The sequence below is a fragment of the Ciconia boyciana genome, chromosome 6, assembly GCF_034638445.1.
Source record: "Ciconia boyciana chromosome 6, ASM3463844v1, whole genome shotgun sequence".
Taxonomy (NCBI): Eukaryota; Metazoa; Chordata; class Aves; order Ciconiiformes; family Ciconiidae; genus Ciconia; species Ciconia boyciana.
Window position 1 is genome coordinate 50013640 of NC_132939.1, and position 288358 is coordinate 50301997.

Sequence of the window (288358 nt, forward strand, 5' to 3'; positions counted from 1 at the left end):
TCTGCCTAAATCCAGGAAGCAATTTTCTGTAAGACTGAAGTATTTGTTAACTGTCTGCTGAGAAGTTTCTTTCTGTGCAGTATCTGGTGTTATTAAAGAAAAGGTATGAATCAAAACTGACTGCTTTTCTAAAAATGCACTGCAGTTCTTGTAGGGCTGTGTGCTGAAGGGTAAAAGTTTGGATCACAGAGGATCTGTGAAGCATTATGTCCCAGTCCCTAGGCAGTTCCCCATTGAATATGTCCCAGAATTAGGGTCAAAGGTGCCTCAAACAACTTGCCTGATGAGTTGACTCTAGGCACAAGGAACATGACTTAGATTCTGAAAAAGGCTGTCAAGTGCAAAATGTTCTTACAGGAAACATGTGGGCTCAAAGAATAGTCCTTTGTTTCACTTGGAAGTTTCCAAGGGGCCCTAACAGATACTGACTTACTAAATTAACTTGGCAAAATCTTATGGGGCCAAGAACAGAAGAGCAATGTTTCAGATATTTTGTTTTCTCCACTGTGTAATTAAATGCATAGATAAGGTTTTAAGTAGCTGTAATGACGATCAGTGGAGCAGACTGTCTATGCCATTTTTTGTGTAATGGACAGATGTGCAGAAGACTCAGCTCCCCACTCTCTAAAAGCTATTTAAAAGTGAAAGCCCTGATGGAAATGTCACAGGGAAAGAGTTCCTTGCTGTTTTTTTCTTCTTCAGGTTGAAACTTAGGAGTGTGTACTGTGGAGCAGGTAACACAGAAGGACTTCAACAGTCTGCACAGAGTGGTGGTGATATTCTGATGATAAGAGAACAAGTATGTTACAGGTGCACCTTGCTGTGGCCGGATCAGGCTAAAGTGTGCTCAGCACTATATATAGCACTATACATAGCACTATACATAGTGAATTGTAGCACCAGTGTGCAACTCTGTTACCAAGAGTACTGGTATAGCTGAGGATGCTTTATGGAGGAACAAAACAAAGTTTCTTAACTTTATACAGATGACTTATATACTTTCAGTCTGCTGTGGTTAAATCTGTGGTAACCTGTAACATCTGAAAGCAGACATGCTTTACAATTGCTTTAGTGAAATGGGTTTCTGGGTCCATTAATACTTGCCCCTTTGTCTTGTTTGCAACTAGGTATTCTGGTGTTATTTTGTGTTCCCTCCCTTCACCTGTACTTAAGGAAGTAAAAGACCCCGCTATTCATTGTTTTTTAAACCGGATTATTTGTTTCATTAAAAGGTTGGCATATCAGGTACAAAGTATTCAGGAATTCATTAGTGATGACTCTGCAAGCCATACACATCCTGTGTTTGTTTTATTTGAGGTCTCATCATGGGACTAAGTCTAATGCTAACAAATTAATACTTCTTAGTATTCTTACCGCTGCCTGTGTATGATATCCCATTACACTCAGCAGAGAGGTCTGATTTTGTAAATTGTTTAATGCTGTGCTAGCTTTGATGAAGAAGGGTAAATCAAACTGACAGTTATACTCAGCAAAAGTTTATTAGCATTTGTAAACCAAGTATTTTATTAGTGTCAAAATCTTTTCTCTTTTTCCTTTTTTTTTTTCTTTATTCTTTCTTCCTGTTTGACTCAACTGGTCATTCCTCAGCAAAGGTGAACATTTCTACCCAGAAGTTAATGGCACTGAAAATCTCCTGTGGTGGCTCTGGGTGTAACAATTTGAAAGATACCTGAGACACACATTACCATAAAAGCAAGCAGAAAGAAGCCAGTGTGAAGAGATGGAAAAATGAAGTTGAAAAATCTCTGAGATGACATGTTTTCTCATCATCGCTACCAGTACTGTGCTGTCTGTCAACTGGAGAAATCTCAAAGCCCTGGCAGTGGCACTAATTTAATCCAGTGGTAATTTATGTGCCACTCAAGAAGGGGTCTTTTTTTAACATGAAGAAATTACTCTGATTATATAATTGAATGGCAGAATTCATTACTGGGAAATGCCACCTGTGGAGAAAGATTTGCTCTAAATCCATTTCTACTATGGAGTAGCAGATTAGTGCAGCATAAGTCACTCAAGAAGCCATAATGGAAATTATAGATGGAATAGACCCAATAAGCTGTGTAATCCATCCCCATCAGAGTATGATTGTTCCTTATAATGTACTTTGTATTGCCAATGCAATTTGAAATGGCTCAGATGATGACTATTTAGCTGCTTTTATAGGAAATAAATGAAATGACACTATACTGATCACAGGTGCTGACTGTGGCTGCTAGAAAAGTATTATTAACACAAGCATTAGCTGGTATTTCTTCAGTGTAGTGAAGTGCAAGATAAGATTCAAATATTCTGTATAATGCATTCTGAACCAAAAGGACAAAGAAATATTCACTTCTGAATCTTTTCAGGCCAAGTCCACAATTTGAAGCATCCAATCTAGAGGCAGAGAGGCATCTGTTTCTATCTAAAGTGATAGTGCATTCTGACTAGAGAAAACAGATACTTGTGTTCTTCATATCCCTCCTCTTATTTACCCAAGTCACCCAAAATTCTGGCTAATAGTCATCCCTAGGTGAAATTAGTCAGAGATTGTTTACATAACAATCTGGTGGTTAGAGCACTCACCTAAAAAGTGTAGGGCAATAAATTTTGCTCAGTTTAAGAATTATTCTTCATGTCCCCAGAACAAAGAAAAATAAGCCAATTACCAAAACATACAGTGTCTTAGGTAAGCGCATTTTCCATACCATTTTATTGGAAAAGAATCCCACTCACTAGAAAAGTAGGAGTTGCGGGACAGGAAAAAGAGGTGGCAAGTAGGAATCTGTTTCTGTCCCGCTGGCTTGTATACTTGCTGGCTAGGGACAAGAACTGATCATCTAGATCTTTGTCTCTAGGATGTTTGCATCTTTCACACTTTTTAGTACACAAGGACAGATATGGTTAAATGCCCAAGGAAATGTCATGGTAAATAAAGAGACATACCATGACTTCAAATGCCTATGCAGTAAGAAATATGGACTAGTAGATAGGTTGGATAGTTATCTGCCACTAAGGTGGGTAGCATCTGTCTAAACCATAAATTAGATCCAATTTGGTTGAATAGAATCTCACCTAAAATGTGCAGAGAAAGTCTACTTAAAAACAAAACAAATATATTTACTCCTTTGTTGCTGGGTGTACTCATCTGAAAAAAAAAAAAGTTCCTTCTGTAAAATTCAATCTATTGATATTTTTGAGCAGTTCAGAGATCCTGAAAAATGTTTAAATATTAATATAGGTACAGTCTTCAGTCTCCCTCTCTTAGTTTTTAAGATGTATCAGAGGTTCAAGATTCCAGTAATTATGCCCAAATAAAAAGTAATACTACTACTGTGGGATCACCAAAGAGGAAGAGAAAAGAATAGGAGTTTAGTGTGCCAAGCGTTGCAGACACGGATTTGGGTTTTGTTGTTGTTTTTTGTTTGGTTGGTTGTTTTTTTTTTAAAAAAAATATTAATTCTGGAGAATATATTGCCTTTTCCAAGAGTACACGATGGCAAGACAGAGTAGGAGTTTGGCTGTGAAAATTAAAAATAAAATTATTGGAAAGAAATTCCTCTGTCCCTAGGCTAGAGTTTGTAGTCAGTGTGCATGCTATGGATCTTGCAATTGCTGTAGTTTCTACATTTATTTTTTTATATATATAACATATGTCTTCATAAGAAAGTAAGGGTATACAAATGTGGGTTTCTAAATGTGTAGTTTATAAGCATTTGTCTTTATCTGGTAGCTTGCTTGGAAATGTTCAAACAAACTCTTTTTTCACCACCATCATTTAAAGAAAAAAACAAAGCCAAAAGTAACAAAAATATTCCATAAACTATATTTCTAGCTCATACAGTTAAAAAAGACTTCTCCAAATGGGAATATTTTCCATTACATCTTTTAAAGCTACAAACTGAAATGTCATCTTGCAGAAGCATGAGCTACCCTTTTCCATATCAATAAAAATAAAATAAACCTATCTCACTGTAAAGCAAGAATTTGTTCTGAAAATGAAATGGTAAAAATAGCTCCTGTTACTTCTTACAAGGACTGCCATAAAAAACACCTTATTGGACCAGACTGATGGATGATGGAGTGTAGCATCCTGCCTCGAATTGAGCATGTCTGCATTAAAATTTTAGTTCTGATCAGGAGTGCATTTTTAAATCAACTTACTGACTGTGCTTTAGTTCCCACCACACCATGATCTCAAAGAACTCCCACGGACTTCCTTAAAGTGAAACTAAACTGGAAGATGGATTTGGGGAGAGCACCTAATGCATGCCAACCACTAATGGGCATTCACTCCTTTGGGACCAGACTAAAGCTAGTACACAGTAAAACCTTGGGAATATGTATCAGGCAGGCATCAGGTCCTCAGCACTAGCTGGTTTACTCTAGCAAGTAGGGTGACCCATGAGGAGCAGACTGAAAATGTTAGATGTAGCCAATGATTAATATCCTGTTCTAAAAATTAGCTACCAAGAAACAAAGCATATATAGAAGAACTCTCTCTGAGGTGTGCTTTGAATTCATAGGCTACTCCCACCAAATTTCTGAGTGCACTATGACTGATTAGGTTCATGATAGTGTTTGCGATGCTCTCTAGGTCTGTGATGAGATTAGGATTAGCATGATCCTCTTTCTTAAGAGCAAAAAAGGATATCTCCACTTATTTTTCCTTTCCTCCCTACTAAAATGCATTTGCAAAAAAGCTGTATCTTAGGGTGTAATTACTGTATTCCTGAAACAGTATAAACTGTTAGTGTAGCAATCATTTGATCTTTTCATCCTGAGGAATTTAAATATAAAAGTGGTGTCGGGGACTTGGGGGAAAGACCCCGTTCTAGAGGCAGTCATTCTTTCACCCTTTATAACGCTTACTTTGGTTTGTGTAGACTTTCCTCCCTCATCCATGATACCTTAATACTACTTTTCAATTATGCTGCATAGCTTCAAAGTGCTGAAAATATTGCTACAAGTTACACTACTCGTAGGCAAGTACTACACCCATTGCTTTGAGAGAGCATCTGAGATGCAGAAGGCTTTGCAGCTTGGTCAAATACATTGAGAAAGGTAATGGCTCTGGGTTGATAGGCAGACTATGGCATGTGTAGAAAAATTACAAACCTTGCCATTCCTATTTTTTCTAATCCACCAAGTAATTGCAGCCCCTCTAAAGGACTGAAGCTACTTTGAGCAAACACATGATCGCCCACTCGACTGAGGGAGGACCACTGCTCATGCTGTCGCATCAGTTTTGACCTAGTCAATATAACTAGTTGGCAAGAAAAAGTGCTAAACAATGGCTCTGAGCTTAAGGTGATTTCCATGGTAGCCAACAGATCATGGAAAACACGCTGCATGCATTCAGAAATATGGAGTGCAGGGTAAGACTTGACTGTATTCTCCAGAATTGAAGAGATGGTAAAAGTGGGATAGTCTGAACAAATATTGCCTGTCTGTTTAGATTTACACTTTTATTTATCCTGCTGGACTGAGCAAAATAATCTTTATTAGTGTGTAGTACCTCTGCTAAAAATAATATTTGATAGGGAAAAACATTATTTGAGTGGCATTTTGTTAATATTTTCAGTTAGGAAAAAAGGGGAAAAATGGAGATGTAGAAATATTGTTTTGACAGTTTTTAAATGAAGCATTTCAACTTTTTTTACACAGCTGTACTTTTCATTTCAAGTGTGACCCAAATTAAAAAGGAGGCTAAAAAATATTAACTAACCTGGCATTAAGCAAAACACTTCATTTTCAGTTGAGCAGAATGCTTCATTCCACCTGAAACAATTTTTTTTTTTTTTTCATTTGGAATAACATAAAGCTTCAGTGATAGATCTGAAATCCTTATTTGTGGTTTTTTTTTTTTTTTCGTTTTGCATGAACCGCTGATTATTTCAGTTCAGCACAAAATGAGTTGGTTGTTTGGTCCCCAGTATTCTTTAACCAGACTGTAAAACTCATTAAGAGGCCAACTGTATAAGTAATTATTTGTTAACCTTTAACATGTTTCATAAAAATAGTTATCTCAAGTCATACTGCTTGTCTCACTCAGAATTGAGAAAAAATGTGATATATTGTACTTCTGTAGTGTGTTTTCCTAAGTCCCATAACTCTAAGGTACTCATCATTCAAACCCTGCTGTTAGATAAATACCATTAGCACATTTTACAGATTGAGGCAGATGGAAGCAGAGACTATAGTCCTGGAGAGATTAGTTTATATCTTATCTTTGCATAGTGTGAATATTCCTCTAATTTCTGCAGTTTCCCATTGCACTTGAAAAAAAACTGTATGCGTCTAAAGTTACAAACTAGCATGAAGCAAAGATAGAGATAGAGGTCAGGTCTCATCAGTCTTGTTGCTTTTAAATAGTAGATCAAACTGGAAAATAAACTTATTTTAAACTATGTCACAGTGGACAGCTTGATGGTATGAATCATGAATAAAAAGTCAGGGTCACTCTTTATGGTTATCTGTTGAGAGCCTGTGGAGATTGTTAAGAACAGATCTATGGAGATCTGTTAAAAGTCTTGGCAGACAGCTGTATTTTGAATAAATTTGTTTATATTATGAGGTATACAGCTTCAAAACCTGAGAAAAACTCAGTCATGGAAGCAAATAGTAATGAGATCCAGTACCCAAAAAAGCCTGCAACTTCAAAGGCAATTAGCTTATCTATCTTTTTCACCGAAAGGTGCAAGAACAATGCAGCTGTCACTCTTAGAATGGCTTATAGTGATACTGGTTTTGAAAACTCACTATTTTTTTTCAAAATTCATAAAGTTTTGAAAGTGAAGAAGAGGGAATGAAAATAATTCAGCTGAATAATTCTGCTGAACTATTTCATAATTTTGTTCTTTTGTTTCCTTTTAAAATGGAGGGCTTTATAGTGGAAAACACAGCTTCATTTTACTGATAAGTTTTTATTTATTTGTTTTTGGAAGCCAAATGGAGACTATGAAGTCCAAATACTCTCTTCAGCCTCCTGGTGATTTGTTTACTACTAGAAAAATACTATTCTTTATTTTTATTGTGTGGTAAAAGTTCATATTGCTACTCATGATTGCTTATGATGATTTGATTCAGATCACTTGAGCTATCAAGACTCATTGGTGTAATCTATACTGTCAGCCTAGTTGAAAAATCTATGTATTTAATTATGACCAGGTGCTTCAACTCTTTAAAATAGCACAAAATAGTGGGCCAAAAATCAATTTCTCTGCCAAATTAAAAAAACCCACCCTGACATTACATGAAAACCTTTTTATCATCTGCAAAGAAAGCCACTGGGCTGTCTCAAAAGCATCGCTAATTACTCTAGAAGAGTCTTTAAATTTGAGAAGTACTGGACCCCCACCCAACTCAGAGGAGTTGTTAAAATTAAGGGCATTGGCACTCCCCCAAATAAACCAGACTCTTGGAGCATTCCCAGAATGCGTTGCTCAATACAGCGGTGGGCAGCAGGGGTACCTGGATTAGGCTCTCTCAGAAGCAGTATGGCCATTAATGAGAGGCTGGACCTCTGGCAGTAAGCACTTAAAAGGGATGCTTGCAGCTTTAGGTGGCTTCACAGTATAAAAATAGTGCCTTTAAAAGAATGGTATTCACACAGGATACACACACAGACACACTCAAATATGTAGAGGGGGGTGTATATATATATAAAAATAAAAAAAACATTGGTGCAAAGTGGGCTCCTCTGGCAAATTTTTCTAGTGTTGCATTAGCCTGGTAAGACTGTCTTCCGATAATAAAGAGCACTACGTAAAATCATCACTTTTAAAAAGTGTAGGTCCATTTTAATGCTTCAGACACTTCCTAGACTTGAAAAACCTTGGTCGTCTTGTTGAGCAGATGTGACACCAGCTCCTGATGCTGGAATCTAGCCATGGCTCTCTGTTCCCTACATTATTTGAAGGGGACAGGGGACGGTAGGAATAAAAGACTAAGACAGAGAGAAACTGCAAGGAAGTTTATAATAAATTGAAAAGACTGGCAAACTTCTGAGGGAATTTGTTCCCTTCTATTTCTGAATTTAAACAAATGGAATTAGCAGTTTTAATGACACTTTGACTTACTATCATTGAATCTTGTTTTGTTTTGCTTAGGGTTTCTTATTACGCATGTTCTGGTAAAATAATTGAAGACATGATCGAGTGTCTGAAGATTCCTTGTAGAATTTTGACTTCCAGTTGTTTAAAAATATGTTGCTGAAATAGCACCCAGATGCTGAAGTTTTAACTGTAGCGATGAGTCATCAAAATTGCCTGTGTTTCACCTTCGAGCATAATAATGGAGTAGTTAGAGCTATGTTGAGAGCAGCAAAACAGAATCCAGACTTGGAAAGGACAGTTACCTTGTAGAGATGATCTGAACACAAAGGGTAGCCCTTTAGTGGTTCTGAAGGAGCTACTTGCATGCTGAGATTAGAATAACAGATAAAGCAGAACAAGAGTGTTCACAGGCTCTATGGAAAGCTTGCCCATTTGATCTAGTTCCAAACCATTATCTACCACTCACCCTGAATACTGTCTCTCCCAGCAACTGTCAACAAAAACAGCACTTCCAGATATGACATCACTTTCTCAATTCAAAAGTCCTAATTTGATGTTAATGGAGATAACAGGAGTTGTCTCTGCTTAGCAGATGTCATTGCAAAAAAAAAAAAAACCCAAAAGGGAGAGATCAGTTAAACATATAAAGGTTGCTCCACCCCATCCCCATCCTGCATGTGTTTATTCTTTCCCTATTGTTTCTTAAGTATCAGTTTTCTCTCTCCTTAGAAGAGGTTTCCTCTTGAGAAGTAGATGAAAAAATACACTTTAAGGAAAACATTTTTTTTTGTTTATATTTTACATTTATAAATATCTCTGTACAAAAATATATGTCTGTTGAAGTGAAAATAATTAATAAAAGGTGACTCAGATGGCTATTCTTGTACTTGACTTGTACTGTCGTACATCAGGATAATTTATATAACTAGAAAGAATTTCTAATTATTTTAATTCTGGACCATGTTCTTTGTTTCAGTGTTGCCTCCTGTATAAGCTTCCCCGCTTCTAACGCAATCAACTGTTTACTCATTTATTTGTCAAGGTCTGCTTGGAGACTGTTGTAGTTCTTAAATGTTTTAATTTCTTGGTATTAAACTGTTGTAATTTATAAAGCTGCTTTTGGACTCTCTGGGAGTCTTCCCCAGATCAAAATGCAAGGATAACTGGCTGTCACTTACCTAGGTCTGCTGGGGGCTGAATGGGTTGTCCAGTAGCAGAGGCCAGACATGGGCAGATGCTGGAAAGAGACCAGTAGCCAGTGGTATCCGAGAGTGCTCTTTGGTCAAGATCATGCTGACTGGCAGATTTGGGATCATCCAGGAGTAGTTCCCTTCATTTTCCCTTAGTACCTGCTTCCCCCTTCTCCCAGTCATATTGACAAGTGCCTTTTCATCCACCGCTTCAGAATATGTCATGGTTCAGTTGCTTAAGCTATGTAAACCTATCTCACTTAATCACTTCCTCAACATTGCAAGGTCCTCAGTTACCCAGTCTCTCCTGCTTTCTGATTTTGGCCTGAAACTATTTCAAATGCTGAGGAAAAAAATACTTTAGTCTAACTTTGGCCTACATATATTGTAAAACTTACCTAACAAATACAGTTTGTCAAAGTTAGGTGATCTAACATTACCTCCAAGCTATAAACTGCATGAAACCTCACTCCATTTCTCTAATGGACAGGAAAAACCACAATCTGTCCTGGAAAGACCAGGCATTTCCTTGGTTAATGTATTTGTTAATTAGAGCATCTTCCCTTGATCAGAAAGGGAAAGCTAGACTTTTTTTTTTTTAACCAGAGCAACAGCAATTACAGATCTTGCTGTTCCCTGGACCTTGCTTTCCAGTTACATGGTTTTATTGTTTCCAAGTCTTATTTCAGAACACAAACAAGACATAATTGGAGGCAGAGAGACAGAGAGCTTTCAATCAATGGAGATGTACAGTGGCAACAAAATAAAATAGCACCTACTTTAAAAATACACAAGAAATATTCTCCGAGACCTTTGCTCTTCTCCCGATTGATATGCAATTACAGGAAGAGCAGATCCTCTTAAATATATATTTTCAAATACTTTTAATGGAAAGATTTCATTCAATCCACATAATGTTAAGTGTGAACTTTCATGAAAAAGTAATGGGAACTAAAGCTGTAGTCAGCTGTAGGTCAGGGAGCAAGCTCTGATGAACAAGTCTCTGTAGGCTTTCACAAGCAATACAAGCCTAAAGTTCATGTATGTATTAGGCTCAGGTGAGGTTTATAGACAGACAACTTGTCAAAGATGCAAAGGTGTACTAAATTGCAGCATAGTTTTAACCATGAAGGATGAGTTCACTGGAAGGTGAAGTGTTTTGAAAGGCCGGGACCTAAGTTACAAAATGTTAATGAGTGGTTTCTGGTTTCAGCCACACTTGAATATTTGTCTACAACCTAAATATTTAGGGACTGATCTGATTTTCTTTGCAATTGAAGGAGAAATTAATTTTGTAAAGAGATTAGTAGGGGGATTTTTTTGCCCTTTTTTTTTTTTAAAAGTGCGATTCTGACACTACAATGCCGATACCAAACTCCACAGCACTGGAATCTATGTGAAGCTCCCCATGCAAAAAACCAGCACACTTCAGAAAATTGTTGGTGCTTTTGTGCCTCAGTTTCCATTTCTATAAATTGTTCTACCTCAAAGTGATTCTGTAGCTTTATTCTCTAGAAGTCAGGCTATATGGGCCACCACTGTATTTTGACTGTGCGCTTGAGCACACCTCAAATTCAGCCTTTGGACACACAGCAGCAATGTTTTAGCACAAATAGGCAAGACCCTACAGCATGTGCACCACGTGCAGTGGCCCAGTCCACCATCTTGTCCTGACCTTGCAAAGATGTGGGGAACTTCAAATAGACAAGATGCTGCTACAGCCTTTTCAGGAAGAACACTGACTTCACATACCCCCTGAGGGCAGGTATGAATTGTATCTTACTGAAACTCAGGTGACTGTTTTGAAATGTGTGGCTTCACAGCATTGCACTGAAAGCAATTCACATGCTGGCATGTGTATGTGTGGAATGTAAGAAGAAAAGTGCACTTTAGTTTGCTGCTTACATTCCTCAGGCAGAATAAATATACAGGTACTGTGGCTTGTGCAGCCTTCATGAGGAACAGAAAGGAACAGTCAAAGGTACCATTCTTTTGTCCACACCTAAATTATTAATATTTATTTCTTTGCATTAGGTCAAGGAGCGGGCTGGGTTTCTTAGGTGCTGGCCCCATCTCACAGGTTAGCAGACTGTTTAGTCCTCCCTTTACCTGGCGAAGGATGCATAATCACAAGTAAAGTGCTGACCTGCTGACAGCTTGACCACAAGGAGATGGTATCAGATTCATCGGAAACAGGAGCTTGGTATAAATTTTTATAAAAGAATCTGTGGCATTTTGAAGGATGAGGAAATCATAGGAAGGGACAGGCAGGGGATAGTGGTAGTTTGATAAAGGTTTGTGCTTAAAAGCACAAAATCAGAATTTTAGTATCAGGTATGCTCTTTACCATTTATGCTATTTCATATTGTTTCTCTGCAGTAAATACTAAAGGATACTACATCTTAGGATTTTCAGCTTGGATGCTTAAGCAAGGTAATTTGAAAGTTGTTTCTTTTTAGTATTTGATAATTCATGCCAGTAGAACTTGGCTGCAGAAATACCTGTGGAAAAATGAAACAAAAAAAGGGCAAATTCTTAAGTGAATAATTTATACACTGAAATATTTGTGGAAGGATCTTTGCACTGTCACCTATTTCAGCTGATTTTGGTGCCTATCCAAAGCACATCTAAAGCCATGGAAAGAATTTTGATGAATTCATCTGGGATTGCATCAGTGTTTGTAATTCTTATCCTGCAAGCCCATGAGTAATTTTCTTCTCAATGTGTAACTTTGAAGTCTTTTTTAAAATGAATTAGAATGTGTATACATTTCTAACAAACCCTACCCTACAAGTCTGCATATAGCAGGATGTGAACTGATTTCCCGTCTCCCAGGTTCAGAGTCTCAAACTGTCAGCGTCACAACTGAAATTACCGCTCAATAGCTGCTGACAGGAAGTTCTGAATACTAACTTCAATTAACAACTTTATTTTTAAGCATAGTGTCAAGATTATGCACATAGTGAAGAATTCTTTTCTCTGACATCTAGATATAAAAAAAAAGGTGCATCTGGTTGTTTGTTATTTTGAAGTCTTAAGTAAAAGAACCTACAATATGGTTGATGCTACTAGCAATGTTAGAACTTTCCAAACTAGTAAATTCAACCAAAACAACTTCATTTAAGACAATGACCAATACTTGGAGGAACTACTTATGGAAGTTATTCCAAGAGCACTATAAAATGTAATGCTGTCTATCAATGATGATCTAAGCTGAAAAGGCTCAGAAGATTGAGGCTTATCAACAGAAAGAATCTACTGAAAGGACTAGAAAGTTCTGAGACTTGTATCACTGCAAGCAGCTTAATTTTTTTTTTCCCACACAATTCATTAGTCAAGTACATTGCAGTCAATGGCTGTGCAAACAGCATGTGGATCTATGAGGCCCAGTGCAAGGCTACCCAAACCAAGAGAACACTGCCTGAGGAACCAAGAGCAATGGTAGCTTTTGAGACTCTTCCCACTGCATATGACATACATGTGCCTTCAGATGGAGATCTTACAGTAAGACAACCCTTAATTCTCACAATCCCCCTATTCCTTTTCTCTGCTATTGAGTGAGAATTATTACAACTGTAGCTACTGTTTCAGACCTTGTCTCTAGGTTTGAATGTAAACCAGCAGATAATAACAATAAGGAGAAAAATACAGATTCTGTCTTACAGCTGGTGAGAAGAGCCAAACTGATTAAAATACAGCCAACCTTACAGATCCTGTGTACAGTAAGTATAGAAAGGATGGCTCTATCACAGATCGGTGCTGGTCTGTGGGAACCTGGATGACTTGGAAGTCCATGTGTCTCTTTTTGTGTCTAATTCCTTATTTGAATTATTGCAGGGTACAGAAAATCAAGATTTAAAAATATTTGCAAAGTTGTTTGGTTTTGGTTTTGTTTTTTTTAAAAAAACTTTGCAATAACTGTAGATGTTGGGACATGATACGACAGCAAAAGTTGAAAGGTAACTGTAGTGGGGTGAGAAGCTGGAGCACAAGAGAACACTGTAACTGAGTTTAAAATATTAGGTAACCACTGATTTTGTGCATGTTACCAATATTTCTGAATTAACTGATTGGAGCCTTAATGTCAGTGTTCCTAGTGATACTAAAAAGGCAGGAATCTGTATCAAATAACCTTTCTACTATGATGGAAAACCTATGAACCAAAACACAACAAAATCCACCAATAATCAGATCTCTGATTTTAAAACAGGAGTACTTTGATGTAAGCATATCTTCCTGGAAATTCAGTAGAGAACTGGGTTTTGGCTATAAAAACCTATGAAGCTGAAACAGCTAAGCTGATATAGTTGTTTGATTTCCACTGAGAGAGGCAGTCGTCTCATTCAATTTCCTTCACTCTGCTTTGCCCACTGTCCTTTCTCAACCTTGGATGGGCAGTCCCGGACCTGGCACTCATCTGACCTCTGGCAGGCTGATTCAACTCTCAGAAAATATTAACTTTTCATGCTGTTTTAATTCTCTGCCAAATTAGTGAGTTGTGTCTGCTCAGTGAGAAGCGAGAGGAGTGCTTGAACTGGTGGGAATCAGTGGCCAGGAGCTGGGGTGGGCTCTGCAGGTGGGAGACCCTTCTGGCAGCAGCTAGGCATTAGGTCAGCTCAGCAATCCTGTCTAAATGCACTTCTAAGTTTAAATTTAGCCATACTGGTTCTTTCTGCACAGTCTATCTTTACTGAAACTTGATTTAGTTTGATGCATTGTTTTTCTTTTTGTTTGTAGCTTGAGAATTTTTTTATTTTCTGTCACTCACATCAAGAGCTCTTAGGCTCTTTGAGGTCATTCCAGATCTTGTCAGTATGTACCAATCCACTGGTTGGTACTGCAAGGAATTGTATCAGGCCTGAATGTTGGCACATGTCAAGGAGTGCATGCTTTAATAGTTTTAAAAGCTGCAGTCCCTTCTTGTTTTGCTGTAAATACACTAATAGAATACCAGAAATGTGTACTCTCCACTAGGACTGAGGCCTCAGTACAGCATCAATCGGAAATATATTGTTGCACTGTGACTTCAGGACTGGGCCTGAGAGAGGGATAAATCAGCAGTGTCAGCTTAGTAACAGCTGTGGGAGGTTGGAAGTCAAGAATTACGTTCTTCCCTAGGTCATATTCCTTCCTGGACTATGAAATAATATGGCAATTGGTGCTGTTTTATGCTAGCAAATTAGTTCATCACCAGGTTGCTTTCACTCTCTAAGGAGTGAATCTGGGGACTGGAGTCCAAAACAGTATGCTCTTTGCTTTGTCTGCTTCTAGTAAATGTACTCCAAACTCCACACATTTAAGGCAGGTACTTTGTGAAAGCTTTCCCTTGCCACAGAAACTAGCGCAAGTGACTATTCAATAGAGCGGTGAACAGAATCCTCCTGTACCTCACCAGTCTGCTGCAGATACAGTTGCCTCTCCTCATATCCCAACAGCCTACTTTGGTTAACACCTAATAAATCCTAGAGAAATCTCCCCTTGCACATTCTGTTTATAGTGTAATGCCCACATCTTTGATAGTAATCTCCAGGCAAACATCTGTATTCTCAGTGGCAGACAATGAATTGCTGTTTTAGGAGTGATTGCTGCCTTTTCACACATTTGTGAACACATCAACACTATTTCTTTTTTAGTTACCTGCAAGACTCTACCCAACAGTGATCTCCATATTTATTTTTAACCTCCTTTAAAACTAAATTCCCTTCACCTGTCAACAGATGTCATATTGTTCTTTTAATTGCATTTCACTTAACTGAATAATCTCATAACAGTTTTCAGATGCTAGCTTTTGAATACTTTTCCTCCTTCTTTTTGTCAAAATACAAAAAAATATTCTGAATCTTCAGCTCCCACTGTGTTACTTTCCATATACTCCTCAGTGTGCTGAAAACATTATTGTCTTTTGGTATTTATCACCCTGAGAGCAGTGTTATACACAGATGTTCTGTCTCTAAGCCACCAAAAAAAAAAAATTTGTGAGAGAAGGAAACTAGGATATATCTTTGTATAGGAGGAAGAAGTGTAAGCACATCTCATGCAGCTCATTTGGATCAGCAAGATGTGATTCTGGAACTCAGTGATAAGCATCTAGAAAACTCAGTCTGGTTTTGGTGCATAAACTGACTTTTTCAATCTTCTCAAAGACCTTGATATACGAGCCCAGATAAAACATAATCTGTTCTCATCCTCCCTAAGAAAATATCATTTTTCTGTGTCCAAACTTCCTTTGCCTTAACTGCAAGATATGAAAGAATTTCAGGTAAAGAGCTTCTGGACCAAGGTTTTCAGTAGCAGATTTTGTTGCTTTCATTCCTCAGGCACCTTGTAGTCAGTAGAGACTGAGATTAGATATTGGGCTGACAAAAACTAGGCTTGCCTCCTGCTAGTATCCAGATACATACTTCTGATTTTTGGGCAAACAACTTTTATAAAACTGTGCCAGACTTTTCAAGGCACTGACTATTTCAGTTGAAAGACCACTAGAAGCTTTCTGCTGTTAGAAATGTGTGACCATGAACCTCTGTTCATGAGGGGGAAAAATGAGTGTTATCACAATAAAGAAATACATATGCTGAATCAGTAGTACTGAGGTTCTTTGTATTTTTTTAAGTTTGGCAGGCGCTCAAGGAGTCTATTGATTATGGTGTCACCCTCTCCCCCTCTTCATCTTGTACAGATCATGAAATGTCAGCATACTCCTCATATCTGTGAAAGGAAACATAAGGATGAAAAAGCTGTAAGGGTAAGCCAGATATTCTCAGCACTAACATAATCTGTGTACTTCCCAAACAAAACTCAGAATTGCACATTACCAGTCTTCAGAGACATAGGGACATATCTTGTCCTCTCACAGTAGCCTTTATCATATTGTAATTGACATCAGCGGGACTTTTGCTGTAGACTCAAGGTAAGGTGCATCCACAGTGCTCATAGAGCAGAGGCTGCACAGTGACTTCCCTCTGTCATATGGCATGGAGTGCACGTCTCATTGTGTGCTCCATGGGCAATGGGAGGGCTGCATCTCTCTTACCCACTCCTGTTCCACCTGCTTCTCTAAATTCAAACTTACAGTTCACTGTAAAAGTCCCAGTATGAACACTCAGGCAAGTTATTAGTAGGAACAGCAGGGCATCCTTTGTGGCTGTGCTGTTCTGATGCTGAAACTGAAAAAATATAAAGTGGAGAGAGAATATAAAAAGAAGGAAAAAAGAAGAGATATTAGCTAAAACCCCTGAAAATTATCTGTTCTGATTTTGGAGAGAATTTTCATTTCTGAGTTTTCATGAACATTTCCTCTTCAAACCTTTACCACTTAAGAGTTTAGAGATAACACACTATAATATATATGAACTTATATTTTTGTGAGAGTTTTTAAACTTGAAATTTGACTTTTTTTTCACAATATAGCTGAAATAAGAAACAACATTTTAAAATTTTCTTTTACATTCACTTGACCAGCTGTATCTTTAGCAAAAATGATAATACATACCCTTAAAACCATCACAGGAATTTGTAAAATTAATTTTAGCAGCTGGCATGTTATGAATCAGAACTATTACAACCTAATAAGAATTCAGAATTTGAATGTCTCAATCTAATTTGTGTATCAATACCCACTTTAACTATTTATAAGCTCTATACAAATTTGGAATGCATTTCATTACATAAACTATTGGTTTGCAGTAGTCACTACTGAACAGTTCTGCAGGCCACATAATTTTGTAAGAAATGAAAAAAAAATCATCTTAAGTAGCAGATTTTGTCATCTGCTTGGTAAAATTTAGAAAAAGAAAGTGGAGAAGGGGAATATGTTTATGACTTGTGGTAAACAATTAGCTGAACTCTCATAATTGTGTCATACCACTTATCTGATCAATGGATAAACCGGATAGTGATAACAGACAAAACCAACATCTGGGTAGATGAAGTTACTGTTTTCAGTTTTTAGAAGATGGTGGAAAGGTGAGAGCATAGCTTATGTCTCAAATGATTTAGTAAGGAAAAGAGAGGATTCAGTAGAATAGAATCTAATTTACGCATTAATCAAAGAACTCTATTAGATTTTACTGGTACCTTCTTATTCTTAACATAGCAGAGAATCTGAGCCTGGCTGTCTGCTTTGTATTCTGGATGGAAACATGAGATGTTCCATATTTTGATTAAGAGCGTGGATAGTCTACCATATGACCATGTCTCCATGAGTTATGGAAACATCCAAGTAAAATTGATATTTTTGCCCTTCTTTAAGGGATTGAATGTCTTGGGAGATAGACTTTTCGACTTCAAAACAGAAAGAAGCCTGTAAGGTAATATGTAGATTCACTAGCTGAAGAAAAAAAAAGAAAGAAAGAGAAAAAAAAAAAGTAAAAACTCAGTCTCATGAAGCTAATTTCATGTGTAATTTCTTTGACACTTTTTTTTAATGTCCGAGATCCAAACCCAACCTTTTCCTTGGCATATCTTCACTGAAAGGTTGTCTGAAACTACTAGTACAAATTTGATTCTACTCCTCATGTTAAAATCCACCCCAAATCCCTTAACAATTTTTAGTGTTGTGTCAGATCAGGTGAGCTCTGTAAATTAACATTTAGATGCAGATGTTACTTCATCTTTCCAGTTTATAGGAAAGGTGAATTTCTTTACTTCCACTGCTTTTCCACAAGTTCCCGGTAATTTGTAAAGGGTAGATATAGTTTCTCACAGAATCATTAGCTAAATATTTTAACATTACAACAAAGAAATTTTGAAAGTGCTCATCTCTTCCCTCCAAGTTACAATCTGCATGTCCAGTAAGGATATAACTAATTTAGTTACAGTTTTGCAGAGTACTTTTTTCTACCCAGAATAACCCAGATGCTTAAACTCAGACATTAATCTCCATAATATTTCTAGCTACATCCAGTTGGAGACAGAGTATGTCCATTCTCTGGGAGAGTATCCTTTGTCTCTCCATTACCTACTTGAATAGTATGTTATTTCAGAAAACGTGTATACGCTAATCTTCCCTGAAATTTCTGTAGTACTACACTGCATTTTCCACAATCTTTTACTTATTCTTAGAGCCAGTTAGCAGCAGTATTATTTGGTTTATTTCAGCTAAGCTTAGAGTGTGGAACATATGGCAAAGAAGAAGATGCAATGTAAGGGGAAATGGTGAGTTCTTGGGAAGCTTCTGTTCAACATTCAGGCCTACTTTCCATTCCAATATTACTTTTCTCTATTCCTTCCATACTCGGTGGTACTTTCTAAAATTACCTAGATGTTAAAAAGGTGGTAATAATTAAAAAAAAAAAAAGAAGGTTTACAAATTTGTGCAAGGCTCAAGAAAGGAAAGAATGATGAAAAATGGGAAACAGTCTTCATAGAATCATAAAATTGTTTAGGTTGGAAAAGACCTATAAGATCATCAAGTTCACCTGTTAACCTAACTCTGCCAAGTCTACCACTAAACCATGTCTGTAAGCACCACATCTACATGTTTTTTAAATACCTCCAGGGGTGGGGACTCAACCACTTCCCTGGGCAGCCTGTTCCAATGCTTCACAACCCTTTCGGTGAAGAAGTTTTTCCTAATATCCAATCTGAACCTCCCCTGGCACAACTTGAGGCCATTTCCTCTTGTCCTATCGCTTGTTGTTTGGGAGAAGAGACCGACACCCACCTCGCTACAACCTCCTTTCAGGTAGTTGTAGAGAGCAGTAAGGTCTCCCCTCAGCCTCCTTTTCTCCAGGCTAAACAACCCCAGTTCCCTCAGCCGCTCCTCATAAGACTTGTGCTCTAGACCCTTCACCAGCTTCGTTGCCCTTCTCTGGACACACTCCAGCACCTCAATGTCTCTCTTGTAGCGAGAGTCCCAAAACTAAACACAGTATTTGAGGTGCAGCCTTACCAGTGCTGAGTACAGGGGGATGATCACTTCTCTAATCCTTCTGGCGGCACTCCTTCTGATACAAGCCAGGATGCTATTGGCTTTCTTGGCCACCTGGGCACACTGCTGGCTCATATTCAGGCGGCTGTCGACCAATACCCCCAGGTCCTTCTCTGCTGGGCAGCTTTCCAGCCACTCTTCCCCAAGCCTGTAGCGTTGCATGGAGTTGTTGTGGCCCGAGTGCAGGACCTGGCACTTAGCTTTGTTGAACCCCATACAACTGGCCCCTGCCCCTCGATGCAGCCTGTCCAGATCCCTCTGCAGAGCTTTCCTACCCTCAAGCAGATCAACACTCCCGCACAACTTGGTGTCATCTGCAAACTTACTGAGGGTGCACTCAATCCCCTCGTCCAGATCATTGATAAAGATATTAAACAGAACTGGCCCCAACACAGAGCCCTGGGGAACACTGCTTGTGACTGGCCGCCAACTGGAGTAAACTCCATTCACCACCACTCTTTAGGCTTGGCCATCCAGCCAGTCTTTTAACCAGTGAAGCATACACCCATCCAAGCCATGAGCAGGCAGTTTCTCCAGGAGAATGCTGTGGGAAACCGTGTCAAAGGCTTTACTGAAGTCTAGGTAGACAACATCCACAGCCTTTCCCTCATCCACTAAGCAGGTCACTTTGTCATAGAAGGAGATCAGGTTGGTCAAGCAGGTCCTGCCTTTCCTGAACCCATGCTGGCTGGGCTTGATCCCTTGGTTATTCTCTACATGCCGTGTGATAGCACTCAAGATGATCTGCTCCATAACTTTCCCTGGCACTGAGGTCAGACTGACAGGCCTGTAGTTCCCCAGATCATCCTTCTGGCCCTTCTTGTAGATGGGCATCACATTTGGTAACCTCTAGTCAGCTGGGACCTCCCTGGTTAGCCAGGACTGCTGATAAAGGATTGAAAACAGCTTGGTGAGCACTTCTGCCAGCTCCCTCAGTACCCTTCAGCATTAAAAGAGAATCTGAAACTGAGAAACACTGAGAGATGGGGGCAGGAGGTATTGGACTGTAATAGGAGGGGTGAAATAGGGGGCATTAGTCATATTTTTCCTTCTCGTAATACTTGCATTTTTTGTGTATGAACAGATGCCCTTGCTCTTCATGACAATGATTCAAGCATTAATCCCACCAGTTTGGATGGATTCTATCTGGACTTGCAAATTATGTTACTGGAGAGCATTCTTTGGTTGTTCTTGGTTATTCACTTTGCAGTTTCCATTCTGAAAGATCCGTAGAGATTCCCATGTGCAATCTTCTAGGTGAAATTGAAGACAGCCCAAAAATAGTGGAAAGATGCAATAAAGCTTTGCTGAACAATTCCTGTTCTCACAATTACAGTGCATTTTCATTAAATGGCTCTCCCGAGACAACTTCTCCAGGTGCAAGATTGCTGTAGGTTTCTGGCTCTCAAAGGTGCTGAAAGTCTATACCTCTTTATTATGCTCTGCATCACATTATTCCATACAGCTATGCTGACTCATCTTCCAAGAAAGCCTGGCTAAGGAAGGAGCTGCCACTTTAACAAGAATGCCAACTACACAAAGAAAAATGCATAGCTTACATTCCTGAGGCATTGAAATATTTTTATTATGAATGTTCTGGTATAAAACTGCCACCCTTATAGGGACAATGACTTTTCCTGAAGAGACAATGAGGCATCATACCTAGTGTATACTATAAGTTAGGAAGTTTAAGTGGTCTCTGAAGAAAAAAAAACCTTTCTGAAAAGATAAAGTTTGGAACATGTCATATAGCAGTAACAATAAATAGGTATACTTTATAAAGATTTTTGGGAAATGTGCAGATTTTAATAATACCTAATTAAGAGCAAGAACATTAAGAAGTTGTAGACAAGAACAAAGTGTGTGTTGTGTTTCAGAGGAGAAGAAGAGAAGGTTTTCTTATTAGCGGACAGAAGAACAGTTCAAAGCTAAAACTGAGTAACAATAATTGCTCATAGTTTCATAACATTGTTGTTAGGCAATGCAAAGGATATTAGACTCTGATGGCATCCTGGCCTATACAGGAATGGACTTATATTTCTTTCTATTCTGTAGAAAAGGAGTGCAACGTGTGTTGTAACTGAATGATTCAGAACATCATTCCAGAACCCATTTCAGGCATCACCACCTGTGTCATGGAATTATTTTTTTTTTTTAATTATCATTCTGATCATAAGTCTTGCTTATCTTTTGGGTACTCTCATGTTTCCATATTAGCCACAGTGTTTTTGTGAGAGCTCTGCTTTGGGAAAACTAAAGGTAGAGAGATGCAGAATGAAAGGATGTGAAGGTGCTCTAAAAGGAATAGCGTTATCAGCTGCCTTGACTTACCCAAGGAAAAAAACCCACAAAACCACCAAAAACCCTGCTGCTTTTTCTCCCTCATTTACATATTTTGTGTTTTATCAGTTAGCAAGAACTTAAAGGTGATTAATTTACATAATGAATCCTTTGAGTTATGGAAGTCTTGTAGACTTCCATTAAATATAGGCTATTTTTAAATCTTAGGACAGTGGTAGCATGGGGTACCTTCACTATAGATGAGGACTCCAGTGTTACAAGTTGTATCCAGAAAAATTGAAGTCCTTTACCTGAAGATGATGAACTCTTCTGGGTTTAGCTATGAACCTAAGAGAGAGGAAATCTTACCAGCTATTCAGTTCAATGTAGATACCAATCAACAGAAATAACTTAAAATCAGATCATTTTTGAGATTCTTTTTGTTAATTACAAATGGGAATCAAAAAATGGGCACTTTTTCATCATATGTAACTTGGAATAAAACCAGAGTGGCTAAATTTGAATGGAGGTAAGTGAATAAAGCACGTTTATTTTTTTCTGATCTGAAGTCCATTTCTATTATAAACCAAAGTAACCATAGTATCATGCTATACATAAGGATTTGACACTTGTGAAGCAAAACATGTTCTGCTTTAGAATTCTGTTGTTACAGGGGCCTGAACTGGTATGATGGGAATGTTTACCAGAGGAAGGATTACCTCTTCCAATGGCATAATTTGACTTTCCTGTGTTGGCCTGAGCTTGTGTCCCTTATGAAACTTTTTCATTCTCAAGAAGTGCATTACGCAGTTTTTATATACTGTGGTTCTTGTGGAGGTTAAGCTAAGCTTCTTTATTATTGGGGGGTTGAACAACAGCATAAGGTTGTGACTTTTGTATTTTATTTTATATATTTATTTTATTTGTTTTATTTTTCTCCCAAGCAAGAGCATCAGAATTTTTCTTCAGCAAATATTAATTCTGTTTGTATGTATTTAAAAGGTTTTAATGGAGATGCAAATACATTTATGTAAAATTTTAGACCTTCTAGTTTTGCAATGTTTCTTTAAAATATTAGAAGACGTTGCAGGCGACTGTTTTCAGTATGAGCTAGTAATGTAAACTTAGTGCTGTTTTATTATATAGAAAGTTTTTAATAAGGTAAATACTTATTTCAAAAGTAGCTAATGTGCATTCTTTTCACAACTCTTCTTTGGATAAATCACTGTATTGTTTTTCCAGACTTTTACATTCATGTATCAGTGCCAAAAATGCATGAGAAAAAAGGATTTAACTGATCCTCTTTCTTTACTTCATTGCTAGACTAACCTTCTGTATTACATCTTGCACCTCAGAACAATATTTGGAGATTGTTTCATGCCTGACTTGAATTTAGGAAATATGCAGGGTCAGACTGTAATCAATAACTATGCAGTTAGCAATGTAAAGAAGTTTCCTAATTTCTTTTGTGCTTTTGTCTGGACCAAACACCAATCCCTCACAGGCCTACTGAATGCAAAATAAAATTAGTTTAGCTTCTTTTATGAAGAGGTTTGTGCCCATAGAAGTCTAAAAAAAGGGGATACCTGATCCTAGAGCTAGCCAAATGTTGTCTATCAGTAAAGATAAGGTAGTAACAATATTTTAGAAATAGCTAATAAAAAATCTTCATTTTTTGAATGAATGGAAAAAGAAAGATGAATTAAAACTAGAACATATACTTAGAATGGATATTGCAATCATAATCTCACTTAAGGGAAGTTTATGATCCTGGCCTAGTGCAGTAAAATGTAGTTTAATCAGGGATGATTCTCCATGAATTATCTTGGGATGAAAAGAGATGTATAGTCCACAAAGAACAATACAAAAGGCATATTATCTGTTCATCAATATCTTTAGGCAGGATATTAGAAGATATCTATCTATCAGAGCACTGAATTTCTGTAATAGCCTCCTACTACAAATAGTGGGGACAAACAACTCGTCGAACTTTAATGCCTCTGATACCATGGGTGAACTTGATGATCTGGGAGGTCCCTGCCAATGTTCTGTGTTAAAGAGGGCATGGTTTGGCCAGTATTTTTACCAGTATTTTTACCTGTGCTTATGAAGAAAGTACAGTACACCCAAATTAGCATGACTGCTGTCAGCAAATGTTTTTGTTAGAATTTCATTAAGAGCATCAAGGACAAAGTTATAGTATTAGCAGTGACTTTTCTTCTGGACAATCTTAAATAGGCTCAGACTCTTAAATGACACCTTCTGCCAGCCTGTGATATCCTAAGGGCTATAACTGTTCCTTACCAATGCTGTAGTAACAGTGAGTCTTCATAAAGGAACAGAAATAATCCAGAAGGAAGAGGGATCCTGTACTTACATTAATTATTTGTTGCACGATAGGAAGGAGCAAATGGAAACAGATAGGCTTATAAAATAGCTTGGCAGAAATGCTATGAACTCTGCCCAATCCTATAGGCGTACGAGGGACACCAGGAGCTTTTAAAACAACAACACTGGAAGAAGAGGAAGGGTCTGTATATATGAAGACACAGGGGAAAAATTAATTTAAATGGTCTAAAAGTGTGAATTTAAATTGCATTAGTTAAACCACATAAACAATTATGTGAATACTCTCCCTCAAAATTAAAGTGACCTAAACCTGTTTTAATATAATGAACTTCCAAGGTAAATTAAGATAAACTGAATTAAGATTATTTTAATTCTGAGCCAAAGTGTTTATACAGCCATATAATAAGGTAAAAGTAATCTTGTTAATTTGGATTAATTTTCTGAAGTACACTGATGTAAAAAGTCTAAGAACTAAGTGTGTTTTGCAAGATGTGTATAACAGGTTGGACGGGGCTTTGAAGATGTCCTGCTCATTGCAGAGGGGTTTGGAGTAGATGACCTTTAAAAGTCCCTTCCAAACCAAACTATTCTATGATTCTATAACTAAACTTCTTACTAACAATATCTTTAAGCACCTATACTGTACTCAACACACAGGACCCACTATCTCAAGAAAGACAAGATAGACTAGGACAGCAATATGCTAGCAAAGACATGTTTTGTTTTGTTTTGTTTTCCCAGAAAAAAAAAAAAAGAAGAAAAAAAGCCAAAACAGTTACTTCTTTTAATATAGATATTTGAAAACTGAGGTAGAAAATAGAGGGAAAAGGGGACATTAGGTTCCAGGACAGTCACAAAATGAAAACCAGATAGTTATGAGAAAGATTAGAAAAAGGATTTGACCAGTTAAGAATTGTCATTCTTTCTTAGGCAATTAGTGTTTTCCCAACCATGCATGGAAAGATGGGCGTGAACCTCAAAGAACATGTTCTACTGTGATCAATATGAATAGATACTTTCCATTTATCTTAGCAGCAGCTACATGCACTCCTGAAGGATAGAACAAATCCCTTAATCTTGTCCTGGTATTAATAGCCTATTAAGATCACATTATGAAAGCCTTTCTAACTGATATCAATGTCAGAAGGAAACTAATTATGAATTGTTTTAAAACATTACAGTAGGACTTTGAATCAGAGAGTTATGAATTTTATCATGTCAGAGAACTCATTCTGATCTCTTCTAAACCTTCCTCTATCACTAAATACTGTATTAAATCAATGAGACTTGGAGTCTCAAATTATTGTATAATTTGGGCTTGTGAGATTAGTGTTATGTGTTTATATTATTCCTCCTCAAGACAGTCCATTATTTCTGATTAATTTTAATTAAGCCAGCAAATGGCCCTTTATCTCTGTACTTCCAGTAGCTGCTCTGTGCTAACATTTGTTTGAGTTTACATTTAATAAATATCTCCTGCTTAACCCTTCAGCAGCAGCTTGAACTGGAGTGCTGGTAATGAAGATGTATGGAAATAAAGACAGGAGAAAAGCATTAGAATGAAATGGATTAAGTTGGCTGAGAAGTCTGAAAGGCTCACATAACAAATGATGCTACAAGTGCATCAAGGCTGAATAAATATCAAATTGATTTAATTGGCTTACTTCTTCAAGGTCGCACCTAAGAGATTATATTTATGGCTTTTGCCACACAACTTCTATTTGGATTAGTGAAGCGTAAAGCAATGCCCTGGAGGAAAAGAGAAGGTACTGCTAGCTTCCACACAATGGCACCAGTTCTGTTGGACAGTATGCAACTGTTACATTTTCAAAAAATAAGAGATTTTTGCATCCCATGTTAAGTGACTAACTCTTGTATTTTCCACAGAAATTATGTATCAGCCACCATCATTCCCCCAGCTAGCTGACTGTAAAGAAGCTATTAAATAAAATCTGGCTGCTGATGACCCAAGACTATGCATTGTCCACTGGCCTCATTAATTGCTTCATTTGAACCTGAATAGTGACTTGAAAGTAGGAGCAGTTTAATAATAAGGGCATCATCTACTGGAATAACTTTCTTAGTTTTGGTTGATATTTTACATTTCCTGCAGTTGAGATTCTAATCCAAGGTGAGCCAATGCAGCTAATTTATACAGGCTTGGCTTATTGGATACTGAAAAATATAATGCTTAGCAGTATTTAATTATTTCTTCAAAACATTTCCAACTGATAAGGAATTTTTTAAAATTACCAAAATTATTTTGATACTCAATATTGTCATTTAATATAAAATAAGCATCTAAAAGCATTATGTAGCTTTGAGTTATAACGGATTACAATACTTAAAACATGCATAAATTAAGTATACTTGAAGTTTTATGCATGCTTTTGGGTTGATTTTTATCAGTTCTTTTCTTTTCTCTTTTTGCAGAATGTGTTGTTCACAAATGGACAAAGGTGTTATGAAGCCCTGAAATTCACTGGGAGATAAACCTTTTAAATCCCTTAGCCTTTAACTTCAGCTTAAGTACTTTCTCAGACTGCAGAGGGTAACCAAACAAATCTTCCTCATGCTCATTTTAGTAGCAGGAACCATTTATGATATGAGTTTAGAAATGCACAGAAGTACAGTATTCAGCATCCTTGATCACATGCCTGCTTAATATCCTCTTGGTTGATTGAACCTTGGATAATGTGTTATTTGGAGTTCATCCCTAGGAACATAACAGAGTATTTTTTAAAATGTAGTATGGATAATCATAAGGCATTTTAATGGATAACGTATTTTTCATTAAAGAGGTTTAAGGCACCCAGTGGTGTTTTGCTGGCATTATTCCAAATTCATGGCTGGCATTGTGAAAGTACTCAAAGTCTGTTGTAAGGAAACTTGTACTTGCTGGTTATATTTGATAGGTGGTGATTTTGTGGTTGGTTTCTATTTCATACTGGGAAATAGAAAGAATGGATACTTGCATAAAACATCTCATTAGAATGAAAAGAGAGATTGACATACACAACTAAATACTGTGGGCTTTTCTGTGTGAATTACAAGTATATGCTGTTTTCTTTGTGACTATTTTCACCCATGCAAACACATCTACAGATGTCTCAAAACGAGTGAAGGAATACAGTATTTAACAGCGTCATGTAGTTAGGATTATGTAGCCAATGCTAAGGTAAGGGGCAGGAATTAAGCATCATTCCAGAAAATAGACTGCATTTTTAACTTACTCTTTGAAAAGAATTGCTCCTTTGCTGATTACCTAAATACTCTTTCTACTGCACCCATGAAGCTAGCTGGTGTTTCCATGTCCCTTTTTCTTAAAAGGTCAAATGTTTATTTTCATATTTGATAAGCAAAACAGTGTCTGAAATATGAACCATAGGGCGAATTTGCAGTTGCAGTAAATCAGCCTGCCTCAGCTGATGCCCATGGAGTTAAATCAATTGACACACCACACAGGTATGTTGCCAGTGATTCATCTAGCGTTATGTTTGCATCAGTGGTTAATAATAAATAGATAAGAACAAGCAGGAACAGAAGGAAAATATTGGCCCGCTGTTAAACAGGAGAGGTGAATTAGTCACCAGCAATGCTGAAAAGGCAGAGGTTCTCAGCACTTTCTTCACCTCTGTCTTTACCAGCACTGTTGGGCCCCAGGCCTTGGGGACAAAATCCAGGTTGATGCAAACACAGACCCACAGTCAGTGAACCAAGAGTTGGTATGTGAACTATTACAGGAGCTTGACCCCTACAAATCGATAGGCCCTGACAATATCCTCCCAAGGGTGTTAAGAGACCTGGCTGACGTCATTGCGAGGCCGCTCTCCATAATCTTTGAGAAGTCATGGACATCAGGGGATATCCCAGAAGACTGGAAGAAGGCTAATGTCACCCCAATCTACAAGAAGGGCTTAAAGAAGCATCCATGAAATTATAGGCCCATCAGTCTTACTTCAGTCCCTGGGAAAGTTATGGAACAAATCCTCCTGGGGCCTATCACAAGTCAAATGAAGCACGTGATTGGGAAAAGCCAGCACGGATTCACCAAAGGCAAATCGTGCTTGGCAAACCTGATCGCCTTCTACAACAAAGTAATGTGCTCGGTTGATGTGGGGCGAGCAGTGGACATTGTCTACCTGGATTTCTCCAAGGCTTTTGATGCAGTTTCCCACAGCCTCCTCCTAGAGAAACTGATGCGCTACGGTCTAGACAAGTGGTCTGTGCAGTGGGTGGGGAACTGGCTGACAGGCTGCACCCAAAGGGTGGTGGTAAATGGCTCCTTTTCAAATTGGCAATCTGTCACAAACGGGGTCCCCCAGGGATCAATATTGGGCCCAACGATGTTTAATATCTTCATAAGTGATCTGGATGATGGGATCAAGTGTACCTTGATGAAGTTTGCCGATGATACCAAACAGAGTGGGGAAGTGGACACTTTGGAATGGAGAGCCACCCCACAGGAAGACCTGGATAGGCTGGAAGAGTGGGCTAACAAGAACTTTATGGAGTTCAACAAGTGTAAGGTCTTGCACCTGGAAAACATAATCCAAGAGTGCAGCACAGTCTGCGATCTACCAGCTGGGGAGCAGTTCTGTGGAAAGGGACCTGGGGGTCCTGGTGGACAACAAGCTCCATATGAGTGAACAGTGTGCTGCCGCATCAAAGAAAGCCAATAGGATGCTGGGTTGCATCAACAAGGGCATCACCAGGAGAGATAAAGAAGTCATTATCCCACTCTACTCAGCACTTGTCAGGCCACACCTGGAATACTGTGTTCAGTTTTGGTCCCCACTATGCAAAAAAGATGTGGACAGGCTGGAGAGGGTCCAGAGAAGGGCCAGAGATGATCAAAGGACTGGGAAGCCTGTCATATGAGGAAAGGCTGAGAGAACTGGGTTTGTTCAGCCTTGAGAAAAGAAGGTTTAGGGGAGACCTTATCACCATGGTCCAGTGTTTAAAGGGTGGCTACAAAGAAGATGGAGACTCCTTTTTTACAAGGACTCACGTGGAAAAGACGAGGCATAATGGGTACAAGTTACTCCTGGGGAGATTCCAACTGCACACAAGAGGAAAATTTTTCACAGTGATAACAATCAGCCATTGGAATAATCTCCCCAGTGAAGTGGTGGATTTCCCAACACTGGACACTTTTAAGATTTGTCTGGACAGGGTGCTGGGACATCTTGTCTAGAGCTTGCTTTTGCCAGGAAAGATTGGACCAGATGATCCTTGTGGTCCCTTCCAACCTGGTATTCTATGATTCTATGATTGATACTATGAAGAACGGCAGTAAGAAGTTTGTGTTGGTAATTCAGAATATACTCTCACAATACGTTAATAATATTTTGAGACTATTAATGTTAATAAGTTTTTTACTAATCTTATTAAGATGTTGATCTATGCCCCATTTAGGTAGTTATAAACCTCTTTGTTTATTGTTTTAAGAAGAAAATCCTTCACTATACAAGTTTGTGTATTTTCTTATTGTATAAATAAACAAAGGTTTTCAAGAGTCCCATGTTCTTAGACCCAGTTTCATAACGTGGAAGCACATTCCTCAGACATATTCTGTGATTTTATACAACATATATATAAGTACAGAGTTAGTGTGAACAAACCTTAAAAATTCACAGAAGTTTTCCAGAATTTCAGACCATTAGTCTGACCTTTCTGGTATAAAGATCAATAATACATGAAAATATTTCCATCATGTTATAATTTCCACCCATAGTATGGGTATTTCTTCTGCACAATTTCTATTTCTGGATGAAAGCAGAAATTATAGAGTTAGTTAGGAATCTACATATACACATTTCTATATATCTATAATGTATAGTTATAAAGTTATATTTTAATATTATAATATACTTGGTCCAGCTTTTCTCCTTAGCACTGAACCCTAGAAAAAAGGTTTCACTACCAATATTTGTTCATCTTCAACACATGGGAACTGTTAGGAAGTGGTGGCTAGATGTCAGTGATGTCAGGCATGGAATGGGCAAGAACCCAGTGATACCAGAATGTTCCAGCCATCTGTCCTCTGCCAATCCAGGAAAGCATTTCTCTCCTCCCTGGTCTTTCTGCAACCAAGCACTAAAAGCATCTATTAATATGGGTTCTCTGGATTACTGGAATAAAATAATAATAATAATGGACATTTGCCTTGAACAGATTACAATTATGAATCCTGAACATTTTTGCCTAAAACAAATTACTGTGCCCAGGTTCTTTAATATATATCCACCTGTAGGGTCTAAACCTAATTGCAAACTTATAAAACACAGGCAAGTGTGACAAAACATAAGATAGACAGGGAAACAGATGATAAGGTAATTAAAGTAAGTCCATCTGGTATATAAATTCAATGGGTAATATATCGTCTAAAGTCTGCTTTATTTATAAAGAAGGGATTGGTTTTGGTGTTGATAACAAATAAACAATTTAGTTGTTAGAAATCCACACTTTGGTTCACATTTCATACAATACCTTTGTTTGTTTTCATGTTACAGAAGCCACTTAACCTCTCCTTACAGTTTTTGCTCTTGAAAGTTTGCTGTGTAGAAGATACTAGAGAGACACCACCTATCTGTTATGATAGAGCTTAAAACTAAAAGCAGATGCTACTGCACCTGAGTCCATTGACTGCCATAGGTTCAACTATATTCCTCAGTAAAATTTTCCAGTTTTGCTGCATCTGCTTTCACCAATTATGAAGGTTCTTTGACTTCACCGGAGTGAAGTCCTAAACTAGAATTCATTTTCAGAAATCTCCATAATGTTCAATTTGTATTTTTTGACTTGTCACAAAATTTCTAGTAGATGTTCTGTGGAACTGCCATAATATTTCCATTTCTTCCTTACCTAGTCCTCTCAAATATACCCCTGCCAATGTCAGTACAGAAATATGTGGTTTAAAGGGAATTATTGTACTTCTTAACAACCTTTAATTGCTCCATATGCTTACTGTTACCAGAGAGAAAAAAGCATGCCTGGAAATGAGTTCTTGGTAGGGAAAGGCCTACACACATAATCTCTGTGTGACTAGAAGGCAAACTTTATTTTTTGCTTGAATTAATGAACTACTGCGACTGTGCTTGCACTCTGGAAAAGAAAAAATAAAACTCTTCACAAGCCCACAAGGCTTTCTGAACTGCATTTGTTACAGTGCTAAAACAAACAGTGCTTCTGCCAGTTTGTATTGAAAATGTTTCTTTATTTAACTATGTGCCAGTTATAATCGATAATTAGCATTGGTTGCCCTCCAAAGTCTTTATACCTATTAAGCCTTTTATAAAAGGATTTAATAAGTAAAATAGATTTTACCATGTCTTATTTGAAGCAGATAGGCCGTAGAGTTTCAATGGTCAAAAATGTGTATTTCCTCAAAAGTTTTTTCATTTCAGTCATGCAAATTATTGTGTGATACAATTCTCTTGGGAATTCTGTAAAACAAAGTATTACTTGTATAATCATTCTATAAAGTACCTTGGATTGTGACTGTGGAATTTGTACTTCCTTTCTCTCTGCTGGGCTTCTTTAGCACTAACTAGAGCTTGCTTTCACCGAATGCTTTCATAAATAAATAACCTGTATTAAAATGTGGTTCTATGGTTATCCATTCACAGTGCAGCAGGATCCAGCCACGTTTACTGAGGCCATCATGTGGATGTTAATTTCTCAGTTTGATTGCGTATGCCAAATAAATTATATTGTATACGGAAAAGAAAACATGATCCCTTTCACAATAGTAAAAGAGAGTGCCTTCACTGAGAAACCCAGGTATCTATTGGGCACTGATCCTGCTGATGACTTCAAGCATTTGGAATGCCAGCTTCCAGGCTGTTGGTTAGGATCAGACCTCAAGTTTTTTGAGTACCTGTATTGGTCCTTCAGGAACCATACCCAAAGATGCCTCTGTTAAAAGTCATTTACTCTTGCCACAGCAGTGAACTGAGATATAAATAGGATTCATTCCTCTTCTCCACCCAAAACTTTGTTTCTTTCTTTGTGTAGTCTTTCAACTTATTCTTCTTTTGTTTTAACAGTCACAACATGAGAAAGTGCATGTTGTAGTAGTTTATACAGGGTCTAAACTAGAGAAAATGGTTCAGGGTTATGTGACCCTGCCAACATTGTGCTACTTCATAGCAGAGTTTATGGCTGTTTTGTGATATTCTGTCCTTTTCGAACCTTGAAGGGGGAAAAAGAAAAAAGCAAAAAGCAGTGAGGGCACAGAAGTGATTTGGTGTCTTTTATTACCAAAAAGCCTCAGGCAGAAACCTGCCTCACCAAAATTAATTAATATTTGCACCAAGTCCTTTGATCTGAGGTTCTACACTTCAATGTTTGTGTGATCATGCACACACAAGTTGCCTCTAAACTTCATCAAACTTCAGATAAAAAAAAAAAATTCTTGTCCTCCCTTTACAAATGAGCATCTTGTTACGTTAAACCTATCACATATAGATACTTCATAGAATCATAGAATATCTCAAGTTGGAAGGGACCCATAAGGATCATCCAGTACAACTCCCAATGCTTCTTTGTTCCAACTTCTAAAGCTACTTTGATAGCAGCATTAGAAAACAATCAAAGCAGCCATGATTGTTGACTTTTCAAACATTTTAAAATTTGCTATTATAAAGAGACTCCTTTCCTTCGTAGTTTGCAAATATCCAGCTATAGCTGCTGATTCTCTTAATATTACAGAGCAGTGCCTTCTGAATGGTTAATGACGAGAAGCTTCAGCCTTAAAATTATTGCTGAATGACATGAACATTGGAAGCTCTGTTCGGTTTACATGAGCACCGGTATTCCCTGGCTTTTCAGAGGTGCTCGGATGCTTGAGTTGTCCCTGTGGGCTGCTATATATGACTCAAGACTTAGGGAAGGCCCACACACTTCTTAAGTGGTAGCCAAGGTCAAGTGGATAATGACATTTTAAGTGCCCAGGACACCCCTGGGCAATCCAAATGACACTTGGCATAAACTCCACAGAGTTTCTGTAACTGCTCTTTGCTCTTTGCACAAATAGTATCAGGGCTCGCTTTCTCTCAGACAACAGAGATAGTTGCCAGAAACCTCAGTGGCCATGGTTCCTGGCCTGGTGCCTCTGTCGGTCTCAGAGACTGAAATAAAACCCTGAACCCCAAATCGCATTTGTACCCCACTGAAGGTTCTTCTGCCATGCAAAGTAACAGCCAGAGCACAGTTCTGTGATTGAGTTACCACAAAACCCCTTTAGCACAGAATATACTGCTGATGCTACTGCATAGTCCTGAATCCAATGTCCAGGCCTTTCCAGAATAGTAAATAATCCCACATGTAAAACCAGGTTAGGTCATCACAATTGTTATCACCCTGCAATGAATACCAGAAGAATTAGTAATGACCAGCCACTTGCTGCAAAGTGTTAGAGAGATATGTCTTTTATACTTTATATGCAATAAAAGATGTGACTGGAATGCAACACAACATTGGTTTGATTCCCTGCACCTGGAGGCTTGGGGCTGTTTGTACCTTTCTCCTTTTCATGTCAAATGCGGGTGTCCTCATCCAGATTCTTATTTTATATAATGTGTGTTTGTTCATTTTTTATTTAGTCTTTGCATAGGCAAAGGCATTTAAAGTAATATCTCATTCCCTTTGAGCTTTATTTACGCACATGACACACTCACACCATAGCTGTAACTGTCTGGAGAATAACAATTCAGTGCATGAAAACTCAGTGTATGACATTTGTTTTTATTCTTCATGGGAACTAAACCAAAACAATCCTGAAACTTAAAAAAAAAAAAAAAAGTAAAAAAAAGTGTCAAAACAGATGTTTGAAGAGGGGAAAAAACCCAACAATGTTTTCAGCTTTTCTCTTTCTGCCTGTCTCTGTGTCAGCAAAAGTAATCAGAGAAATATGTACCTGAAAGATTGCCTACATAAAAGAACACTGAAAGTAAAACACTTCTAGTAAAATATCCTAGTTTTGAGAATGAATAGTTCAATCAAAATATATTATCTCAATGTTCCTATTAGGTATGTCTATAAACACTTCATAACACACCCTCACACGTTTCCCCCACAACAGACCTAACACATGTATCTGTTTCAATATAAACACACTAAACTATTCACAGAAACATAAATATATTTGTGAGCACAAGACAGTCATTTACACTTTGGTATACGTACAACTTTAACACACATATAATAACATGTGTAAAGGAATTCATCAGCTTACTTCTTTTTTCCTGACAGACAAATTCTTTGCACCTTTTCTGACTGGTAATGGGAATCACCTGAAGGATGTAAGGCAGAGATACAATAGCAATATGGAGGTCAGTCAAATCCTGCTGTAAAGAGCAGCAAAATATGCCCCAATGTTTCTTGAGTACTTATTCTGATCAGTGTCACAAGTCAGAATCATATAAAAGATATACGCCAAGGTCTCTTATTTGAATAAGTGACAGATTTTAAGGATGCCGTTTCCTCATTACTAAACTACATCCAGATCATGTCTTTATGAAACAATATTCATACAAGTTCTCTACAAAGACTTCACTTTCTTATTCATCCATCTAAGCAGAATGTTTGTCCTCTGTGGTGGAAACAAGAGGAGTGGCTCAACTTCATAGCTCTTCTACAATGTTTTTGAGGACTCTGTTCTTCCCAGCAGCTCCCTGTAAAAGGGCTTCCCTGCTATAGAAACAGTAGGAAAGAGAGTAAGAATTGTATCCTGTTTTGGTACTTCGGGGAATTAGCAATGCTCCCTTTCATGCACTGCTAAGCTATACAAACAGCAGCCTGAGCAGTTTTAAAAAAATAAAAATAATCACACTGTCTACTGTGTACTAGAGTTCCTGGTTTGAGTAGAAATAAAATACTGCTTTCTTAAAGGAAATTCCACATGAAAATTGTTGCAGTTGGAAGCTAAAATCTGGTCTAAACATAGTTTTTTAACTGGTAAAATGCAGTTGGCTAAGATTTTTTTTTCCTTTAAACTGAGATATGTGCAATTATGTGCTTAGTTGTATCAGTTCTAGTTCCTGGAGAAGAATAAATAAACTGTAGTAGTGAAAGCAATTTCATACCATTATGCCAGCAATCATAGCCACACTTAAGGGATTGCACTACATAAGTCTTTTGATATAGTCATAACAGTACAACTCTTGTGTATAAACAGAGCCTTTTAGAATATGGCAAGTATCCTGCTGATCTGTACTTGTTACTGGGATTACTGGCCCCCTCTGACAGCTTCCACAATATTTGTAATATTTCTGCTTGCATTTTATGACTTCCTGTTCCCATCACAGCTAAGTGGAGAAGTTGTGAAGAAGAAAGCATTAAAAATAATTAAAACAATTATTTAGTAAGTGTATTGTAACCTCATAAAATGTTGATTTACCTTTTGGTGAAGCTTTTTGAGTAGTGAATAGTGAAGGACTTGGTAGTATAAAGAATTAAGTAGATTTTAGAGTTATCTGAACCAGTTTGCACATTACTTGTCTATATCTTTACAAGCAGAGGACATTCTTTCATTCCCATATTTCTTCCCATATATGCCCCTCTCTCTAATGTATCTCCTTCTAGATAGTCTACAACTTATTTGTTTTTGTGGGGAAGAAAAATGTGTTCTCCTCTTCCTGCTAAACTGAGCATAAAATCAAGTCTAGTTTCCACAAGTGTTATAAGCAAAAAAAATTTATTTTTCAAATCACACTTTACAGAGCATATTTGGCTATTTGCTAAATCTCTAAACAGGCTGTTGTTTATTATGGACAAAGAGTCTTGTCTGCATAAAATTTAATTATGACAGAAACACCATTACACCACTTGATTTTTCCATCTGTCTTTTGGCTTCTCCCCCTTAAACAATGGTAAAGGAATCAAATTCAACACTGTTTATAACAGTTGGGTCTTTCCGCCAATCAATTCAAGAAAAAAAAGAAATAGATTGTCATTATTAAAAAACCCAGGTCCTTGATAATGTTAACCAGCACAGGAACCTAAACACTTGTGATCTGTTTTAGCAATTAATTATACTGTACTCTCAGGCTACATATACTCAAAACACAAGCTGGTAAATTGATAAGTTTCCTGGGACAATTTTTTTTTTTTCCCGTGTTAAAGTGCAGAATCTTTGTTAAACAGAATGTCCTGGTTTCAGCTGGGATAGAATTAATTTTCTTCGTAGTAGCTGGTATAGTGCTGTGTTTTGGATTTAGGATGAGAATAATGTTGATAACACACTGATGTTTTAGTTGTTGCTAAGTAATGTTTACACCAGTCAAGGACTTTTCAGCTTCCCATGCTCTGCCAGGTGCACAAGAAGCTGGGAGGGGGCACAGCCAAGATAGTTGATCCAAACTGGCCAAAGGGCTATTCTGTACCATATGGCATCATGCTCAGTATATACACTGGGGGGAGTTGGCTTGGGGGGGCCGCAATTGCTGCTTGGGGACTGGCTGGGCATCGGTTGGCGGGTGGTGAGCGTTTGCATCACTTGGGGTTTTTTTCTTGGGTTTTGTAACTCTCTCTCTCATTGTTTACCTTTATTATTATTATTATTATTATTATTATTATGATGTTTCATTTCAATTATTAAACTGTTCTTATCTCAACCCACGAGTTTTCTTACTTTTGCTCTTCGGATTCTCTCCCCCATCCCACCAGTGGGGGGAAGCTGAGTGAGCGGCTGTGTGGTGCTTGGTTTCTGACAGAGGCTAAACCACAACACAGAATTACTGGTTTTTACAAGAGGATCTTCAATTTGTCAATAAAGTTTTTGAATTATCATGCTGACTCCAAGCCTCTTGGACAATTCCACTTGACGGTGCAAGAAGTAAGGAAAAAGGATGCACAATGCAAAAGTAAGGTGGTATTATACCTTAAGTATAATGCTTATACTTAAGCAATCATTTCTGGTGAAGATTAGTTATGAATGACTAAGATCTGATTGCAATTTTGTAATCTTTTTCTATCACATAGATGAAAACATTTGCTAAGTATTTTTTGGTAATCTCATCAAAGAAGTGAAAAATTATGTAGACTCTTGAACTTTCCCGTTCTCTATGAAATTTCCCATTTGAACTCTGGAAGAGCTCTTTGCAGGTGCTCATTGCAAGCTACACTTTTAGGTCTTTGTGAATAAAGCCAACCCAATGACTTTTTTTGAAAAAAAAAAATACAGTTAACTGTTTGCTGACTTTTAAGATCATTAAATTAGTTTCAGCATTTCAAGAGGCTAGCAGTTTTTAGGTGGAGAGATGGAAAATCATAGCAGTCAGACAAAGGATGTAAGCAGTGCATTAAAAATTAACCATGTTGTCCCAAACTGACTACCTACCATTTTGGAAAGTTCAAAAAGGAAGTGTTTTTCCATATAGAGACAACAATAAAGGCAAAAATATGCTTTCTTCCTTGGACTTGAAAGCAGACAAATACAGTTTCCTCTCATCTACCATAAAAATAAGAAAGCTTATTTTTTCCAGTTCTTACAAAGTAGAAAATTCCCATGAGAAATTAAACTCATGGTTTGAGTGGAATCCTAGAAGTTTCATCACTGACTTAACAGACACAGGATTTCACCTCTAGTAAGAAAAAATAATTTTCCTATAGCAGCACTAATAAAAAATAGTTGTGATTTTTTCAAATTTCATGGTTATTAAAGACATAACATTGACAAAATATATGAGTATTTTTACCTCTTCTTCAATGTTTGATGATGTCCTTAGGTTTTGGGTTTTGCAAGATTAGAATGTTAGAAGCTTTTTTCTTTTGTCATAAACACAACATTTACAAAAGTTTCCTTGTAGAGTGACAGTTTTCTGTTCTGCACTTTGTACAACATAAAATGATCTTCTGATATCTTTCTGCTTAGTAGGCTTTTCATCATGGAGTTGGACAGTTTTGACTAAATTTGCGTGAAAATTCAAAGGCAAAACAAAACAGCTATTAAAAAAGCAGCAGTTTATAAATAGATAAAATAGATAATCAATAATACTTCACATACTAAGATGCGAATACAATTCCTAAATGTAAACAAGGCTATTAGCATAAAATACATTGCTCAAGGCCCCAAAAAAAGGATGTTTTAAAATGTGTTAGGTGAAAAAAACTAATAACAGTGTTGACTAGTGGCAGATGGAAAAAATAAAACATTAGTAAAAATGAAAATGTTAGCTTTTAATAAATCTCTCATCTTTATTTTGAAAGAATAAACATTATATGCTTATATGAGTGATGAACTACTCCATCCAGTCCATTAGCAGTTGAGTAGACTGTTGATCTTGTGAACAGATAGCTGTAAATGTCTAGTCCATTGATAATAATTATCAATGTGTTTTAAAATACTAAAGACATTCTAGAAATCTAAACAAATACTTGTTATCATAATTTTCCAAGTGGGCAGTCAAGATGACCAAAGCAACTATAGGCTGATTAGACAGATGTCAAGCTCACACAGGTTTCTACCAATAAATAATGAAGAAATGAGAGAAATAATTAACATTAGTCAATGTACAGTATTTAAATACATCTTGCTAAATAAGCATGAATCATTCTATTATAAAAGTATGAATTTGCTTCCTATTTTGGTGGAAAAAATGTACTTAGACATGCTTAGACATGCATTTGATATCATATCCTGTACACTGCTTTATTTGCAAGGATAAAGCACATATTCCTTAGAATTCGTGTTGTCCAGCTCAAGGATCTTAAAACATAGATGTCATAGAAGAATCAGAATTGAGTGGGGGTGTTTTAACAGGGTGGTAATAGAAGCAGTAATAGTAGGGTTGACACTATTCAGTATTTTTATCAATGACCTGGGTGTTAAAGTAACAGCTGATAAAATTAAAGAAAGATTGAGGAAGTCGTAAATAATTATGGACACTATAGTAGTTATATGGAACCATCTGGAGCCATTGTCTGATAAATTGGTACTATTCAGACAAAATAGATTTTAATGCAGTTTACTGTTGAAATTTAAATCAATAAATTCACAGCATCTACTGGTTGTTGACTAATCTGTTCAAACTAAGCTACTCAAAAGAGGCAACCAGTTTCTCATGAACTCTTATGAAGTATCTCTACTAGTGAACTAAGCAGGACTAAGGTTGGACTTGAACATACCATTTAATTGTGAAGAGATTGTCTAGAATTCTGTGTCACTAGTGCCATCTCAGGTAAAGCTCAATCTTATCTACCTTGCAGATCTTTTTCAGTTGTATTCAAAATATCACATGTGACGCTATACTAAATATTTTTTGAAACTCAGCTAGTGTAGATCAGTCAAATTTTATTTATGTAATGATTATTCTTGTTAAAGAGACTCCATATACATAGGCAATTTATTTTAACAGAACCTCTAATGCTGTGGCTGTTGCTCTTTACATCAGTAAAGTATCTGACTGAAAGCATGTGTGAAGCACCCTTTAAAAAGAGATTAAGTAAGGCCTTTCTACATTTTTAAAAGGGGGGGGGAATGTGAAATAGTTTGAAAAGGTGTTGGCCTAAAAACATACTGCAACAACATTATAGGCTAAATGTTTTATATGATTTGAAAGGAGTGACATGCTATTTCAGCTTTTCCCGTAACTGCTTTGGAGTATTTGTACCATTTCCTCTGGGTAATGCTCTGAGCTGCAATCAGTTCCTTAAAGTGCTGTTCCCGCTGATTTGTGCAGAAGGTCAGTGAAGGCAAATATCACCTTTTAAAAGCATATCAAGTTTCATTAGTGCTAGTTCTTTTCTTACACCTAATTGCTTGGAAGCCTGTTCGCTGTGTTTTGAACCATAGAGCTGTAATTTGAAGATGTTCTAATGTAGCATATATCCCTTTAAGAAGACAAAAATTAAGTACCACAAGCATAGGTCATATTTGCAGTTTGTACAAAGTTGTTTAGCATTATTGACTTACTAGTGACAGTTGCCTACAATTTACACCCAGTAATTTTGTTAAAATTACATTCAAGAACAGTTAGTCAGATTCAGGATTCAGATTTTTACCAAAAAGGGGATTTTTTAGTGATAGTCAGTTTTATATTAGACATCTGTGTGCATATAGCTATAAGTGTATACCATTTCTGGACTTTTCTGGATCAAATCAATTAGTTGTGCAGTGAAATTAACTTCATTTAAAACTATCTTGCAAAGCAGAAAAAACTGAACCATGGTTTACAATCAAGCTTACCACTGTCTTGTACAAACTACCCAAGCAAATCATGGCATGTTTGTATCCCTGTCTATCCAACAGACCTTTCTTAGGAATCTCCTATTTCTTAAGTGAAATAAGATCTAATCAACCTTCATATTATTGCCTTCCTTTATCCATTGCCATTTTGGACACAACTTTTTTTTTCAGTCATTTGATAAAAATACTAGAGTTGCTTGTTCTATCCAAAATATATATAACAATTCAAAAACATTTTGAATTTTCATTCAAAGAAGTGGGGAGGAAGAATGAAGCAAATTCTTAAAACTTACTTCTTTTTTCTTGTAGAGGTTTGGTCAGTCCTACAAGATGAGAAATTTAGATCCAGCTGACCTATTTCCCAGTCCTGAACTTTTAAAAGTTTTAAATCAAGGGTTTTAGCTTAAATTAACCTGAGTATGAAATTTTTACTGGCATGATTAAGATTTGGTCACTTAAATGTTAATAGGTCAGTATTAAATGAAAATAATGAAATTTGAACCAGTTTTTCAAAAAGTTTAGCACAAGATTTTGTATCATCAAAATAACATTTACTGAAGTATTTTTAGAATTGCTTGCAATTTCTGTTTGGTTGGATTTTTTTTTTCTGTCAATCGTGAACCCATAGGATCTGTGGCATTTTGATGTACTGGCATAACGATTTACAAATAAAGACTCATAGTAAAACCCAATAAATTCCTATAAGATGTATTCATAACTACATACTTTTAAAAGTTAACCAAGCTTTTCCAGATTTTGGAACAAACACTTCTGGATTCAGTTTTTCCCCAGTTACAGATCAAGAATGGTTGAATTTACTTAAATCAGTTATTCTATTCCTACAAAATAACATGAGCAAAAATGAATTCTGGGCATAACAAATTTCTCCTTATGCATGTTGCAAATAATGGAAATGTCTTGGTGAATTTAAAGGCACTGCTGTCCTCACAGGGAGTGATTCTGTGCAGGTCTCTTGATGCTGAATAGCTCAGAGGAGGCTGTTATATTACCTTTCAAGAACAGCCTAGATTTAAGCTCAGGGCTCAAAGACTTGGAGGTATTTAAGCCACCTTTACGCTATTATCAATGTCTGATCTTAAGATCAGACATCTTTTTTGTCCCAGTATTATATACAAGTACTATATAGTTACACTGATGTAACTTCTAATGTAAACAGCATTCTATTGATTTTAAAGTGCTTTGTAATGTCCTCATACAAAGAAGCTGTATTCCAGCCTGTGTTTTATCACAACAGGGATGTTGTACAGTTAAAATTGCACAGGCAGAATTAAAATAGTATTAAAATAGTACAAATTTTAATGTACCTGAGCTCAGACAAAAAATACCAGACAAAAATTAGACTCTGAATTATTTTTCCCACATCTGCTAGTAACATGCTGAAGGACCCATGGTAAATCATTCCCAATCTGAATGCAATTAGTTTATGTTTTTATAATGAAAAAAGGAAAAATGGTAACAGAAGTAACTTTTTATATTATTTACTTAAATATTATGAATCATTTGGAGACATAGCTTTTGATAGGATAAAAATAGTATTGATTTTTCTTTTTCCCATTACTCAGCTGAATTAGCAGAAACATGAAATATATTAAAATGCAAAATCATAAAACTAAAAAGTGAAATTTGTATTCAATTTTAAACATCATTCTTTTGTTATTTTTATTAAAAAGTAGCTCTGCTTGGAATGTGTCTGTTCAAAGACTAATATATCTGTTAGTTGAACAGATACTGCAGTAACAAGCATAAGGAATTCAAGGTGGATTTATTGGGACAGCCAGAAAGTGAGAACCATCTTAAAATACTTTAAAAATGACAAAGTTATATGAGTTAAAGGTGGGGGGCGAGAGTAAAAAAAGACTGAAATTGGCCCCGGGTAAAGACAGGAAAATGGAATCATAAATCATGTAAGACAGCTGTGTTCTTTTATCCATGGATCCAGATGTTCCCACTAAATGTGTAACAACTTCAGAATTATTTTACAAGGAGGAGAGGGACTGTGAATATTCCATTTCTCTCTTTCTTAAACAACACTTGCTGGGAATATTAGATGCCAAGTAGAAACTTTGACCTGTGCTTGCAGGAGAGCAGCGTCTGAACAGAGTTCTTAAACATAGCTCCTAATCAACCTGGATTATGATATGATTTAAACAGCCAGTGCTAAAAGGCTAAAGTTATACTGAAATCTTTTTGAAAACAGTGACTAGAATCAAATCTCTGGTTGAAGCATCTGGATAATACGAGACTAGATACCCTCACTGACTAGGAATTTCTAAATGCTAGCCAGTGTCTTTGGATGATGGAGTCCTGTTAGAATTATAATGAGTTTCATACTGACTTTGGAAGTAGATGAATATTAGATAGCAAGAAAATGAAATTATAAGTCACTTCAGATACGTTTTCAAATGGCAGCTCTGGACAGACCATGATGAAGCTATTTAAATATCCTCCAAATGGAAATTGATTTTCATCCCTCCTCTCTGCCTCATCTTTAAAATGTAGTAGTTGTCATAAAACAGCTTCTTTTTTCAAGTAAAATAGAGAAGGAAACCTTTCCCCACTCTTCTAAATGTTTCTTTATTGCCTAGAAGTAAAAAGTAATCATACTTTTTTCTTTATATTGGTTTCCTTCCACAACCTAGTTTTGAATCTTAAAGACTACTACCTAGAGCTATTCTATAGTCATCTGGAAAGATACCTTACGCTGATGATAACAAATAGCAAGCTACTGGGTATTATTAGGTTATTTCTGTAATTACAACTCTGTGACTGAAGACAGCTATTAGGTGATTATCACACCATTGTTTGCTGAAGAGGGGAGAGGAGGATGAGTCTCCATTAAATCATCAAAGATATGAATGTTCTTAAAAAAAGTGCAGTTATTATATTTTCTTTTTAATTTGATCTACAGGGACCTGAGCCACTATTCTCAATTTAGCTCAATGCAAAAAATATGGAGAAAAAGAAAAAGCAGATACATCTACCTCCAGATTCAGAACTTAATACTGAAGTCACAGAGATAAATAAGTGCATCCGCACTGAAGCATCATGAAGCTGATTCTTTGCATTGAAGAAATGGGATATTTTGGTTAAAAGCTATATGACTTTTCTAGTGCTATATTCCACAGAAACGTGAGTTCCTCTAAACTTAAGGGTACTTCTCTTCAGTTTGTTCTCTGTAGTTCAGAGCATGATAATAATGAATGCGATATCTGGTTTCTACAGAGTCATTCTGTGTCTTTACGTAAATGCAGCCACTTCACAGCAGTAGAGATCTTTGCAAGATTTATCATGGATTGAGATAAGAGCATTTTTAAATATGTTGGAAGACATTGGGTCCATCATGTGTTCTTTGGCAGATTTTTCTTTCTTTTTTTTTTTAAATTTTCTTTTCAGTGAAAATAATTGTTTCTCAATTTGTCAGGTCTCTGCTATATAAAATCTATTGAACTTTGTGCTGTTATATAAATGTAGTTAGGAAGATTTTTTTTTTAAAACATTTTTCTTTCTCTTTTATATAAATTCCCTTAAAACTTTTAATGGGGCATGAGCTAGAAAAAAATAGTGTGACTACCTTTTTAAGATAAATTTTGAATAAGTGGCTTAAAAGTCCCACAGACCTCCTGAAGAGTTTGGAAAGCCTGTTTTCTTTCTGACAGACCTACTTAGGTGTATACCAGCTCCGAGAGATCAGTGAAACAAGTGAGCTTAGCACATTTTTCCAAAAGGCTGAGATAAACATTGGTTATTTTCAAACATGTCCAGTTCTGACTACAATAACATCTGACACATGAACAGCTTATAACTTTCCAAAATCTTATTAGATCTACAGTTATTTCTTTTCCTTTTCTGGCCTACAAAAACATCAAGAGTCTAAATGACTATTATTAGGAAAACATTGGCTTGAGGAAGTTGCTCTAATGGTGTTAAATGATTCCATATTTCCTCCTATGGTTTGGGTGGTGAGTATTTTTTAATTCTCATCTGTTTTCAAAACCCCACCTAGTTTACAAATTCTTCAGTTTATATATTATATTCCATTATTATATGGAAAGGACTGAAAATTCATCATTTTAAATCCTTAATCATGTTTTTGATACCCTTTCAAGGTATTATCAAAGTTACAGTGATTACTTGATGTGTCTTACAAAAAGGCTCTCGATTACTCTTTGAATAAAAAGCTGGGCATGTGGTAATTAGAAAATGTTTGTGAGTTTATTTCCAAAAGCTGAGGCAACCTGCTTAGAGCTTAGAGTGAGTAGTGGTGTGATAAACACCTTTGTTAAAGATGGAAAATGCATAAGGGAAAACACAAGAAGAATGTACTGTGGGAGGAGTGAATTGTATGAGGAGTTTCTAAGTAGCTCTAGCATTCTGCTCAATATAAGGAAAGGTTTCTTTAACTTTAAAAGGGATGAAAATAGAAAAATCTAAGATTGATTTTAAATCCTGTGAACTTTGATATGGCCTGAATATCGAACTTTGCAGCAGAAAAAAAGCTAGGTTAATCTAAACTAGTATAACAATCCTAATATAACTATGATCACAGAAGGACCAAGCAGATATCAGTGTGGAATATTGCTACATGTAAGTTCTTTATAATCTAAGTATATGAAATACATTAAAAATAAGATGTGCTTATGTGACTGAGAGGAAGAAGTGGCTCAAAGCAACATGCTGAGGGGAGGAACTACCTGTGTTACTGCCCTTCATCAGTTAGACAATTGGAGAAAACATCCTAACACATATTCAACCAGGTGCAGATGAAGTAGGTTGAAACATGTCCATATTCCAGCCAGAATCGTACTTCAAGTAGTATCAGCTTAAGTAATGTGAACGATATGATGGGAATGAAAAACTGAAGACCTGTTAATGATATTAATGAGTTAAACTTGAGATGGTCTCTTTCTGTCATGGAAAACAGACATTTGGAGGGGGGGGGGAAGTGGTTTAATAGTTCTAAGAGATAATGATGTGAAATGGAGAGTGATGGAAAAAAAGACTATATAGTAATCACTAACAGTAAATAAGACAGACTTGAAAATTAGAGGGAAGAAAGATTGGAACTGAAATAATTCTGAAAAGGTAGAGAAAATCTCATTAGGAAGAAGCCTGCAGTAGGGGACGCTGATGAAGACAGCAAAGGACTATTGGAAAGAATCTTTAATAAAACAAGGGCCCTGAGATTGAATTGCTCAGTGACCTGTGGGTCTCAGTTACTGGGCTCAGGGGTTTAGGGCTAAGTGACACACTTTCGGGAACAGATGTTGCTAATATTAAGAGTTCATACAACTCAAAAGTGCTAAGGGTCAAAGGAATAACCCTCATGGGCAGTGACTCATGGTATCACTAGACTGAATGTACTGAACTAGATCTCAGCTGGTACAAACCAGTGTAGTTCCATTAGCCATCTCAGGGGTCTCTTACTGTAGCTAATATTTGCCTATACATGTGTATTGGGTTTGCGTGGCAAGGTTTTGGTAGTGGGGGGGCTGCAGGGGTGGCTTCTGTGAGAAGGTGCTAGAAGCTTCCCCTATGTCCGACAGAGCCAATGCCAGCTGGCTCCAGGATGGGCCCGCCACTGGCCAAGGCCGAGCCAATCGGCAACAGTGGTAGTGCCTTTGTGATAACGTATTTAAGAAGTGGGAAAATAAAAACCCTGCGCAACTGCAGCTGAAGAGAGGAGTGAGAATATGTGACAGAAACAACTTTGCCGACACCAAGGTCAGTGAAGAAGGAGGGGGAGGAGGTGCTCCAGGTGCCAAAGCAGACATTCCCCTGCAGCCCGTGGTGAAGACTATGGTGAGGCAAGCTGTCCCCCTGCAGCCTATGGAGGTCCATGGTGGAGCAGATATCCACCTGCAGCCTGTGGAGGACCCCACGCCGGAGCAGGTGGATGTGCCTGAAGGAGGCTGTGACTCCGTGGGAAGCCCACGCTGGAGCAGACTCCTGGCAGGACATGTGAACCCATCAAGAGAGGATCCCACGCTGGAGCAGGTTTGCTGGCACGACTCGCAACCCCGTGGGGGACCCACACTGGAGCAGTCTGCTCCTGAAGGACTGCACCGCATGGAGAGGACCCACACTGGAGCAGTTCATGAAGAATAGTAGCCCGTGGGAAGGACTTACCTTGGAGAAGTTCATGGAGGACTGTCTCCCGTGGGAGGGACCCCATGCTGGAGCAGGGGAAGAGTGTGAGGAGTCCTCCCCTGAGGAGGAAGGAGTGGCAGAGACAATGTGTGATGAACTGACCGCAACCCCCATTCCCCGTCTCCCTGCGCCGCTGGGGGTGAGGAGACAGAGAAAACTGGGAGTAAAGTTAAGCCTGGGAAGAAGGGAGGGGTGGGGGGAACGTGTTCTAAGATTTAATTTTTATTTCTCATTACCCTAGTCTGATTTGAGTGGCAATAAATTAAACTATTTTCCCCAAGTCACGTCTGTTTTGCCCATGACAGTAATTGGTGAGTGATTTCTCCCTGTCCTTAGTCCTTATCTCAACCTTTTATTTATTATATTTCATTATATTTTCTCTCCCCTGTCCAGCTGAGGAGGGGAAGTGATAGAGCAGCTTTGGTGGGCACCTGGCATCCAGCCAGGGTCAAACCACCACAACATGCCACATTTGAAGCTTACTTTATTTACTTTTTCTCCCATGAGAAGAACTATATTTCCCAGATTTGTTGGTATTATGATAATTGTTTCTGAGCTGCTGATGACAAAGACCCAGATTGAACAAAAGAATTAGGCAAACAAACTACCCATTTGGTAGAATTCATGTAACTGAAGCAGGGCAGTTTACAAAAATCCTCCCTTCATCATTTTTTTAAAAAAAGTAAATTATGAAAGAGAAAGCCTGAAAATCTAAATCTTGCTGAAAACTCTAGTTTCACATGGAATCACCCAACTGAAGGGTGCAGTCAGGCAACCAAATTTCAAAGAAAAGGTAGATATCAGCTAGACTTATGTCTACTAAATTTTTTGGCTGGCTTAGATATATCCTTCCTTATTGTTCTGAGTTTCATTCTGAGCATCTGTCTTTCTACCTGGAACATATAGTGACCTTAAGGACCTTGCTAACCGTTGCAAATTTCACTGTAACTGCCAAATACTAACTTTACACTCTGAAGGATTCAGCATAAATACAGCTAAAATCTTTAGAAAATCTGGAACCAGCTTTTTGCCCTGTCTCCAACACTTGGCTTTGAATTTGTGTGATATATGACAAATATTCACTGTTTCAACACTTTGCTGCCTCATATTACTGATCAACAAAAGGACAAAGGATTTTTTGCCTTTAGGTGATGCATTTTTTTCTGATGCAAGTTGGCAATGAAACAAATAGCTGTGGATGGCATTCTACATGAACAGAATGGTCACTGGCTGCTCCATAGGAAAATGTCACTGTTTTCTAAGCAATGAATGGATATATTTTTTTTTTAACCTCATAAAAATTCATGGAACTTGGTTGACTAGACTTTGGAAAGATCTTGGGTGAAAACATGTCCACACTGAGACTACTAAAGAATTCTATTAATGCCAGTAGACTCAAAATTTACACTGGGACTTTTTGATAAAGGAATCTAAAAGATCTGGCTTTTGTTCCAGAATTCCTGACAGACTCTTACCTAGTATTTGATGAAAAAATTGTAGATGCTAATAGGGCAAATACACTTGTTTAGAATATAAATAGTCTTCTTTGGGGAATAGGCCATCTATTTTTCTGTTTTGGACATCCCCTGTAATGGCCTTCCATAATGGGATATGCCAGGCTGCAGCTGTGTTGGTGGCTTGGGAGAATTAGGAAAGTAATTCTAATTCTTTGCTGCCTTAAGTACCTATGCTTAGGAGGATCAAGCGACTCAGGACCTCTGAGACTTCCAGCCTAATTCTACTACATTGTTCTCTTTTTTATTAGGAAAGCAAAATTGTTGGGAAAAATGATAATACAAAACACTAATGCTATTTTTTTTTACCCTTGGATTTCATTCAATAAATTTGTTTTCCTCAAGCTAGGACCAGGTGTTGAGACCCATTTCATTAGTCCTTTCATGCAAATGCAGGGAACTTCTGACCCTGCTGTATATAATTGGGAAGCTGAGTAATTACATGTTATATAATTGTATGTTTAGTTCTTTGGAAATAGACCCAGGCAACAGTTTTCAGCCAGGAAAAAAAAACACCATAAAACCCAACAAACAAACAAAAAAACCCTCATGTACTCAGCAATTATTTTTTACTTGTCTGCATTTTATGCATGAATGAGTGTCTTTTATCTGCTTTTTTTCTGTATTGTGTACAAATATTGGAGAGTAAGGCTTTAAAAGACATAAGAAACCAAAAGATTTTCTGCTGACGAGGAGAAACATTTTTTTGTCCTATCTCTTCTCCCCCTCCAGTCCTTAACTGATTATCTTTGTGTTGCTAACCTGTTGCACTTTTTTGCATGCTTTAGAGTCATCTATTAAAATGTAGAACAGTAGTTTTTAATTAAGGTCTTGGAAAGACATCAAAGAAAAGACTGATGAAGGACAGTATTATCTAAAGAAAAATACTATGCAAAGACAGGGGAAACATGGAGACAAAAGACATGTGGGCACTTTGGGCTATGTTGTGGTATAGCTATGCAAAAATAAGGAGGTCAATTTTTTATTCAGTCTAGGAGAACATTTTTTGGTGTTTTTTTTGGTCCTAAATGCAAATTACTGCAACAATGGGATGACTATAATTATCCTAGGGTTTCCTAGGGGCTTAGGAAATTCAGAAAATTTCTTTCGCATATAATAGCACCTCCTCCTGTCTCCACATCAACCTCTCCAAGCATGATATGCAAATAGAGGCCAGAAGAAGTTAGTTATGTGGACTTCCTTGTGACATGAACCCTTAGGCTCTCCTTCAGGGAAGATGCAGAGTTGGTTTGGGCCACAATGCCAACTAGCAGAAGGGAGAAATAGGGTGCACCCAAGGAGTGAGAAGATATAGCTAATCAGATCAGTTCTGAATATAAATAGGATGCAAAGAGAATTTAAAAAGCATTTTTATATGCAAGTATGTAGAACAACCCTCTTTTCCACACAGGAGTGGGTATTGCTTGAGTATGTGTGACTGATAGTATTGCATGACCACCTAACAGACAGTCTTCTTCACAGGTATCAGGTACCAGAACTGATGTTTTTGAACTCTCACTGTATTCCTGAACATGAAATGCTGAGTAGAGCATACAATCAAGTACTGGGTGACTATGTAGGGACCAGATTTCTTTCATTGTTACTGTGGAAAGTTTAGAAGCAAGTGTGAAAACAATTTGCAAGCTGATCTTATTATTGCACTTCATCTTTTCCTTTACTGTTACTTCACTGACCTGAGGCAAATTTCAAGAATTACCATGCTGGGAAAAGGTTAATTGTCTGTTTAGACACTGAATAGAAAGAGAATATTTAATTCTACAGTTGCATCATTCATGGTAAATATTCTGGATCAAGGACTTCTTGGATTTCATTTGTTCAATGCCTAGCACAATAGTTCCCCTGATTGAGCTCCTGAAGTATTACTGAAATAGAATGAATTGATGAATAAATGAATAAATAAATACCTAACCCAGTGTTTCAGACAGAGGCATGAAATCCTTTTTATACACCTAAATGTGCTATATAGTATCCTCTATAGAGGGAAAAAATTCTTCCTAACAGATGACAATCATTTTAAAATAGGAAGATTCATAATCCTTATAGGCTTTATCCTAACGTGTAATTGCAAATGCCACCAAAATACAATAGCAGTACATAATTCTTGTATTAAAATAAATTTGACAAGTTCTTTTTTAATTGTATCTCATAAACCATTGTTTCATAGGTTAATAGAGTAGAGGAAAAATATAGGAAGAAAAAAGGAACAGCTAAACAAAAGCAGGCAAAACAAATTGGAATAAGTGAGAGAAATAATGATTAGTGTACATCATAACTCCCTGCATTTTTCCCTGAATTTTCTCAGTTATCTCAATATGTTCATAGTGTTTCCTATTCCTGTGGGGTATTTGCTAAATTAGACCTATTTGAGAATCCAGAACTGCATGCAAATGAAGCCTGCTGATTTTGCAGTTTTCAAATGTAGTTTTGAATAGTCACACAGCTGTGCTGCACAGCACCAAAGCAGCGGATGTTATTCCTTTGGCAACATGAGCTGGTATAGCATAAGAAATTTGGGATGATTTTCTGAAGCCATTCCAAACTCTCTGGTCCAGATTCTTAGCCTTTCTGCAACTGCTTAGGGCCATTCTGGCAGTTCAAAGCCACTCTAAAGTCAGCACTTCCATCCTGTTAGGAAGAAGGAAAATCTGAGCCTTCAAAACTTATCTGGCAATTTGAATAGAACAGGTCTTTTGTAAAGTTTTTGACACTTCTGTTTATTTCTCCATAAGGAGACTGGGCCAGGAGAGAGGAGAAAATACCCAAACAATATCCAAATGCCCATGCATCTTGGAACATGCTCCACATCCTATCAGCTGAAAGTATGAGGGAAGTGTTGGTAGAGAAATGCTTGGATATATTTACATCATGTTATACACTGAACAGTCAGCGCGTCTGTGTTTACTTCCATGAACACATATGCTGTTTCGAAATCCAAGAGTAAAAGTAGGTCCTTGGAAAAGGTTCCCTCAGCAGCTTGACTCTACTTGAACTGTACACATGGTGAAAGTAAGCAGAAACCTCTCATAAATTACTACTAGGGATTCCCTGCTGTGTGGTAGTCCTGAATTTCAGTCTACTCATATGCTGTGACTCTTTTTCCCTGAATACAGGAGACTAAATGGCTGTGAGGAAAGTGAAAGTATGGCACATTTTGCTTCACCTATTCCCAGAGATTCTTTGCCAGCACTGCTACATAACAAAATAATTCCCAGTTTGCTTAACCCTAGGTAGGGACAAACACATACTTGAGTCACAGTTTCTACTTTTTGCTCTCAACCTCTAGTGTGCCCTGAGTGACTGGCAAAAAACCACATTTCTTTATAGCTATTCATGTTTCCATCATGCTCAGGCTGGGGTTTCTAAACTTGTAATGGAAGAAAGGAATAAATCCTTTATTTCTCACAGTCTTGATTCACAGTGTCTAGGCTGCAGGCTGAACATCTGTAGTTCAGAACATTAAAGACATAATGCCTTCTTCCTATCTGATTTGTTTAATCCTATAAGAAGCATGTTCTGCCAAAAAAAAGGGTAGGGGGTGGTGAGGTAGAGATTCTAAATGTACAGTGTAACAGTCTGCCTTCACCAAGAAGCCTCGCAAACTGCAGCAGAATAGGAGGCATAGACCTTGGATACGACCCTGAATGGACCTTTTTCTGCATCTTATATCTCCCCATTGGAGGTATTTATTGTTTTTTCACTTTCTCTTGAGACTTATATTTAAGTTAGTTATTTTTGACCATATTGCTGTTTAATCCTATGAGAAATGGAAAGGAAAACAGTTTATAAGGTTTGTAGTGACCTTGAAAGCAGAAACAGCTGCCAAGGTCATGTTCAGCCTGTTGACTGAGTTCAGCAGGGATCTTTCAGGTTGACCAGTTTTGCCCCTGCTAAAGGTATCACATCAGTCAATGGAAATCCCAGAGAGAAAATGGGTTAGACATTTCTCCCTTCAAAGACAAAGAAATGTTTATACATGCATATATTTGAATCTACATGTGATTTGTGTTGCAAGTCATGAAGAATATCTGATAAGAAGTCATGCCTACTAAGACTATACAGCTTGCAATTACATTTCTTGAAGTTGCTATTAAAAGTTAACTTTTAATTCAGCTTTGATCTGCTATGTATTTCTGGTAGAGGGCAGCAAGCTTATTTCTCTCTCTAATCCAAAGACTGACAGCACAAAAGAATCATGAAAAATGCTTCATAAAATGGCCCCGTGGGGGTTCTTGCTGTCTCTTTGCTATCAAATTTGCTCATGGTTTTTAGGGACAAATCAAGGGGGTTCCACACATGCCCCCCCCATCCTCTTCACATTGTGAGCCTTGAAATTTAGTTGAGGTTTTGAAAATTGTCAGTGTTCTTCCTGATTGGTCATGAATAATAAAGTACTTACAGTTAGAATGCAAATTATTATTTCGTTGATGATGAAAGAACTGTAGTAGAATCCAGTTTATCCTTGTCTTATTGGGTCTGTAGTAAAAAAAATCTGTGTGTCAGAAAAAGAAAGATGAGGTGTCTATAAGAAAAATAAAAAAAATGCTCAAGGAACTTTCTTTTCCAGCTATATTTTGCATTCATGAATAATTCCAAGCTATATTTTTCAATCTTGCATGCTTCTTTACATAATTAATGTGTGGGCTGTAAGGGAAGGTAAAATGAAGTATGTAGGCTTGTGCAAAGGATTTACAAATTTCTTGTTTAAAGAAGTAACCAGTTCAGACAGAGGTCTTTATTTAGTAGTGCACAATGACTGGGAACAAAAGGACAAGGGTAGGCAGTGGAAGGGGTAGCAGAAAAAGTCTATTTTCAAGCTTTTCACTTTTGTGGCTCTTGAATGATTTGCATCTTTGGGATCTCCTGTGATCTTCTTGTCATTCCTTCACCCCGGTGGTCAGGTCATGACCTAACTCCAGGTATAGAACTGTGATTTAATCATTCTCAGTTCCATCTGAGACTTTTCCTTATCCAAAATAAAATTGCTTTCTACAATTTAAAGGGAAGTCATGGAAATAACAACTATCTGCTACCCTGATTAGGTGCTTGGTCCTTGGATACAGGGTCATAAACATATTTAAGGAAGAAGTGTCTTTCAAGGTTTAAAACTGCTACTGTTCTTAGTCTTGTCAGAGCTCTGGTGGGTGAGCCGTATGAAAGTAGTAGCTATCTGCTATGGTTGTATTTTCTTTAAGCTCCTTTCTTACATGATTGTGGGTTTTGCATCTTTATGTAGTTAAACTGAGCTTTTTCCTTCTTTTCAGAGGAAAAGCAATAATTTTTTATACGATTTTTTTTTAATAAAATGGAGCTGTACTCTAAAAGCATCACATTCTTTTAAATTTTCATACTTCTGTCATGAAATCTATGTTGTAAAAACTGAAACCATTGTAATGCCACTCTGACCAATAGGTCACAGCCCTTTATCTTCTTTATCTGTTTCTCTATACTTTCAAGGTTGGATTACTGCAAGCTTCCAAATTATTCCACACAGCCTAGGTCTTTACACAGATTTTAGCAGCTAAAGTTTCATGAGGCTTATAAATGTAGTTTGGTCCAATGGGAACTACAATATACACTCCTCGTTGTATTGATTTCAAACTCATGGTGTAGTTGAAGGCTAATATAAGAATATTGACTTAAATGTTTCAAATTATGGTAATACAGAATTTATCAGCCTTACATTGTCCAGCCTGGACATGCTTTTTTTTTCCCTTTCACCTACAGTCCAGCTCATAGCTGGACAGCTCTCCTAGGTTAAATGCTTTGACAAAGCTCAGAGCATCTCTGGTGAATACAGCATTAGTCTTGGACTTGAGCAATTATTCCCAAAGTTTCTGTGAGCTTGGAAAGCCAGTTAGTATGTCTGCTTTGGTGCTGCATCTATAAAACATAAATGTTAACATTAGTTCTATAGATTGGAAATGAAGATAAGTACCTTCAAGACAGTAATGTTTTCACCTAAAAGAATAAGGACAAAATAGTTTAAGTAATGAAGACATACAATGAATAGATAAGGCCTTCCCATGAAGAAAATGAAACAAACCACACAAAATTGCCCCTTCGCACCTGAAAGCAGTTTAGATACTCAACAAAGATTTGTCCTTCTCTTAAGCACTCTATTTAAAAATATTTATAGTTTAAAAGACATTGAAGACTAATGAGGACTGAGTAGCAGCAACATGGGAAAGTATTAATTATTATTTTCATGCTCTACTTTGAGATTTTATTCTTCAGAAAATTAAATCAATTATAGCTTCTCAAGAAACAGTTTATTTCCCTTTCACAAAAATTTCGTGGCTTGTATTTTGCTCTAAAAAACTGCATAGAAAAACATTAACACTGTAACCATTTTAACTACAGACAAAAACTAAAATGAGGAGATGAAGGGAGAAATAGACTTGTATTCACTGTTGAGTTGTGAAAAATTTTATATATTTTTCTGCAAGGTAAAAAATAAATTAATAAAATACAACTTGTTAATGAAAGAGTGAATTTAAGGTTAATTTTCAGTAGTGATACACATGTTTTGAAGCTGGATGACACGCTTTTGCTATATAGCCTATGGGGCAGCAACCTTTGGAAACTGACTGCTATGTTCTTTAACAATGCTTGTATGTTCTGCTTGGAAAAGCAAGGTACTTACATTAGTAAATAATTCTTTTGATGGTAAAACAGTCATGTGCTGCCATTGTTCACCTGAAATATCTGCTGGCTACAACTGTCAAATTAACTAGCCAAAGAAGTGCATCTCTGTGTTTGTAGGCTACTGCCAAATGTATATTTTAGTTTCTCCCTGTGCCTGAACTGGAAGTAATATTACCCAACTTTTGAGACCAGAACAAATCCTATCATCTCTAATACATGGAACTTTTCTACAACCATATTGGTCCCTCTTTGTGACACCTCCAGTCATATGGATACATGAATGTTTGATTTAACAAGCATACCTTCTTCTATTAAATGACTAGAATGAACTCCTCATATGTTAGAGTGGTTATGTGTATTTTGGCCGTGTAATAACATCTGTATGGTGGGACAGAGAATTCAGGTTTCCAGAAAAATGCAAACTGAAAAAAAAAATAAAACAGAGGCCAGGGATTAGTTTATCTGTCCTGTGATTTGCCCCATACTTACCATGTCACTTGGAGCTGGCAATGGTTGGAAGAATTCTACTGATGGAGAAGATCCAACATGCATGTCCTAGTGTGATGGTAAGGTAATCCAGTTACAGCCTTATCTCTGTCTAGGCACTTAGGTCAAGTTACAACAGTTCTGAAGGTCCCTCAAACATTTGCCCACATAGAAACCACAATCATTAAATACTCAGTAGAATCAATCATTTATCAGACCTAGTGAGTACATTATGCCTGGTGAATTATTAAACATAATTTGTCATGGACAGAATTTTCTCAAGAAGACTAGGAAAATAAACGCATATGCTGAACAGCTTTGAAAAATGTAGTCAAACTTCTGATAAATAGTACATCAGTGTAAGTTCATACTAAACCCACCGCTTTCCTCACATGTATCCCAGTGAAACTAAAGACTACATACTGTTGGCATATGCTTATTTCATACATAATTGCTGTCATTAGCATAAATCTTTGGGTTTTTCTTGTCTAGGCAAAATAACAACATTGTTATTAAAATGTTGCAGTAACATGGGATATATTTGTAATTTGTAGTTAGATGAAAAAAAAAAATATTGCATCCACATAGACTTGTTTTATTTTAGAATAGTTCATATGCTCTCATTTTCATTTTCCAAAATTATTCTACAAAGTAAGACCTTTGAAGTCTTTAGCAATGCAAACTGATTAAACTCATAACGACCTTATGAAAGATGTAAGGAGTAGTCCACTGTGGTATAGAATAATTAATCATAGAGCATCTATTGCAAATTTGTTTTAAGATCATTTCAATAAATGAGTATTTACTGTATGTGAGAATTTCCTTTTTGCTATTTTTAAGCATGCAAGCTGGCCTTACAGCTAAATTGTCTGCTACAGTAGGAGTGTTTTTCACTATTTAGAAGCAGGACACAGAATAGTTTGTCATGAATTTACTAGATACATCCAGCTTTGAGTAATTGAATACCCTGGTGTTCAGAGCATTCACAAAAGCAGTGTCCATCCTGAAAGCAAAACAAAACTAAAATAAGAGGATATGCTGCAACTTTTGGAAGCAGTAGAGAAATTTTAAGACAGGTTAAATGTACTTTGTAAAGGTTTCAGTAATATTCTGAAGGGAATTTGCTAATAAATGCTAGAATAAGTTATTTTTATGTGGTCAAAAGGTTGTATTGGCAAAACAAAGCCAGAAATAACATAGATATACTTCCCCATTTAAAACACCACAGCAGTCAGTGCTGTGTGGTGGCTGAACAGCATCAATTACAGTTCATGCTTTCTCAGCTCTGGAGTCCCCAGAGGTCAAATTCTGCAAATTAGAATATCTTAGTAAGTGTCACAGCCAGAATAGTTTAATTTTTTTCAGACACTTGTACCCATTGCAAATTAAGAAACTGCACATTTTCCCTCTTTTACATCTCTTGCATAGAAAAAAGAATATGGATATAAATTACATGTATAATCTTTCAAAATTTGCTCTTTTCCTTTCCCCATGTATGTTGGGAAGACCAGCTGAGGACCAGCTGTATATTGAATACAACTGTGTTACTGCTTTTAGTAGGATAACAAAAATTAGCTCTTGCCAAGACCATGATTTGCAAATAACTGGATTTGCAAGTATTTAGTGCTCATCAGGATCATGTATCAGAAGAGAAATTGTTCTTATTACTCCCATGCAGTCTCTTCAGCCATCCTTCTAATAGCAGAGACCTCTTAGCGTACATTTCTTCTTCCTATCCCTTTTTTCCACCCTCAGTCTTAACACTCATCCAATTACATTAGAAGTACATGTGATACAGTTACTTAAAACATAACTTTTGGTAGAAGCTTATGCAGCTTTCCAGTGTAGGTAGAATTAAACACAAATTATAATTATAGTTCCGTACAAAATACTTCTAAAGTGTGTAAAGTCCTTGTTCAATGGAGTGCAATGAATCAACTTTTAGCAAAGGTGAGATAAGGCAAAACACATTTTTAAGGAAATTTAAAGGTCTCTCCTGTACTTTGGAATCTCTTCTAGCAATGCACTTTTTGTGGTAGAGACTTAGTCTGCTTGGAGCCAAAGGCGGTAAACAATGCAACATTGCTTTCTCCACTCAAGCTGAACATTTATTACATCAGACCAGACAAAACTTACAGGTCCTTCACAAGGCTGAATAAATAACTGACTAGCTACAGATTATCATTGCTAGTTAACTCTCAAACCAACCATCCACTTACTCAGGAAGCCAGAAGTAAGAGGGAACAACAATAAGGTGTAGTCCTTGATTTTCCTAAAGTTATCCATTTTTTGCATCAGGCTAAGAGGTGTTTGCGTTGGAAATCAGATCTCCAGAATGACCCCTGGCTGGGAGGATTTCTGGTTTCTCTTTTTGGCATTGCCTTAACAGCAATTACCTTTGTGATCATGGCATTTATCCTTCCAAGCCACCATTATGCATCCTGAGACCCCGCTTTCCAGGAAGCAGCTGAACATCTGCCTGCCAACGGGAAATAGTGAATAAATTCCTTCTTTTCTTTGCTTGCAGGCACAGCTTTTGCTTCACCTATTAAACTGTCTTTATCTCAATCTACAAGTCTTCCCCTCTTCCTTCTATTTTCTCCTTGTCCCATGGGAGAGGGGAGTGAGCAAGAGAATCCAAATGTTCAGATGTTGGCTGAAGTCAACCTACAACAGTAGATCATATTGCAACAAAGAAACCCAGTGATGTGTACTAAATGTAGTATGACCCTGTAGAAAAGGACACAGGGCATAATTATTTTTCTTTTTTTTTTTTTTTTTTTAAATATCTGCTAGACACAATATTACTGCATATACTCTTTAAAAAGCTGTTAATTTTCTTTGTATCCCAATAAAACCTAGTTTAGATATTCAAAGTTATTTTGATCTTTTTAGCATGCTCACATAAGGAAAAGATGCAGGCAGTTCCATCTCAAGTCTATGACCAGACTGCAAGACATCAGAGGATAAAAACTAATGGTTCAAACAAAAAGATTTAAAACCAATATATGTAGACCCTTATATTCTAGACCAGGAAAACTCTAACCTGCATATTGCCCCATTTGAGCTGACAGCTTTTGTGATTTTCAAGGGGATTCTCTGACTAAAATATAGGACACCTATATCCCACTCCCTATACCATGAGCAGATCTTCTGATGCTTCTGCAGTAGCTGACAGTACAGTTCTCTTTCGCTATCCCAGTTCCCACAGGACTCATCCATACCACATAGCTTACCAAGTCTACTCTGAAAAACTAAGAACTGAACAGAGCATGGATCCTGGACCAGATTTTAATCCCAGAGGTGGCCGGTATGAATTGAGCTCATTGGTGCCTCAGCATACAGGATGTGTTATCATCTCTGTTATTGCTGAAACTACCTTCTGGAAAGTTGGAGGGCAGACTGTCCTCCATGTTTGCAATGTGGCCTCTTTTACTGATTTTTTAAATTCAAATTTGCTGAGATAACCCAGCTGGATGGGACTGCCTTGATTTATAGCAATCCCTAGAACAAAGTAGATACTCAGGTCTGTTCTTTGTGACTTACTTGCAGATAAAGGGTTTGGAAATCAGGCTGTTAGAAACTCAGGGGACTGTTTACTGAACTGTCATGTGACAAAGAAGCTTGAAGACTGCATTAAAACATGTTAAGCTTGTGAAAATTATTTGGTGCAATGCCTTAATTTGCTAAAACAACATTTAGGCCTAAAGCAATTAAAAAAAAAATTGTGAGAAGGAGGTTCAAAAAAAAGGACAGAGAGAACAGTCGGGCACAGGTACAACTGAATCTTGTACCTGTCTAGCAATAACTCTTTGTATCTGTGTGTGAGTCTACAAACACATCCCCACTACTGTGGTAAACTTTATTCAATACTACTATTTTCACAATCAAATACAATATGAGACAGATTTCAGGAGAATTTGACAGAAAAACAGATGGAAACAGTGCTAGTCTGACAGGATAATGTTCATAAATTATGCAGTCACAGATGGAAAGGCTGTTTATGTTTTTATACTCTTAAAAATATTCTCTGTGTGTTTGTCTAGTTGATCAATGCTGTTCTTTCTATACTTCCCTTCACCTGCTCACTCTCTTACTTAGACACTGGTCAAATGGCAGCTCAGTATAGTCTGTTGAGATGGAAAATCAATTGAATCCAATAAAGAGCCATGCTTTTAAAATTTGTGTATGTCAGTACACATGCACCAATACTATAGAAAATGGAACAGAAGATGTGATGGTTTCACCATCTCATTGGGGAAAAAGACATAAGTGAAACCAACTTACTTTCAGCTTAAATCTTTATATTATGCTTGACTGAGAATACGTCAGCCTTTTCCTCTTCCATGAAAGGCCCAAATCAAACAGCATAAATTCCAGGAGGGGGCTCAAGCACCTGGGAGCAGGGTTCAAAGGCAGGCATACATATGTGACAGGAAGAGCAGCAAGACAAAACTAAGGATCCATGACAGGAGCTACAAGTCAGTAACTGTGTTTATAAGGTGTAAACAACATCACTATAAGGAAAAGGGTTTCTACCAGGACTTTGTGATTCTGCAATTTGATTACACTTCCCTCCCCAAACATTGATTGCAGAATTTTTCATAGAAAAAAATGAGTTTATTAACACATAGTATACATATACTCTGTGTGTATATATGTGCACAGTATGTAATATCAATATATTTGCATGACGAACTGAAAAAATGTTCTAATTTCCACCCCTCTTGGATATATTTGGGAAATTGCAATCTCTAGATTTAGGAGTCAGTTTTAATGCAAGAATTACAAGCTTATAGACAGCTTTTTCAGAATGTCATACCTTCCAGAAACAGGATTTATCCAAGAGCATCCATTCAGCATGAACACCACAAACCCAGTAAAGACTTCTATTTCTTTTTTCTATCAATGCTTTTGCACAATAAAAATTACACAGTGAACCTTGCGTTTCTCTTCACTATATAATACTATGCATTTATCTTGGTGATTTGTAAAATTTCTGTTCTCCCACAGTTTTCCCTCTATGTTCAGTACTGGGTTTTACTGCTCTATTGGGGCAAAAATAGTCTTGTAGTTAAGGCACAGAACTGAGAGCCTAGTTTAATCGAACTTACAGCTAAAGAGTTTTCAATTTGTCTCTGTTTCCAATTACAATAAAAGAGGACTGCACTTTCGTTAGTTATGAAAAGCTTTGAAAATTTTCTGTTTGAGTGCTAACATTTGTGTTATGTTTACTGCTGAAGACCAGAAAATATCATTGTTGGAAACAAGATCAAGTACTCAAACATTTAAATACGTTTCTTCAGTTTCTTGAAATAATTGCTCAGACTTTAAGGAAAACTTATTCACAAATTTCAGAGCTAGAGGCAAGAAAAACACAATATTTTCCTTTATAGCAAACCAATAAGCCTCAAAATCAACCCCGGTGGATAGCAAATGATAGGTCAATAAGACATAAGACATAGATGGTTTTGTACACACTTCTCATACCAGAGCGTTTTCCTGAGGTGGTAAGGTTTTCTTATCTATTGGGTAATGAATGACTAACCCACACATTTCTTTCCACAAGGAATTCAGACTCCAGAAGTATAAAACCAAAGTGTCTTAATTTATAAGTGTAAGGAGATCCCATCATCTTTCTCTGTAATAAGTGAGCTTTTGCACTTTTTTCTTCCTTTATTTAGGCAGATCTATAGGAAATTAGAAGTGTTAGACCAAGTAATTCAAGTTCTTAGGAAAGATATTTGCAGCAGTTTGCATTTTTAGTATTGTAAAAATACTAAGTACTGCATTTGTGGTATTTTATTTTATTTTTTATTGTGCATTGGGGACAGTGTTTTATGCCATATTTAGTTTTTAAAGGGCCCATTACTGAGGCTTTTATTGACCATTTTTGCAAAGGAAAGTGAATGTCCACATCTACTATAAAGTAGCCATCCAGCACCTCGACAGGGTGATAGGTTAGCTACGCAAATATATTTAAAGGCACTCCACAAAATAATCTTTTGATTACTGAAAAGCGAGTATGCAAGATGGGCACCCACTGAGAATGTTACTCTTTTGTTACTGTCTGCAAGATATTTGTTAGAGTTTGAGACAATTTGATTCAGCTGAATGGCTGTTGAGATCACAGCTAATTCTTTAACCTCTGGTTAAAATTGTTCTTAAAATTGTTTCCACCTCTGTGAAAATGATCTTCCTGACACTTTTTCATCCTCTCTGAAAGCCATGCTGCCTTTACTGTAGGCTGCAGATGTGCTCAGTTTGTCAGAAAACTATGCATATAGGGTGGCCAGTCCCTCCTTACTCTAGAGCCCTAGCCTGCCCATGCATTCCTTGGCTTCTGCCCCAAACTAGGCAACAGCAAAAAAGAAACAGCTCTGGCATTTGATATATCAAAATAAAAATCTTGTAGGGCAGATTTGGACTTCAGCCAAACTGACACACCCCAAAATATCCAAATGCTGTGAAGCAGTTCAAATTCAAAATCCACAATGCTAACATTCAGCTCAGCTTCATACCAAAAAATAAACTTATTTGAAATAAGGTAGACTTTTTCTAAAGTGCCTTAGTGAAAAAGTCTAGTCAGGTCACTGAGGAAACGTCCATGGTTTTCTTGATTTCAAACCAGTCTGCAATTCTGTCTTTCTTCTTACTATAGGAAGCAGCTACTCTTAGACCTAAGAGATCATTCTTTGTTACTTAGAAAAGCTTCAGTTAGGGCACAGTATAATAGACTAGGCATAACCCGTGCAGGAAATCCTATTTAAGACCAATGAACTTACATAGAACTTACAGCTGTTAAGTGCTCATCAGCGGAACTGATGCTTGCAGAATCTGACCCTTCCTTAGTCTCTTCTGAAAAGTGATTTAGAAGCGCTTTGTTTCATTTTTAACAAGCCACTATCAGGGACATCAGTAAACTAAAGCCATTTTTACATCCACCAGGGGTGTCCTTTGAGTTTTAGGGAAAAGATTAGCCAAGACTGACTATTACTTGTCATAGAACCATCTTTTTGCTTTCTGTTCCACCTCCTCCCTAATGCTTTTCTCTGGCTGTTTGAACATCATATCATATATCATCACACAATTAGAATGCTTAAAACCTTAATTAAAATTACTTGTTATTGTCTGATTCCACTGCATAAATATTCAGTTGCCATTTACTTGTGGTTGCTTATGTCAAAAATGAATGTTGACACTTGTGTCTTCACTTTATTCTTATCTTCTCACTTTGTCAAAAGTAAATGAAAGACATACATGACTAAACATGAAGAGGGCAGTGCTATGTTGAGGTTTACTCATACAAATTCTTTCCCTAGGGCTTCTATTTCTCACTTCTTGATTATATTAAAACCTTCATCCTGCACTGGTTTAGGCTTTACTTAAATGCATTTTTATGCTCCTGCAGTCTCTCTTCCAATACAGTATTGACGTCTTAACACTCTGTATACTTTATTGGCAATTAAGTAAACATCTTGAATTATTGAAGAAACCTAGACCTAGCTATATCCAATTAAATGTATCATTAGCCCACAACAGACATCCTTCCCCTACAAATACTACCTACTTCTAAAATACCTTGTCAGTTCAAAAACATCAGCAATGTACCTTCCTGATCCCTAGTACAGGTCTTTTTACACCCTAAAGCATAAAATTCCATTACTATTTTTTCTCCCTGCTTTTCTTTTTTCATTCCTTGGGACCTACAATCACAAATACGGTAACAAACAACATCGTGTTCCAATTCCTTAAATCCATGCTTTTTGACATTCCAAAGGTATAGTCTGTGATGCCCACAAATATAATTGCTGAATATAGCTGCAGACCACTACAACGACTTTTGCTTATCCTCTGTTCAAATTAATGGCAAAACAGCAGTTGACTGCAATGACAAACCTGGTGTACTGAACACAGTGGAAAACATTTATCACTGGTGTAAAACCTTTGGAGACAAGATACATAGGATATATTTTGTTCAGAAAAATTTCTCTGTATGGTATTGGTAAGTGAAGGATGTAGTTTTATTAACATTAATATACCAAAACATTGAAGTCTGTCATATTAATAATAATTGGAATGCTGGTATATTTCAGGAGCCAAAGCCTATGTCTGGAAAACATGTTAAACATTTAGAAACAATTCTTCCTGCATTGCTTTCTGTAAATAAATCCTACTGAAGTATAATTTTTTGTATATTTTTCATTCCCCTTGTCTAAACATTTGTTTAGTGTTGTCATGTACTGCTAAACAGCTGCCACATTTGATTTTGGACACAGTTCTGTTTCAGGGATGAGTGAAGATTCCTGGATGTATATTTTCAATCATTACTATTAACAAAGAGCTTGGGAATGAGTGCCTAAGCATCGGAAACTCCTCATTTTGTGTTTCATAGGCTTCTTACTCTGAGATCTTAAACTTGATAGTAATTTTAAAGCAGACCCCTACAATAAACAAACAGAGTTAATTCGTAATGTTTGTCATAGTTTTAAGATACTTTTTACATGAGCTGTTTTTTCCCCTCAGAACAGCTGTTCTTAAGGTGTCTATTATCTTTCAGTCTCAAAGGTCATCTCCAGACCTAGGAGACATCTGGTAGCAACCCCATTGTCATGGAGAGGAATGGCACTCTCTTGTGCATTGCTTGTGCTTCACCATAATGTCATGTATTTGCCTCGTTCACGTTTAGAAAAATGCAATTTTCACAACTTATGGAGTAGTCCTGCATAACAGACCTAAGAGCATGCACACAGAAAAAGAAAATATATATACAATGTATGTGAAAATGTGTACTGTCTCTCTCTCTCTAAATAAAGTATATATATAATCACAGCTGCACTAATACTCCAAGATAAAACCATGGCATATTTGCCCTTATTTTCTTTTGGATGACTTTGTTGCTAGGAGTCTTGACTAACTGAGAAATAGGATACTAAAGGAGAGAATTAAGTCAAAATGTATCTGAAAAAACATGTAAAAGTAGATGGGAGAACAGTTCTAAGAGGCTCTCAGCTACAGCATATCTGTTTTTTTAAACAGTGTGACCTCTTGATAACCACCTTATACTTCACTGTTAGGATGATATTGTATATTTATATAGGGGATCATTAACAGTACAACTGCAATGTAATTGAATGCAGGATTCAATAACAACACTGAAGTTAAGATATCATATGAATATAAAATTCCCTTTCAATCTTTCTCAGCCTAATGAGGGCTTTTCCCCTTTCTTTTTTTTTTTTAATAGTCTACTATTCCAGTTAGCATGATGTCAGGGAAAGCGAGGGACAGCAGAAAAGGTTTATTTTTATAGCATTCTTGTTCATGTGGAAGAAGATTGCATTACACGCATCTTGATCCTCAGATAAGAATGTGCTCAAAGAAACAGCAGCAGACCCCAATTATAATGAGCTTCCAGCCTTCAATCTAAAACGAAGGAGTGTGACTGTTTATTTAAGGTGAGGGCTTTTTTGTAAGTGAGATGTGTTAGGGGAGTGATGCCCAATTAACTAATTGATCTGATAGAAAGTTGAAGTCCCTCATAAAAGAAAAAGGAAAAAAGGTCACTTTGGAAATTCAAGCCTTTTCCTGTTGTGATCATCCTAATTAGCTTCTGATAAAACTGAGAAGTGAGGTGGGGAGTAGAAGGGAAGGATTTGGTTCTTGATGAACCCCTGTGAGAAATGAAGAACATGATTAGTTGGAATGTGTCAAATGTTTGAACCCAAGGTGTGCCTGCTTTTTATTTCATCTAAATGCAATGACGTTTAATGGAACAACAAATATATTTGAGTTCCTCTCCAAGGACTGCAGCCTTGGTGACTGATTTTTATAAACAGTTATTTCAGACTAGTTTACAGAAGTTCATTGTATCATTCATTATATGTATCCCCAAGGTAGCTTTTAAGGAAAAAAATCCAGAATTGTCAGGTGGCTTAATTTTTCATTTCAACTGTTTGGGGTTTATGAAAAAGTCCATCTATAAATGTGATGATGAAGTTCCATACAAATTATGAATTCTTTCAGAACTCTGGCCAATGCAAAGTGTACACAAACACACTAGTTTCAGTAGCTTGGAAACATGGCTGGTGATGGTTAGACAGCCACAAAAACAAGAATACTATTTGTTCAGAAAGGAAGATAACAGAAAACAATGAATTGAGAGCTTAGACGTCTTACCTGGGAGGAAGCGAGAGGATTGAGGAGCTAGGTGCTTTCAGCTGTTGAAGTGTACAAGCGTTAGGTGGTCTTAACACGTCAAAGGAAGCACAAGATTACGGTTGCAAAATTCTGGTGGTTACATTTCACAAGAATAGTATCACTGTTCATAGTGTAATGTGATGATCCTGATGATCCAAAACTAGGAAGTTCCTTCCTAGGGCTTGTGCCTGAGATTGAGAACCAAGATAGAAGAGTAGATTAATACAAAGAAAACACATGCAGGTCCATGAGCTGGTCATGCTCAGAAAACTTGCTAACACTTGAACATATTTTCATAAGCTTTAAAAAATAATTTTTTGCCCCCCTTTTAAAGTATATCAGTGATTTGAAGTGTTGCAGAAAAAATTTTAAATGGACAAAAAGTCATACTTTTTCTTCATGTTGTATCATTTTAAAGTTCAGCTACATTCTGTCTTTTAGTTTGAGTAAATCACATTAAACAAATGTGGTCAGCAAGATGTACTCTGAGCACCACTAGACAGCCTGAAACATTAACCTGGAAGATTTTTTGCTGCACCTTCAACTCAGAAATGCCTTGCAATAAAAGACTGAGCCACAATTTCACACAAGTATGAAAAATTACTTTCCCTTATATTGAAGCTTACTTTTAATGTATGTGGCAGCTTTACTTTGCCAGAACCCCTATGGCTGCAACATTTGCTTTCATCTTTTATTCTCCAGTGTTAAACTGAAATTATTTCTGTCAGCTTATCAAGGAACAGTTGTTTTCCTTTATAATTTTCTTTAGTGCATCTGGAAGACTATTTTATACTGCTGTCTTTTCAAAACTTATGTTCCTGTACAAGTGTTTAAGTATGCATTTAAGAACATCCTGAGAATGGTGATAATTATCACAAACCATATTCTCTTCCTCCTTTACTCACTCTATAAAACACTTTCCTCTACAGAGAGGGAGCCCAGCACAATATTTTGTGGAATTACCATGGGCTAAGTTGCTACTCACTGAAAGTAAGGGATCAGATTTGCTTCTCAAAGTATGCTATGTATAAAGTATAGTAGTATATGTTTGCATTTTGAGTTAGAGATGAAAGAGATATTGAACTTTATTAAAAAATAATTTGCTTTGGTCTGGAGTTGAAGCTTGCAGTATAAAGACTTACTGTATTTGACTCTCACCTTAGACCAAATTGAAAAGGTCTCTTTATTTCCCAGCCTCTTACTCTTATCCTTCCTATCAGCTTTGGAAGACCAACACAGTATGCTTAACAGCTAATTAGGGGCCTTGACCTGAAATAAGAGAACAGAAGGAGGAGTTTGGGGTCAAGAAGGTGATTAGGAAGAACTGAGAGATACCGTTTCCTTCTCTCCCCTCTGCTCCCCCCTCCCCACCACCTTCTTGGAATAGAAGAATGACCATTTGTGTGATTTTTCCAGTATCAGCAGCTCTTTCATCACCACACTGTGACTCCATCATCCTTCTTTCATCCTTAATCTGGTTTTCTGCTTCTAGATAATTTTAAAAAGGAAACAAGAAGTATTTTCTGCAGTTTTATTAATTATATGGGAGGATTGGCAAAAATTACTCACAGATCTTTACTATTTTTCATAAATCCCTCTATCTGGAGCCTAAGACTGTACTAACAACAGAAGCAAGTCACAGCAATACCAGTGTCTTACTTTTTCACCCACTAGTTGATATAGCTATCACAAATGTAAAACAGAAAACAAGAGCACAAATAATTTTAGACACAAGTATAGATCACTTGTACATATGCTCCATATTAAAATGTAATTTATTAGAGCTATAAAAAAACCTCAGCTGTATCTTTCAAACAAGTTGGCAGCAGTTTTAATCTAAGTTTTGTGTAGATGTGCTGAACATTCTGCAAACTTGTGAGTCACAGGTATGAATAGAGATAGTTTCTCAAAGCAAAAATCTTCAAAAAATTTGCAAACTTGCATAACAACAGCTACAGTGCATCTGATGAACAGTCTGTCTTAACTCTAAATACAAGTATGACTTTTTCAGGATTTAAATGAAAAAACTCCTAGGTTAACTTTAATCCCTTAGCCTAGAACTGATTTATAGACTTCAGTTTTCTTTATTACACCTTTCCTCTAGAATGGAATTACAGAAACTGAAAAGACTTTTCAGAGAATTAAAATAAAAACCCCTCAACAACCGAACCAAAGTTATTATGTTTTTTCTGCCCATTCTATGCTAATCAGTGTTAAAATTGTTAATCTGCATCAAAGGAAGATACTATGTATCTTTGTGAACAAGAAGGAAGTGAAAACTTCTTCTTCAGAAGATCTGTTTTTCAGACTGTTTTCAAAGTATGAATTTATTTACAGTATTTGCAGGTCCTTAGAGCTGGTGGGAAGACTTTACTAATTCTGTAAGGCACAGGCAGGAGCAGAGAGGCCTTATCTGGGGCAGTTTTTCCCTATTGGAAAATAATAGAATTATGTATAAATAATATAATTATTTATCATTCTTTAATCAAGGAGGGATATTAGACACTTGCACAAGAGCTAATAAGATAACTGACATGGAACATTCAATGCCACATTAAATGCTAAGCACAAGCATTTTAATCCTTCTGTGCCTTTTTAAAAAATTTTAATTATTACATGCTGACTAATGTGTCTGGTTATTCATTGCCAAAAAGTGTGCTGTAAATTCCTGTTGTTAATGTCTAGAAGTGATACAACTTTGACTCAAATGTCAGAGACATATCCATGTCTCTGGAGTAAAAGACCATCTTGTAAAAGAATGTATAATAGAGAAACAAAAGTCTGCAGAAACAAAACTGATGAAGTAAAATAGCAAATTGTTGGCAATGGTAAATAAAAATACATTTTCTGTATGGCTGGAAGTTTTTCACTGAAGTGAAGTTAGACCACAAAAAAACTGATGAAGTAAAATAGCAAATTGTTGGCAATGGTAAATAAAAATACATTTTCTGTATGGCTGGAAGTTTTTCACTGAAGTGAAGTTAGACCACAAAAAAACCCCCGAATCATCAGGGTGGCCTAATTCTTGTGCTTTCTAATGAATTTCAAATGCTTAACTTCACACTTCAAATGTTAATTCAAAAACCACACGAGTGTTAGTTAGCTCTATATTTATTTATACCTATAAAAATAAAGCAAATACAATACACTTTGCACTGCATGTAAATTCTGCTTCATGAACTGTCAGTACATACTTCCTGATGCATACAGTAGATTGGTTCTTTCTTCTAAATCTGTCAAGAAACTGCTTCAGAAAGTTTCTAGATTTTTGTCAGTAACATAAATCTCTCAAAGTATAAACATACACATATGTGCATTTTGAGTGTAAAACAAAACATGGATAAAAATTTTCAGTGAGTGATTCCATATTGAATAAGTGTCCTTCATTTAGGAGTTTATTCTTTGCTCTAATTCGGTTTTAGATAGATCCACAGAATTGTCAGCTGGAAAGGGCAAAAGTAGTAACTGCTTTGCTTCTAAAAGATTATTGGTTATTTTAAATTCCAGATTCAGTCATACATCTTCATCACTTACGGTCACTTTCAAATGCTGCTGCTAATAATAAAAAGAATTGTCTGAATCTATAGTTCAGCTATATTGAAACCTGGAAAAGATCAGCGTAGGTTTTCAATTTTTTTTCATACAATGGGAAATTATTATTTATGATGATGGATATTTAATTATAATTGGATTATATTCAAAGCTGTAATCTGACAGTCTGTTTCCTTTGTCACAAAGCTTAGTGATGACAATTTTACTAATATATTAGAATACATAGTTGGGAATAAAAGAGGTGCTGCCAAAGTTAGTATTCGGAGGTGGTTAGTTGTGTTCAATGCTCTAAACAAAATAGTACAGGTCAATATCTCTGGTTGCCAGTTGCCCCTTATGGTTGATTTCAAGATTGAGGTAGCAGTCAAGTGTTAAACTCTTGTTAGTTTTCTATTTTTAAACAGCAAATGAACCCTAACTGAAAATTTTATTGTTTTCATGTCCGCTTCCTACAAGCATTAGCTCAGGAAGTGATAAAGCTGGCACAATTACCTACAGCCTTTTCAGTGACTAATGCCAAGTGATTTCCTGGCTAGTTATAGACAAAGGAAATAAGCCTCGTGACCAGGAAACTCTAATTATTTTTATAGTATTTTCTTAAAACTAACTAGCCTAAAACAGTAGATGCAATAAAGTACCTTTCAGTTCATTATTACAATGCCTATAACTAGTGATAGACAAGCAGTTAAGCGTCTGAAGTATCCTTTTAAACTCAAAGTTTCCCTTCTGATATTGATACTACTGGTCTCAATTATTTTTCATCATTCCCACTTACACAAAAACTTCAATTTTTTGTTCAAAGTACACTAATATGTTTTAATGCCATACAAAATTTACCACACTGTAATCATATGCAGAAAAATATACATAAACATCTATACATCCCACAAAACCAATTTTCATAACTAATTAGAAATTTTCAAGCAAAAAGCTTTTTTTTTTGTTCTTGCAGACAAATGTTTGTTTCCTCCTTCACTTCAGCTTGGAAACATAGAAGTTGAATAACATCCTCATCAAAATTTAAGAAAGCTCCTATTTACTTCAATGAGGTTTGACGACAATGGGGCCAGAATCTCAGCCCATGTCTCTCAAGCTTCAAACGATGTTTTAGCTACTTCTATTCTTAACAGAAGTGAGGAAAACAGACCTGGGAGAAAGTTACAAAAGCATTTCTAAATATTTTTGTATACACATGTCAATTTAGTAGTAAGGATTTGCTTTAAATGTAATTTTACATCATTTGTACCTTTGATTGTATAATATGTTTTATTACTTAAACTTCTGAATTGTGTATATTGACAGACAGGAGGAGGTGTATATTGACAGACAGGAGGAGAAAAACTTCATAAATACGTGTAAGATCTCCTAACCTTACATAAGCCAATGAAAATATTCTGCTGACTAGAATGGAATTCAGTGGAGCTTCTTCTGTGAAAATGTAAGATATAGGAAGAACTGGTAAAATTTGAGGTCTGGATCCCACAGGACTTAAAGAATAAATTATAACTGAGAACAGACAACAAAACAACCTTGCAGTAAAATGAAGAAGCAGAAAGAAACTCTGTTTCCCTTAACATGGAATGAAAGGCTGAATATTGAGAAAGTGTGGTTAGGGTCCCTTGCCTCAGTTTCCCTAAGAAAGGGTTTTGTGACATACAATGAGCTTAATTTTGTTGTTTGAAAAGTACTTTGAAGCATTTTTGTTGAATGATTCTGTAGAAATGCAAAATGGTGTCTCTTTTGGACAGCTGTGTTGTCTGCACAACAGGGGTCAGAGAAGAACTATTTTTTTTTGAGCAGACTAGGCTGGGGTTTTGTTTGTTTGTGTAATATTGTGCTCAGTCTAACTCAGAGTGTTGCTGTTGGCTGACTGACTGGTCTCTGTTGGAGTTTTTTGAGATCTGATGGAGGAGGAAATGGTAGAAATCAGCATGTATAAGCACTCCCACACACACACCATTCTTCCCCCCAAAAAAAAACCCCCAAAATGATGATGCCATCACTACAGTAATTACAGTTTTCCTAGTGTTAGACCTTGCAAAAAGAAAAAAGGCATGAGTGGTCCTTTATCTAATCTTTCTCCCTCATTCCTTGCAGCCACCAGTCCTAAAATCCACAGCAATACAATAAATAGAGAGCGGTTCAGAGCTAAAATTGAGACCTCAAGTCAAATTAGAGAAGAAGAAAAAAAATGAAATTTTATTCACAGAGAACTTGGCCCTTGGATCAAGATGTGATTTTTATTTTTTCTTTTCCCTTCAGTAAACAGATATCTATCTATGCAGCTATTTGTTTGTACTGTTAATTTTGGAAGTTACTTGACACATGGGATTTCTGTACACTTAAATAAATTCTATTTTCCTAGAGAATGTATACATTAGATATATGTACACAATATTATTTTTCTTGAAGCCATAATGTACATGGTTGCATATATTACAGCTTGAAGCCATATACCCTTGTAAAGAACCAAATTTATGTCATTAAGATTTAACAAATCTCTCATGCACTAAATTTACAGCCCTTCTTGTATATTTGTGTTTAATATTAATATTTGTTATTTGCTGAGAGCCTTGTGAGCTTGAGAATGTATAGAAGAGGATGGGCCACGTCCTGGAAAGTTTTCAGTCTTAAATAAAGATTGAAGAAAACTGAATGCTCAAGAAAGGACAAACTGTTTCAAAAGTTATAGCTCCAGTTGTTGACACCACAAAGAAATGAGACAGACATTTGAAACAGCAATGTGTGTCTAAAATTTTTCATGGATAGCATATTTAATTAAGACTCAGAGAAAGAAAGGGCAAGGGATGGCTCAAAAAAATTGTGAAGCAAACTTTGAGGACTAGGATACAATATTTGGTACAGAAGAAAGGAATTTATAGAGAAGTAAGACTGTACAGCAGTAGAAGAGAATATTTCATCTCACTTTCCCAATAGTGTACAAAAAAGTTAAATGAAAAGGAATATGAAGTCATAGAAAGGAATTTCCTACCTCTGTAGTAACCAGAAATATAATAACTAGTACCATAACAGTAGAATTGCTGAAGTCTGGTATCTTGTAGCTAGATTGTATCCGTACCTGATAGAGCACAAGCTCCAGTTGAAGCTTATTTCATGCTTTGAACATTCCAGATGATGTTTCCCAGTTTAAGTTCTGTACTATTTTATTAAGATTGAGCTAATCACAAAGCAAATCAACACAGTCTGTCTTTACCATGTTTTTTTATTTTCACAATAATTTCTGTGAAATAAATATTTGAAGCCCCTCTACCTCTGTCAAAGTAGTCCATTTGGCCAATAAATTTAAACATTGTCATAGAGGAGTGGGAGCTGACAGATACAGAGGAGAAGGAGACAAACCATGATCTAATTTCCTTCAGAGACCAGAGCAGAAATGACAAAAGCTTTTATAAACACTATCTTGGCTTGCCTGAACCTAAAGAAAGGTTCAGAACAAAATCGAGGCAAAGCTCTTGGCTAGATGCTATTTATTTTGAATTATTCCACTAATTTTTAATATTGTTTTGAAACAAAAATTACTATGACAAAACCTGTGCAGTAATTCCCATGACTAATCTTCCCAGGGGTTAAAGTTTCCAGAATCTTGAGCAAAACATTTAAATGTTCAGCATTGCTGTCAGCACAATACATCAGTTAAAGGTCCAAGCAGTGTCAGTTGCACTTGTTTATTTCATATATTATATTTATCTTTTCCTGGATTTCAAGTGCCTTCTGATCAGCTTTCTTATCCTATGAAAACATCTGTACAGAATTGTTTCAAATGAACAGAAGCTTACTGCAATATCTGTTCAGCTGTCAGACAATCAAGGTCATACAAGGTGCAAAAATGCTTATCTATATGAGAACAGGCTGAAATCACACCTCATGTAACCCCACTGACTCAAATTACAACTTGTTTTCAATGGGGAAAAGACTTGGAACTTGCAGTGGATTTTTCAAAGTCATCTTTTCCAAGACCTTTGGCCATTGTGCAGCCAGGAATGCGTGATTTAGAAGGTATCACAGAAGAGCTGCAATTCCTGAGCTTCGTAGTTTCTGTGTTTTACAAGAGGTTTGCTACTTCACTATGGTGGTCCAAAGACTCGATCCAGTTATATCTTTCAGCTTTACTGTAAACTGTATCATCAGTTCTGGGACCACAAGTCAGCACCAGAGACTCAACCCTTCACTCTCTCCCCTTCCAAAGGCTTACAAACTAAATCCTGCTTGGAGTTCTGCTTGGATCTACAGGATATACCATATCACGTACAGTAGAAATATTGCAATACTTAATGGCTTCTAGCTTCTTCACAGCATTTAGCATTAGGTGCCTAAATCACTCTTACAGGTGGATTTTAACATCTAAATTGATTGGATGCATTCTAAAATTGTACTTGAAGCAGATACTTCTGTTTTCTCTCCAGTTTATGAATATAAACAGAATTATAAGCCAATAAAGATCAATATAGACAACTGATAAATCCATACCGTGGGACACACGCATCCTGAGGTGCCCTTGCAATTCTAATTCCTCAGCTATCCACACCGCAGGAGTATCCTACATCTCCCTTGAGAGTACATTGAGGATTTTCTTCAGGAGCAATATGGATGCACAGGACAACATGTACCCAATTTAATATGTGCTCAGAACCTGGACAGAGTATGAACCTGAAACCTGGAGCTGGTGTCTACCATATGTCATATGAACTTTAAAAACCTCAGTTTAGATTCAGTAGGCTTCCTAAAACAAACAGAAATTTCTTTTATAACTAGTGGCAGCGAACTAGAAATTAAGAGTGTTTGGAATCAAGAACCAAGATCAGAAAGGGCAGTGGTATGCAAAGCCATGGAGAGTAGTTTATTGCAGATTGAATTAGATTAGCTAATACTTTCACTTTAAACACTTCCAAAACACACAGGTTTGAACGTGTGCTTCAGTGCTGCTAATATGGAAATTTGAAGTTTGCTTGTCATGTATGTGGGACATCTTCCTATAATAAAAAGGAAGTTTTATCACAAAGCTTATTTGTATTAATCTAATTACATTACCTGTTCACCTCTATAGCCATTTCAGCATGCATAAGTGCATGTGAAAAAGCTGCACAGACAAATTTACTGAAAATAGAGGAATACTTGGAAAATTAAGAAAGCTTTTCACATAGTGTGATAGAACTTAAATCGTGAATTTTTAAGTCACAAAAATTAAGAGCCCCAATCATTAATTTTTTCTTTCATTACGTTTTTACTGGCAACCTACTTTTATCTGAAATACTCTTGATTACCCCATCTATAAAACAGGAATATAAAAGTTCAGACATGATTAGAGAGTAATGGAATTGTGCCTGCCAGAAAAGTACTTTAAAAAAATCCCAAACCAAAACAGTGACAAAATCTAAACACAAGATACAAATATCCATGAATAATAGCATGAAATCTGAACTCTATTTAGATACTCCAACTGCATTGCATGGCCTCAAGCCACCAAAAAATAAAAAGCATCTTGCATACCAAAAAGATAACCCAACTTTTTTTCAGCTTTCCTGAAGTGTGAGAGTTTAGAAACTCATACGTGGATTAAAAGAAGTTGTTCTGGAACAATTTAGAGGAGGCCCTTTCTGTCCTGGGATTCTTTCCAATTCTCTTCACCCTTGTAAATTCAGACTCCTATTATCCAGTTTCTCACACAAAATTCTTGTTCTCAGATATGCAATCCATCTTTTTATATGACTTCCTGGTCATTTAAACAGTTTTTCAATTGCTGACCTAATCCCGAGTCCCCCAAAGTATTCCTATTGAATTTATTTTATAACTACTCAGTTATTTGCCAACTTCCATAATTTACTGCTTTACTTATACAGCTTTTCAGTCTCACTCAACACTATTGACATGAGGACCTAATTCTCTGCAAGCTGCATGTATCATTCTGGATTTTGTTTACTCACCCACTTTAAAAAGAGACCTCAAAACCAGCAGCCAAATTAAAAGGAAATTCAGTCACAGATACAACAAATTATCTAAAATCTCTCTTACTTCCCTTTTCAATTATGCAGGGTCTTGCATTCATCTAACTCATTTTCAAGCCATTCATTCTTTCCATGTTTTTCTTTGCCAGATTAAAGATCCCTTTAGTATCTGATATTTAAATAAATAAGTACTACTAAGGTAGTTATAGACCACAATACAACCACATCTCAGTCTTCTTTTAGATAAGATAAATAAAGTGCTTCAAGTCTCTCACTCCCAGGCAATTTTACAGCTCTCAGAGAAGGTTGTGGTTGCTTTCTACACTTCGGACAATGTTTAAATTCAGTCCCAAGTGTGCCAAGATATCTGTGACAGTTACCCATGAAATTCAGAATTGTGATGGAACTCCAAAATTAAGCTCCAGCTGCCCAGCTGGGGGGTTCATTACAAAACATTTACCTTGTTCTAGCCATAATTCTTATGGAAACGCCAAGTGATGCAACAACTTGAGAAAATGTGTATTCCTATCCTTGCATTTACTGCCCACCTGGCCTGCATGAGTGCAAGGTAAAGCACACTATATAGCTTAGCTCCCTGTTCTAGGAAGTTTTCTCACCACAGGTTCTTCATCTTAGCCGTTTTTCCTCTTTATAACAGCTTCAGATACTTGATCTCATTTAAGGCCTTCTACTCTTCCAAAGGGAGAAACATCTCTACGTCCAGCACATGTTAAATTCTAACCCCTTGGCTTGAATTCATAAAAATCTGAGGATTCATTTAGAGTTGCCAGAAATAGATTTAGATATATTGAGAAAAGGGACAAAGGGAGAAGCTATAAAAAGAAGTGTTGTTCTTGGTTAGGTTTTTATACATTTGGCATTCATAACAATTCAATACAGTAAAATATGTGACTATGATGTTTCTTAGGTTACTGTACTCTGCATGAGAAATTAGTGAGCCAGTTTGAAAAGTGCACAGGATATAAAAGTTACAAAAACTTTGAACTTGCCTGAATGATTTTGTGAGAATTATTATTTTACGATAAAAATCTCAGTTCTCCATGACTTTTAAAATACAGAATAATAATGCAATGAAAGGGGAAAAGAGCTATCAGAAACAGGCAGCAGTCGCTGCAATGCTGCAAAGTCTTCCATGGTCATAAGGGGGTTCAAAACCTAACTTTGGCCTATTTTAAACCTACCTAGTCTCCCCTTAATGCACAGAGAGCAGAGAATAGATAATTGTGGGTAGAAATGGGAGTCTTTATTTTAGGTCTGAGAAGACTTGCTAAGAAAGTTATTTTGCTGAAGAAAGGGGAACTATGCGGGAGTGTCTGCATTTTGAAACAGAAAAAAAAATATGATAAAAATCATGGGAATTTTTGTGAAAGTTTCTGTTCTTCAGGAGAAATGTTATTCCATGTCTAAAATGAAGCTGAGAAGTAATTAAATTTTTTAGATAATTAAGTCTCTTATTTAAACTTGCCAAAGATAAAAGAGACTTGGTTTTTTAACTTTAAAAGTTGTATGTTATACTGATAGAGTACAAGGCACCAAATAACTGAATGAGCAATAAACCACAGCTTCACATGCTTTTCATTGTATTGCAGTTTTCACCTTTATCCACTTTTTGCATGTAAGCAGAGTTTCTCCTCATCATGATTCTCTGCTTATTCCCACTGAAAATAATAAAAAAAAAAGCACAGAAACAAATGATTTATCAACACTTCTGCTGTACATAGCCATTAAGCAGGCATTCTTCTGTTTCTCCCGAAAGACTTTTTTTCCAAGAGTAATGTAAGACAACAACCATTCTGTTGAGCAGTATCTTAAATTAGTTAGGGAAACATATGGTGTGCCCTCCTATGGAGGCTACACTTTGGCTATTGCTTTCTGATCTAGGTTTTGGCATGAAATATCTGTCCAAGGATATACAAGGTCTTTAAATGAAATATAGCTTATATGTTACCAATAATGATTTACAGCTGTGGGTGATTAGATAGTAGGTTTATCAGTTTTTTTTTTTAATAATTTGGAGAAATGTTTTTTCTTATATAAAAAAATCAAAAGAAGTATAACATCTGCATTGGGGGAAGGATACATTTTTCTGAGGCAGTGTTGATGGGAGATGAAGTACATAGTGAGGTAACTGGGAGTGGAGGGAACCCAAGGCAATCTGAAAAATATTCACACTTCATATATTATATCTTTTCATGTGAGCATGTTTCCTTGTATTTCCATACAGCTGTAAGGTGGTTGCAGTGGCTTTCTCTAGCAAAAGTGAGGCAATTAGGAGAGCATATGTGCATGTACTTAAGCAGAGATGTTCATTCATGTTTCATTCCTTGAAAAAAAAAAATACTGTATTTCCAGTTTACAATGTTATAGTGTCCAACCTTTTCTTTCTTTAAAAGAAATCCCAATGCCTGTACATCTTCCCTGCTATGCTACAGCAATTAAATATCATGAGTGATTTATATGTAACTTGCTCCACCCATTCTTTATTAAGTTGCATGCAGCAGCAGTAAACATCATTTTCTGCTCAACTTCTAATTACCCAGAGTGAGAACATAACTCCTGCTGATTGCTACAGAAAGTATCTAGGAACTGGACCACATGCCTCAGAGTCAGTACTGCTTGCTTCTAACTGCTGACTTTGTCAATGCCTCACTGTGCAGCTTGATTAAAAAAAATAATCTTCAGTGCATCTATCAGAAAAGGATCTGGCAGAATATGCATATTCCACAATGGGGTTGTGAAACTTAATATTAGTGTACAAAGTGCTCGATCTTTATAGTGGCAGTGATGCAGATGCTAAAAAGTTTCCATAAGGTGTTTCTTGACCTACCGTGCAACAACTTTGAATCAGGGTAGAGGCTGCATCCATAGCAAGACCATTTCTTCAGCAGTGCTTAAAAAGCAGCCATGTCAAAAGCGTTTGAGAAATTGGAGAGAGAAAGAGCAAGCAAAAGCTCTAGATTTCACTTGGAAATACTCATCTGACATCTTCATGAGTTTCCTGGGGGGAGAAGGATCTTGACTTGCCTTTTCTAGAAAGACAGAAAAGAAAGTCTCAAGTGGCAGTAGCAGTCAAATATTCTGAGCTAAGCAAACAGCTTTAACTATGAGAAAAGGTGGTAACATCTGCTTACATGGATGCTTGGATGCTCTTGTTTAATGCTTCAGTACTATCTTAGTCTGTCAGTGCTTGTGTACTCTGTCCATTAACCCCTGTCAGAATGAGCAAAAATATTATCTGATACCTAAATTAAAAGGGAAGTTTATATTTTCTGCTGCTGAAATTGTATCGTGTATAAGCATATAATTACGCATACAGACATGCCTATATGTATATACTTGCATTTTTGCTGTTTGCATTTGTTTGTCTTTTATACTGCACTTACATTTGTGTGCAATTTACTGTAGGACCTTGAGATAACTTAATCTGGTGAGACAACTCATACTCTGAAATTGCTGTTTGGTTTATACACTTTGCAGTCCTGTAATGCAATAATGCATCCCTTAAATCTCTTCAGCATTCCACCTTGGGGCTTAATCCACTTGAATTGCATGCAGAGCACTAATTGACATTGTCTGGTTTCATGACCCAGTCAAATGTTTTACAATAATTATAGCGAACAACATGAACTTGCTGCATAAGCGTAATCTGTGTCAGTGTCATGAAGAGTGGCTGTTGCCTTTTAGAGTCTTCTAGGACAATAGTGACAGATATTTTTGTTCAGTAACTGATATTTTTCACTTGCAGCTGACCATCCTGTGGTGGTGTTGAAACACTTTGCCCCTGCTTAATTTTATTTTCAGTGTACTGTCACTAATGACATTTCTACATTCATTTAATGTATGCAAATGAAAATGAATGTCTGAAAGTTGTGTCTAGCTACTGCTGCTACGTGGATAATTTCTGAACATAATTGATATGTTTTAATGTACATCCATAGTAGTCAGACCAGAATTACTTAGCAGTGGGCACTGAATGAGATTTTTCTTTCACAAGGTAATTTCTTAAACCGTAGGTTTAAATATTATGTTCTTAAATAGAATAACTTTAAAGTTTGAAAAAGACAGTTTGATAACTGAAGTCATTTAATCAGGTTGCTGTAGAAAGAGTAAAGACACCTCCTTCCAATACCTCAAACTGCTTCTCAAGGCATTTTCTTTAGGTATAATAACAGAAATCCAACCATGCCTATTAGTTCCTGACCATCAGGAACCAACCAGGTGGAAAGGACAGTGAAGTGGATCCATTTTTAGTTTGAAAATCTGCCAAACTATGTTTCATAACTGGTTTCTTCTGGTATGTTTTATTAGTATTTTTACTTTAGTTATAAAGTTAATAGCAAAAATGTTTCAGAACTTCTCAAAAGAGAGAATTTTTAAAGTCTTGTACTGATCTACTTCAGTAGGTATTTCATCAATTCAAAATTATACAAAACATTATCCAGCTAATTTTCCCAAGACAAAATAAATATTAAAGAGTTTCAGCATTTCAATAGAAAATTTTGCTGTATGTCAGGGTGAATGCATTAGTCTTGTAAAAATATTCTGTTTTACAATTGTCTTTTCTGTCCATAATCAAAAAGTTAAGCATAAGCACTATATAGGACTTAAGAAATCCTGTTGACAGTTGTTACAGTCTTTGTGACTATACTTCTACCAACGGAATGTACACTGTATAGAAAAATTGACTTATTTTCATGCAAGATCTGCATTGAATTAATGCAGTTCAGCAGTACTGTAGTGTTGCAGTTCTTAGAAGATAGGCCTGACCTACCTTATAATGTACTTGGACAAAAGTTATAACATAATAAATGCATGGTTTCTCAGCTTACCACTTGAAATTGCTGGTGAAAATAAGTGCTCCCTCTGGCCTTGGGCAGGTACAGCACTGGCAGCCTGTCTCTGTCCACTTGATGCTGCTATGTGCAGTGGAAACAGCAGTTAGATCCTGAACCAGCTCTGAAATAATCTGAAGGACACATTTCAGCAGCTAGTTTCCTGCTTTTTTTATGCAATGTTTAACTTTTCCTTAGCAGGAATTTAGTGAAGTCTGAAGGCACCAGGACACAGGCAGCCACCAGATATTACTAGAAAAACTCATGTCAATGCTGTGGGCCAAGGCAAGGCCTTATTTCTTATCAAGACTTTGTAGGAGGAAAACTCTAGGAGAAAAAATTACACAACAGTCCAAGTAAAATTGCATAATGATCCAAGTATCCAGTGAAAAAATCTAGTGCAGTTGTTCATAAGCCTTAAAAGAAGAGAATTTCTACTTTAAGACATTTCACCCATAAGCATGATTACAGAGGATGAAGTAACTTCCACTCCATAATAAAGCTACAGTCAATTGCAGAATATCTTCTCATCATAGCATAATACATTAGAAATTGTTTCCGGGTGCTGATACCTTCCTGAAGGTCACATATAGACACATACTATGGATCACTATACAAATAGTTTATCTAATTACTCTAGGTAAAACAAAAAGCCAAAAATAAAGAAGTTGTTTTACTGTAACTGAATAGGTAATAGTACATATTATTGAGGTAAGAGTACATATTATGAATAGTACAGAATAGGTAATTAGCAAAGAATGGCGGCTATACTCTCCCTTCTCACTGTCTGTTTCCTTCGGCCTACTGTTCTTCCCTCAACACGCACCATTCCCAGGCTGATATTTCTTCCATTAACTGCAGTAATATTTTTACAGAAGAGTGAGAGTTATTTGCTAAACAATGAATTTGCCCTATCATGCACACATTTATGGATAAAGAATGTTCCTCTTCAGTTAGGATAACTAAAACTCAGGCAAAGCTGCCACATTTGAGATAGTGCACAGTCTTGTTGAAGTCTACAGATGGGATGAGAGGAACTGACCTAGGAGCACCCAGCCAGAATAATTTAGGTACTAAGCTAAGTTGATATAGGTAGGAATAAAAGAGTAAAAATGGCTTTATAGGGGCATGAAACTTGTCACAGGAGAGAAGACAAATAAAACTTCAGACTCTTCCTGCCAATAGCACTGTATGGCATGCATGCCCATCTTAATGCTTGCATATGGCTATGCAAGTAATTTTCTTGCAGCCAAGGAGCTTCACAGCCTCTCCACTCTCTGGTCTCTCAGCTCTCTTTCCTTTCAAATCAGGCCTGTGTCTGGCCCTGATACTTGAAATGTCCAACTGTCCTACATTAACTTTAACATTTATGACTGGCAAGTGTTTCTGTATTTTCCTTCACTGCCTCAGATTGCCCTTTCTTAAGGAAACAATCTACCACTTGAGGGGAAAAAAGTTACAGGATCACTAATGCCTATCATACAGGAGCAAGCTTAAGCCAATTCATCTCCTTAATAGCATTAATGGGGAAGTAACTTGAGTATACTGGATCACATCACTCAGTGAGACCCTACAAGAATGGGGCACGGTGAGGTTGTTGATGGTGTTACTGCTTTTTTCCTTCTTTTTAGATCTGCACAAGAGCTAGCCTTATCAAGAGTTGTTTTTTGTAAAATAGAAATCTTGGGCTAGCCATACAACTTGAGATCTGAGCCTTGTTGAACTGCAGAACTGAATTCAAATAGGTAGCATCCACATCGAAAACTAGCTAAGAATTTGGATTTGAAAGTTATAACTATTTTCCATATCTTGTATTTACAGTGTGATGGACACTGAACAAGCTTGCAAGATGATGTGTGTCTAGATTACTCTTATTTGCCCTAGGCCCTTGCCCTAGATGATTTACAAACTAAAAACAGGCAGATACAGTCACCAGACAAAGTTTAACAAAAGGAAGAAAGAAGTATGAACAAGATTTAGCCATATCTTGCTAGTTCCCATAGGTGAAAAACTGACCCCTATGACTCTGAAGTGTTAAGTTAGCTAAGAAGCTGTTATCTCTACCTTGTTCTTAAACTCTAGTATTTTTATTTTAAATCCAGCTTCACACCTCATCTTTCTGCCATTGACCCATTAGCAAGATAACTTTGGTCTGGGATACTGCACTACTGTCAATGCACCTCTATTCATCATTCAAGAAACCAAGAACAGGCACACCCAGTGCACTGACAAATTTGGTATTGATTTTGCTTTCCAAAAAAAGCTTGGCCTGTTTCTCATCTGAGGCGCTCAACTGCTGATCGTCTTCATGGTTCATGTTTCAGTCAGTAAATACACCTCAGAGCAAGTTAGTTGCACTTTGATATTCATTTGGAAAGCATAATTTAATAATAATGAAATTAAGGGAGCTGCAGCCATGTTTTTTTTCTCTCTACTGTGCAGTGGTGCAATGTATTCCCTGTTCCCTCAATAGTACAATTTGTACACTAGGCTTAGTTATAGGTTTCCTTAAAGTCTTCCATTTTCCCTTAAAAGGATAGTAGCCATCCTAAGACAGAGCAAATACTGCTATTTTTTAAAATGTAATTCAAACCAGAAATGCTCCCACCTAATAATATAAAAGAAGTATATCAAACACCACTTGCAGGTTACTTCAGTACACTTCAGTTTAACACTTACTATGCAAAAAGGCCCATTTTGAAGTAGAGTTAAAAGCTATGTGGAGAATAAACCTTTTTTCTATCTTACAAAACTTTGAGATTTGAAGAGTCAGAACAAACTTGTCCTTGCATATACAAGGAGTTTGTGGGTGTACCTTATTTTTAACAACATTGCTACCCTGTGAAGATCCTTGTTTAATTCTGGCATGGAAAAGTATCACAAGTGGCAAGAGTGGACTGCTCAGCAAGAGAAGATAGCCCAAAAACTAATAACAGTAAGGCAGCAGAGGGATGAATACAAGGGGCGCAGTCCCACCATACCTGAGCAAGATGGGCAGAGCAGGTCCAGTAACAGCAAATAGGTTCAGTCAACTAGTCAGTGAGCACTAGGCACATCCACAGTCACCAGACAGTAAGGCAAGGGCAGCAAGGCAAAGCACAACATGCCTACAATGTAGCTCAGGCAAGGGAAAGAGCCTGAACTTAAATGCAGCTCTTGGGCCAGTGGACAAATTATGCATGGGTGCAGGTGTGGCTAGTTGGGGCAATTAGGGCCTGCTGGTGTACTCAAGGTCTTGACAAGTACGTAAAATGAATAATAGATGTTGTAAGCAGTTAGGAAATATATTTAAGGGATATTTACTCTACAGATCTCACATAATCTACTCCATATATGAGTGGAAGGATGTAAAGAAAAACAGATAATGGGCTTCTGTAGATGTAATCTGTCAGATAAAGTCCACCCAGCTACATAGTTGCTATGTAGTTATTTTTATGGTTTCTAGTAAACAGAATTCACAATGCCATATACATCAAAGAATGTTACAGATCATCAGCAGCACAAGTTTAGTAAGTTACATCTGTGTTTAGAAATACAGCTTACAAATGAAATTATTGCCCAAATATGCATATGCTTTAATCCAATTTATTAAATGTCAAAATAGTATGGCTCATATGTCCACAGGGACTATATTTCTCCAAGTATTGATCTATACACCAACCACTATTCCTTGCATATATCAGGTCAATTCATAAAACACCAGTTTATTACAGAAGCAAATATCCAAAGCACAAACAAATCAATAAACTTTATGCAATAACCAATAAAATGTGTATATACATACACACAACTCAGTAAAGTTATTGCACAAGACTCCTTTGTTTCTTCTTTTTTTTTTTTTTATAACGTGCAGCAATCTAATATTGGCAGGATTTATGCTAATTATTTGGGGGTTTCATGGATGCAGTTTGCAGAACATTGACAATACAGTAAGGTACCGTTCACGCTTAGTGACTGCTGGCTTAAATCTGGCCAATGTCATCATACAGCAGTGGTCAAAATCTCTATTGATTTTCATGGCAATTTGGTTGTGGACCTACGCAGGAGACTTAGATTCACTGTGTTGCTCTAGCTCGCTAAACTTTGGTCAGTTACTTTAATATCTGTTCTTATTTTCTTATTGGTAACTCTTTCATCTCCCGATCACTACTTGTTCGATATTGTAGGCTGTTCAGGCTAGGAGGTGCTTGGGACACAAGGAAATGGTACCCTGACATCAGGGTGTAGTTACTGGCTCAACTCACTAGTCAATTTATTTATCTAATAAAATTAGAGTGCACCATCTCAATCTAAAAAAAAATCAAAACCAAAACCAAACAACACAGTCACTGTAACCTGTGATCTAATTGTCACTTTATTTGACTAGTTTTGGAAAACCCAAGGATCAAGCATGTGATGCAAAATGAATTCATGACCAGCAAACAAAATAATCCTTCCACATGAAGAATGGTAACTGTTGGCCAATATGGTGTAAATGATATTTTACTGCTCTACCAGTATGGTATTGCTGAATTTGTATAGCTAGCAATCCAAAATTTTCAGTAAGGTAAATTCATTCATCATGATCTATAAAGAACCTCTGTGATATATGTGATTCAAACCACAGATTTTTTCCCTTATACTAGCACACGTGCGCACGCACACACACACGTGCACACAGAGTATAATAAATGTGTGTTTTCTTTATTTTGTAAAGCATTTTTAGAGAAAAAAAAATCCTGTAAAGGTTAGTCCTGAGTTTGGAAATTATACTACAGTTCAATTTTATGTTATAGTCACTCCTGTGTGTAGTTTTCTGCTACCATCTTTGTTTCATCAATGCTAACTTGAGAGCAGTATTGCTGATTTCGCTGCTCCTGTAACAAGCACTTGTAATTCCTCCTCACAAGATGATAAGATCAGCTTTGACAGATGTATTTGGTACTCCCTGATGATCCTCAGACTAATAAATACTTCAGGCTTCAGAGGCTACCTTCCCTTTGGTCTTTTTAAAGAACTAGTCAACCATAAAAAATGACATTAACCTTTATTTTAATTTCCCCCTGATGGTACTGCACGAGGCTTTTAGGAGTTTACTGGCACGAGCTGGAGTCAGTGTAACACTGCTGTGAGCTGACGTGGGAATAGCAACAGCATGACAGATGTGGTCCAACTCTAGTGACAGGCAGCAAAGGTGAATGAAATTAATTCTAGTGCAAATTTCACAATACATGCTTGCTTAAATGAAATATGATGTTATATTATAACATGTTTTACAGTTAACAATTTACATGTAGTTAAGGTGACTGTGTCACTGGACAGATATCCTTGAGGTAGCTCTGAAGAGGCAGGCATAGCTCCAGTAATGCTATCCAGAAATATTAGTACACTGCTTGAACAGTATAGCTATTTTAGTATAATACTATGCCTATATGGTACTATGTGGCATAAATGAGCTAAAAGGCCTGTAATCCTTTACTTTAGTAAAGGCAGGCCTCGCTGTACCCTGACAGATGACAAATATCATATTTCAGACCTTTACTGTTCTTCACTAGGCAGATGTGAAACAACAGAGGAAATAACTGAATTAAAAAAAAAAAAAAAGGAAAAAAGAAATCTTATGATAGAAGCTGAGATTGTAGTGATGTGTAGAGGGAACCTTAACAAGAGGTTAACCTTAACAAGGTCTGTCATCTGAAATGACTCTGCGGTTCACACTTCTACCCTACTAGATTTCTTCCACTTTATTAGACAGGTATCTTTTATGTAGTTGTCAAAGATTTGGAGCCCTGAACCTGACACTTGCACAATACAAGCAAAACTCCATAGTTTATGTTAAAATTTGTTTTAAAAATATAAAGAAATGACAAAAGCATGGTAGAACTACAGGAGAATCTGTTTGTTTCTTGGCTTGAATATGTGACAATCAAATAGTAATGAGAATTCCTTACAAAAATATCAATATAACAGAAAGCCCTTAAGAATTCCAGAAATGAAACTTTTATGTAAAATGTGAAAAAATGCAACAAATAGTTATGATGACAGCGGTAAAAAATACAGCTAAAATTTGTGGACTTAAAAACTATTTATTTTGGAGTAAGAAATAGGTGCTCTCAAAGGTTTTCTTTGAAATCCTTGTCACTTTCACAGGATAAAGCACACAAATAAAAAGGGATAAAACCACAAAAATAATAGCAACAGTATCTAAGCCTTTAGATACCAGTGCTTTACTCTGAGCTTCATGCTCTAGCTCTTTTTTTTCCTTTCTCTAGTCCTGTTGCTCAGACTTCTCCTTCTGTGTTTAGGTTGTTCTGTTCTTTCTTCTTTTCCTGCTGCATTTTTCTGCTTTGCCTACAGACATACAGCACCCCCGGCCAGTGCTGGGGCCCTGCATTTGCTTTATCTGCCACTAGGGAAACTGCCTTAAGCCTGCTTGTTCAACTGCTGTTTAAGGCTTGCCTTGTGCTGCACTTTTGATGATTACTTCTACTGCTTCACCTACCTAATTTCTGAATAAAGGGCAGTGGCTAGGCCTGCAAAATTCACAGTGGCTATGTGTAAACTCCGACATTAGTCTCTGAACGTGAAAGTGTATTTCTATTTAAAAGAGAGGTGAGTTCAGATTAATAGATTAACAAAATCCCTCATCAACCACCAAGTTACTAAAACGGAAGGTAACAGAAGGGAACTTAGGAAAAGAATCCCCCACAATAATACTGTCATTAACTTATAATTATTTGAAAATTTCAGGTAATAAAGCAATAGAATGAAACACTCTTATAATTGACACTGTGGCCCACTTACATTTCTCATCATCCAGTGAGAAAGAAATGAAGGGTTCAAACTAGTACTGTGTCTCTTTAAATCATAGTCATTCAGCTCACCTTTGAAAGATTAAGGACAATGATAAAAGAAGTTCCCAGTTCAGCCTGGATAGACAACCTTACACAGATTTAATAGGTTTTCAATAAGCATTTCCAAAGAGGTGTAAATCCTATCACATCCAATTGCTCTTAACCTTTTCAATGAAATCTTTCCAACTTTCCAGAACTCAGCTCCCCAGATTTAATGAGATTGTCTAGGACAAAAGAAAATGAACATAGCCATCTATGCTTTATGCTCAGTGAAAAAAGGATCAAGTACCTTAGCTTTTCAATTCTTCTCTTACTCCCTTTCCTATCCCCAAATCAAAGCAAACTTGTTTGAAAGTTGGGTCATGGAACTCCTGTGTAGAATATGATTTGAGGCATGAATTAGTCACAACAGCTTTATGAGTCTTAATCAGACTTTGGTACATTGACATTGATATACTAAAAATAACTCTTCCCAGAGCTCCCTGAATAGATCTTGCTGGATTTTTCCATCAAATCATAAGTCATTCCTTTAGAAAATCATATCATTACAGACTATCTTAAATGCATATTTTCCCAATAACACCTGCTAAATGGATAATTCATTTTATCATGTCTGGTATAACAGACTTAGTAGCTGTTGTTATGCCAGTCTTAAAAGGGTGGCCACATGAACAACTGAGCACTCATATGCTTCCAGTTCTGCTCACTTCTTAACTACACAAGCCGGTTTAGGCAATCTGCATATTGATTGCAGAAATACTGGCAGCTGGTTTGCCTGATTAGGCTGAGAGGTGTCATAACCTTCATAAAAGGCTGCCAGACACTTGACAGAAATACCTTCAGAGTTGAGATTGGTAGAGATAACAAATCTTATACCATCTGAATTAAAGCTGAAGTTTAGCACTAGGTATTAGATTTGGAAAGTAACATCATGGTCATTTAGAGTATTGCACTGCTGTAATACAGTCCCTTACAGAAAGCAGCCATGTTTGTGATTTAACAACCTCCCATGTCATGTTGCTTTTTAGAAGCTGTGTTAGAAGTTTTGAGCAATCTACCAAAGTCACACAGTTGTCACAGATGACCATTAACTAACCTGATGCAGCCTTCCAGCTGAATTTAATGTGCACTTTGATCTTGTTACCTGCTGGTTCCAAAAGAGTTTTCTGTGAATGGATAGGGGCGTTTTGACCTTTTATATTGAATTTAACATTAATATATTTTTTAAAAATAGATACAACTTCTGAAAAGACATCCAGTAAGTGAAAGTAACAATTGATAAGGGAACAAGTTCTCTTTTGTTAAGGTGAGACTCTAAGAGTGCTTTTAAATTAAATCTCAACATTGTGATTCATCCTTTTTGCAAAAGGTAAGTGAGAATAATAAGGATCAGCATGAAAATATTATTTTACAAGATTTTATAGGCAATGATGTATAGAGCTGGTAGTAATTTTATAAGCATTATGAGAATATATAGAAAAAGAAAAAGTTAACTTCAACTATTTCAGACCATACAAAACCTCTAATGGAAGTCTGCTCTTCTTCAAGCTAAATGTAATTTGCTCTATCAGATTGTTAGACTGGCGTTGACTTTCTTGTTCTTACTTTTAGAAAATCTAATTCATCATTAAGAAATGTTAAATCTGAACTATTTAAATAGGTTATATATAGTATACAGTTTATAAGGATTTATAAAATCTGAGGTCAACTTTGAGTTAAATGTTTGCTTAGAAGAGGCTGTTGTATTATACTTTAATTTGCTTTCCCTTGAAATGGAGTCTGTACTTCCACAATTAATAAATATTTCACATTTCCTCATTGTTTTTATTGTTATTATTATTAGTTTCTTAGAGAAACAGTTTGATGTTATTTTATATTTGCATCCCCTTCAGTGTTTGTTAACTGCCTCTGTTATGGCTTTCTTAGGTTGAGTAGTTGATGCACCTAATTGGTTCAAAATTCATAATGCTCCAAAGAATGCCATAGTTACAATTACATTCACTACCAAAACTGCTAAACAAGAATTAAACAATGTCAAGTAATTCTGAGTTATTTAAGTAGTTAATCTTGTGTTTATGTATGTATGTGAGTGAGATCCAGTAGTAATCAACTTAGTTACTTCCAGGTTTAAACATTCACCCCTAACACACCTCTTTCTTTGTGGGTTGGATTCATTTTTGCTACTTTAATGATGAAGTTTGATACAATAGAAAGTGTTCAAATCTTCCTAAGTTTCCTGAAAACTGTAGTAGCTCACTACTTCCTGCATTTTTTTTCGGCCAAGTTTCTCTGAGCCAAGATGGATGGGAAAATATGATCCTTGGAAGTAGACAAAAAGACATGAAGTTGCTGTGAAGCTCTCTGAATGAGAGGCCAAACTGTGTTAAAATACATTGTAGCATCAAGCTAAATCAATTTGTTCATTTGGATTGCATCAATGTGACCATGAACGATATTTTATGGATGAAATTTTCAAGGCTCTGTGTTACATAGTGTGTGGTTTCATCCTTCAAGTTTAGTTTATATAGCATGAAGGTAAAGGAGAGGTGAAAACAGAATGATCGTTTGCTGTCTTCTAGCATATAAAGTGAGAAGCATCAAAAAGCAAGCCTGAAACAAAGAAAATGGCATAACTTCACTTACCAATGTGAAGTTAAACTAAAGGATAACAAAAGTTTGAAAAAATGACTGACAAATTCATAGAAGAAAAAAATCATTAAGCATTTTTAAATAATGCATTATGACTTCTGTTTTAGGAAGTCCATAGAGCAAGTTGGTGGACACTAGAACAACATATTGGGAAATAAATATATAAAGCATAGATATATCCTTTCTTGTACATACTCTTCTCTAAATATTCCCAAATTGCCACACAGTACTCAGTTACATGGACCTTTGGTGTGGCCACATTTGTTGTGTACAGGACAAGACCAGGAACACATTCTTTCTCCTTACAAGTAACAGACTACTATATAAAAAACATACTTATTTTGTTGGCAGTTGACATAAGTCTGAGAAATGATGCTATAACTGTGCTAACAGAAAGCTTGATATTTAGACATGTCAGTAGTAAACATCATTCTGCATTCACTTTGGATAACTTTTGAGGGGAGAATACATAAAGAATAAGGAAACAGATAGTATCTGATTATCTGTGAGATGTGTAATTTTGAGATTGCATTTGTGTATGTGTATTGCATATCTATTTGGTTATATGATATGCAACATCAAGATGTATCTGTAGTCAAAACTTCTTCATTTTTGAAAGTAAATGAAAATGGTAAAAATCTTGTGAAAATGCTTCCTGTTTGTGCTAAAAACTGCTGGGTGCAACAGGGTGGAGTTGCTGATCCTCCTATGAAAAAACCTCCCACAATGCCCCTCCCCCCCCCCCCCCCCCGCTCCCCCCCCCAAATTAGCAAAAGTTATGTTTAGATTTATCTCCTGGTGCAGGAGGGAAACTGCACGCTGAGGGCCTGGATGGTCTAGATTAGGAGTCTGTTAGAGAGCATGGTGGCTTTGCTCTGTTTCTTTTCTGAGGCAGTAAGCATCTGAATCCTACATATCTGCCATGTTAAGCCAAAAGTATAAAGCACTCTCCAGTCCACTCATCTGATTTCATGCAAACTTATTTATTTATTATTTTAACAGCTGCTTCAGAAACTCTCAGGGAACCTGAGACTGTGGTTTAAACTCTGTTTTGTAAATCTGGGCTAAGCATCCCAAAGCAGACAACATATGTTCTCAATATTCTGGATGTTCTGTGTTACTGTCTGCTTTGCTTGGTGTACACAGAGCTTTGGGGAGGAAAAAAAAAAAAGACAAGTTGACCATATGAAGGTTTTGCAGGCTGGTAAAGTAACACAGCCTAAATCAATTCTGTGCATTTATATAATTAGTGAATTAAGTCTATTTATAAAGGTGTTCCTGTCATGACATTTTACCGCATTACTCTACTTCAATAAATTCCCATTAAAAAAATTTGTGCTGTACCTGAACTAGTACATTTATGATCAAAAGATTTCTGCTTGGCTGTATTCTGTACTCTGTTTTGCCATTTACATTGGACTCCAGTTTCACTACGGTCTATTATGAACATTTCTCCTTGTTACAAACACTTTGCTTGGCTCTTTGATGGCTCTTATAAAAAGCAGGATAACATTTTAGAACAGACAGCCAATTCATAGTGTAGAGTGTTGGCACAGCTTTGTGATGGATTGAGGAGTGAATGGTAGGCCCTATAGTGCAGGTGAGCATTCAGTTTAGCCTTTCCTGTGATAAAAATCTTTATTTTAGCCAAATGAGACTCAGGAGTTCATGAAAATGTAGGTTAGATCCTGATCTTGATAGTACGAATTTTTGATGGTCTAATCTAGGCTGACTTTTTCAAAAATACATCTGGTGTCCTAGAAATCTATATTGTTGTTTTCAAAAAAAAAAAAGCCACAGAGGACTCACTAAACTAGTTAATATTATCAGGAAAAGACTTTCTTCTTCTCCTAGTGATGGTTATGACAGATAGATTAGGATTAAGTCAATGGACTGGAGAAATGTGAGTGTCCATGTACAGCTTCAAAGTAGTTGTATTTTACAGAATGGTAAAAATGGTCATGGACTGGGGTGGGGGGGATGGAAATCAGGAACAGTCCATCAATTCTTTTTCCTGTACATAAGGGAAGTGACCTCCTTCTGCTTCATCATGCATAAATACAACCTAACAGTGCATTCAGAGCACTTGCAGCATCCTGGTATGATCTATCACATTATTCTTATTTGTCCCTTCATCTGTACAACTTGAGGTTTAAAAGAAGGACACAAGTGACAGATTGTTCAGCAATGCAAAAGGTACCGTTTCCAAAATGCATCCATCAGGCAGTGGGGAAGAGATAGGTTTGTAATGCCTCGTTTGTCTGCATTATTTACATATCCCAACAATGTGCAGGGCAGCTGGGGGCAGCAGTAAACTGAGGGGATTGAGAGTGCACTGCTCACATTGCTTCCTTCAGCACATTCTACTGGAGAGGAACAATGCAAGCCTTTCAGAAAATTTAGTAACTGACTTGCAGAAGAAAAAATATCAAAGCATACTAGAGGTATGAGCAGAGAGACATCCAAGAGGAAAGAGCAAAGATTCCTTTTATATGTTGTCTTGCTGGACAGTGAAGGCTCAGCACACTCTGTCATGTTCATGGAGGGACCTAGTATTTCTCTTATGAGACCAAAGGATTAAGATAGCTGCAAAATGTTTCATACCCAACTAAAAGCAAGTTACTCCTTTGACAGGTCCAGTTGTAGTTCATGTAATGTATTCATCCATTGGGAACGTGTTCTTTAAATGAATGTTTAAATAAAGAAGATGGGCCTGATCCTACCATGGTTTTTAATAGTAATAATCCCATCAGCTTCAGAGGAACCTCCTCTGGTAGTCATGCTGGTAGTCAAGGCAGCAAAACCAAGTCCTTTGTCTTAAGTACAGAACAAACAGAAGATGATTGTTTGAAAACAATGCTTTTTAACATAACTATTCTTGTAACAACATACAGTTGGACAATTTGACATATGACGTGGTGTGAGAGACTGAAAGAGTTAATGTCTCAAACATTGTGGCGACTTGAGGCGCTATTTGCATGGGGTGGGGGAGAGCGGGAGCGGGACGTGCGGGACGTGGAGAGCGCATCGGAGGATGCGCGGTCCCGGGTTCTGCCGGACCTTACCGTGTATGGCCAGAGGTCACACAGGGTTGATCTGAGGAAGGGGCTTGCAACCGCCCGAGAGACTCCTCGCGACCACCCCCCTCCCCCAGCGCCTGCGCAGAAGATTGAGAACTTTCTAGAACAAGAACCATGTAAGTCCTGAAGGGGCGTACCTGGAGGCGGGGATTAGCTTATAAAAGACACGGCTCCCCCCTCCCCCCCCCCAGGAAGCGCCCACCACTGGAGGATTGCCATGTCTGTCATCGTCATCGGGGGATCCAAGGGTGGTGATACTTTTTCTTTCTCTTTTCTCTTCTCTTTTCCTTTCCTTTTCTCACTTCTCTCTCCCTCTACTCTTCCAATATATGCAAGTTTGGGATAAATTGTAACAGGTTGCCCAGAAAATAGCTCCATTGCCAAACCACCTGTGTTCATTCATTGGGCTCACCAGTTCGTTAAGTTTGTCCATTTGTGGAATTCACCAGTTAATAAAGTTGCTGGCCAGACTGTTCCTCTGGGTCATTGTCGTGACTCTACCGACCACGCGGCTCTGCCGAGCAGAGATCAGCTTTTGTCGGTACACAAACCGTCAGGGATTCGAAAAGATTCACCCATCTTGCAACCCACTGAGTGGGACGAGACACGTGGGTTGTTCTGTTTTTAATTTTTTTAATTTTTTTTTCCCTCTAGTGACTATGGACACTTAAGGAATCCTTCTTTCAAATCACGTATTTATTTGAACCTACTCTGATTAAGAGTTTGGCCTAGTAATTTTTGTGCTAGCAGGGGCCAACTATTTTATGTAATGTTACAAGTAGTTATTAAGGCTAAGAAAGGATTTTTCTGGTTTTAAAAATAGAAAAGAAGAGCTGCAATATGTAGAACTATGTAGAGTTCTGAGTTTTGATAAAATCAGAGTGACCTGTGAGGTCCAAATATAAATCTACACCTCTAAGCAGAAGGCAATCAGCATCTGGAGATTTGGATTAGGCCTGCTTACTTAAAAATGCTTCTTCCTCTGGTTTTGGGTGTACTTAATGTTTAATATGTACATTCACGATACATAGTTATTTGTGCACTGACATATGTATACACTGTGGTATTGCTTAAGAGACTCAAACCTGAGAAGGAACAGTGCAAGCTGACATAGTTTGGGTATGTATACACTAGGTTTCCTCTCTGTTGTTACTTGTACCTGTTTTCCTTTTGGATCAGCTCACTGACACTTGCTGCTGACCTTTATCAATACTTTCTACCCTCCTACACTGGGCTGTGTATTTCTCGTTCACTTCTTAGTTACTTACATTTTATGGAAATAGGAAGAAATCATGGCTAGATTCAATAACTAACCTGAGTACTAAATCTGGCTACTCCATTGCCATTTGGAAATTCTGACTGTATGGTAGGCACTTTGGCTGTCTGTACAAGGTACACTGGAATGAGACTCAAAACAGTGTGGAATTGTCTAAACTCTGTGTATTCACCAAGAATCTAAAATACCCTGAGACACAGGATGCTAGGCTTCAGAAGTTTCCTCACTCCACTTGGGAGCCACAGCCTGGAAAACTCTCCCAAAGATATAAGAAAGGCTAATGATGTTTCTAAAGCATTTATTGACATGGGTGAGAAGTAGTGCCTCAACCTGGTTGATGGGGCACCTCATGGTAGGACCACTCAAACTGTGATTCTAAAGACTGGTTCATTCCTTCCTCATCCAAATTTTTTTAGACTCATGTCAGGCAGAAGGAAACTTATTAAACCATACTCTTAAGTTCTTTGTTACCATGGCTGAAAGTCCTACCTCTTTCCAGTGATAATAGTCAAATTAACTCTCGAAGTAGTCTCAAACTAATTTTTATTTGAAATTTATAAAAAAAAAAAAAATCAAATTTTCTAAATGACTAAACTGTTACAGACTTTCAAATAATATATGTCAACATCAAAAAATCCAAAGTATTAAGAGAACAAAAAAAGTATAAATGTTGAAATATTAATGGTAAAAGAAGATTTGTTTAAAAGGTTGTGTTATAGTTACAGGGAGGGAAGCATGTAAAAGATGAATGGCCAAAGTATTAAAATTTTGCAATATAAAATGATCTTTAGTTGCATTTAGATCTCATTGATTTTTAAACTTTTTTTTTTTTTTTAAATGATTGTGCCAGTAATTTTGACTTGTATATCTTCAGTACAGTTGCAGTGACCGCATCTTTTCTTGATCTACTGCAGGGTCCAAATGAAAACCTGAAATCCTAAGGCTGACTAAAGGAAGTTAGATATTATGCTCTGGACCTGACTGGAAGCATATAATCCGAGTCTAAGTATTCAGTCTAGTTGATTATAAAAAACTTTAATTAGATTTGTTTGCTGGATTAATAGAATTAACTTAACTTAACAAGATAAAATAAAAAAACAGTGATCTTGCTCTTCTACTTTTTCTTACTTGATGGGCTATTTATGGAGACACCTACACCTTTTCTTGCTGGAGAAGAAAAATAACTGTTGCATTATATGCTACATGTTTAGAACACATGGCAACTCAAAAAATAAATAATGGATTAGGAACACATGGTATCTACAGGTTGATCAGAACACTATATTGAACTGACACAAATATGACACATAAGACAATTTTGGAATAGGTTTGACTGTCCAACAGAGGACAGTGTTAGCCTATACGTGCTAACAGGCACATGTTCCCCCATGGACACATATACCTTGTTAGAATACTCTCAAATGCTTTCATGATGCTTCATATCCAAAAGCTAGAAGATGCATAAAACTTCATGAGGAAAATAATGACACAAGAGGTTTCTACCACAAGTTATTCACTAAACATTTATCAGGTTATTTTAGTTTCTCAACAAAAATTGGCAAACTGTCTTTGAATTTTGTTCATCAGTACGTTTACACTCATCACTTTTAAAACTTTTGATGCTTAATTTGCTATGATTTGTTGAGTTGCCACTGACAATTTTTAGAGCTAATGAGGGAAGGAAGAGCATGATTAGATAACTTTTTAAGTTATCTATTGCTTAGTCATTGCTTGAGCTGAATCTGAACTGTAACTCCTCTGAAGTAAGTTGAATTTCATTTAACTGTTTGCTTGACCAAAAAAAAAACCCCCAAACCCACAAAAACTCACCTCTCTAACATCTCTGCCTTGGCTTGGAGCATGTGCAGAAGTGTGGAAGAACTATAGATAGTTTAGGTATTCAAATGAAGCTAGCAGATAGCAGGTCAAAAGAAAGTGAAAGGAGGTGAACCTTTCATGCAAAGGGTAGTTAATTTGTAGAATTCCTTCTAGGACATTGTAGACAGTAAAAGGCTATATAAATTGAAAATAAGACTGGACAAGTTAATGGGATAAAAATCCATCCTGAGCCCCAAGTCATTGGAAACTGGGAGAAAACTCATGTGAAATATCGTATTTTCATGCCCTTTTGTTTTTCTATTTCCTAGGCATCACTTTTGATGGTTGTCAGAAACAAAATGCTGGACTGTATGGATCTCTAATCCACTGTGGCTGCTTTTACATTCTTAATTTGTAAATTTTTGTAAATTAGAAAATATACTTTTCCTACCCCTTATTTTTCCAATCTTCATGTGTAGCCATCCAAATTTCTCAACATATAAAACACATAACTAGCAAATCATATATTTTTGTCTGTATTTTATTCATTATCTTTTCACTTAAACATTATCTAATAGATTGTTTCTCCAAACATTAAAGAATTTAAATGCAACATAATGTTCTGCATAAGCCAACATTAGGAATCTCTTTTCTCCCTAAGATCCTGTAGAAGAAAAAAAGATAATTTGTATAATGAACCACAAAATTGTAATCAAACCTGAGCTTGCTTAATCAAGTGGGAAGATAATTTCAGAGATTTAAACCCTTTATCTGATCATTAGATTTTGTTCATAATAAGGGAGTCACAGCTTGAATTTTTCCCTTGAGCTTTGCTATAATATACTGATGTAGACAGAGATGTGATTTCTAAAGTTAGACTGGATAGACCATGCAAGAAGATGACTTTGGGAGATATCTTTGCCTGTTAAATGGGCCAGCTGTTCCACAATTCATAAACAAGGGAGAATGTAAAACTGATATATCACTGAATATAGAATTCTGAAAAATGTTTATGAAATTTAAGAAAAATATCTAACTTTGATGTACACTTACTCATTTCAGATGCCTGAAGTTCACTATTCCCTCAAAAACACTATTTTAGAATGACTTTTGATTAATTTGACTTTTTCCCCAATATAAAGATAATGGTTCCTTCATTTTACCACCACCTTACACAGTCTTCCCGTTACTCTTTGCTTATGTATAGCTATGTTATTATTCAATGTAGCTAATAATTAATCTCTCTTTCATTTACACCAGTGGCATCTAAAACCAGGAAGACTAGAAACTTAATCTCTTTATGTCTTTTGGTTATTTCAGGCTTATTCATATGTAGTTTACTTGAATTTCTACTGTAATCTATCTAATGATGCATATGAATGGCTCATGCCATTTGGGGAAAAAAATTGCATAGTTTCCTTTGAAGAACTTCTTTATTCTTCCAGTTTACAGCACAGTTCATGTGCCCAAGGCTATTTGCTATCAGCTACCAGCTGCCAGACCAAGGAAACGAATGTAGTACTCGTCTTTCTCTGGATCTCCACTCCAGTTTCCTCTTTCCCTCTTTTGAAAACACTTCCCACTGAGAAATATGTAAAATGCTGCTGATTTAAATGTAGAATAAAGCAATGTAAAATGTTCAGCTCAGCAGCTCTGGTCTTCTTTCTGCTCAGTTTGATACGTATAACCTGAGTTTCACTGAATAACCAACTCTAAGCTTCAAAGGAAAAGTCCATTGTAATCAATACATTCCATCAAATGAATTAGCTAAACCATGCTAAACATTCTTAATTGTAGCATGAAAACACAGACTGCGTTTCATGCCTTTGAAACAGGGGTACAAGTTTCCTCTTAATGAAGTTAGACTGTCTTTGACTTACAATAAAACTCCAAACCAGAAGGAAAAAAAGTCAGCCTTTTTAAAGAAACAGCTAAATTGAATTTGGATTTGTCTTTTCAGGTTTTTAGCCTGTAAAAATTCAAACAAATTCAGACACCATTTGCATGTCTTGCAAATATTCGAATCCCCTTTAGAGCAGAACCTTTCTTTCTCCAACATAGCAGTCCCTTTATTTGGCTTTTATGTTAAAGAAGCCATGGCGTAAAGCTTACAGACCCTTATTCAGTTTGACTTGACTCTCATCATTAAGATGTTTTTATACTCTTTCTTGCTCTCTTCCCCTTCTTCAGCAATCCACTTACATTCAATCACTCCGATTCCTACAGTACATTGCTGGCTAGACATCTTATGGAGACAGATGTGCAATGCAGGGCATTTATTTTCCTTTTGAAATAGGTAAACCATGTCATATGATCTGCATATTACAAGAGACCGGTCCTTCTACATTCACAAAACTACTAAATGTTTTTTCATTATCATTAAACTTGCACATGAAAATTATAATAGTTGATGAGCAGCCCACTACTATTTAAGACAGCAAATAGTTTGGTTTCTGTGAAAATAAAACCCTAACCTCTCCAGACTACCTCAAATCTGTATACATGGAGATGCACAGAAAGATCTGAAAGGCAGAATTACATTTTTCACCCATAATTACCTAAAGAGAAATTGATAGTTTTGCATTATTTAAATACGCTAAATAACTATTTTATTTTTTTACTGTTTTCCCACAAGATCATGCTTAATTTATCTTCAGTATGAGTGACTGGGCTTTGTGATATGGAGAACATGTCACGATTCAAAGCAGGTTATATATTCTGACTCATAGTTCGAAACAGTAATTCAAAGATAAAATGCTTTAGTTTCCTATTTTCCAAGCCTAAGATTATTGTTCTGTGAGATATAGGAAAAATCAATTTTTCTTTATTTTAGCAGTCTCACCTGTGAAAAGGAATGTCATTAAGCAAGGCATTTCAAATTAAAATCTAGATCTTGCTTTCAAACACCTTACTGTGCAATTTGGGTTTTGAATACTGGATTTCCTCATTATACAGCATGGATAGACAGAGCAAAGGAAGTGCAACAGAAAGCGGTCTGTGCCTGTTGTATATTTAACTAACTTGTGTGTGTGTGTTTATAATATAGACTGTCTTTTTGTTGAATTTCCTTTGATTCATTTGCACTAATTGGTGACAAATGAGAATCATGATTCAGTTTCAACAGTGCTTTAAAGTACTTTCCCTTTACCAAGAGCATTTGGAGATTTTAAGAATTGTTATGGAATGTGAAATTCCCGTTGCTTCTGCAAAGCCACAATACTTGCTTTGTTTTTTTCTTCTAATGCTTTTTTGTTGTTATTTCTAGCCTCTTATTTATAGTCCATAATATAGTTTTTCTAAAGGAAGAACTCTTCCTAAACTATGACTAACATGCCCAATCATCCACCAGTGACGAATTCTAAATAATTAAAATAAAGTCAAGACTAAACTGAAGTATAGCCACACTCGTTATACATAAGTATATGTATCATTAATATTTTGTGTAAGAATACAGAATAAAGATTTCAAAGGGCAACTTTTGTCTTGTACAGTTTTTGCTGCTGTTTAATCCAGCATGAGCTGTAATTTCCAAACAGTTGGAAAGTTGAGACCTATCACATTTAAGTTATTCACCCTATTCTTTTCTATCTTGATATAGATATGTACTATATATACAGAGTAGATATATAAGTTTAGAATAGATGTGCTTATTTGAACTGATATTGTTAATACAAACAGTGCACAGCAATTTCTTGACTGCATTTCTAAATCCTTGGAACAATTCATACTACTTAAAAGACTCACCACGTCTGACATTTAAGAGATTCAATCTAACCACGCACTAACAGCTTCGACTATACGGTTGCTAAGATCCTTTTTTATGCATAATGTGATAAGTATCTGTAATATGCACAAAAATGGGACATTTAAATACAATTTTGTACCATTGAGTAGCTTTTGCTCCTGAATGACTGGATGTAATTAATGACAGGGGAAAGAGAGGAAATCAAACTCAAAGCATTATGAACTTTTAATAACATATTTTTTCTCTGTTTTGAACAAATTTGTCATGCTTGTGGATATGTGGTGGGTCAATGGAGGCTCAGCATGCTCTTTCCCCGATGTTTTAGTTCTTAAGAGGCATCTTTGTTTTAAATTCTTAATTTGCCTATGATACAAAATCTATGAGGTGTCCCATGGGAACAACTTATCTTTGAGAAAATATTAGACTTTTTGCCAAATCCAGTACAAAATATTTCTTAACTTGTCCTATGTCATCTCTCCTTTATAAATCAGCAAATAATAGCAATCATAATCATCCTCATCCAAAAAACCAAGGATAACCAAGTAAAACATGTTAGAGAATGAATATTTGCTCTTCCTTTTGACAGCTGTAGTGCCCGTAAAATTATTTTATACTATCAACTATGCTAGCCTTTTTGGATCAAATGAGAATGGATCATGAAAACAACCTCGGAGATGTTAAAACTGACTCCAAGTCTCCTTTACACAGTTAACCTTTTTGCAAAGATTCAGTCAAGTAACTATAGTATCTACTAAGAGGACAATGTAGTAATCAGAAAGGTCATTCCTGTTGCATTATGCAAGAAATAGTGTGAACTGGAATTTGCTATGAAATATATAATTAATCCAAACAGTGGTTTTTATTTTTTCTTAATACACCATGCAACTTATATCTAAGAATTGCTCTTCTGCTTTTCACCTTATTTATTATTTACAACCAAAATGGATGGAAGTTAGTGAGCTGTTACTGGTAAGAAGTTACTGATTTAAACATGTGACATGGCTGTTAATAGTTACATGAAGTGCAGACAAAGATGTGAAGTGTACTGCAAAGCCAGAAAAGAGCACTGCTGTTTTTTTTTTCACTGTACCATCCAACTTTTTTCTACTGAGAAGTAATTAGTTAAATAAACCATGGAGAAGATACACATACATTGAAATCACTTCCTCTTCAATAACTGCATCCTATGTGTCAATTAGCTGCATGACAGTCCTTACAAAAAAACCAAAAAAACAAAAAACCCACCCAAAACCAAACCAACCAACAAAATATTTTTGGTGATTCTTTTGATCATAGGTGACTTTGTGCATAGTAGTTTTCTCAAGACAGAATAATATTCACAAAGATTGAAAATTTAGCACTTTACCTCTAGAGTTAAGCTAAGTGGATTCCAGCAACATGAGGATTGTTCACTTTCTCCCAGTCACATTGAGGAATTCAGTGCTGAAAGAGGAACACATATCTATATAAACAAACACACTGGCTGTTGTGTAGAGGAGGTCTAAAATCCTTTGAGATAACAAGCATAACTCTTCAGCCTAATTAAGATGTCATCCTTGTCAAAAACGTTATGTATCTCCATTTTTTAGCCTATTGTATGAAAAAAAAAAAAGGAAAAGAGAATCAAAGATGAAAATTCAGCAGTTAATATTCGCTCAGAACACATAGCACTCTTGGCAAAATGTCCTTGAGGTTGAAACAAGTTTGGAACTTTTTCTAGACAAATAGATCCACACTTTTTTAACCAGTCAGTGACTTGTGTCATAGTAGAGCCTTGGCTCAGCTCTCATCTGTGTTGCCCACTGTTTCAGAGGTGATACACATCAACTCAGTAATAAAAATAAAGCAAACAATAGACAGTTCACACTTTAAAAAATGTTCCTTTTTCATTGATCTCTGCAGTGAGAGTGCTTGAATTGTTCAAATCTCACAACTGACCTGCGAGAGCTGCTATCAACTGAGCTCTAAATTAGCTACTTTAACACAAAAATATTTTGGGCCATATTCCTAGTATAGATAATAGCTTGGTTCTTCTAGGTGACGAATCTTCAATTCAGGCAGATTATTATATCTTGCTTGACTTCTCTGAATTTTAAGAGGTGAATTTTATCCTAATTGAGAATCCATTCTTTTATTGTCAAGATGCCTTAAATGTGACATATGGAAAATTATTCCTTGTAAACTGGATTTTTGTGGATTCTGATGTATTTGAATGCTATCAATTCCATGGTCAGTGTAGAATCATGTGGAAATGAATTCCACAGGTTATTTATTCATTGTTTGAAAATAATTTCTGGGGTTTTTTTAAATGTGTTTCCTTTTACATTCAATTTAAATTTCCATGCTTTTGTAATTTCAAGAATAGCAAATGTGATTAAAAAATTGTCTTTTCCAAAAACATTATTTATATTCTTTGGGCTTGTGCTGGTTCTGGCTGGGATAGAGTTAATTTTCTTTATAGTGGCTGGTATGGGGCTATGTTTTGGATTTGTTCTGAAAACAATGTTGATGATAACACACTGATGTTTTAGTTGTTGCTACACTGGCCAAGGACTTTTCAGCTTCCCATGCTCTGCCAGGTGCAGAAGAAGTTGGGAGGGGACACAGCCAAGATAGTTGATCCAAACTGACCAAAGGGCTATTCCATACCATATGATGTCATGCTCAGGATATAAAGCTGGGGAAGAAGAAGGAAGGGGGGGACATTCAGAGGGATGGCATTTGTCTTCCCAAGTAACTGTTATGCGTGATGGAGCCCTGCTTTCCTGGAGATGGCTGAACACCTGCCTGCCCATGGGAAGGAGTGAATGAATTCCTTCTTTTGTTTTGCTTGCGTGCGCGGCTTTTGCTTTCCTTATTAAACTGTTTTTATCTCAACCCACGAGTTTTCTTACTTTTACTCTTCTGATTCTCTCCCCCATCCCACCGGGGGGGAGTGAGCGAGCGGCTGTGTGGTGCTTAGTTGCCAGCTGGGGTTAAACCATGACAGGGCTCTTCACAGATTCTTTCTTTTTCTCCCTCTTAGTTAATTTCTCTTTTGAATAAACAAAATTTCTCTTTTCCATGGATCATTGAAAAGTTGTGTTTCACATGAGTTTCCTAACATGTCCTCAAAAATCCACCCGCTCCTTCCTTTTTTTTTTAACATAAGACAAAAATTAAATGTATGCCAATTAGATGGAAGGACCTGCCATATGTTTATATAACTGAATTAAAACATACCAAATATCAAGGCTTTCCCAGTCTTTCCCTAATCCTTAATATTCCTTCTTTTTGGTCTTTCCCTACAAACCAATGTTGTGTGCTGAGCAGAATTTTTATTGAACTCTTACACCAAACCTGATTTTTTTCTGATTTTTTATTTTTCTTGAATTGTCACAATGGCGAGAGATGTTCACCTTTTTAATCAATACCTGGAAAGCAATAATAAAATCACCTAAAAGAATGATGAATGTTTGAGTGTTGTGTGTGACAGGCCAGAGTAAAGTTCCTTTTGCTATCAGCTTTGACGAACATGTTCAGGCTGGTTGGGAGTCTTAAAGTAGTTGCTCAGCCCTACAGTCTCAGTAATAGATGGTATATCAAAACTGAGATGAATTAGATAAAATTTGGCACATTAATATTTCCAAATATTGACATTTCAGAAGTGGATATAGAAAGTTCAAAACTTTATAACAGGGTTAGATCTGAAGAAACTCTGGGAAGGCTTTCTTTTCTATCATCTAAAAGAACAGAGGGGGAATTTTCTTCAAAATACTGTGTCATCAGTTTTTGGATAGTAACAGCATAACCTGTTTCTGAGCTGGACGTATTATGACTTGATGGCAAAGTTTGCAAGTAGAAAGCCAATAAACAGATTCCAAATAGATCCATTAGCTCTGCCTTTTTACTGGGCTGTTTCTCTTAATGTTTGTGCTCTCTTCTCAGCAATAACTAGCACCAGTTTTATCTTATTTGTATCAGAGCTAGTTAGCTTTGGATATGCTATAAACTACACCTCTTAAAGGAAAGAAAGACAATGTAAAATCTATTATAATAAACAAGATGTCTGAGGATTAAGTAGAGGGAATGAGGAGTCAGAATTAGAGGGACTTCAAGCTTGTTTTTTTGATGATGATACTTTGTAAACTTTTTTCAGCTTGAAGACAATTTAGTAGTTTCCCATTTAATGTTAAGTTTCAGGCCTGAATAAGAACAAAAATCTGAAGGCTAGACATCTCTGACAGACAAAACTGAACACAATCTCTGCCTTAAAATGATGCAAAGTCTGATCTTTTTATGGGACTGACAAATAATTGAAGTCCCAGAAATAAGTGATCACAAATCCTCTACCCTTATAGCTTTCTCTCCTCTTAAGCATTGTATTAATCTAAGATTTGTTCAAAGTATAGCAAAAAGATGCTCTACATTTCTCATTCCCTGAAACCTACAAAGCTGTTTAAAATACCATCAGTAGAGACTTTATTAAGGGATGAGCCAGAGACAGTAAGGTAAACCAAAGGTATAAAAAATCCAGTTGGGACTATTTAGGATTCTCTGTCCAGCTGTTCCAATAAAACAGTGTAAGAGTTAAAAAAGTTTTTTGGAATACAGTCTGCCTCAACAAATTTGAGGTAATAAATTTTAGAAAATAAATTTTAGGAATTGGGCTTCTAGTACTAGTGAGTCTGTAGCCTTTCTTTGTAGTCAGTAGAGATACATGGGTGCATCCTAAGGGCAATTCATGAAGCATTTTTTATATATATGTATACATATACAGTATGAAATCCTCACTGTAGTGGCCTGATTTTCTCCCTTGAGTATAGAATGAGCTATACTCATTGATTAGCCACCCAAAAGTTATGCATCTAAGTGACACTAATTCTACCCATAAGCACATAGTGCCTCTATTTTCATCCATCTGAAAGGAGGCAAAATTAAGCACAAGCAAGCTTAGTATTCACTGCAGAAATATTTGGAAGTGCCAATATGAAAGTGCACTATGAATTCCAAAGCCTTCAGCCTTTCTTTGTGAAAGAGGAACTGAGGTGCTCATCTATTTCAGAATCTGCCCCGTGGTATCACCTGCACTTTATATTTCTATACTTCAGAATCTAATTACCAAAACTTCTCATAAACAGGGCCTGGGACACCCATAGATGGTGACAAGGTTAAAGGTTACTGCTGTATCCAGATGCTGTTTGGAAACTCTGTATCTTTGCAGTCACTTAACTTCTTCCCCTGCCGAAATGCGCTATTGTAAGTTTTCAGCGCTTCTGTGCTCTTGAAGGGAATATAACAGACTGTTTTCTGCAGGTAAATGTAGTTTAAAAGGGGCAAGCTGTATGTTACTTTCTGTAACTGCTGGAACTTAGGTCCACATCTGTAACCAAAATCAATACTCATGCTTATCTATTCCTCTTTCCAAAGGCCTCTTTATTTATAGGTGATAAAATTCAGGCAGTAGGTTTAAAAGGCTCTGAAACTCAAACTTAATTAAAGCATCTGTTTATCACCAAACATAACAAGCCATAACTTATATAGATGTTTCAGTTTATTTTGCACTACAAACATGTCACTTTGATCGATATGGATTTGGCTTCTCTTGTGTACAGGAACAGTCTTGAAAGTGACAGCTCACATTTTTTCAGTACAACAGTAGGAAAAGTTGATGAATAATTGTCAAACATGATTGACTGGGGGGAGATTTTCAAAGGCACAGGTGCCCGGTCCCTATTAGCTATCAGTGGAATGTTGGTGCCTGGCTGCTGTTAGTGTCTTTGAAAGTCTCCTTCCTAGTCTCCTCAAAAGTCTTAGGTGGAGTTAGTTAGTTGAATTAGAAATGAGCTTCCATATCTTTAAAAGGGGCTGAAATTTATGGAAAATAAAAAAGGACTGCATAGTAATTTTCTCAGTTAGAAATTCTGCTAGAGATGTGGAAAATCTTGTTGCAGGGAATTCCTTTTGGAATTCCAAAAAGGATATAATAAGTTAGAGCTGGAAGACATGACTTATGAGGAAAAGATTTAGGGCCTGAACCAGTATAGAGAAAAGTTAATTAAAAGAGTCTATTCACTTTTGCTAACTTGGAATTAGACCTTAAGAAAGTTGAATAAGCTAAATAAAAAGTAAGAGAGCATAACCATATCCTGAAAAGGAAAGCAGTAACTTTCAGTTCCTTCAGGATCATCTTAATATGTTTTATTTCGGGAGAGTAGGATATTATTCTGGAATAATATAACTTCCTTCTGCTGTGAGTGTTGAGTACATAGTTTGTACTTCAAAGAAAGAAGCAATTTATAGCATATGTTTGTAGAGTGACACTGCACAACCTTTATCTAACCTGTTAAAGTGCAAGTGGGATTGCAGTGTGAGGCCTAGAATGGCCACTTTAATATCCTAATTACCCACTGTTTTATCTGGGTTGTTTTGGTTTTTTTTTTCCCTTTTTTAAAATTCAAGAACTGTTATACAAATTGAGAAATCAAGTGGCCATAGCTGACCCAAATATCACCTGGATGGAAAAGTTACTTAGATTGGATTTCTGTTCCAAGATATCAGAGGATTGTCTCTCTTTCCATGCATTTCTCATTTATCCAATGGATTTTACAGGTATTGTTTCCAAATATGGTTCAGATTTTTATTTATCATCCTACAGTATAAATGGCTGCAAACATGAAGGCCCTTGGTTTTGTATAGATGGGTTATTTTGATAGATGTCATCTAAGACCTTTGCATGACTGATGGTGGGTTTCATCCCATCTTAGTATTTTTAGTACATGTAAAAAGTTTTAATAAGGCTTCCTATTTGGTAAATGCTCCCCATGGAGACTGCACAGCCCCTTTGGAAGTCTCAGCAAACTCAGAGTTAATCCAGCAGATTAGTAATTGACAATGAACAGGAAATGTAGAAACACTTCACAAATTAGTATCTTGCTGATTGAATGCAGTGAAAACAGCCTTCATTAAATTCCAAGAATTTTGGTGTTTTCTCTTCAACTTTGTTTACCTTTTTTCAGTGGCTCTTTCTGGACATAGGTCTGAATCGATTTTTGTTCATAAAATGTATTGGGAAGTAGCTAACCTTGTGATAGTCAGAGAACCATTTATTGCTTTTTTTAAACCATATTTTTCTCTTGATTAAGAAAGTTTTATCCAATCAGCCCAATAGAAACAGTTCCATGTGACGTAGCTGTCCATCCATTCACTGTGAATAGAAAAACAGATTGCAGTGCAGGAGTAATTCATTGGATGAGAATTATTTGAAAATTATTTGAATTTGAGATTATTTCTGAATATTAAGAAAAAAATAGATACCTTTACAGAACTTGGGGCATGTTCTTAAATAAGAAACAAATAGGGAAACACAGTGCTTAACAGACTGATTCACTTTGTTAATTATAAATCATATGCCACTTTTGAGCTTTGTGGGTTAATGAAGAGAGAAGTTTTAGATGAGGTACTTTGACAAGGATTCCTATATTTTAGAGATTATTTTAATTACTTCTGAATGTGTATTTTTTTCCTCCTTCGAAAAGACTTTGCAAGTCTGCTTCTTGCATCAGATGTCATCAAATGTAACCCCTATTGAAAAAGAGGGAAAATGTAGTATATGTTTTAATGAACTATGAAGATTTTACTATCTAAATATTTTACAACACAATAACATTTAAATGTTTAGGCTGCTCTCATTGATATTATGCCTAAATACAAACCAGTTAAACTAAAATAAGATTTTAAAAAATCTTGCTTGTAGTACTGGTAACTGTAACGCTGCTTGAAAGCTTTTTAAATTCCCGTTTAGTGCTGTTTGCAGAGTGGAGAGTTTGATTCTCTTCATAATAAGACGAAAGATGTGATAAACTCTTTTTTTTTCTTTCTTTTTCAAAATTAAAGTAAGCATTCAAAGTAGGTAAGTGATCCACAAGTTGCTTTTCAGCAGCATAAATTTCTTACCTTTACTATTTTCATTACAAGAGCACATCAAGGCTCTAACTGAGTTCAGAATACCATCATACTAGCCACTATACATGCATAAAATCTAGACGGTTTCTATAGTGTTGGTCTTATAGTGCAAATAGGCATTATAAGGAAGCATAGTATAGAACTTTGAAAAAACAAATAAGAAAGCTAAGCATGGAATCAGTCTCTTGTAACTACCATACCAATGTCTTGGCTGCTAAACCAGGCTGTCTCTCTTGTCTCTCAGCTTAAACATTTACTCTAAATTGAAACCATGTTTATTTAGAACTGCTTTGACATGCTGCCATTTCTGAATTAATTTTTCAAATAATATAAGACTTAACCACATGGAGGAGAGGGAGGAGGAGGGAGAAATGCAAAACAAAACAAGAACAAACAACAACTGCTAGGCTCTAATGCACCTGGGCCAATCAATGATGATAGTGTGTGAATCAGCAGTATATCCTGATGAGTTTTATACCATCATTTTGTCCAATTATTTAAAGTGTCTTAAGTGCAGGACTTTACGTTGAAAAGACTGGCAATCATAATACTTCCTTTTTGTTGTTAAACAGTAGGCAATCACTGTGTATAAGCAATTGTCTGAGGCTTACAAAAGATGAAGGTTTGTTAGGGTAGATGGATAAATCGTGCAGATCCTTCTTTTATGCAGCTAATAAAACTTTGTCTTTAAATTGTTTGTTTGTTATAGTTTCGCTGAGGCTAACATCCCTTAGTGAAAATTCTTGTGTTTATGAGATAACACAGCTGCTGGGCAAATGGCAAAGATTTAAAAATGCTGTTGAGCTGAAATGGTGAAATCAGTCTGCATATAACAATAGCCTCTCATGCTCACCTTACCCCACTATGAACTGTAGTCCAAGTATCAAGTTAACTCTTTTAGAGGCAGAGAGAGGGAAAAAAAATACCACCAAACAAACAAAACTCCTCCTCTTTCATTTCCTTCTATTCTCACAAGAATATCAGCACATTTCTGTAAGTCTGAGACATCAGGTAAAGCACTAGAAAAGGTTTATTTTAAACTAAGTAAAAACTACTGATGATTTTGAAATTATTGAGCTGTATGAGAATAAGAGAGATTTCTTATTAACTTGCTGGGGTCTAGCAGGGGAGCAGGACTCACAGAAAGAAGGAAGTCATTTTCTCACAGGAACATATAGCTGACAGATAAACCAAACCATCCAAAGCCTTTTGGATATTTCATCCATCTACACCTACATAAAGGCATGAACAACTTCTACACCTCCTCTGACCTTTTCTTCTCATCCTCATTTATATTATATTCATTATATTATATAGCCTTTGATTGCAATTACCTGGTAGAATTTAACACTTTTGGCTTTCATTTCTGTATTCTTTACTCAGTAAACATCTGCCTTTTTTTTCTTCTGCCTGCCTTTCTTTTTATCCTTCTCTGATATGGCCATCTGTAACTGAACAATGAGCCCTTACAATGGAAGGCTCAGAGGAGATGGCCAAGGACAATGTGCGGAGTGACTGACCATGGCTGTTGTAAAGGATGCTGAACTCATGGCAAAGGTGACTAGAGGGGAGCCTTTGCTTTGTATGAATGGTTATATCAGCTGTTTGGTAACTGTTCATCCCTTAGTTAATCAATAAAATGCAAAAAATATGTCACATAGAGAATCCAAGTTCAGCAACAAACAAAAGACCTTTGAGGAGAGCAATAAGCTTGAACTGGTTTCAACCCATGTATCCTTTGTAGTGACTGGGGATGTCTGGTGTCGTGATGGTGAGGATATCATAGAACTCAGTAAGGAAATTCTTGTTTGTATTGTGATTCAACTGAATACTGCAATTGCTGCACTCCGCTAAGTGCAATTTGTACTTGCACTGTGATTCAAATGCATTCCTGCATCTCTCTGCTAAATCGAAATCCCATGTAACCTAAAATAACTTAAAATAAGTAAATCCTGTATTACACATTAAACTCCACATGTGTAGAATATCTAAAGGAATCTGGTCAGAGTCCTGCACTCTGGCACCACCGACAGTGCAGAACATCCTCCCTGACCTCCAGACTCCCAGAGCACATCTATTCTGTCAGCTCCTGCACTCGTCAGAAAACAAGACCAGGAAGGTCTTGGCCCTGGACCTTCCTCCCTACTTACTGTGCCTAGCTGTTGAGTTATGTAAAGCAATAGTACAATGTTTTTATGAGAAGCACCTCACAAAACACACTTTCATTGTGCTGTCTTCAATAGCTTCAAAGAAGTGCTATGTTGCATAAGCTAAGGAAGAAAAGCTCAGCCTTGCAAGCAGATTGTTGATACATGAAATGGCTCTAAATCTGTATGTGAAGCCTTCCTAGCTCCCTTCATTTTCTGTGACCCTTAATGATGAGGTTTGAGTCAGCCTCTTATCCAGGGAAATAAAATCAAAGCAAGCTGCTGAACAAGTTTAATATCTTTGCTTTGGTGCTTTGATGCAGAGTTTACACAGTGAAAAAGAAAAAAGAACTGTTAGAGGTAATAGGGTGAACTTAAAGCTGACTAATCTTTCATTGAAATCGTAGTTAGTAATGCCATTGATTTGAAAATGAACAGCATACAATGGTAGCCCAGACTCTGAAGGCCATTTCAGAATTTACTTCCTTTGGCATTCTGAAGAAGATAAGCATTGGAATACTCAAGAGGTTTGGGCTTTAGGTGATAAAACTGCTCTTTGCTCTGCTCACCTGTGTTTCCTGGATCCTGCTTAGAAACTAGCCAAAGGAGATATTCCTTCATAAAACATGTGGTTAAAAGTGGAGCATCATGCCTTAGGAGGTTATGGGGAAAAAGTTTATAGGGGTTCTAAACATCATTGGTTAAAGTGATAGAATTCAAAGGTGACCAACTGAATTAAAAATGAAACTGCATCTTGCTCTGAGAGTCCTTGAATCACAGATTGCTGGCATCTGGTGTACCACTGTGGGAAGTATCGGTATATGCTTGTCCTGTTTTCAGAGTCTTACAAAAATATCTCCTATTGTCCATTTTAAAAGACAAATCTAGAATTATCTTTTCCCTGACTGGTTCACTCATTCATCTGCACTAATGTTTTTTACAAGGCAAAGAAAAAAAGATACTCTCTTAACTATTGCAAAGATGTCACCTTTGACATACAGTGGTGGAAGGGGTGGGGGTGTCATGCAAACTGTCTGAACTTACAGGATGGAACCTGCAGAGTCAGCAAGCTTTTATCCCCTCCCTTCCACTCTGTTTCCTCTACCTCTACTAATAGGCATATAAAAAAATCTTCAAACAACATTGCATAAACTCTGATTTATCTGCCCTGTGGACAGGGTAGATGTGTACTTAATTCCTAGAAAACTATAGACGGCCTGCTACTAGTAAGAAGAGGCCATGGAGAAGTGGGAAAGTAGATGGCAAAGACTTGCCTCCAGTCACTTTTTCATCCAGTTCCTCTAAATGTTTTGACTTTGCAAAAAAATATTTGATTATAAATCTGTGCTATTTATATGCAGAACCTAAACATGCCAATAACAAAGAGCCGTCTGTGAAAACAGTAGATGACCCCTTAATACAAATACCATGTGAAGGGTACTTAGCTTTATAGATGATTTGTTAGGTGAGAGGATAAAAGCACTGCATGGAATTCCTCAGCGATTTGAATTTGCAACAATATGTAGAAAGCCATATGGATGTTATTGTACGGGGAGGTGGAAGAGTTTGGTATCCATTTTAATTCCTAATGGCTTTTAATACAAACTAGCCTGGGTCTACTGAAATAGGACTATGTGTACCAGTAGGTATGTGGCCCAAAATTTAATTACTGCTTTTTACTTGGCATTTGTCTGATCTGTATTATCACTTCCTCCACCACCAAAAATCACTACAGGGTGGCTCACTAAAAAAATAATTTTATTTTGTGACATGTTCTCCAGCTCCTGAATAACTAATCCTGGTGTAAAATTCTTAAATAATTATTTAGGGATATAGCTCATGCTGCCCTGTAACATAAACTGAATCAGAACATTCATTCTTTGCACTTGCTTGTTGCCCTTAGCTGTGTTAATGGCTCCCAGACTGTATCACTGAAAAGAGAAAAACTAGAAAATTCTAGGATGTTGAGATTAAGACAATAATTATACCAACTATACTCAGAGAAAATCTGTTCTCCGGATTTTCCTAACCTTTATCACCCAGGTTACAACTAGTTACTCATAACAATTCATTTTTTAGATAAAATAAGAAGACACATATTAGAAAGTCTGACATCAGTGAAGATTTTTAGAAATGACCAGTGGTGATTCAAATATTGATTGTAGGCCAGAAGTACATAATAATATTGGGACAAATTCCAATATGGGATTAGGGTAGGGAAGATAGATAAAGATTAAAAGGTATAGATACACTTTCAAATAAGTAACCGGGAGTGTGTCACTTAAAAAGTCTCAGTCTTGGTGAACACTGTGGTGACATAAAAAAAGTATATAGTTATTCTATGGCTGTGCAAGAGTGTTTTTTCATGTCTGTCCTAGGCAGACAATACGTGGAATTCTCTTAATGCATGGAAACATTCTAGCTGATAAACAAAAAGCTTAGTACATATGACATTATATTTTGGATACAGCATTTAATATTTTATTTTGTGAAGAATTGTCCGCTCATTTCCAACGAAAATAAGCCAAATCAACTGCATCTCAAAATTGCTATGGAAGAATTAGCAAAGATACAGTGAATGGCAACAAGCAGTTACAGAGCAACACTAAAGACAAGGAGAGACTGAATTGATTAAGATTTATCACCCTGGAATAGAAGAAGATGAAGAATGATATGATAGGGACATATACAAAGAGGAAGGTGTAGATAAGATGAACAAGGGAAATTATTCACTCTCTCTCACAACAGGAAAAACAGGGAGCACAAACTGGCATTGCTTGACAGTAAATGTAAGGTAAAAAGGGAAGAGTTTTTTTCACATAAATACGTAACTAAACTGTGGAGCTCATTGTGAGAATATTGTGGATTCCTTGTATTACAAAAAAAATTAAAATTTGGATAAATTAATGAAAACCAGACCCAGCCTTGGCTGTATTAAATAGAATGATCCATTTGCAGCTTTCCTATACAGCAACTCTCTAAAATGATAATCTCTACAGAGTGGGAGTTTATGCCAGGGAAGGATTACTCTATACTTATCCTATTTCTAATATCTTTCCTGGGGCCACATGACTAGCTCCAGTGGACAATGGTGTTCTAGGCTGAATGGATCTTTGAGCCAATCCTGTGCTCTTCTGTTCTTCTACAGACCAGGATTTGAATTCCAGCTTTTTAGGAAAATCTGCAGGGGGATGGATATACATGCAATATGTTTTGTATTTTAATTTCAGACAGCACAATAGACTGGGTTATATGAGACTCAATTTGTCTGAAAGACACATTTTTTTAAAATGGTTAAATGTGAATTTAAGTCTCTCAGATTTTAAAACATAGTCCTCAATATCTTCTAGTTAGAGGGAAAAAAGGGGAAGCTGATGATTTAAGGGAGGTGATAGACCTGTAGGCAGGCCAAGCTCAAGTTACGAGCAAGTATAGATTCATATCCCTCTCAAGTGGCCAAATCCAAGAATAAGGAATTTGGCTTGTGTTTTGGCCTAGGTGTTCTGAGGTACCATAAAGTGGCAGAGAAAATAGTTTCAAAAATAGCTTAATAATAACTAAGTAATTTCGTATCCATGGGATGGGACAACTTAGTGCAACTTCACAGCTGTTACAATTTTATCACTTAAAAACCTGATTCTGTTGTTTACATTCAGTAGCTATAATTCATCACCTAGTCTATGTATTGATCATCTATGCTCTGTAACTGCCTTAAAAGAATGAGAAAGTACATGTTACCAATATTAGATAGAAATCCTGAATTCCAAGATTTTAACTATTTAAGTGGGTTAGTCATGTGTAGTAACTGTAAAGTCCTGAATATGGCTTGTTGCATCAGTTATAGGTTAAGCTGCTTTGCTACAAGAAAATAAACCAATAGCTTTACATAAAAGAATTTGGCCATCACAAAGATCAGGCTAGGACTTCACAAATTTTGTCTGCTTTCACCTCATTTATGGAATATTAATAAAGAACAAGAACATTCAGGGAAAAATATTTGAAGTCTTTTGCTAATCCTGGATGTCTTGGTTCCTTTGTACTCAGGCTAAGTTTACAAATGATACCATCTGCTTTTCAGGGATGCTTGGTGCTTTGAAATCCTCTAAGTCAAAAATGGAGCTAAAGGAGGTTCAGACTCCCTAAGAGCCACATTGGTTGTATTCAGAGGTCGAGAAGTGTATGCACCTGGACTGATTTTGGCCACGGATATTTAAAAATATTTTCTCTGTTAGCTAAAGCTGGCAGAGTAAAAATATATGTGGGAGAAGGCAAACCTGGAGGGAACCAGAGGGTCTTAAGTATCCCTATACTCATAAAGGTAGGAACCCCACTGTGGAGATGGACTGTGATACTCTCTACATATACAGCATTTGCACAAAATGCTGGTCAGGCACTGCTAATACTTTTTGTTTTGCAGTGAACTGCTGCCACTTGTCCATCTTGACAAATCAGTTCATAAAAAGGATAGTCCTTTTAAGGTACAGTGTACTCTGGGTCTTGCATGGTCAAGGCACTCATTATTTACACAGAAACGCGTAAGATTTTTTCTTGAGAGGGGAGATACCCTTCACTGCAGCTTCAGCAAAATAGGCTAATCAGGGGCAGGTTTAATGTCTGTCTGCCAAGTTAGGAACAGAGCCAGAAAGTATACCACATACCTCAGATGCATTCAAGTGTGCACCTGGTGTTAGTTAATTGGGTGAAGAGTTTTTGCCTGTGGGTGGAAAGGATTTAGTGACAGAAGGTTTTTCTATTCTCCCACTACCACCCTATGCAATGAGAAGAACAACATGATTGACTTGCCTATTTTGCAAGACTATATCATCTGTGTCAGGACCAGGGAATGTTCAAGGTTAAAAGGGGAGTTACTTGACTTAAAAAAGATAAATAAGCAAGCTCTAGGATGCATGAAGGACAAATATCATTCCTCTCCAAGTAAACATTAAATTCTCACTGGAAGGGAAATGGAGGGTGGAGGAAGAAGGTTCATTACAGTGATCTTATTGCTGATTTCTCCAGCAAGGTGTTTGGAAGTGGGTGAAGCACAGCTGGTTTCTCTTTCCACTGTGTGTGTCTACACAGAGCATATAGGCACGGCTACTGGAAAACAGCACACTGGTGGCTGGCAAGGATAATAAATAAACAACAGTGTAAAAACTTTCCCAGATTTAAAGCATGCTAGAAATTTTTAACAAATTCAGATTCACAGAAACCTTCTACTTTGGGTTTATTTTACAAGTAAGGGAAAGAGAAGCACAGAGCTCTGAGGGCCAGATCCTGCATGCTGCTCTGTGCTGCAGAAGAACCTGTGCAGTGCGGAGGTTGTAAAGTTCTGTAAAGAGATGCATCATGATTTTGATGCAGGCCAAAGATAGAGAGTCATATGGTAGGAAGCATAACTGTGCTGCAGGTCCTACTGTACTGAAAGGAAAGCTGTGATCAAGCTAAGGTAGAAGATAATGTAGCCTGTGATGTAAGGGTTATGTTCCTGCCTCATGCCACTTTGCCAAGAATGTTTATTCATGCTCATAAATAGTGGGGAGCAGCCATTCTGAGTTCTCTTGCTGAAATTAAATTGTAAGACAGTGAGCGATTCGGCACATTAACAAAACACAAAATCCTTCTGTTCCACCAGAAAAGGTGGGGAAGCTTAGTGCTAGCAATGGAAATACAATTTTACTAAATCCTCATTAATTGTCCAGTTCATCAGTATACCAAGAGATGGAGGAACATATTGTGAGATGAGCCCGTAGAGAACTTCAGCCTCTTTTTTTTTTTTTTTTTTAACATTTTATGAGCAGGTGGACTGCAATTGCAAATATAATACCTTGCTAATAACAAGGAGCTGGCAAGGCTCTAGTGGAGGAGATTTAGAAGTAAACTGTACTGATTGATGATACTAAATTAGGAGGAGCTGTGGACTCCCTTGAGGGTAGAGAGGCTTACAGGGAGACCTAGATAGACTGGAGAACTGGGCAATCACCAACCACGTGAAATTTAACAAGAGCAAGTGCTGGATTCTCCACCTGGGACAGGGTAATCCTGCTTATACATACAAATTGGGGATGAGAGGATGGAGAGCAGCCCTGCGGAAAGAGATCTGGGAGTTTAGGTGGATGGCAAGATGAATATGAGTCAACAGTGTGCCCTGGCAGCCAAAAGGGCCAACCACGTCCTGGGGTGCATCAAACACAGCAGAGCTAGCTGGTTGAGGGAGGTGATTGTCCCACCCTGCACTGCACTGGTGCAGCCCCACCTCGAGTACTGTGTGCAGTTTTGAGCGCCTCAATATAAGAAGGACATCAAACTATCAGAGTGTGTCTGGAGGCAGGCGACCAAGATGGTGAAATGTCTTGAGGACAAGACTTATGAGGAGCAGCTGAGGTCACTTGGTTGGTTCAGCTTAGAGAAGAGAAGGCTGAAGGGTGACCTCATGGCAGTCTACAGCTTCCTCAAGGGGGACAGTGGAGGGGGAAGTGCTGATCTCCTCTCCCTGGTGACCAGCAATAGGACACGAGGAAATAGAATGAAGCTATGTCAGGGGAAGTTCAGCTTGGACATTAGGAAAAGGTTCTTCACTGAGAGGATGGTCAGTCACTGGAACAGACTCTCCAGGGAAGTGGTCACAGCACCAAGCCTGTCAGAGTTCAAGGAGCATCTGGGCAACGCTTTTAGTTATATGGTTTAGTTTTAGGTAGTCCTGCGAGGAGCAGGGAGCTGGACTTGATGATCGTTATGGGTCCCTTCCAACCTGAGATATTCTATGATTCCATGGAGCTGTGGAGCCAGTCTCAGTTATTTTAGCTGGTTGCTTCAGAGGTTCTAGTTGGCCTGTGCTAGGATGAACTGCATGTGAAAAACATTTTTTCCCCTTTTTAAGATGAAAATAAAACAGGCCCCGCTGAAGGCAGAGGCACATAGATCAAGCACTAGTTGAGCAAAATGAGAAATTCAATTTCCTGTGATAGCCATATATGCTTCTCCACTGTGAAAATTTGGTGTAGCCCATAGTCTTGTCCAAGTGAAGTTTGTCATATTTCTGTATCCTTTTTGTCTCTTTCCCATTATACTTTTTTTACTGGGGGGTGGAAAAGGTGTTGAACTCTTCAAAAAAGAAACTGTCAGGATCCTGTCAGTATGTAAAGGTGAAAAGGTTGTAACTATGCATGCTGTGATTTTAGACTGTGGCTTAGCAAGGCAGTTAAAGAGCAGCCTAACTTTAAGTCTCTGAGTCATCTCTTTGAAGTGACACATTTGTAAGAACTGTCTCCTACTTAATCCCTGTGGATATTATGCACCATCTAACTAATGAATCAACTTAAATTCTGTCCCCCTCCCTCAACCATTTGAAAGCATTATATTAAGCAGTTCTTCAACCTAAGAGAGAACTGGAATTTCTGTTGGTTATCTGACATATTTATTTTTCCAGTATGTGAAAAATATGAATTCTGAATATGAATTGTATGACATGAAAATGCAAGGAGTTAAGTCTCAGGATCCTTAGAATAGCTACCAAAGAGCAAAACAGTGAAGCCTACACATTTATGAGTTTGCCAGAGCATCACAGTTCTCTGTGGTCTTCTATGGTCTTAGAATTGGTTAGTGTAGAAGAAAACAAAACAATCTTATGCTGGTCTGGTCACTCCCAGCCATTTAACATTGTCTCTGCCCAAAGTGCCAGGCTATTAGGGACTCAGACTCTAACTTGAAAGAGGTAGCCTTTATACTCACTTAACTGCTTAGGTCTGATTCTGCTTCACAGCTGTACTCCAAACCTCCCTGTTTAAAGATTAGATTAGCCAAGGGAATGAGATTTAACTTATTGTACCTGCTGAAATGGTTATGGTTGGTAATATCCTCTCTCTGAGGACAATCTCATGATCAGGAGCGTCACATATACCTGTGTTGGTAGCATTCAGCAACAGGAAGAAGAGTCAGGGATTAGAAACAGTTAAGGTATTAGAGCAATTGTTTGGCAGATCTTGAAATGAGGTTTCAACCAATGTGTTTTCAGTCCTATGTGGTTGGTAGTCAGATAAACAAAACTATACTCCTACATTGGGCATGATGGGAGTCCAGAGGGTCTCTGCAATGTGTTGCGGCACTGGCAACTCTCAGGATCTTATTGCAGATTCATAATTTCTTTCTGATCTTTCAGAGGTTTCATGGAGTTGCACTGGGACAGTGAGTAGTTTCAGCAGTAGCGTAAGGGCACTGAAAATGAATAGTAGAAGGACAACCCCCACACACCCTTTTTGAGGCAAGAGAAGACGAGTGCCAGAATGCACTGTTGCCATGTCCTGTACTTAGGGACGAAGTACTAGCAGTAGGTTGGGTGACTATCATAATACTTAGCTATCGGAGTTTGAGGGACCACCCTGAATCTTTGACATGTGCAGGAATGAAGGAAAAAAGAGAGAGGTGGCTGTCTCAGTGCTCAGATTCCCCTGGAGCTGCATCTGCTTTGCACATGTTCATACACTACAACAATAACAACAACAAAAATCTATCCCAGAAAATAAAGATTCCTTGAAATATTTTCTTGTAATAGAATAAAATTTGGTTTCAGGCAGGAAGGTTATCCCTTTTGGATCAGAAAACCAAAAATAGGGTATGAGATTTGGAGGACAAGTTACAGTGCTGAGATACTGAATCATAACTATTAGAATTTGAAAGGTGGGTTACAGAAAACATCAGTCCTTGAGCCATGGACACATTTGTGAAAATGGACAATCTGCAAACAGAAAGGGAGATTATATATTGAAAATATATTTTCTAGTGTCAGGGATTGACCTGCTCTACTAGGTAAAATTTTTCAGTTAAAAATCAGAACTTGTGTTTGTTTAGGGGTGGCTTTTTGCATGAAAATTGTTTCTTGTTTCTGTAAAAACTATGGTCTGTGTTCAACTACATGCAAAGCCCCAGTGACCTCAAAGTCTTCTTGTAAACCTTGCTCAAGTGCAGCCTAGCTGGAGACTTCACTGAGGATTCAAGATGGCACCTAGAATTTGTGAGGAGGTATACTAACATCACATGAAAAAAAGATAAATATTAAAAATGCCACCAATTAGAATTAAATTGTGAATTAATCTTTGGACTTCTATCAGTCATATATAGAAATTATTACAAATTAGTATGGCTAGCCACAAAGGTCGATAGACACAGTTTGGTTGTCTCTAATAAATACTTAAAAGTCAATTTTCCACTTTAGAGCAAAAAGAGAAAGAATGAGAACTTGAGAATAGCAATAATATTATCTTGGTGTGTCTCCTTTCCATCTTAAGCAGGTTAAAAGCTATTTTTAATAGCAGACATACTGAGGGAAGAAGTGTTATTTTTGAACTTTCAAGTCATTCTGTTTTAATCTGTGACCTGATATTTTTATGAGGCATTGTTGAGCTTGAGGGAGGAGGGTTTCCTGTCTGACTGCAGCTAACAACTTTTACTTCAGCTTCAAAATGGGAAGGTTATAAGAGGTCCAGCTACAGTCATGCAAAAATTATAATAGTAAAAATATAAAGGAAACCAGAAACTTGGAATTCTGCAAGAGCATGAACTTTTTACCCTTCCAAATCCAGATTTTGCCTCCTTTCTCCAATGTGTCAGATGTCATTTTCCTACTTATCATCAAACAGCTTTTTGTCCCATTAACTTTTTGAAATTGCTCTGAACATTTATCTGTTTTGTAAAATAGATGTTTTGTGGGGAAAAAAAATAGTGCAAGGACACACAAACATCTCTGATATTTATCCCTGATATCCCTGGTATTAATCCCTGAAATTAATTCTCGTGTCAAACGTGCACTGGTTTTGACCCTCTGATTCCAAGTTGTGAATAATTTTGTTTTGTGTTTCTTAAGTACTAACTGCTTAGCCAGCACCTCTCTCTATTGTCTCTTATGGATTCCTTCCTGCCATTCAGCAGAGATCCTCAACTCCTGCATTCCTGAACTCACCAGCATTTGTAACACTACCAAGTGGAAATCTAGGGACAGCAGTGTTAGATCATCTCTCTCCCCTCCTGAGTTGCTAAGACCCCTGGCTGTTGGAAAATAAGTGAGGAACATGTAAAGAATAAAGTTCAAAGGGCCAACCAAGAAGAAACAAAAGAAAACCCAGGAATATCCTAGTAAAACTGGATCTTCCAGCATGTGATATTTAACAATGGAGAAAATTAAGCCTTAAAAGGAAGAATGACCCTGAATTCATGACCTGAAAAGCATGGTTTTGGGGTCTACGACACCAGCAGACCCCCACGTGAAAAACTGAGTATGTGTTATGCTAAATCATCATTATGTAAGCTACTAATTAATATAGTCCTGTCTAGTAGTTTGAAAACCTATGCATATGAAAAGAGATACTGTATAAATGAATGTAGATCTGTGTAAACTGGTATGCACATTAGGCGGAAGGGTCCCCTGTGCATCCAGCGCTGCAATAAAGAGCATGCCTTCTTCTTAATGCTACATTGGTGTTAAGAGGTTTATTCCCAATTTCAGTGACAAGGCTATCTCTGAAACTAGACTATACAATCATCAGTTTTCTTTATTTATGTCATCCATAGCTCAGCTGCTTAAGGAGACAGTATGATAACCTACAGAAAAAAATCTGTCATATGGATGAACAGCTATTTCCAAAGGATGCAGAAGGGAAGTAGGGAAGAAACAAGAGCAATTGAGAATATTGATGAAACAGTTGAAATGTCCCCAGTGCAATAGATGAGCTAAGTCCTGGGGGTAGTGAGCATCATCAGCTTCGATTGAATTCATTGTACGATGCACAAAGTTTGCACTTTTCAACATCTTCATCTTTGATTGCAGGTGGGAAATAGTGCAGTCTAAAAATTAAAACAAAGGGTTCAATCAGGATTTCAGAGCTGTTCTTGAGTCCACATTGATTCATCAATCAATCTGGAAAAAAATTCGTCTATTGTGTCTTTCCGTTTATCTGTGCACAATGGACTTAATAGGCCCTGCTAGTGGATGTGTTGAATGACTAAAGTTCCAGAAGGAGAGATGCCATAAGAGTTTAAAGTTGTTTTAGTTATGAGTTCAAGAACATAGCTTTGCTTTTAACAAGCTAGGCTGTAATGCTAACAGCCATTATAATGCTCTCCTCATTTCCCTTCTTTCTTATAAAACTCTATTTCCTATGGCTGGGAGCTATTTCTCAAGGTATTATTCTCTATATAACACTATATATTCAAGAAGACCAGGGGAAAAAAAAAAAGAAAGGGAAAAAAAAAGGAAAAAGAAGGAAAAAAAGAGAGGACATTTCTTCTGTCTCCCTCTTCCCAGAAAATAACATAGTAGTTAAGTTAAGATGTATCTTGACAAGAGTTGTGAATAATCATTAAGGAACAAAAGAAAAGAAACAAAAGAACACTCAGGAAATCATGCAGTAGCTTTCACTGGTGATCATCAAAGTTATAAAAAGTACTTACTTTGTAAAGTTTTTAAAGTGCAGGACTAGGATTTGCACTTTGGGTTTGCTGAAGAATTGTGAGATTTAGCATGAATGAGTTTATGGATTTCTTCCCCACTGTTCAACATAGCTTTTGGATGCAAATAGGACAATAAACATGTCATTGCAGGAGAAAACAGAACATTAGCCTTTTAGCTGTATAACTGTTACCTTCAAATTTCCTCAGACAGCCAAATAGTTATTTGTGGTTCTTGAGTCCAGATACACAGTTGATATCTGAAGGCAAAAAGTACTATGGAATTAATCCCTCTCATCTTGAGTGAACGGCTTGGGTTTTTTAAGATATATCCATCTGAAATTTCATATTTGTCATCATGTGGTTTGAATACCATGATTAAGTGATTGTTAAGAGGGGACTACTCCAAGTTTAGTGGGAATGATGACCCATGTTAACCTTATGAGAAAAGATGGTTTTTGCTGAACAGGAATAAAATAGGTTAAAAAAAATTCTCTATCAGAAATCCAGAAGATTATTTTGAACAGTATTTGGTAATAAATTTGGAAAACCAATCACTGGTTTATCATACATAAAGATATATTGAGAGTGATTTATCTCATGCAAATATAAGAGAAAAGAAGCTGAGTTAAATAACTCATTAGTTCTTTCAAATATAAAAAAATCTGAATGATGTTAATATAAGATACTGCACTGACAATCTAGTCACTGAATTACTACAGTGTTATTTTTACTACAGCCTGTTTTACTACAGGACATGTTTTATCCTTCTTGTGCAGTTTTACCCTATTTTCTTCAGCATTGTTCCAAATCATTGCCTAAAAAAGTGTTTTTATGGTTGACAGTGGATTTTTATCTCCATGATTTGTTATGCATTTGACCTTTGTAGAGGATGCATTGGGGCTTAATTCTGCTGTGGGTGTTTACTTACCAGGAATTCAGAGATGCATACAACCAAGTTTACATAAGCTGAATGGTCATTAGGAGATAATGACTTTCAGTCAGTACTATCCGAGATTGAATTTGAAGCAGCATCCTAAGGGTCAAAGGCTTTGACTCATATTTCCTTTTCCCCTCTCCTTAGAAACTTATCAGACTTTTATCTTGTTATCGGCAGCTGTTTAAACAAAGATATGAAGACACATGTTTATTTCCTTTGAAAGAATCCACAAGAAGTATTGTAAGATGGTGTTATCTCAAAGATAGGTTTGAAAAGGTAGCAAAACAACCTTGTGCAGTTTTTTAATCATCTTGCATTTAGAATCTTAGAATTATAGAATCATTTAGTTTGGAAAAGACCTTTAAGATCATCAAGTCCAACCGTTAACCTAACACTGTCAAGTCCACCACTAAACCATGTCCCTAAGCACCACATCTACACGTCTTTTAAATACCTCCAGGGATGGTGACTCAACCACTTCCCTGGGCAGCACCTTCCAATGCTTGACAACCCTTTCTCGGTGAAGAAATTTTTCCTGGTATCCAATCTAAATGTCCCCTGATGCAACTTGAGGCCATTTCCTCTTGTCCTGCATTTAATAGTGATGAAGATAATGATGAATTCCTGCATATAGAGTTCTTGCACTTAATGAGCATGAAGGGTGTTAAATCAACCTTGGGAACAAAGTCCCTTCCATTTATCAATGAGGTAAAAAAGAATTATCTGATACTGCTCAATTCATGCAACTTAGTTTTATCATCAATTTCCTATGGAGTCAGGAAAAGACTATGAATCTCTGAAGTCTTTCTGACAACACCAGTAAACAGTTATGATATATTCTTTGGGGTTTGGTGCTTTTTTACAGTTACTTTTTTGTAAGTGGAAAACAATTTTAATTATTTTCCTTTGCGAAATAGAGCAGCAAAAACAAAAAGATTTTTAGTGCCAAAACGAAATCATAAATTGTTTCTAATTGTTAGTCCTGTTCTATTTTTAACTTAGAGGCCAAGAGCTCAATGAACCAGTAATCAGACTTATCAGCAATATCTCATGAATTTGAAAGTTGCTTTTCTTGAAAGGAATAGTGATAATCTCATTGCCTGCAACATGTTTCATAGTTTTTCTGTAATAGGAAAGGACTTTAAAGAAATATTGAAATTTTAAAGAAATATATTTTTGCAGGGAGAAAAAAAAAAACAACAGAAAAAACCACTCCAGAAAGTCAGGCATGGCCCTGCTTAGCTGGAGAGCAGATCCAGATAAACTGCTCTCAGTTCATAAAGGAAAAGACCTAATTCACAAAAGCTTATGCTGTAAGGCATGTAAATTAAATCATTGCAGAGTAGAACTAAACCTAGGATTTTCTAACAATGAATTGAACAAATTATTGTGTATACTACAAAATGTTGATGTGCCTTTGTTTCAAGGTTATCAGAAGCAGTGGTCTCAAAGTGGAAATTCCACATGTAGTTTTATTAGATGATGTCACTAATAAAAGGTGCACTAAGTCCCAGCACACAGGTGGCTCCTCATCTGGTAAAACTCTCCAAAACCATACTCTCTTATACTTCCCTAGTCTTACTGTCTGTCTCATTTCCTTGCATAATCCTTACTTTCTGCGCATCATGTGTATACCCACAACTAGGGTCCAGCATCAGCTCTTTAATCTCTCTTTGGTTTGTGTCCTAGGTTCCCTGAAGTAGCTTTCCTCTGAGAAATTAAAACAAACAAAGACTGGAGGAATGTTTCAAACAATGTGTGCTTTCACTGAAGCTAGTGCTTTCTAGAAACTGGTAAGAAATACATCCATCATTCCTATGATATACCCTTGCAATACAACGTTTCCAGTCTACTTCGTAAAGAAGATGCCCACATAGCATGGGTACAATGATGGGTACAAATGCCAAAACTTTAAAATTAATACATGCTAATTCAGCCCTTTCTATGCTATGATTGAACTATTGCTCAAAAACTTGTTAGTCAAGATTTCTGTTCCTAATTGATCCAGGAACATTTTAACTAACACTAACATTAGGCCAGAATCACTGCAGCGAGTTAAAGAAAGCATGATCAAAACTCATGGATCTCTCTGTCTAAACAAAGAGGGGAATTAACTTCAATGAAAAATCTAATAGCCTTCATTGCAGACAATCATAATTTGCATTGGTTGACTTCCCAGTGCATAGAAAATCTTTATTCTATAAATCTTTTTCTGAAAGGGAAAGTACTTTAATAGTCAAATATGGAAAAATATTCCCCAAGATATTCTGTTAGAATGATTTTTGTAAAATATTAATTCAAAGTCCTAATTTCTAAAATTTCTTTATACACCTTATGTAATGGATGTGATGAGTTCCTTTTAGATCCATTATTTTGTAAGAAATGCTGTGCTAACAGTCCAAGAAGGAAGAAAAAAGTAAGAGAGCAAGCCTTAGCATACTTGAAATAATCTCCTGACATTTTGTATTAAATGCCATCTTTCCATCCATGACAACTGTTAGTGTTTATACATTAAAAAAAAGAAAAAGGCCGTTTGAGCTCGAAAATCTGAGAAAGTCAGAAAGAGTCTGAGAAAGCCTTCTTGTTGAATGGGGAGTGTTCAAAGAAAGAGGTCAACAGCTCTTTAAAACAGTGCCCATATCCATAAGTAAAAGAATAAATGTGGTTGGGGAAAACTGACTTCAGAATGCATTATATCGTGCTAGAGGACTGATCAAAGAGAGGATATCTGAATTAATTATACCCAGATTTTTACTTACCATGTAAACTCCAAGGCCCAATTAGGATCTCTGCATGTATGTAGCCATATAGGGAACACAGTTTGATTTGTACCTGCCTACTGACAATTTACAAATGACACATGCTTACTTTTGAAAGCTCAGTGTAAGTCAGTTCTGCTTTTCTCTTCCTCAAAGCACTGCTGTTCCATAAACTGCCCTTCATCAGCTGTTTTTTCCCACTTTTAAAAATATCTTCTTTTTAGCTGGTCAGCATCTGTCCTTATTTTGCAAGCACTTTTGGAGGCTTGTAATTCTCAAAACCACTCTATCATTGAGCTTCTAGGTATCCTAGTTACTTCAGCAGAATAAGCTTTCCTGAATATACCATGCTAGAGAATTTTTGGTGAAGGTCCAGTCCTTTATTATAAAGAACAACTCATTTGTCCAGGTTCAAAAACTGTAAACATCCTCTTCAAATTAATATCCCGAAGACAATAGTTTTGCTTACCAATCTATCAATTTTGGCTTCATTTTAGCAGAGAATCCATTAGCAAATGTTATTTGATGTGCTTCTAAGTCACAGAACACAGGAGAAGAGTCTTTTCAAGCTTGATATGTAAATTGCAGCATAGAGAAATGGCCACTCACTGCATTTATTACCCACGTTATTGGCCAATTTGTCAGTTGCTACTGAAACCACTTGCTTGCTCTGCCAGACAAAAAAAGCACCCCACAACAGGAGTGAAGGCAGGAGGTAAGCTGTGAGAAATTAGTTTGTGATGTACCTCTACATCATCAGCTTATGAAACAAGGAAGGAACAGGAAGAAAGGAAAATGAAATCATTAATGTATTAACAAGTTAATTATCTTCCATTCTCCCACCCACCTGTGTGTGCATGTGTGTCCCTTTAGCAATGGTGCCACAGGAGCCAAATACAATTGGATGGTTAAGTATTCTTCCCTCAGTGTTTGAAAAAGTGAATGTGATTATTAGTTGCAGAAGGTAATTTACCACTCATTATTTTCTACCAAAATGGCTACTCTGTGAGCTAAAATAAAAAGATATCTCAGGTGTCAACTCAACAGTTGATGAGACATTTAAAAAAAGCCCTCCAAGCAGCTCAATAGCAGCAATGTTAAACCTCAACTATGTCTCTGGCATTTCATACTAATAGAGCTTGTTTCTATGAAGAAGGCCGTTCACTTGCTTGTTGTTTTATCTGGCACTGCTCCCTGCACAAAAATCAATCTCCAATTCCTTTTAATGTTTAGCACTAAATCCAGAAAGCAAAACAAAGCATATGAGTCTTGCATTTATTATAGCAGTCTCTTGTATTTGGCTTCAGGGCAGCCTTCTAATCAAGGGAATGAATAAACAGTCATTGACTCACTTTCAGGGAACATGGGAGACAGCTCAATCTTCCTGAAGGCCAGCACAGGGAAGGGGCCTCCAAATCATAAATCAAAACACTATCAGCTCGTTAATTTAGCCTGGCAATTATTAAGATGTTAAAGTATTTGTACTACTATGTTTATTGATGGAGGCTGAGGGACAAATGCAAACTTCCTTAAATCTCTACCTTCATAGAAAATGGAAGTATCTTATAACAAATATTACATTTTCAAGGACAGATTTTTTTTTTCATTTTCTTACTGGCCTCTCTCCATCTAAAAGCTGTAGAAGTATGAACTTGTACATGAACATATGCATATGTGTTTTTCTGCATGTAAATAGTCATGAATAAGCATAAAAAGTGCTTAATAAGACAAAATGATATTTCATACCTATCATTGTCTGTGGAGCAGATTCACTGGATAGTTACAGAATTATATTTCCTCTTTTCCTACTTCGGTTGTATGAATCTTAACTACTGTGATCTCTTCAAAGGGAGTGGGAGATTCCCCACAGTCTTTCCTTTAGGCTGCTCCAAGGAGATGTGAATATGATCACAGAATTCTCAGAATCTGAATCAGCTTCTTGAATAAGTACTCTGACCAGTAGTCCAGGATATAAAAAATGAGTGACATCATCTTCTATTTTTCTTTCTACCAATATTTGCTAAATGAGAAGTGGGACATGTTCCAGGTAGACACAAAGAAGCTGAGAAACCTTTAGACTCTTTTATTTTGCATTTAAATCCTAGTTTGGATTCTTCATGGTTTCAGAGAAAAGTTTAAAAAAGGATATCCTGAAGGATCTACCTGAAGAGAAAAATGTGATAATTTTTAATCTATTTACTGTTGTTTAATATCACAGTTTTTGAGGCCTGCTTCCTTTGGGGTTTTTTTAGTGCTCAAGTTCGGAAATGAACTAAAAATGAAAAACACTTATTTTAGGCGTTCTCCTTCTCCTCATATTTCTAAAATTTTCTAAAACATTAAGTGATGAATTTTAGAAATTTCACCTGAAGTTAAGTTTAAAAAAAACTTGCAATATGATTTCCTCTTTTTATGTGGCCTGCAATAACACAGATTCATTTATGTGGATAATGATCTGGTCCCAACAAAAACACCATAGTTTCTCCACAAATGTGCCAATTTTGATTAGGACAACAGCATATCAGATAACCTGCTGCTACAAATTATTTCTAAAAACCTGTAGCTGATAAAGTTATTCACGTTACCCTCTCCTTATTAGCTGAAAAGTTAGGTTTAAATCCATGCGGAAAATACAAAGCCGAAAAGCTGAATGTCACAGAGAATAATGGAATGTCAGTAATCCCAGATGGCTCATCGGGCTAAACAGATAATGAAACACATTGTTGCAGCCAACAGCAACTTTTGATTTACTCACCCAAAGGAGGAAGGCAATACTTTAAAATCTTTTCAGTCTGTGGATTTTAATATAGTTTTTTTAGTGTTTAAATGGCTGAATTTGATGATCTTGAACAATTAAAACAATTTGATTAAGGTAGGCATCACTGTAAAGGATACTTAGAACCTAAAAAATACATATTCATCTAACCATTCAGCCCTGCTGGAAATCGTAATTTCTTGTCATACCATAGTATTGTGCATCATTGCTTTCCCAAATTATTCTTCCTTATTACCATAGATTTGTCATCTAGTTTTCTACACAACTTTCTCTTTTTCTTTCTTTCTTTCTTGCTTGCTTTCCTGCTTTCTTGCTTTCTTTTGCTTGCTTTCTTTAGCTTTCTTTCTTTTCCATTCTTTCTTTTCCTTCCTTCCTCTCTCCTTACCTCCTCTGTCTCTTCCTCTCTCTCTTTCTCTCTTTCTCTTTCTCTCTCTTTTAAAAGTTAGAATAAAACTGAATCCCAACTGAGATTTTTCAAACATATCTTCCTAAAATGAAAATATTCTGACCTTTCCAGTGTCTATCCCATTTTGTAATAAAAAGATGACTAAATGAGACAACTAATATTTCAAATACGTCAAATAATTACAGTTGTCCCAAAAAAATTAATTCTTTTTTTTTTAAATCCCAGAAACTATAATCAAAGCTAGTTTTGCCAATTTATCAACTTTTCCTGTATTTTAAATTATATAGAAAACATGAATCAAAGCAAGATAATTAAAAAGGGAGAAAGAAAGAAAAAAAGAAGATGGAATACACCTGCTTAGCAGAATTTATAGTTCAACTCTCTTGGCTGTACCAATCACTTAGAACATTAATTTGTCTTTTAAAGGATTAATGTGTTTAATTAAGTTTATGAAGTAATTCCTTAAAGGCTAAGTCTGTACCTGACAGAATAATGAATTCTTTGGAAAGAAAAAAAACCTTGGCCTCACCCTAAACCAGCTTTCGTGGCTTTTTAACACAATAAAACCTTCTGAGTTAGTTTCAGAGTAACAGGTGGTTCCCTCCATTATATTTGCTCTTTACTTTATGTTCAGATTATGTATATAAATAAAATACTCAAGCTCTAATAATATTCTTTGTAATTAGCAGAGTCTTCTCTAACTCCTGAAATCAGAATATAGTAACTGTAAATGATAAATATGTAACATCATCTATTGTTGGATCTCTCAGTGGCTTACTTGACTGCCCTTTTCTTTGCCTAAGTATTGATGGCAATTCTTTCATGTGTACTAGTAATAGAGCTTCCTGAAGGATTCTCAGCCTCTCAACTTGTGATGGGCATGGGGAAATACTGTCATTGATGCCTCCAAATGCTGAAAACAGCTTGACTCTCAAACATTCTGACTGTGTCTATGCTTAGATTGACCTTAATATTATGAAACGCTAATATGTAACAATCTCCTAAGTACAAGCCTCTTGATAGAATTGACTTCAGGCCTAGAAGACATTCTTTTATAGTCACACACCATTTCTGCAATGTTTTTTAAAGCAGATAAATAAACAAATAAGGCAATAAATCTCAGGCAAATAAATTCACTGGCAATTGTCCCACTGTTCTTAAGATGATTCCCAAAGAACCAACTTCACAAAAAGGTTAAGAGAACCAGGTCTTCTAATATCACATATTTATGGCTTTGATTTTGGCTACCAATTAGCAATGTAGATAGGGGAAAGGTAGCTTATGAGTCTTATTATCTGAAGGTTATCTCAAATTAAATCTTAATTTTCTGGGTATGAAAATAGTTGAAAGGAATTGAATTACTACATGTTACTAAGTTAATATTCTTCTTTTGAGGTGTGGTGATCACTTTAGCCACCCCTTCCCAGAGTTGGAAAATAAAACAATCTTCATTACTAAAAATGATAAGTATTGCCTATTTCATTTATTAATTTGTATTTCATAATACTTACACAAAAACTGTATCCTTTTCTTCCAAGAGCATTCCATTTGCCTGATTCTGTCATTGCTTGCCCTTGATATGTTTTGTCTTTTATCAGGTGCATATTACTAGAGACAACATCCATTCTTTTTTCCCTTGACCCGACAATAAACATATGATCATGCTGTCACTTCTTTTTTCGTTGAAATTTAAAAACCAGGATGAGAACTGGAATTGCATCATTATGTATTATAAAATTAATAGTCTTTTTCTGACAGAAGGGAATCCAAATTCTGATTGTTGAGGGTTTTTCTTTTGTTTATTTTTCAGGAAATATGATGTTTTCTTTCAAAATGGCATGAATGCTGTTTTAAAAGTCTGCCACTCCCCAAGACAATATGGTGGATGATTGTTTTTCAAAAGAAACATCCAGTTGTTTTGCTGCCTTGGTAAGAAACTTAACTGATATAGTGGCAATTTACATTAGCTGGAGATTATTCCTTTGATTTTGAAACTTTAGCTCCTGGAGTCAGCGTTTGGTTTTGCTTGTTATTTGCATGTTATCATCACTAACTTACCCATATAAAGAAAAAATTGTAATGAATACAAATAGTCAGTTGGTTATACTAAGATGTGCTTAAAGAGGTATCTGCTGGAGTAAGTCCAGTAAAATCCTCTGCAGTGTTTACTAGTATACTGGTATGATTTCACAGTAGCATGTGAGAGCTGAAGACTTCATTTTCCTTAGGGGTCTGCAAAAACTCCTAAGTAGGGAAAAAGGATGAAAAAGAAAATGGTAAATTCTAACACATTTACCCATTTAAATAGTCTGGTTTTAGAAACTAAGCTTTTTTCCCTCCCTTGAGTAATGTCTTTGGGAAGATAAACACCTCATCCACATTTCCTTCAGTGTGTGTATGTATCTGTGTCCCTATTCATTGATCCTCTCTTTTATCTTATCTCTTGATAATTTGAACTTCTCGTTGTTCAGTGATATTTAGCGTTACAGGAGCAGTTTAGAAAAAAATCAAGACCCTCTTCTATGTGATTTTTTTAACACAAGCAGTTATTTTGAATGTAGATAAATTGTTCTCTGCTTTGAATATGTATCCCCTCAAGATAAGCAGGTATACAGTCCCCTATGCAAAGATTTGCTTTGAACCCAGGAAGTTTCTGTCCAAAAAGTTGTAACAAGGAAGCTGTGTTGAAGATGAAATAACACATTCATCTTTTAGATAAAACACTTTTTCTATTCCAGTAACAGTCTCTTGAGTAGGTACATACATATATATAATTTTACATTTTTCCTTCTGATCCTTAAGAGTTGCAACACAATGACAAAGTACCTTTCCAAAGCCTTTATGGTCTAGGATTGAAAATGTTTTCTTATTCTATAGCAGCTGCACACACTAATCACCATCATCGTAATCACTGGGTATTTTCCATGCACCTTTAGATATCTCCAAATGTTCTTTAGGTATCTCCACAGTTCTTTCATAGAATCATAGAATCATTAAGGTTGGAAAAGACCTCTAAGATCATCTAGTCCAACCGTCAACCCAACACCTCCATGCCTACTAAATATTTAGATATCTCCAAATGTAGCTGAGCATACAGACAATTAAAACTCTGTAAATATTCTCATAATAAATCTAATCCCCAAATCCCCATGCAAATATAATACAAAAGTTTGCCTTTTGAACATTCCTAAACCACCTTTAAAATCAAAGACTTCTGCATGTCAGATTACTACAAAGCTAATGCGAAAATGCAATTTGTTCTCACAAATGCTTTTGTCTGCGTAACTTGATTATGAAGAATTGTATATGCAGTTTGAAAAGGTGGACTCAAGTCATTTAGATAAGAATTATATTGATCTTCATACCAATGTCTGTTGTTTTGGGCTTTTTTGTTTCTCTAGCATCATTTACAAGTGAAATGTCACATTCAAAAATATGTTTCCACAGCCATGCTTAGTCTAGTCATGTGAGCCAGCAATATGTATGTAAATTGAAGACACAAATAGCAAGATTATATTTTTAACTACAATGACTTGGAAAATCATACACTGCAGAAGCTACAATGAGGGTAGTGGGTATCCCCATATGTTCTGTGAAACTTAAATTAACATAAATTCCAGGTGAGGGCCAGTGAAATCCTGTGATGTTGGGAAGTGATACTGTTGCTTAAACATTTGCATGTATGTCTGTTTTACTTGACATGGTGTGCCCAAGATGTAGTTTTGGAGGTGGCAGATATGCCATTGGAATCCTGCACATTCTGAAACAGCAACTAGAGGCTGTCATACCTAGAGGCATCTGAAAAGGCATAAGATATAGGAGTTTAGGGCTCTGACTGCTCTGTGTGTTGTTTGTAGACTAGGTAGATCTGGATCTGGAAACTCAGCTATTCAAAAAGATCAATTCTATTTCATAAAATATATTCTTATCTACACTTTTTGTGGGTCAAGCTGTAGTCATTATCACAGTCTGCCCTTTTTCCTGTTAAGGTAAATGCTGAATTTACTGAAATTAGGTGGTAAAGCTGCAATGATACTAACATCCTGGACTATACGAAGTGTCTGTAAATAGTAGATCAACCTATTAGATTTTGTTACCTAGGATAGTACATTTATTCTTGCTACCACAAGCATACATCATTATTTCTGTTTTATAGAAAGTCATATGTAAAATAGGATTATAATACAATAATGGTTTCCAAAGTAATTTATGTTTTCAGAAGCCTGTTTGGAAGCGAGCAACCATCTGGAGACCTCAGAAGCTTAAAACATAGGATTCTTTTACTATATTTTGTAGAATATGGTCCTCTGTTCATCCTTTTGCATAAGAAAGTCTTTTAGTACATGAAATTCAGCATAAGGAATACCAGAGTGGCTCTGAGCGTTTAGGTGAAGTCTTTCACCTCTTCTTCTCTATCTGAAGTATCTCCACAACAAGGCATGTATTTCATCCAGCACATGACATTAACAGAGTTATATTATTGCTATTGAGTTATTTCATACTCAGTATTTGGGCAAAATAGATGTGTCAGATAGCTGACACCTAAATCTACCTTAGCTACAGATACAGCCAATAGAAAGCAAGCTATTACATTTCAGAGAATGATTAGGGGTATTTATGATAGCACTTTGAGTTCCCCTCTGGAAAAGACTTCTAGAGGCTTCTCCATGTTTATAAGTATTTGGAGTAATTAACCATTTCTCAAACCCAGCTGAGTTAGTTGATTTCAGTTACAAGGTGTGATTAGTCACTGCCGTTTCTTTGGCAATGTTTGATTAATGTGGAGCTCAGCTGGCTGATAGCAAATGATTAATAAGACCTTACTGGAAAAAAATTGTATGTGAACCTTTTCATTGGAGTTTTTTGGGAATCTTGGAAAGATTAAATATACATTAGAATATAAAATTCTAGCTTCACTTGCAAGATTAACTCTTCACAGCCCCAATTGAGTGAGATGGCATCACTCATTCTAAACAGAGTTCCATTTGTCCCTTTTGTTCGATATATCAGTGTCACTGAAGAGTGAGACAAACACATCCTGTTACAAAAGCTGGGAGAGACAAAGCTGGGATACTAAAGATCCCAGTTACTTTTTCTAGTTGAAGTATGTGAAGAAAAAGAAGGAAAACTGAGCTTCTAATTGTAAACTGAAATTGCCTGAACATACAGCTTGTAGCTTGAACTCTGGCCGCTCTGGCTCTGATGAGCCGATTGCACTCAGATCATCAGCATTTCAGCAATGTCAGGATCAGTGTTTGAGTATATACCACTATCTGTTTGTGTTATATCTATTTGACTGGTCTTTTTCATAATGAGACACTCCAATGTTTCTTCTCTTCAATGTTTGTATTTAGTTGACTTTTCTCTCTTAGCTGACCTCCCCTTGCCATTAACTTCATGAGTTCCTAACAAGTTGTCGAAGATTTCTGAAGCTGTTTCCAGACTTTTTTGCGTAATATATCTAATTCAAGATAATCCACTTTATTCATTCCATTGTGCTAATCATAACTGACAATTTTTGTGAGAAAGACTGTCACAGTCACAGGGATCCTACTAAAATTCCAGTTTTATTAATTATGTCATAACATCAGTAACGTAATTCTTTTATGAGCAATTGAATGTTATATTCTCTGTTTTTAATTTGACACATGAGTTATAACTCATCCCAGAAGTGGCAACCATTTCAAGGCTAGGTCCAGTGATTCCTTTCTATTGCTTAATCTGTGACGGTGGGATTGTTAATCCCTATTGGGAAAAGTACTATTTATACTAATTTGCTACTATCTTTTTTTTAAATATTTCTTTGGGGTTTATTAAAAAGTATGAAAAATAACCTGCAGTTGAAGATCAGATTAAATGGAGCTTCAGCTTGCCATGCCAGATGAGTTCAAACCCTGCAGTAGAACTAAGAGAATTGAGCAAAAGTACAGATATGATACACAAATAAATCATACCTTTAGTGCATGGTGGTGGGATGTGTTTCATTTATCCTACCCTCCATATTGTTAACATTTAAGAAACAGGAATAAAACTCTTAGAAACTTCTAGGGCTGCAGGCAAATGACCAGGCTCCTGGCTAGATCCTGGCTTCAGGTTAAGCATCCAGGATCAGGTCAATAAACCAAACCTGCTCTTCCAACCATACAACACAAATCAAGCCTGCTTCCATGCTCAGGAGGATCGGGGAGGTGCATGGGGAACTTTTCTTGCCTGCCAGGGGAACCCAGAGGGACAGATCGAGCATCCTGGCTTCCCCACATCAGTGTCTGTTGCAGACTTGGTGGCACCGGTAGTTATCCTCCACTTCCTAGTGATGAGCCAATGTGGTATTTGCAATTCCAGATAACTACTGTTCACAACTAGCACATAGGTAAAGTGAATGAACAGTTCTTTTGTATCTCCTCTTGTCTGAAAAATGAGTTTTACACTACTATCTTGATTTTTACTCAACTGTTGGAGAATGGCAGTGTGCTTTTCTGTTCATCAGCATCACAAAACTGCACTCAGCACTGACTTCTCACAGTTGAAAAATCTGTCCTAAACTTTAAACCCATCCCTGGAAATGATGACAGATATTTGAGGGGCTATCATTATTCCTTTGTTATGTTGCCTACATTCCCTTGTTTGAAGAAAATTTCTGAAGGGAGTTGGAAATAAATAGAGAATAAAAGTTCAGATAACACTGTGGAGTTCCAACGATAAATATTGCAGGGACACAAAAGCAGAATGTATCCCTTGGTGTTAGCCCTCTGTTTTTTAACATCTCAGATAACAATCTGAACAAGTGCTATTTAGTCATCTCCATTTTTGTCTTTGCATTACAGAGTCCAGTAAAACACACATTGTGGAATTTTACTGACATATTAGGAGACCTGCTTAAATTTCCAACCTAATGATAGATTCTGTTAGTATTCTTTTATGTAGGACACAGTGTCTGGCTGTGACTTTGTCAGCTAGGGTCACCTGGCAGGGTCCACACCTGTATGTAGGCACGCTGAAAGGTTCCCTAGGGACAGGAAGCCAACATTCAGAAGAGACCACTCAGGAAATCTCCAGCATATTCTGACCTCATAATGTGATTAAAACAAAAGAAAGGGGGGGGGGGGGAACAGCTGTTAAAAATCATCCTGATGTACCTATCAGAAATGGTAACAACATTTAGTGTGAGCTAGTAATTAAAAAGCAGCAAAGCTCTATAAAATCTGGAGGGAGGTTCAGTGAAATGCAGACCTAATGCCTGTGGAAGGACATGCTTGAGTTAGGAAACAAGCTGTTGACTAAGATCTCTGCTGTAAGCAGATCCACTTTCTTAAGTGTATCTGAGTCTTCAGCCCTGCCAAGGGCTACTGTGATAGTAGTTCTAGTAGATAGTAGATAGTAGTCAGATAGCTCAGTGCCAATATTTAGAAGACAGATATAAAGAGGTGCTTGGATCTTAAAGATTACCTGCATAATGTGAACTGTCTGACGATTTCCCAAGAGAGTGTCTGGACCATGAAAACTGAAATCCCCACTCATTGTTTTAGTACTTCATTTCCTGTCAGAGTTGGTAAAAACTCACAGCAAAAGTCAGTCGATACTCGCTTTGACTTTGCCCACCCTTTCTTCAGAGTCTGAATAAAAGGTTTCAATATCTGAGACTATCAGTTCCCATCTCTAAGTTCACTAATTATAGAAAACAAACATCAGAAAGACATTAACTTTTAAGACACTGGGGTTTATGTCACTAAAAGACACAATCAGTTCAAAGCTGGACATTCTCTTTCTCACTGCCTTTTTTTTTTTAAATCTCCCAGTCCTCTCACCCCATAAAAGGTTTGTTAATGGAGACTCTTGTTCTGACTAAACATTAAAGAAAGAAAAGTTTCCTTCACTTACATGTGCAAATCTTTATCTCCATCTGTTTCTTATTCCATGTTTCAGGCCCATCTGTCTTCTTTATGATCTAGATGCTCTTTCTCATAACACTATCAATGTGGTAACTGTGTTCATTTTTTTAATCATCTGGGAAATGCTTTTACTTGAGTTTCTTATTTTTTATATTTTCATCTGTTTCTCAAAGACTTTTTAAAAAACTTGTAAAGGTCATTTAGCTCCCAGATAGTCTGTTGTCCTCTTAATTCTTCCAGAGAAGCTTCGTTAGGAAAAAAAAAGAAATCTGATCCACAGTCCCTTGTGGCAGCATCAGAACAGGAATGGAAGATAGGTCACTCACTGTCCAATATTCATTTATCTCTGGATGCATAATAGAGACTTAATATCAAGTGGAAGGTTCCCAAGTTTTGCAGTACTGCCTGTTGTCCTGCCCCGCACCCTTACCCCTTACCAATACACTTCTTTTGCAGAAGCTCTGGAGATAATTTTACAGCATTTAAACAAACAAACAAACAAACAGAAAGAACACTCCTTTTATAGTGTTACAAAATAAGGGGGGAATGTAAAAATTTAGAGAATAAAATCAATTTTTCTATTTAGATTCAGCATTTATAGATTCATATAGTAATTTCTGTAAAACTACATTGCATTAATCTTTATTTGCAAGGTGGGGGGATTTTCTTTTAAAATGAAGGGGAAGAAGTTAAGGGAAGATGGAAAGACAGTGAGAAATGGACTTCATCCTGGTCCACTGAGTTCATTGACTTTACCTCAGGAAAACATACTTTATGTGGTGCAAGATGATAGTAATTTAACAGGGGCCTGGAAAAAAACAGTATTATATTTCAAGATTATTTCCTCTAGCTTGTCATAGTGCTCCTTAGCACCACCTGATTCCCTAGTGCAAATATATGTAATACTTTTTGGCTCATTTGAGTCATTAAATGTTCTGCTTCCACAAGTCGACACAGATACTGATTCTATGTAATGAGGCTGATATGGAGAAAAGCTAAAACTGATCTGAAGTGATGCTATAGCAGAAAGGAACAGAAATTCCTTTAATTAGAGGCTATTTTTTGTCTTGTTACTGACATGCTAAAATGTCAATAAGGATGAAAGAAAAGCTCATCAAAAGCTTGCATATACTGATCATATCCATGCAGAATGGATACTTCTCTTATTACGGCATTTGCTAAAATGAGGGCATCCATATTTCTAAAAGACAGAGTTTATTTAATTGGAAACAGATAATTCAATCTCTCTTCCTGTGAATGCATGGAAAACATGGTTAAGGTAGCATCTGACTTGCTAATATCAAAAATAGTAAATAGATTTTCCCTGACCTGGCAAATAGATGCTTCTGGTGTAGAAGTATTGCATTGTTAGCTTTTTATGATGTTATAGTGTTTTTAAATGAAGAAAGTTTTCTCATGGAGAATTCCATACTATAGTCATAGCAATGTCACAACCAAGCTATCGTTAGTCATTACTAGGCTACGGTGTTGATAAGTTTATGTTCATTACTTTACTGTCTGTTTTCGATGGATTGTTCAGATACATTATCCAGTAGCCTATTTCTTAAACCACCTCTGAGATTAAAGGAACCCTAAGTATACATAAACCTATCCTGTTACACTTAGAAATCCTTTGGGCAGTGTGTTATCAGCTCTTTCTTATCTCTGTAGGAATCAACATATAGTTCTGTGATTTAGGCTACTGAAAATTTCTAATGTTAAGAATACAGAATCTTAGTTGGTTTTACCGTCAGGTTACTGCTTGGAATTAAGATTTTATACTGAATTATTTAATTATTTATTTTTATTTATTATCTCTGGATTGAACTGTGAACTCATAAAATGTTATTTAGAAATTATCCAATAGGTTTATCTCATGTGAGTACTAAAGTACTTAAGTACATATCTACTCTAATATACACATATATATTAGAAGCCAAGCTTTTCATGATTTAGCTTACAACACCATGATATTGTGTCTACACATACTTTATCATAGTTAGTGATTCTTGACTCTACAATTAATATGTTACACCATTGCACTATGATTTAACTTCCCATACACAGGAGGAGATTCCAGAAGGAAGCTAATGGAGCGTAGAATATATGACACTAGATGCTCAGACATGGTATTTCAAACATGATTGTATTTTAAGTCCTTTACAACTAATTTTTTAAAAATGTGACAAATACTTAACTACAGCCATTGTATTTCCATGAGAATTCAATTCTGTTGATTTTGGGTTATTAGAATGTGTGCTTATTCCAAAGGTAATTATAATCTACTAACTCCACTGACATTTTGGGATTTTGTTTTGCAGTTGCATGGATTCTACTAAATTTCTGAAGACGGATATTATTGTTGCTTCATAATTTACTTAAATTAATAAGGATTTTCCTATTGCCTTAATGGGAACAGGATCAGACCAAAGAAATAAACTATTTTTATACATTTTATGGACCATACTGATACCACCGACACCTTTCTACATTCTGTGTTTCAGGTTTTTGCTTATTATCATGGTCTCAAATGCTGTTGTAACTATATTTGTCTCTTATTAAATACCCTGCTTTACTTTTATTGCTCTGGAGACAGAAACTTACTGCTTCTGATAGCACAATTATCTGCTGATTCAGCGAAAAGGACTAGAGCTAAATGAGTTCTGGGACATAATCTATCCTATACAACTCCAGTTCAGGTTAAATGTTTTAGTGGAAAATAGTCGGCTGGATGTTTACAGAACTGTAAACTATGTGGTTTAATTCCCTATATGAAAACAGAACATTATTCTAGTCTTTAACCAGTGCTAACTATAAATTAAATACACTATTACTCTCCCCCCCTTTCACACTGTTCTTTGTTTATTTTTTCTCTCCCATTGCTTTTGTATTTGGAGAGTACTTATTCTTTATGTTGATTATCTGCAATCTTGCTTCTGTATTTGAGTCTAGAAGGCTTTTGTGAAAGATGCCTCATTCAAATACATGTGTACAGATAACCTGCAGAAGCAAAGACAAACTACTTATTCTGCAACATTTAAGTTCTCAAACAAACCGATTCTTTCTTTACCATGCTCTTGTGTCTTACTGTTTAGGGTTTCTGAAATAACAGTTAAATTCATTGTTTTGAAAAAGCTATGTCGGCACACCATATTTTCCTTCAAGAGCAGCTCAAATTTGGAGAAACCTCCTTGTATAAACAACATTCCAGATCTACTTTGTTCTAATGATACCTCAGTATTTGCTAAGAATACAGACAAAAGTTCATTGGTCTAATTTGCTAAACCTGACTCTATTGCGGTAAACCATGTTCAATTTCATAATGGAGACAGGGTGAGCCATGTTATTTTACCATGTGTGAACAGTCACATAAAACCAGAGTTCAACTGTCACTGTTTTCCCTAAAAAGATTTCCTTCCTGGCAAGAAGCTGAAATCATCTGGATGTAATTCACAGTCTAAGACCTGTTGTGTGGAGCATTTTCTAATTAAAAAAAAAAGAAAGAAGAAAGAAAAAAAAAGTAAGCTTTCTCCTTTACTTTTTGACCAACTTTGCAAATACTGTCTTTGGAAGATAATTTCATCTGTTGCAGAAGTGTCTGGAGAGCATGCTTCCTTTAGAGAAAGTATAGGTGCTTCACCACAAATTTAGAATTACTCTTCTTATTTGTCCCTCTGTGCTTTGTGCAGAAAATAGTAAGAAAAGATGTTAGGGTCACGTTGGAAATGCTTCCTGATAAATGTTCAGAGTTGAAGTCAACACAGGTTGAAATAGGTTATGGAAAGATTAGTGGAAATAGGCATCTGATTTTGCCTCTACCAATAGCATTTTGAGCATGCAGCTGAGAATCCTTAAGATATTATCTGTCTAAAAATGCAAGGGCATTAATATTAAAAATAACATTTTAAAAGGCAAAATGACTGGGCAAACTTAAAAACTAGCAATCAGAAGCTCACTTCACTTATCATGAAACAAATATTATTCATTATGCTTTTAAGCCTTCTTTCTTTTTGCTCCAAATAGCTTATGCTCATGGAATTCAGCTTTCATTAAAATCCAGCAGAGTTTTATCACTGATTTCAAAGCAGACAAGATTTCATCCTGGGATTCCAGTGGGATTAATTTCAGCATAAGGGACTATTCAGCATGAATAGCAGCAAACAAACTTGGTCATAGAATAAAATAAACTCTCGGGTTTTAGTTTCCTTTGGCCATCTATAATGTTTTCTTGTGCTGTAAATGTACAATTAGAGGTTGTCCAAGACCACATAGCACATTAAAAAGCAGCCAGATAAAGGATGCCTTCAACAGGTATAGTATGAGTTACAAGGGACAACATATGTCTTAATTCAAAAGTGAAGGAATTAAAACCCACATTGCTTTTGTACAGTGAGTAGTTCAAGCTTTTCATTTTCTTGGAAAACTGCCTCTCCTTTTCTCTAACAGCATTAAATTCATGTGTTTATTTAAAATATCCACGTCTTCCACAATTTAGAAAGAACTCTCTCATTTATTTACCTAAACTAAGGCAGCAAAATTGATATACTCTATAGGGTTCTTTATTCTAACATTCTTTTTCTCTGATTTTAGGCTACTGCGGCTTGGCTTTCAATTTTTGTATCCTGTTATAAAATTACAGTCATCCTTTCCATCATCTCCTAGAATTGCTCCTTTCCTTTTCCAAATTGAATATGGAGATTGTGAAAGGCACTAAACTGCTAATTGAGATTATCATGCAGCAGAACAGGTAAAGCAAAATCAGAGTAAAGTTTTCCACCAATATTTGGAACCATTGACAATGTGGTTCAGACAAGATCTAGGTGGTACAAAACAAGTTCAAGTTCTATTGTCATTATTGTCATTGGTCTTTCCTTGATATCAGCTGTATATCTATTTGTGATACTGATTTTGAAAGGCAGAGGTTTATTTATATTTGATTCAGAACATCAGTCAAGTTCACAAAACCTTAGATGATAAGACCTAGCTGATAACATCCAGCCCCTTATTAATTCTTCTAAAAGCTCACACATTTTGTCTCAGATGTGTATATGACCTGGTAAACATTCCACCTTCTTTTTCTGTCTTCTCATTTTCTTTTCCTTACATCTCTTTCTTCATGTCTTAGACACAAGGAATATTATGCTACTTTTACAAATCAAAGAGGATTCATCTAATTGTCTTTCAATTGCCTTCTATTCTATTTCAAATCCCAAGAACCTCAGTAGCAGGTTCTCATCTAGATACCATTCATATGATATATCATATCTTAATCTAATTTTACAAATACCAATATTTGCACATTCACATCAGACAGCTCAGGTAGAATTTCTTAACTCTTTCCTTCCTCATGTTCTTACTTAAAATGAAGGCATAACATGAGACATCCATTAGGATATTTCAGAGCATCCACTGAAAACAAGCTTACGTATTCTCTCACCAAGAAAAATATTAAAGAGTGGTCACCGAAATCTCTGTAAGTATTTAAATATCAAATGGGCAAATGCATTCAAATCAGATTTGGATAAAATTTTGAATCACATTTCTTGATGCAAGATCAAAAGTGAAAACACTACACTGACCCTCTTCTTAGGAAAAAACCCAGGAGGTCACGGTGATTTAGGGATGTTTAAAGGTCTACCTCACCAAAAGTATTTAGGGGCATTTTCATCTCCCAATTGATTCTTTTGGAACAATTTGATCCTTACCTTTCAAAAAGAGTTTAAAATTCCCAACAAGTCCAAGGTCAGGGCAAATTTTCTTAAGGTTAACCAGGTGTGTTCCTATCAGTTGCAAAATCTAGCCAAATGGTATTGATTGATGAACAGCAAAAAATACCATCTCTTAGGACACCAGGATGAAGGTAGAAATATTTGTAGTTACATGTTTTAGAAGAGCTAAATTCAGAATCTGAAAGCAATAGGAAAAACGATTGGAGAAAATCATTTGGAGAAATGTTTTAAATATAGAATGGAAAGGATAAGTGGAGCACAAATATGTTTCACTTAGGTGCTCAAGAAGTCACAGTCTTGTTATTGACAAAACACACATAAAGACATGCACACAGGTTGCCTTGTTGCACTTGGATGGGTGGGGAATTTGTTTGTTTTATTTTTTGAAATAGAGAAAGGAAGAAAAGAAGTGATAATAAAATCTCAGCTAGGTTAGAGCAGAGCACTAGACACACTATATGTCGTCATAACAGATACAGACAGACACAAACACACACAGAGTAACAGAAGGCAGGGAGAGTTAACAACAGTTAATAAAGAAATGCATAGATTGAATGCTAGAGACTGTAGATAAGGTAAGTAATAAAACACCAGGAAAGATATGTATGAATAACTGAAGTGGGATAGAGTAAGACTACAGAGCCAGACTCTTCTCACTGTCATCCAGTGACGTGACAAAAGGCATGGGAGTACAGATGGAACTGCAGGATTACACTTCTTTTTTTTTTTTTTTTTTTTTTTTTTTTTACTGTGAGAGTAGTCAAACACTGGAACCAGTTGCCTGGAGAGTTTTTCGAGTGCTATCTGTGAGATATTAAAAACTTGACTTGACACAGCCATGAGCAGTAGCTGACCCTATTTTGAGTGGGGGATTTGAATTAGATGGTCTCAGGAGGCCCCTACCAACCTCAGGTTTTCTGTGATTCAATATGTGATCAGCAGAGTTAAGGTAATTTAAAAATTAGTTTTAAAATCGCATGATAAATAAAAAATTCCTATGATTGGTTTGGTCACGTACCAGTTAGAAACAATAAAACTATTATCATTCTTAAGAACTAACTATTTATTGCGTTATTCTGTATATGAGGGGATGTATTCATATCCCTATGATAAGTATTTTTTTATAGCCTTACAGTAAAAAATGCTGTAAGTCTACATTGGTTTATGTACTGGTCTTGAATCAGCAAGTCTTTATAACTTCTATTCAAGAAGAACTTGGCTGTAATAATGATTTTCAGTTGATTTTGGAAGATTTTGAAAGAGCCAGTCAAACAGGAAAAGCAAAATATTGTACCTATACTTAAAATGTCCAAATGAGACAATCAGGTAATCATAGGGCCGTCTGCATGACATGGATTTCAATTTAGTGTTTCAGTGACATGAATGATACCATTTTAGAAAAATCTAAAAGGACTTATATTTCACAGCTGGCCAACAGCAGAATGAAAGTTCTCAGTATAGTATAATGGTCAAAAGGCCCATGTGATCCTCAGACATAAATAACGGATTTTTGAGTAGAAGTGGGATGATTATATTTATTCTTGTATCATTTGACTCCTGTAGAGTTGTTACTATAACATGGGTCTTGTTTTGATGCTTATGATTGAAAAGAATATTGACAAACCAGAGAGGGTTCAAAGAAGAGAATGCGTTTAATTACAGAATATGGTGACGTTCATGCAAAGTAAGAAATTGCATTGGGGACTTAGGATTTAAATGTGTTTTGATGGAAAAAAAGGATTTAATTATAGATTGTATATATAGATATTTAATTGTATATATTGTCTAGGAACCCAATCTTCAGCATCTGAAAGTTGAGACTGAGCTGTTAGCTCCTTGTGTTTTTCCCTCCGTTGAAGAAAATGAAGCATTGGAATGGCTTTCCAAGAATTAAACCAAAAATAAATTATTTCTATTTCTTTCCTTCTAAAAGATACTTTTAAATTACCTCTTTGCTTTGTTCTCTGTGAAAGACCAGGTTATATGATCAAAATAATCCAGCATCATGCAGTGTAAAGATATCTGAGTTAGTTGTCTTTGAACTAAATCAACTAGGTTGGGTCTGGAAAGCAGCATAGCTGCAGCACCATGGAACTCCTCTGGGGCTGGTTTAACCTTCTTTTTGGCTCTATGAATTAAACATGCTCATGAAACACAAAAAATAATTAAATAGAATTAAAAAATTGAATCTTGCTCACATAAAAGTGAAAGCAATCCAGTTTATGGAAGATTTTCAGAGGGAATTCATAGATGACATGGTGAGAATGAACGACAAAATGGATTTATCTCATGTCACACATTGCCATCAATGAGCCTACAAAAAATCTTCTTAACACATGATCAACTAAACATAAGATTATTATCAGCATGTTATATAGAATCTAAGAACTATATTTTGCTAACACACTTGACTAGCTAAAGAATAAAAAATGTACATAACGTGATAAAAACAAGAAGAAAACAAACAGCACTTAAAAAAACCCTAAGCCATATTTATTTCTATAAACATATAAACCATGTGTATGTATTTATATTTGCATTTATGCATACACTTGTTTGTGTACAGTAGTGCCAAGGTAGTGTTAACTATTATCATTAGGTTACATTATTTACCACTCACAAGTATTCAGCCCACATCTGGATTATTCAAATAATTGAATTCCAAAGTATAAATGAATTATAACACAAATAAGTTCAAGGGTTCATTCTGAATGAACAATGACTTACATATATGCGTATTAATTGCTGTTATCCTACCCAAAAGCAAGATCCTCATACAATAGTTTTCTCTGCTTGGTCAAATATGATCTAATAAAATTTAGAGAATACGCTGAATTGTGTAGTGCAGTACCAGTGTACAGTCTACAGACAGAAGAAGCAAAACTGAGTCTGAATGGGATCTCGGCTACCTCCTTTATACTCATGAGCCAACACAGCTAGCATTCTTCTGTGTGTATTGCAAGATAAGCAATCACCAGTTTTCAGGGGTATGCCTATGAATGCAGTCTAACACCAACAGGTAACAAAGTTGGGACTCATAATGAAGACTCAAGATGACAAATTTTTAAGTCCATGGAATACAAATTATTAATTTGTATTAACGTGCAAACACTTATAGATAATAAAGAATTTCTAGGCCAGTTTGAATCAGCTGGTTCATTAATTATGCTCCTATAAAATAAAAGTGGTTAACTTAGTAAAGAAATAGCAATAAATATGTAACCAAATCTATTAAGAAGTACCAAATCACTAAATCCTTGATTTTAGTCTTTTGTGAAAAAGTTACTGATTAATTTTAATGATGGTATTTCCACATTTTAAAAGGTTCCTAGTGCCAATAAAAGTTTGTTTTAAAGTTCCAGAAAGTTTCATTTGTGCTTATTTTCTGTGATTCTCTACTGGAATCTATTGAAACTCAGTAGATGTGCGGTCAGAAGAGCTGAATATGCAGTGATGAACAGACAGTGATACCTCCTTGAGGAATAAAGAAGGTGCTGTAACACACACCAAATACAAAGTTCTATACGTCATTTTAAATGATTTAGTAGAACAACACAATGATATAGAAATAAATCCCCTTTTCACACATCTTTACATATCTTTAAACAGCAAAACACTACAAAAGGAACCTAAGGAGAATTCAGGTTTTTGGAAGGTGGAGTAAATCAATAAGAATGTCTTACAGCCATACAGATAAAATTGGTGATTTTAAACTTTTACACCTTCCATCAGAGCTAGCTGGTTTCTTTTCATTTAAAAATAAAATAAAAAACAAAAGCTCAGCAGTTCCCATGCATTCATATGAGAATACTTACCAAGTGCTCTCAAATCTTTTTCCACTAAAAATATTCAACAAATCCGCATGATTTAGTTGCTATACTTTGTTTCCTCTGATTCTGCAGAGATTAATGAACTCTATCTGACCTTTAAATGATTTTTAAGTAATAATTTATTCAACTCATTTTGTCTCATTTTTTGTTGATTTGGTTTCTGTTTGGCTGTGATTTGATTTAATTATTTGTTACCATTCAAAAAAAAAATTTCCTGGATTGGATTAATGAATTGTTCTTTGCAAGTTGCTAAATGATGAAATGTTAATTACAGTCATTTAATATTTAAAACTACTATAATAGCAGAGTAAGAGATATGGTATTATCTCTTGGTCTTTGTTAAATGAGTAGGACTACTGGAACCAGGTTGTTGATAAATACTTGTGCTGACAATGGTCCAAATTAATTCAAATGTGTTTTCTTTTATTACTCTGCAGCATTCATTACAAATATATATTTCCCAAAATATTCCAGGCAACAGACTCATTTACTGGAATATTCATAGGTAAAGGAAATTAGACCAATTGTTTAAGAACTTAAAGGATTATTTCTGAGGGATATTTTTCAAATTAGTTGTTCTTCTAAAAGGAAGAACCAGCACTTGACAAGGTCTTTTTTTCTGACTTCCTAAATCTTAAAAAACCCCTAACCAGCTCAAATGGCAACTGATCCAGTACCTTCCTTTGGATTTGCAAACATTTATTCAAGGGACCTCTAATGTTAATCTACCACAAGCAGCTGAGCATCAAAGAAAGAGGGTACTATGCTTATATATGTGCAGTAGGTTTTCAGAGATGCCTATATTCTTAGGACTGTTCTTTCTTCTGTAAAAGGCCCTTAATGTCTTTGTCCTTTAATAGGATAATGTTTCCCTTTCTCACCATGGAAGGTGAAGATTGCCAGGGTAAACTCGGTCTAAAGAGATCTGCATCTTTATCTATTCGATATAACATGAGAATGTCAAGGTAAATAAACACCAGAAGATGTGTAGATGCTTAATAGGATTATTAATAGCAGCCTATTTACCAAAGGTATTTCCAAACATTTTTCTGGCTGTTATAAATGTTCATACATCTAGTGGAATGACTAGGTCTACACCAGGAAACAAATAGGAAGCGGGGATGTCATAATTTTTTTTGAGTGAGTAATCTCAACACATTTGTAATGTGATCAGAGGATGCCTGGAGTCCATGGACAATTTCTAAGAGGCATTTTAGAAACCAGTTAAAAACAGTTCAGCTATTTCCTATATCGGTCTACATAAGTGAAGTTGCCTAAAGAGCCTGTCCTTACCTCCACTGAAAAATTTTGTTGGGATTTACAATCAGTTCAAAATGTTGAGTTAGATTAATTAGTTAAACTTTTAAAAAGAATTTTGATGTTCAAATATTAGTTGTTATAATGCATTCAACATCCAGAGAGGAATAGACAACACCACATTCACTAGAAAGTATGTGGGAGTGTTTGGCACCTCAAAATGGTATCTAAAACTTGATGACGAACAAGAAGCTATTTAAAAATATAAGAATAGAGTGAAGACAAAGGTACACCTGAAACATTGTTTCTGTGAGAAACTTAAGTTTGCAGGGACATCCTATTTAAGATGCAGAATTCTCTCCTAAAGGTAAAGATCTATCTCCATTTTAAAAGAGTTAAGCGAAGTTCATTCCTGTTTCTTAAAATACAGTTGCAGAAAGAGAATGAATTGGTAGCAGCACATATTTCTTGTAGTGATTGCTGAGTATACAGCAATAACAATAACAAAGAGGTCTAGGAATAGGCATGAAAATGCAGGATTCATCACGGTAAATGATTACTAGTTTGCAGAGTGTCTCCCATTTCCCTTTTTTGTCTCTCTTCAGGTTGAAATTGCATCAGTTCAGGCTGAGGAGAGCACAGACTTTCAAACTTTGAAGAATTTCTTCAAGCACCTCAAACTAGTTCATTAAATGTATGCACAAGCACCAGCAGTCAGCTCAATGATGTTTTAATGGGAAATATCTGATACCATTGTTACTTATGAAGAGCCTGACACTAAGAGTATATGTTAAGAAAGATCCACCAGATTACAGAATCTCCAGTGAAGCTGTGCCTGGTTACTCTACCTTGATCAGGTTGAGCCATTATTTAAGTGCAGTTTGCTCAGCCTGTCAAATCAGAGGCACTGCCATAAATGCTGAAATACACAGCAATGAACACCTTGGGAACTTAAAATACCAAGCCTGTGGCATTTAACTGCTTTCCAAGAGTAAATGTATACCAAACAGGCCTTTTTATCAAGTTCACATTTTTCAAAGTGGGCACCTAAAATTCACAGTTCTATTTAAGTTCTTTGGATGTCACTCCTAGTAAAAAAGCAGGGCTACAAATGATGAGCTTTCTGTTATGAGTTCCCAGCATGCTTATGTACATAAGCCAAAGAACCAAACTTTTCTTCATGAAATATCCTATCTTTGGCCTCTTGTGATTTATGGGTAGAATTTCTGAAGAAGACCAATGCAATTTTTTTTCCCAGTTGCAATGCATGTAGTGTATTTCATGTAATTGGAGAATAAAGAGAGAAGTGCTGGGATTAACGTAGCAATTTCCTGCACTGAACTGAAACCTTGCTAATCAATTTTAAGTAACCAGCTAATGCATTTATGTAATAAACTAATCAATCTCAAATGCACATTTTACCATTTGGATTGAATTTAATACCCCAGCACGCAATTAAGTGATATTATTGACAATGGTTTGAACATGTAATTGGTGATTTGATATTACAATTGGTGTTCTGTGCCTGAAAACAATTTTCTAATAAACTCAGTACCATTAATTTATTCCTTCATATTATTCTGCAGGATATATAGAATATAAAATACTAACTAGCTTGGAAAAGATGAATTCCTGAGGTTTTGACCACCAAATTCCTGACTTAGTTTCTGTTTCCAAAAATTTTGTAAAAAAACAAAAACAAAAGAAACACTTTAAAAAATGCTATCAGCATCTCTTCTACTATAAATAAAAAGAGTAGAAATATTTTGCAGTACATCCAACTGAAATTAAATTATTTGGGCTGAGTCCATATACTTTTTACAGACATTTTGTGTTATGTTTAATGGCTACAGAATTATGTACTTAACTCTTGTAAGTTTTCACAACAAGCATGATACTAGCACTATTGCAATAGAGATAAATGTGTGTCATTTAATAAAGAAACTGTTGACATTTAGAATACTGTCAGGAGTTTAGGCTACCAAGCCTTTAACTATCAGATCCACTCATTTATTCAGGTATTGAGCTTTTCTGGGTGAAATTTCACAGGTTCAGAAACCTCTTGGATAGAAGAGATCTGCTTCACCCAGTGACGGTCAATATATCAGCTGCAAAATCTATCTGTTAGACACTAAGATCCATCTACATCATGGCAGAACTGGATGTTGTTATCAGTAACCTGTCTTTGCTAGTTGGGCATCTGCTCTAGCCATTAATAATCCCAATTATGGCAGTTACAAAACTTTCCTTGACAGCTTATTCTATTGTTAACTATTCTTTCAGCAGTAAATCTTTTGTCCTAATATTTAGCCTACATTTTTCCCACTGAAGCTTGAGGCAATTATTTCTTGTTCTGTCTTCCTTTGACGATGAAGCATAATTAATCTCTTTCTTCTTTAGAGCATCCTTTTATGTTCCTGCAGTCTTTACCAAAGTACTGTTATATAATTCATTCATATTATTTATTTATTTCTCTAGATTCAACACACAGATAATAAATATAAAATAAATGACTAAAAAAATAGGAGATTCAGAAAGAAGATTTGTGTGTGTTTGCACATCCATATGTTGTTTTAAATGTCACAAAACCTATCAACATTTCTGAAAGCACAAATTTATGTAAAATTCAGAGGGCTGTTCCGAGTCAGTGACACAATGGTGTGGCCTGCTTGCAGGCTAATTATTTACCTTTCTAAGTACAATCCTTTAACACATCAAGTTGAAATAACATTATCAAGAGAAAATAATGTCCATAAATGCAGCTGCCGGTAGTTCAAAGAAGAGAGACAAAGTACACAGTTCCCTTTCAAAATGTTTGTTGAAATTTCTAGAATTTCAATTACCTAGCAGAAAGCTCTTTATTCACATGCAATGTCTGTAAATTGTACCTGATTTCCAGTCCAGTACGTTGATACTGTTGTAATCTGCATGCTCTATAGCTAAATAAACCCAGCCTAATTTAAGATGATTTATAAACACAGAGGAAAATATTTTTACTACAATCTTTAAACACTCATCACTTCCAAATCAATTTTCTTTGAGCATCTTGAATATTGAATGTTCTGTACTAAAACTGCAGTAAAATTGTAAGTTCTTGCACAATATTACATGAGGATGTAGCATACTAAAACCGAGTATCTTAGATGAACATAAAAGACATTATGATTTGGGATATAAGCATTTTTAGACATTAAGAGTCAACCTTACTCCTATATAATTTGATTTCTGAGTGGTTAAATTTTTAATTTTAGTATTTTTTTCATGAAGTAAAATAAAACAATAAATTAATCCTTGTCTCTCTTGCAAGGTGTATTCCCTGTGCTACCAGCCTCTCTCACTGAGAGAAAGATTCTTTCATTTGAAATTTCTGGTACCCAAGTAGGCAACCCACTCATCTCAGGGTGGTAGAGTTAGCTTACTCTTTATCACTTTAAGTGGGAAGTTCTCATCACCACACCATTACAATATGATACATCCTGGTTATGATAAATAACAGTATTATCAAGCTTGTGGGTCCCTACACATTGACAGAATTATTTGCTTGTTCTAGTATGACACATAGTGAAACAGTGCAGGATCTGGCAAACATCAGCATATAAGTAAGCAGCTTTGTCAGTGAAATTATGTACTCTCTCTTGCACACAGATATTTTGAAAGCTTTTTAAGTCACTGCTGGTGATCAAAGCATTTCTGGTTTCCATAAACAGAGTTTCGTGATGTTTACCAGATTCATGTCCAGCAAAGCACCAGCTGAGTGTTAAGAGTTTTTGTTGTGCAGGTAGTGTGCTGAAAAAATTCAGGCATGAACTGACTTTTTGACTTTTTTCCCATATTATGCATATTTATCACATATTACAACGACTTGGGATCTGCCTGGGAAAGACTCTGACATCTTGTACTAGGGTATGATCTAATAAATGTTGTCTGGGATGTTTGGTAGCTGTTTAGCTGCAATAAAAAGATGCAATGGCAGTATGAACATACATCCAGTGCCTAGGAAGAATAAAATATTTTCCCACACAATGCTTCATCTGTGGCACATGAACACTACATTTTTTTCTGGTCCTTAGACAGATTTTCTTGATTCATTCAAAGTATGATTTAGTCAAGGCAATTAGGAGTGAAAATAGGATGCATAGAATTATGTTTATGGGCTAAAGAAGGGGAAAAAAGAAACCAGATACAATCCTGTGCTCAAGGATCGATTGTTACTGGTAGTTATTTTAAAAAGAAAATTAATTGGATTTTTTATTATAATGCCTTGCTAAAGACATGCATATCTATATGTCTTTCCACTTAGGGCTTTCAAAATGCTTTATAAAGATTTTAATATAACAGTGTGCCTGTTGGAGCTAGGGAAAGCACCAGAGAATCACCATAGTTAGAGAGAGCATCTGAGTCACCTAAGTTAGGTCCCTGCCCTTAATTGGTTTCCAGTAGATTAAATAATAAAAGTAATGTTACATTAAAATATGTATCTAGAAAATCTAAAAAGCTAAAATACTATTTAGGCTCAATGTGAAAAAATATAACTTAATTAAATAGTAGAATAATGTAAAAATACAAAGTACACAAGAAATTGTTTTAAATGTAGGATGTTTATACATGGAAAACTTGAATTTCTGCAATCCAGAGAAGCACTTGTAAGATGTTTTAACTGATGTGGAAAGGGAAAAAACATCATCTTGAAAAAACTTCAATTAAAATGTCACTATTTACTTGATCTAATACATATCTTTGTGGTTCAATATGCCTTCTTACATGCTGAGAATCAATGGCATGCGTATAATCAGCCCATACCATAATCATCCATACTATGGTAAGGTTACACAAGTTTTGAGTAATAGATATTGGATTACTTACTTTCAGACATTTTTAAGACCCATCTGTCCCTTGAATGTGAAATGCATTTATAGCAATAGAAAACAAGCTAAAACAGTGGGAAATTTTTCTTTGAAATTTTCCATTTTAGAACATTTGAGGTAAATAAATGATTACTGAGTCACACCAGAGTTTCGCTGTCCAGCTAATAATACAGAACAATATGAAAAGGATATAAAATATAAAGTGTGGCTGTAGGTTAACTAGGTTCTAGGCATGTGCTTCTCTTTTCCCTGGCAATTTTGAATATATTAGTTAAGACCTTGATTTGAAAATCAGTCTTCCCACTCTGAGACAAATCCAGTTATATTTGATCTAATAAAAATGGAACCACTGGGTTTGCAGGAATGAATGCTTTCATAGGGGGAGGGAAGAGTTTGGGAGTGGTGGGGAAAGTGAATCATCATCATGGATTGCAGATGAGTATCTTTGTAGATATTCCCAAGAAAGCTGGAAACAGCTTCATAGCTTCTTTTTGGGCAGAATGATTAGTGACTAATCATTCTCCAAGACAGGGAGAACTATTCCTACTCATCATTCCTATACATAAGCAAGCCAGCCTTACATCAGTGGTTTGAGAAACACAAATGGGATCATCACAGGCGTGAAGGGTACATAATCTACCTTAATTTCATTTCTTGCCCAAGAAAGAAATGAGAAAGTTTTTTTTTTTTGAGAGAGACTTTTTTTAGTTACTTGAGAGACTTTTTGAGTTAAATAGTGTGTTTGAAAGCCAGCATACATGTCTTCTAAATGAGATAGGAAAGTAGTCACCCATGCTCGTTCATCCAACTTCTTGACTCTGCTTGGAGTCAGACATACCCTGTCTGGGCATAAATCAGATCAAAAGAAAATCCTTTGTGCTGACATGACTGAAGACAAACATAAAAGGATTTAGGAACAAAGAACATTCAAACAACAACTGAAAAGCACTCTCAGCTGAATACTCTCTCCAGATGGAACTGAGCCTGTCAATCACATGTGCTGTTTCTGTGCCCATACAACTGGGCTTGCTCCTTGGGGACAGCTCTTTCTCCCCAACTCCCTAGTGCTATGTTCAGCTTCTGAGGCAGAGGTTCCTGCTACGCACATAAGGTGTTGTATATCATTTAGAAAAACAGATGCAGTTTCCTGATGACAGGCAGGGAAGGATTTCTGTCTCCTTAGGTGGTGAACTTAGCTGTGATGGCATCTAGCCTAATGCCCCCCTTGGCCTTTCACCAAAGTGCTGTCAGATGTTCCAGCCACCATATCCCCAAGCACTTTAGCCATTTGATTGGGTCAGAATTCAGATAGAGCTTTTCAGTCTCAGGATTTCTTGACACACATCTCTGTGCAGACCCTCTGCATAGCACCCACCATCAAGATTTGGCTGTTATTCTCCAGGCTAATTCTGACTTCTCACATTCCTTTTAAAGCCTCAATATGCCATTGCTTAAACAGCAATAGTGGCTTTTCATTAATTCCTTGCCTTTGAGCTCATGCAATTAATGTTATTTCACTCCTCAGGTTTCCCTTTTTCTTGGGGACCCTTGTAGGGTTTGTCTTTTGTCTTTGTTTCAAAAATAACCTCTTTTTGTCCGTTTGCTTGTTTATAATATACAATGCCAAAATTATGCAAGGCTCTTTACAGGGCAGTCTGCAAACACATATATGAGCACATACACCTATACTCACTCCTATGGGGTCCTAGAGCAGCCCGATTTGTAGTAAATGTCAGGCAAATCACATATTGCATATGTGTGTAATGATATCCTCTTCTTGCTCCTCTGTTCACTGTGAGGTGTTCTTTACCACACCGTTTTTGAACGATTCGAGGCTGATATGTTTAGAGATTCTGTACCAAAATTCTCCTTTTCTGTGGATAGAATTATCCCCCAACATAACAGATTGTGGTTCAAGAAAAAAAAAAACAAAAACAGATTCCTTGCATAAGGACTTTTCAATGGATAAAACAAACAACACTTTAAAGGTTGGTAGCTTGAGATCCTGCAAAGAAATAGTTGCTATAACATGGGAATATTCTGTGTTTCCAGCGTAATACACTAGAGTTGATCTTTTAATCATGTTAAGTTCTGTGGTTCATAATTGAAACTAAGAAGTTTAGAAAATGGAATTCAATCATTTGGGAAATTTTAACATTCTGTACATATGGAATTAAGGGCTAATATACCTAACATCTTTGTGGGAAAAAAAAAGAAAAAAAAAACCAAACCAAAACCCCAAAACCTCTGGGAAAAAAACAATAATAATAATAATAATAATAATAATAATAATAATAATAATAATAATAATAATAATGTAGTAAGCTTGTTTCCAGGGTTATCTTCAAAAGTTAATTTTAGGTAATTTCTCACTGGTGGACTCAAGATGGATGAAAACAAAATTTCTTGTTCTCAATAAACCAGACTCCCTTGCCTTTCCCCTCTCCTCTCCTCTCCTCTCCTCTCCTCTCCTCTCCTCTCCTCTCCTCTCCTCTCCTCTCCTCTCCTCTCCTCTCCTCTCCTCTCCTCTCCCTTCCCCTTTCCTCCCCTCCCTCCCATTTCCCTCCCCTCCCCTGCTTTCCCCTCCCCTCTCTTCCATCTCCTCCCTTTATGTAACTGATGCATGTGCCTTTAAAAATTAATAATGAATAGACTGTGAATTAACTGAGAGGATAAAAAATGTATTTCCTCCAACATTTATATAATTTTTTGAACAACTGGTGGAACAAGGTCTGTAACCCTTTTTGTCTGAACTTCGACTGACCATTCTTCCACCCACTTCCCTGACTACTGATTCGATGCAAAGCTGAAAAGTCCATTCTTCAGCTGGGCTTTGAACATTTTCGGAAGGGAAATAGAAGAGCCCAACTGATAGGGGAATTTAGGAAAGTTAATTTTATTTAAGGATGATTCATTACGTTCCAGTTCAGTAGACTTTGTAATATTTGTTCCCCTGATTTTCATGAATGACAAACATATGCATATCAATGTGTATGTATTAATGTCACATCAGAAATTAAACATGGATCATCTGATTTGACCTTCTGTAAAACAAAGGCTACTCAGTTTTTCCTATCCAAAGAATCCTTTCTTATGCAGTTTACACTGCAAATCACAGCCCCACAGAAAATGGAAATAGGAGCACAGTTCCTTTGAAATATTGTCACATGTTGCTTTTGTGTCCATACAGAGCAACAGGGACATAAGAGAAACCCTTATTCTTCCACCAGGCTAGTCACATCACTGATTTGTTCATGGGTCGAAGAAAGATCTTTTTTTTTTAATCTCAATGATAATTTTTTTCTCCTTATTTGATGCTCTATCCAGTATAACTGTGATGAAGTGAACTACATCTTCTGGCCTGGTCTTGGGTTCTGTAGTCTGGGCACTGCATACTGTCCTCACTATATAGTAATAGTTTCACAGGTTAAAGTCTAAACTAGTCACTCTTGTAATGTGTGCAGCCAGCATTCGTTTGTGAAACCTAAACCAGAAGATATATCGCTGACCTGCCCTCAGGATACCTTGCACAGTTATGAGTTAGGTTGTCAGGATTCTCCTGGACCAAACTGTCCCTAAACCAGATATAGTGACCAATAATGGTGGAATTCAGAGAAGCTTCCTGAAGTTTGGCTGTTCATTTCATTCCACCTGGAAATCTTACTGTAAGAATAGTCTGAAAATGTCATCAGAACAGTTTTCTAGTGTTTCCTTGTTCTGATGATCTCAGGATATCTAGATATACAAAGGAAAACTTTCATTTCCAGATTTACCAACTGTTGCAGACTACATCATATACTATGTTGCTCAACAAGGAAACTCAGGCAGTCAAGCATAGAATAGCAACAAAACTCAAATGTTGCCTAAAAGATAATAATTATTTAGCTGCTGCCATATAGGGTAGATGTTGAGAGAGTAGATGACTGGATTCAGAAAGTCCTTTCCAAGATACCAGTCGCATGAAGGAGGATGACCCCATCAATGCATTGCTTGACTAACCTCTAGTTCCATTGTGTATCAGGACATGAGATACCATTAGAATTTAGGTACTAAAAGACCAGCGTGTCTATGGATACCTTCATGCATATTGATGGTCCAAATACTTGAAAACCAAAGACCTTAAAGTTACAGAGATCTGGACTTCAGGACTGTATTGTATTATGTACAGTTAGAGTGAGTGACTGGGATAAATCAGTTAATAACATCATGATTCTCTGGGCTACGAGCAGCTCTGTCACTTTTCACACTTGGAAAAACCCTGGGCTCTGAACTTCTCTTGTGCACACGCCTCATTGCCCATTCAATTACTAAACTTTGATTCAATTTTTTTTTTCCCTATTTGCATTTACCTTGGACAACTTGCTCAGTTTCTTCTACTTCTAGGAAGTTTCTCTTTCCAAACTCTTACAGTAGCACATAGGAGCTATTGTAGCACATAGGAGTCTATAAATTTATTGCTCAAATTGATAGACTTGCCCCAGTTCTAAATCTCCATTGCCTTATTCAGGAATTAAAATTTCATATAATTTCATTACATACAACCACATATAGATATCTCACATGTATTTTTCATGTATTAACATACATACATGTATATTCCTGGTTTGATTTACGGCAGCTTTTTTATTTACAACCACTCCTGCCCCTCACTTTCAGCACTTACAAAAGTTTGACATTTTCCTTTCAATGCTACCTAACAAGAATTTAATGTTCTCACTGTTTTGAAAAATAAGGCTGAATATTGGACATGTAAGTGATAAAATATCTAAGGAATTTTTTTCTTTATGTTTCTTATAAAGGCATTTGGTATTGTAGATATGATCTGAATTTTTTTGTTTTTTTCAAAAGCACGTGTAAATGTTTAAGTCCTTTTGCAACTGATTAAAAAAGCTTATTTACTTGTTTCTCTTACTCATTTTGTTACTTAATTGAATAAAATCTTGAAAACTCTGTGATAGTTCTCAAATTGTAAATATATGTTTAAAGTTTTCCTTCCTTTTCAATAAGACAAGCATTTGAATTTTTTTTACATTTCATTTCAAGTTAAAGTGAGGGAAAAGCAAAGCTATATCTGATAGCAAGGATCCTACTGTGAGCAAAATACAAGACTCTTTGAAGACTTTCAAACAAGTAAAATTCAGTAGTGGATCTAAAAAAGGAATTGTGTCAGCTTGCTTTGGAAGATGAAAATGCTTTGGTTATGAATATTGTTTTAAAAATAGATTCTCTGTTCTCCAGTTATGTGATATGGTCCATTCTGTTGCATTGTATGTCTAAATATGCTTGACTTGCTAATGAAGTGTAAGGGAAATTCGTACTTATCTAATGGATTCTGCATGCTTGTGTCTGCTGCTTCTTGTCCGGCAATATAATAATACTTGGTATTTATACTATCATCTAATCATTAGGTCCACAACTACTTTCCAGATGTTTCTAAACAAAACTTTTGCAACATATGTAAGCAATGTATATTTACTTGTAGTCACAAGTGGCAGACAACCAAAGCATATAGAACTTGCTTATTTTAAAAATTCATCTCACTCATAAGCAGATTTTCAAAAGAACTCTACATGGCATATGGTCTCACCTAGCCTATTCCTTATAGTAGCTGCTGAGGACTGTGTACTTTTGAAACTATAGCTACTATTATATAAATAAATGGAAATTGCAATCTTTTGAAGCCAGCTGTGGCTCTTGAACACGCTAGAATATATGGCTTAGAACTCCCTTTAAAATCTATTAGAGTGCTAAGTAAAATCACAAAGACCTAATTCCAATCCACAAGTATATTTTCTTTGGAAATCACTTCAGAAATGAGGCCAATGATACCTACCTCTGCTATATAGGCAGGCCCAATCTGTACAAATGAGCTATTGAGATGAAAACAGAAGCTTGTCCTTAGCCTCTGTGGGTCAAACACATATAATTGTGTATTTTTGTTAAAGAGTATTGTTCAGCACAGCTCTGTCACAAAAAAAACATTTCTGTGGCCAAATGCAATGTGCCAATTTGATTAGCAATTGCAACACGGCAAGAAAAGAATCCAACAGAACAGCTAAATACCTCTTGCCCTTATGAAAATATAATCCTTCTTTTTGAAAATTGAATGTACTAGATAATAACAAACTACTTGATTTCTAGTGCAGTTACAGACTTTTTTTTTTTTTGGTGACACATTCCTGGACAGACTACAAAATCACAGAGACAGGTCAGAGTGTATTAGTATGGGAGATGACAAGATGTTTGAGCCTCCAGAGTCATATGTGTATGTATGTGTGTATATATTCTCTGCCAGCCTTCAAACACAGAAGTCTTGTTGGAGTCTGCTTTGAAGCATTTGCCTTGGATAATTTAACCCAATATAAGGAAAAATGTAAAATAATGGAAGTTCATATGGAGTAACATATGGCCAAAAGAATCAGTTAAGTTTGAAAACAGCTATTAAAGCAATTCTTATCAAGAAAAAATGCAAAAGTAAATGAGATTTAGTTTTGAAACTCTGTTACCTTAGTCGTATCTACATATCCAGTAATTTGAATGTTTGTACAGTCTCCAAAACATTTATCATTATTATAGCACTGTAAGGTTATGTTTGTATCAGAAGTTGTTTTGTTTTGTTTTATGTTGTTTTATTTTATTTATTTTGTTTTGTTTTGCTTTGCTTTGCTTCAAGATATTCTGCATTCTTTGCTGGAAAGTACTATTCTACTTTGGCCAAAGGAAACTTTGAAATAACACTACACTGAAAAAAAAAAAAAGCATTAAGCCTGCTAACATAAGATTGCAACGTTACCAATGCTTTCTCAAAGGAGATAGATCTGTCTGTTATCTACCCTTTTCCTTCCCTCCTTTTCTTGTCTCTTAAGCCTGTCCTTCTAATTGTCTATTTACTATGTTTTCTTGTAATGAATATTTACTAAATATTCTGCAAAATACTTGTTATAGTTGAGCATTAGAGGCTTTGAAGAAAAAAAGACACTGAATTAAAAAGCTTAAAGAATCTTTCAAAGAAAAAGAGGATAACAAATGAACAGTGGAAGATGGAAATATTTAATTTGTATAATAAAGATTTTAGGAAAAATAAGGAAGATATTTTTTCTTTGAAAGCAGAAGTCACTCAAGCCAATATACTTCAGGTGAAAATGAGTGTTGATTTAAAGATAGCTACAGTGCTTTTGCACCAGATACATCTAATAGTATACAATCTCTTAGTGTTTCAATAAATATTTTCTTACTTCTAAGACATTGTTTACAGATTTCCATGGGTAAAATTCTGAAGTCCTTACTGACTCTAGACTAACACTAGAATAACACTAGAATTTTAAATTGGGAGTTTCAAGATAGGGTCTTCACAGTGTCTGAAAAGATTTCTATTTAAAATGTAAGATAGAAATTCTTCTTAGAGTTGGATCTAAAATTGACCCTTTTTTCTCCTCTCTTAGGAGGAATACAGTCAAATAACTTCTGATTTCTGACAGGTTTGAAACGGCTTTTCATATTCATTCCGCTATTTTTTATTTTCCTGGTATAAATAGCAGGAGACTTTTATTTTGAGACATATTTTCCTATTCTAATAGGGTGTAGTACTCCCAAAGGCAACAAATGCAAAAGTAGTACTAATACTAATAATAAGTGGCAGTTTTCATAACCAACTATGAAAATAAATTAGAATTTTCAAGTGCAAAAGATGCAGTGGTAATTTCCAAAGGGGTGCTGGTATATAGCGTAATCCATGGCCTGATACAATGTTTTGTACTGTTCTCCATTCCTTTTCAGAGGCCAAACTGTTCTAACTGTGTGTGTAAAGACTTCTTTTATTTTTTCACTGCTTAGAAGGAAAAAAGATGTGAAATATTTTCACTCCTCTTTCAGTTAGGAAAAGAAGTGCAAACACAAAAATTAGAGCTGTATTCCACTGCTACTGTAAACAAAGCAGCAATCAGGGGAAAAAAAACCCTCTAAGGAAACACAGACAGAAATGATTCATTGTCTGCATCAGGCTACAGTTCAAGTGAGTGACAGAGTTTGGAAGAGATATGGCATAACACCCCTTGTCTATGGTGTGCTCACTGCAGCTGGCAGTGGGAATGTCCTCATCTGCTTACAATTCACTTTCACTGTTAGGATCGCTGTAGATTGGCTATAAGAATGTGGTAAGCTATCTCCCCTTGACATATTTGCTATGCCACATATATATGTAAGTTTAAGGCTTTTCTATCCACTGAGGCCATACAAAATATTTTTATTTGTTTAGCCAATATTTTCCTCTCTGTCATATACTTATGAAACTGTTATGCATATAACTGTAACTCACAATTTATTTTATTCAGAGTAAGAGAGAAATTTCCTCCCTTGTCTTCTGATGTCTGTGAATCAGATAACCAAGGAATGCATTAATACTTAAAAGAGTGAATTATGTTCCCAAGAAATATACACAAGCATGTCTTAGAAAAGAAAAAGAAATTTTCCTCTCAGTGGAAAAAAATCATAATTATTTTTACTTTTAAATTAAGAAAATAACAAAATATTTAGTTTATTTCTATAATTTTAATAATTCTAACAGTACAGAAAAATTCTAAGGAGTCGCCTAATGCTAAGTCAACTTCCAAAATGCAACATCTCCTCAAAAAAAAAAAAAATTCCTCCATTTTTCAGATGTCACCAATCAGCATAGTGAACTGAAGACTAAATGATTTGGCTTCACATTTAAAATGTGTTTATTTTAAAAACTTTAAAACCACAGTTGTGATTAGGTATGTATGCGAACATTTCTAATATGAACACAAAGTTATTACTGTAATGCAAGGGGTCTGAGAAGGCTCCAGTGACAGCATTATTACATGTAAGTTATCCATGCCTACTTATGAGAAGGACATTTCCTACAGAGACTCTGGAATCAAGCCTAGGGCAATTATATGTACTTCCAGTTTTGAACACATCTGAGTAGAATATAACTAGTTTACTACTAGAGCAATCAACACTGCAGATTTCCCTTAGAGCCTCACAAATTTAAAGCTGGAGAGGGCAAAGTGTTTAAAGGCTAGTAAGACACCTGAATGTCATTGCTTAAACAGGCATAAAAAAATCAGCAGCAATCTATTAATATGCTTCTAAAACCAAGTAGATTTATAAACTTAGAAAAAAATTATACTAAAAAAAGTACTTTCCCCATGATACATTTGCTATCTTATCTAAATGCATATCTGGAATTTTTTAGACCAGTTCTTGTATTAGGTGTTTTTCTTCTTTTTTTTTTTTTTTTTTTTTTGTCGGGGGAGCATAAGTTTTAGAATAGGACAGAACACCCTATCTGTAGGTTTAACATGGGAAATAAATAAATTTAAGAAAAACAACTGGTAAAGTGATTCGGAGACGTTTTTGGCCAGAAAACTGTGTGGAAGAGTGAAAATAAAGCAATGTGTGTAGTTATGTTTAAAGAGATGGAGGGTTTTTCAGACCTTGCAGCTTGACCATTGAACCAAGAAATTATATTTTAATAAAGTAACGCTGTGCATTGCCCACTAGAATAAGTAATAGCTTCACAGTAATGACACACATCTGTGATATGGAGAAGGGCAAGAACACAAATCTCGGTATCATATATATCAAGTGATCCAAGCAAGAATATTAACTAATTTGTTTTGAATTTCTCACACTTGAGAGAGATAGTATCCAGGTCTGAGACATATATACTCACATATTCTTTAAAATGCAGGGAACCTCAAAAATTGTTAAAGAAATTAACAATTTCAAACAACAACACAAAAAACCCCCCACAAAACAATCTGTATTGATGTAACACAAAATAAGCACTTCAATAAAAACTGAAGACTAGCTTCAAATAGCAGAGAAAATTTACAGAACAAGTAAGAATATTGCGGGGAAAAGTTCTCATTCAATACAATTAGCTATCTAGAATCAGCTTGTTTAGCTTCAAGTCTCAGGTGTTCTGAGAAATGATAAGTTAAAAGAACAAATCAACCAACAGGAAGAACAAGTCAAGTCATTATTTGGGTAATACTGAATATCACTTCACTCTTCTTTGGACTAAATATCTGTTCCCATACAGTAATTACTTTCATAATCCTCCTTTCTTCATCCAAAAACTGGAGCATAATAGTAGAAACTAAATTCTTCAGGAACTTAAGTATGGTTACAGACATACTTTACAGACAGTCATTCATCACACATAGTAGAAATACCAAATTGCTATTTTAGATTGTCCGACCTTCAGACATCAAAGTAAAAGGTAAATTGCTAAGGGTTTGGTTTTTTTTTTCCCATTTGGTGCATTATGATTTTTCCTGGAAAGATTATTGTTGTTGTTGTTGTTGTTGTTGTTATTATATTTCTATATAAATATTCTGATTTGAATTTTTTTGAGGAAGGCTTTCTTGATATTTTGTCACTTATAGCTGTAATTTTTAGGCAAATCCAAGGAGTGTCATCCTAGATTTATAATGATAACTGTTGTCCTCAGCTAGTCTATGGAAGAATGATGAAATGTATATAATTATATGGTTTATCATAGCATGAATTAATGGTATTCTGGCAATTTCCTTCATTTTTTAGTGGAAGATTAGGGAAGTTACTCATCTTCCATTACTGACTGGAAATATTTTTTAATCCCCAAATATTATCTCTTTTCCAGATCTCTTAAAAACTTTTCTGTTCCATGGCACCCAGAAAATATCAATTTAGCTGTTGTTCCAAAACTTCCACTATTATAACACTAACTTTAGTAGGTACCATACCTACTCTGAGCGGAATTAAATTTTGGTGTAACTGCCATTCCATAAACTATTTATAATTTAGCTAGATTTTTTCCCCAGGAATTAATATCTTTTTTTCAATGCAATAGAAGACCCTGATACAATTAATTTTGTTTATGGAGCTCCAGTGGCATAACAGATTTGGAAATTTCTCTTCCTGCATGGAAGAATTCAGTGTCAAGGGTCACGAAAGGGTCAGCTCTACTACTTTTTCTATTTTGTCTTGATCTCCTTACCTAAGTATAAGATGCCATATATATGCAGAGCTCATACTAGCTGTTATAATTTATCGAGGGGCACCTGATACTATCTTAAACTATAATTCTTCTGAGACTTACTGATCCTGTGACTGGATAGATATGGGGGAAAAGGGGAAATAAAAGCATGGCAGCACATCCAGTTTTGCATATTACAGTTTCTTTGAGTCCCAGATTCTTACTCTCAGTTAAAGTATTCCTTAACTTCACCGACCCGTAAACTAGATTGCCTATTTTTCTATTTGAAGGTCTGCGTATCTTTCTCCCTTCCTTCCACAAAAATGTAGATTCATGCTAAAGTTACAATCCTTTCTTGTCAGTATTAGAAAAAGATGAGGCTAACTTAGAAGTAATTCTAATGAGTCAGTGGCATTGTATGAAAGTAAAACCAGAGTGAGTTCAGAATCAGGCTGTTTGAAACAAGTAAATACAGTATGTCAGTCTGTAGCCCAGAGCTAAAGCACTTTTCTACCTCCTGAGTATCTCGGGCAGCTATCTGTATTTGCTGCTCTCCAATCACCATCAGCAAATGTAACCACTTAAACTTGATCCTACTGTCCAGATCAGTTATATGGATAAAAGGCAGTAGAGATCTGTCTTAATCCATGTGGGACACACTTAATGCTTCCCCCAGAGTGGACATGGTTTCTCTTATTAGCATTATCTGCTTTCTGTTTCTTACACTAGCTCTTTACCTGTTTCTATGTCCCATAAAGAATACTTGCAAGCTTCTATCTTAAGCAGGTACCAATTATGTAGAATTAAGCACAGGTTGTTGAAAATTCAGTCATAGCATATATACTGTCTTTTTCAACACTACTGGTCTTGCTGTGAATTGGAGAGGAGGTAAAATAGGCAGCATTTTTCATTTGCACTACAACACTGTATATTTCTTAGTGCCCTGGAAAAACACAGAAGTCAGGTTAGCTGCAAAGTACAAAACCCATTTGTCAGAGATGACATCTGTATGAAAATGGTGAAAGTCCTGTTTGCATACAACCCTGTAGACGTGTATGAGCAAAAGCTGGATTCTGTCACTACAGCTCAAATCCAGAGTGCAGCATTCTTCGTGAGCCATCCTGCTGAATGAAAGCTAAGTGAGAAACTTGCAGGTGGGATTCAGAGTGGGAAAATCTGGGCTTCTGGAAAGTAGTCCAGAGTCTGGGTACACCCCAGTCATTCCATGCGTTATCAAGGACACAGTTTTGAGTAGGTGCAGGTCTGATGTCTCATACAAAAAATAAACGTAGGGCCATCTGTCTGCCTAAGTTGTTTGGAAAGGTGCAGGTCCACTGCAGTGCTATTATCTCAGTGGTGACTGCCGTCTTTAGCTATCCTGTAGGGTGGATGCTGTCATACCTCCACTTGTCAGTAAGAAGAACAGAAAACAAAAAAAAAGAGTACCTGACATATGCTTACTTTCCCCTGCATGATGATCGTTTAGCTCATCTTCTTGTCTATTTATTGGTACTACCCATCAGAAGCTGAAATAGCTAGCACTATTCTTTTCCTATACAGCCTCTTAAGGATTTCATGCTCCTGTAAATTTAGATCACATTTTCTAGGCAGTCTATGAAGAACAAGTGAAGATGAATATTTTTGGTACAAGATATTAGTTTCCTTCCATTTTTGTTCTTGGAGATATAATAAACACAAATCTTACAAAAACATGATAAATAGTTACTAACTTCACAATAAAAATAAAAGTATTTGTTATCTTTAGCTAATTAAGAATTGTTGCAGAATTACTAGAATCAGCAGGTCTGCTTTAGAGTGAGAAACTGAGGCAAAATTATTAAAATCACTTGCCCCCAGCTGCCTAGCAACTAGGCAGGAGCTGTAGGAAAAAAGGTAAGTTTTTTTTAATCCCTTTCTCAGTCCACTAAGAAAGGTTATTCTTCTGCTTCTACCTTCAAAATACTGTTAAACTGTTTGAAACCCTAAAAATTGATGAAATTTGTCTGCTTTATATTTTGGTCACCAGTTCAACCTTGCAGTTTTAATTTTTTCCCAGCAATTTGACCATCCTTTTCATCAATAGTTGTGACCAGTGATAGCTCTTTGAACAGAGAGCACAGGACACTCAGGAGGAAACCCCATGGCTTATATCAAAGTATTCATCTTGCACCATATCTTGAAAATCCAATTCTTACACAAGCAAAATTGTTACAGAGACACAAGCACTCTGAGGGCAGAACTGGGAGCACACGGGGGTTGTTTTCAATAGAAGCATAAAAGAGTTTTAAATCAATTTCAAAGTTCAATACCCTCCAAGGGAGGGTAATCAGGGAAGTATATGCAGTGGCTCTGCTTTGCCTGAGAATATTTTGTGAGTTTGCTGCTTCACCTGGGAGACTTTACACTTGCATCTTCTAGACGGGTAAGTAACTGGAGTACAATATGCAAGCATCTGAGAGGGTCATAACAGATGAGGATTAATTCTGTATTCTGGCAACCCTTACACAGTTGTATCTGCAAATCTGACTTCTTAAATTTTCGCCAGACAAACTTGGTCCACATGGTCAATGAATAATACTTCCTTAAATGAACTGATTAGCCAACAAGGACAGGAAACATGCTGAACTGTAAAGGACTTACATTCAGTTCATTCAACTCTGACCAGGTAGTTCTTTGGTTCAGAGGACACTTTTCCTGAACTTTTTCCCAACTTTTCAAAGCCAGCAAAATAGGTGCTGTGGATGGTAGGGCTAGTAGAGAATTAGTTTGAGTTTAAAATAAATGAATTCACTTTTTTCCAAAATTTTATGAGAGAGGAAAGAGGAGAAACTGAGATTCTTACAAAGATTTTTTGAGGACATTCTGCTGTTTGAAATGTCAGAAGCAATCCCAAGAAAGAGACCATGAGGTAGAGGGAATTTAAAGTGGTCCAGGCAACATAAGGAGTGCAATTTCTCACATAAGTATCACTATCATATATGACAGAGATAAAAAAGTAGGCTATATGTGTTCCCTTTTCAGTATATTGAAATTAATTAGAAATATTCTTTGCTAAATCTGCATGACTTTGTCTACCAATAAAAATGGTATGAAGAATTCTAGCAATAAATTGGCTTGTATTTGCAAAGCCTGTCTTACTAAACGTAAAGCATTAAGTTCCTTTAGTTAGGTGGTGATGCTAAGCCAACAGCCTAAAAAAAGATATTTAATGAAGTTTTGCTTTGTAGGAAATCTGTCAGATAGCCCATACATAACTATTATTTCTGTTTTTTAAATAATCTGCCAGTATTTATTTAACATGCAATAACTGCCTTTTTAAACAGAAATTAAATGCCTATCAGAGATACTTAGTCTGAAGTGTTACTGCTTCAGCTAGCTAATATCAAACTCCTTCATGCTTTTCAATGGCTATGTAAGAAATCTGATTACTATATCTTAAAAAAATTCTGGTTGATTTCATTTTAGAGAAGTACTGAATTGCCTTCTCTTTTACATCTCTTCACTTTCCACTTTGGCCTCATGGTTCTTTGCCTCTTAGCTGGCGGTCAAGGTTATACAGTCACTGTGGGCTATGAACTCTCAGCCAAGTTTAGTGAAATTCTTCATTAAAAACTTTGAATCTCTGCTGTGTATTAATATATACCACCAGGAATACCTGTGGGCTATAAATACGTCATCTCGTGAGCGTGTCTACAAAGAGATGGTGAAGCTGAGCTGGTCTGGCAGCAATATCACAAAAACATGGCTCATTGGTAGCTTGAGGAATAAACTGTATCTTGAAGGCAAGTATCCTTTCTCATGGTACGAATCAGTTATTGCATGTATCCCCTTATTATTAAACATCATTTCATCATGCATTCACACTACTTTGTTTCCTTTGAAGATGTACTTAGTATTGCAGGGAAAAAAAGTGGATCTAAGTTCACATCATGAATTTAAATCCTCTTCTCTCCCAGTTTAGTGACACTGACTAATTCTGGAACAAGTCAGTACAACACAGACAGGAAGTTTGATTCACAGTTTCCACAGTACACATATTTCCATGAAATTAAGAAGCATTTGGGATTCCATTTTCGATATCTCCTTACCATTTTTTATTTAAAATCTCTTAAAAGAAAGAACATGTCTCTTTATGTAACTTCAATGGAAGATGAATACAATCCTTACAGCCAATATAACTAGACATCTGAGCAATGCTTAAGCACTGTTTAGGTTAATTATTTATTCTTAAATGCTATTTATATTCAAATTACTGTTTGATCTTATGAAACCGATCATGTTGTATATATATAAAATTGTTACTTATTTATAAAATTATTTATGTAAGTATTGAAAGTTTGCAAGATTTGATTCTTTCACAGTTGATCTAAATTCTGATGAGAATACTGCTGGCTTGGACAGAATTAAAAAAACAAAACAAAACAAAACCCCCCCCTGTTTAGCTCAAACAGAAACTTGTCTGGCTAAAAACTGGCTAAAAAGTAAGGGAGCTGTAATATATTCGGCCTCAAATCAAATAAACTTCCAGACATCTATTTTAATCAGCCATCAGTCTTGGTGTTTTTTGCCTGGAAAACTGTGATTAATATTAAATGTGAGTTAGTATGAGAATCCTAAATTAGCATTCAGCAGGAAACAGTAGTAGAATATCGGAAGACTCTTCTGGAAAGAATTAACTTGTCACTCTTCAGCAGCCCAAGGAGAATATTATTTCTCATTTCTAGAGGATTCTGTGGACTACTTTTCATTGAAGCAAAAACAGAGAAGGAAGATTGTGGTTTCATTGCAGACTCACTTAAAACTGTGGTCAAAAAATTAAATTTATTGGCCAACACTGATTATTTTATACCCAAATGGCACACAAGATCCACTACTTTTTCACATTTTTGAGACACATAGATACGTACACACATACACAAACACACATGCACACAAATATATATTTCACATATGGCTGTGCACTGAGGAATAAAATAAAGAATACATGCTCATGAGAACTACATCTAGGGCTTTCTTTAAAATGAAACATTTTCAGAAAGCTGACATTGTCGAGATGGGGGGTGAGGGTTGAACAAACAGTATTGAGAGAGAGGTGCTTGCTGACAGGTTGACAAAAGTACATGTAGCCTTTCCTTTTACAGGGGAGAGGTTAGGCACTACACCCCACAGCAGACAAGACCTTGGGGTATTACACAGCTATCCATTCACAGCTTTCACAGTGATGAATGAGGTCTTAGCAGATCCCTTGCAGACAATTGGAGAGAAAGAGAAGCAGAAAGGAGGAGATTTCTCATATGTCTGCCCTTTTACCCCTTCAGATTGGGTGAAGCAGGTGATTAAAAGATAAAGGCTTGGGCCATCTAATGAAACCCATCTGCTCCTACTCTCTGCTGTCAAGTGAGAGAAGCTCTCAGAAGCTCAAGGAACATGAAGTGTTGGTTTAATCAGAACTTATGCTCAAGCAGAAATATTCTTGTAAAAGCACTCAAGGGCTCTGAGGACAATACTCCTATTCATTGTGGAGTTCCAGACTTATGGATATAACTTACTTAACTGATGCTCAGACTTCAAAATATCCTCAGTTACATTAAGCAAAATTAGGGATTCAATAAAACCTGATGGATTCGAGCATGAGGAAAAATATCGTAAAACTGTCACTAGATACTTACCTTAAGGGGAACTAATTCAGTAGTTCTTCTTTATGGGGCTTCTTTCAGGTTCTTTTAAAGCATCTAATACTGGCTGAAACCATATGGAACATGTCCATTTCTGTCTGGTGATGACAAACCTCATTCAGAAGGTTATTAACAATGAAATTAATAAATACATCCCTAACTTGAAAGGTTTTTCCCAATCTTTCATAATAAACAGGAGAAAAAAACCTAACATGATATTTTAGCATCATCAGCCTTTGTGATAACCAGGATGAAACCTTTACAAATTAACTGTTCCTTTTTAAGAAAAAAAAAAAAAAAAAAATTAAAAAAATCCACAGCTTGGGGAAACTGAGAAGTTTACTCTATGTACAGATCTGCTCCACAATAATGTTAAGTTCTAATTTCACTGGGGTGTGAATGGGAAATGATGAGCAACTTTTCAGGTGAAATGGCTGCTTTAGTCTGTTGATGTTCATGTGTGAATGCCAGTCGAGTGAGACATGGGCATTTCCAACAACCGCAGTGGAAGGCTGACTGGTATTGCAGCAGAGGTTTGGCTGTCTTACAGCCAATTTTTATGGTATTGCTTTTTCAAAGCATTACTGGTATGTCAGCCACAGTCAGTCAATTAAATTCAGTAGTATTTTGAGATGCACAAAATGTTCATCATTGAATCTATTTATGGAGACAGCATATAGTCATTCTCCCTAATCTCCCTCTGATTTCCTATGCAAATACTGCCAGCCTCACTCAAGGCCACAGGATTTAGTTACTCACTTGACTGAAAAGCATGTCAATGCAAATTCAGGCTGATAAACCAGCATGCAAATCTCCAGGGCTTCAGTAAGTTATAATTCAGCCAGAGTATTAACAAAACAAGATAACAATTATGCAAGGAATCAGCTGAAAGGTTATTTTTAATTTTAAATTTCTGCCTCTGTACAGCTGGGTGTTGGAAGTAAAAAGAAAGATGGGAAGATGGGGCACCCTTCCCCATTAGCCAGGCCTTTGGAAACCAGGCAACATACTGTACTGCGCATTACTCTGTGTACGCTTCACAGTAGATTTATCAGCATTAGCCCTGAAAGCAAATGGTTTTCTGGTGTGGTGGAATGTTCATTTTAATATTAGTATATCAACTATTTTTGGTTCTGACAATGACAGGCAAATTAGTGCTGACTGTATAAAGGCAGGGTTGTGTACAAACTTGGGGACGTTAAAAGGGCTCTGCTGATCGCCATCAGGCCTCACCTCCAGGACTGTCTTGTCCTGAACTCAGGCCTCTGCTGTGAAGTCAGATCAGCTCAATTCTCAGCTTTCTCATTCCCCACCATTTAACTGCTCGTAGAATACCCTTGTAGAGGCCCTCTAACAGACCTATTTACATTAAAGACTTGACTTTATGTACTCCCATTTGCCCTAGGTAAACTTGTTATTCCTCCTTATTAGGAGCTGCTCAGCAACCTCCCACTGCTAAGAGCTGGTACTGTTCCTGTGAAGTCAGTAGCCTCTATATGAGGCTCTGTTAGAGTCCATAAAGATACTGGTACTGAGAAAGCTGCTGTCAGGGCCCTGACAGGCCTGGCTGCCCCTGCCTGAGCTCTCCTGGGGCTTCCCCACCCTGCCTACAGCCCAGCTCCCAGAGGCCATCAGCCCCTGCCCCAGTAACACTGCAGCAGGGCTGGTCTCCAGCTCTCCATTCATATTTTGTGCTTGATTCAGTTTCCTGGACATCCAATTGCTGAGCTCTATTGGAGATAACTTGAGGAGTATCCCGCCTGAACCCTGGCTTCCACCAGGGAAAACCTTGGGTCACCAATAGGTTTCTCTCATATCAGTCAGTCCACATCAATGTCTTACAGATCCTGAGGCATCTGGATATATAACAAATGCGCAATTGAATCAAGACCTTTGTGCTTACAAGAGCAACCTGTTCAACACCCCCACAACACACAGGTTCCTGCAACACAGCAGCTTTTGAAAAATTTGACAGTTAATTTTAGTTTGGGAAGGTGCATCACACAACTATAATTGTTCATCCTCTGAACAACAACATTGTTTTAATATATAAAGTTCTAAAATCTTGGGACACAGCTGTGTAAATCAACATCTCTGTGTAACACAAGAGCAGCTATAATCACAGGAAATGTTTCAAATAAAAAACACCTAGTTTAAAATTAAGGGGCTTTGATGGTGCATATTGTAACTACAGTTCTCCTTTTGGTCTGATTCATCCCAGAATGTTTATATTATACTGCAGGACACATTAAAAAGTAATTTTTACACACACATGTGGAAACCAATTCAAAGCCTTGTGAAATCAGTTGGATACTTTTCTTAATTTCCCAGAATTAGGGAGGTAATGCAGCAGTGAGTGTCCAAATATTCAGATGGGAAGTATCACTATGCAGAAATAGTCAGTTTTGTTTAAACTGTGCAGCTTTGTCTCTACATTTCATATGAATTTCCCTGTTCATGATTGCATATTTTAATTACTCTAAAAATGCCTGGAGCCAGAGGCAGACACTTCAAATTACATCAAAATAAATGAATGAATATCAGTAGTAATGTTCATTGCTTCTGCTGGATACACAGACTGGCAAAACACACTCATTAGTATAATCTGCATGTTTGAACAACATACCTTTAAAGCCTTAAATAGGATGAAAATTAGCTTTCAAATTACAAAGCCTGGATTCAAAGTAATTTCATGTTTGCCACGGCAAACAAGTATGAAGAGGAGGAGCAAAATAAGAGATAAGGTATAAAGGACAATTAGCAGACCTGGAGGGTCTGGTTACTGTCACCAGCTCTTCACCTGCATTAGGCTGGACACTATCATGCTGTTCACAACTGCCTTTCTTTGAGCTGTTTAGATAGTCTAATAACAGGTGCTTTTATTATTTTCTTCAGCTTCTTACAGAATCTGAAACCAAACTGAAACTGCACCATTCTGTAAGCTTAGCCTGGTCTTTAATACAGCTACCTCAGCAGTTTGTGCTTGCTATCCGGGTGTCATGCAAGTTTCTGAGTATTCAGAGGCAGCAGAAAATAAAAAAGAAAAAAGAAGAAAAAAAAAAAAGATTTTGAGAACATACTGCCACTGATCACAGATCAAAATATTTCGTAGTAAAGTCATTGCTTATTTCTACTACTCCCTCTCCTCCTTCCCCCTCTCCAGTACTTTTCATGATCCTGTTACTGAAAGAGGTTGATGACATTACATTTGTGACAGCCATATCATTTTATTGAAACATTCATATCCTCTTTTTTATTTTGAAGGACAAAATACTGAAGTGATCTCCGTCCTGTTTGTTTGTTTGTTTTGTTTCCAAAGGGCAAATCAATGTGTCTCTTTCCTATATGTCTGGCCAGCTTGCCACAGCTTTCATTTCTCTTCAGAAAATTCCATCTGGCAATTTCAGACAGAAGTTCTGCAACTTAAAGACAATTGCCATTAGGCCACAAGTGGCAGCATCGAGAGATTTCTTCCCCTTTCCCTTTTGTTAATTCGATTTTTTTCTTTCTGGGCAATGTTTCTACAAAAGTATTTTGCATTTTCTTTTTCCTCTTTCAAAAACAAACAAACAAATCCAAAACCTAAAACAAAATGCTGGACAGAGAATTAACACGCTACTCTTTGTGTGCTTGCTCAGACTGTTCAGATGTAAGAGCAGAGCTGAAAAAGGCCAGGGGATGGAAAAGAAAGTGAGAATGTTTTCATTTAAGTTAGACCATGCACCTAAAGGGTTGTCACACCTAACAATTGCAGAGCCAATGTTCATAAAATGTAAAAGCATTTCTGCAGTGTCAGACCTTGGCGGGGCTATGAGGAAATAGTATAATCTTGTTTTCCATTTATGCTGGCTAGCTGACATTTCTGTCTCAGTCTGGCATGCAGTAATCATTAAAAGAGCCTGGCATTTCACAAAATTTGGTAAACAAATGAGGGTTTTGGGGATTTTTTTCCCCTTTAAATTTTTTTCTGGGCATATAAACCTGCTATCAAATGTGACCGAGAAATTACATTTGCATGCACACACTTAGACAAGATTTTTTTGGTCCTGTAACTACTATAGCTATTTTAAATTCACACTGTGCACATGTATATATGCATACATTCAGGCACAGTTTTGATGGCACACATGTGTGTATTATAGTTAGGGCAAGATTATGAGCTTTTACGTATGGGCTTGAGCAGCATAATGGGAGTTGGACTTGCCCTTTACTTCTGTGTAGGAACTACCCATTTAGAAGGACACAAAAACAGAGGCAAAGCCCTCCTGTTAGGCTACCCATGAGAGCAGTGAGTATGTAGATGAGGGACACCCAACAGTCAAAGCACTGAAAGTAACCTGGGTTCAAGTAACTTAAGATCAGATTCCTAAAAGAACTGAGAAGGTACCACCTAGACAGAATTTGAGTGCCTATGCTTTAGCAGCATAGGAGCAGGGTTTAGCAGGATTCTGTACTCCTTCTCACATATACACATACCAACTCTAAACCTATGGCTGTCCAGTTTTTGCCAGAAATTATCCAGGTGTCTAAATCACTATTTCTGTTTTTATGAACAAATATGTCCTTCGGAACAGGACTAAGCTACTTCCCAAACTCAAACCTCAGAATGGTCAAAGAGGTGTTTTGCCACATGAAGCAAGGCTAGAGCAAGGCTAACTAATTCACAGAACATCAATTTCTACAGAATAATTGCATGTATCACTGCTGGAAAAAAGACATTACTTTTGCTTTCCTTCTCTTATTGCTTTCGTGTATTAGTGCAGTGGCTAGAACTACCACACAAAAATTCACAGAACCACAAAATGACTGAGGTTGAAAGGGATCTCTGGAGATTGTCTAGTCCACCCCCCCCCGCACTCAAAGAAGGGTCAGCTACAGAAGGTTGTTCAGGGCCATGTCCAGTTGAATTTTGAATATCTCCAAGGACAGAGATTCCATAAACTCTCTGGGTGACTTGTTCCAGTGTTTGACCACCCTTGCAGCAAAAAAATTTTTTAAAAACTGAAACATCTTTTTTCAGAAGCTGAACAATCCCAGCTCTTTCAGCCTCGCTTCATATGAGACCTGCTTCAGTTCTTCAGTCATCTTCATGGTCTTTGGCTGGAGTCTCCAATATTCCACATGATTTAAAAAATATAGAGATTTACAGGATCAAATCATTCCTCTTTTACTGTGTATTTATTTTATTTTAAGTAATTTGAGCCTTGTACAGCTAAACTGTTGTTTATTTCTGTGTGAGTTGCATGTGTTCAGGATATTTCAGGATTTGGTCTGTCTGCAATTTTTTCAGCCAGAAAGCAAATAAAATAGTTCTGTGTGGTTGAATCTTCTCTTTTTCCTATGTATAGTTGAAGAATGTGACCCAAAGGTACACAGCTGTCTGATAAAAAGTACATCCTTTCCAAGTTTGTAATGGAAGAGATGTTTCTCAACAGAAGCCTAGATTTAATTGTACTAACAGGGATTTTTGCATCAAACATTATACACATGCACTTCCAAACCAGGAAAAAATACTGCAGGATCTTCACTGTCAGCAAATTGGCAAGATTTTACCTGCTTTACATATTGCTTGGAAAACTGCCCTTAGATCGCCATGACATTTAGAACAAAAATTAGTTATGCACCAGCCATAGAGCTTTGAGTTTGACTGTCTGGAGTCACTCTATATTGGCATCATTAAGACATGTACAATTATACAATCAAGGGCTTAATTAATTATTAAGAATTGCATTGCTCTGTTGAGTGTTTTAGGCAAAATCTGTACTTAAGAAAGGATTTTCACTTTTGAGGGTTGAAGGTGCAAAAACATTCAGCTTTTTGCTTCTGGCTATTAATTAATTTTCACGCTGACAAAATAGGTAACATCTGGGTGCCTGATTGCTCACCTGGACAGAAGTGTCTGTTCTAAAAGATGATTAACAATATCTCCCACCCCCAGCCTTCCCTCTTCCCAAACAATAAAATGAAATCACTTACTAAGAAAAAATCAATTTCTTGAAATGACTTCTAAATTAAATTAAAGTTCGTGAGAAATTTGATATCAGGAGTTCTAGAGAGTAAAGTCATCACTGAACAAAATCAATACAGGGTCCCCTAATTCAAGCTTCTCCACCTATTTACCTCAGCCCTAATCTGGAAGACACATTCTTAGGTCAAGATATGTCACATTAATTTCTTGGCTTCTCAGGTAAGACTTGTCAAAATGGTGCCAGATTATATCAAAGTGTATATTCATATACTTGGGAACTGGAAAATGCAGTGAGCTTAGCAACTCATTTTATATAGATCATTAAACAGCTGTCAGAAAGTAACAGTCTGGGTTCACTACTACCCTGAACTGAAAGTGGAAGAGTGACCTGTGATAGGTAATAAAAAGCTCCATATTCCATTATTACCAGGGTGAGTTACTTTTATCTTTACTGCAACCCTCTTTTTTTAGCTGTCACCAAATTTCTAAAATTTACAGCATGGATCATGAGAGTCTGTTTTACTGCTGGATTAACACCTTCTAGTGTTAGAGGAAATAGAAAAGATAGCCTTTATTCTGAAGAAAACATGATGAAAGAAATAGAATTTATGTAAACACTCTGAATGGATTTGTGCTGTCTTTCTGTGTTTCAACGCTAGGATCTGGCAGAGCATGTTTTGAATGACACAAGTGGTTTTTTACCAGGCTACTTTGGTGGGGAAGTCATATAGTTCTACTCCAAAAGCTATAGGAAGTATTCAAGGTAGGTAGAATAACTCATATGAGAGAAGGACTCTATAAATATTAGGAAAAATATAGATATTATATTAAGAAATCATGTCTATTGAACAAGCACCCTTTACACATATAGAGCAAATCTACCTTTTGTTCACTTAGTCCAGACACATTATGCATGTGATGTAAAATTGCTCCCCCACATCTGGATTCAGACTTCTAATCACAGCTATGGTGTTGTCTTTATACTGGGGCTTTGTTGTCTGGGGAACCAGTTTTGGGAAAGAAACCATATATGGTTTTTGTTCTTGAAAATGGTAAAACTTGGGGGGAAAAAAGCAAAAAAAAAGGGGGGGGAAACAACGACATGACCGAAACCAAACAGGCATAGGAGAATGACCCTAAGGAATGAGATGACAAGCCCATACCTAAAGCCCTGAGCTCCTTATGGCCCCATATTTTCTTCCTCTTTCCACTGTCTTCTTCCCATTGCAAGGACTCCAGATATCTCCCATTCACCTTCCCACCATCAGGGGTTCCCTTTGTTCCCGGTGCTTTCCTCCATAACTAGAGCCTGTCTTTTTTTCTCCCTACTGCCAAATCTATCATTACTTTTATACCACCAGGCAAATTAATATGCTACAGATTAAGTGTAAGACATTGTTCACTAATTAAAAAACCATATAAACTGATTGAAATGGTTCTGTAGCAGGCCAGTGAGAAAGAAACTGTTGAATCTTCTCACAACAATAGACACATGGAAGAATGAATTAACAGAGCTTTTTATTTTTAATGTTCATGTCCTTTTTAAACTTTCTTGTGCAGAAAAAAAGAAACACTAAAATATCCAACGGCATAGTTAATGTTTACTTGAAAATAAAAGATAAAATGTACAAGGGTTGTTTGGTGCTCCTAGTACTTGTACCTAATTAGTAACATAAACCAACATCTAGGACACTCTGTATGTTGTCTAACGTGTAAATAAAATAGAAACATTAATCTGGGACAACAATTCTCTTCTAGGAGCAAAATAATGGATAACAGGTCTGAAAATTCTCTTTATCTCATGTTCCCTGAACTCTCACAGACTCATTCAATGCTAAACCATCTTGAGGATCTCAGCAGTAAATTTGAATCTTGCAATATTGATTTCATGGATACATTTTCTCCAAACAAAACTAGCTGGCCTGATTTGTAATTATATCACTTCTTTAATATTTGTCTTTTAAATGGTTCCTTAACATGCAGATTATTGGACAGAAGTAAGAAAATACTACTCAAGTAATTATATATGTATATATATTTAAATATTAACAAATCATTAAATAATGCTTGTTTGCATTTTCTTTTTCTCAATTGGTAGAACAGACATTAAACTGTGTGAAGTATGTGGGCTGCTGTTTCCAAGGAAACAGCATCTGAATAAACAAATTGAAGAATTTGGACACACCACCCCGCAAAAATTAGGACACCTGTCACACAACAATGACTTATATTACTCATGGTAAAATACTGATCAGCCTGAATAAGGGTGGCAGAATCTGGGGTCGTTATCAGGGGAGCACTTACACCTTCTCAGTATCCCTGCTATCTGTCAGGGAAGTAGATTGAAAACACTGAGAAGCTCAAATGGGAGTTGCATCAGTGCGTCACTGTACATATCACATGCGTGTTCTTTCTCACCCACCTGCATGACCGGGATGAGATAGTACCTTCTTCAATACTGTCAACTCTCAGCAGTTCTAAAGGAGACAGCCCAGTGGAGCAAGGTTGTGAGGCATCTTCTGTTGTCATGTAGAACTCAGCTTTAAAAATTAACAGTAAAAAAAATATATCTTTCCTTAAATGTTACTGTCTTGATTTTGGATCACAGTATTTTTCAAATAAGTAACACCATTAAATGTATATTTCATAAACCAAATGTGGCTCCTCTCCAGATTTCTCAGCTGTGGTTCAGGAAAGCATGTTTACATATTTTTGCAGCTCCTGTCTCAGTTGGGCTGATGGGTCTCACTAAGGCCTTTGAGTGCTACTGTCAGCACTTTTGTGAATCCTTCACAGTCCAGGATGGCAACATCATAGTGTAAGGCGCATTACCCTAAGCTAAGTCCATACTTATAATGCTAAAGAAAACCACCCTAACTTCTGGTGTCTCCACACTGATTTAGTTGGTCAAAAAATCAAAAATGTTCAAAAATGTCTAAGAGTGAGTGGATATAGTGTGGAGTGGAGTGAGTTAACACGGCACTTTTCCTCATATGGACAGACAGTCCAAAACTGCCTACAAAAGTAAAAGGTTGGTATCAGTGACTGAAGATCTTGTCTGGGCCATCATTCATAGCCACCAGCATAGAAGTATACCATATAGTGTTTTTCATTTCTTAGATGCTGACCTTTTCACTATGATAGCCTCCTTAGCTTTTATTCTGAGCTACTGAGCTAAAGTAGGATTTTGAGGTCTTTTAGCCATTTTGCTTTATTTTTAATGTGATATTCATTTTACTTGGACTTCCACTGAAATCTTTTTTAGTAGAGTTCAAGATGCTTTTTGGCCTCTTGTTTTTTGGGGTTTTTTTCAGGGTTTTCTTTCCCATTTATTTTGTAAAGTTTTCTTCCTTTCTGGAAATTGAAAAATTACTTTCTGGATTTGTTTGATGTGTTTCCTGTTTTTAAACCTTCTTTTGGCATGTTCACGACTACAGATCATGTCTCCCAATAATACCTCTTGAAATGGGTCCTCCTGCATTGCTCAAGACCAAAATCTTAACAGAATCTTTTCCTGTGGGTTCTAAGACATTTTTACTCTAGAAATATACCATTCATCCTAGCCAAAAATTTAAGTTTACATCTCATCCCATTCAAGCACTTATCAGATTTCTAGAAAGGTAATCAGAATCTCTCACACTTAGTACTTCTCCCAGATTTGGAACTTCTTTAGTCTCACTCAGCATTTCCTGATCACTATCATCGTTCTGATAAGGGCACAGTTCCATGTTAGTTCTACATTTTTATTAATAATATGAAATTTTCACCCAAAAGGAATAATGCTTTTCCTTTTTTATCGTAACACTTTAATGTTGTTTAAGCTTCATATTATCCTTCACACAGTGCCACTCCTCTTCCATCATGTCCTAGTCTAGCATTCCCGGCAACACAGCATCCCATGGCTTATCTTCCTTCCACCGAGTCTCCGAGGTACCTGGTATGTCAGGGTTGTTGTTTTGATTCCAAGCATTGTGATAATTCCTTATCTTATTTTCCAGGCTTCCAGCATAGGTAAGGAAGCTCTAATAAGTTTTGCCCCCATTTCACCGATTAATGTTGCATATTCTATGTATAAGGTATTATGCTTACATTGTTAATTTCCTTCCTCTCTTTTGAGGGGCACACTTAGCATTAGCTTTGATATCACTTTTGAAGACTGTGTCAGCTCAAAGGAGCTGCTTTTGTGCAACAGCTGGCTTTCTTTTAACTTCTGATTTAAATAATCCTTTACAAAGAGTTTAGTTTTCGTTTAGCTTTTTAGTTTTGGTTTAGTTTTTTACCATTATGAGTAATGTGCAGCTGGTTTCTTTCTGTTCAGGTTCCTTCTGCTCAAAAAGTTCTACAGTTCCTAACATATCTAAAAACCTACTGTTTATTCAATCCTCCTGTTGACTCCTCCACATATCAAAATTTTAGACTTTTATCTGTATGTAGAATTAAATAGAATTTCAGAGTTCAAGAAGAGCTCTCCAGCTAAAAAATAAGCATGGAAAAAGAATTAAAACAGTTGAGGTTAAAAGTGGACAAAGTAAAAGATTGTCATCTTAGGAAAAGTGTGTTTCTTGAGCATTGAACTCTCATAGTGACCTTCAATGCAGTAGCCATGAGTCAGAGAAATACCCGTGACAAGCTGATGTTATATCTAGCATGGCAGACCTAACTAGATTATTATAAACCCAGGAGTTTTAAGAATATCTGAAAGGAGAACAATGGTTATATATCTTTTCAATAGCCAGTTCTTTTCTTTTTTTCTTCTTTTTTTTTTTTTTTCCAGAAAGCATTCCTTTGAAGCCCATATTTTCAGTCTTTGTTTAGCAGTACCCTCAATTGCCAAACTATGCAATGTGGAAAACATTCCTCTGAAAATGTCAAAAAATATTCTTCTAAATTCCTGCTTTTTACAGTCATCAATACATTTTTTTTCCCAGCTCTTAAGGTATATAGTTTTATGGAACAAGTTTACTTCACATCATTCACTGTTTCAAAACTCAATTTTAAAAGCAATATTAAGTAGCAGGTTAAAAAACAACAGATGAAAGCCATAAAGAGTTCTCATTTGTTCTGTGGAAAGATAAAAAAGCAGCCGACTTCTCAATAGTGCATGGGCGAAGGTAGGAAGGGGAGAAAAAATGTATTTTTAAACTTGGGAATGATTTTACTTGACTGACATGTAAAATACAGTCTAAGTTCCAAAGAACTTAATAGGCTACAAGTACAAGTAGGAATTGAATTAATTTCTGTGTTCTGTCATATCTCTAGCAAAAATCATATGTTCCTTCTTATATAAGCAGGAAGCTGAAGAAAGCACTTGTCTAAGGAAGTTGGAAAAAATTGCTCCGGCTATTTTATTGTTATTATTATTATGATTATTATTATTATTTGTAAGTAGAAAGAGAATTCATCATCATACTGTCCCCATATCAAAGTATACATAGCAGTTGCTCTTGAGACAATCAATATAAATATTACAGGTGTTTATCAGCCCCCAAAATTGGGTCAATGCACTTCTATTTTTTGAGTTACTATCGGCTGAAAATTTGCAATTTGTTTCTTCTCTTTCAAGACAAAAAACATTCATTTTAGTGTACTGTGAATTTTATCTTTTATAGGACCACACATTTTGCTACTATTTTGCACGTCTAGTTTAACCCTTGATACTCTTTGTACTTGATTCTTTTGAGCCATCTTTGTCCACCTTAACACAGGGGAAATATTAGGTTCCTAAGAAGTAAAATAGAATATGCTATTTTAATGCTAGATGACTTAAGATTATTAGTATGTTCTTTTTAATGACATAGTCAATAGAGCTTTGCCCACAATAAGTTTAGTCCTATTCAGTAAAGCAATCATCACTGCCTCCCTCAAAAACATTCAAGTGAAAGGTTCCATTTAGAACAAAGCTCTGCAACACAAAAGCAAAATTTTATGAGTGAATATTTGCAATTTCCAGTGCAAGCAGTGAGTTCTGCATATTTGGACACACCATCAGGTGCCATCAGGTTCATCACATCTATCCAAATTGAATGTGTCTGAGATTTATAGTGATGGAGGCCAAGCTTTTAAATTTATGAATATGAAGGTGATGGTATTTTATTTGTATTACAAAGGCTTCTTCTGACCTAAGAAAATGGTTTCACACCATCAACCAAACTGAACTTAAAATCTTATGTGAAGATTGAACTGTTCAAAAAAGGTTTCTGTTGCTTTCAAGACATCACAGTGGAATGTATAGCAGATTAAAAGCCATAGAGTCCTGTCTAAAGAAGAGATATTTAAACCCTCTGGTTTGCTGGCTGGGTTTGAGAATGCTGAACAAAGTAAGCTTAATGTGGGTTTGAGAATGCTGAACAAAGTAAGCTTAATATGGAGAACAGCAGAGCCAATAAAATATGGAGATTATATGTAAAGCAGGAAATTAAGAAAACTCAAAAAGAATTTAAAGAGCATTTGGCAAAGTGTGCTCAGATTGATAGTAAAACTTCCTCTAAGCACACCAAAAGCAGGTCTGATAGGGAATTGATGAGACCACATGGTGACAAAATTATGCAAGAATACTCGGGTATGATAAGGCTATAGCAGATAGGCACAATGAATTCTTTGACTTGGTCTTTACTGCTGAAGACATTGGACAGATTCCCCCATCTGAAGCCCTTTTGTATATAGGTCAAAGGAATTAAATCACTTCTAAGAAATACACAGGATATATTAGACAAAATAGTTGAATTAGATGTTCGTAGGTCAGCAGCACCAGATAATATTTCACCAAGGTGTGTAACCCATCATTATGAGACCACTGTGTGTACAGGACAGGAAGATCGTAAAGGTGACTCCTATCTGTGGAAAGAGATCTAGCTAGGATTGTGGGAATTGCAAGAGCAATGAGTCTGACTTCCATCCCTGGTAAAATGGTTGAGCCTATAATACAAAAATAAGATCTCTGAACACATCGATAAACGTAGTCTGTTGGGAAAGAGTCAGCAAAGCTTCTGTAAAGGGAAATCCTGCCTCACTGACCTGCTGCAGTTCTGTAAGAATGACAATAAGCATGGGTATAAATAATAAAGTTGGCTCAATGTATTTGGATTTTCAAAAATCCTTTGACCTCACCAAAGGCTGTTAAAGAAACTAAATTATTATAGGGTTGGTGAAAAGTTTCCTTTATGCACTAAAAGTTGGTTAAAGTATAGGAAGGATAGGACAGGATTTAACAGTTGCTTTTCAGGATGGGGAAGGGTATGCAATGGGGTCCCATAGGGTAGGTGCTTGGACCAGTTTTATTCATCATCTTAGAGACCTGGTGAAGAAATGGACAATGAATCTGCAAATCTGTGACTGATACTAATCTCATTTGGGGAAAAGAATGCTGAGTGGGGATATTATCTAGGTTTACAAAATCCTGAAAGCAAATATGAAGCTGTTATTTACCAAACTGCAATATTAGAACTAAGGGTTCTTCAGACTAGAAGGAGGTCATTTTCAAGAAGATGAAAGACAGTCCTTAAACCACCAGGTAATAAATTTCCAGAGCTTGCTGCCCTAGGAAGTTGTAGATGGAGGCAGTGCCAGTAAGTTCAAAAATAATTAGATGTTAACTTACTAAAAGGTCTAAGCAACCATGTACCATTTAACAAGAGCTGTGGATGTTGACAGAGGTTAGACTGCAGAAAGCAGCCAGATTCATGTTCTCTCACTAAACATCTCCTGCTGCCAGTGCTGGTGACAGGGCACTGGGCTGGATGGGCTGCTGATCTGACCCGGTAGGAAGGACATCATATATTCTTATGTTTTTAATTCATGTATGCAGTCACTTTCCTGATCACCTCCAGATTCCTCTGTGAAGTCCTGCAACACCTGCCTAGGTTTCTGCCACAAGGCCTCTGCAAAAACATTGACAGACAATTGTTACGCAGATGGCCCACAAGGACAGTCATAGCGCTGATATCTTCTCACTCTTTTTTTTAATTTAATCAAGATATTCTAGTTGTTAATCCTGCTGTAAGTGATCATATGTCCGTATTTTGCCCCTCACTCTCTGCATGCCTCATAACCTCCGTTTACTTGAGTGACATTTTAGTAGTTTCTTAGTTCAGGTCTTTCAATAGAATATAAGATTTCATTTTATCATTTCTACTTCTGACTATTTGCATGTTGTCATCTGATTTTGAAGCTCTCCAGCATTGTTCTCAAGGTTATAACAAGCACAGAGGAAAGCCTGTTGAAGGTCAACAAAAACCTATGCAAGCTAACCCGGTCTCATGACTTCAGACCTCATGACATGATTTTGCAGTGATTAATAAATTAATACAGTTCTTTGCAGTGTCAAGATCCATCTGCAATGAAATAACTGTAACTTGCTTAGGACAGTATCCATCTTTAGAACATCACTTTTTCTGAGTCTGATTTGAAATGTAAGCTCAAGTTACAAAATTGAATACAATGAAGTATTTTTTTTATGTTGCCCATAGACGTATTGCTAACCAAGCACAATTGAATAGAAAAGAGAGATAGGCTTCGAAAATAATTTCCTTTCACCATAATTAACCAGGTTAAATTAATACTAAAGTGCTTAATCTGAGAAGACACAAAGACAAAAGGTTATGAATTTATATGAATGAATCTGAACCTTGCTTAAAGACACAAAACCAAATCCAAATCCAACATGGTACTTTCACAGACCTTTGAAATTATTCATAACAAGTTTATTGATTACTTATTTTGAGAATATATAAAGTATGTAAGATGTTGGCCTTCTAATAGACTCAGAAAAATCTCAAACTGATCATTTTCTGGATCTTTGTGAAGTGCTGGCTGCTATCTTTGTCTCTTCTTTTCTGTGCTCATTGCTACATCTGCACTTTTCACTTCCATCAACAAATAAAACTCAGAAAGCCTAGATGCAAAGTGGTATGGAAATACTATAAAAATAAAAGTCTGATCTGGAACTCAAATGTAGTTTTTCAGCACCAAGAAATTCAAACTAGTGTGGCTAAACCCATCCCCACCCACCCTCCCAAAAAAATAGCCATAGGCAGCAATCTTGCATCAACTAAAGGAAACCGAATGACTGAATACATTTTTTCCATGTGCTACTTTTATAATTCCAGCCTTCTAAAATAGCTTCCAGACTCAAATGCTGTTCCAAATCAAACCTCTAAACTTTTTGAGGCTCCTTGAGTACTGATAGGATTTCCATTTTTCTGTTTGGGATTTCTCAGAAAAGACTATATAGCTATGTTTTGCCTTGTGTTTGCAAGTTAGATTGACACTTCCAGGAAATATGGGTTTAATGTACATTCACTGAGGAAATGATACACCCTTGTCCAGGCTTTCAAAAGCCTGGCAACCCACACAGAAAAGTAGCTTTAATTAGGATGACAGTAGTCCAGGCATCACAGAAAATTCAAAAATCCTTCAATTTCATCTGGACCAAATTTTTAGGAGAAAGTAGTTTTAATGAGGCCTGCGTATACAGTTGCTGCAATCATTAAACATTGAATTCTACCATGATTTTGTTACAAGCCTTCAATTACAGTGCAAAATTCTTGACATAAACAAGAAATTACCTTGCATTCATAGCCACAGAAGGGCTGTTGGGTTCCCTGTTGTCCTTGTGTGTGAATCATCCTAATACATAACAAAGTATAACTTCCTTTTCATCTTCATTTTACCTTCCTTTTTTTTTGCATGGGCATGCAGGTGGAAAATAAACCCAATACTAAATGACCTAGTCCCTTGTTGTTGTTCACAGTACCAATATCCTTATGCTGAGATACTGAGTTGCTAATGTTGTACTACGCTTCATATTGCTGTTTAATCAAAAATTCTGATCAATCTGATCACCTCCTGACCAATGTCTATGGTGAAGAAACATAAAATCCAAACACAAAGCCTAATGCACCCAAAACTGTGTAATTTAAGGCTGCTAATTTTATCAAGGAAAGGAAATATGGTCTGCTTGTCATTTATTTTATCAATTTATGTTTTGAAAAACAGGCTTCAGTAGCCATTGAAATAGATAAACTTATGGGGCATGTCAGTAGATTACAAAAGTTCAGATTGGTCATTCTAGTGTAATTATAAGATCATATTCTGTTCAGGTTGCACCCAAGATACAGCTTTAACTTACAGAGGCTAGACTGTCTCCTTTTTTAATAATAAAGGCAGCTGTCAAATTAACAAAAATGTCAAGAGCAGATAAAATCCCTGCAGCCATGCTGAGCTCTGACAAAGCTTTCTTTAACACGTATGCTGTTGCCTCCTTCACTATCATACCAGATGAGACTTTTAAAATATCAGTAATTTCTGTTTGAGTGATGTGGTCTTTGATCTTTTCAATAATAAAATAATCCTCAATTCTTTTAGAAATACCATTAAAGTAGTGTGATACAGCAAATTCTCTACATTTTGTTAAATTCAAAGCTTATTTTAGCAACTAAATGATTTGAAATATGGCCATCTCTGGCACTCCACTGGAAGTCTTATATAGGGGCTATGCAGTCTTCCTGCATTTGCTGGAACCAACTTTCCATTCCTTTAGCTAATCTATGTACACTTGCTTGATTCTCTTTTGTCCAAAGGAGAATGATATAACAATGACAACAATGATTTCCTAGCCCACAATGAAAAGGTTAGAATACTAAAAAGAAAACTCTCAAGTATAAGCTGACACGGACAGGGTTTAAACACGACAGTTGGCAAAATATGACTGAGCCATTTGCTCAAAACCAATCCAGGTAACTTACAATGCCAGGTGAAGCGCACTCTCACGCCCAAACTTTACCACAGCCCTTCACAAGCATTTACTAAGGTTCTTGTATGGAAAAGAGAAGCAGATAAAACTAAAAAGACATAAGTTTCTTAATATTCATACAGGTGGTTTGAAGACAACAAGGATAGATGTAAAGAAGCTACTGTATTTTCAGAGAAAATAGGATTATTTTATGTCATATGTCATAACCTTTTATGTCATAACCTGTTACTTTTTCTGTAATGGTGGACTACTGCTCGGAGTACTTTCACTGCCTTGTCTGTTCTAAACAAAAGAGGCTCCTATCATTTCTTTTTAGGAGAATATATTGTTTACAAAGAAAACAAATTCTTTCTCAGAAGGGTGTGATTAGGTTTTTTTGGTTTGTTTTTTTAAAGCTAGTATTCATTGGAAATACCAATTTTTCCAAATTTTAACTTATTAGTTCTGGCTATCTATCATTGAGAGAAACACATATAGACATGAAAACACATAGTATATGCAAGCAAAATCCTTTGTCAAAAAATTATTGGAACTTCTGGAAAAGTGAGTAGTTTTATGTGACGCCAACTTCTAAAACACAGCAAAGCATCTTTTAAGTTATAGGGACTAAAATCCAAAACCCAATTCATCCATTGACATATAACTCAACCTCAAGGAAACAGTTATATTAGATGGGGAATCCTCTGTCAAACAGATAAATTTCTTTATTTGCATGGATGCTGTTGTCGTTTAACCCCAGCTGGCAACTGAGCCCCACACAGCCGCTCACTTACTCCCCCACTGGTGGGATGGGGGAGAGAATTGGAAGAGTAAAAGTGAGAAAACTCGTGGGTTGAGATAAAGACAGTTTAATAGGGAAAGCAAAAGCCGTGCGTGCAAGCAAAGCAAAGCAAGGAGTTAATTCACTACTTCCCATGGGCAGGCAGGTGTTCAGCCACCTCCAGGAAAGCAGGGCTCTATCACGCTTAATGGTTACTTGGGAAGACAAATGTAATTACTCCTAATGTCCCCCCCTTCCTTCTTCTTCCCCCAGCCTTATATGCTAAGCATGACATCATATGGTGTGGAATATCCCTTTGTTCAGCTGGAGTCAGCTGTCTCAGCTGTGTCCCCTCCCAGCTTCTTGTGCATCTCCAGCCTTCTCAGATGGTAGAGCATGAGAAGCTGAAAAATCCTTGACTTAGTATAAGTACTACTTAGCAACAACTAAAACTTTAGTATGTTATCAACATTATTCTCATACTAAATCCAAAACACAGCACTATACCAGCTACTATGAAGAAAATTAACTCTATCCAAGCTGAAACCAGGACAGATGCTGACAGAACTTGGAGGAAAAGGAATGTTTTCTCCCTCACCTCACCCCAGTTCCATCACTTTTATATCAAATCGCATAACAATTTATACTTCCTTTGGGAACATATGACTACAAAGATGAGAATAACTAAGTTAGAGCATTTATATATGATTCGTGAGTAACTACTAATGCCTTACAAATCACAGGTATTTACTGACTTGTATTTCAGAGTGTGATATTCCTATGGCAACACGAAAGGTTGTTGTTAAAAGATGTGAATCTGCTCTCACTTTTCTTTATAAAGGAGATGTAGTTAGAATGCTGATGTAAACTGCCCCTAATTTACTTGGATCTGCTATCCAAGCTGACAAGCAGATACATGTTTATAGAATGACAAAATATAGAACACAGTTAGTGATGACAACTGTGGAACAGAACCTCCGAAAAGGAAAAGGTCCTGTCTGAGGAATGAGCATACATGTACACACATCTACACTGACATGCACAAATGGATCTTTACAAGTACAATATACAAAGATCAATAGAGGAAATTTCTGTGTTTTTACAATTTCCTTTTTATAACAATAATTAGCATCAACATTTGTAACCTTTATTTCTCTCAAATATTAGTTGTTTTCCTCTCCTGGCCACAAAGAAGCAGATAATATTCACAAAGTTCTCAGTAGTTTCTGCTTGTGGGGGGAATAAAGGAAGGGTTTATTTTTCCTTGCTTTGTTTGGTAGTTTTTCTTCTATCAGGCTGTTTAGTATTACTTGATAACTCTGTAATGTTCAGCTCATCTATATGTATGTACCAGATCCTGATCGATATGCCTGTACCAGTTCTTGTTGTCTTCTGAAATTTTTTTAGTATAAAACAAAATTATGACTGAATAGTACCCAGTCAAAATCAGATGATTTTGATCTTCGTGGGAATCACACTTTCTATTTGGTCACAAATATCATGTTCTAGTTGCTACGCTATAAAATGGAGATTGTTTCTTTACTACTACTGCATGAATTTCCAACTGTTCAAAGCCAGGAAATAAGTAAATCAGCAGCGTTAATCAGATTCTGACCAGACACCAGTGTAGTGAGACAATTTTCTACATGTGATGAAAAAGTCTGCCCATGGTTACTGCACATTTCTGATTTTGTAGCCCAAGTTCCTGTTTTTGAAATTGAAATACATTATTTTGCAAGGATCATTTAGTTTTAAAATTTTATTCAATTCTAAATTAATGAAGGTTTTTCAGCATAAATTCTGCTCTGTTGTCATTGAAAGTCTTCTCTGGCATGACAATTGAAAACCAAATGCATAGCACTTTGTTGGCATTTGCTTATGATGCCAGATATGGCTGTGTTTGTACAGCAGCTGAAAAATATCTACACAAAAACAATTTATTGAGTTCCTTACTTAATTTTTAATGACTTATTACCTAGATGTTTTGGATTTTCCCAACTGTGTAATTTGTAAATCTGTTTATAAAGTTGTAGAGTACTTTAGAAACTTTAAAAATCCCTGTCAGCATGGTTTATTATTTCTACTTCATTCAAAATGTTATGAAGTCTAGCATTTCCTATGAAATGGTGGGTGAGTCAAAACCTTCAGCCTTTGACATCATTCTGCAGTTGTGCCGCGCTTTGAATATGTAATAATGTCATGATTACTGAAGGTAATTGGGACAAAGTGTTGAGGTTTTTAGTAACTTCTGTAATATATGGCAAGTCCATGATTTAATGTACACAATTTAATTTAATACAGAATGAAGACAACTTCAAAATAAAGTTTCACAATTTTTGGTTCAGTAATGTCATACGCTAAAAGTCTTGAAATGCATTGATTTTGTGTCACAGAAGAACTGGTGTCCAAATATATTATCTTTGCAATAAAATTCTCTTCTCCTGTAGAGTTTGATTATAGAGTGCTCTCTTTGAGAAGCTGTGTGGCAGAAGGCAAAAGAAATCAGAGTGCTGAGTTTCCCCCTCCTTTGAAATGTTTCCCTCATCTGTTATGATAACACGTATACTTAAATCTGAAGTCTACACTAGAAAGCAGTAATCTTATCTCCGGGCTCTCCTGACTCCATCAGCTTCAAAAGTAGAGCCTGAAATGTTTGGCATTGTCACCAGAACTCCATGACAAAATTACAGTCACAATTAGAAGTGCAGCACTGGCTATCTATCATTTGACATACAAATCAAAACAGTAAATTTAAAAGATTCCGAGGTTGAGGACACAAGATGGCAAAAGCTGGGAAGTTTGAAGTTAAGGAAGAGATTTAATCCATAATTTACAGCTTCTTTGTCTTCCACTCTCCTGGTAGCCCAGGAAAACTGGGTGGCAAGGTGTGCATGTGTATTGATGTCCAAGAACTATATGCAGCCTAACATCGCAGAACCTAACATCACATCACAGCTTAACATCACAGAATTAGATGTGGGAGAAGATCATGCAACTTCTCTTCTGTACCAGAAGGAACAGTGTGACTTTATTTAGTTTACCATTGAACAAAGCAATAGAGATTTCAGAAATTACCTTCAGGCATTCTTCAGCATTCCCATTTTCCTTTTAGGTTATGCTAAACACTGCTAATAAAATGCTATATCTCTTCCACTACTTTAATTATTTTCTTTGCCATCATATCAAAGTTTGGATGACCAATGAATTTCAATTCTTTCAGGCTAAGTATTAGGAAAAAAATAAGATAATTAGGGGAGAGGATAAGAATGTAAACTTGTTTCTCTCTCACTGTTTTGTTGAGGGATGGATTTTTTATTCAGCTTTGGGTGGAGATTTGGGGGTGGTAGTTGTGTTTTCAAGAAAGATTCACTAAAAACAAATAAATTTTGTTAGACTCTGATTGGCCTGTTCAGAGGCTCTGATTGGCCTGTATGTTGACTGTTAAAAGTGTAAATTTCCCCAAGGGTTCAGATGGCTATCATAAGGAGCAAGTGCCTGGAAACATGGATACTACATTAGCATACACAATATTCATTCATTTTGAGGACTTAACAGAATACGTTAGACATTCAATAGGTCATTCTGTAACTTAGAAAGTAATTGTAGATTTGTCTGTCTTCTTTTCAGAAGAAATGAATAACAGTTTGTTAATTGTGCCTTTCTGGAGCTATACTCCATTTCCTATACCATGGTTTGTCATAGGAGTATGTTTGTCCTTCCATTTGACTTTATAATTAGTGCCTGAGGGCAAGAAGGACTGTAATCACTGAATAGCTTTGAATATTACTTACTACTGAATTGTAAGCTGAGTGCATGGTCAATGTTATGGGACTGCACAAGAAAAGGTCCCCATTTAAAGCTGACAGGCTAATTGTACAGTCCAGCACAGAGGATACTGCTGTGGTGAGGCATTTTGAATCATCTGACAACAAGATCACTTTGTTTTCTGTCACAAGCAGAAACACAAAGCAGAAACACAGATGCATACACCACAGCAGAAGGGAGGAAAATACAGATCATATTGAGGAGTTTCTCTCGTGTGTGTACTGAGAGAGAGAGAGTTAACGCACTCACGGACACACAGAACACTCTAAATAAAATGACTCCTGCACAAAAGCTCTTCCTGAGATAACCACTGTCTTTTGGGCTCTTGACAGCTTTAAAGGCCATTACTAACAACACCTCTGCATTCTACTTACTCCTCTGCATCACATAAGTGTCAGGGAATCAGATCAAGCAAAACTCCCATTAAAGTAAATGAAAGTTGTGTCTGCATAAGGGGAAAGCGAAAACTCAATAAGGATCTTTTGATTTGGCCTCAGGAGCATAGGAGCAGCCTCAGAGAGAAAGGATATGCCCAATAAATAGCGCTCTAGGTCAGGTACTTTTCTGGTCCATTAGGTTAAAGTTCTTGAGAAGAGGGAAGTAAATAGTACTTTGTTCTTTTAGCTATTCATAAAGACAGGTAATAAACTTATGATAATTATACCTTGGGGACTTATAAATGTAGACATAAGCACGCATCAGTGCTGTAGTCTATAGTTATGAAGAAATGCTATTTCAATTATGACTTCCGTTTAGAAATTTGGACAATTATATAATTTCTCCTTATTTAATAGAGGTAAAGATCTTTCACTCATTTCAGGGATATGCAATGCCAAGTAGATTATTTGAGTATGATGTACTGTTAGGCTTAGTTTAGGGGGAATGAGAAACATAAAAATTAAATAGCATATCAATATATTGTTTCCTCAGTTACTCATGTCACAGAATAACCTAGAACCCAACACATCAACTCAGGCAAAGCTAAGGCTGCTTGACTGAGGATAAAGTTTCCTGAACAACAGAAAGGTCTCCTGTAAAGTGAATGAATTCATTATTTTCCTATTAATAATACTGCCATTTTAATGAATAGGAATTTGTGAATCATAGCCATTCTTTTGGCATACTTTGATTATCCTCCTTTCATCATCCTATGAATAACATAGAAATTGCTCCTTCTCCAGCCCCAAATAAACAAACAAACACAAATAAATAGATTGTTGAATTTGTTTCTAAATTGTATGGAATGTTTTTACAGATTTCATTTTCAGAAATATTAGTAACAACTCTCTGTTACATATGTGTTTTGCAAACATCACTATTCATGTTCTTTAATACATTTATGGAGTCTTTCTGTATACTACAGTAAGGCAGGCCATATAAGAAACTGAGTAGAATTAAACTTTTTCCCTGTTGAATTGCTGCTGAGGCTACTGTGCCCTCTTGCATTTGTTGTAAAATTCCATTGTACTTGGATGATACATTTCTGAACCAGGAATATTTTCACAGATATAAAGTCCAAGAGATTGAACAGCTCTTTTGCAGAACAGAACACAAAGTACCGATTTTTTGTGTGTGTTGTGTTTTACACATTTCTCAGTCTATACATGGATAAATAAATAGGAGTTTATGTCAAAAATAAACTCACAAAAGAATGTCAAAAGAATAAGCAGTCCGTGAAACCTGGAATACTTTAAGCAATTGTTCAGGACCAGAAAATGCTAACAGTATGTTAACAGTTCTTGAGAATGGACTAGAACAGAGGATTAATCCATAGTTAGCTATACCTTTCTTGTCCACATTCAGGGGCTAAAATATAGACATTTCAAATGGGTCTCCAGCCACAGGTTGGGAAGCATTGCCTGAATTCTACATATGGTACTGCTGTACATTGAGCTAAGATGTGTCTTTTTCTCAGGTTCCCTTGTGTAGAATTCTCTCTTGTTAAAGTTATAGTTAATATGGAAGTTAAAATATAAACAAAATTTAGTCCATGTAGCTTATATGCCTCTACAATTTCCCAAAGACAAAAACCAATAGAAAAATAAACAAAACAAAACAAAAAGGGCTTTTTGGGTGCAAACTTCCCCCACCAGTGTCTGGAGTAATTTCCTTTTTAGTTCTGGGGTTTTGCGTTTGGTTTTTTTGGCTGTTTGGGTGTTTTTTTAGGGGAAAGAAAGGAGAAGGAAAAAAGTCAACAGAAACTAAGGGCTTTTCAAAACTTGAGGAAAAAGAAAACTGCATCTTAAATCCTGTGCCAAATTTTAGCCTAGAGCAAATTACCATGCTGCAGTCATAGATGGAATGGAAACACATAGACAGACCTCTCACCGTATCACTGCTGTAGTTAGACAGGTCTATAGTGGATTGAATCCCATGTTTTTCTGCTGAGAAAATGTCATAGCAGCAAATACGGACACCTCAACAAAAGTACACAAAAACCTGCATTAGGAATGAACAGAGACCTTTAGTCATTTTTGCAAAGTCAGGATCAGATTAATCTCTACTGTCACAGTGAAAATTTTCAGCTGACCTACTACTGGAAAGCAGATATTTCATGGATATTGTCAACTACCATCACACATGGAAGTGGATGCTTACCATTTTTTTTCAGAATTGCAAATCTCCTCTGAGAGTATGTGTTTTCTTCTTTGATTTTTCTATTCAGATTTGGTTTGAAATATGGCCAGAATAAATCCTCATAAGCAACATATTATTTGTTTGAATTGTAAATCAGATATTGCCAAATGAGCACCTGTAAATTATTTGGTACTAGTTTTAGACTATCCTAAAATGTTGCTCTGAAAACAAATTATATTTTGACAAAAACCTAATTTTTTCCTTGTTCAGAATTTAGAATTTTAAACTTTGGATCAATTTTTACACTAAAGGAAATGTTTATCTTATGTCATTTTCATGCACTAATATTAATTGCTGCCACTGTGAAGTTTCATTATGCATATTAGCCATTGGTCTGCACTGGGATATTAAGGAAATAAATAACCCCATATTTTGACTTTTTCATGTGCATTGCACATAGAACATATGACAACACCTTGGACCTACTATCCAATGACTTTGAGGAATATGTGTTAAGTACAGACAATGCTTTTTTTTCCTCTCCATTTCTCAATATACATTTCAGGAAACAAGTTGAAGAACGGGAAAGGGTTAGGTCCCCAGGGAAGTGTAGAACGTAAAGAATGACACCATTAAGCACATTGAATAAAACAGCATATGAGAGCTTTCCAGATGAAAACTCTGCTGAGATCTTCCTTTAGATGCAATGAATACCTTCTTTAACCCAGAGCTATACCTAAATGTTATAACTAAATTCTAAGGGTCCAAACACATATGACTCAAAGTACTGCTGCGTACTTTTAACACTGAGACTAAAGTCACTGAAATCAGTGATTGAGCCTTTTTATAATTTATATCTTCTTATCACCTCTGACAAATGGAATGATGAAGCGGACTGCATCATTCTCTGCAGTCACCATTGGTTTATATGTGTGCAGCTTTGAGAATTATTTGTCTCTCAGTGATGATGACAAAACATGTATCCACTAGCTCATACTTATGCATGCTCACAAAAGCTAGTCCTATTTTCTGTCTCATTAAACCAGTTAGATAGGCTTAAAATGTATAGTACATTCAGGAAAGGGGAAGTGATAGGAGAGGCTGAAAGGAACTTTGATAATGTCCATTTTTCCCCACCATCCAGAGTAAGACATTTTTCATAAATTAATGACCTTATTGTCATGGGGAAATTCCCCACATTCTTCTGCAATACTAGGGGATACACTGCATGGCAAAGGAAGGACATTTCCTGTGTATGTAATTTTTTAATTGTTAACATAATTCCAACTGCCAGCCTTAACTTCCAGAGAATTTTTCACTGATCAGGAATTTCCATTTTCTTTCCTTTTCACATATTCAGTCAGTAACTGGAATGCTCTACTGCAGTCCCCTAATTATTTCTCCTTCCACCTTTTATCCTAGTTATTTGCTTAGGCCAAGATCATCTGGGCAATTCCTTTAGAACAACTTTCTCAATTTAAACTTGAATATTCTTTTAGCCCTTACTACAGTCTTTAGACTAATGGCTAAGCAGTTATTATTTCCAGATGTTGTTCCTTTCTACCTACACCCAGGTACTGCTCAGCTGTATTTGAAGTCAAGCAATCTTTTCAAACACACAAAAGAGAAAAAGAAAAAAAAAACAAGTTGAGAAATGTTCCATGCAGCTGAACTGTAGACTCATAAATTCCTCACTCTAATGTTTACATACCTCTGAATGGCTCCAATTGCTACCAGCCAGGGGCCTGGGTGCTCTGCTTGCCACATAGAAATCTGAAACCTGTAACAATTTCATAAACAATGGTCCCTAACCAAGAACATATGCTCACCAGGCCACTATGTAAAGCATTAAATATCCAGGGAATATAAAGGAGGGGAAAAGGGGGAGAAGGAGAAGGAGAAAGAGAACACTGAATGTTTTGTTAAATGAAGTAGGATTGTCAGTTAAAGATCATTATTATTGTTCTACTTCAGGAGATTTTGCACCCTCAGTGTTTTACCTAAAATAAACTTTCATTTTTGTGTCTGTCTGTAGCTATCCGCTATGAAATATTTATACTAAACAAACGTGCACTATAAAATATTCACATCTGCCTTTACTGCTGTTTACTCAGTTTACTCACTTTTTGCCAAATGAATTTTGAAGCTTACAAGGCAATTTGTCACAACAGTAGGACATAGAAACTCCCCCTCCTTACTACATATAAATTAGAGTCCAAAAACAATGTTTAAACTCATTTTTCCAGCCTTATTAACCAGTGAAAGTTTCCTTCCCCACAGCTTAAACTATCTCCAGCTATTAGGATTCCACAATTTCCCTTGAGAAACTATTCCACAATCTAATAGGCTCCACCATAAGGAAATTCTTCTGATATAATTGAGCCCACATTTGCTTAATATGTATTCTTTAGCTTGGAAAATTGATAGACTCGATTGTTGGTTGGGGGAGGGGAGATTAATCCTGTGGCTATGTCATGCTTTCAGATTGTAAATGAACTTCAGCTCAAAAAGTGGAGAACTGACCACAAAGCATGACATCTTTTATTGGTCAAATATGATGCAATGTCTTGAACTTTGATGACTTCCTTTATTATTACTTGAAAACTCTGTTGGCTTCTCTCCTCAGGAAGGGAACCCTCATAGAATCTCTATAGCTTTGGAGGGATCGTTACATTTGAGAAATGCTGAGGTGATTTGAATCATTTTATCCTTCCATCACTGCTGCACAAGCAACATTATGTACATTTGAGTCTTTTCATGACTTAACCTATTAACTGAATTTGACTGTAGTTCAGTGTATTTAAAGGGGGAAAATAAATCCAGAGCTCTGAATAATGCCTGTTTATAAGCGTAGATAGTTTAGCAGTAAAATATCAGACTAGCTAATACTGCATTGTAAAGGGAAAGTCAAGCTCAGCACACAAAATACCCACAGTTTTACTCCATTCTGTGCTTCAGATGTGCTTTTCAAATTGATGATGCACAAATGCCTAAACAACTTCTATTCAATATCTGAAGGATAACTGTAGAAATCATTCTTACCTAAAAGATACACATGTCTACCCAGAAGCACATTTGCAAAAGTAAGTTCTAAGAGCAGACATATTGAAATCCGTTTCAGGTGTTCAGCTGGGCAAAAGTAAAATTCAGAAGGAAAACAAAGGCAGAAAAAATGGATAGCTGTATTTTTTCCTGTTGCTTTAGTTGGATATGATCAGTCTTGCTTATATCACAAGTTTTTCTATAATTTTTATCACTTGGACTCTCCCACTGTCTTCATCAGCAAAACTGTACTCTTCTGCTGACTTATGAGGCCTGCTCTGCCTCACTACGATTGTACTACAAGTTTCAGATATACCTTGCTGGACTTCTAACACTTGATGGCTCTTAATTAATGAGTCTTGACAAATACTTTGTGGAAGCTATTTCAAGAAGAGTTAAGCAAGAAAGAAATAAGATAAATTGTAGTCTTATGTTCTTCACAGTAGCTTCTTCAAAGAAACATCTGAAAAGAAAATTTGCTAAAAATACTACTGACAGTCAGTATGCAAAGAAACCTGCTGGCTCATGCTAAGCTGCAGCAGAATGCTGCATACAGTATTCTGAACTTCAAGAACAATAAAAACTTGTCTTTTTTGGTTCCTCTGTGGGTTCTTAGTTTAAACACTCCCATATACTGACACTGTCGTGTTTCTCTTCCAAAAATGTCACAGGGACTCTTGGGAGCACCTCATTCAGGCTCACCTTTGTACTAAACAATGACTGTACTTACATTGGAAACCCTTGATGATACATTGGTCTCTCCACACCTGTTGTGATGTGTATGCCATTAATGTTACACTATTTTTATAGAAGAATAAGGTATGAAATGGAAATGAAGAAGCATAACTTTGATGATTTGAAATAAATAAATAAATGTGGGGAACAGCTGAATTAGCTAAAATAAAACAGATCAAATCAGGAATACAAGTCTCTATGGGACAATGAAGGTCAGCCTGTCCTGTTTCCCATAGTTGTAATAATGAGTTAATATAGAATAGTCTATATGACATGTATTTCATATGCCACTATGCATCCCATGCAAAATAATACATTATCCAGAACTCTTTTATGAACTTCAGATAGATAATAAAAGATAAAACCCCATGACTATATTGTCACAAAATTATGAAGAAGGAGCAATCTTTAACCACTCATTAACTAACATTATCAATGTCATTCCTGAATTCCAACACAGGCAATTTTATTTAGGGAAATTCCTAGATGATTTTTGATCTTATATATGAAAGCTAAAGAAGAAACAGTAATATAAGCCATTCAGCTTAGAGAAAATGCCTTCCTAAAAACAAGTTCGATGATTGAAATAGTTATAAACATATAAGCAAGATTCACTCAGCTGAGCTACAAGTTAGTCCAGAGGCACAGTCTAGCCTACATCTTCCCTTTTTCTTGTCTCTGTACTGCATAAATACACTTTCTCTGTCTGCTTGTGAAAAGGCAGATAATATTAAATTACATGACTGAATCCTTCTGTGTATATCACATACACATATTTTGATCTCAGACAGGTCTTTTAATATCTCTACAACTCAGTATTCTTGCACATAGATGAAGAGTAATTGTATTTATTCTCATTGTGATGAAAATATTCACTGGATGGAGACTTTATAAGACCCTATAATACTTACTTCATCTGAAATTTCCATGTGCTGCTGTGGTATTGAGTAATTTAACAGAAATTGTTTACATGTGTAAGTCTAAACATGATTTTTTTAGAGATATATATATACAACTTGTTAAATGCAGTCACTCAAGCATATGTGGAAAGTAAATGAGAAACTAAGCCTATAGTGTAATCTCAGATGACTTTGTCGTGTCTTAATATATCTAACATCAACTTGTATGTTGCTGAACATACTTAAGCAATTGGAAGCTTAGCAATGATCAGAAATAGCATAATTTTGCTCTCTGATCAAGCCTCAAAGGAGCAAGTATAAATTGACTGATGCCGCTTTAAAGGCCCACTGAACAGTCAACAGCTAACATTATGTAGTATTCCTTGGTAGCATGGAAAGAGGCGAGGAAGGTTCAGATTGTTGTCTGAAAAGGATACCCATAGACTACTGATTTTTTGGTTTTTTTTTTTTTTATTATTATCTCACTTAGTGAAGCGATAGAAAAAGAATACAGTGTTTTTAGGAACAGTGTATGGTGGGGGAAGAGAAAAATACATGTTCCTACTCTTCCTGCTATTGTGAGCAATTTACTTTGTTTATCCAAAGCAGCCTGTTGTAATTTTCTTGAAATACTGCTAACAGTTGAAATAACTCAAATGTTCCCACTTCAAACTGCCAAATATGATCACTGTTGTCTCACAGTTGTCACAGACGAACTTGTCAAGCTTTTGTCTTTCTTGCTATGGGGTCACGGGTTGGTGTCCCAAGGGAAGAAGCGCTCATTTCTATGCCCTAAATGCACAGCTTTGCTGAGATTTGAAGTTTTGTAGTTTGGGTAACCCCGAGAGTTTGCGTCAAAGATAGTCTGTGTGCCTGCTGTTAACAATCATACATTTGGTCATATAGCCTGTGTGACTTTAAAAAAAGAATGTCCTAATTAATTAAACTTTGAAATTACATTCTTGTCTACACTGATCTGATTTTTCCTTCTCTAACTTGCTTTCCTTTTTTTCTTACTAGTTTCAAATTAGGCCCTTTTATTTGTCTAAATAAGTAGTAGTATTATGTTTAGATCTAATCAGTCTAGTCCCATAGTAACTAATAGGACAATAAAATTGGGAGAATTGATTCTCCTATAGCTTCTCCATCATATGCATATGTTCACCATAAAGACTTCTATTAGAAATTGCAATGCCAGATGAGACCATTTTTTCATCTTATTATTTCATGGATGATTGTCAAATCTAAGTTTCAACTCAAGCTTTAGTGTATAACTGTAATTGAAAATGTTGTGTTTTGCTATGTAATAGAACTCTATGTTCTATCTGCAGAACTCTTACCATGGCCTTATAGACTATTGGCGTGCCAAAGACCACACTCTGAAAATCACCTTCTTGTTGGAACCATTTGCAACACTTACTTTCTTGTAATTCGTACAATCAAAAGCCTTGCCATCACTTATAAAAATGTATATTCTTGAGTTAGTTATCTTGAAATAAATTCCCAGTGCAGACAAAGCAGTTTATAGTCTTCATCATAAACATGCGAGCAGGTCAAGGAAAATTGAAAACTTCCCTGTAGTCTTTAACTGAGCATATGAATCATGTAAGAATTACATTTTGCCTAGTCTTCAATAAAATTTGACATTATGAATAACTCGTGTTGAGAATACACTTTTTCCTCTCCCACAGAGACAACACAGCTGGAGAGATTTAGGTAAGATAAACTTCCCAAATTAAGCGAAACCCCGTGTATGTCCCTTTTCACAGTTCAGGTCATAGTGCAAATTATAAACTGTAATAATTTGATGGCCCTGTTCGTATCTTTTGGATAGTTGTTAGTACTGCAAAGCTAGCAGGCAATTTGCTGTGATTACTGTTTTCTGATCAAAAGAGTGCAATGAGTGGAATAATGGAATGTTTGAGGTCAGGATTAAGGAGTGTCAACAAAGATCGTAGGAGCTAAAAAACTGGAATAGCAGATCTTGCCATCTCAGTTAATGACTGAATCACAGTGTCAAGCTTGTGCATAAGCCCTAGTAGTGAAAGAGCAAAGGTGCCCAGGCCTCATGACAGTTTTACAGTTATACTTCAGGAGTTCTTTTCAGGATTAGAGAGGATGAGGCTTGGTCAGTGTTTGAGCAAAAGTATGTTCTGATCTCTAACAGTTGTAGCAATCTTCAATCAGTTCTATAAAGATAAGATTCATATTCAAGTTAAAATTATATAAATAAATATAATAGAACTTGTAACTGAAGCTGTCAAATCTGCTTTGCTAAAATCTCTTATTATGAAAGATCAGTAAAGATGGAAGAGAGAAGTGAGGAGCTTTGACTGAACCGAATGAATCTTGACCTGAGAAAAAAATATCACTCCCTACAAAAATATATATATACACACATGCAAAACGTGCAAAATATATCTGTACATTACAACAAAACTACGTTTTATTCTCCTTGATTTTTCCAGATCCATTTTGAAAACATAAGTCATCTTTATTTCTGATCTGCTTATTTCCCAAGAATACTAACCAATGTTTTTCCTTCTTTTCTTGCAGATGCTTGTAGGAACTCTGCTTCTATATGGCATCAGGAAAAAGGTAACTGTAATCACAGTAGCATGGTCTTTCAATAGAAATTATTGAAAATACAAAAAGGACTTTAATCTGTAGGATATTTTTAGTATTATTTTGTTGTTAAACATTTCAAGGTCCATTTTTGAGAGGGAGCAAGATCAGAAAAATAAAAAAGAAAAAAAGAAAACCAACCCTATTTTTTAAATAAAAATGATAGAAAAGCAATGATATAAATTGCCTAAGGATGCTGTGGAATTTCTTTAGTTCAGATATTTAAGACTGTCAGGGATGGTTTATGTACATTGCATTTGTCCTTTGGGCATAACAGATCAAATTTCTTCTTGAGGAACCTTCTAACTTTATAATCTAGAATTTGTCAGTCTCTTGTAGCAATTATCAAATTTAAAAATGTTGTTTTGTTAAATTTCAAATTTCAAAAAAACACCCCTCTATATAGAGTTGTTTTTTCTGACATTTGTAAACAGTTTTTCAGTTTTGCTAATACCTTTTTTATTTTCCTCTGTTTCATGACTGAGTCCACAAGCAAAAAACAAACAAAAAAAGTTGACATGTAATTACTTGAGATATTCACCTCAGCTTTTAGACATGAATATTTTAGAAGTTCAGATATATAGACATCATGATAGTTGTCAAAAAAGGTATGCTTAATAATCCATCCAAAATGTGTTAAAGTAGAGAAAGACTCAGCTGGCTTTTATGGATAACAGTTTGATTACACCCTTTATAGCACTGTTTTCTACTGCTCTATTTAAAATGAACCAGTACCTTTAAACTTTAAACTTTGCTTATCAAAAGGCTACTTTTAGTCAAGATAATATACACCAGGACAAATTTGCTTGTGATTTATGACAGAAAATGGTGGAATTGACTCATGTTTTCCCAGTGGTTTAAGTAGGTTGGCTTTTTATGTATGATGATTCATGGATTTGCTGAAGATTATATGCTAAATTCTTCTAAGTAAACTTTCAGATTAGCTGGAACTGTTTCCAGATATTTTTTTTTTTGACATTTAAGTAACTTTTAATTGTAAAAAATGTAAGACTTTGAGCTGAATAGGGATTTGTTTTATTTTTAGAGAGATTTTTCAAAGGTGGGTTTTTTCATTCTAAGGAATGAAATCTGAATTCTCAGATCTGCAGTAATACATTGTGCATTAACATAATTAAATATTTTTTTCTTTCCCAAAATGTTCCATGATTTCTTTCTATTGTATTTTTATATTTTTTTCCTTAATGCTTGGTAATTATTTATTTATTTATTTATTTATTTTCCCCACAGGCTTTGTCTTCTCAATTTATTTTATCTGTGGTAAAGTCAGTCTGACATACAATAGTATATTTACACAGTCTGAGGCATTTTTTGAGCTAGTCATTGAATTCATAGATTTTTTGGTAGTTTATTTGGAGGGAAAACAGAAAAATTAAAAACCCAACAATGAGAAAAAACCCACAATGGTACATAATAGAAAATCTCCTAACAAACACTTGACGTTTTAAACCTAAAGAAGGACCATTAACACACAGAGAGTTGCCTGTGTGGCTTACTAAATTGTTTTACGGTATCAGGATGTAATTTTCTGAATGTAGACTAAAGGGTTCTCTATTAAAAAGACAAAGCTGCAAGAAATAATTCAATACCATGCTCCAGCGGTGCTCCAAGTGACTAAGAGAGTGACAACCTGGCAGTCTATAGATCAGAGAGTTGCACAAATATATTTTGTCCTGTTTTAATGACAAGTATAAATTGGACCTTAATTTTGCAAGGAGATAAGTAAGAGGAGTTTTCAGTTCTCTTTTAGGTCTTGTCTTTAGGTTCTGCTTTCTAAGACTTCCATTATTTCTCTTGCGAGTAAAAGCACTAGCTCACATCTTTAAGAGGACAAAACCATTCTAAAAAGGGAAAGTTTTAAAATATATCCCTACTTACTTTTCTGCTGAAATCCAAGAATGCAACTGACTGCAACAAAGGTGGTTTAATGAAGAACTGAGAATTAGGGTGACACTTTGGGTGATTATTCTTACTGTGTCAACAGTCACATTAGTAAAAAAGTTTAAAATTAGCTTAGATGCTCTGTCTGGAAGCTGCACTTCTGTATTTTTCTGCCTTAAGTATAAAATCTATAACAGCTCATATGTAGTTATATAGAATCCTATCTTGCTATTTAAAAGCAACTAGTGTCTTGTTCCGCATGATGGAGAAATAAGTGGGTTGGCTAGATGTCAGCAAGGTGGGGGAAAAAAGCTTCTTTGTATTATATTCAAAAGATACTAACACTTAAGGTTCATAGCTGACATGTCTGGTCCTTTTCCCAGTGTCCCAGTGATAGTTATAGTGAAATGGAGATGCTGTAATAAGGAGATGTGGAGAACAGTAGGCTTTAGGAAGAAGTTTAGATAAGCTTTACAATTGAAATAGAGGTAAAGCAAACACTAAAAGATGTTTCACAAAAAACCCCTGTGCAATCAAGTAGTATTAAATATATTCAGAAAAACTGTTTACATGTCAAAGATTTCAAAGCATTATCTTTAATAAACTGGACTATCAGTGTATCTATACTTATTGCTACTGTGTGAAAGCATAGAGCTGTAACGTGGGTTGTATCACACTGAGTTTATGTATGGCTAAACAGAGGCATATACGTATTCAGTGACTTTTCCCTGCTACGATTCAGTGGCACTGAGAAACTTAAAGCAGGAGCCCTTATGTCCAGACCACTTCTCTCTTCTTTTCACAGTAATTCCTTTTGACCTGTCCAGAATTAATTACCATCTGTCTCATGCTATCTTCCTAGCTGAAGGTGAACTAACAGTAATAACATGGAGGCTACAATAGTGCCTACCAGCAGATTTCATTGGGCTACCGCCAAACGGACAGGGTCCCATCTGCTTTTTGAGGACATGTTGCAACAAACTCAGGTGCTCTCTTAATGACCTGACACAACTATTTAAAGAGATGTTTATGATTATAATATATTGCTCTCTTAATTACAGCAGTAGGGATTAGTTCTCTTTATGCTCTTATGCTGTTTGTTTTTCTTGCTGCAGTCTTCTTATCTACTCCTTCAGCATATAAATTGTATCACATTAAATTCCTTTAGATCAATCAAAAATCAGATATGGTGTTTAAGAGAGTCTAACTTTTCGTTTCTTGCATGAATGCACACCAGAATGGAGGTGGATCTCTTCCTTCCCTAATAAATGGTAAATGTGAGAATCTTTACTGTCCAGAACTCAGTTTGGATGCTATTATTAAACACATGGAGTGTAGGGGAAATATGCATTTGAAACTGTGAATGAAGCTGTTTTCTTTGACTTCCTGGTCCACCTGAGTTACTGAACAATCTTTAAACTGAAACTGTGAAAGAACAACTGCAGATGTTTAGTATTCCCAGGTCACTGGTGAAGGAAGAAAATGTAAAATCCAGAATTGCAGAGAACCACAATTTTTATATTTGAGTGAAGTATCAAGACAACTCCTATAATCTGTAAGAGGACTTTGCACTTTTGGAATGTAATTCATACGGGTGGTATCCCCTAATCTGTCAACTTGCCTCCATATTTTCTACGGTTATAGAAGGAGGTTAAGGTGACTGGATATCTACAATATAGATGTCTACATGTGACCTACAGGTATATGAGATCAATAACACCTCTCTCCCCTTTCATGAAAATTAGGTGGTTCGAATTTAGTGAAGATTCATAACTCCACTGGCCAGTCAGTTGCAATGAGCTGAAAAGAAGTAATTACATGTCATTTAGCATGAGCAAAGTTGAAGAAGGCATGTTGAAGGAATTTCACTCCCTTTGGAACCTAGGTAAAGGTTCCTGTTTCTAATGTTTTTTTTAACTTCAGCATCAGCATATTCTATGCTCTCACACATAGTAAGAGATTCAAGAGAGCTAATCACCAGCTTAAAAAATATGTCATAGGAACTTTCTGACCACTCTCCTTCACTTCCTACTTTGCCATTTCTGCCAAATAGCAGTGCTGGTACACAAAATGACTAATCCTTTTTTTTTTTTCCTCCGAAACCTCTTCCATAATGACCTCATTACATGAGATTCTAAGCCATTTATGCCATTGGAGTCAGAAATTGCCCCAGAATTGCTACCCATTAGACTTTTTTTTAATGATAGACCCATTGACTTTAAACTCACAGTTCCTTTCACATTGCAAATCTGCGAGCACGGCTTCTGATACAGCTGGAGCATAGCCAAAGGCTATTCCTTAGAGCCTGTGGAACCCCACACTTGATATTTCCAACAGACTCACGCAGGCCATCCACACGACACCTGTGAGATAAACACATTGATGTAATATTGGAAAGAAAAAGATTGTCTTCAGATCATGGGTGCTCAGGGATTGCTCTTTCAATGTAGTATAAACTTTGCCTCTAAGTCTAGGCGAATGAAATTGAGCCAAATTTGGAGCAGTTGTATTGCCAAATTATGTATTGCCAAACTCAGCTGCCCTGTTAGCTGCAACTGCAAGACTGCCTGTGTTGGTAGTATTGAATCTAATGATGGAAAGTATCTGTTATAGGTCACCTTTTCCCTCTCCATACTTTAAAATGATGCTAAATGGATTTTTCTTTCAGCAGGCTTTATTATCCTTCTGTATCTACTTGGTGTACATGGATTAGCCTAATAGGAGAAATTGTCTCATTAGACAGCCATCATCTGCTTTCAAGGAAGCACCTCTAACTACAGTCTCTTTAGGAGACAGAGGGAGGAAAGAAGGAATCCAAACTGTAAAACTATTTATTAGGCCTCAAAGGGTCAATAGTCTTTCATTTTGTGTGCTTGCAATTAACTTATCTGTCTGACATTTTAATTGAGACAAAGTCTAAAACCCTGTAACCCTCTTTTATATTGTCTCTGTGATATTTTTTCTTAGGTGTCAATTTAAAAAAATGTTCTCATCATAGATAGAAAGAGATAAATGAAAGTGATGAAACAAGTGCGAGTGTAACTTTCCTATAATTATATAATCAGAGAGACAAATTAGCCACAAGAGGAGTCAAAGTGAGAAAGGACATCTGTACAACACAGAAATATAAAGGCACTGGTATTTCATTAGAGTTTATTAGCTGCAAGGAAATGGAGCGTGAGAGAAAAGCATGGCTTTGTTGAGAAGAGGAAGTCAGTCATTTATTATACCAAGCCCTGTAGTTTCAAAATATTTGCAATCTCAGATTCACCTTTCCCACCCACTTCAACCTTGTTAAAAATAATGTTATTTCAATGCTGTTTTGCATATGAATGTTTTCCCAGCCTCTCTCCCTGCTATTGTCTCTCAGAGAAAGAAGAAACCATTTCAGTTATTTGCCAATACGAAAACTATATACCTGATAAGAAGATTCCTCCCTCTCTATCCTCTTCCCTTTAATCTAAACGAGTTTCTGAGACGTTTTTCTCATCTCTCCTAGCAACAGGATATAAAATTTTTGTGATCCCTGATATGATGCGTCAGTATGTTACTGGTCTTTACTAGGGATCAGATTTGATGTGAGTCAGGTGAACTTGGGAGACCCCTGACTGAATACATGGTTCCTTACTACAAAGGTGCCAGCCAAATGATCAGCTCAAATTCCCCCAAGCCATTTTTATTGTAAATTGTAACTTAGGTATTACAATTAGCCTCCTCAATTTCATCTGGAACACCCTTTAGTACTGGACCTGATGACTCCCCAAATGGCACAGAGCTAATCTCACACACATTCAGGCTGGGTCCCGGGAGGTGTAATCCAGGATAAATTTTAATGTTATGCTCAGAATTCCTGACACGGCCACCATCAAACTACATCTGATTCTTTTGTCTAAGAGAAAGAGAAGCCATCCATGGAAGGTTTCACAGGAGATGTTTAGCCATATTTGCCCCCAGTGTGAAAAAAAAAGTGGTTGGTAAAGGAGTATCTGAATTTCTGCCACTCATAGGCAGAACATCTGGACAGAAGATCCGCATGTATGGCCAATTCATGTTACATTTCTATGACAAAATAAACAGCACATTTTGGTTACTGGATGTTTTATAAACTGTTGTCTAAATGTTGACACCCTCCTTCTAATTTATCTTTTGGTAGTTATTTGTCGTATGTCAAAATGTGAATTTTTTTCAGATCTCATTTACTTCACATCACAGTTTGGGGTTTTATGCATTTTTTATTCCAAGCTGCCCCTAGACTCACAGGACAGCTTGTATCTCTACCACCTCAAAATACCAAAATCCAAATATCACATCATATAGAGCTCTCTCACTGTCTTCAAAAATTAACCTATGGTGCTGGGACATTTTTTATACTAGTATAGCAGTGTATTTCGGAGACAAGTCTTCTTAACCAGTCTTTCAAAATCTATTGTCACACAAAATAATCAATTACCATTATGCTTGGTTTCAATAAGCAGTCTGTAACAACTATATGCACGTACTTGACTTAAATGTTTGCATGAAGTATGTGTATTAATTAATATATTAAATGGTTATGGAAAGTAAGGTTCAATGTATGAAATATTTCATGTTGGAACATACTAATGAATTATCAAGGGGGAAAGGGTAAGATTAAGTATAAGTTATTTACTAGCGAGTCAAGCAGAGCAGATGAGACCTTTTTAAAAGATGTTCTTCATGCAAAGCCATGGCATACCTACAAGCTGGAGACATTGTGACAGTCTGAGATGTGCCCTTCCTTTTTTATAAATCAACAGGTAAAAGATCTTTATTTCCATTATATATATGTCAAATAGAAAGCTGGTACCACATAGATAAAAAGAGAATTTATTTTAAGTAACTAAAGGCAATCAAAAAACCTCTTTAGTATTCAGTAAGAGACTGGGGTACATCCTTAAACCCCAACAGTCTTAATGTGTGTATCCCACTGATTTGTTTATCAGTGGTGTGGAAGATTGACCACACATGAAGAAATCTGATACACCGAACAAGATTAAGTGCTATGAAAGAATGACTTTTACAGCAGCGCTTGATTAATCCCTTCCACAGTGGAAAGGTCTTTTCTTTTTTCAGACAAACCCTCCCCTTGATGAGGGATCAGCTATAGCAGACTTGTCTCAGCTATATGATCTGCCTGTAATGAATAACAAAACATGCTTATTCAGTAAGATGTTACATTCTGTAGACAATTATGTCACTTGTGACATAAACCTATTCACCCTTTTGGTATCACAATGAAAGTAAATATGTGAAGAGACGTGAGATTCTCTTAAGAGAAAGGATATGATTTCTTGTAACTACCTGCAGCATGGACAGATCAATAAATACCTTAAACATCCCAGTGACCTGAAGATATTCTTGGATGTATTAGTATCTCCAGTTCCAAAGATTTTCTGTTGTCCCCACAGATACCAGAAGCTTCAGGGGCTAGACAAGGGTCCTTTTCAAATTTCATATCATCTTTAGCCTTTCATGCACCAGCTGTGAAAATCAATTAGGCTTGGTGAAACTAAGCTGCTGTATGTTCTCAATAATGAAAAATACCAACTGTGCTCTAGTAATTTTCTCTGTCTGTAAAAAGAAGGATGGTGCTTCTGAATTTCTTTCTCACACTTTTTCTACATAGAATTGCCTTTTTACTTCTGCTTTTGAAAGTTACCAGATGTGCCAGACAGATTAACACAGGACACTGTTTAGAAAGGCAGGAAAGCTATGCTATAGCACAGTCCTGACATTTGTGATTCCTTAAGGCTAGTATGAAGCTAGCCCTCAAAGTAAAAAGCATCTGATTGGGTGCCAAAGTGAACTTACACTAATTCCTTGATAATATTATGATGCCCAGCAATTCCTTGGGAATTTACAAGCTGTTCTCTTACAAATGTCTTCTGCTTCTTTCTTTGCTTAGGAGAATGACACAGCATCTTTGCACTTGGGAAACTTGAAGACAGTGAAGAAGAATCTCAGTCTGTGCACTGATTACAACTTTATAGCCAAATAGAGAGGTGCATCGGCCTAGCATCTGATATCACTGAATTCAGCATAAATAAGAACAGGAATGAAAAAAAATGCACTTTTAAGGTTCCGATGCTTATTATCTCTCAGTCATTCTAGGTATGAATTTGTGAGTTTACCTTCTCTTCCCTTTCCCTTTCCCTTTCTCAAGAGTCTTAAGTTTCTTTGGTTCTTTCTATTACTTCTACTTTTATAGACCTACACAAACCTAGGAACAAATCAGGAATGGATCTGGTTTAGGGTGGATCATTGCAATAATTGACAGTTTAAGAGTCACTCTTTAGAAAGCTTTCTTTCCCCATTAAGAATGTACTCACTTGCTGAGAAGCATCTGGGTTCCCTTCACTGTGTCAGAGGGCAGAGTGTCTTTGTTTAGTGGACAAATTAAATTTAGAGTAAAATCCCCAAATATGGCTATTAACTTATAGTATTATATCTTAGCATCTTTCTGAGCTCTTATTCACACTTCAGTGATATCAGTTGTCTGTCATAGCAAGAACTGAAATACCACTGGTCCAGTCAGTTGCTTCTCACAAAATACCAGAAGGAAGAGGACCTCCCTGTAATTTAATTTTCTGAATGATAATAACACTAATTTCTCCCTCAATTTAGACACATGCTTAAGTTCTCTTAATTCCTGAAGAAATCCTATTACCTTTGGACTAGACTTTAAGGAAAAAAAAGAGTAAGAATTCTAAACACTGTGCAGCAATCCAACTAGACATATCCAAATACAATGGTCCAGACTCTCCTTAAAATCAGAACTAGAGAACCACAGCCCTTATTTGGCCAAGGAAGGAGTAGGGGGAAAATATTGAAAGTAAGTGTATAAATACTGGAATCTCAGCAGAAGCAGCATAAATATACTTTGAGCCATCATTTTATGGCAGTCTTCTGCTACGAAGCAGCTATATGTTCAGCAGATAGAAGCACCCAAGTTGCACCTGGATTCTATGTCTGGAAATGGAAGGAAAGGCAACACAAGATAAAGAGGTCTGGCACCAGTTCTGGCTTTGGATAAATAATAAATACTTCAATGGGACTTTTGTCTTCATGGTTACAGGATTATGTATCAGTAGAAAATCCAGTGAACTGCCCTGAAAAGAGCAATACAAGTTAGAACAACCAATTCTGTGGTAATTTCACTTCTTTATTAAAAGAATAAATTAGAGTGGTGTGAAAAAGTGATGATTTGGTTATTCTTGTATAAATTCCTACTTTTACTTCCTACTACTTGTACTTCCTAGGTATGTTTTGCTTCTGTAAAACCTTCATAAAATAAATCAAACCTGAATATATTATCTGTGAAGTTTATTCCAAAAAACGAGTTGTTTACAGTACTTACTGAAAAAAAATTGTAAAGACTTATAAATTGCATCATAGATCACCTACAAATGAGTGAATCAGGCTTCTAGTTTTGTTTGGCATTTGGTAGTACAGGGAAATGTATTGGAAATAGAAAAAGTCAGGGCTAGTTAGACATTTAAAATAAATTGTATTAATATTGTTCTAGTGTGTGCAAGGGAGACTATAGAGAAAGAACAGAAGAGGTGTTTCAAATATGTAAATCTCTGGCATGTCACATTTGTTGAAGGTTGCTTTCAGTGATGATTTCCTCAGTTCCTAGATATGAGAGACAGACAGTCTACATGAACAGTGATTTTACATTACATGGTCTTCGATTATTTTTCTCCACTTGCAGAGGCAAATTGTGGGATTAGAATAGGAATAGGATTATTAGAATATCAGAATAGGAATTCACCTCCACAGTTCTTCATCACTAAGGTGAACAAAAATCTAGAGATATATGAGGTATAGCAGCAGTAATTAGCGTGGAATATTTTTGCTGCTCTTAATATATTGATAAAGTTTCAAAAATGTCTTTCCTAATTTATGTAGAAATATGTTTTATACACTGTAATTATCTGATTTTTCAATAGAAAAGGCTTTTCTGTCCAACCTAGGAAGAAGTCAGAAAATTCTATCAATAGAGATGAAAAAAACCCAAACTAGTGAAATGTACTTCTTTTGGACCTTTTTTTAAAATTAAAATTTGTCCAAGAACTAAGGATTTTCACTAATTTTGTGCTAGAGGAACTTAATGGTGTCTGATGTTTTTTAGCCCAACCAAAGTGTAATGTAGCAGTTGCTTCCTCATTGCATTTTTAATTTCTGGAATCAGCTTCAAAACAGTTCTGAATCCATCCATATATTATAATATGTAGTATTACTCAAAAAAATACATGAATTATTCAAAATACCAATAAACAGAAAAGGCTTACTGCCTTAAGGCAAAGTTACCCAAAATCAACAGCTCTGTGAGCTTGTCCCAGTGACATCTGATGAAGTGGCATGTGAGCTGACTACAACAATTGAAAGTGCAGTTCCATTAACTGCCTTCATCCCAGTCCAGTTGATATATTAGTCTAACATAAATCTGTCCTTCCTGGATCAAGTGACATATGGAATCTTGACACAGCATTTCACTGCACGACAAGGAGAAGCTAATAGGAATCTAAGAAAGGCATGTGTCCAAGTACCACTGGCTTTAAATAAGCAGCCAGCTCCTCTCGGTCTTTAAAAATCCCAGTCATCACCATAGAGGATCAAATTTTCAGCCTGCTGAAAAAAGAGTATCAAAAGGCTAGCACTGTGGGAATCACAAAGAGATATTTCAGCAACAGAATAATTCCATGCATCAACAAAAGCAAAACTAAATTTGTGGGCCAAACTCTTTACTAGCATAACTTTCTCAAGAGACCATCTGGCCCAACATTATTATGAATAATTATTTCTTATTTATCGAGCCCTGCAGTCACCAAGCACCGTTACTGAGGTAGGTTGTTAGAAGTTAAGGACTACATGCTGCTTTATATGCTGATTTTTTGCCAAGTTAATTCTCTATATGCTAATAATTTAAAGATTCCCAAACCATTCTTATCAAGTATTGTTTTATGCACTTAGTATTCAAGAGGAGTCAGAGAAATTAATGGTAAGTATTTTTTCTTGTTCAATTGGACATTTTGCCACTTTCACATAATTTCTAATAATCACACTGTTTACCTTGTTAAAAAACCTGGTTCCAGTCCTGTTCTCATCAGTCTTATTTTCCAGGTGACTTAGGAATTTTTTTCCTTTCAAATGATAAAGGCTTTCATTCATAATTGCAACCCAGGTTGGAAGTTTTTTGTCCATATTAATTCCTTGCTTACTTGTCTATTTATTCAAGAAAATGGAAAATGCTATTTTACCTTTTCACTTTATGTTCCTCCAGCTGATCATTACATTCCAACCCTCACCACAAAACCCAGAAACAAAAGCTCTACCAACTCCACTGAGGTCAAGTAACGTTCCAATAACTCAGGCTTTTACATCACACTGTTCAAACTGCCTAGAGAGAGACAAGATGGACAAGGTGGACACTTGTCAATGTGGAACTGAATAGAAAGCAATAGGGTCTTTAGAATAAAGCCCATATTTTACTGAATAACAATTTTATGGCCATACAATTACAGCAGCCTGCTTTATTAAATTGTTTTCTTCTCATGATCATTTAATTCCAAGATGAATTTGTTAGCCTTTATGAAGAGGAAGGAAATAACTTTCAAAGGTAAAGAGATCCTCAAATCAGTTTGGAATGTGTGGTCCACTTACTACAAATTTTGCTGCTTGCCTACAAATAAAATCTACAGAAAGGCCTCATGTCTAAATTAAAATAACATATTTGCAATAAAACACTCTGAAGCCAGCAACTGAAGGAAACTAATTAACAGAAACCAGTAATTCTGAAGCTTAATGTCATGGTCCTAAAGATTTTTTTCTTTCTAAATATTTCACCTAAGTATTGTTTCCTCTGTGTTATTAATCATTACTCTGAAACTAAAAGCAGGTTAATTCTGAAGCACCTACTTTTGTGAAATGTCTTCAGAAGGTATAGATCTGTTTTCTTTTCCTTTTCTTTTTGCTTTAAAAACAAAAAGGTTTTTTAGGGTTTTCTTTCTTTTTTTTAGTTTGTTTGTCCATTGCCCAATAAACATGAGTTCATAAATTACCAAGTTTCCTATTAGTTCAATTCCTTTTAGAAAATTTGGAAGTTTTGGATAAGCAATGAGGAAAATATATTAAAAGGTACATCTGCAAATCCACAGATAAAATAGAGAGCTATTTGGAGAGTGGGAAAAAAATCCTTTGGAGTATGTACTGACGTGTTTAGCTTGTTACAAAATGGTGTTAAAAGATCACAGTTTTATACTTTTGGTATAATCTTTTTCTGAGAATCACTATATGTCAGGCAATAGAATCCCAGTATCTGCTATCTCCCACATTTACAAAGAAGTCTTCTATCCTTTGAGTATGTTAAGTTGATTCTTTTCCCTCAGAACAAGAATTTTAGTCATTTATAGTCATGCACAACCAGAGGGCACTAGCTGAGATCCTCTTTGTATACACCACATATGTTTTTAATACTGCATGTTTCATGAACTCTGGATTTTGGGGCTTCATTTCCTTTTCTCATCACCTTTCTTGGCTCAAGGGGGAAATTCAAGGCATCAGAGAACATCAAATTCATCACTTCTTGAAAATGCAGTAAGACCTCAAGACAGACTGATTGCTTTAGAAATGAATTTAAATAAAAGTAATTAGTTAGTGTTCTTTAAAAAATAATAATTTACCTCTGCAGAGAAATCCTTCTGGAGATTCAAAACTTACTGGAATTATCCCTGAGGGTGATCCAATAGCACAAGAATAAATACACTATTAGCCAATTAGACATAATGACTCTAAGACATGTCAGTTGTGATGCCGTTCAGGTGATTTATTAGATTTACTACAAAGAGTCTACTTCTAATCTGTATTTATTAGAGAAAACATTGTATGTGTGCAGTACATAATACACAGTTTTAAATCTTGTACCATGATACAATAATTCCAATACTCCCTTTCTTTCTAAAAAGGGGGAAAAAATGAACCTTGAAAACAGTTTGTATTACATAAAATCTTATATCAAAGATTTCCTGAATTATGCCAGACTTTATGAACTTAAAGCCTGATTTGAAGATTTTACTTCTGGTATTACTTTAATTGGATCCTCAATTTGTTTTGACTTCTAGTGTTATTTAACAGAAGAAATACAAATGAAGACATACTTTTATACTAGTAATTAGGAAGGAAGAGAAAAGACAATGGACTTGAAAAAAGATTGCCTGATCATGTCCTGGAGCTGAATAAAAGTGCATTTGGTTTTTTTTTTTCTTGCTTCCAAAATATTAGGACACTTTTTTTACTCAAAAACTCACAAGTACAAGAGACAAGGTGTTTTTCTGAAAAAGGGAAAGTTTATAGTGCCATAAGCAAGCATTTTCTCTCACTCTCATTCATTGCTATAACAATATATACATAAACGACCTTCGATAGTAGTTCTATGGCAAAATAGCATTGGTGCATAAAGTCAAAGAAAAAAAAACAACCCAAAACTGAAAGTGCTTACCCAACATTGTAAACTAGAGAAGGAATAAAAGATATTTTATTCACTTATGCAACATGGTTCTTTTGAAAGCCACAAATATGCGTATGATATCACATCATGTAGTTCACAGTTTTCAGCACTCTGTTTTGCTGTTGTGCATGTTGGTACAGACTAGTCTTAGGCCTGTCTGAGGAGCTGCTGCATAAGGAGCAACTCTAATATTGGCTGGGTAGTCAGAGAAGTCCCTGTTCATGCAGTTCTGAAAGGCATCCTCTAATCAGGGCTTGGAGCTGCATGCTACAAGCGCTCTCTTCCTCTCCATCTGCAATCTCTTCATTTCTTTTTTACTCCACTGGACTTCCTTTTTATCTCATTTTATCTTTTTATCTTTTTCATACTCACAACCCTGCTTTTCACCTTCCCTCCTCTTTCCATGCATTTTAGCTTTCATTAACAAGTACTTAAAAAAAAACAAATGGGACATTACTTCATTCTTTCTGCCATTGTTTTATCTTGGTGTTATTAAGAACATCCCACATTCTGTGTACTTCTTCTTAATTTGTGACGAATACTGTATGAAAGGAATTTATCTTCTATTGCCTGGCATAATGTAGTTCCATTCTTCATTGACCTTTAAGTGCTTTCCTAATAAGTGCTATTAATAATAAGACCTGTAATAGCCCATGTTCTTTTCTTAGTTGCACAGGTGTGAATTACTGTGAATTACTGTTCTTTCTGTAACAAATAATTCTTTTTTTTTTTAGTATAAATCTGATCAGAAACAAGTTTGCTTGCTTGCATGTTTTCTTTTGATTACTGGATGTCTCCAATGCTTGATGGGCTAAACAAATGTCCAATAAGTTAGTGTGGACCTCAATTTTTTTGGCATAAATCCAATAATTCATTTGAACCTGAAGGACATGACAATGAAGAAGACATGAACATGAGCAGAGCTGAATCATGTTGTTCTGGGCAATCTGAACCACAGGTCCTTGTGTGCAAACACTCTAACCATCCCTGCTGACCAGGATATATCAGGGAATAGAATTGGTGAAGAATGACTAAGTAAAGGCTGATCTTTGGCTTTGATAATTCCAGTGTACCTGGAAGAAATCAGAAATGTGTGACATGGAGTATTAGAGCTCCCTGCTTAAATGAATCTTTGTTACTACTTCTTGCTTTTCTCCAAATGCTAAAAGAAAAGGGAGAACAAGGAGGAATTGTACATTGCTGAGTACCCATAACGAAGATAATAGTACAATGAAAAACTATGAGATTACCCTACAGTCTCATATATGGCATCTACAAGAAAGATTTGCTACAGCTAAAGAAAATAAACTGCCATTTGGTCATCTTAGTCCAGACTGGGGGGGGGGGGGGGGGGAGAAAAACGCCAAAAACATACTATTACATTGTCATATATATATTAAAAAAGGATATGTCTGTAGTTCTTCAATAAGCCTTCATGTTATTTTTTTAAAAAGACATGCATGAGAGTGATATCTCAGAAGCTTGGGCTTTTTATGATTTTTCTTCACAATTTATTTATTGAAGTTGAACTTTAAATGAAAGAAAATTCTATTTTTATTTGTGCTCTGTAGCAATACAGTGTAACACTCGAAGCAAGAGAATATTCCCTTTTTATCTTCGTATTCATCTGCACAAAAAATATGTTGTCAAATTTGTGCTCAGTTCAGGAGTTAAAAGTTAATGTTAGATCTTCAGTTTATATAAACAATATTGTCTGGATGATTCCATGCTAATTTGCACCAGCAGAGAAGATGTGGACTGAAATATCTACAATGACATATCGCACTTGAAGGGGGAATGCAGACATCACAGAGGATTTGCCAATTATGACCCACAGGGAGTGTAGGCGGGTAATGCAATATAGTTTTACTTTTGCAGATCTGGACCCAAATCTTATCAATACAAAGTCCTGATATCAATTAACAATACATTTGAAATTTTATTTTGTTTTGTTTCATTTTCAACTTCACTCTATTCCTGTGCATCACAAAAATACAGATCTATTTGTAACATGTTTTAGTCTTGGCTTGCACTGTACTAGTTTAGGAATATTTTACATCCAAATTAATGTACAGAGATAACATGATAAAAGAGTGTGATTGTCTGACTCTGATATTGTTAAGGCTCCCTATTTTTGAAACCAGAACTTCCTTTTTCTTAGTAAATAACAGGTACTATCTTGTCTTGATATCTCATCCTGTAAATGTGAATTCATGTTTACATTTAACCATAACTAGAGTACTTTTGGGGCAGTGAAATTAGGGATTTTTTATTAAAGTGAAATTAAAGAATTGTGTGAATGTTTGTGACATCAAGATCTGAAATAAATTTTGTGGATGTCAGAGAGAAACAGGACCATATTTAGATAAGATAGAAGATTTGTAAGTCAGCAGACCATGAATCTCCTGCTCTGACTGCTGTGCTATCTTTAGTATTTTCTACTTCAAATTAATGAAGCTGCCTTCAAATTAATTAAACTCTCAGATAAAATTTTCAACTCAAGATCTTTCCAGAAATGGGATATCTGTATTACTCTGTGCAACTAAAGTAATTTAAACTAAAAAATCAAATATATCGCAATAGGAGAAAAATGATCTTGCATTTAAGAGTACTGAACTGGAATTTGGTGTATTTGGATTCAGTTTCTAGCTTTTCTTCTGACTGTGTTTCTATGACACAGAGCAATGTCCATGGACTCATCAGATAAAATGGAAAAATGCTATAATTTAATCTTTAGTATCTGCAGCTTCATTCTGTTACACTGAGACTGTGATCCTTCCCACTTGTGAAAAAAAACATACTGAGGTGAAATCTAGAATCCTTTGGAGCCATGAAAGTTTGGTAATAAAAGTACATAGCTGCATAGACAGATGTAACTACTTAATTTGTTGTCTTGCGTGTTGAAAAAGTTGTGAAAAGAAATGCATCTTCAGTACTCCACACAGTGTCAGAGTGAATGTCAATGTGCGTTATGAATATTAATCTAATAAATAGACACATAGAGTTTGTCCAAACTCTTTACTATTGCACATACAAGATGAAACTGAAGTTTTAGAAGATTTTATTTTCCTTAAATCATTAAACCAAAGTAATTTGTTTTTTTCTGCCCTATTATTTTCCTCCAGTACTTTTCTATTAGCATTTAAGCTCTGCCTGTTTTGTGATTTTTTTTTGGTACTAAAGGAGTTTTATATTAATGTCTTTACATTGATTTAGTTCTCTCATGGGTCTGACACACTGAACAGGTATTGCAGGTTCTGGCCAAATTTCAGGAGAATACCTTGATCTCTAGAGTAAACCTTCTCCACTTAAACGCACTCTTACTTAATAGTAAGTTTAGCATCATTAATTCTATGATCTTCTGTTATGGCAAGCTACAATAGAATAATAATTTTTTTTTTTCCTTTTTCTTTTTCTTTTTCTTTTGTTGTTTTTTTTTAATAACTTAACATCTATTTCATTCCACAGGGTAACATCTCTCTGAAACAAGACAACTGCTAGAATCATAGAATCATAGAATCATAGAATCATAGAATAGTTTGGGTTGGAAGGGACCTTTAAAGGTCATCTAGTCCAACCCTCCTGCAGTGAGAAGGGACATCTTCAACTAGATCTCGTTGCTCAGAGCCCCATCCAACCTACCTTGAATGTTTCCAGGGATGGGGCCTCTACAACCTCTCTGGGCAATCTGTTCCAGTGGTTCACCACCCTCATCGTATAAAATTTCTTCCTTATATCTAGTCTGAATCTACCCTCTTTTAGTTTAAAACTGTTACCCTTTGTCCTATCACAACAGGCCCTAGTAAAAAGTCTGTCCCCATCTTTCTTATAAACCCCTTTTAAGTATTGAAAGGCCACAATAAGGCATCCCTGGAGCCTTCTCTTCTCCAGGCTGAACAACTTACTGGGGAAAAGTGTCCTTTTCCCCAGTACCCCAGAACCAGTACCCCCAAGTTCTTCTCTGCAGGGCTGCTCTCAATCCCTTCATCCCCCAGCCTGTATTGATACTGGGGGTTGCCCCGACCCAGGTGCAGGACCTTGCACTTGGCCTTGTTGAACCTCATGAGGTTCCAATGGGCCCACTTCTCGAGCTTGTCCAGGTCCCTCTGGATGGCATCCCGTCCATCAGGCATGTCAACCTCACCACTCAGCTTGGTGTCATCTGTAAATTTGCTGAGGGTGCACTTGATCCCACTGTCTATGTCATTGATGAAGATATTAAACAGTACTGGTCCCAATATGGACCCCTGAGGGACACCATTTGTCACTGATCTCCATCTGGACATTGAGCTATTGACCACTACTCTCTGGATGCAAACATCCAGCCAATTCCTTATCCACCTAACAGTCCATCCATCAAATCCATATCTCTCCAATTTAGAGAGAAGGATGTTGTTGGGGACCATGTCAAAGGCCTTACAGAAGTCCAGATAGATGACATCCGTAGCTCTTCCCTTGTCCACTGATGTAGTCACTCCATCATAGAAAGCCACTATGTTGGTCAGACAAGACTTACCCTTGGTGAAGCCATGCTGTCTGTCTTGGATCACCTCCCTGTCCTCCATGTGCCTTAGCATAGCTTCTAGGAGGATCTGTTCCATGATCTTCTCAGGCACAGAGGTGAGGCTGACAGGGCAGTAGTTCCCAGGGTCCTCTTGTCTACCCTTTTTAAAAATGGGTGCAATGTTTCCCTTTTTCCAGTCAATGGGGACTTCATCTGACTGCCATGTCTTTCCAAATATCATGGAGAGTGGTTTGGCAACTACATCAGCCAATTCCCTCAGGACTCTGGGATACATCTTGTCAGATCCCATACACTTATGTATGTTCAGGTTCCTCAGGTGGTCATAAACCTGATCTCTTACAGTGGGAGGGACTTTGTTCCCCCAGTCCCTGCCTTGAGGTCCATCTACTCAAGAGGTTTGGGAAGAGAGGTTGCCAGTGAAGACTGAGGCAAAAATTTGTTGAGTACCTCAGCCTTCTCCTCGTCTTTTGTTACCAGTTTGCCAGTCGTGTTCATTGGAGGGGTACACTTTCTTTGACCTTCCTTTTCTGGTTGACATACCTATAGAAGCCCTTCTTATTTTTCTTTGTGTCCCTTGCCAAATTCAGCTCCAGCCGTGCCTTGGCCTTCCTGACCCCATCCCTACACAACCAGACACTGTCCCTGTACTCTTCCCAGGATACCTGTCCCTGCTTCCACTGCTTGTGTAGTTCCTTCTTGCTCTTTAGTTTGACTAGCAGGTCTTGACTCATCCATGCCAGCCTCTTGCCTTCCTTTCCTGATTTCTTACATGTGCAGACTGAGAGCTCTTGCACTCTATGGAAAGTGTCCTTAAAGATCTGCCAGCTCTGTTCTGCTCCTTTGTCCCTGAGGGCAGTTTCCCAGGGCATCCTATTGACTAACTCCTTGAACATCTGGAAGTTTGCTTTCCTAAAATTCAGGGTCTTGACTTTACTCATCGCCTGACCCATATCCCTCAGGACTGTGAACGCCGCCAGTGCATGATCACTGCAGCCCAGGCTGCCTCCAATCTTGATGTCACTGATGAGCTCACTTGCATTGGTGACCAACAGGTCCAGTATTACATCCCTTCTGGTAGGGCTGTCTATTACCTGGGTTAAGAAGTTATCCTCAATGCACTCCAGGAGCCTCCTGGATTGCCTACAGCTTGCCATGCTACTTTTCCAGCAGATGTCGGGGTGGTTGAAATCCTCCAGCAAGACAAGAGCCTGTGAGCGTGAAGCCTCCTGTAGCTGGAGGAAGAAGGCTTCATCAATAGGCTCCCCTTGATCGGGTGAGGCTCCCCTCAATCAGTGTTAGAATGGCACCAGAAATTTTCAGTATTTTTTAAAAAGTGTCAGACTTCAAATGGGTTTGTTAGAATGACTTTGGTATCTCGCCTTTAAAAACATGACTTAAAATGTCCTTTGACATTTCTGCTCAAAAAAATTGTTTGTTGACTCACATTTTTAGGATTTGATAAAGTGAAAAAAAGAAGATATTTCTCAATGTTATTTGAATTTATAACTAAATATCATGAGGTATAAATGTTGAATTGTGTCAATTTGCTATAATAACGAAACATATGTGTGGATTGGATATTTCTTTAAAAATATATTGATGTTTCATTTGCTAGTGAATACTGAAATACTATGCATTTTTTTAGTGCAACAACTTTTTGATAGACTGCAGGGCACAAGAAATTAATTTTATTTCCTTGCAGGACAGCCTTGAAAAATAAGCAGTGCAACACTTCAGCTGGGTACTGTATCAACTATATGTCCATTCCAGCCAGCTGCAAAGCCAGTCATCAATCTATAAAACACAAGTCCATATTTGAATATTTTGGACTAACAGATCAGAACCTTTGTTTTGCTTTAAAAGTGTCACATTTGCTTAGTCTCCTCAAAGATTCTGCCGTAGCTTTTTTCTGCTGAAATTTAATAAAGGTCAGATATGCTCTAGGTTTATTCAGTTAGACAACCACTAGTATTATCACCATGAGTAACTTCCAATCTAAGCAGTGGTAAGACAAATCATGACAGACAGACCATGTGTTGAATATATTCTACAGTTTCCATGTCAAGCACATTAATGCTATGTAATTTCACTATAGAATTTTGTGGTTTATGGATTAGTATATTACACTTATAACATTATACCAAACTTCCTGACTAAACTTTCTCACAAGCCTCTATTTTTCTTAGTATAGTCACAGTAGACTTCTAATGAACTTTTGACTGGAACCTTGATTAACTGACATGCTTCTCCACAGTCAGAACCCAAGCAAGAAAGCCAAATCTTATTAGTATGGAAAATATAGATATTTCCCAGCCAGCGTGGTCAGGGATCCCAAGGCCCAGGATCAGTCTTACAAAATAGCTTTATTTCAAGAGTTCTTTGTGAGGGAAATAGAAACAAGTTGAAGAAAAAAATATACATATACAAATTAGATGCTAAAATTGTAATGACAAGGGGATTTGCCACACCCTGTTCTGTTTTTTTAAGACAAAATGTAATATAGTTTTGATTAAGAAACTAGAACTTATACACTGTATTTCCTCATAAACCTTTATTTCTGCTAAAAAGCTAAATTATTATTCTAATGCTAAAAAAAGTAAAATTGAATTGTCTGAATTATGTAAATTCTTAAAAATAAACTATAGTTGATTAAGGAAGCAGTGACTATTCTGCCAGTTGGATAACTGTCCAGTAATTAACTAATGTTTGGGCAAATTATAAAGATTTTGCCTGCAGAAATTTACTGATTTTTAGGAAAATTGTCATGAAATAGAATACTTTGCCAAACAGAATGTATGATTTCAGAAGATCTTTGCCGTATTTTCAGGTGAGGATGTTATCTATCAGAAAGATGAAATCATTGTCACTACCTTCACATGTAAAATATCTCACAGTGTAAAATATTACAAAGTGGCTTATGATATGAAGTTCTGTGTTCTTCTTTACCTTTTTCATCTAAAAAAATTGATTGTCAATCCAACAATGAAATTATTATAAAATGTTGAATGGCAAAACTTTGGGAAAGTTCATTAGAAAGCCAAACTTTAATTGATTATATGAAAGAACAAACTTTTCTCAAGGGCTAGTGATTTCATTGCTTCTTATTTTGAGGTTTCTTGGACCATAGATTATGGCTGCTGAAATTAGTCTGTATTGGAAATAGATTCCTGAAGTTAAGAGATAAGTATTTTATCCAGCTTTCTCAGTAATCTTTGTCCAAGAGTGGGCATGGGAAATAAAATCTATTTTCATGCTAGTAATCAAGAAGTCTAAAGGCATTCCTGCATTCTGATCTGTTTTGGATGCACATCAACTTCTTCAGTGTCTTCAAACTTGGAACACACATCCCTGATAATTATAATTTTTCATGGGATTTCTACTTCTATTTGCAAATTGAGCTGCTATCCTAAAAAACCTGAAACAGATTCTTTCAAAATAACCAACAGCTTCCAAGATAAGTTTAGCTCACATTTGGTTCCAGTTTAAAACAAGATCTGAGGTTGAGCAAAAGGACTGCATGTTTCTAATTGTATCACTATTAGATCACCCATGTCTACTTCATTCATGGAGACTCAGAAGCCAAAGCAGATAAAAAAAGTCAAATTGTTATCAACTGCTAATGAAATTCTGCTCATGTGATTTGATATACTGCTGAGAGGAGACAATGCAGCATCTGCTTCATCAGCAATTTAAAGACCCTACAGGCTAATATTTATGTTTCCACACAGCAAGAAGCAGGTTTCTATGCCTTTGCATACAAGGGAGACAATAAATAGCAGGTATTCTAACATTAGAGCTTTGTTTGCTTTTTAAACTGTCTTTTTACTGCTCTTTTTCTTGATAACTTTACAGCAATCAGAACGGAAACCTCACAAAGAGCTGCACATTACAACTGCCTTACTCATATTGTTATTTCTGAAAGCTAAAAGTTCAAAGAGCCATGGACACCCACCTTGATAAAAGGCAGAAGAATGTTGTTGTATGTCTGGTTTAAATTTCTTATCCTTCATTAAGTAAATGCATAGCTTCATCAATAGTGTAATAGTGTTCTTGAACAAACAGACCTCATCTACAAGAAACTACTGAAGTTTCACATTTTATTTCCTTGTAAATGAATTAAGGCTGGTAAATAAAGTCTCAGTATATGAATGTGTCAATAAAGATACCTCTCCATGACCTACAGGGCTCACTAGACGTTTTGGCTTTTGTTTTCCTCTCCATATTTTCTGGGGTGTGATTTTACATGGGTTCTGCTAACAGTTTGGAAAAAAGGTCAAAGAAATAAAATCTTTGTATATTTCAAAATAGTTGGTGGATTGAATTAAATGATGAAAATATATTAATTGTGGCAATCTTATTTTATTGCTGTTAATTAAATTGTGCAAGAATCCTAATCAGTATTCTGTTAGGAAGTCATTTAGTACAATAAAAAATGCAAAAGAACATTAAAATAAAGTTAAAGATAAAAAAGATTTACTGGATTATCCAGGCTGCTTCTAGGTCAAAGCAGGACCAATAGAACATATCTTGTGCTATCTCTGATACTGCAAATACTCTGAAAAGGCTACTTCTTCAAATATCTTCTTTAGAACTTTTGCTGCTGTGATGCTTTAAACAAAATTGATGAGCTGCTGCACGGAGGGCACTACATTTCATGTTAACCAAAGCCATTCTGCTTTCTAATATTTCCCTGTTTGTTCCTTCTGATCTCCCTTGTTTGGGAGGAGATTATTCTTCTGCCTTTGTGCAGAATTTGACATAATGGAAACCTCTGCTACACTGGAACACTACCTGCTAGACAGTTACACAACAAAGAAAGAAATAAATAACCCTGTAGAGGTAAGAGAGATTCGTGTACACATATACACCTGTACTTTTCCACTAGTTTCATAACTCAGTGGTGCTGGAGCACAAATTCTAATAATGTAAGTAGTTTCACTGGAGTTACCAGTGTGAAGATGAATCCCTTTACAGCCTAGGGCTGGCAAAGCTTGTGTTCCTATGACTGTCACCATCTACTTTCAGTGATTAGGGAAGAAATTTGAGTAATCCATGTAGGCTAATGAATTCATATTTACTGGGAATGGGAGACTAATTAGAAGAGATTAAATGTTTTGCATAAAATGAAGAGAGACTTTTACAGTCCTTCAATAGCTGAATTTACCTAAGTGATTTTAAGATCTCTTATATGTCTTGTCTTTATTATAAAGGAAATAATACATAAATTTGATTCCGCAGTTGTAAATAGATATAATTCTTTAATTTACACAAGTCTAGTAGATACCTAGAGAACAATTCAAATATTTCAAATATTTCTCTTTTAAATGAACATGGAATTTGCACAGTATCTTTCTGGGGTTTTTTTTTGGCAGGAGGTCAGTGGTTTCAAAGACACTGTACTATAAATTCATAGGTAACATTCTATTAAAATGAAATAGAAAGAGGAACCAGTATTTCTAATATACTGTATTTTTCATTTACAAGCAACTGATATGTCCTAGAAACTTCTGGGATTTTATGGTATCTTTTCACTGTAAGATGAAGCAAACAGAATCATGCTTTTACAAGATATTCGCTCCAAGGACCATGTACCCTCTAAAGAGCATCAAAGACTGCTGCAGATCAAGAGGTAGACAATGCCACATAGGTCAAAGCCCTACAGGGAAAATAAGATTATTTATTTTGCAGGCCCAATAGTAGGTATGAAAATGCACATATATATTTCAAATCCGAAATCAGCCTTTAGACCTCTGGAGGTTTTTTGTTGCACCCAATTTAAAAAGTTGATTATATTAAAAATTAAGGATGCATGTCTAAATCACTTTGAATGCTCTTAATGTCAAACTTTGATAGCTTTATTGAAAAGAATCTCAATATGAAATTCACCCAGCCCAAAGTGCCTCAGTATTGTGTATGTTCCACTTAAAAATTTAGACTATATAGTACAAAGAGAAATGCAAATAGATTTATTTATTTATGTTAAAGTAAATTAATCATAAATGAAGAATATTAGTTCCTTAGAAGGTGAAATATTAGTTCCTTGTGTTTAAGTTTCTGAAATCAAAGCTTTGCCTTCCACACTACCCGTCTTGCCAGCAGTCACTAAATCAACATATTATTTTTTTTCTTAGCAGCCATCACCATCCTCTGATGCTTGGCATATGGAATAATTGGGCACAGTAGAATTATAAAAATTGTTTTTTCATATAAAAATAAAAATCACGCTTTAGAAGCTGATGCCTTCTTGAGTTCCAGTGTTCTGTTTTCACCCTTTTCTGGTCAATTTCATTCACATTGTTAAACATAAAGAAAAAGAGCATAGATCTGCAGAGAAGCAGCTCTATAGCTGCCCTGGGCTGCAACAAGAACACAACAATGTAGAGATTCCAAAACGTACCATCATTCATAGCAAGAGGAGAAGAAACTCCAGAACCTTGACCAATCTAAGTGCATGCACATATGATTCGCAGCCCTCTACTGCTCTGTGCACATATATAGAAGGTTGATTATAATGGGAATAAAAAGGATACATAAACAGCAAAGTGACATATTTAGATTTATTGCATGTTACTTTGGAAATGTACATGGAAAAAGACAGGCAGCTGTAGAATGGCAATACAGATCTTAGATGAACTAAAGGACAATCAAGAGCTCTGGTGCCTATCCTCTGACTAAAGAAGTGGCACAAGGCAGACATTGTCATAATTTTTATATGTTAGTAAAGTGGTAAAGTCAGGTGCAGTGAACCTGAGCTGTAGTATCTATGAACAGTAAAAAATTATTCATTCTACAAATTAGATAGGATGAAAACATTTAAGACTTCTTTTAATAATAATTCAGCTCCATTAGTTATGGTGTATGGAATTATTCCAAATCCATATAGAATTAATACTAACAGGTAATAAATTAACACTTCTAGCAACCCAGAAATAAACAGAGGTTTATTTAATTAACTCACTTGTCTTCCCCACCTCTGCCACCAAGTTTATTCCAGTTCAGCAGAAAAGACAGGAAAGATAGTAAAGTATCTCCCTTTGTCTTTGAAGGAGAATCCTTAGGAAAATAAATACTACAGGTTCTTACTCTGTTTTGGTTTGTAGAAGGTACAGAACCCATCAAGAGCTCCAGAGGAAAAAAACATTAAGCTTAATAATTTGCACTTTAAGTCCTAGATATCTCCAGAAAAAAGATAAATAAGGGAATATCTAAGAGAAGAAAGTTAAAAAACTAGGTCTCTGCAGTAAAAGGATTATGTTGAAAGGGCAAAAGGAGAAACCACTGAAGGAAAACATAGGTAAATATCTTCTGTAATTTTGAGATGCATGGCATGCGAGCAGGATATGTTAACCAAGTCTAGACTTAGTGCTGTAAGTGAATTCAACCAGGCACAAGCCAGACTGCTACCGCTCATTAGCAGTCTCCACTGAGATGACAGCAGTAGCTCCCAGGGCTGCGTGTGCCCTTGGGGGAAACAACCCCACCATGACACGGCAGGTACAACCATTTCAAATCACAGGGGGAGACATTTGATGGTTTCAGGAGTGTGTGCTCTTCAAATAGAAATTTTTTGTCTTCCCCAGGGAGAATGCAGTGGGTTACTATAGCATTTATAACTGCCACCGCCTTGTCAACAGCATAACCATATGTAAAAGTAAAAACATCTACAGGAATCTCCCAGTAGACAAAGAAAAGATATAGTGTCAGATGTCTTGCTGCTGCAGAATGGTTATTTCCCCTCTTTAAAGGGTTGAATTCTATAAGACATTGGAAAGATGCCAAATTCTGTCGGTATGGTATTACAGAGTTTGTGGCATTTTGAGTGACATGATCTTGGAAAGTCATGCCTCTTAAAACTGTTCTTACAGCCTGTCTGGAAATTCAGAATGATGACACTCCATCACACTGGGTTCATGTTTTTTAGATTAAGTGTCAAAGGGAAAGGAAAGGAAGGGAAGGGAAGGGAAGGGAAGGGAAGGGAAGGGAAGGGAAGGGAAGGGAAGGGAAGGGAAGGGAAGGGAAGGGAGAGGAGAGGAGAGGAGAGGAGAGGAGAGGAGAGGAGAGGAGAGGAGAGGAGAGAAGAGGAAAGGAAAGGAAAGGAAAGGAAAGGAAAGGAAAGGAAAGGAAAGGAAAGGAAAGGAAAGGAAAGGAAAGGAAAGGAAAGGAAAGGAAAGGAAAGGAAAGGAAAGGAAAGGAAAGGAAAGGAAAGGAAAGGAAAGGAAAGGAAAGGAAAGGAAAGGAAAGGAAAGGAAAGGAAAGGAAAGGAAAGGAAAGGAAAAACATTGCCCCCAAAAAAACTGTATAGAAAAAAAGAAACAAAATTCAAAATGCTGGATAGCAATTTCACCTGAAAGGATAAGTTCTGCAGAAAATTCTATGACAGCTCAAAAATGCACAGCACCCTAATACTACTACAGTAGAAGTGAAAGAAGAGATTAAGTAATATAATTAGCTTTATCCGTGGCAAAGTATGTATGAATTCTTTAGTTACTGTGTGCTGTGTTATGTTTGAAACCATAAAATTCACAGTACCTTTGTGCAACACCTTTTCTACAGATAGTCTCAACATAAAAACATTCCAAACCTTTGAACCTTTGTAGCATGTAAATAAGGTATTTTAAGTACTAAATTGATATTATACCATGTTTATAGTATGTTTTCTAAGGATTCCAGATGATTATGATATCTATAATATTTTGCATTCTTCAGAAACTCCTTATGAGAAGTTTGAAAATAAAAAAAGAAAGGAAAATCCAGAGACTTTCATTGTCATTTGGTTATTAAGACAAACCATCTGCTGTCACTGAACCACAGCTTAAGTCCTGCCAAAGTGTCGGCCACCAGGTGTGCCTGAAAAACTGCATGATAGACTGCAGCTTTTCAATAGCTAACCCATTCAGGCTCATTAGATTCATAACATCCTGCACTGCAGCAGCTGCAGGGTTTTATTTTTCACTGTCTTTTTTAAAAGGTTTTGTTGTTTGCACATTCAAAGTTTTTTCTGAACTCCATAAACCTTTGAAAATAGCTCCACTTAGGAAAACAGAGAAAGGGCATGTCTGTAGCAAAAAAAAAGTGTTTTTCTAACTCAGCTTCACCAATCCAAGTAAATAAACTCAGTCTGATGTAGCAGTCAGACAAGTTATCTTGATTTTTGACTGGGCTAAAGCCTTGAAACTCTCCAACACCTGCAATGACTCTGTACAACAAAATGAACAGTACTCAATGTGATGGACGTTTGAGAAGCAGCTTACTTGCTCCACTAGTTTAGGTTCAAAGTGAGACCGTAGCTTAGCTGTAGCGATTAAAATAGCTGTTTTTATTGCTGTGTTAACTTAAAATTATCTCAGGCAAGCATATCTAAGTTAAGAATGTGTTTTTTCAGGGTGAAGAAATTTTGTCCACTTCTTCTCTACACTGAATGCATTTTGGAGTATGACCACAGATCCAGGGGGTCCAGCTATAGAAACAGAAATCAACAGCATACACCAGTCCTTACTGTAGTAATGCCAGATACGCCTATTGAGAGTGCTCTTATGATGACTAAAAGTCCATGCCAGACCCAAGGACTTCATCGGCCTACAGATATCAAGGGTAAGGGAATCTTACAAGCTTTAAAGGCATTATGCGTTGTCACCAGAAAATGTTCTTCAGTTACATCACCTGTTGTGGAAATAGAGCTCCTGAATTCTAGGAGGTCTGAACAAGATCAGAAATGAAATTAAAGAAAGGGCATCAATCTGCTCTAGACCAAAGATAATCCCAAAGTTATTTTTGGTTAATCAGGTTGCATCACATCAACCATAACGATATGACATTATGGAATTATATTATATATCCCATCAGTGGGTTCTGAATACAGTGAAGCTCTGTTGTTTACTAGCTGTCATTCAAACCTTTTTCATGAGTCTGTAAAATGTTTCAGATTATATACTTAGAGGAATCAAATCAAAGGATAACTAAGAAGTCTTATATGATTTTAATTTTGTTTAAAGTGTTTTAATTAGTAAATAATAAGTACCAATTTTCTTAAAATAGAAAGTTAAAATGTAGCATGGGAAGAAGCAAAAATCTTATTCTATTTAAAAGCATATTTTACTGCTTTAAAATAGATTTTTAAAAAATTATCTTAGTTTCCTGAGGTAATGCTAGCAAAAGAAGGGAAAGAAATGCAATACTCAAGAGACAAATTTTGAGAAGTATCTGTGTAAACAACCTGTAAAATGTATCCTGCATGGCAGATCTTGAGATATAGTCAAAGATCTTGAGAATGGTCTTTTTAACATAAAATTCCCAGTGCAGGCAGTTGAAGAAAGGTCACCTGGGCAGTGAAAACCAGTTTTAGCCATATAACAATGAACTGCACAGACAGTTGAAATGGTATCTGTATCACACTCCTATACAAGAAATATATAATTTTTTTTACTCTTTTGTTGGCAAATAGCAAGCACTAAAGAGAGTAAAACAATACATTTGTTTCTGAAATCATAAAATCTAGAGAAAACTTTAACACCTGTAAGACTCGATGATTTATGATGTGGCACACTAGTAAAAGTAATGTTTCTGTAGCTGGCTTCTAATTAAATCCAGTATTTTTCATCCACTGTATATTGAGTGTCCTCTGAAGGTAAATAAATAGTGTTTCTACCTAGGAAAGTAATTATTCTATAAAAAATCACAGAGCTTTCGACCCTAAGTGGTGTTAAAATAATAAAATAAAGATATGGGTGTGATTGTCTCTTTTCTCAGTATACTTATTTGACTTATCTAAATAAAGATTACAAGATATAAACTTGAAGTTGTCATCACTTGAGAACTAGTGCTAACATAACCAAGAAAGTCTATCATTCCAATGGTATAAAATCAGATTCTTCATGTTACAATACTTGAGGCATAATGGTTTTTTTTATTACTTGACAACTTGAACATTTCAAGTCACTCAGGCAAAACCCATGAAGATCTAAACTCTCCACAGTGTTATCAAAATGCAGTTGAAACATGTTAAACTTCAATTTCATTTCCTTTGGAAGTTAGCTAGTTGTTGCGTCTGAATCTCAAGAATTTAGTATAGCAATTCCCAACTGCACATTTCCTAGAGTTATGCAGATACTTTTAACTTTGGTGATGGTGGATTTTGGTGAAATTAGGACTGTGACACAATGTGTGAACCAATCTTTTTATACTGTAAACCATGCTATTACCTATACTGCAGTTTTAGCATGTTGAGGCTGCTTACTCTCTTGTAATTCAAAACAGGAACACTTTTTTTTATTTTGAGAGGTGCTCATTTGGGGATTGCAATTCTCATACAACTCATGGTGAACTAATGTTTTGCTAGTAAGACTCCACGATGCTGAAAGTGTAGTCCAGAATGGTCACAGAGAAGGGCCATCTGGCAATGATGCTATTTTCCCTGGATGTTTTTCTTTGCAGAAAAACTACAGCAGTAGCAGACAGGACAAGTGGCTAAAAACTCTGTATGTTCTCTGTAATTCTCCTTGAATTGGCCTGTCAGCTATATAGGTCTACTTTCAGTCTAGAATAATGCTGAGAAATGGATTAAAAATAAATTCATTTCAGCTATATTACATATCTGAATATGTGTAGGAAAGGAATTTGCCAAGGAAATAGATGTGGAAACAGGTATATAATAAAAAACAGGTGATTGACAACTTTTGAAGTACTAGGAGTTATACATGCTCCTCAATAAAAAAGAACAATTTGTTACCAAAGTATTTCCAACATCTTTTTGTAGTTTTACACCTTTCTGACTCAGGTAATTTCATTTATTCTTTGTGAGCTCAATCCATGAAACTTCCTCTTTTCTGTCACTTGCATCAATACAGTGCTCAGTAAAACAAGCTGTATATATCTGTGGTCCTGGAGTTGTTTACTGTTAATGACATCTCACAGATTTCTTTGTTTGATGCAGCTGTTTTGCGTATTTTTGTTTTGTAGTTTGCCTTCTAGATACTCAGCAACCAAATACACTGTCTGAGCTTCCAGAGTGTACTTTACATTTGCATTTCATGGAATCACATATAACCCAATAAATAAAGGAAAGAAGCTACTCTGAAAGTGCATTCTATTTACTGAGCTGACATCAGTCTAAGGTAAAATAAGAAATATCCCAATCTTCATCCCTGATTTGTATAACAAACTTTGAAGATAAAGAGGTTTGAAAAAGTAGTTTTTGAAATGTGTTTCTGTAATCAGTCTTGCAAACATTTAGCTTGGAAACATTTCTTCCAGTGATTAAAAACCAACTAGATGCAGGAAGAACAATAACTTATCTTAACCATTCATTTGAAAAAATATTAAATGGGACTTTTTAATGATTTCAGAACTTTTTTTCAGCTATTTTCAGAATAAGAAATATACTAAAGTCAACATCCACAAAAATATTCATAAAGTTCCAGAAGGCTATCCAGTTCTGTAACAGACAGGGGAATGAAACCTTTCCATAATAAAAGAAATTAAGTAGATTTTTTTTTTCCCTGGGTTAACAAGAAGTGTGAACCTGAGTTTGAAAAAAATAATTAAATACTAGCAAATGTAGCACTTTTGCATTTAATAGCTAGCTGAGGAGAAGAAATTTGCCATTATCACTGAACTGAAGTTATACTTTTTTGAAGGAAATTAGATTTTATAAAAAAAACTTTTTAATTTTCAGAAAAAAAGGGAAAATAATGTCTATATACGTATGTATGCATGTATAAATACACATACATAAAAACACAGATATGGATATGCATTTGGTGAAAGTGATAAAAGAGGATTTATTTGTTTGTTTTTCTTAATGCAACATTCTTTTTACCCCATTAAAGGTCTCTGGTTTCTAGTCTATGCACCAGACATTGCAAAATTAGTCCCTGTTGTACATGTATTAGTACTTTGTCCAGTTTAAAGATCTTGAGCAATGGAATGTCCATTGGGAGACTTATTTTCCACAGTCTAATACATCTCACTGTCAGAAAATTGTTTCTGATATTCAGCCTAATTTTTTCCTCCCTTAATTTCCTCCCATTGCTCCTAATTATGTCTCCTTATGCCACCCTAAATAATTTCTCCCCCGCTTAGTGTTTATGGCCTTCAAATACTTGCAGAATGTTATCATATCCTTATGAGTTGTCATTTAGCCAAATTCTGTGTAGAAATTTATGTAAATTGGCACCACTATATTGACTTATGTTATTTATACCACCTGAGGATATAAGGCACAGCATTCGATTCTCATGGGAGGAGAGTTTATGCCAGTTTATGTCATGACTCACACCTGCCTAGAGAAGGGAAAAGAAAAATATGCTTCAAACGTTACCTGTTTCAACAAGTCCCCACAGCCTGCTACTGCTGCCTTAGTATGCAAAACTGTGATTGGATTCAAATATATATGTGTATGTATAATATACCTCAAACATTAGACACAAATACTATGAAAAATCTCTGATATCAACACTACTAACATAGTTGAACAAAGGATGACCCTAACAGGCAAGGCTTTAGGCCAGCAAGACTCCTCTACACATTAAACCAGTGATGAATACACTTTACTTCTGAATTGGTAAACTTCTGAGGAACATCATGAACCCAGTCAGGGATACATTACAATACTTTTGTTCAAGCTAGAAAACTCTCCTGCAGAAAGCAATAAGACCTTGACAAACTTGTGCATGCCCTTGAAGGACAGTAGGTAACTTTTTCTGAATAGTGTTTATGCTCCTACCGTCACCCATTCTGATCAGACAAAAAAAGGAAGTTGATGACAATTCTGAAAACATCACTGATTACTAAGGTAAGTCATAATTCTTGGTGATTCAGTGATTGCTTTTTCAGCAAGCACCAGTTCTGCACAGCTAACAAAAACTTCAAGTGGTCTGTGAATCACAGAATTATTTAGATACATGTGTACTTCAGGCAGTGGTACAAAATAGATTCGGTTATCACATGAGAGAAGGATTTGTGTGATTTTCATATCATTCAGGTTATGAGCAGAGCTGATAGCCTGAGAAACAGCTTTCCAGATCTAAGACATTTATCACCCTCATTCATTCTGTAAACTCTTCTCAGATGCCTCAGCACAGATGTAATCTTCTTAGCACAACTGCAGTTTCATCTAAAGCAGCACAACCTTGAAGTGTAGTAGTAGACAGACAACAAAGGTTCCTTGCTTGCCTCTTCAAAACAGCATGGGTCTATACCAAACACACATAACAAGACAGGTTGGTCTCAAATAAAGAGCATCTCAAAGGGTGTCTCTCTGACAAGCACACCTCCCACACATGACTTCTCAGTGTCAAAACTCCCACAGCAGGAGCATTAGGAAACTGTGCGATGTGACCTAGGCACACTCTACAGGAGACAAAGTGTGGATGGTAGGAGGCTAAGGCAGTCTTTTATTGGCACAGTAATCACCAAATTCTTCAACAAAGAGATTGTATTTGTGTGTATGTAATCCTCGTACTGTTTTAACACTCTTTGTAATGCTGATGTTAACCTATCCATTATAAAAATGAAGTTAATCCCGAACAGTTAGGAATATTATTTCTGAGCACTATCCTCAACAGTTATGAGAAAGTTATAATGGGGCAGAATAAAAATCCACTTATGTAGCTTAAGAAAATACCTGTAATGCAATCAACAAAGATCTGAAACCGCCTCACGAGGGTGCAACTGCTGCTGAGCAGGGACTTGCTGAAATACACAGGATGGCCTGTGCCCCTTGCTGCAGTCTACACGGCACTCATCCAGATCTGTGGAAGAGCACACGGGGAAGATGATCATGACTGAAAACCACAGGAACGTATAACAGTGCCTATTTTTCAGATGGGTCTGTTTCCATGTCAGCATACACTCAGGAAAAGAAAAGGGGGAAGAAACACTGTTACAGTGAAAAAATCATCACTGTCAACCCTAATGGACAAAAAATGATGATACTGTCACTGCAGAAACATCCCATGACAGACATAACTTTTCCTCCATTAGAGAAGCCTTCAGTAGGCCAAGAAAATTAACAACAACAACAAAAAGTAATTTTGACCAGACTAAATAAGTAAATACATAAATCTCCTGTACTACTAGAATACCAGAGAAGACACTACTTCAGCTTAAAGAGACCACTCCACATGAGATTCACCAAAGATTGTTTTTCTCAAGCACTAATTACTCTGAGAAATAAAATACCTCATAAAATACCTGTAGTTAGTTCTTCCAGATTTTCAGTTTTCAAAGAAACAGAATGTATCAGTGTGGATTTGGTAATGGAGGGACCAGGATTAATCACACTTCAGACAAAGGTAAATTACAGACACCTGGTAAAAGCTGTCACCTTCATTATCTGTCATGTGTTGCCTTAGCATATTCTCCTTGCATTGCATTACTAAAATTGCATTAATATCTCCTAATGATGTCTGACATTGTAAACTTTCAACTGAATTTTATTTCTGTATTTCACCAGGATTCTCTCAAGTTTACACCCTTCTGGAGTTTTCATGTTATTAAAACAGTTCAAATTAGTTCCTGTTTATTTCGTTTGTGTCTTATCTCTCTGAAGAAATCCTCCTCTGTGTTTGTGTGTGCACGTGGGCACGCATGTGCATGTCTCTGTGTGTGTGTGGAGAGTGTAATTTGTCCCTTTTGAATGCTTTCAGTCCTTTCTAGGCTGAAGAACCTAATAAAGAATAATACATAACTGTAAGGGACAGAAATGGTCAAGACATGCTTCCAAGTTCATAATCTCTTAGTACTATCAGGCTGGGCCTTACTAACAAACTGCACCTTGCTTGTTGTGAATAAATATCACAGCACCCTGGACTATATTATTATTGAGTTCTACTAATTGCCATTATAAGCATATCTAAGTCAGAAAATGTGAATAACATGCTTGGTATGTATATATATACATACATACATATACATATATAAAACCCCCATTCTAAATTTTTAATAAATATTTTATAGATAAATATTTAATATACACATATTGTATTAGATATATGTAAATATAACATTATGTCTATTGATATGTTATACATTTATGTATAATTTAATTTATAATATAATGTGATGTGATATGCATTTTGATTTGTTATATCATATATTCATGTTATATTACACTAGTGTTATATTTATACAAATAATATAAATATAACATATGATATGTCATATATTTTACATAATAAGTATAATATACAAATGTTTTCTATTGAGATACATCATATATAAATATTTTACACATTTTTCGCCTTTTATACATAGTGTTTTGTCTATTCATCAAACTGTACTTTTTTGAATTCTTATTGAGACTTCTTTTCTTTTTTTGTGGTGTTGCATTCCAAGAGGTATTGTTGGCTTAATTTATTCTCTTTTAAACAGTAGAACGTATATGTCTGTATAATTGTTAACCACTCAATTTCTTTTCTAGGTTCCAAAAAAAAAGGGATATAATAACCTTATTTTGGACTTAATGTGGGTGTTGTGGTTTAACTCCAGCTGGCAACTGAGGACCACACAGCCGCTCGCTCACTCCCCCCCCAGGTGGGATGGGGGAGCGAATCAGAAGAGTAAAAGTGAAAAAAAACCTCGTGGGTTGAAATAAGAACAGTTTAATAATTGAAATAAAATAAAATAAAATAGTAGTAGTAGTAATAATAATAATAAAAGAATATACAAAGCAAGTGATGCATGATGCAATTGCTCACCACCTGCTGACCAATGCCCAGCCAGTCCCTAAGCAGCGGCCCCCCAGCCAACTTTTCCCAAGTTTATACACTGAGCACAACATCGTATGGTCTGGAATATCCTTTTGTCCAGTTTAGGTCAGCTGTCCTGGCTGTGCCCCCTCCCACCTTCTTGTGCATCTCCAGCCTTCTCAGTTGGTAGAGCATGAGAAGCTGAAAAGTCCTTGGTTTAGTGTAAGCACTACTCAGCAACAAATAAAACATCAGTGTGTTATCAACATTATTTTCATACTAAATCCAAGACACAGCACTATATCAGCTACTATGAAGAAAATTAACTCTATCCTAACCAAAACCAGGACAGGGAGTATCCCATGTTATTATTAATATGAATTTAAGGGGTGTTCCCTTAAATTCACTACAATCAAAAGAATGCCTTGCTATTCACTTTATTAAATTTTGGGTAAAATCATACAGGTTCAGTCTAAAGAGTTAGGCAGCTCTGCTTTAATCATAGTTTGATGTTACAGTTCTGTCTAGTCATCATCCACAGTGAGGAAACATTTGCAGTGAAATACTTCCCTTGTGAATCTGTCTGGATTCCTTCCTATGGGAATTAAGGGTACTGGAGAAAAAAGGGTATGGCAATCAGTTTTCATCCCAAGATACAGTCATGTTGTAGTTTTCGTGAATATCCATGCAACCCAGTTTAGGTATGAATATTTGGCAACAAATACCTTTTTTGGTTTTTTTTTTTTGCATACTGTAAGTTTCTCTGCCTCAGGGAGAGTGAGAGAGTAATGCCCAAGCTGTGAATATGAGTGCATGAATCAACTTTCAAAGGTAATCATCTAGAGAGCTCAATGACAAATAAAATAGTTTAAAGCAGAAGGGGAAAAGTAATAGTCTTAGAGAATGCATTTACATAGTGAATGCATACAGTCCATGATTTTATAGTGTAAGGTCGTACAGCTACTTGATCTGTGATCTTCACATTTAGTCATGTAGATACCCAGATATGGATGAAAACTCTGAGCAAAGTTTAAAGATTTTATTTCTGGACATAAATAAATAACATATGTAGAATATCTAAGTTCTGATTTTCAGAATGGTTTTTAAAATGAACTTCTGGAGAGGAAATATGACTTTGTTGAAAGCAATTTGGACCTTGGCTTCAGATTTCCAATGTAACATCCTGGCAAATCATTTAGGAGAGTATTTAGGTATTTAGGAAGATCAGATGTAGCTGCGGGATGCTAATTCCTTTCTGTTTCAACAGAAATAGAGAGGCTACTTCACAAGATGTTTCACAATACGGACTCAGATATTCTGAATATTCCTCACAGAACATTTTTCCCTACATTAACTGAAGAAAACATCTAGTAACACCAGGTTTTCCAGGCTAAAGTGACTTTCTGGATATCCACCTAATTTCCTCTTTTTAGCCTGGTTTGTACAATTACTTTAATTTTCCCAAATTCCAGCTATATTTATTAAGATTAAAAAAAAATATTGCTGAGATATTGCACTATATATGAAATCGAAGGTGAGGATATCTGTTCCTTCAACCTTGCAAGTACAAAGTGAGAAAGAGATGAAGGTCCTTAACATGTTTAAGTGTCTAATTTATGGAATTTACTGAAAAGTTCATGGGCAATCATGACTGTCCTGCTGAAAACTACTGGCATGAGTAAATCACATGCTTGTGTCCCATATGCAGTGTGAGGCAGGGTGAAAATTGAACTCTGTGTAGCATGAATTGTGACTATACATAAAAATAGCAGAAAAACTAGTTTCCCTGTGTTTAATTTATCCAGCTGTAGAGAGATACAAAAACATTACACTTACATTGCTTTAACTAAATCCCTAACAAGACAACATGATTAAACCTGGACAGAGTATTTTCAGCATCAGTAAAACAGAGGCAGATTGATCGGAGTTTGTTTTTTCATCCAAATCAGCAGAAGTAATTGAAACCTATGGTTTTCACCTAAATTTTCATTTGGAAAGTGTATTAAATTTATATAGTCACACTGAATATAATAATTTCTGAATGGATGCAATGAAAAAAGAAAGAAGCAGAAACTTAAATTGCAAACCAATTGCATTTTTATATTTAAAAAAATTATTTCCTGACAGTACTAATTTTGATAATAGGTCTAAAGGGCACAGTTCTTTTTTTTCTGAAGTAGAACAGATGCGGTGCTTAAAACTTGCCATGAAATAGAACAGGCAGGTGGAAATACATTAAAGTATACATCATTGTGCTTTTATATATAAATAACAGTTTTAAATTCTTTGCTTGAATACATTGATGTAACTGTACTGAGTTTAATAACATTTTTAACCCTCAGATAATTTGCCACTGAAGTAAGTTAGGATCTTTCTCTTGGCCACAGTAGATTTAGGATTAGGAACTACGTTTGTGACAGACAGATCTGTGAGTACCTCTTTTTGATGTCAGTGAATGATCTGATAATACCCCTGATGCATTTCACAGCAAAGAACCAAGTAAGGAAAATTACAGCTTTTGGCAGTCTCTGCTTCATTCTTACTGGATTTGCAGGTGTTCCCTTGCTTTCAAACACTTGTGGTCTGTGCATATTTTCAGGGTAGATGAAATTAAGGCTTTCCTGCTATTGAAAGAAAAAAAAGTAATTAACATTCCTTCTTTACAATGAAATGGATAGCAAAGAGTACATGCTGTTGTTAGGATTTTCCTCCTTTTTTAAAGATGTCAATTTTTACATCTGAATTGTTTTCAAACTAAATGCAGAATGATTTTGTTGTCTATTGACAGTGCTAGGCAATATTCTTTTTTTTTTCCCCACATTTTTAAAGATTACAGACAAGATTTGTTTCTCTTTGATGCAGTTTTTCTTACATTCTTGTCTTTTAAGATCTTAACAGCATTCTGTTTAAAAAGCAAAGGCCAGACTGGCTGTGTTTCTTTAGGATAAATAAGGGAAAATTCCTTTTGCTTCTTTACATTCCTCACATGCTTGATTGTGCATGGTACTGGAAAGCACGTATACACAACATTGCCTCTGGAGTACTGATATCTTTTCTTCACTGTGCTGTCAAAAATTTATGCCAATACCTCTGACATTAATCTGAAAGGTCAGGCTGTTAAATATATAGAAATAATATAGCTCTTCTTTAGCTCTATCTGAGAACAGATGGTAAATTATACTTAGAAAAACAGAGGGTTTGGGTTTTTTTTTTGGAGAAAGACATTCCTAAAAGTTTCTTCAAGACTGATTGGAAGAAAATGAAACATAAACTATTAATGTGGTATTCTTATGCCACGAGAACATACTTCCTGTCTTGTTAAATGTCATTATGGCAGTTACAATAATCTAAGATTAGATATGGAAAAACTAATAGAAGCAAATAACCTATTTATATATTTCCCCTCTTCTTTTCTGCCTACACATTGTCTCAGAACAAGTTGCTTCCCAAAAACTTATTATAAATCATTCCATAAATGTTTAATCCGAACTTGAGGTTCAAAGTAAGGAGTCTATAAATGCATATACATGTCACAAAGCATGTTTATGCAATCTGTTTGCATAAGTTGTAAATGAAGATTTGAAATTAATTTCCCATAGATATTCTATTCCACAATATTTATTTCGATATATTTTTCAATTTACTGTTTCTGTATGTATATGTATTTTCTTATATTTTTAATGCTCTTTTATTTTAGGAGCTAAAGTCCCGAGTCCTTCTTTCTTTTAAAGATTTGATAAAACTTTAATGGCCAGTTTGAGATACCAATGAAGGAAGATTTGTGGTTTACATATCAATCTTATGGAAGTTACTATTCACTCAAGTTAATACATATACATCAAAAGTATTGATAGAGTAGTAATAAAAGAATTAGCAGGAGTGATTCAAAGTGTCAATTTTTTAAAAAAGTTTGCTATTTATAATTAACTGTTTTTCTTTTACTTACCTTGTATGCCTACAGAAAGTCTTAAGGAATGTATGCTCTTTAACTTTGGGGTCCTTAAAGTGGTACTATGTAGAAAGTTGCTACAACTCTTTATACATATACAGCAATTTCTGACTCAAGGTATGTAAATGCTTTACACACACCTGTTGTGCCCATGTCATAGACAATAAATAATACTACTTTCCACTTGTGTAGCAGTTTTACATCCATTACTCACTGACGAGATAAGGAAATTGAGGTAAAGAGCAAATGACAATGTCACACTCAAGTGCTGACTCAATGGCAGAGCCATTTTTGAACTCCAGTCTTCTGACATATAAAAATGCACCAGTGTTGACTCCCATGCACAACATTACTTTTAATATTAAGATAAAGTAAACACAGTTATGTAATATCAGAGAAATAAAAGATTGGGAGTGGGAAGATGCCTTAAAACTGTATTCATATAGGGTGTGTGATTGGCATTAACTATTGTCTTATAAGACAGTGACAAGGATGGACTGCAATGAGAGAAAGGGAGGGCATCAGCAGTGTGTTATTACAACCTTTGAACTGAAGCTGATTTTATTCTGTTTTTCTATGATTCCACACAGTTGTCCATATTTTCTATCTCATAATTTAGTTCAGCTTCTGGAAATGATAAGGAGTAGAGGACTGATTGTGTTCTCCAGTGCAGTTGTGATCAGTCTAAAGCACAAAACCTCAAGTGTCAAGATTCAGTATAAGGATGAGGACAGAAAAGGCATATATTATATGGTAGAAAAAACATATATTATAAAATCTTTGCAATAAACCAGGTTTCAAGGAATTTTATTCTTTAGGATTTAGTGTATACTTTTTCTTTTTTTTTTTAACAGTGTAAAGAAAGGCTGGTTCTGTAGGTAGACCAATTAGGTCTTAGGAAACACAGTTACAAATCCAAGTCCATTTCTAATTAATGCTGATGTATCAGTTAGAACAATAGAATTTGGGAATGACACTTACTATTTTAGGCATCTAGAAGTAAATCATAAGGGACACTGGCCCCCTACAGTTGTGTCACAAAACTTTCAGGCAGTTGACGTTGGGAGAGGAACTGAAAAACATAGATTTAGGAATGTGAACTTCCTGTCTGTGAGAAAAGTTAACAAATCCAAATTCAGGAAAAAGAATATCCTAGACTTAACTGCTGTAGAAACACTCTAGAAACAGGTACTTCTGCTATTTGTCCTGTCTCTAAGTTCCAAGACACATTAGAGCTGTCTTGAAAGGAAAACATTTAGGGCAAACAGGAATAGAAGATATGTCTATCCAAAGCCTTCTCCCATATTTCTTATTTGCTGGTTTGCATTTGTCGCCTTTTAGCACCCTGACTTCTATATTTTCCACCATTTTGTCTATCCATTCAATGTATAGGGAGCCCCGCCAGTGGATTATATTAATAGATAGCTATAAAGAAACTGGACACTGATATGTCACAACTAGGGTACCTAAATCCTTTATAGTCATACACTTCCTGTGCCTTTGCTTTTTGCTTCTAAAATGTATACAATAGCACTTTCCTACCTAATGAGTGTAATGGGAGGGAAAAGACACTAAATACAAGGGACACAACTAAACCATGGTAAAAAAGAACTCTCAAGTACCTGACAGAAATAGTAAACATTACCCCAGACTTCAGACTGCCAAAAGACCATCTTTTCAGTGATCCTCCATAACTTTTAATGTTTTGCCAGAGAAAAGTCATCATCCAAAATGAAAGCACACTTTGGTTCTTTAATATCACTAGCATAAATATAGAGTTTCCTCAGTGTGTTTCATCTTCCTTTTCCTGCCAGGTGTCAATATCAGCACTACAGAGTGTTGGTGAAAGAATTTAGCATGCTAGGATAGTGAAAGAGATGTTTTGGGAAAGCCTCAGATATTTCCTGGTAAATAAGGATGTAATGTTCAAAGGAAATGACAGAAGTGGTGATGTTACATGGCTGAACTCTTACTTAGATGGTAGAATTAAATGTCCCTTCTTAGATGTGCTGCTTCAGCATTTCAAATTGGAGACAGAATGTCAGAACTCCTATGCAAGTTACTGTAAATACTTTTGTTCACAGAGTGATCCATCCAATATATTGCATTAAAAAGAGATATGAGACCTTGGAACAGAACTGCAACTTTTAAAAGTTTTAATCTTTTTTTTTTTAATTCATTAATTCATCTTTCATTAAATTTTAAAAGATATGTTATGTTAACATAATTTATTTTTTTAACACTGAAAGAGGATAAATTGTTTTCCTGGGATTGTTTTTTGTGTTTTCTTCTAAAGATTAATAAGAATAAAATAGATGTTGGCTTAGGGAATGGACAAATAATGCTATTCTGAATGTCTGAAGATTTCTATATATCCTTAACACATGTGGTTGTTAAAGATCCTGAAGCAATTTTCTTCAAAGTCAGGGTTCATTTTCCTGACCCAGTTTCAATTTCATTAATTACTGTATCAAACCCCTTTTGTTCAGAGTCACCAAAGTCATGTGGAGAGCTGGCTTTCCACAAACTATGTCCTAGGAGGCATTTTTAGTATGTCTGAGGGAAACACAGGAGGTGTGGAAAAGGTTATAACCCTCTACATTGTATATTCTCTCTCTTCAAGATTTGAGGCAAGCAGAAATCAAGGTGCCCTCAAATTATGGTTTTATTATGATTGTTCCTATCTAAAATGCAGGAATGGAAGAACCATGAAGGGACCCTAAAATTATTGCAACTTTTGTTAAAAACTGATAAGTAGTAGTATTAAATAAGTATTACAACTGAGATGGTGGCACCACAGTGATAATAAAGAAGGTGAACCAAATCAGTAATAAGGTAACTACATAATGCTCTGTGACGATGTGTGGGAAACCTGCATAAAGAATTGAGACCTTTTGAACTGGCCTATCCTGTCCAAATACACGTTCATTATCTTCATTGCTCTGCCTTGTGTTTTAGATGCTGAACAATGATTCAGTCTCTGAGGTCTTCCTATAAGATTATTCTTTGGAAGTGGGATAAGAACAAAGCAGAGGGAAGGGATAGGCTTATGCGGCATTTTGTCATAAACTCAAAAATGCTGACACTACGTGTTAAAACCAAAACTGAGTAGAATAGTGATAAACATCACTATTGAAAACTTTATTCTTGGAATGTTTTACAAACAACTGTCTTAAAAAGTCACTAACCAACACCCCCCAAAAAAAATCCCCAAGATCATCCCCCCCAAGAGTTCTCCCAATATGGATTTTGTTTGTTTAAAGGCAGGGTATTTGACAGTATAATAAACACATACGGATTGAAGAGCATTTCAGATCCAGCTGCTGAATCACTTTGAATCAAAAGAAACAGCTGGATCTGAAAGAAATCACAGAAATATAATCTGGAATCTAACAGGATCATGATAGAGGAGTGGGAGAAAAGAAAGTACATGAAGGAGGTACCCAAAGAGGAAGTCCTTCCTAGGCCATACAGTGTAGGAATCTGACCCAAAGTATTTGTCTGACCATGAAGGGTTTACATATATATATATATATATGTATGTATGTATATATATTTGCACTTTTTAATCGATTTAAAATAAATATATCAATTAAAAAGTTTCTGATATACAATCTCGATCATGATCCCATTAGGTTCCAGACTATATTTCTGTGATTTGTTCTCCTTTCATGCTAGCCATCTCAGCTTTATTGCTGAGATGTTATCTCAGCAATATCTCTCAGTTATCTCTCATGTTCCTCTCTTTCAGCTTTCCTCTCTTTCAGTAGGTGCAGCCATCTGTTTGTATAGGCAGATTTCAAGAGACATACAGTGTGTCTATATCAACATCCTCAGGAGTGCACTTTCAAAGTGAACCTCACAGTTCTCTCCACTTACTTGTCTTTGGTTCACATAGTGGAATGATTCCAGACTCAAAGAACTGGATTGCTAGAAGATGTGACCTAGGGGTGCACGTATTTCATTCCTGCTACAAATTGGCGTTCAGTTTATGGGACCAAACAAGAACAAATCTGAAGTAATCTCCTCCACACCAAAAGAAAAAGCTTTTAGAGATGTGGGGTTCTCAGCACTGGTTCCACACACTGTCCTCTTATTGTAGACATATGCTTAATTTTCTTCAGTCACAGGCTGACAGAGGTGGGTTTTTTTTCCTTTAAATTGTATTTGATAAAGAAATTTCAGAGACAAGCTCCACTATTTAGAGTCTTACCTAGTTTTTTCAGTCTAGAAATTACTTTGTGTAGCTTTTGGGAAAGCCTTTTTAAATGGATTGACAGTGCTCTTAGCTTCAGGGTTTGATGCAATTATTTGAGTATTTCTGATTCTGCAACAAGAAGTGTAAGTCACAGAAATACACTGTAAGAAATATGATGAAAGAAAAATGTGCAGAAGCTTGGTTCCTCCAATATCTGGTCAATTGTGCAGTTTCTTCTTGTGTTGTCTGAGTAAATTATAGATATTCTTTTGCTATTGTAGTTGTTAGTTCTTCTAATATGTGACCTCTTGAGCCTTCAGGTCCTTCAGGGAACAGTGTAAGAATGAAAATGACTGAGAAACCTCTTTCACTTCTGCTCTCAGGATGTGCAAGTTTTTCAAGTATATGGAAAAATTTTCTCAAAATGAGATACCTTAGTGATGAAAGTTTCTGCTCTTTTTCTGTCCATAGATTATAAATCTGTGAACACCAAGAAGTCTCAGCTGCAGAGCTGTTCATAGACAATTTTGAAAAGCCCGGTTTTACTAATCATCATTATTCCATAAAAATGTCAACCTCTCCTCCAACTCCAATCCCATATGCTCTTGATCATAATCTTCTGCCTTTCATCAAATGAGGCCCTGAATGAACTCTGTTCAGTCCTTTCACCCCAGAGCAGTTCACTCAAGTTCAGTGATAAGTTGTAAAAGGCCAAAGAAGGAAATCTGCATTGTATCTTTATCTTTCCCAAACTTAAAAAGGCATCCAGCCTGATGAATTAAAAACTGTTCATGAATTTATAATCTCTTTATTTTGGAAATTGAAAAGAAATGGAAGCTCTTGATGTTGTGTTTAGGTTTTCTTCTAACTATTCACTTTCAAGAAAACAAGTTTCATTTTCAATTTACTCTGAACAAATTTTTTCTTACTAGACCCTAGGATAGTACTAGGGAAATCTACATGCGAAAAAGGATCATCAAAATCTCGAAACATCAGAGGTCTGGTTACCGAGTTATTAAAAGCAGCTTAAACCTGATGTGGGAAAGGAACTAAATTAAATACTATTACTGGTGAGAACAGAAATAAGATTTGTACAACTACATCAGTCCTCAAATCTCAAAGAATCTCAGGTGTGGGTCTTACTATCCTTAATCTTCTCAACCTATAGAATCATAGAGTTGTTTGGCTTGGAAGGGACCTTTTAAAGATCATCTAGTCCAATCGCCCCTGTCATTTCACTAGATCAGGTAACGTCAATGGCTGAACATAACATTGTGTATGTCTGAAATTAAGAAACAGTTTATTTTTGATACAAAAATTCAGATGTTTCTTCTAGAGGGTTTCATTGTGCCAAGTCATTTGCAGTTTGTGATTCTTCCCAGAGAAGCTTTAACCACCCTTAATCTAGTGTCAAAAACACTGAAAGACAGCCACAACTGGTGTAGCAGGTATCCAAATAATATATGAGTATATGTGGTACCTGGTGTGTGATTTTCCCATAAACATGTGTAAACTCAACAATTGTTTTGACAATGCTACCAGTATGATCTGGCAGAATCAAATTAATTTTATATTGGTTAAAGACCAAGTAGTCCTAGTTATAAAGATAGAATTTCTGTGGAGAAGGGAAGAATAAAGAAAAAAGCATGTTTATCCACATTGCACCTTACAGTCCAAGTTGCTATGGGCCTTTAATGAAGTATGCCATACTCCATCTCCAAATCCTCCTGATTCCAGCATGCCATCCATTTGGCTTAACCTCATTTCAGCAGACTCATGACACTGCTTTTGGACTCAGAACACCTTGCCACGCTGGTGATGACAGAATGGAGCAAGGTTGTCTCTTGAATCATTCTGAAATCACAAAAGGACCTTCAAATGATCCAAGATCTAGCTTCTAGTGTAACACTTATTCCTTTAATAGTTCTAATTTTAGCTGTCTAAAATTATATTTGCCATTATTACATAGAAAGTTGAAAAGATAGTTACAAATAATGGAGTTTATGAAAACACTGTATTGACACAATGTGCTCTTAGCTCTACCAGCTTTAACAACTTTCTTTATTCACCAGTTTTGCTTGTTTATGGCCCTTGTTAGCTATTCCATGCTGTATCTAAGTTTTATACAATTCTGAACAAGAACCTGGCTTTTTGAGTTGTACTTCTTACATTTTGGTATTCCTTAATAGAAATAAAAATAGTATTGGTCCAGCTTCTCTAATGGTGTAAATCATCATAACATCACTGATTTATACCAACTGAGACTATTGCACAGTAATTCCACTCTCTCTGTGTCTGTATATCTTCTGCACTGGTGAGTTAGTTTAACCAACATCTATGGGGACTTTCCATTTTTTCAATTAGGAGAGAGGTCACTAAGGGTAGCGTTTTGAGAAAATACAGAAAGCAATGTAGGAAAAGGTCCTAAGCTCATAAATGTTCTTAATTATATATTGTGTCCTTAGTGTAAAGAATTACCTTCAGGTCATTCTGTCTCTTTTATCAGAATAAATCACCATCATCATCTATTCACTTGTGCATTCAATTCATGACATAATAGTGTCAGAGGTGGCACAGAATATATACATATATGCTCAAATTCCAACACAGTGACCCAAATTGTGTCTACAGCTGCCAAGCAGACTGCCATAGACATTTAACTTTCTGTTATTTCGGGCTTATTTTAAAGAAAAATTCGTTCCTACTGAAGGGAGGTAAATGGAACAACGGCTTAGTGTAGCAGCACAAGGAACTAGATTCAAAGCCCATTTATCTCGTAACTGAAAATAAGTTTGAATACCTCATCCTAAACCCTGGTTCATATTAGAAAAATACCACAGCGTATGTCCTAAATGGCAATTTTTGCTTCAAATAGAGGGAATATTGGAAAAGAACAGTGTGCTAAATTTCAGAACTGAAGCGCCTCAGCAGTATTGCACTGGTATACTTTCATGGTGGAAAACAGCAAGTACAAAAATTTCATAGGTTAAGCTTACATGGTATTTTTGCAAATTGGAAGAAAAAAAGTCATTCTGCAGACACAAACATTTAAGCTCAAAGTTTCTGTGTATACACACCATTCGTAAGAAAAATAATTCAGTTCTGCCCTTGGCAGTCCTATGATTATGGACTGTAATAGTAGTCAAAAATTTTAAGTTCAACTACTGGATTTTCTGAAGAATTTTCTGAAGAATTCCTATGTAACCACGTGTCTCTGTCATATTTACAAAACAGGGAGATTCTGCATTTGCACAGTGCAGCTTTACAAGCCTCCTGGGGACTGCAAGGACTTGGGCAGAACAGCTGTGGTATATCTGAGTTCATAGTGCATGTAACGTAAAGTCACTCTACAAGTGAAGAGTAGCTTTCAGGTGTTGGACTCACTGTGTACCTGCTGATCAGCTGCATGATAAATGTAGATCCATACATTGTGACCCTTAACTCACCAGTCATCTCCAGATATAACTGAAAAAAAGCAAATTGTTCTTGAGAAAATTTGTCTGCTATCTCATGGATGACAACGTGACACTGAGTTTTGTTCTCCATGTATACTTTATATGGATATGTAAGGATGCAATGGCTCCAGACTCAGAACTTAGGAAACACGGATCATGAGACATATTCCCATAAAAAGACACCCTTTAGAAAAAGCTGGTAATACAGCATGTATATTTAGTGCAAAAAACTTTTTTTTAAAAGAAATAATTATTTACACTTTTTTTTTTTTTTTAGAACTGATCCCTTTAGCAGAAACTCAGGAAGCAAACAAAAAAAGAGTCCAACATCAACAATTATTATAAGTGCATTTGATATTGTTTATGCAGCTCAGTCTATCTTTTGTTTTGATCCTGAAAAGTTATAGGGAAAGTAGTTTTCTCCTTAACCCCTTACAAGTGGTAAAGTAGCAGATATCTCACTATTAAGACAATTTTCAGAAATGCAGACAGACAGATAATGTAGATAAGTATCCAGTGTTTAGGTTGTGAATGTAGTCTAAGCTTTTTCGAAGTTGACCTATTCCTAATTAAATTATGAGTAAAAGATAAAATGTAACAAGCAATTTGAGATGGCACCTGACCTCTGTTACTGAATAAGTGCCCAGATTGATAATTAATTCTTTTTAAGTTCATAGACATATAAACAAAAAGCTATTAATTTGGGAAAGAGTAATTCCTTTTAATTAGAAATAATTGACACAGAATTGCCTAATCAAAATTAAGTTAATTATTTCTTTTTTTTTTTTTTTTACTTCATGTTAAATAAGGCATACTGCAAGACATAAATTTAGGTTGGGCTGCTTTCTTTAGTGAATGATCCAAACCCTAACAATGTCAGCAGGAGTTTTTGCATTTACTTCATTGCATTAGGCCACGGTCTCCCCAGAAGCAATGAGCCACGGCAAGACTTGATTCCAGCACTTTCAAGTTACTTATTGAGTGGCACCGTAGATAAATTTAGACTGTTCTATCAATGTCTTGAATCTGAACCGTAACCTCAATTCAACTGAGTGAGCTTATAAAAGACATTATTGTGATAGATGATTTTTATTGCTAGCTATGTCTGCTTGATAATAGAAATGTAAAGAATTTTAAGATGTTTTAACTTTTCTTTGACATTCTATTGTTTGTTTTGCAGGATTTGTTCTTAGTTAAGTGGTGAGTCAATCTTGGGCACTGCAGAAAGGAAGGTTTGTTTTATTACATGATGTAGGTAAAGAAAGCACAGCACCATGACACATTATCCCTTGCTTCTCAAAATGTCTTACTGATGCATATTGGCACACGCAGAAGCTTATGATGGCTATGTACTTCAGAGTTCCCAAAGTAGTAACTTAGTATGGATTCTTATACTTTTGCTAATACAGCTGAATCTGGATCCGAACCATCCTTCAGATCCTACCTTAACCAAAACTCAGCTTTAGTACAGTGTTCCATGATACACTGTTCTAAAATACAGGACATGACCCTTCCAGCGCCTCTGTTCCCTAAATATTGACGATATTCCTTTGTTTAGAAAACTAGCATCAGACCCATGAATGCCAGGTATTATCTATAACTTGATATGAGACATGCTAAAATTGCCTCTGAGTGAATAAAATAATCATTCTTCTAAAGAAAAGATGCAAACTGAGCTGAGATGAGTAAAATGTACTAATGACTGTAAAACATTCTTTGTGAAAAGAAGAAAAATCACATATGGACTGTTAGCCAGGATGCCAATTTACAGTCTAATGAGATTCAAAGTAAGAAAGACATAAACGTATATCCCATAAAATGATGTTTTTAATGACCAGGAAATATGTGAGTAGGTTAAGATTTTATTACAATTCATTAGTCATATAATAAAGCTATTTAAATCCTTTGGTACTTCCAGCAAAGCTACAACTATGCAACCCTAGAAACATTATCTGATATTATTTTCATTTTTGCAGTATTCTTCTCTAGACCTAGTACATTAGAAAGCAACAGATAAAAATGTTATTCCAGAGTCTTGCTACGCTGTGGAGAGGTTATGTTGTCCTAGAGTTCTTGCGAGTGACGATATCATGTATTATTTAAATTTTGTGTTGGTGTCATATCTTCAGTGGACTCAACAACTCACATCATGAGATTTGGTTGACAAGCACAAAAGGGAACCTTCAACTCTGAGGTCTTCTGATTCATGTGTTCCCCTTGAGGTGTTCCCCTTGTAGTAAATTCACTGATTCAAGTACTATCTACATGCTGAAATAAATGTTCAAAAGTTCTTCAGACTTTTCAGAGTCCAGTCCATTGCAATAGCCAAGCACTTTTCCACTAATCACACCAGCCATACGCTGAGAATCACTGCAGGGAGGCAGAAGACTCCCTTGACTGTGAAACATGACTCTAAATCAAAACAAAGCATCCATCTTTTTTTTTTCTGAAGGAGAGTAAACTACAAGACTACTTTTTCAATTAAGTAGATTTAAATTATAGGTCAGTGCTGACCTTACTTTACCCATCTTTGTTGCCACTGTGCAGGGATGAAGAACCATTTTGTTTTTCTTTTACTTAAGAATATTATACTGATTTTACTGCATTTTCTTAACTAGGAATAATTACCATCATCATCGTCATCTATCTGGTCCTTGTACTGGGAATGTACCTATGAGTCACAGAGGGAGACAGGAGACCTATCTTTAGGTAAAAAGCAGAAATTCATACCACTTTGTTGGCCATCGAAGTAACCACAGTAGAAGGCATTGGTGTCTCATAGTACTGTGTATCAAAAGTGTGTAGGGGTAACCCACTGCTAGCAACAGCAAAACTTTGATATCTGAAGAGACTTTCAGAATCGCATAATCTCCCATTACTTTCAGGAGACACTGTGTATCACACCTTCTTTCAACCTTGGGATTTGTTTACCTTTTTAAAAATATAGCTACATTTTAGATGTGCCAAAATACTTAGAAATCCCACCGTGTCATGGCTAGTACCTTTAGTTGACGGTTTGAAATAAATGAAGGCAGACAAGTAAGTCCTAAACTCTAATGTGAAATCCTAATCCATTTAAAATGAAGAGGATTTTGCTTTGTTTTGTTTATTTTTGCAACAGCTATAATGGGACAAAACATTTTTTCTTTACTATGCTACCAATGTACTGTGAAGTCTTGGGTGAGTAACTTAATTCCACAGAGCTGTACTTTGTCCATTATCAAGTAAAATAATATCGTAATAGAGAGCATTTTCTTGGCTTAATAGAACTAGTGTTTTTAATGTTCTGTGAGATCTCTGGAGAAAATACCTATAACTGCAATTATATGCTTTTATTATAGCTATAACACCTTATGTGTGTTCCATTCAGCAGTAAAAATAGTGTAATCTTTATTTTTCAAACTAACAATTCATATGTAACATAATGACAGACACTGTCAGAGAAATCTAAGGTAGATAAACAGACACAAGAGACAGACAGTTTAAAAGCACAGCTACAGCAATGCAGTACAATGCTATTGCTGAGAAGGATTCCAATTCTGAGCATAAGAACATAAATGTGGGGGGGGAAAGGTCAGCCCAGAAGTGACATGTTGGTTCACACCACCTTTGGCATTACATTTTTAAGTACCCAAAAGTGGCTAAACCAAAGACAAAACACAAAATAACTTTAGAATCAAGTCTGATCATGTTAAAGCACATAGTGATAAAATCTGTCTTAATTTTGCAAGTCAAAATCATTCCTAGTGTAAAACCTACTGTCTTCAACAGAGCTTATACCACCTGTGAGTTAGGCCCTGGATGTTAAAAACCACTGCAGTCCAAGATGAAAAAGTCTGTCTAAAAGATAGCAATTTTATTTACATGCAGAAGGATGCATAACAGACATCTGGCTTAGCAGGAGTGAGCAACAGCAGTGGCAGCATGAGCAGCAAATTTTGTTGTTATTATTAGCAATTCAAATGCAGGTATCAGATTGGTTTTGTATTTGAATCATTCATCAGAGTTTTCTCCAAGGCTAAAACTTTCTTTCTGAAAGTTTTGTAAAATTTCAGTCAAAACAGTTTTCCTTTTCTCCATAGAATGAAATAGAGGGGAAAAGAACAGAGAAAAACCCATCAAAGGAGATTTTTCAAGAGTATTAAGATTTTTTGATGTTTAAAACATAATTGAAGCATTATTTACAATCTAGAAATTTGGTGCAGTCCCAAGTCTATAGAAAATTTTGAAATAGGTTTCTCTCGGACAGTTCTCTGACTTCCATGTATATGTGAAACTTTCAGTGATTTGCATGCTTGGAAGAACCACCAGCTTTTCATCTTTGTTATTAACATTCCAGCAACCATCTCATTAGAAACTCTTATACTATGATTACAATGCGTAGACTTACTCCAAATGGTTCTTTCCGCTTATGTAATGATCTTTCAATACTGAATCCTACTGAGACAGTCAATTACTAGCCATTCTCCCCTGTCAGAGCAATGAAGCATTTATGTACTTGAGATATTCATGTCTGCAGCTTTAGTTTTAAATCTAAGAGCTCCCCTCACCACCTGAAATTCCTTGCTTTATCAAGTGATTTTGTTATATAAAGCCATTGCTGAAGGAAAGACTCTTTCATTATTCATCACTTGCTAGCACCAAAAGTCTTGAAAGTATAGTAGATAACAGTCTCTGTTTCAGCATTCAGCAAGGTAGATAAACCATTATCTCAGTACTTTATGAGAGACACAGCCAGAATATATCCTATTTTAAGCATCCATGAATGCTTGCATGGTGTCATGGAAATTTGGGCAGGATGTGGATAGGAAGCCAGATAAATTGTGTCTCTGAAAACATGGTATGGCAGGCAGTCAAAATGGCTAGGAAGCTGGGGAAATTTTGGTACCACATTTCGAAAACATCAGTCCCTATAACTCAGCCAGCGCAAAAAGAGTAGTCATATGCCAGCCTGAATCTGTGGTGGGTTGACCCTGGCTGGATGCCAGGTGCCCACCAAAGCTGCTCTATCACTCCCTCTCCTCAACTGGACAGGGGAGAGAAAATATAACGAAAGGCCCGCGGGTCAAGATAAGGACAGGGAGAGATCATTCACCAATTACCGTCATGAGCAAAACAGAGGGGACTTGGGGAAAATTAATTCAATTTATTACCAATTAAATTAGAGTATGGTAATGAGAAAATAAAACCAAATCTTAAAACACCTTGCTCCACCCATCCCTTCTTCCCAGGCTCAACTTCACTCCCAATTTCTCTACCTCCTCCCCTGCAGAGGTGCAGGGGGATGGGGAATGGGGGTTGTGGTCAGTTCATCACACGTTGTCTGCCACTCCTTCCTCCTCAGGGGAAGACTCCTCACACTCTTCCCCTGCTCCAGTGTGGGGTCCCTCCCATGGGAGACAGTCCTCCATGAACTTCTCCAATGTGAGTCCTTCCCATGGGCTGCAGTTCTTCACGAACGGCTCCAATATGGGTCCCTTTCACAGGGTGCAGTCCTTCAGGAACAGACTGCTCCAGCGCGGATCCCCCACGGGGTCACAAGTCCTGCCAGCAAACTTGCTCCAGCATGGGCTCCTCTTTCTCCACAGGTCCACAGGTCCTGCCAGAAGCCTGCTCCAGCGTGGGCTTCCCATGGTGTCACAGCCTCCTTCAGGCACATCCACCTGCTCCGACATGGGGTCTTCCATGGGCTGCAGGTGGATATCTGCTCCATCGTTAACCTCCATGGGCTGCATGGGTACAGCCTGCCTCACCATGGTCTTCACCATGGGCTGCAGGGGAATCTCTGCTCTGGCACCTGGAGCACCTCCTCCCCCTCCTTCTTCACTGACCTTGGTGTCTGCAGAGTTGTTCCTCTCACATATTCTCACTCCTCTTTCTGGCTGCAGTTGCTGTTGCACAGCAACTTTTTCCCCTTCTTAAATATGTTATCACAGAGGTGCTACCACCATCACTGATGGGCTCGGCCTTGGCCAGCGGTGGGTCCGTCTTGGAGTCGGTTGGCATTGGCTCTGTTGGACATAGGGGAAGCTTCTAGCAGCTTCTCACAGAAGCCACCCCTGTAGCTTTCCTGCTACCAAAACCTTGCCATACAAACCCAATACAATCAGTAATAGTTTACTTCACTTAAACTGAACAAACGGGAAAATACAAAGACCCAATCTGCTCCACAACACTTTGATAACACAAAACAACTTTTTAAAGTGTTTTTTTTTCCTTTTCATTTTTTTCTAAAAGGCTCCTTCAAAGGTATTAACAAGGACCAAAGCCTATGCCCACTGATTTCAATAGTTAAAGGTCAGAACCAGCGTTAATTACTATAAATTGTGAATAAAGGTGAAAGAAAAAAGGCCCTTATTGGTCCTCGTTTTAAGTTTCTGACCTCTTCTGAATTTTTTTATTAAAAATAAATGCCATGATGTCATTAGAGGTCTAAATAATCAGTTTATATTTGATGATTAACATTCATAGATTGAAGATTTTCACTGTACTAAAGAATGAATAATTGAATTGGGGAAAAGAGGGGAGGAAGGAAGAAAGAATAAAGAAAAGAGTCTGATCCTGAACAAAAATAAAGCTGAAATTTTAAAATAATCTACTATTATTTTTCAATTTGCATGCAAGTATAAGCATATTTTGTGTAGGCTTTGACTGTAATACAGAAATAAAAGAGTACCTGAGCTATTTATGTATTGACAGTTACATCTGTTCCCCATCTAAACAGAAATATTCTTGAATTAATTCAGCTTCCTGCATCTCAACTACTTTTGCTTTCTACTCCACCTCCAGGTACCAATATTTATTACGAGGCTTTTCATAAGTCAGCTCCATTCATGCATAACATAGTATTACAACAAACAAGAAATATTTGCTTTCTAGTCACTGTATATTTACCATGCGTGGGCTATGCAACACACTTCCACTGTGACATACTTTACCAAATTGCTGAATTTCACTCGTCTTCAGGAAATACTTGAATAACTTACATCTCTGTGATCCTCTCACTGCTATAATGGATTAATACGTGGTATCCTTGGGAAAATATCCAGACATAATTTACACAGCTGTGTTCTGGTGGGGCTTTTACAGAAAACAAAGATATGTTGCAAGGAGTTCTTGTAGTGATCTTGTCTTTGGAATGATATATTTGATCAAGAAACAAATTAATATGGGTCTAGTAGCCTGGATCCTCACTTTGCCTGCCTCACAAGTCTACCTCAAGAAATAGCTTCATAAATGGCAATAAGAGATTAACAGTCTCTGCCCCAAAGTGGCTAGGAAAACTGAAATAATACAGGGGCATTGCAGTTCAGGAATGAGGTAAATTGGCAGCTACAAAATGAATTCATATTGCTATGTAGCTTGGCATATATTAAAAAAATTAATTTGGTCACCTTTTTTGTAGTGCACCATGTAGTACAATAAATTGAGAATGAAGATAAGCAGAGAATCCACCTGGGATTTGTAGCTCTTCACTTGCTTATTCAGCATATCAACTGCTATTGCCATATTTTTTTTGATTGTCATTTTTATTTTATTTTTAAATAGAAGAAATGAAAGTGCTCTTTTGAGTTATCTTCCTTCCAACAGGAGCTTTAGTTTCATTTCTAATCTCCTGACACTCATTTTTCTTAAGTTGCAGTTTCCTATTTGTACTCTATAGGCTGTGCACAATAAGTGCCTGTATGGAATGGGCTCTGGGAATTTTGCCATAACCAAATAAGTGAGGACAGAACTGCTGTCTCATCCTTCTAGTCACCATATTCAATTTCTTCTTTAAAATGAGTAAATAATACCTTGTACTGCATTAAAAAAAATCAATTCTAGCAAGTGTAGTAGCTTGCTTTAAAATGCCTGAGGAGAAAAATTAAAAATATGGGAATAAAACCATTATATTTTCTTTAAGTGTGAGCTTCCAAGCAACTTCTAGTATGGTGTTCCACAATATTGCTATTGGACATGCACTAATTAGACTAATTGCCATGTCATTTGGCCATTTTCTTTCAGAAGTGAGAAACTCACCTCCCAGCCCAAATTTTTACATAAACCTCAAGTTAAAAACAGAAGAATCAAAATTATTGATTAACTAAACCACTGACTGTGGAATTCTCATCCTATGACTCAGTCTAACAGGGAACAAATTATGAGAATAAGGACTTCTAGCAGGAATAAAGATATGTCAGTGTGACTGCTTTGCAGTTAAGAGAAATACATGAGCAAGGGTTAAATTGCCAGCATCAACATTGTTCTTGTGGCAGGAAGTTCAACACAGCCTGAAAAATTTGTCTTTATCAAACCCTGTTCTTCAACAGATTTCCACTCTACATTCAATACCAGATGGAGTTAGGTTAAAGCTCACTTCAATATACCTACAGTGTTGCAGCCATCCCTTTGTCTGCAGCTGAGGCATGCCCTGTGAGAAGGAAAATCCCAGATCACCCAATGTTATGAGGCAACAAATCACTCGAGGAACCTCTCTGTTGTACCTGTACTTACATTACTAGTCCCTTGCCAGCAAAAGAGAATGTTAGCACAAACGTTTTGTCAGAAAGAAATTATTTTTGCCATGTGGCTTTTATTTCAGAGGGGGCACCAACAAAGGAAGGAATATTGAATTCACTATGCGTGCAATTTACCTTTAGCAATAATGCATCTTTATTAAAAAAAAAAAGGAAAACACCATTATCAATTTATCTCACAAGGATGGTACCAATCTTCTTTTCGATGACAATGACAAAGTTTTGCCATTGTTTCTGAAAAAAACCACAACTTTTTCTTTTGAAGACTCTCCAAGAATAAAATATTTTCAGGGTAAACACTTCTATTTTGAAGGTCATCTCCTCAGTGTAGCTCTGTGAAATTACCTCAAGTTGCAACACAATTTTAACAGTACCATCTCTGAGTTATCAGTGAAAGACAGGAAACACAAAGTGAGAAGAAAATTTTGTTCAACCCCTTTAGAGTTCATAAGCAGTGACAAATATCAGTTTCTGCATTACAAGATAATACAAATGTATTTTTTTTGTTAACCATGACTACAGCAAGCATGGTCATAGTTAGAGACCTTGAATGAAAGACTTCTAGATTAAAAGAAAAAGGAAAAAAAAGGGAGAAAAAAAAGGAGAAATATGACTCAGTTGGAACCTGCTAAGATTTTACAGTTGGATGAATTCCCCACCCCTTTCAATATCACCCATGGGATGGGAAAATTGCTCATTTTCTCTGCCCTTCAGTCTGACAAGCACAAAAAGTGTTGCTTTTAAACAACTGATTGGTCAATTTGCATGATGGAGATTGTAACTGCTTCTCTGAAACACAGTGAAGTACTTAAAAAATTGCTTTAGGAGTAGGCACAAGAGAAAATCACAGGTTAAAAAAAAAGAGAGACAATGTGTTTAAAGCTCTTTCTACATTTTTTTCTCTGCTCAAAAATTTGTTCTTTCATTATCAAAGACATAACATTTCTGACTTGTTACATTGCATATATATAGCCAACAAAATATACATTTTACACAGTCTTGCAAACACTGCCTTCACCAAACAATAGTAACACAAAGGGCAGGAGGAAATATTTGACATTTTCTTAAGGTAAATACTACTTAATTGAAAACATTTTCATGTTAAAGACTATAAAGATTATCACTCTCATCTCCTGCTATGTCTTGATTACAGTAAGCAGAAGTTTAGGTCAGATTCAGCTAACATGAGTTAAGTGAATGGAATGAAAACCAATTTTTCTAAATGACTAGGGGATAATACCTTTTGCAGGTCATTTTTAGGCAAGAAGAGACCCAGCCACTACAATGTTTCCAGCTAGTGATTTCTGAACAATTTCAAAGTTATGCTGATGCTGGGATTCAACAAAGGTGTCAGAAATGGGAATAGTGCCAGTTTGAAATCTGGCTTGTGTGCTGTTAGGCACCAGGGATGTCCTTAGGCAAAGCAAGAAGTTGCCTAGGGCAACAGCATGATGGGATTTTGATGGCAAAATCTGTAGAAGTGGCAAAGCAGCTTCTGCAGACAGAAGCCTCCCAGGAATTGCAGTGCTCTGCTTCAGCAACCTTGGCCACGGCCCCTGTTTTTGCACATCCAGCCTTTTCTTTTTTTCACCCCTAAAGCACTCTTGTTGGAGAGAAAATCCATTTAAATAGCAGTTTATCCCAGCAGAGGGATAGAGGACAGGAGTGAGGCAGAGGGATTACAGTATGGCCCTGTACCCCCTGCATCCCTAAAACCAGAGATGCTATCATATCTCAGCAAAGGGTAAAAGCTGGGGACACAGGCATAAAGTCTATGGCTGTTCATTGCAGGGGCTATAGATCTTACTCTGTCTCAGGACACTGAGTTGTTTGGGGAAGATTGTCCCGAAAGCAACTGCTTTGCTTTCACCATGTAATTTTCCACATCCATTGGGAATGGAGTTGTCTTGTCCTCACCTTTGTGGAAGCAGACTTTGATTTAATCACCAGTCTAACTGGGATCTCCATTGGCTGCAGAGGTGGAAGCAAGGTCAGGAGACAAATATGATGTTGGTGAGGTGTGGCTATAATCTGGAAAATTAATATGTCCACAAGTGTTGGACATATTACATGGTGAAGGTATGACATTAGCATCTGATCCTTCTTTGAGAATTGGAAAGAAGCATCTGTGGGAGGAGAGAAAATGGGTTGAGCACAGAGTAGAGACCTTGATTTTGAGAAACTAGGAACATGAAGAAGTGGAATATGTCAGTAAAGACATTGTCCACTGCTATCATTACACCAGCAGACTAATATTGTAATCCCTCCTCACAGGCTAAAAACCAGGGAAAACTTTTTTCTGTATCTGTTAAAAAAGGAAAAGTCTTCTGTATGTTAAGGAAGAAGATATATACCAGTTCTGGATAACTTCTATCTGAATGGGTCTGTTTCACTGATGTGAAGCACTACTCCTTTTTCTGTTTGTTTTGAAACAAAACATTAATCCATTGTTTTAATTAACCAACCATTGCTTATGGTGGCTGGTTCCAAAGCAGACATTTCTGCTTTAAAAAACATTTATGTTTTATAATGGAATGTCTAACAGAAAATCAGGCATACAAATGAAAATGGAATAACCAGAATACAGTGTCAATGATTATTGAAAATGATTATTTTTTCACTGTTCATTTGCTGTGAATTCTATATTACTTCCTGAAGAGAAGAATTAATAACCCTGGACTGGATATACATATGTTTGAAAATGGCCACACAGGGAGCACCTTCAGAATGGTTAAGTTAGGGGGTTAATATCTCTTACCAAGAAAGCATTTACGCATTTACTGTGAGAATTAGGTCCCTAATTCCTGAGCGTCCTGAGCTGAGTTATTCTGTCACCACGCACTTACATGCATTCATAGCATTAGCTTCTGCAGGGACCTGCAGTCACAGATTCTACTTACCTCCAATGTATGCTGGTGCTCAGTATTGTTACTGGTTTTGGTGTTCAATACACTGCTGGTCGGAGCACTTGCCCAGGACAGAGAAGATCCGTGCATTCATTGGGAAGTAAGCCACCTTGATGGTGAGGCTGATTCTTGCAAAAGGCAGAAGGACTCTTGGAAAGAAAGCTGCAAACAAGGGATCTCATCTGGTAGCCAAATGCCCAGGTGTCCTAGTCATGGCCTCTCTTGAGTTCCCCAGTCTTGATTATTGTCTTTCATCTTCAGTGAGAGCAGTAGTTGAACACTCCCCTCTTGCTCTCAGAATAAAACATACTCAGTGGGAAAAACAGTCTCCTGAGAGGATATCTGGGAGTGCAAGCCCAGCCAAGCCAGGAGATGAACCTGACCTTCCTGCACAAGTTATTTGGGCTGTCACATAAAAGTCTCCTTAGTCACTCTATTGACAGTGTTTGGACAGTGAAGAGAGGCCTTCAAGCTGTAGATCTCAGTTGAGATGGAAGCTCTTCCTCTATAACACTAGCCTGGGTGCATCAGGTCTAGACAGATTTCAAGTACAACCCAGTGCCTAGCCTAGGCAGCTAACTATTATATTTAAACAGCTTCATACTCAGAGGTGCTGCTCTTCTGGATTCTAGTCAGAAGCCATTCACCTCTGCTGATGTGCTCAAACGAGGTTACTGAAACACAAGGCTGAGTTGTGCTCTAAAGGACTGAAAGTTTGTGTTACTGTGAAGAGCTTTTAGGCACTTGAGTGCTTTATTGGATAGTGCAAAAAGTAATATTTGGCATGATTAAGAATTGTTAGCTCCAGGCCCTTTATTAAGATAATTCATTGAAAAACACAGACTATACTCTCAACTCTCAAAAATAGACAAGAACACCTCCAAACATACCCACATCTCCCACTGAAGATATTCTTCCAGAACTGCTGTCTTGAAATGATTTCATTAATATCCTATTTCCTTTTTAAGTCTCTCTACTGCTAGGATGTCATGACTTAAATATTTAATTATTTAACCTGTTATGCAAATTATAACAACTTGTAGTTCCAAGCTATTACCAATAGATGGCAGTAGCAATTTGTGGATGCCTTTTTTATATGACTAGACCTACCTTTTTTTTCTCTAATTTTGGTGTTTTGACAACATTTTTATAATAGGTGTAGACATGTGTGCATTTCCAAGTAAATAAATGTCTAATTAAAGATTTTCAGATTTCAACAACAAAATGGGGATGGAAAAATAAATCAAAATTTTGCAGTTATTTTAGAGAGAATAACCACTTTCTTGCCAGCAAAGAATGCATAAATATTTCTGAGCTGCATCTGGTCTCACGTAAATTTTAGACATGTTTCATTTCTAGAGCAAGAATCTGCAAGAACTAAATAGTACACTGGGTTTGACATAGGCCAATACCAGAGAACAGTATTCGCTTATAAGTAATGATCTAGAATAATAAAATCCATGTTTGCATGGAGTTCATATCCCATTTTGAAGTGGAAAATTGTATACAAAAGTGAATCTATAAAATATATGGAGCTTATGGGGAAATTTTAAAAAAAAAAGACAGTCTGTGAATCTAGGTGTGTACCTTTACAACATTGCACCATTTTCTACCCAATGTTACTTAAACAGAATGAGTTGTAGGCCTATATTCTGTCCATTAGTGGGATTTGGGTTTGTATGACAATAGAGCTGCTCTCCATTATTTTGCTGTTTACAAAGGAACAAGCAATCATTTCCTATGAGGGGGTGGATTTCTGCTAACTAGAGGACACCTTTTCCATCTAATTAGGTACAGATTTGTCTTTGTGTTCTCTCTTTTCATAACTGTGAATATTTTGTCTAGTAATTATTGCTGTCTAAAACTTCAGGATCCGTAACATCAACACCTTGTGAGACCCCTGTGAATCTGTGAGTTATATTTCTATTAGACAATTACTATTTACTGTAAATCCTAATTTTTCCTCTGTACAAAAAAAAAAAAGGCTCCTCATGCTCTACAGCAACCCTCACATTTTGATAATATTTTCCAAAGCTGATCTTTACGTATGATGTAAAACTGAAAAAGAATTTGTGGATAGGTGTAATTTAAATTAATTTAATTGTAGTTTTAGTCTGCAAGCTGTGGGCAGAAATTGAACTCTTAGGTTAGCTGTTCGGAGTACGACGGGAAGTTTGGATGGAGCTACTTTCTAACATTAAGAACCTCAAAAATTCTACTGTGCTCATAAATCTTTCACTTCAGCATTTGTTTTGCTGTTAAGTTCCAGGAGTTTTCATTTCCATCAATACTTTTATGTGTGATCGCTGGTGTTTGAGTTTACAATTAGGAATTGCTGTTCTGGAAAGTTGGCAAATTTTGGACAAGTGAAGAAGAATGGAATTTTAAGATTTTGTTGCCAGGTTTTTATACTGATTGTAGATTTGATATACAGAATATGGAAGCAGACAATAAAAACCAAGCCATTCAAAAGATGTTGAAAATTAAACAACCTCAGCCTGAAGCTTGTTTTCCAGCATTTGTTGAGTTGGATAATGAACAAGCCCATTTCTATTAAGATATAAGTATAAATCTGAGTTACTGATGAGACTCAGGGTGTAATATAGTGAGATTCAGACCTCTCCATAATGATGAGGTTTCTATACCCAAAACAGAGAAAGCAGCTCACCTTCTTGTCCTGTTAGGAGTGTTCTCCTGTGCCAGCATGAAGAACATGAAATACTTCAAAGTAAAAAAGTTTATCAGATCAACATTTACTTGTGATTTTTATTTTTGTTCGGATAATCATAGGGCGATTTTATACTAGTGTTAATTAACATATTGATAGTATGGTATTTTCAATCATAAATATTATAAAACCCTGAAATAGGCATCTGAAAATCAGACCATTTAAAGATCATGACTTTTTAAAATTATATTTCCAGTTCTCTGCTTTCTGAAACAATGAGATACACACAATTATTTTATAATTAAGGTACAGCCTCTTAGATAAAAATCTAACCACTTTGTTGTCATCAGAATCTTTACACTGATGATTCTCCAGTTTCTACTGCAAGTATTGATGAACACATGTCCCTGGAGGAGTACAGCTTGTATTTTCTGTGCTTCGGTGAGATTCAGCAAGTGTATTTTGTCAGGACTGAGTCTTATGATACAAATGCAAAAAATTCCAGTATCCTCACAAATTTTGGTCTGCCTTGGGAGAGGGAAGGGAAACTCATTCAACCACCTGCCTTCCTCTGGGAGAGAAGCACTAAGTCTGTTTCGCTGCAGCAAAACTCTGCTGTATTTTACTCTGTTCTCTCCATTACTTATTCCTCCTCAGTGCAGTACCTCCTCCTGAAAAGGTGGGAGGACCTTGCAACTTCACTCCCCAGGCATCAAGAAAATGCAGTAGCATACCAGAAGCAGCAGGAGGACAGAATGGGAAGGTAAAATTAAATGAGGGGGAGGATCTGCTTTGTAAATTCGATGTGAAAGTAGAGGGCTGGGACAGAACTGATGCAGCATCTGACAGGATTGATTTGAAATTTGGGTGGGTAGAAGCAATCTCTGAGTAAGAAATGAACATAAATGTGAGTAAGACCTATGACAAAGACAGAATTATCTTAATTAAATAAGCTTGGGAAAACAGCAACATCAGTTTTCAGACGAGCACATTAGATATGACTGGGGGACATAAAAAAAATCTAGAATATAATCCTTGCAGGAAAAAAACCCAACAAACTAGCAACCAGCTAAACTCTCATTATTTGTGACTCTTTGTCTTTTGGGGGTCAAAAATAGCAAATTTACATGCACTTTTTATTGACCACAGCACTTCTGGAAACACTTATTTCAATAAAGGAGCAGTTTGATTCTACATGTGAGAGCTCTTTAACGTGATAATCTAGCATGCAGTACAGGAATCAGTGATTACATAATCAATTAGATGCTATTTCTATAAAATATGTGGTGGGGAAACTGGTTATTTATTTCTTCTTGCTTATTTTTAGTTGTCATTGAATATGTGATCTAAAGTTTCAGGAAAGAGAAGATGAAATTAATTTAAATCTATATACCAATCTCTCTGAACCAGCCAGATGCCTGATTGTTCTGGTTTATCATACAAAAATTCTATTTGTGCAGTCCGTTACTCCACAGAATTGATGAAGAGACTGTTGACCTGTAAAATATTCTATCCTCTTTTACAGAAAGGAGGTGATAACAAAAGGAAAGTGCAGTAAAAATAAAAAAGAAACACCAGTCTTTAAAACTTTATTAACCTAAAGTTTTTCATCAATCAGTAATTCCCCTAAAGGACTGTAAGAAAATTGTTCAAATAATGTTTCTGGTTTGAGAAAATCAGTTTTGTTTAGACCAAATGATTATTTTTAAAAGCTTTTTAATCTGAAAATTTATACATCTGGGGTTTTTTTTAAATAACAAGAAAGACATAATCTTGCAGGTAATGTAATTTCTCTCCTTTGATCTATTTGCCCAAATGGATTTATAAGTTAGATCTCACACTGCCAGTAACTGATCATAATAATTAAGAAATTACAATTTACCAGTCCGCAGTGAAATAAGAAATTAATGACTCTGTAATGTGTATAAAGGGTGACATGTCACAGGAGGAGCTACACAGAGGAATTAGAACTACAGGGACAATAATATACGTATACCAGTATCATATTATCTCATTACCTTATATGTTTTCACTTGGGTCCGTCTTGATTTGTCCATGTATGCCCATGCACTTTTCCCCATTTATCTTGTGAAAATAAGAGTAATGAACCATACCACTATCAAAGCAAATAGCTACTGTCATGTTTAACTCCATTATGTGCCCATGTTTTGAGCCTGTTCACGATCTTACCGGAGGGCAGCAATCTTGAATATCTTGCTGCATTCTCATGGTGCACAGTCACCAACAACTTTAAGCCTATGCAGGATATGTCAATGAGAAGACGTATTTATGCAACCAGAAGATAAATGATCCATTGATATCCTGTTTTCTATAGACTGATAAAGTACATGGGGCCCCTAAAGGGTCAGGGAAGAATGGTTAAATAATGCGTTCTGTGAATGAGTCATTATCCAGAAAAACATAAGAGCAGCATTACAGCTGTTTCAAGAAATTCACAGTTCAGGGTGAAATGTACCGTATGTCCATCAATACCAGGCTCGACAGGGTGCATTAAAAAAGCTATTTAGGTGGTTCCCCATTGTGCCAAGGCTTTTGAGGACATGTGGTACCTTTCACCTTTGACTAACATTTCCTTTTATTCACTGTTTTCTGTAGCTACCTTAAACATTCTTTGAATGTCATTTTTGTTTCCAGTTATATATGAATGTGTGAATGAACATGTGTATGAGAAAGAGAGGGAGAGGCAGTTCCCTCTTAGAAGACTCCCTATTTTTAGAGATTGAAAGGTTCTGGTCAAAATTTGGCAATCTTCATTGCTTCATAGGCTGGGAACAAGTGACTTTCTGACAATGTATGCAAGATATTAAAGAGAACAAAAAGAAGTCTCAGCCTTAAACCAGAAAATGAAAATAGGACAATAAGATCCTGGTTCATGACTGGAAGATGAGATAACAACTCCAATAATAGTAGCAGTACCAGTAATAGTAACAGTAATAGCAACAGCAATAACAGCAACACTACATAAACCATTAGTATTTTTACTAATGGACTGTAATGAACTACCTACATAAATTTATAGAGAAACAGATAATTGTCTCTTTAGAAAGTGCATAGCAGATAGATTATTTATCTCCTTATTTGAAGAATTCTTGATGCCTGATGTCCCACTGAGGGGAATCCACCTCTCTATTTTGTGTTCCTTGTTAGTTTTCTAGAAACTGATAAACTGAATATGTGCTAGATGCCTTTTGGATATATAAAAAAGTAAGTTCCCTATGGAAGGTGCCAAAATTCTCTTCTATCTTCATGTTGTACTTCTGAGTAGATCTGGTACATCTTGGAATAAGATGCTTATATGCACCCTAAGAGGGTGCTTCAGGACACCTTGCAGATGTTTATTGCTGAAAAGTAGGGAAGAAATATTCTCAATGAAGTCACAGAGAATCTGAGAAGTAGATTTAGAAAAAACAAAGTATTGCAAAACTGATTATTGCAGCACCTAGTCTCTGGTCTCTTTAATTCCTAGCATCTGTGCGCTTGGGTGAGATGCTTACTTCTTAGCTTCATGCCTAGAAGGAATTAAGCATCTGAGAGCTGCAGACAGGAAAGCTAGCCTACTAATGTAGTGGGATGCCAAAGAAAGTCAAAAGGATATTGTCAGAAGAGGATGCATTAAGCTCAACTGCTTTGAAGACTATGGTAGCTTATTCATTGCTATAAGAAGGTTCTTGTCCCCCAAACAGGATACACAGACATCTGCCTATTTGCAGGTTAAGTGCCAAAGGCAATGGAAATGTGGTATCCACTATTCATTATTTCATTGATTTCTTGTCCCAAGGAGTGAAAATTTGTTCTGTCTGAGAGGATTTGACTTCACTTCCATGCGAAAATATTAAATGTGATATAATTTCATAGAATAGGGAAATTTTTATTTTCCCCTGATGTATTTAATTCTGTTTTCATAAAGTGACCAAGTATTTAGGATAGAGAGAAGAAAAAAATATGCATGAATCATTCATTAACTTGACTTTTAGACTAGTTACCCAGGGAAAAGACATAGGTTCAAGTTATTACTTCCAGAACAATATTAAAATAAAACATCTAAAGATTTAATAGCAGGCTGAGAGGTGGTAGAAACCTAAACAATTACCCATTATTTGTGGAGATCTGTTCCATGTAGTTTCTTCTATCCAGTTGCTGTCATTAATTCTTTTTCTTCTGAAGTCTCAGCACATCATTACTTTTAAGGCTCTTATGGTTAGAAAAAGTAGAAGAAAATATACCACTCATCACCCAAACTCTTTTACAAAGTGAATTGGCTTCTTTTTGAGCATCAGAGACAGGAATCATAAAATCAGGACTGGGGATATGCTGACTGAAAACTTCATTCTTTTGATTTGACAAAATATAGGAACATCCATTAATCACTTACTAGGAAAAATGGTACAATAAAGTTGTCATGGTTTAACCCCAGCCAGCAACTAAGCACCACACAGCCACTCACTCACTCACTCCCCCTGGTGGGATGGAGGAGAGAATCAGATGAGTAAAAGTGAGAAAACTTGTGGGTTGAGATAAAGACAGTTTAATAAGTAAAGCAAAAGCCGTGCATGCAAGCAAAACAAAGCAAGGAATTCATTCTCTACTTCCCATGGGCAGGCAGGTGTTCAGCCATCTCCAGGAAAGCAGGGCTCCATCACACATAATGGTTACCTGGGAAGACAAAAGCCATCACTCCTAATGTACCCCCTTTCCTTCTTCTTCCACAGCTTTATATACTGAGCATGACGCCATATGGTATGGAATATCCCTTTGGTCAGCTGGGGTCAGCTGTCCCAGCTGTGTCCCCTCCCAACTTCTTTTGCACCTCGCAGAGCATGGGAAGCTGAAAAGTCCTTGGTTTAGTATAAGTACTACTTAGCAACAATTAAAACATCTCTGTATTATCAACACTGTTTTCAGCACAAATACAAAACATAGCCCCATACTAGCTACTAAGAAGAAAATTAACTCTATCCCAGCCAAAACCAGCACAAAAGTTCAAAAAAGAATTCACAAAAATAAATAGTCCAGAATAAAATACAAAATATCTGTAACTGAATCTGGAAATAAATTTGGTATGCATGAGAAATGGTTATTTTTTTAATCTCCTACAAATACAAAATCCAAGAAACAAAAAGAATGATAAAGAAGGAATCATATTTATTCAACACACTTTTCAGAAAAGTTGCAACAGCAAGAATTGCTGATCTACATCAGCTGCATGCACATGTATCCTGTGCTTAGTTTGGCCTGCTATGTATTAAACAAAATTTACTGGATGCTAGAGTATTTACTCCAAGTTGATTTAGCAAATTATAGTTAATGCTAGAACAGTAGACAGCTGGGGCCAATATCTTTCATATCCTTTGCTCCTGAAATAAGCTGAGCAATGATTAGAAAGCACATTAGGAAGAATGTATTGTATCTAACCACTATTTGGATATACTAGGGACTGTGGCTGAATTAAAGTTGGCAAACACTTTTAACAAATGAGCCATTAATGAGCCATACCTAAGATACATGAAACCAAATCTTCCCTACATATGAGTGATTAAATCACCCATCGAAAATGGTATTAATGAGCTAAAAAAATGGCTCTCTGTCAAAGAAGCAAATACAGTGATATATGGTAGCTCATGTAAAATTCCTATCCCTCAAGGAAGCTTTTCTCAGACTTTGAAAAGTCAAGCATGTTGGCCAAAGAACTGAAGACACTCACAGTTGCTCTGTGTTTTCAAAGACCTATCTTTCCCATGTACCCTCTCTGCCTCTCTTCACTAGTCTGTTTGACAGATCCTATACACCAGGAAATTCTGTCTTAAAGGGTTTTGGAAGTTATGAACTTGGCAAAACCCCATCCATAGTGCCATGAAAGGGGTTTCAGGTGATTCTGCATAAGATGAGGATAAGGGCAAACTATGGGAAAGATGTACAGAACGTCTTATGATGCCGACAATGAGATCCAAACCTATAAAGAAATGTGAAGTACTGAAGTCTACATTTCACTTCGATAACAAAGTAGAAACAGGCTTTTTTGTTTATTCTTATTCCTTCTCACAATCAAAGTTTGTTTCCAGGTTTTGGAAAGAGGAAGGAAGATATTAAGATGGATTTTCTGTGCCCACGTAGGCCTTTCCTCTCCTTCTGTCCCCATTAGGAGATGAAGAATTTTCATGGAGATTTTTTAAAAGCCCCCTTTAATCCATCTGTCTTCTAATGATCGATGCTACATTTTGTTACCAAGTGTATGAGCCTAAATGAATGTTCACTTCCTTTATTTAGAACTTTTTGTTCTCTGGCTGTAGTAAGTTTGCTACTCTCTAAAAATTTAAATAAAATCTTTGAATCCTTTCCTCTTCCCTTTCTCCTTTCCTTTCCTTGTTTTTTGCATTTCCTTTCCTTTCTCTTCCTCAGGAAACCTCAGGACACCATGGTGGAAAAAATTTTTTCTCATCTAACAATTTAATCCAGGATTTAATTTTTCCAAGACTTAACTCACTGGCCAAGATCTAAATTTTCCAAGATTTAATTCACTGGAACAGGGAAAGAAAAGTTGTCCATTTAAGCTTCTCTGTCATGATATGAGATCCATATTCAAACTCATTATTTTTATTAGGGAAATTACAAACCAAGATCTAGGTTTCCCACCACCTGAATGTTCCAGCTATCTTAATATCCTAAGGGGTGGACAAAGACCTGATACATCAAGAGTCATCTTGGATCTGATAAATCATTTCCCAAGATATATTCCATTGGAACTTTGGCTTTCAATAAATAAGTTGCATCTATTTGGGAAGGAAAAAAAAAAGAAAAGTGTAGTTCTAATTCCAAACAAGTGTATTAATTCAGTTACTTCAGATTTATATCAGTATAAATAAGAGCAGAATTTGTCCCATCAACATCTTCAAGGAGTTCAAAATAAAATAAAGAAATAACGTCAACAAAAATAACATAAACAAATTCAATAAAAAAGGCTTCTGAGTTATTTAAATTGTGCATCAAATATGTTGGTTTCTCTTCCTAACTCCAGAGAACTTGGTAATTTTTGTTTGGTTTTGTATTTTCAATTCTCTGACTATTTAAAAGACCAGAATTCTTGAAAGTCTCTGAAGCTTCATTAAACACAGAGAACATATATTTCTCTGATTCATTGGCACTTTTCCCTCAACTGCCTTTAACAAGAAAAAATATGTGTTCAAGTACCTCAGTTATCATGTGGATACACGCACATATATGTGTTAGTATATTCAGATAAAAAAGTCATTTAACACATAGGTGCATACAGAATTGACCACCCAGAGACAGAAGACTTTATAGTCCTATTAAACACAAATACTTTCAAAAAGTCAGATATATGTATGTAAAGGGAGGTGTGAGGCATCCTCAGAATTTCTCGTGCTGTGCATTGGCAGGATACAAAATATCACAAGCTTTAACAATTAAGACAACAGGGTAAAATGATTCCCTGATCAGAGACAGAGACATCATGGTGACTGGGGAGAAAAGAATCTTAAAGCAGACTGCAAAACAAATCTGAAAATTAAATTTTGGGCAGAGAATAAATAAATAAATACATAAATTAACTTAATCCAAGCTGTCAATAAAATCATCATTCCCTTTGTCTCCATAATGATCTGCTTCTATTTATAAAATTATTTTTTGTAAATAAAACATGCCAAATAGGGAATAGTCACTGGAAATTAAAGAGGCAGGGTGAATCTTCTTTTCAAAATATGTGGGTAACCTGATTTAGATTAAACAATACATTGGTTACAAAATTGTTAGGCATTAACATCTGCAATGTGTGCAGTGGATAAGAAGTTGATTTACTTTGTATTTAAATATTTCTGGAAATCCACTACTGTAAATGTCTTTTAAAACTTTTCCCCTGTTTATAATATTGACCCTATTTCTTTGCATAAATCTAGTGGAGAAGGTTGTTCTTCCTTCCCCTCCTATCACTCCCCCTCCAACAGATGTGGAATAAAATCATTCTATTTACAAAAAAAAAAAACACACAAGGGACAAAAGCAACAAAGTGTGAATAAGTGAAACCCTAAGGCCATTCCAACTTCCACTAGCCTTCTAGGTGAAGATTTTCAAAAGACACCAAGGCTGTGGACATGAAAATCATATTAAAAGTAATTGAGGTTTGAGTACCTTTAGGCTTCTTTGAAAATGCCTCTCGATTTTTGCTTTAGTATCAAGATATGAGGAGAATTAAAGAAACGCACATTTCAGTGCCTAGACCTTGTGCTTGAACAGAGTGCTACTCCTCTCCTCTGAGTGCAAATTCCCAGTAGCAATCCTTCAGCCTGTATGCTTTATTGCAGTTAAAATACAGTCTCTACCCTTCATTTTAATGAAAATCAAAACTGAATCATATAAATTACCACAGCCTGCAGAAAAAAAAGCTCTTATAATCCCATGTAATACATTGGCTTGCAAGAGTGATTCCTATAGTTGCTGTGTTTCTAGTTCTTTCTTAAGTACATATTTTTTTGACTACTGTTCACAAGAAACCTATATTTTTCCATCCCCGATTTTTATTAATCCCCTCTATTTTCTTGCTTCCATTTCCCTTTGTCTTAGTGGTTAGCTCTTTAGTATCATTACTCAGAGCAATACTAAGTAGCAGCAATAAGAGAGCAGGCATCCTTCTCAGTCTGTTTAACAGTGCAAGTTCACACTAATTCCCTTGCCTGGGCTTTTATCTTCCTTTAGAGGGTAACAATTCCAGAGGCTTAACTCTGTCTGGGCTGCTGAAAGTTGTATCACACTGCTGGAGGCTTTGGCTGTGCTTTCTTCACTCACAGGCAAGCCTCTGGAATTAAACCACAGCCTCACTTGACAAAAGCAACATGTTCCAAAAAGCAGCTGTTGATTTGAGGGAAACAGCGAGACTAGGGTGGTAGCTGCTGTTTGTTTTCTATATGTGGACTTGAGTAATTCCTTCCTGTAAGGACAGAAGTAGAGCAATAAAGAGCAAGGCTTGGAAAAGACACTGAAGGACATCAATAAATTTCTGCTAACAGCTTTGCCCTTTGTACGCATTTGTCTTTATTGACTTTTGCCTTTTTAACCTGCAGTTAAGCTACGTTTGATTGCCCATCTGTTGAGCTAGTTCCACCATTGAAGGGTGAGACAAAATGTTTCTAGTATCCTTAGAAAATATGGTACAGTAGATTGTAAGAAAGTATTTGGGAATTAATTTACTGTCCTTTATGCAAATACTCCATTTAGTAACAATGACTGAATTCCTGAACTTGGGGTGCTTCTGACCACCTGATCCAGATATGACCTCCAAACATATTGCAACTCTACTGTGAAGTCTGAGTATTCATCAGCCAATCTCAACACCTTAGATTATTAGGAGGGAAATCTGTATATACAATCTGATGACAGTCATTGTGCACTGGTTCTTCATGTGAGACCTCTTCAGATTTCTGACCATGGGCTGGTAGACTGATACCCGAGGGTTCACTTCAGATAAACTGAACATTGCCAGTAAGACTGAATATACGTTACAGACATTGTCAATATGTTATAAGAGCTTTGGTAAATCAACACAGCTCCTTTGCACCAGTTTACTTGAGTAGCAATATTACTCTCCTGTTTGTGTGCTGAACTGAAAGATTTCTGTCAAGGATGTCAGTAGAAAACTACTCTTTGTTTTACTGGAACAGGTCATGTTTGGGTCATGGAATGCATTGTGTAGAAAGGAAATAAATGGTGCGAATGACATAAAGACCTGAGTATAATGAATTTTCACAAACAGAAAAACATTAGATTCTTTATATTTTTTAAAAAAATCTATAAACTAAGACTATATAGCTGCATGGAAAATGAGGGATTTTTTTTCCCTGAGTCATTATTTTTTTGTCCAGAAGTTGTTTACTTGTATCAAAAAGAGAAATGCATGAAAGAATCTGGTATTTTTTCCATGCATTGGTGTTTACTTACAAAGAATGCATGGAAAATTTTATGTGAATAAAAGAGCCAAACTACTTTCTTTATTCCCTTTCACACATCATGCAAAACTTTTCTCATGTGTTTACCAATCAGTTGTGCTGCAGAAGGTTTCCTGGTTGTGTTTGGTGGCTTTTGTTCTATATATTTCTGTGAACTTTTTTTAAAAATTTATTTAAATAGACAGTGTAAGCTTTCTGCATGGAGCTCCATCAAACAACTTAGAACTACTACTTGAGATTTTTCATGTGCCTGGGTATTGGTTAATGATGCCTACAGTTTCAACCATGTGATTCTGTAAAGGAGCTTCATCATTCCTTACACTTACCTCAAACTGAAGACAGTGGCTGTGACTGTTGAGTTCAACAGGCTTTGTTCACAGCTTCTAAGCACAGGTAACACATATGTTTTAGTTAAACACCATTTATCAGGATTAGAACAGAATAAATTACAATGGCTGAAACTCTATGGTCTGTATTATATAGGACCTTAGACCAGATGACTTTTAGTCCCCTGTTGGCCCTAAAATTGAAACTATATTTCTGAAAGTGTAGAACTAATGTATTGGGCACAGGTGAGGGAAGGGGGTACGAAGAGGGGATGGGGCTGCAGGGGTGGCCTCTGTGGGAAGAGGTCAGTGTCTGCCCTGTGCCAGACACAGCCCGTTCCAGCCTGCTCCACAATCAACCCACCACAGGAGACAGCTGAGCCCATCAGCCAAGCTGGTGGCACCTCAGAAAACGTATTTAAGAAAAGGTAGAAAACACTGCACAGAGAGAGGAGGAGGGAACAAAAAGAGTGACAAACGATAGAGGAAATACCAAGGTCAGAAAAGGAGAAGGAAGTGCTCCACGGCGGAGTAGATATCTACTGTGGCCTGGGGAGGACTCATGCTGGAGCAGTTGGATATTCCTGAAGGAACTGTGGCCCACGGAGAGCCCACACCAAAGCACAGGAAAAGTCTGAGGAGGAAGGAGCAGCAAAGATAAACTGCTATGTACTGACTGTAACACACAAATGCCAAACAGAAATCCCCACCATGCTGCTCAGGGTGGTGAGAGCAGTGTGGAGGGAAAGACCTGGAAAGAGTGGGAAGAAAGGTGTTGATTTAATGTTTATCTTCTTGCTTCTTACTACCCAAATCAGCAATAAATTAAATTAATTTTCCTCAAGTTGTGTCTGTTTTGCCTGTGACAGTACATTGTAAGCAATCTCCCTGTCTTTATCTTGATGCACAAGCTTTCTCATCCTCTTTTCTCCCCATGTGCTGTTGAGGAGGGGGAGTGTGTCAGTGCTTGGGTGAACATTTGGCTGTTAGCTAAGGCTAACCGACCACACCTATGAATGACACTTAAAATCTCCAAAAAAGGCTTTCAGGTCTTAACATATCAGAGGATTGAATCCATATCAGTAAACATTAAGCATCTAAGTAATTAGAGACAAGGTAATTGAATAACAGTCACTAAGTGGTATTAATGAGTTTGATGAGAATACTAAATGGACTTTGAATGACCATACTGGATGCTGACTAACACTTGTAGAGTATTACACTGTACAGGAGCTATATACAGGAAGAATCAAATGACAGTAGAAATGGGATGGAATTAAATAATACAAAGTGAAAGCTCACCTGAAAAACCAAGACCTAAAAAAACTCTCTGGATATTATCAAATGGAAGCTCCAAGGTCCAGGCAAGTGCACAATACATCTGTAAGGGTCAAGGAGCTTCTTGTTTGTGAGAAAAAAATTAAGTTTTTATGAGGTACGGTTCACCACAAAAACAAGTGGAAAAAAAATCCCAACTTACCTTTGCATGAGGGTAATATTTTTACTTATGTGACAAGAGGAGAACTGAGATTCCAGGGCAAGTCTATAAAAATGTGTGCATAGGTGTGTGCCCACATTACGCTGGCCACATGCTGTCTAGCCATGTTAGAGAAGTGTTATTCCCAAGATGATAAGATCAGCTAAAATGATGAACTTAACTGGCTTGGGCATTATGCTTACACATGCAATTAGACTAGAGCTCGCTTATTATATCAGGTCAGAGTATAGGCATAGCAAGCTGAAACCTGTTTATGCACAAAGGTACAGATATGAACACATGGGCTTACACACAGACAATCACACATTTCTGTGCAGACACTCAGGCACATAATTTAAGAAGGCCCAGATTTCTGAATTTCAAACTTGATCCCGGTCTCTCTTCCATTCTTCTCCTGCAATATGTTGTACATAAAATCTGATGTCAACGCTACGGGGAAAAAGTATAGGCCTAATATTTCATGTTATAGCTCTTGTAAAAAGAATGCCCTAGCTATTAATGTATGTTTAACAATGAATGAATATGTAGATAGCTGTAGGAGATAGCTGGGGAGAACTAAAATTATAAGATTACAATCAAGTCTTTTTATTTATTTTCCCAGCAGGTTTTGTTGACTTGTTTTCCTTACAGAGGGCTCACGTAATGATTCTAGTTATTGTGTTAAATTCAAGTTTTCTACTTTTGTCTTAAAATGTATTAACTTTCATGAATATGTGTGTGCACACAAAATGCATTAATAAAGGAGGCAGGATTACAATTCTGTACCTACATATGCTAGGGCAGACAGTGTCAGCTGGTGGACCTATTTTCCAGGATTGCCTAAGAAGATCCTTCCCTATGGAGGTCTCTGTACCTACCCAGCAGCTACAGTATGGGTAAACACAGAATGACCCAGCTCCTTCTTCCTGCTCAAATGAAGAATTTCCCTGTCTTCCCCTATGTTTTTTCAATATTGCTAAGCAACTCTATCATCCTTGTTTTGGTAAAGGAAAATCTACCCTGTTTCAATCTACTGTAGCCACAGTAACTATTCATGTGCTCTTCATATGCTTTATATGCTGTCTCTCTGAATACTTGTATGCATACACTATACCAGTTAAATCTCAGTGAGTGTCAACGTAGGTCCACTAAAGTGCCTAGGGAACTGCCAGCTTTCATGTAACCTTGTTTATGGCAATACCTATGGAATCATACTTTTCTGAATTGCTTTGACTCAGTAATCAGTTCAAGCTGGAAATAGAATTTATATTTTCTGAAAACTTTATAATTTTTCTCCATTCTGACAGCATTGTATATTGTAGGAGAATATTTTTCTCACATTATTTACATCAATATTATTTTAGAACCAGCCAAATGGGGTGAGATGAAGATGAAATACCTTAAAATTTATTGGGATATTTTTCTCCACCTTATATATCTGCTCTATCTAAAAAACTACACACACACATAAGCATGTAACTTATAAAATAAGTCCCATTTATATCTAGAAAAACAGAATCAACTTTTGATCATAAATCAATTTCTTTTGTCTTTGACCTTACTCTCCTGAACTCTGTCCAATAATCTCAGCTGGATCCTATTTAATAAGATTCCAAGCTTGTTATAATTTTTCTCATGCCATCATTGTTTTCTTAAAATATATCCACCCAAAACAGACTGTTATTTTGTTTTTCTCTTACTGTCCCTCCACCCTTACAAGTGGATGACATAAGAAAGAAGAATTTAAAACTGCGTTTTTGCTATTTCATCCTTGGCCACTGACAATTTTAAGGTCAATGCAACATTACAAACACTAAACAACAATGTATAAGAAAATAGGGAGCTGAAGGTATTTAATGGTAAAGAACTTTTACTTACATTCCCTGTTTGTTGCCAAAAAAATCCATCTAATAATTGTTATTTTGAAAATTTCAGTGGCACATCTTATAAAATGTTGAAAGATTTTAAAAACTGAAGACTAAATTTTCTGTCTCTTGTAACTAATCCAATTCAGCGTAGATATATGTGTGTATATAAATATATATGCATGTGAGTATACATATATATGCATATATGAATATGCACACATAGTCTCACATACAAACACTCACACATACTTACAGAGATATTGCCAGGATGGATCCATGTAAGCCAATATGACACTAAAGCACTCCCAAGTGATAAATCAACCTTTCCATAGAGGGATAGAATAGGAGCAAAACTATTTTTTTCTGCTTTTTATACCAGGACTCCTAAATGTTCTTATCAGTACTCCTATCTAGAAAAGAATGGATTAAACTAATATAATTCAGAGTATACTGTGAAGATTTTTGAAACCAAAAATTAAATATTTTTTTCTGTCTTGTTTATTATAAGAACGAAGTCTCAAGAGTATGATACTATATTGGAGTAATTATAGACAAGTTTTGCCAAATGCAGTTTTATTCATCGGTCCAAATAAGGCCATGTTTTTATGTTGTTAAGATAGAATGGCTATTCTTTCTGCTGGCTATTCCATCTTGCTGACTTTAGGAGGATAGGTAAATAAATAAAAGTGTCAGTCTTGGTAGTCTAATTATCTTAATATTAAATTTTTCAGATTCTTTGTTATGCAGAAATCTGGACAGTCTTCAGTGTCCTTAAATGAAAGTATATAATCATTTACAAGACCACTTATCATAGATCTGCACAAACTACAAATTAACGTACTTGTTATAAGCACTTGCTTAGTTCTGTTCCCCAAGTCTGGTTTGCAGGCTTCTGAGAAGGACACTGTAAATGTTTTTATTTAGTGTTTATTGTGTAACAATGACACTATGTTGTCCCAAAGCACTTTCTTATAACAAGTATACAAATGCTTTTAAGTTTTTTTATTTCTGCAATTGGCACAACCCCTTGTAGAGTCCACAGTGGTTGTAATGCTCACAACCTGTATTTAAGCTTTCTGGATTTAATCTACTTTTATTGAGAAAACCTTAATTTATAATTTATATGTGAAAGTTCCAGGCTTTTTTTTTTATCTTTACTATTTACATATGATATTACTTTCCAAGCTCACACAAAAGCAACTTTATGATATGCCATAAACAGACACTGAAGACTTTAGTTTCAATAGCTTTCTCAAAGAAAATCATTTTTAATTTTACTATCTGTCTTACTGTGGTGTTAAACCACCCTTGAGAAAGTGAACTGAATGTTCACTTCAGAGTCCAAAATAAATGTAAGTGAAGGAAAAAAACCCATCTAAACTATAACTAAATGGTAAGAGGTTTAATATTACCTTTCAGTAATAATTTTCTAAAACGTTTTACAAATATTAATGACCTACCAATATTTTCAAAGACCTATGGATTATATAGTAACTTTTTTTTCAGCTGTTGTAAAGTTCAGTTGGAAGACAGTAGCAATTTCAAAAGAAATGAAATATTTTCCAGCCTCTATATTTTGAAGCTCTCATAGTCTTCTTACTATCTTGTTTTAGAGCAATTATTTCTCTCTATAACAAGGTGAAAAGATTCAGGGACACAGTGGTTTCCTAGTCATAAAATAACCACTAAATCAGAACACGTTACAGTGTCATTCTCAGCAGTCTGCAGACAGAATTTGGAAGGACAGAAATAAACTTTATATTTAGTCCCAGTGTTCTGAACCATTAAACTCGTGGGCAAATTCTCTTATTTTCTCTCTGAAATGTCTGTTTATCTCTAGTTGAGGCACAAGTTTATTGTTATCCTTTTTATTGCTTCTTTTGTCCTCATTTCAAATAAGAGATCATTGTGAAAAAGCAAAGGATGCAGAAGAAAAAAGGAAAAAAAATCACATTATTGCAGGGCAAAATATAGCTAGCACATCCACCTACAGTGATCTATTACACGTCAAAGCTTGTTAAATTTTCTATCCAGATTATAAAAGCTGGTTTAACAAAGTGAATTATCAGGCAATATTTTTCAAACACACTCAACACACAGAGAGTCAGTGCAGCTGTGAGACATATATAGATATAGATATATATTGATATAGATGATATAGATATAGATATAGATTAGATATAGATATAGATATAGATATAGATATAGATATAGATATAGATGATATAGATATAGATATAGATATCAGCTGGTGACTGTGTTGAATGTTACACCATTATCTATTTATAAGTATCAGATTAGGGTACTTTGGCGTGCACCAATAGACTGAAAAAAATACTTTGCAGTACACAATTTTATAGTAAATGAGAAAATTCTGACTCTAAGACCAAAATTTAGAGCATATGCTAACATCTTCAGTAAGTCCTTCTGGCCAATGCCCGAAGCAGAGAGCACAGCTTTGAAAGCACTACTTTGTCCCACACCAGCTTTTTCTTGGCTGTTAATACAATGGTCATGACCAGCCCCGGCAAGGTATTTCCTTCTCAAGACTTCCTTGGGCATAGGTTTGGTTGGGTTCACATGGCCAGAAAGTGTCCACAAAGTTCTCATAGCTCTTAGCTGAGGGGCTCCCCAGTCTGTTAAGCAGTCTCTGTAGAAAGAAGTAGGAAACTTTTTTGGTTTTACTTTTTTTTGAGATTGCTAACAAAATAAAATTGTCATAAGCTTATTGTTAAAAGTAACAGAGAGAAAAATGTGCTATGTATTGACATGGGAAGATGACGTGGTATGAAAATTAATGATTTGACATTATTTTACGAGTGCTTTTCAGGAGACATTTTTGTTTTATTTATTCTGGCTTCTAAACAAGTAAGAAGGCTGGGTTACAAACAGGCTTATCACAGATGGCAGGAGAAAGCATCTGTTTTCAGAAATATCATTTCAACCACATTACAAAGGCATATTATCTGCATATATATGAGGCCTCTAAATTGTAAAGTAATTATAGAGCTTAACGTTAATTTGTACCTTTTTCATGATGTTGATTGTGGCTTTGTGGTTTCCTTGATTCTTTTGGACAAATCTCATCTTACATTTAAAAGCTGCGTATCTGATATTTACACATTTCAGATTCACTCTGCCCTGTGCTCTCTCTATAAAAAGATAGAAGACAATCATTAACAAATACTAAAATGGTTACTTGACTAAAATGAGCAGTCAGTAAAAATAATTGTCTGATATGAAACTGTTACCTAGACTTGTAAAATGCTTATTCAGTTGCTGAGGTGGCGGATAATAAGGATGGATCAGAGAAATACTGTGAACACAGACAACCACAACAAAACTGATTGTGGGTTCAAAGAGCTGACCCAGATGAAAAGTCTAGTTTAGTTTTAAAAACTACCTGACTAGATGATTAGACTAATAGTTATGAGGTCAGGAAAATGATAGAATGCTTAAATTATTTGTGAAATTTTTACTTCAAGATCTCAAAGAGGCTCTAGTAGTATATTAAATCACATTAAAACCCTTTATATCATGCCGAGTATTAGCTGCTCCATGAACTGCTGTAACTTAAATATCGATCACTGAGGTCATTCATTACCACCGTAGGCAATATGTGCTCCCTCTTATAAAGTTCTTGAACTCCCTCTAAAGCAGGTCACTGACCACACAGGCAAATGCTTTAGTGTGACGTTACTTTCTTCAGCATGTATTTTGAATAAACACAATAACATCTAATGGGAATCAGTTAGGATTACACCTACCTTATATTTGGTCATACACAAAACCAGAATGACTACCTGGCCTGTGTCGACAGCAACACACTTGAGACAGGTGAAGTGCATAAAGAAGTCTTTCCCCTCCCTAATATTCCTGTTCTAACAGTTGAGCTTCAGACATCACTGAAGCTCCAATTCTTTTGCTCCATCTTACTCCTTCTATCTTAAGGTTTTTCACACATTCATACTGCTGACTGACCAGAAAACACTGCAGGCGGTTTGATCAGTTTGTCGGATTTTGGTAGCTAGCATAAAGTAATCTAGTCTTTTTCTTCTTGGGTTGAAAGCAAGTGTTCCTGGGGATTATTGTCTTTATCATCAGGTGGTTGTGCTAGAAATGTCTTGCCAAAGCAAAAGTGATTTTTTGTACTGTGACCTACACATGGATGACTTCAGTTTCTTTGCTTTGGAAACCCATTATTACATAGACTGTTGAATATGTTCATCTCATTCATGAGCTTTGGGCACTGTTTACAAAGCACACATGCTATAAATATATCAAATAAAATATAAATATATCAAATTAAAATTCATCCATTTCCCCACTTCATCTAATTACTAGCTATTTTTCTTTACCTATATTTGTCTCTCTTTTTCAGACTGAATAAGTTAAAATTATGATACTATTTGAGCATCAGAAAAAAGCATTTCGCTTTTCAAATAGAGGAGATGATTCTCTGGAACCTGCAACTATTAATTTGGGTAATTTGTAAGAGTGTTAATGGATACTATTAAGTTGAGGCCTGAAATTTAGATCATGTAAAACAAAGAATTTTTTGAAAAGTAATAAAAATAGAAATAATTCCCTATGCTCACATAACTACCATTTTGCAGATAATTCAAATATGTTTTTACTGAATAGGATTTGGGATGTAGTTTAAAAAAAAAGTGTCAGAGAAAGCTTTACATCTGCTTAATGACTTCTCACAAGTCCATGTGGCCACTTGGACTGGTGTGTTTCTTTTTAGTCTTCATACTTAAATATGTTCAATAGCTTTGTGCCGTGTGAATGTCTTCTGAATTCTGTGTCTGTTTCTGAGTGCAAAACATTTTTAAAAAAATCTGCTTAGTTTTTTAGATAGGATATCCTAAAGCCTTTATAAAAATCCTGTCCTGGGTAAGGCAATCTTATGAGCAGTAGAATCGTGCTGACCTTATTATGGCTTAAAATGGATGACAAGAACAGTCCACAGTATAATATTATCAAATTGATTCAAGTTCTGTTATGTCTTTCTAACAGCTTTCTGACTACATTTAAGGATTTCTTGTTTTCAGGACTGATGAACACAGCCAAAATCCAATTTCCATCCATGCATTAAAGAAAGCCTAATTAAGAGTGGTTACTGCCGATGTAATTTTCATGTTGTACGTATGTAATACTTACCAAATTGTGTACAGCTTTTGAGGTTCTGGCTGGGTGCTATTATAATGTTAACTTAAATGTCTAGGCTGTTAATCACTAGATGTGACAAATAGCATTTAAATTTCTTAGTGTATTATCAGTGCTAGGACCCAGTATTTCTTTTGTGATTTTGTCTACATTTAGTTAGTTAACTCGTCACTGAGCAAAGGAACATTCCACCTCTTCCTTAAATGTACTGGAGTCTTGCAAGAGTACATAAATGCATAACTAAAAGAAAACCTTCCATTCTTTCAGGAGAATGGTTGCTAAGGACACAGTGCTTTGTATAAGCACTTAATACATTGCTTGGGTGGGGTTTTTTTAGGGGGTGGTATTTATTTATTTGATTATTTATTTGATTTTCAGCTGTTTACTAACACTGATGACACTGAGAGTTGTTGGTGTTCAGGATTTCCGAAAACCAGGTCAGGCCTATTCAAATCCTTAAATGTGGATTTAGGTGTCTAATGCTGACTGGTAATTGACTCTTGCAAAAATGTATTTACTTTTGAAATTTCCTGCCTGATTATTTTAAAGCTCAAAACTCTTAAGCGGGAAAAAAAGAAAAATTTTGGTAGCTCAGTAAAGGACATGGGAAGGTTGCCATCAGCATACAACCTTGTCAAGAGCTTGTTAATACCTATTTTTTCTTCCTTGACACCGCAGATTGTAGACCTAACCTTTTCTATGTTTTCCAGCAGTGCCCTAACTTTCATAGATTAAAACAAATCACCAGTGCTCTGAAATTTGAGGCCTTCACATTCCAGATGCATATGAGGAATCTGTAACTTCAGACTTTATCTCAGACAAATGCCTGATAGTGTGTTAATTAAAATAAGTAGAAAAGTTTCCATTGACCTCACTGGGAAAGGGGTAGGTCCTTTAACACTTTGTCACCAATCTGCTAAGTTGAGAAACACCTTTTTCTTTACTTTGCCCTTAGAGCAAAATGTGTGTAGAGTTCATGAGCAAATCCATATTCATTCAGACCAAGGAAATGGGGAATGAGTGCTTCATCTGTGATCTCATTGATTGAGAATGGAAGACCCAGCTGGGTTAGCAAAGTAATTGATTGGAACGCTGCAAGTGTACATTTTGTTATGTAGGTCAGTCAAGACAGGAGTGTTATCACTCATTTTGTTTGCTTAGGCATAATACACCCTCTAAGTGGCATCGAGTAGTGGAAAGGGCTTGTAGCACTCAAACCCATTTATAGAGTCTATTCTTGTCCAAGATAACAGTAGCTCCAATCACCAGCCTGCCCAGACCATTACTATTAATTAATACTGCTGACATTGCTATTGGGTATTTTGTCTTCCCATGCCTGTTGGTATTAAATGCAGTCTCCTCAGCACCTAATAGTCCTTCTGAGTGTGGATTTTTATATTCAGCATGTGCAGTGTATCATTGCTACTTAGCCTTCTCTAAAGAAAATGAAATCAGGAAAGTTAGCGCATCAAACAAAATAAAAAACAGTGCTGCTGATTAGTCTATTAAAACATGGCTCAATATACCTTGGACTGAAACTTTTTCACTCTAGATTTTTGAATTGGTAATTCTTGGTAATTCTTGACTAAAGAACACTCCTTGAATTACTGGAAGGTATACAACATGACCTAAGGTTTTATCCAATATTTGTTTGCCGTTATACATCAAGAAGAATGTATTACAAAGTGGAAGAAGGCTGTCTCTACTCTAACCTATGATTTGGCTATTTAAAGCATGGGGCTAACTTTCATTATTCCACCAGCTCAAGAAAAATCTAGTGTAGACCAGCTCCCATTGTGTTGTTAACTTTGAGAATCAGCAGTCTAAGAAATGCAAAGTTACCTCCTTCTCTTTCAAGCTTTTTAATGTTAATATATCTGTTCCTCTATTAAAGACTTATAATTATGAAGTACTGACATTTTCTTCTTATTAGTTACATGCTAAAAATATGACACCATATTCACCTGGGTTTAGAATGACCTCCATGCTCCACTGTCGCCTAGATCAGGCAGGATTATGTTGGTATCAATCCTGATAGTTAAGCTGGACTCTACACAAGAGAAGGAGTTAAACTGGTTAATGCTTGTTAGAGCTTACTCTGTTAAATATAGTTTCCAGAAACTATCACACTGTATCACACATTTTGTGTATCCCTTTGCTGTTCCTGCAGTACGTCTTTTCATGCCAGTTTTATTAAACTTGTTTAATGCACTGTTTTTACATCAGTCACTTAAGTACAGAGGGAAAATTGATCTGTAGTGTACTCTCATAGTTTTTTACCCAAGGAGTTGCTTAGTACAGTGCAGATGGTAGAAACCAACTGACCACCTCCTCTTGCAATTTTGCCCCAGCTTTGTGCCATATACGTCTATAGTTAAATAATCAATAAATGTACAATGCTGAATATCAATTTTATTCATTTTTTTCTTAATTTAGGCTATTCATTATCTGTAACATTAAACAAAGGCAAGCCTGTACTGTAAGTTGAAGAAAACTAGCAAGAAGAAATAAAATCACGAGGTTAAAGTGAGTGGATGGGTGGATGGGTAGGTTATTGCATCCAGTCCTTACGACAGAATGGAATGGGGTCCTGCTTTCTAAACTATGGAAGAGGCTTAGATTTTATGCATGTTTTCCCTTGCTTTGTTTTCTGATTGAAACTCCCACTCAGAGGGCTGACTATCTGAAACTGAGGCCAGCTAGTGGCTCTCCAGTCACATGGAGTTCATAAGCAATTCAAATACAGACTCTCTTCCAGACCTACGTTCCTGGGTGTGGGAGTAAAAAAAATTGCTAATGACAGGTTTTGGTAGCTTTTCTGAAATTTAGCCAAAAGCCAGCCCTGGAGTCTCAGGATCCCTGCAAAACCACCATCTCCACTCTCCTCTTGTGCTAGTTTTGACGGGGATAGAGTTAATTTTCTTCATAGTAGCTAGTATGGGGCTATGTTTTGAGTTTGTGCTGAAAACAGTGTTGATAATACAGAGATGCTTTGGTTATTGCTGAGCAGTGCTTACACAGAGTCAAGGCCTGTTCTGCCTCTCACAGCACCTCACCAGCGAGTAGGCTGGGGGTGCACAAGAAGTTGGGAGGAGACACGGCCGGGACAGCTGACCCCAACTGACCAAAGGGATATTCCACACCATATGATGGCATGCTCAGCATATAAATCTGGGGGAAGAAGAACAAAGGGGGGGACCATTCAGAGTGATGTCATTTATCTTCCCTGTTACATGTGATGGAGCCCTGCTTTCCAGGCAAATGGCTGAACACCTGCCTGCCGATGGGAAGTAATGAATGAATTCTTTGTTTTGCTTTGCCTGCATGCGTGGCTTTTGCTTTACCTGTTAAACTGTCTTTATCTCAACCCACGAGTTTTCTCACATTTACCTTTCTGATTCTCTCCAGTGAGCGAGTGGCTGTGTGGTGCTTAGTTGCCAGCTGGGGTTAAACCATGGCACCTCTGTAATATAACACTCATGTCTCTCCAAGGAATGCAATATGTATCTCTCAATTATGTAACAGTTTTGATATGCAAGTACCAAAGTAAGGGAAGTTGGCTTCTTCTGCTACACAGACTTTCTAGCTGCTTCACTTTGGTGATGTTTCTTAAGTGAAGTAGATTGGTATTCTTAGTCTGAGCATTTAAATGAAGCCATTGCACTACAGTCTTCTCCCTTTATAATGTACCATTCTAGCAGCTCCATATTGGCAAGAAAGTATCAGTAAACACTCTAGACCCTATACTAAGATAAGTTTCTGTCTTCTTATCTTCTTGTTTCCATCTAGAGAGATATTCTGTCTCTGTCTTCTCTCCCCTTTCTCCTTCTCCCCCTTTCTCCCTCCCCTCTCCACTCCTCCTCCCTCATTCTCCCCCAATACTAAATGAGCTGATCTTTTTGCAAGTATAAAGATTAAACAAAGCTTTGATGAGTCAATTTTTCATTATCATTAAGACAAGCCTTTGATCTTAGCCAACGTGTGATCTCTCAGATTTACTCCTTGTATTCCATAGATACACTCCACCCATTTCTTGAGAATCTTGATTATCTCCAATGTGAACCCAGTTTTAATATGGCCAGTGCATGAAATTATGGACTGGATATACATAGGCAGCTCACTAGGACAGTGAAGTAATGGGAGACGATTAAGTAATAGCACAGTTTGTCAGATGTGTAAATTATTGTAAAACATAGATCTCATGCAGTGCTCACTCTGTAAGAGAAAAAGCATTCCAATACCATTATATGGGTATATGACTGCCAGAGACCTCTTGGGTCACCATGTCCTGTCCCCTGCTAGCAAAGACAAGTATTTTATGCAATCTTTTCTATAAAACTCGTACAAAAAATGCTTTATAAATAAGTGCAATAAATGTAATCTGTAGAAGAAATGAGTCAAGTCCAAGTAATGTACAGTTTACTGTTATTCTAAAGCATTTGCTTATACACCAGGTTTTAGTGAAAGAAGATTACAGAAATTATGAGTTGAAAAGTAGCTTTAAAAACCAGGTATTATACAGCTGTGTATGAAACACTTTCAAACTTTTTAAATGGTATATTCCCTCAGGGAGAAAGAATTTCAAAGTCAGATGTGAAGTTTAAAGTTGCATAAGTACCTCTGAATTTGATGTGAGTGGAGATATGATGCATAAAGTTTTGAAAATACACCTGTTTAAATTAATTACAGGTGCTTCTGTGATCTGTTCTTTTACTTATTTTAATCTTCATATGAGACATCATCCTCATAAGCAGTAGTTTTCCTTGTTTTAAACAAAAGCTGTCTTTTTTACTCAGTTATCACAAGGATTAAGATTCTCCAGAATTTGTATTTCTTAATGATCTTTCTTTTCTAGTTTTAGCATCACTATGTACACTATCTTCTTTATAATTCAAATAATTATAAAAACAAAGAGAGACTTGTGAAGAAAGCAAACAAACCTATTTTCACTTGTTAAAAATTTCTTTCTGGTACAATCACCAACAAGCAGAATCCTAAAATTGCACTGCCTCCATTTCTTTCTATTATCTCAAGTATGTGCTGCACCAAGCACAGCAAAACTGAGTAAAGAGCCAGACGGATCATGAAGGAGACAGCTAACATAATAACTTTAGAAAGTCATTGCAGTAAATTTTAATTAACTTTCTTTTTACTTTATTTATTTTCATAATGAGATCCTAGTTTTATTCACTGCAAGGTACAGGTATCCCACTTTAGGAACTATGAAATTAATGTTTTAACAAAATACAGCTGTTGTTATAACCATTTTGCTTCTGCTTTTAGATAGTGCAGGGAGTGGAGTACAGAAAATATGTTTGTTCATAAACATCCACATTATAGACATTTAGAGCTGAGTGAGAGAAAACTCCATTACTAGTGTTGTAGTTGGGGGTTCTTCTCACTTCTTTGTTTCCTTGTTGCTGTCAAATGATGTAAATTATTGTTCAAAGTCATGGGGTCTATTCCAGCTTGTCTGAATGTCTGAACACATCAAGGATGCCAGAAAGGAAAGATGGAAACCATGTATTTGATGACTGAATACATGAGGCTTAGTGCGCAGAAAGGTTTGTGTTTCCCTTTTCCTCCATGCATTGCAGAAAATTCATACTTGCTATTTCACGGAAAGCATAAGCAAAATATTGGCAATTTACAATCTGATCAAACAAGAACAGCTATTTTTAACTAAGTTCCTATCAATCAGATTGTCCATCCCATTATAAAGTTCAGCACAATACTACAGTACATCATAGAAAGCAAGCCTGTGTCCTGGGTTGTTGAACTTGAGGTGGCATTTGAAACCTGTTACTGCAAAAGTGACACCCTAATAATTTGATGTTAGTGGCAGACTCCTGAGAACTCTGTTTCTAACATTCCTTCTGTTTAGAAGGATATTGCATAGCAGCTGGTAAGCCTAGAAGGCTGTTGTGGTTTAACCCCAGCCGGCAACTAAGCCCCATACAGCTGCTCACTCACTCCCCCCCGGTGGGATGGGGGAGAGAATTGGAAGAGTAAAAGTGAGAAAACTCGTGGGTTGAGATAAAGACAGTTTAATAAGTAAAGCAAAAGCCATGCACGTAGGCAAAGCAAAACAAGGAATTCATTCATTACTTCCCATCGGCAGACAGGTGTTCAGCCATCTCCAGGAAAGCAAGGCTCCATCACGCATAACAGTTACTTGGGAAGACAAACGCCATCACTCTGAATGTTCCCCCCTTCCTTCTTCTTCCCCCAGCTTTATATGCTGAGCATGACGCCATATGGTGTGGAATATCCCTTTGGTCAGTTGGGGTCAGCTGTCCCAGCTGTGTCCCCTCCCAACTTCTTGTGCACCCCAGCCTACTTGCTGGTGAGGTGCTGTGAGAGGCAGAACAGGCCTTGACTCTCTGTAAGCGCTGCTCAGCAATAACCAAAGCATCTCTGTATTATCAACACTGTTTTCAGCACAAACTCAAAACATAGCCCCATACTAGCTTCTGAGAAGAAAATTAACTCTATCCCAGCCAAAACCAGCAGAAAGGCAATTGTGGAAGTATTAAAAATGTGTTATCTCCTTTTTCTACTTCCAAAAGTCATTACTTGTTTATTCCATCACATCAGTATTAGACTTTAAAATTGTTTAAACATTTCTTATTGAAAACAGCCACGATTTTCTTTTTAAAACCTAATTTATGCATCACTTGTTATCATTTTTTATCATCAATGATTGTACAATGTGATTAAAACGTCTTATTTATGATTATCTTTGCTTCTTTCCTCTTGCAAATTTCTCCTTAGTGCAGTGTGTTTCACTCAAGTTCTGTGGTTGACACAGGAGTAGTATCTACATCTGGTAGGAAGAGTGACAGTTTTAATACAGACTAGGATTTGATTATCATGCAGTATAGTTCCAGTCTTACACTGTAGTGCTTGAGTTGTATAATGCAAAGCCTAAACTTTTGCCAATTGAGCTTTACAGTATGTATTTTTTATTATACATATAATTACAGTATTTGGAACATCCTGTCATAAGCCATGTATTGAAACTGCATTTATAAAAAAGCCAGAAAATAAAGATTACTAAGCCTGATGAGAAATGATGTGAAGATATGGGCAGACATATATGACCCATTGTACAACCAACAGTATTATCAGTACGGAGATAATATAAATGCGTGGGTTTTTCATACTTGCATATTTACTAGACTAAAGACTGTCATAAACAAGCGCACAAAAAGATGACTTTCACAGCTCTTTTGTTTTCTGCGGTGTGTTTCTTAATAAAAACAAAGAAAACTAGACAACTGGTCTATATGAAGATTTCTTATTCACTTTTGAAATCCACACCAACAGTTTAAAACAAGTGGTCTGGAAAAGAGATTGGTCTGCATGTCTGACATGCCCATAGTAATTAGTTCCCAAGCAGGGTAAAATGTTCAACTCCAGCAGAAGAATTTTAATTTTATTTCAACAATTCTTTTCAAGGGTAACATGTCAAAGCTTAGCACTTTTCTCTGGATTCAGTTCAGTTGGCTCACAGCCACCTGAAGTCCAGCTTTCCAATCAGTTGTGATCTAATGCATGAGAATGAGTTATGCAGTTCAAGATGAAATAAAATCTATAGCTCTGGTTATGGTTATATGGTATATGGTCAGAATTTTGATTTAGTCAATACATTGAAACATATTCTTTATCCTGAAAACTGTGTGAGCAAAGAAATAGCCCAGGTTTCCTATTTAATAAAATGCAAGATGGATTGTTTGAAACACTATTCATTCATCTATCCAATCAAATTGTTTCAGCCATCCTTGTATGAGAATTTTCTGTAAAATTCAACTCATAGTAATATCTAAAAAAAATGTTAAAAATAATTCGCTTTAGATCAGAGTTGTTATGCTTTTGTTACACTTCATGATGTATAAACATGTAAAGGCTTTGCTCACTAATGTCACCTAGAAAAATTACACATAGACTAAGACTTATATTTGAGAAGGTGCATTATTGCAAGAGATTCTATCAATGTATTTGTGACTGAATTTTAGGTTAAAAAGTCAATGTGATTTCTGAGGCAACAAGTCAGAAATATTTTTTAATAGATGTAAATGAATAAGCATATGAAGAAACTTTGTGAACTCTTCCTTTTGTAAATAATCCGAATATAAAGAAATCTATGAAAACATAAGATCACGTTAATAGAACAAAGATATAAGTTAATTTACAGACAACATTCATAACAGTTCTTACTGGAAATCAGACAGCAAGTGCTGCATTCTATTTCTCTAACACAGCTTATTTTTAAAGTGCTGAAGCCAGTTTCTTCACAGGTAGTCCTTAAAGAAAACCCCATTGTTAGTGGGAAATCTTCTTTAAATAATGTGATAAATGTTTATTCACAGCACATTTCCTTGAAAAGTATTGTCTAGAAGAGAGGAGAAACAGGAGAAACAAGAAAAGAGAAAAAAGGTAATCTGTTTTTCCTGCTTTATTATTTCTACCATACCATTGATTATCAGTTTTTGTTCTCAGACTGTTCTTGTGTAATTACTCTTACAATCAATGTTTAAGAGAAAAATCTAAGGTGGTCTCCTTCAGCCATAGAGAGTCCTCTTAGTTGTAGGACCAGTGTGTAAAAGGACTGCATGGACAAGTGTATCTTAATTAAATACTTTGTCCTTTCTTTTCATTGCTGATTTTAATGGCAAAAAAACCCCTATCAGAATTGAATAGTCCACAGTCATGCCACAATAGTTTGGACTTTGCTGCCATAGTATTGCCATATATGTGTTAAATACTCTGCTACTGCCCTCTTTGCTCTATCCCCTGTTAAAATTCATCTGCAATTTTCCTAGAATCTAAAGTTTCAGCACCTCTCCAGCACAGCTACACTGGCCACCTGTTGCAATTAAGCAGAGAAAAGGTCTGTATGAAGGCACTAAAATGCGTGTCCAAGCACTTTGTCTAGACTTGGACTGGGAGTTGAAAACCTTAAGAAGTCTGAAGATTTTAATACATCTGCAGAGCTACTTGAAAGGTTATCTGAAGGGATCTAAACCTTCTAAACTTAAAAATAAGGAGGCAAATGTCAAAGAACAGGAGATACAGTGACAAGCAAAATAAATAATAGAACAAGCAAAATACTGCATGTTAATCACTTTTCTTTGGGTTATATTCACATTAGAGCAATGGTTATTTTTCATTCTTAAATACAGAAAGTAGGAGGCACTGTCACTTCTTAAGCATTTGTGGTCATTTCTATTCTTTTTAACATTTTGAAATTTCAGGCAGAAGAAATTTCTCTTACCATAGACTTGGTATTTGAGAAGGAGTTCCCTGGAGAGATCTGAGGGAATTGAGTAAGGTTTTTGCACTAAGTATACCATTTTTTTCCAGTATGCTACACTTACACATATACATACCTAAAGGTTAGAGTTTCACTTGACTTTTTAAAAAATTATGTATTTTAGGATTGTATTTAAAAATACTATTTCACTAAAAATATATATCTAAAATTCTTTTTCAAAGGTAAAATATCCTCTAACAGTGAAACGATATTCATTCATTCATTTTTAAGTTACTGGAAAAACTGTGGAAAAATAGATATCAGGCTGCTTTAAAAATATATATTCCTTTTTAAAAAATTTATTTTGCCAATGAAATAAAGTTTTCAAAAAGCTCTATTCTTTTTTCTAATGTGAGTGTACCATACAAGCCATTCTCTAGTCTGTCAATAATGGAATTGTGGTATCTGGTACAGAATTATTACATACACTGGTAAATATCTATGGAGCAGTCCACCCTTCCCTACTATTTTTCAGAATTTCTAGATGTGCCAAACATACTGTTTGCATCCGTATCAGCTCTACAGTTAAAACATCGTTTATTCAGTGTGTACTGTATAGTCATTTGTGCAGAATTTCTGGGTACGTAGAATTCACCGATCACCAATTCTGCTGTATCTAGGATACCAGATGTGCTATTAGTGCCTTGCCATCACTTGCCCTTGAACAGAGAATGCCAGCAGAACCTGTCCATTTCACTGTCAAACATGCCTTACAAACAACTTAACCCAGGAGCACAAAAGAGGGGGAACATACCAAGAATTTTTAAGGAATGAGGTAATTCGGTTCAATTTCATTGTAGACATTAGTGTTCAGAGTGGTAAGATAGTACTAAGGTCAATAGAGTTACAAGCTTTTTGTTTGCTGAAGAGTTCTCCATCTTACTCCTACGGCTGTGGTAAAGTTGTGCTGATCCGAACCATTTTACACACTGAGCTGCAGTATGTTCTACCACCATCTTGTTGTCTGAACACTTGCAAAATTTCTCTGAGCCAGACTTCTCTCATGCAATTTCAAGCTTAATTTAACTCATTTTATAAACAGACATAATAGAAGAATTCCATATCCCATAGCAAACAGAGCTGAGCACATGTTGTGTGACTGTGTGTTTATCTAAGTAAATTCAGTGGTTTTGTGGCCCCTACTTTAAATACAAATTATTCGAGACAGTTGTAATTAGGTCATGGATGATGAGCAGTATTTTAAATTTTCGTTTTCCTTCTTCTCAAGCCTGATAAGGCAACATCAGCACTAACCAGTGGACCCTGCTTTT